General features: G+C 21.3%; 9 protein-coding genes across 24 annotated transcripts; 5 read left to right on the top strand and 4 right to left on the bottom strand.

The window, feature by feature from the left end:
- Positions 1-57,509: 57,509 nt before the first annotated feature.
- Positions 57,510-59,746, top strand: LOC122507186 (mitochondrial carrier homolog 2-like). Its single transcript, XM_043619777.1, has 7 exons — positions 57,510-57,707; positions 57,840-57,924; positions 58,152-58,314; positions 58,396-58,527; positions 58,626-58,812; positions 58,900-58,967; positions 59,416-59,746. Exons 1-7 carry the CDS (start codon positions 57,606-57,608, stop codon positions 59,591-59,593), a joined length of 915 nt encoding a protein of 304 aa, XP_043475712.1. The 5' UTR covers positions 57,510-57,605; the 3' UTR covers positions 59,594-59,746.
- Positions 59,747-60,772: 1,026 nt separating this feature from the next.
- On the bottom strand, positions 60,773-67,509 carry LOC122507185. The gene is made up of 9 exons (XM_043619776.1): positions 67,394-67,509; positions 66,702-67,043; positions 66,291-66,610; positions 65,552-65,780; positions 64,405-64,566; positions 64,163-64,229; positions 63,128-63,289; positions 62,100-62,202; positions 60,773-61,807 (listed from the first exon to the last, which is right to left on the bottom strand). Exons 2-9 carry the CDS (start codon positions 66,796-66,798, stop codon positions 61,709-61,711), a joined length of 1,239 nt encoding a protein of 412 aa, XP_043475711.1. The 5' UTR covers positions 66,799-67,043; positions 67,394-67,509; the 3' UTR covers positions 60,773-61,708.
- Positions 67,510-72,292: 4,783 nt separating this feature from the next.
- LOC122507184 (USP6 N-terminal-like protein) lies at positions 72,293-82,515 on the bottom strand. Of its 2 annotated transcripts, none has more exons than XM_043619774.1 (8): positions 82,295-82,515; positions 81,385-81,619; positions 80,476-80,796; positions 78,736-78,923; positions 78,232-78,392; positions 77,733-78,053; positions 77,235-77,376; positions 72,293-73,422 (listed from the first exon to the last, which is right to left on the bottom strand). In XM_043619774.1, exons 2-8 carry the CDS (start codon positions 81,537-81,539, stop codon positions 72,995-72,997), a joined length of 1,716 nt encoding a protein of 571 aa, XP_043475709.1. In that variant the 5' UTR covers positions 81,540-81,619; positions 82,295-82,515; the 3' UTR covers positions 72,293-72,994. The 2 variants fall into 2 exon arrangements, with proteins under 2 accessions (XP_043475709.1, XP_043475710.1); XM_043619775.1 differs by having other exon boundaries at positions 81,385-81,582.
- Positions 82,516-82,793: 278 nt separating this feature from the next.
- Positions 82,794-101,686, top strand: LOC122507183 (autophagy-related protein 9A). Of its 2 annotated transcripts, XM_043619772.1 has the most exons (8): positions 82,794-83,026; positions 83,805-83,859; positions 84,266-84,582; positions 84,687-85,156; positions 85,333-85,517; positions 97,471-98,415; positions 100,492-100,866; positions 101,458-101,686. In XM_043619772.1, the coding sequence occupies exons 2-8, from the start codon at positions 83,806-83,808 to the stop codon at positions 101,596-101,598; spliced, it is 2,487 nt and encodes an 828-aa protein (XP_043475707.1). In that variant the 5' UTR covers positions 82,794-83,026; position 83,805; the 3' UTR covers positions 101,599-101,686. The 2 variants fall into 2 exon arrangements, with proteins under 2 accessions (XP_043475707.1, XP_043475708.1); XM_043619773.1 differs by lacking the exon at positions 83,805-83,859 and having other exon boundaries at positions 82,795-83,026.
- A 299-nt stretch (positions 101,687-101,985) lies between these two features.
- Positions 101,986-102,906, top strand: LOC122507215 (fez family zinc finger protein erm-like). Its single transcript, XM_043619824.1, has 3 exons — positions 101,986-102,343; positions 102,508-102,553; positions 102,625-102,906. Exons 1-3 carry the CDS (start codon positions 102,195-102,197, stop codon positions 102,805-102,807), a joined length of 378 nt encoding a protein of 125 aa, XP_043475759.1. The 5' UTR covers positions 101,986-102,194; the 3' UTR covers positions 102,808-102,906.
- A 1,249-nt stretch (positions 102,907-104,155) lies between these two features.
- LOC122507102 (sodium-independent sulfate anion transporter-like) lies at positions 104,156-250,496 on the bottom strand. 13 transcript variants are annotated; one of them, XM_043619641.1, is made up of 12 exons: positions 250,294-250,496; positions 204,069-204,190; positions 127,513-127,769; positions 126,686-126,881; positions 117,439-117,632; positions 116,697-116,844; positions 116,032-116,190; positions 113,876-114,037; positions 108,431-108,571; positions 108,148-108,293; positions 106,341-106,502; positions 104,156-104,373 (listed from the first exon to the last, which is right to left on the bottom strand). In XM_043619641.1, the coding sequence occupies exons 4-12, from the start codon at positions 126,858-126,860 to the stop codon at positions 104,215-104,217; spliced, it is 1,446 nt and encodes a 481-aa protein (XP_043475576.1). In that variant the 5' UTR covers positions 126,861-126,881; positions 127,513-127,769; positions 204,069-204,190; positions 250,294-250,496; the 3' UTR covers positions 104,156-104,214. The 13 variants fall into 13 exon arrangements, with proteins under 13 accessions (XP_043475576.1, XP_043475573.1, XP_043475569.1 ...); XM_043619638.1 differs by having other exon boundaries at positions 127,591-127,769; XM_043619634.1 differs by lacking the exons at positions 204,069-204,190; positions 250,294-250,496 and adding exons at positions 142,713-142,961; positions 191,938-192,069 and having other exon boundaries at positions 127,591-127,769.
- LOC122507104 (trissin receptor-like) lies at positions 132,939-211,453 on the top strand. Its single transcript, XM_043619643.1, has 5 exons — positions 132,939-133,503; positions 167,758-167,924; positions 198,163-198,814; positions 203,266-203,660; positions 211,149-211,453. The coding sequence occupies exons 1-5, from the start codon at positions 133,481-133,483 to the stop codon at positions 211,229-211,231; spliced, it is 1,320 nt and encodes a 439-aa protein (XP_043475578.1). The 5' UTR covers positions 132,939-133,480; the 3' UTR covers positions 211,232-211,453.
- Positions 227,353-249,845, top strand: LOC122507103 (hydroxypyruvate reductase-like). The gene is made up of 7 exons (XM_043619642.1): positions 227,353-227,478; positions 228,329-228,469; positions 235,464-235,615; positions 236,973-237,325; positions 241,584-241,802; positions 244,998-245,435; positions 249,022-249,845. Exons 2-7 carry the CDS (start codon positions 228,335-228,337, stop codon positions 249,267-249,269), a joined length of 1,545 nt encoding a protein of 514 aa, XP_043475577.1. The 5' UTR covers positions 227,353-227,478; positions 228,329-228,334; the 3' UTR covers positions 249,270-249,845.
- Positions 250,497-252,278: 1,782 nt separating the features above from the next.
- Positions 252,279-267,393, bottom strand: LOC122507139 (putative fatty acyl-CoA reductase CG5065). Of its 2 annotated transcripts, none has more exons than XM_043619700.1 (8): positions 267,266-267,393; positions 258,770-259,050; positions 255,103-255,419; positions 254,626-254,873; positions 254,274-254,460; positions 253,969-254,154; positions 253,366-253,626; positions 252,279-252,392 (listed from the first exon to the last, which is right to left on the bottom strand). In XM_043619700.1, the coding sequence occupies exons 2-8, from the start codon at positions 259,016-259,018 to the stop codon at positions 252,314-252,316; spliced, it is 1,527 nt and encodes a 508-aa protein (XP_043475635.1). In that variant the 5' UTR covers positions 259,019-259,050; positions 267,266-267,393; the 3' UTR covers positions 252,279-252,313. The 2 variants fall into 2 exon arrangements, with proteins under 2 accessions (XP_043475635.1, XP_043475636.1); XM_043619701.1 differs by lacking the exon at positions 267,266-267,393 and adding an exon at positions 265,827-266,027.
- Positions 267,394-268,288: the final 895 nt, after the last annotated feature.

The following is a 268,288-nucleotide window of genomic DNA, read 5'->3' as shown; positions in this document are numbered from 1 at the left end:
TTATTTTTTAAGGACTAAAATTCGGTCAAGAACATATAGTTTTAGTGTAAACGATTTTAGTCAAAATTTAAGCTGAAAGTAAGAATTATTTTTTACAGACTAAAATTCAAAGAACGATTTTAGTGTAAACAAACAATTTTAGTCAAAAGTTAAGCTGAAAGTGTAAACGATTTAATACTATAGGCTGAAAGTAAACATTATTTTTAGAGGCTAAAATTCAATAAAAAATGGTTTTAATAAGACTGTTGTTACCTTTTATGATTGATGTGATTCTAATATTTGTTAGCGTTGGTTATGTTATAATGGAAAAGCTTCATTTTCCCTTTACAGTTATTGTTATATGTTACATGTATATATATCATTGGGTTGGGGAATCACTTTTCTTTGTTCAACCACATACATACATGTATACATATATATATTGTGAAAAGAGTATATTTCTTCGTCACGAACTATTCCACTAAGTAACTGACTCATAACTGGCCAACTTGGAACACGAGGAACGTTTCCTACTTTCGAGCTTTGCTTCTGCGCAAACGGTGTCCTCGCATATATCAAGGATTATGTGTATGAAATATATATACATATATACAAGTAGATACAAACTTATAAAACAATCGATGCAAAAAAAAAGAAGAATGTTTCAGCAAGGGACAATGAGATTTGCAGTGGAACGTTTCTCATACTTTTTTGGGAGGAAAATTTCCCATTTTCGTTGATTTTTTTTTTATTTTGTTATAGTGAATATTTAATTAGTTTTTAAGAGATATTTTTATTATAACCTTTCGTTAACACACTGGGTCATTTGGACCCGAATTAGTTCTCTAAATTTGATTTAGTAAAAATATTTACTAATTTGAATTAGTGACTGACTTTTTGCTTTTGAGTTAGTAAATTTCACTAATGAATAGTAATTTCTACTAATTTATTAGTAAAATTAGTAAAATTATAGTAAAATTGGTAAAATTACTATTTATTTGTATAATTTACTAATAAATAGTAAGTTCATTAATTCAAACTATTAAACATTTTTGCTAATTCAAATTCAGAGAGCAACTAATTGACTCCTTAATTTATAGTAATTTTTTATTTATTTATTTATTATTTTGTAGTTATTTATACTTATTATTCACATATTATAATATTTTATTAAGTAGAAAAAAGTAAATAAATAAATTAACCCAGAAAAAAGTTATTTAGTAAATTTTTACTAATAAATTAGTAGAAATTACTATTTATTAGTAAAGTTTACTAATGACTTTTTGCTTTTAAATTATTAAATTTTACTATTAAATCGCTATTTTTACTAATTTATTAACAAAATTTACTAATTCAAAAGGGAGAAATCAGTCACTAATTCAAATTAGTAAATATTATTTTTTCTAATTCAAATATAGAAAGTAAATAACTAAAAAAAATCAAATAGCTAAAAATGAATAAAGAACAAAAAAAATTAATTAATTAAAAAAGATTACTGTCTAAATTGGAATTAGTAAAAATGCTTACTAATTTAAATTAGTGACTAACTTTTTGCTTTTTTGAATTTGTAAATTTTACTAATAAATATTTTCAAAAAATTGTATAATAAAATTTTTCGCAAGAATTTAATTATTCTTAACAAAAATAATAATATTTTTTTAAAGAATTCTATGATTTTTATACAAATATAGTAAAATTCTTTTTGAGGAATTCAATTATTTTCAAAACAATTTTAATGAAAATTCACCAAAGAATTCAATTATTTTCAATAGAATTTCAGTAAAATTTCTCAAAAGAATTCAATTATTTTTAAAAAATTGATAAAATTCTTCGCAAAAGTTCAATTATTTTTGAAAAGTTTTCACTATACAGTTGTAATTAAATTCCTTGAAAAAAGTCAATTATTTTTGAAAATTTTAATAAAATTCTTAGCAAGATTTCAATTATTTTCATAAATATAGTAAAATTCTTCGGAAAAATTCAATTATTTTCAAAACAATTTTCATAAAATTAAACTAAAACTTTGCGGATAGAATTCTTTGAAACATTCAATTATTTTGAATGCCATTTTTTAATATAATTTCTCCAACGAGTTAAATTATTTTAATAAAAATTACAATAAAATTCTTCTGAAAAATTTCAATTATCCTGGAAAGTGTTGATAAAATTCTTTGTTAATTTTATTTTAGAAATTTTCTATTACAATTCTTTATATACTTAAAGAATTGCATTATTTTCAAGAAATTTAAAGAAATTATTCGAAAATATTTAATTATATTTACGAAAACTAATAAAATTTTTTAAAAGAATCAAAAGTGTTACTTTATAACACTTTTGATTCTTTTTTTTTTTTTGTCTCAAACTCTGTGAAGAATTAAAAATTCAGTAAAAAGGGAATTGAATCAATTCGGAAAGAGAGTGAGAGAGAGGGGGGAGGGAGACAGTTATGTTTTTAAACAGTATTTGCTTTTATTTCTAGTCTACCAAGGACTTTTTAAAAATGGAAGTAAACAGGAATTTCTTACACAACCGGTTGTTGAATAAGTAACATTTTTCAAGCACAGCTACCGTTTATCACTCGTATATACTTCCTGATTTCAGGGCCACGTTGTACTTATATTATAAGTGAGAGGAAAACCGTAATGCAACTATAAGTACGCGCACTGGTATTGGTTAATAGTATACACTATGTTGCATTTTTTTCTCCTTTTCTTAAAGAACAAAAAAAAAAAGAAAAACTATACGCTTAAGTCTCATAAACAAGTGCCGAGAGTTTATTCACAATTATTATGCGCACTAGTCTCAAAATATAAATATTCTTCTCGACTTAAACAACATATGTTTGATTTTTTAAATTTTTTATCCTCCAGGATGTTGTTCAGCAACATCTCAGCAACAATCTAGATTGTTTGCAATGCATTAAAATTATTAAAATTGAAAAGAATTTAGTTTAAAATTTTTTTTTGACAATTTTGATCTTCTGGCAGTTGGCGGCTGTGGTTACTTTTATTAAAAAGTGCTTAAAAGTTACAATAAATTTTTTTATTCTTCCGGATGTTGGTCAGCAACATCCCAGCATCAATCTAGATTGTTTGCAATCCATTAAAAATTTTAAAATGGAAAAGAATTTAGTTTTAAATTATTTTTTGACAATTTTGATCTTCTGCTAGTTGGCGGCTGTGGTTACTTTTATTAAAAAGTGCTTAAAAGTTACAATAAATTTTTTTATTCTTCCGGATGTTGGTCAGCAACATCCCAGCATCAATCTAGATTGTTTGCAATCCATTAAAAATTTTAAAATGGAAAAGAATTTAGTTTTAAATTATTTTTTGACAATTTTGATCTTCTGCTAGTTGGCGGCTGTGGTTACTTTTATTAAAAAGTGCTTAAAAGTTACAATAAATTTTTTTATTCTTCCGGATGTTGGTCAGCAACATCCCAGCATCAATCTAGATTGTTTGCAATCCATTAAAAATTTTAAAATGGAAAAGAATTTAGGTTTAAATTATTTTTTGACAATTTTGATCTTCTGCTAGTTGGCGGCTGTGGTTACTTTTATTAAAAAGTGCTTATAAGTTACAATAAATTTTTCTGTTCTTTCCGATGTTGGTCAGCAACATCCCAGCATCAATCTAGATTGTTTGCAATGCATTAAAATTTCTAAAATTGAAAAGAATTTTGTTTTAAATTATTTTTTGACAATTTTGATCTTCTGCCAGTTCACGGGTAAAAAAGAAGTGTTATTTTAACACTAAAAGTAGTGTTAAAACAACACGCAACATTTTTAACCAACACTGTGTGATTTTAACACTTGATTGGTGTTAAAATAACACTAGATTGTGTTAAATTAATATACATTTTTAATATGGGGTTAAAATAACATAAAAATTTTGTTAAAGCAATACCATCTAAAAAGCACACAACAAATTTAACACATATTTTTTTCTGTGTAAATCATTTTCTCAGTGTATATGCTAGAAGAACATTTACTTTTTTATAAGGCCATATTTTTTTACTCTTTCTAAATAATGAAGCTCATTAAATAAAAAAAGAGTAAAAGAGTAATAAAATAAACTCGAAAGAAAGTGAAGTGCACGAGGCTAAAAAAGAATACTTCACTTGAGTACAAAAGTATATCTGCGCACATGTATTTAAGAAGAGAAGAGGAATCAATCTTCAAAGTAGGATAAAAAAGCATATTCATAATTTCATACTTTATATACAGAATTAATACAGAAAACGTTTCTCTCTTTAAAAAAAAAGAGTTTGGCAAAGAGAAGGGAGAGAGACAATAACAATGAAAGCGGTATATACACACAACTCCCAAAGGTTGCAAGTTTGATTACTCTTTCATTGTTGCCAAAGTATCAGTCATTATACGCATACAGTCATTATACATTGACAAAATAGCAGTGCACTTTATATCGTTTGATCTGCCGCTAAACGTTGCCAACAATATAATTAAGACAAGTACCTTTTATATTTACTCCCCTTATCTCGAAATTACATTGTACGTATCATATTATATTTCCTTACTTTTTCGCATTCGCGCACTCTGCGAATTTTGACACATGCCTGTCGGCAATGATTAAAGGATTTTTAGACTACAATACGTGCATTGCTACTTGAAGAACGACGAGAGACTAATTCTCGAGTATACATATAGTGTAACAGCAGTATGGTAGCAGTTGTCTTGCAAATTTGCAGCATCTGCTGCCAACAGCAGAAACAATATGTTTGTGACATATTGTTATTGTTTCGAATAATTTTCATTTTGGTAATGGCAAAAATGATTTAGGAAATTTAGAATCAATGAAACAATATTAGCATTTCTGTAAATTCTCTACTGCGTGAATATCACAACGAAAATATCTTTGATGCAAAAAATTCCGCCAAGTAAAATTTTTTGGAATTGACTAAACAATTGCAATAATTTTACTTGGCTGAATTTTTTGCATCAAAGATATTTTTGTGTTGGGATTTTTTTTTTTTTTGTGTTTGCGTCACCACAACTTATTAATAAGTTTAATCCAAACTTGGGTACCAAAATTAGGTGAAGATTTTTGTACCAATTTTTGACCCAAATTTTAGTATAGATTTGAACCAAATTGGTATCAAATTTTATTTAATTTTTAGTGCCAATTTGATCCAGACTTATAATTTATTTTCCTTGATTATTATTTTCAAAAAATTTTAATATAATTTTTCGTGAAAATTCAATTATTCTCGAATCATAAATAATAACATTCTTTGGAAGAATTCTATTATTTTTATAAATAATAGTCAAATTCTTCGCAAGAATTCAATTATTTTTTATAAATATAGTAAAGTTCTTCGTAGGAATTCAATTATTTTTACAAATATAGTAAAATTCTTCGCAGGAATTCAATTATTTTCAAAATAATTTTAATAAACTTTCAAGAAAAAATTCAATTAATTTTATAAATATTTAATACAATTCTTCGATAAAATTCAGAAATTTTTAATACCTCTTCAGTAAAATTTCTCAAAAGAATTCAATTTCTCAAAATTTTAATTTTGAAAAATTAAAAAAAAATTCTTTGTAAAAATTGAATTATTTTGATTTTGAATTATTTGATTATTTATCAATCTTTTGTGAGAAATGAAATATTTTCGAAAATTTTAATAAAATTCTTAGCAAGATTTCAATTATTTTCAAAATAATTTTAACAAAATTTCACGAAATAAGGATTCAATTATTTTCAAAAACAATTTTAATAAAATTTTCACAAAGGGATTCAAATATTTTAGAAAATATTTAATAAAATTTTTTTATTTGGGAATAATCCAATTATTTTCAAATACAATTTCAATAAAATTTCTCAAAAGAATTCAATTATATTTTTAAAATTATAATAAAATTCTTCGCAAAAATTAAATTATTATTTTTTTTAAATGTTCATTAAATTCTTTAAGAGAATTAAAATATTTCCAATACAATTTTAATTAAATTCTTCGACAAAATTCAGTTATTTTTTGAAAATTTTAATAAAATTCTTTTCAAAAAATTTATAATTAATACTTTGAAAAATTTTGATAAACTTACGTGAATTGAATTATTTTCATAATTAATAAAATTCTTCGCAGGAATTTAATTATTTTCAAGAATTTTAATAGAACTTTTCGCAAAAATGCTTTTCAAGAATTTTAATAAATTTTTATAAAAGATAATTTAACTAAATATTTTTGAAAAAAATTTAATTCTTTTTCCTGAGTTTTAGATTGAAAGTATTTTAAAATTTTGAATTCCTGATGGACAAATAAATAACAATAAATATTTAAATATTCATTAAACAAAAATTAATGTAATTTGAAAAATTTTATTTAGATAAATATCTCCAATAAAATTTTTCAAATCTTTTTCAAAATGAGTTTTTAAAAAAAAAAGAAATTAAAATTTTTTGTATGCAATTCCCTAAAATAATTTTAAAAAATTGAAAAAATAGGAAATTTTCACAAATTTTATTAAAATAAATTTTATATTTCAAAGAATTTTATTTTCTCAAAATTATTTTTAAGCATTATTCTTCTTTATGCAGAATTGTAATAAAAATAGAATTAATTTTTACAAAACTTTTTGTATTTAAATTAAATAGTTCAATTATCGTCAGAAGAATAATTGATTTAAAAAAAGAATAAAATTTTGAAAAATAAATAAATTATTGAATAATACATAAAACTTTTTGTATTTAAATACTTCAATAATTATCGTCAGAAGAATTGATTTAAAAAAGAATAAAATTTTGAAAAATAAATAATTGAATATTAGAAACGTTATTATAGAAATTTTAAGAAATAATTAAATTTTAAAATGTTTTATATATACATACAATATGCAATTAAAAATTGCCTATAAAAAAAGGCAAGAAAAAAAAAATTAGAAATATCGCAATGAATTTTTTTTTTTTGTCCCTGGGATGTGGGAGATCCAAAGCCTCTCATCCTCTTTTAAGCGACTATATACGATGTGAGCGGGATGAATCAAAAGAGGATAGAAAAGGGGGGAGAGGAGGGGGGAATCGTAAAAAATTCATGGTGGAATCATTTTGTGGGTCACAGGTTGTTTTCAAATTCCATGAATATCTTCCGGGATTTCATTTTAGCTCGGTTTGTATTCGTGAGCGCTTCTCCTTGATCTATGAAGATTGGGCAAGCTAACCTCGATTCAAAGCTGGTTGGCTTTCGTCTGCATAGATAAATAAGCACAACCAGTATCTAATAATAGTTGACGTTTCACCTCAGGTTTTTCCTCGACACAAACGATGAGGCATATGCCGCATTTTGCTGCTTATTTCTCTATATTATTCATTTTCTGAGCTTTTACCAAAAAAAGAGAGAGAGAGAGAGAGAGAAAAAAAAATAAAAATTTCACCTACACTTATTCTTTATTCTTCAAATCATAATTTTTCTGGCAAATAAAATTAAACACAATTTTTAAGGTTCTATTAATTTTTGTTGTTGTTGTTAATTTTGTTTTAGTTTGGATTTTTATTTTTGGTTCTGTTGTATTCTCTTTAAATTTTTGTTCTCTTTTGGTATTTTGGTATTTTTGTAAGAGGCAAAAAATATATTTTTTGCTTTTTTAGTATTTTTGTATTCTCTGTACTGTTTGTCTTCTTCTGGTATTTTTGTACTTTCTTGTTTTTTCAGTATTTTTGTATTTTTTTGGTTTTTTTAGTATTTTTGTTTTCTAATAGTATTTTTGTATTCTTTTGGTATTTTTGTCTTTTTTTTGGTTTTTTAGTATTTTTGTATTCTCCTTGCTTTTTATTTTCTTCTGGTATTTTTGTACTTTCTTGTTTTTTTTTAGTATTTTTGTATTCTTTTGGTATTTTTGTATTCTCTTTGAGAATTTTCAAAATTCATTTGAATACAATTCAATTTTACAAAATTTCAATTATTCGTAAATTCTTCAATTAAATATATATATATTAGAAAATAATATAAAACAAATTCAATTAAACTTTCTCAAAAAAAATTAATTCCACAAAATTGTTAATTAAAAATATGAAAAATTCAAATTTTCAAAGATTTTAATTTGAAACCTTTTCAAAAATCAATTATTTCTAAAAATTTCACGCTTTAATAATGCTTTTAACATTCAATTATAATCGAAAATTTTAACTGAAATCAATTTTTATTAGAAAATTCGACTAAAATTCAATTATTTACATACAAAAAAAACAATTTATTGAATAATTGCAAGTTTCTTAAAATTGAATTCTTTTGATGAATTTTAATGAAATTTTTAAGAATAATTACATTTTTCAAGGAATTCGATTTAAAATGTATTAAAAATAATTGAAATTCTCCAATGAATATTATATTATTCATGAAAATAATTGAATCCGTGTAAAAAATTTTATTATTTATGAAAATAATTGAATTGCGAAAAATTTTATTAAAAATGTTTAAATAGAATTGAATTTCTGTGAAATTTTTATTATTTTATGAAAATAATTATAAAGGTTTGAGTAGAATTTTATTAAATTTTTTTTCAATAATTGAATTTCTTTGGATAATTTTTTTTTAAATAGTAAATATTGAAAATCATATTGAATTGAGAAAAGTTTTTAAATACAATTGCAGTTTTGACAAGAATTTTATTAAAATTTTTGAAAATAATTGAATTTCGGAGAAGAATTTAATTATTTCTAAAGATAATAATTGAAATTTTTGTAAATTTTCAAACATAATTGAATGTCTGCGAGGAATTTTATTACTTTTGAAAAGAATTGATTTTCTTCAAGCAAATTTACGTTTTTTTTTTTTAGCATTTTTGTACTTTCTTGTATTTTTAGTATTTTTTTGGTTTTTTAGTATTTTTGCGTATTTTTGGTATTTTGGTATTTTTTTTTTGTTGGTTTTTTAGTATTTTTGTATTCTCCTTGCTTTTTGTTTTCTTCTGGTATTTTTGTACTCTTATTCTTTTTAGTATTTTTGTATTATTTTGGTATTTTTGTAGTTTTTTGTTTTCTTTTAGTATTTTTGTATTCGTTTTTGCTTTCTTTTGGTGTTTTTGTACGTTTTCCAAAGTTCTTTTGTTTCTTTTTAGTAGAAATTTGATCTTCTTAATTATCTACAAAAAAGAAACAAACCCCCCCCCCCCCAAAAAAAAAGAAATAAAACCAAAAAATCACAAAAATTCGAAAACAAAAAAAAGCAAAGGAAACAACTTTAAAAAATACAAAAATACCAAAGAGAAAAAGAACCAAAAGAATTTAAAAATATTAAAGCAGAAAACCAAAAAAAAAACAAAGAAACACAAGAATACAAAAATACAAAAACAAAAAATCAAAAGAATACAAAAATACCAAAAGAAATCAAAGAACCAAAAAAAAGAATACAAAAATACCAAAACAAAAAACAAGAAGAATAAAAACAAACCAAAAGAAAACAAAGAACCAAAAAAGAATACAAAAATATTAAAAAAATTAACAAATACAAAAATATCAAAAGAAAGTATAAAACTACCAATAAGAGAAAGTAAGAATACTAAAAAAAAACGACAAAATCTCGGGACTAATTTTTACTAAATTCATAAAGTAAAATACATTTTCTCTGCAATAATTTTATTATTTGATCATTAAAGCTAAAAATTTCCGTGAAAAATTATTGCTGACAAATAGAATTTTCCCGTCATATCTAGGTCGAAATGTTGACAGGAGAAAAATAATTAGATGAGACCAGATGCCGTGTTTTCTTAAAGATCACAGTCGACAGGTGTTATAAAATGTCGTGAAACATTTTTCATCTCCACCTGTTTGTGTATTTATGTATGTGTGTGTGTCTTTCTTTATCGCCTGTCTTATTAATTTTGAGTGATTTAATTACAAATTTCCCTTTTTTTCTTCTATTTTTTTTAATCATTTTTATCCGAAGAAAAAGAAAATTTTACTATTTCAATATAATTCATAGTAAATTTGATACATTAAATGTTTTATCAATTCTCAGCCAATAAAATATTTTCTAGTAATTTTTACATTCCTTTTTTAATTGAAATGTGAAAGGATTTTTTTTTAATTAGATTACTTTTGAATAGTTTAATTATTAATAAAAGTTATAAATTATATTTATTTGAACCAAGTAAAATTAATTTTGAGAAAATAAAATTTATTTGAAACAAATAGAATAGATTTCGTATAGGCTCTGAGTCTCTGGGTATGTATTTACACCCAGAGGCAATAACTTTCTTTAAACCGAATATAATTTATTTGAGTCAAATAAAAGTGTATTTGCCTCAGAGTCTACTAAATTATTTATCTGAATCAAGAAAAAATTTATTTGAAACAAATAAAAAAATTTAGTAGGCTCCGATAGTTTCTGGGTGTATTTACACCCAGAGTATTTATACACAAAAATTTATTAAAACCAAATACAATTTATTTGAGTTAAATAAAAGTCTATTTGTCTCAGAGGTCTCATTTATTTGTTTTGAATGAATAAAAATGTTATTCGGCACAAATTAAATTTTTATTTGAAGCAAAGAAAATTTATTCGATACAAATAAAAATTCTAGTTATGGCCTTGAGTCAAATATTTCTTTTCTCCGGGTGTACTAATTACAAATAAATAGACCAAATAAATATATATTCACTTGAATCAAATAATTTCTATGTAAATAAAAATTTTTATTTTATTCAGAATTTTTGTCAATAAATTCTAATAAATAAAATAAAATTCTAATAAAGTGAATAGAAAAATTTGAATTATTTCAATAAATTCTAAGTATTTGAAAAAAAATTTAAATCAACTTTCTTTATTTATTGTCATTATTATTATTTACTTCCGTGACAAAATAGTCCCGAATGAAAGTTTGAAAAAAGAAAAAAAAATCATTCCCACGTGAGCGTAACTTATTTACCATATAATATATTTATATCTCTTTCGATCTTAATCGATTGAAAAGACATTGGGGTCTGTTTCTGGTCCAATGGTTCTAATAGAATTTGAAGAAAAATTTTATTAGGATATACCGGTTCAAAAAATGTTTATAGAGTATTGTGAGTATAGAAAAAAGAATTGATGAGAAAATATATTGTATTATATTATAATAAAGTTAGTTCAGCGACCTGAGATGGTCATTCGATGAACGCAAAGTTCATTGACTGATTTGTATTTATAGTGTTCGTGTTACAAGTTACAACTTATAATATTAAATATACACACTATGAATGATAGTTCCGTAATTCCTGACGTAAATTGCTTTCGATATGGTATTAATGACTTTATATATTTTTCTTTTTTAATTAGATCTCTCTATATAGAAGTGAACAGGTTTTTCGTATGGTTTCTCTCTGTTTTTCTCTCCCTCTCTCTATTTCTCTCTTTCTCTCTCTTCCTCTCGCATTTTCTATCCCTATTCCTCTCTCGAGAACAAGTTTCCATGTGAATTAAATTTTTTTTCTTTTATTTAAATTAATAAAACAGAATTCCATTTGTTTAACAAATGATTTAGAAACATTTTACAAGCATTTTCAATCAGTACAGATGATTAAGTGATTTCTTATGGGTGCATGATTAATTTTCCGTTTGGTTGTATTGACTGTATTAGAGAAAAATACCAAAGGATTTTGTAATAGTGTATATTGTATATATTATAGTCAATATTGTTGTTAAAGAATGTTGAGCATTCGTTAAATGTTAAAGAAATATACTTGAGAATTTAATCTTTTTTTTACACCCAGAGAAATATTTTAATTAATCCTTTTGCTTAGCACTCTCGTGGCTCTTTTTTCATTTCTTATATAGAATAATATTTGCAATTTTTACAGAAAACACTAAAGTGATTTTTTCTTATATAATAATACGCATCAATAATAAAAGACTTGATTAAAATTTCAGCGCAATTATTAAAAAGTCAAAAAAGTTATGAATTATTTTATAAAAACTAGTCATTTTCAGCAATCTGAGATATCCTAAGAAAAACTGTAAATAAAGTTAAAGTAAATAAATTTTAAGCCGGTAAAATTGAAGTAAATTAAATTTTTAAGTCAGTAAAGTTGAAGTAAATAAATTTTTAAATCAGTAAAGTTGAAGTAAATAAATTTTTAAATCATTAAAGTTGAAGTAAATAAATTTTTAAGTCAGTAAATTTGAAGTAAATTAAATTTTAAAGTCAGTTAATTTGAAGTAAATTAAATTTTTAAGTCAGTAAAGTTGAAGTAAATAAATTTTTAACTCATGGTAAAGTTGAAGTAAAAAAAAATTTTAAGCCTGTTAAAATTTAAGTAAATAAATGTCCAAGTCAGTAAAGTCCACAAGTAAATAAACTTTAAGGAATCTTATTATTGAATGTAGAGTTTAAATTTTTACGGCTCGGTTTACAATAGTAGATGAATTCCGCTATATATATGTACACGTCCTAGCACCCCATGGCATATATAGAACTGTACGTACGTATATATACATATATACATTTTCTGTGAGGGTCGTTATACGTTATGGGGTCGAAATAGATGCGATCGGTCGATGCAGTTGCCATGGGCAACCTACATCCGAGGGTTCAACTTGCTTGATGCTTTGCAGCCGAATCTACTTTTCCATCCAATGTACGAAATGTCCATTTTTCTTTCTCGTCCCCCTGCGATCCCCAGTTTTCCACCTAATACTTCTAATTACATACTCTTTACATCTGTTCTCACTCTCTCACTCTCTCTATCTTTCTCTCTTTCTCTCTTTGTACAAATTAATTTCACGTATATCATCTTTAAGACCTTCTTCGTTGGTTGTACACCCAAAGATGTTTTTTACTCTCTGACTACCGGATTTTTTATTTATTTCAAATAAATTTTATGTTTCAAATAATTTCTATAGTTCAAATAAATTTTGGGTTTCAAACAATTTATTTCTATGTTCCAAATAAATTTTATGTTTCGAAAAAATTTTATGTTTCAAATAAACTTTATTACTAGTAAATTTTATTGAGTTCAAATAAACACTTTATTCGAAACAAACAATATTTTTGGCATTAGAATAAAAACCAAAAATAAAAAAATTTACTTTGCTTAATAAAATATTATAATTTGTGAATAATAAGTAAAAATAACTACAAAATAATAAATAAATAAATAAAAAATTAGTGTAAATTAAGGAGTCAATTAGTTGCTCTCTGAATTTGAATTAGCAAAAATGTTTAATAGTTTGAATTAGTGAAATTACAATTTATTAGTAAATTTAACTAATAAATAGTCATTTCTACTCATTTATCTGCAAAGTTTACTATTTCAAAGGCAAAAATTTAGTGAATAATTGAAATTTGTAAATATTTTGACTAATTCAAATTTAGAGAGTGATTTTTTTTAATTATTTAATTTGATTGTGGTTCTTTCTTCATTTTTAGCTTTTTTTTAGACTTTTTTAGTTACTTATTCTCTAGATTTTATTTATAAAAAAAATATTTACCAATTTGAATTACTGACTGACATTTTGCTTTTGAATTACTCTCTAAATTTGATTTAGAAAATATAATAATTATTAATTTGAATTAGTCACTGACTTTTTGTTTTTGAATAAGAAATATTACTATAATAAATAGTCATTTCTACTCATTTAGGGGCCGTACACATAATACGTCACGCGATTTTTGACCATTTTAGACCCCCCGCTCCCCCCATGTCACACACTGTCCCATACATTAGCGCCATTTTTTCTATAGGTCGTCACAAATGTCTTGACCCCCCCCCTCCCCCTGTTCGCGTGACGTATTATGTGTACGGCCCCTTATCTGCAAAATTTACTAATTTAAAGGCAAAAATTCAGTGGCTAATTCAAATTAGTAAATATTTTGACTAATTCAAGTTAGTAAATTTTTTGACTCATTCAAAATAAGTAAATATTTTGACTCTAACTCAAATTAGTAAATTTTTTGACTCATTCAAATCAATAAACATTTTGTCTAATTCAAACTGTAAATATTTTGACGAATTCAAATTTAGAGAGTGATCTTTTTTAATTATTTAATTTTTATTAGTTTTTTTATTCATTTTTAGCTATTTTTTTTTAAGTAATTACCCTCGAAATTTGAATTAGAAAAAATAATATTTATTACCTTGAATTAGTCACTATGACTTTTTGTTTTAGAATAAGAATTTTACTAATTCAAAGGCAAAAATTCAGTGACTAATTCAAATTAGTAAATATTTTTACTTATTCAATTTTAGAGAGTGAACTATTTTATTTATTTATAATTTGTTTGTCGATCTTTATTTATTTTGAGCTATTTACTCTTTTTTGTTATTTATTCTCTGAATTTGATTTAGAAAAAATAATATTTACTAATTTGAATTACTGACTGACATTTTGCCGAGCATTTTGCTTTAGAATTACACGCAGAGAAATGGTTTTTGAAAACCAAGTTAAAAACGCTATTTCACATAGTAAAATATCGAATCGTTATGAGATATAATTAAAAAAACTACCAGTTCTAATATTAAGTACTATTTCATGATTAATAGTGCTATTTGTACATAGTAGAAATTACCATTTTTTAAAAATGGTATCTTGAATTATTTTACATAGTTTTTTTAACTATGACGCGTTAGATGTTTTGCAAAGTGTGTAGTTATTTCAGTTAATGCTTTAAAGTATCTTTTACTAAAGTATACAAAGTATGGAATATTATTTTAAATACATCAAATACAATTTAAGAAAAGGAGAAAATATTATTTACAATACGGCAATTATGATGCTAGTCAGTCAAAATAGTATCTTACATAACGAAAACTCTCCATTAAAAAGTGTTTTATAACATTAATGCATATTATTTTATGCCATTAGAAATAACTAAAAATGTGTATTTATAATAGCAGTAAGTTCTACTTGTTGTAGGAGTTTATACTATTTCACATAGTAAAGAAATCAAGGAGAAAAATTGCCCCTTAACGTCTGAATATAATAGCTGCAAGACCCTTGCGCTATGAGTGGACCGCACTATTTCACATAGTAAAAGATCTTTTACTATGTGAAATAGTACGGTCCACTCATAGCGCATGGGTCTAAGACCTACTAAACCAAGTTAACGCACTGATTCAATGAATAACTGAAATTCCTTTTTTACATGGTGGACATTACCATTTTACACTGTGAAATTACATGTGTTCACAACACAGTACATTTTTTTTGTAATAGAAATGGCCATCAGCATCGTTTTTAGTTCTAAAAATAGACTTTCTGTATACCAACGTGTACTGTATACATTCAGTCGTCTCTGAAAACTCTAAACTTCAAGACGTTATTCGTAAAATTATTTTAAATTAAAATTTTTATTATTTAAATTTAATAAAACATGCATAAAAAATTAAAAAGTGAAATAAATGTTTGTTTGAGTGATTAAACTTTTCGCGAAAAAATCGTTATTTTAAGTACTTTTTGATTTATACATGAACATATATATAGTATAGTGTTGAATGTTGGCGTCATGACGCCAAAAATGTCCTGAAATACTAAAGGCGCTATCGAATTTAAGGTAAATATTTAAAAATTATAGTACTATTAAATTAGTTAATATTTAATTAATTAATTAAAGTTACACAAATTAACACTGCTTTCTGAACATGTAACTTGGAACTATTAGTATGTCTGTATACAGGATATTTGAATATTCTATATATATTTTATTTAATAAATGCTGACTTTATTTAATTTTACAGACGCTCAAGATGCAGTGCTTTTACACCTTTTGTCTACCATGATCACACCAACACAGATGAAGTACGGATCAACAAACGAAAAGCGAAAAACTAACCAAGGTGCAGCAGTTTAGTTTGGAAAAAGTTTATAAATGGTACAGTTAGTCATTTGAAAACATTGAATACATTGCTAAAAAGTGAATTTAATTTTTAAGATGACGTCAGTTTTTTCGTAAAAAAATGAGCAATTTCAAATTGTGTAATTATAAGCGCAAGACTACAAATTGAAACCATTATAATTAAGTGTATTCATTATTTTAAACTTTTGCTGTGTATATATTTATTTTAGATTAATAAAAATTATTATTGATGATTTAAATTAAAAATTTTACTTTTAATTTATTAAAACCTTTGTTTCTAGCAATTTCAGTTATTCCACAAAATTACAATCCTTATTTAAAATAGTTAAAATTTCCATGAATTAGTGAAATTTGACTGAGAATCAGTGACTCTATTCTCGCGATTTGAATCAGTGAAATTTCACTGAAGATCAGTTAAAAATGATTGAAATTTCAGTCATTTTTCACTGATTGGCCAATTAAAAAATATCTGAAATTTTCAATATGTGTGACATAAATTTTCAGTAGTTTTTTAATTGTCGAATCAGTAGAAAATGACTGAAATTTCAGTTATTTTTAACGGATTTTCAGTGAAATTCGACTGAATTGTCTGAAGACAATTTCACATTATGTTCAAAGTCATTTAGCACTAGCGTCGTGCACTATTAAAATAGTGGAGTTTACCATGTGGTTCATCGCGCAGTCATTCATTTAAAATAGTGGAGATTACCATGAGGCATAGCGCGCTAGTCTTTCTCTCATAGTGGAGTTTACCATGATGCATAGCGCGCTAGCCTTTCTCTCATAGTAGGTTCAAGTATTTGGAATTGTTATATTTTCTAGGCGGAAAAGTTACCTTTACTATTTAACCAAGTTCCAAAAAATATTTACATAGTTGGAACTAATATAATTAATAATATCAAATACTTTGATACCATAGTACAAAATACTCAATAAAATATTACACTTTACGATTAACTCGATGTGTCACGAAAATACTATGTGAAATAGTTTCAGCTTCTATTTTTAATAGTAATTTTAACTGAAAATTTTTCTCCGTGTATAGTAAATTTTAATAAGAAATAGTAATTTCTACTAATTTATTGTAGTAAAATTTACTAATTCAAATCATAAAGTCAGTCACTGATTCAAATTAGTAAACATTTTTACTAATTCAAATTTAGAGAGTAGTATTTTTTAATTATTTAATTTTTTTTTGGTTCTTTACTCATTTTTAGCTATGTAGTCTTTTTTAATTAATTGCTCTCGAAATTTTAATAAGAAATAATAATATTTATTAATTTGAATTTGTGTCTAACTTTTCGTTTTTTGAAATAAAAAACTGTTACTATAATAATAGTCATTTCTTCTCATTTATCTGCAAAATTTACTAATTCAAAGGCAAAAATTCAGTGGCTAATTCAAATTTTATAGTAAATATTTTTACTAATTGAAATAAATTTTTTGACTCATTTAATTCAGTAAATATTTTGACTAATTAAAATTTACAGAGTGATCTTTTTTAATTATTTAATTTTATTAGTTCTTTATTCATTTTTAGCTATTTAGTCTTTTTTTAATTAACTCTCGAAATTTGATTTAGAAAAAATAATATAATTTACTAATTTGAATTAGAGACTGACTTTTTTTGCTTTTGAATAAGAAATTTTACTAATAAATAGTCATTTCTACTCATTTATCTGCAAAATTTACTAATTTAAAGGCAAAAATTCGGCGACTAATTCAAATTAGTCAATGTTTTTGACTAATTCTAGGGAAAATGTGGAAAATTACTGTCAAGGTTTAATAAAAGTTTTACCTAATACTTAAATTAGTGAACTTTTTAATAATTCAAATTCAGGGAATGAAGGAATGTTTTCTAAAGAAGATAAAGTTTCAGGATTTAATATAATTTAATCTATAAATAAATTTTAAGACGCAGTAAAGTTTATGTAACTGTAGTTAAAATGAACAAATATTAAAAATTCAGTTTTTCTGAGGATATTCAAATTGAGACAAAAAACGAATCAAAATGTTGCGAAGCAATATTTTGATTCGTTTTTTGTCTCAATTTGGATATCCTCGGAAAAACTGTAAATAAGGTTGAAGTAAATAAATTTTAAGCCTGTAGAATTGAAGTAAATTAAATCTTCAAGTCAGTAAAGTTGAAATAAATTAATTTTTAAATCATAGTAGGGGAATGTAGTCAAGGTTGGCCTACTGTCTAGGTAGGCCACTCGCGTTTTTTTGTCAAGTTCACTAGCGCCACCTACGCGCATTTTTGTCGAAGCTTGTCTTAGTGAAACCTAACTTTTTGTTCAATTACATTTTCGGAAAATCGAAAATTGTGTTTTCTGTGACGTCGGTACAAAAAAAGCTCAAAAAAAGTTTTGTGCATAATGTGAAAAACCATTAATAAAAGATAAAAAACAAATTGAATCGTCAAGGCAAGTATGCAGAAAATTTGTGGGACTCATGGTTGAAAGGAAAACAAAGTAAAAAATCGAATCCCGAAACGTATTTCTTTTTGTTTACAACAATTCGGTAATGTTACTTACTGTCAAGGTCGGCCACTATGTGTTTAAAATGCACAAAGTTGAGGACGAGCTACTTCATTTGCAAAAACTGCAATTCTGTATAACTCATAATATAATTGATCATCTTATTAATATTTTTATTTAATTTTATTAATATTTTAGTGCAAAACTTTTTTTTATTTATATTTATTTTTTTATATTGTTTATTGTTATTATTTTGTTATTTCATTAAGTTACAAACTGTAAACAATAAAGAATCAATTTTCCGTAACTCCAAACATGTTATTTTATTTTTTAACGATTAATGCCCTTTGAATTTTAAACATGGCCGACCTTGACTGTAATGGCCAACCTGGACTACAAATTTTTTTTTTTTAAATCTTTATAACTTTTTCATTTTTAAACCTGTCAATTTACTTTGTACAGAAAAAATGTTCCTATTAAACAGGACTTTCCAACCATATACTTCAATTGTCCAAATTCATTTTTAAAAAAAAGTTATAAACAAAAGTCAAAAAGGTGGCCGACCTAGACTATGTTCCCCTAAAGTTTCGTTTTTTGGTCTAAATTTCCAAGTCAGTAAAGTTGAAGTAAATATAAATAAAATTTTCCTCTGTGGTGCATTTAGTATTAACAGCCAAAGAAATTTGTTATATTTAAATAAAAATATAATTTCTTTGTGTCAAATATTTTCATAATGCAATGAATAGTTTATCAAAAAAAGGCACGTGCATTGATTTCTACCCAAATTAAAAATCAATAATAGACAATTTACTATCTTTTAGAAGCACATTCCAGGTGGTTGGAGAATCTTTATTTCAGTTTTCACAAAGAATATAATATTCCTCATTGTGCATTGAATTATTTGTTCGATATCTATACACACTCGGCCTATAATATATACAAAAAAATATATTTTTTATATCATCACATGCCCTTGATGAAACGAGAATTTTAGATTTGAAGAAAGAAAGAATGAAAAAAAAAGGAGGAAAATAATGCCTGGGGAAAAAGAAGAAGTGGAAAATTCTCGAAAGAGAGAGAGGGGATAGAATAAAATCGGGCGTAAAGGGAGCATTGACCTTTTAGACACGTGTCTATTGCCACGTGCTGCACGAGACGCACCAATGTGTATCGTTTCCTTTCTCTTGATCACTAGTCTCTGTCTCACTTCTTCTTCTTCTTCTTCTTCTTCTTTTTTTTCCCTCCTTCCAAGGCGTGGGGAAAATGTGACAAAGAAAAACGTATATATAGATATATACATGTGTATGTGAATATGAAAGCGTTTCACTAAATGTAAAAGAGCCCTTTTAGAGCTCCGAGAGAGTAAGTTTTATAACTTCACCTATATAAACGCACCTGGTTTTTTTTTCTCTTGTGTGAAAAACCCTCCTCACTCTCGATTTTTCCACATGTATATACATATATCGTAATGCAGCTCTCAAGAAATTTTTACATAACATGTAACATTTTACAAGAGGCCAGGTGCTTTTATCACCCGCACACATGATAAATATATATTATGTGCATTTCGTGACATGGACAGATTATAAATTAGGTGGAAAATTTATCTTTCTTTAAGGAGATATATATATATTTGTATATTTAACAAATTTGCGTTCAATGAATTTTTAATTTCGTAAAATGAATCATTTACAGTTTTACACACAAAGAAAAATTTTATTTAAACTAAATTCATTCTATTTTATAATTAAAATATAAATAAATACTTGGATAACCCAAATAGTTATTTAACAATTAATATTTGTCTCAGAGCCTACTAAATTATTTATTTGTTTGACTTAAAAAAAATTACTGGCACGTCAAAAAATTTATTTCAATTAGTTAAAATATTTACTATAAAATTTGAATTAGCCACTGAATTTTTGCCTTTGAATTAGTAAATTTTGAAGATAAATGAGATGAAATGACTATTATTATAGTAACATTTTTTTATTTCAAAAAACAAAAAGTTAGACACTAATTCAAATTAATAAATATTATTATTTCTTATTAAAATTTCGAGAGCAATTAATTAAAAAAGACTACATAGCTAAAAATGAGTAGAGAACAAAAAAAAAAATTAAATAATTAAAAAATACTACTCTCTAAATTTGAATTAGTAAAAATGTTTACTAATTTGAATCAGTGACTGACTTTATGATTTTAATTAGTAAATTTTACTACAATAATTTAGAAATTACTATTTCTTATTAAAATTTACTAATTCTAAAGCAAAATGCTCGGCAAAATGTCAGTCAGTAATTTGAATTATTCAAATTAGTAAATATTATTTTTTCTAAATCAAATTCAGAGAATAAATAACAAAAAAAAGAGTAAATAGCTAAAAATGAATAAAGAACGACAAACAAATTATAAATAAATAAAATAGTTCACTCTCTAAAATTGAATTAGTAAAAATATTTACTAATTTGAATTAGTCACTGAATTTTTGCCTTTGAATTAGTAAATTCTTATTCTAAAACAAAAAGTCATAGTGACTAATTCAAGTTAATAAATATTATTTTTTCTAATTCAAATTTTGAGGGTAATTACTTAAAAAAATAGCTAAAAATGAATAAAAAACTAATAAAAATTAAATAATTAAAAAAGATCACTCTCTAAATTTGAATTCGTCAAAATATTTACAGTTTGAATTAGACAAAATATTTATTGATTTGAATGAGTCAAAAAATTTACTAATTTGAATTAGAGTCAAAATATTTACTTATTTTGAATGAGTCAAAAAATTTACCAACTTGAATTAGTCAAAATATTTACAAATTTCAATTATTCACTAAATTTTTGCCTTTGAAATAGTAAACTTTGCAGAAAAATGAGTAGAAATGACTATTTATTAGTTAAATTTACTAATAAATTGTAATTTCACTAATTCAAACTATTAAACATTTTTGCTAATTCAAATTCAGAGAGCAACTAATTAACTCCTTTATTTATACTAATTTTTTATTTATTTATTTATTATTTTGTAGTTATTTATACTTATTATTCATAAATTATAATATTTTATTAAGCAGTTACACCCAGAAAAAAGTTATATTTGACTCAGAGTTTAGTAAAGGTTTTATTCGTTTCAAATAAATTTTATTTAGTTTCAATTAAATTTACTTGATTCGAATAAAATTTTATTTGGGACGAAAAAAATATTTATTTAAAAGAAATGAATAATTTTGTAAGCTCTAAGGCAAACGTATATACTTTTCTTTTACACAAATATAAATTATATTTCCCTCTAAATTTGAATTAGTAAAAATATTTACTAATTTGAATTAGACACTGAATTTTTGCCTTTGAATTAGTAAATTTTACCAATAAATAGGAATTTTTACTAATTTATTAATCAAATTTGCTACTAAATGTTAATATTTAAATTTTACTTTTAGTAAATGTTACTATTTACTATTTAAATAAATAGTAATTTTTACTTATTTATTAGTAAGATTTGACTGACTTTTTGCTGTTGAATTAGTGAATTTAACTAACAAATAAATAGAAATTTCAATATTTTAGTAAAGTTGACAAATCACTAACTTTTTGCCTTTTAATTAGTAAATTTTACTGATAAATAGTCCAAAATTATTATTTATTTGAAAAATCAACTATAGACTGACTTTTTGCTTCTGAATTAGAAAATTTCACTAATAAATAGTAATTTCTACTAAATTAGTAAAATAGTAATTTGAAAGCAAAAAGTCAGTCAAAAATTCAAATTCGTATTTTTACTAATTCAAAGTAATTAAAAATTGCTTTTAAATATTATAAATTAATTTCTGTCTATTGAAACCATATTTATTAAGCAAATTAAATTAGTTTTCTTTTTCTTCGCAAAAATACGAAAGTATAAAGTTGAATTAACTTTTCTTTTGATTGTACTTCTCATTCTTTTCTTATAATAATTGTAAAAGTTTTCCACTTTAATTTCAACTATCTAAAACATAAACTTTTTTCTTCAAATTTCGTGTTATAAATTCTTTGGTTCCTTTTGAAATTTTCAATTTTGTTTATTTTGCCAGAAAATAAATATTTACTTGAATTTCTATTTCAATCAATTTGTAAATTGTACTTGCTCCAAATACAGAAATTATTCGATTCAAATATATAATTTTATTGACTTAAATAAAAATTATATTTGATACAAGTAAATATTTATATGAAAATAAAAAAAAATTTTTATTAGAACTAATAACCGATTATTTGTTTAAGATACCGATTATTTAAAAAAAAAATTATTTGATTCTAATAAACGATTATTTGCGTAAGCAAGTAATCGTTTATTAGAATCAAATCAATTTTCTTTTTCAATTTGTTTCGAATTGGTTTTTTTTTATAATGTTTCGAATAGGTTTTTTATTTTGAGTATTAGATATAGAAAATATTAATGAATTACAAAAATTGACAACTATGATGGAAATACTATATTTTTGAAAATTAAATAATTGCGAGCATAAAAAAAAATTGGAAAAAAATTTTCGGTGGCATGAATTTTTGAGATTTGAAAAAACCGATCGCTCTCTCGACAGTTTTACAAATGATTTTGCAAGGAGTTTTGAATCTAAAAATAATTCCGCACACTGGCTTTCTTGTATACGCCAAAAAGTCTAGCGCAGTTTGTACGCATAACGTACTACACATGCGCTCCAACTTGTGTATACATAAAATCTAAAGAGAAAGTGCCCACAACTTGATTTTAAATGGAAAAAGTCTCACTGCATCTGGCTTGTTAAATAAACTTACGTAACTTAAGAAAATGATAGTTTCAAATTACTGGAAAATCTCGAAATTATTATTATTTTTATTATTATTACTATCATTATTATTATTATTTTTGTTTTTATAATAATTATTATTATTATTATTTTTGTTTTTATAATTATTATTTATCATTATTATTATTATATTAGAAACAAAATTATATACGAAAAGTTTCAAAAACAAAATTTTTTTATTTCGCGCAGTAAAATAATTTACATTTATATCCATTTTATCCATAAAAATTGAAATTACTCTTTTTCATACTTTTTTTAACCAATTTTTTCCCCATTTTTTTCTATTTCAATATTTTTTTTTCTCTGCCAGTAATTATCTAATAATATTTTTATGCTTTTTCACTATATATACACAATACACCTACTTTTTTTATGTGTTTTCAATACATATTTTTCAACTTGACAGTTGTGTAATATTTCAAAAGTGGAAATTAAAATTCTAATTACCCTTCAGAATATTGTTTCGGCCTTTCAGTTTTCCTTTGTTTAAAATTAAATATACTTTATGTTTTTGCATTTTGTGCAAAAAAAAAAAATAAGAGAGAAAAAGAAACACACGTTACAAAAGCATATTGAATTAGCTTAGAATTATAATAGAAAATGTTTCAGTGTAAAATTAAATATATTGAATAAAATTAATATAATTATATATTTTTTTCTAAATTTTATTTATTTTTTTTTAATTTTTTATTTATTTTATTTATTAATATAAATTTTATTCTTTATTATTCTAAATAAAGAAATTTCTGTACTATATGTGAATAACAAAAATTTTTCTCTAAATTTTAATTATACAGTAAAAAATACGTATAATAATAATAATTATTATTATTATTATTTTATATAAAAGGTTTTAATTTAGTTTCATTTTTTATTTGGTCTTTTATTACACATTATATTTATTTACAAAAAAAAATGAAACTAAAATGAAAAAAATTTAATTAATTAATTAATTAATTTAATTTTTAAATGAAACTAAATTAAAACCTTTTGTATAAAATAACAATTTTGGTAAAATCTCAAAAAAATTAACATCGAACTAAATAATAATTATTATTATTATTTCTTTACTTTTATGAATCAGTGACTGACTTTTTGCTTTTGAATTAGTAAATTTTATTAATAAATTAGTAGAAATTACTATTTATTTAGTAAACTTTACTAATTCAAAAGCAAAAAGTCAATCACTAATTCAAATTAATACTAATTTATTTATTTCTTTCAAATAAAAAATTCATTGTGAATTTTCGCTTTTAAATTAGTAAATTTAAAAAAATTAACTCCACACAATTTTCAGTTAAAAGTATAAAAAATTCAAACTGTCAAAGATTATAATTTGAAACCTTTTCAAAATTTTTTTAATAATATTAAAAATTCTTTTGACAAATTTTAATAGAACTTTTTAAGAATAATTTCATTTTGCCAAGAATTATATTAAAATTTTTTGAAAATAATTGAATTTTTCAGAAGAATTTTATTATTTATAAAGATAATTAAAATTTTGACGAGAATTATTTTCCAAATCTATAGTATTTTTGTAAAATTTCCCAAAAGAATACAATTATTTAAAAAAAATTGATAAAATTCATCCAAAATACAATTATTTTCATAAATAATAAAATTCATCCTAAATTCAATTATTTTTATAAATAATAAAACTCATCGAAGAATTTCAATTATTCTTAATACTATTTGAAATTAATTAATAGAAAAATTTAATATTCTTTTCACATTTTTATGATATTTCAACGAAACTGATTATTTAAAACAATGTTTATAAAATCCTTATGAAGAATTCAATTGTTTTCAATATTAACAAAATTTTTCGCAGAAATTTTCAATTCTTTTTAATCATTTTTAATAAAATTTTTGCAATAATTCAATTATTATCATAAATAATAAAATTCTACACCGAAATTCAATTATTTAACAAAAATTTTAATAAAATTCTTGTCAAAATTTCAATTATCTTTATAAATAATAAAATTCTTCTCTGAAATTCAATTATTTTCAAAAGTAATAAAAATTCTTCGCAAAAATTCAATTATATTCAAAATTTATTAAAAATTTTTCGTCAAAATTTTATAAATATAATAAAATTCATCATAAAAATTTAATTGTTTGCAAAATTGTTTTTTTAAATTCTCCTCAAAATTTCAATTATGTTTATAAATATCAAAATTCTTCTGCGCAAAATTCAATTTTACTTTTAAACACTTTTCAAAAAAAATCTGTTCAAAATTTCAATTATCTTTGTGAATAATAAAATTCTTCTCTGAAATTCAATTATTTGCAAAGAATTTTAAATAAAATTCTTGTCAAATTTTCAATAATTATCTTTATAAATAATAAAATTCATCCTAAAAATTCAATTATTTTCAAAAGTATAATCAAATTCTTCGCGCAGAAATTCAATTATTTTCAAAATTTTTTTTTAAATTCCTCGTTAAAATTTTTATTATCTTCATAAATAATAAAATTCATCGTGGAAAATTAATTATTTTCAAAAGTTCTAACACAATTTTTTGCAAAATTCAATTATCTTTGAAAGTAAGAAAATTCTTCACAGAAATTCAATTATTTTCAAAAAAAATTTTTTTTTAAATTCTCTTCAAAATTTTAATTATTCTTGTAAATATTAACATTCTTCTGCAAAATTCAATTACTTACTACAATGTTTTATAAATTTCTTTCCAATAATTCAATTATTTGCATAAAAAATAATTTAAAAAATTTTTTTTTATATAGTCTTAGAATTTAAATTAATGATTTTATCACTCGGTCATCTTTAATTATTATAAAACATGAAGACATCGATTGCTCCGAAGTGATCGATTTCTTCATGTTTTATAACAATTTTTTATAAGTTGTTTAATTTCAAAATGGTTTTGAATTTGCATCTTTTGAAGAATTTTAATTCCTATGGAAAAATAATAATTAAATATTTATTCAAAAAAAGACGATCCTAAAGTTCTGAACGTTCAAATGAACGAAATTGATTTATTTCTTCTTTAAATTCAATTTTTATTACAATAATTTTGAGTCACTATTAAAAAAATTAATTTTTAAAGTTTTTAAACGTAGAATCTAAGTTTTAAATATTTATTCGAATCAGTAATTTATGAAAATATTTTTAATATAAAATATTTCGTTCATTTGAACGTTCAAAACTTGTGGATCATAAAAAAAGAAGTAATTGATGTTTTCGAAACACTTGAAAGAAATTTGTAAATAAATGTAACAGAACATTTTTTTCACTCAAACTTTTTCCTTTAAATTTAAAAACATTTTTTTAAATTTCATTCGCATTTTACTAAAAAAAAAATCTCGAAAAAGTCGATTAGTCGCATTTTTTCACAAAAAAGTCGAAAAAGTCGCACAATCCGAGTTGCTGTTTATTAGCAGTATATAGGATAAGAAAGAAGTAATTATTTTTTATGAAAATTAAGAAATAGTCGGGAAAATAAAATATAGAATGGAATTTATGTCAGTTTTATGAAGTGTCTAAAACGAGTTTTTTTTGGTCGTCAACTTTAATTTTTCGATAGCTATACTTTTTGCTACTTTTTTAAATTAATTATCGAGTGCGAAGTTTGCTTATATGAAAATAATAATAATTATAATAATATTAATAAAAATAATAATAATGATAAAAAAAATATTTTAAGGCCGTTAATGAAAAAATAATTGAAAGAAATTTAGAGTCATTCTACAGAGTAAAATAATCATGAGAATATATATATATATATATATATATAATTATATACGTCCCTGATGCTGTATATATATATACGCACGTGGGTTTATAAGAGACTAATCACTAACTGTATGCATATATAGCTTTGTTACTCAATATTGACCGAACGATTAACATCACTAAATCGGATAACGGCAGCATAGAACTAGCTCTCTTCTGATTAAGCAATGTTTCGATTTAGCAAATTCTCTCTCTCTCTCTCTCCCTCATAAAAGGCAGGTGGTCTAATATTTCCGATTTCAGTATAAAAATTAAATTTTCCCCACAAATTATCGACTTTTCTTTCCTTTTATTTTTTATTTAAAAAAAGAAAGTAAGAAAAAAATATTCACTTTTAAATCGAATTACTATACATTTTTCCTTATTTCATATACGCATAAAAAACTATAATAGTTAAATAATTGAAAAATTGAATATTTTTCTATAATAGTGTGTGTGGTATTGTATATAATTAATGCTGAATAAAATTATACTCCTCTGCAGAATGAAGAAACTTGGAGTTTACTTCTTTAATTAACATAATGATTAGCATAAGACGAGAAAAAGAAATTTATTTTACTATTATTTATATATATATGCGTATATTAACAGGTTTTACAAAGGAATACCTATATTTTTGCGTTATGCTCATTTGGAGTGAATATTTTTATGACTGCGTGAAAATGTGTGTTTACGTTTTTCCAAGGTGGATGAGAGAGGTATTTTTTCCCTTATATTCTTCTCTCTCTCTCTAGAGAATAAATTTTTTTTTAAAACGATTATCCGAATGGGAACGTATACTACATTTATTAATCATAAATGAAATACAAACAATAGTCGATAAATTAAAAAAAAAAAGGTTTTTTCAAATATTTTCTTTCTATTTATTGCTTAAAATGTTTTTCACGTTATACAAAAAAGAGTTTAAAAATAGGGAGATTTTTTCGTAGCACCAAATAAATAATTATTGGTAATTTAGCAAATGAAATTAGTAATTTATTAATTATTAGTACTTTTTTTCATAGTTATTAGTAATTTTTTTTGTAGTAATTAGTAATTTCTAAATGCCTCTAAAAACATAAATGAACGATTAATTAATTATAATAATATTCTTGTATATATAATAATAATTTAATAATAATAATAATAATAATAATAATAATAATAATAATAATAATAATAATAATAATGCATTTTGCAAAATCGAAGAAAATTAAAGAAGTTTCACTTGCCACGATAATCATTAGGGTTATTTCACGTTAGTTGAGAATTTAAACAACCGTTTCCTGGACAATATTGCGTAAGTCATTGCTCGGCCAGTTTGCAAGTAGGCCGTAAAAGTCCCCGCACACAGTTTGTAATTTTACATAGAAAACTGGACGCGCAGACAGCAGAGGAAAGTGTAAAGCATCATTATAATAATCTATTACATATTTTTGCACATCAGGAGAAAAATATTCTGTAATAAGCAAAAAAGGCAAAATTTTATGTATACCGAGAAAAAAAATTGTAGAAGAAATAATTTTTTTTTTTTTTTTTGCTAATAATTTTGCTAATTTTTTGCTAAAAAGTAAATTTTACTAATTAATTAGTAGGAATTACAATTTATTTGTAAAATTTACTAATTCAAATATGGAAAAAGTCAGTCAGTAATATACTTTTCGAAATTTTTATAAAAAATGATTATCATTGTTATTATTATATTACAATTTTTTTTTTTATGAAATGCAATAATTTTTCAAATTTGTACAAAAATATAAATATTTTATTGAACGCTTTCAACACATATATATATAACTTATATAGAATGGAGCATAAAATCTATATATTTTGGAGTAAATGCGGTGCTGAAATGGTTAGAAATAAAATATCTATTTCAATCACGACCTATTTAGACTTTATTGGATAAACGATGAAATATTTGCAAAGACGAATAATTATTAACTTTAATGAAAGAAAAAAGAAAAATTTCTCAATATTTCGAAATAAAACTTTTTTTAATTAACAACATTTTTCGCAATAAAGCAAAAAAAAAAAAAAAATAGTTACAAGGAACTTAAGGGCGTTCAGGAGTCGGTAAGTCGGTAACACTATCCAACCGCAATTGTGGTGGCGCTACTTGTCTCCAACCATTCGGCCTTAATATCAAATATGTTTTATTTTCAGTGCAGAAACTATATACGAATTTCAGTTATAATTTTCCAAAAAAAGCCAAAAAAATTTTTTTGCTTCTTGGAAAATTACCTAAAATACTTGAAATTCTGAAAATGACGAAAAATGCTGCGTAAAATTACAAGCGGAAAGAAACAATTGCAATTGCATTAGAAGAAATTTTTCAAAAGTCGAGATATTTTTTCATTGAATACACTTTGCTGCATAGGATCCATAACAAAATGTTGAAAAGTGTGTGGAAAAGTACGATTTTCTGCACTGCATACGGCAAAGTAATGAACTATAGTATTATTTAGACACTTTTCTGAATAGTATACAGCAAACTATTAGAAAGTGTACGAAAGTTTTCGAATACTATTCATCAAAGTCTTGAAAAGTGTGCCGAAAACTACACTTTTCTGCCCAGTTTGCAGTGAAGTAATAAGAAATACAGAAAAGAACACTTTTCCGCACGCCATGCAGGAAAATAAAATGATGCTCTCTTTGTTGTACTACACAAAATCGCTTATTCCATATCTAGAAATCATATTAACGATCCACACTTGATCTTTCTAGCACAAGGTAGATCTCCTTTTTTCCTGAATCAAAACACAGAATGTGTCTATGTTTGTGTGTGTGTTTATCGTGTCAGTATACGACCTTGGAGGGGTGGAGAATTCAACTGCACATTGGATGAGAACAATGGCACAATGGAGACACAGATTCGATGTTGTCAACTGGTTGAAGTCCAGTGGCGAAATGTGTTACCATGCGGTTCTCAGGGCGGCGGCGTCGCGTCGGTGACAGCGTCGAGTATTGATCAAACCCACCCTCTTTCCTTCCACCCTCGCCTTCCAACTCTCACTCGACCGATCCTCCCTTCGCCCCCGGCTCCACACGTTTCTCCCATTATCGTGACCTCTCTTTCTCTCCCTCAACCCTATCAGTTTGGTCCGTATCTCTCTCTCTCTCCCTCACTCTGCGCTTGGTTTCCTCCACCCACACACAGACACATACACACTCCACCCAAGCAAAACAGGAGCAGCCACTCTCCGTTGCTACCATCGAGCCAACAAGAGACCCCAGCTCGAGCTTTGACCCATTTGGCAGCATTCCCGAGCTTACATTGGGGTTCCGCCTGCCTGTGCGGCCAACGATAATCATTCCGTCTATGTATATGCATTCATGTATGAATGAATATGTCTATATATTTATGTACGCCTCTAATATATCCACACAAACAGTTAATACTATTAATATCATTATCGTGAGGGAAATGGTCTTTTAAAAACTTATCCGATTTGCTTTTTCGAAATAGCGGATTATGGTTGGAATTAGCCGAAACAGACGAAAACTATATTCGTCCACAGATTCTCAAAAGAATATTTTTTATACTTATTTTCTCCCAAGGATCAAAAACAGAATGAATTTTTGCTACCCCTTTTGAAGACTTGTAAAAGTCGCCACTTTGTACATTACATAAAACCAGATGAACCTAGCACATGAATTGGCCTGACTTGTCAAAGCCATTAAATTAAGAAGAAGAAGAAGTTCATAAATTTTTCCTCTGTGCAGCATAATGGTTGTGACCATTGGAGCCTTTCGACTGTCTTTGCTACTAACAAAGACATGTGCCAAGTTCATCCATAATTATGTTTGTAACTTACGATCATTACTAGTATAATGATTCTGACTTGAGGCTTTTGACTGACTAATGATTCATGGTAATAAGAAATAAAGACTACCTGTTATTCATGGTAATAACAAATAAAGACTACCAGCTATTCATGATAATAACAAATAAAGACTACCAGCTATTCATGATAATAACAAATAAAGACTACCAGCTATTCATGGTAATAACAAATAAAGACTACCTGTTATTCATGGTAATAAGAAACGAAGACTACCATAGTTATTCGGGTTACCTTAGTGATTTACTAATAGCTGTAATAAAAGTTTTCCATTAGTGGAAATTTACCAGTAATGGGAGCATACCACACACTAATTTAGACTGTGCTACTGCGGATTGTAACCGCTAATGATTCTGTCTACCAATAATTCAAACTGCCATACGATGATTTAGCGTATACACCATCAATTATTTAAAGTACCAATAATTCAGACTACTGGTGTATAATGAATGAGAGACTGTGCCAATTTTTGAGACTATGCTGAATCTGATATTTAATCGAACTACTATTGATTGGAACTATACGATTTATTAGGACTTTCCATCGATTGGGACTAATAATTATTAGGACTTTCATCGATTGGGACTAACATTTATTAGGACTACCATCGATTTGAATTGCCATCGGTTAGGACCATTTATTGGACCATTATTAGGACCATTGATTCAGTCTGATTTATTAGGACTTCCATCGATTGGGAGTAACATTTATTATAGGACTACCGTCGATTGGGACTAGCATCGATTAGGATCATCATTTATTAGGACTCCCAATTGTTAGAACTTCTATCAATTGGGACTATCATCGATTAGGATCATAATTTATTAGGACTGCCATTGATTTAAACTACCATCGATTATAAGCATCATTTATTAGGACTTCCATTTATTGGGGACTATCATTTATTACGACTTCTTTCAATTGGAGCAAACATTTATTGGGACTACCATAGATTAGGATCATCATTTATTAGGACCATCATCGATTTGGACTACCATCGATTAGGATCATCATTTATTAGGACATCCATTTTTTGGGGACTACCATTTACTAGAACTTCTATCAATTGGGACAAACATTTATTAGGATTATCATCTATTAGAACCATCATTTATTAGGACTTTCATGGATTCGGACTATTATTTTTTATGACTTCCATTAATTGGGAGCACCGTGGATTTGGATCATCATTTATTGGGACTTCCATTGATGAAAACTTTATTATTTATCAGGATTTACATTAATTATGGGACTATCGCATTTATTAGGACTTCTATCAATTGGGACTAGCATTAATTAGGACCATTATTTATCAGGACTTCCATTAATTTGGACTACCATTTATTTGGACTTCTATCAATTGGGACAAATATTTATTAAGACTGACAACGAATTGGACTACTAATGATTGAGACTTCCAATAATTGGGACCGTCAGGAATTTAGAGTTCCAACGATTTTGACACCATGGTACCAACGTACCAACGATTGAAACTAGGAATTATTAGTGATTATCATACTACAGTGATTTTATGGGTGAAAAATCAGTGTTTATAAATCTATCTTCTCTAATTCGGAAATATTTCTATATATTTAAATTAGAAACGATTGTTCTCGACGGAATAATTAATTAAACGCTATATATATATGTACACTTGGCTGTATATTAGAATAATTAAACCATGAAACGCAACTTGTATTATTAAACATAGTGTAGAGAGAGAGAGAGAGGGAGAGAGAGAGTCGTGCAACATATGCATTTTATCTATATTCCTTTTTCGAAGTTTACTCCTCTAAACTTTCCAGACTATCCATTATTCTAGCAAAAACAATTTGTTTTAATCAAACAACAAAACTTGTTTGCCGCGACAGTTGTTTTTTCCTTCTATTCAAACATCCTTTTTTTTTTTATTCGAATAATGCTTTGAATACATAACTCTTTTTTAATCGAAGTGACATGATTTATTTTGCAATAAAAGTTCTACTTAAATTTCACTGGGACAAATAAAATGAATCAATTGTCAATTATTTACTATATCATGTGTGTTACAATTTTTTTTATAACCATTTCTAACTTTAATGACTCACAGGTCAATAAAATACTCATTATTACCCTAGGGCATTATTACCAACCAAATATTTGGATCAATTTAGGATTTCATCCACATTTTTGGCATCAAATTCTTGTTGTAATTTGATAATGTCAATTAAGAACAATGATTACAGCAAAAATCTGCTTAAATTCGGAAAGAATTTTAATACTTTTATGTGTATATATATGTTATTACAGTAAATTGCATTTAGGTCACGAGGAGTAACCAATAATTATGAGAAAGTTTCCGAAAAAGGGTTATATATTCTCTTTACAAACTCCTACTATGCGCTAACTTCCTTTATTAACTATTAAAATGTCGTCCCCCTCTCTCTTCTTTTATCATTTGGAAGTGTGTATATATACATTAGTGTTCGCATCGCGACTGAAACTCCATTAATCTTTAATTTTCATCCTCTAAAGATTTATCCTTTGAAAAGCAGACGAACATTTTTTTTTCCTATCACAAAGAAGCCGCAACGAAAAAATATATTTATTAAAATCGAAATTTCATCATTTGGCATAAATAACATTATTGCCCTAGGGCAGTAAAGTGTCCATTATTTTCCTTGGGCAATAAAGTGTATTGACCGGTGCTCACAGGTCAATAAAGTGTCCATTATTGCCCTAGGGTAATAAAGTGTATTGACCTGTGCTCACAGGTCAATAAAGTGTCCATTATTGCCCTAGGGTAATAATGACCACTTTATTGACCACCTAGATTATATAAATTATACAGTTATTCTCAGACAAAATATTTATTCGACACTTTTTCTTTTGAAAACCATTTTCCTTAAAATCATCGCCTCACTTTTTTTTCCTTTGACTTGTTTTCGAAGAAAAGAAAAGAAAGAAAGCAAAAGTCGGCTAAGGATCTTATAAATACATAAAATATAGTAAAAGCGTCGCAGAAAAGGAGAGATGCAAGTATAAATTGAGTGTCGGGAACAAAAGTAGGACATACAGCAAAAGTTATAAACTAATAGTGAGACAGAGGAGAGGAGTCTGTATAATGAGAGAAATAGAGACCAAGAGGAGCCAATGGAGAAGTAGAAGAGGAGGTAGTGGAACGTAGGAACGAGGGCGCGAGTATTGATCCCTCCAATGTTGGGTTGACACATTTACGAAAAAGCTTCTCGCATGCTCTAGTTCCAGATAAAGACCTTTTTTTCTTAACCATGAAAAAGAAAAAGCAGACGAAAAAAAAATTCACTCCACTTGTCCCCCCCCCCCCTTCCCCTCAAATTTGAAAAAAAAGAAGATATATACTTTAAAAAGAAGACAGTGTATAGACGAGGAAAAAAAAAATTTGTCTCGCGCACACTTTGACTTTTCTTCTCGCCTCGAAAGTGACAGTGTTTCTTTCCTTTTTTTTCAACCCTCTGAACTTTTTTTTTTTTTTTATCAAGTTGAGTCTTTTTTCCTCTTTTTGCGAAAATTAAAATTTTATTCTAATAAAATTACTTGAAAATTTTCTACAAAAAAGGAAATTTACATAAATCAACAGAAATAGTCGCGAAAAAAGTTGAAAAAGTCATAATATCCAAGTCTTGTAATGGAAATAATTTAATTCTTATAATTCAATACTTTCGAAGAATTTTATAAGAATTGCATTTTAAAAAAGAATAAATTGCTGCGAAAATTTTTATTTTTTACTAAAATAATTGAATTTTTATAAGAAATTTTATAAAAATTGTTGAAAATTAAATAATTAAATAATTAAATTTCTTGTCAAGAATTTTAATAAAATTTTGTATTTAATTAAATTCTTGCGTCAAGATTTTATTAAAATTTTGAAAATAATTGAATTCTTGTCAAGAATTTTATTAAAATTGCATTTTTATAAAAAATTCTTGAAAGTAATTGAAATTCTAGTAAAGAATTTAATTACTTACGAAAATAATTGAATTCTTGAAAAGAATTTTATTACATTATGAAAATAATTAATTCACTTACTTTTAATACAATTTAAAAAATATTTCATGAAAGAATTAATTTTTTTTAAATTTTTAATAAAATTTCACGAAAGAATTCAATTATTTTTTTTTAATTTTTAATAAAATTTCACGAAAGAATTCAATTATTTTTTTTAAATAGTAAAATCTTTTGAAAAAATTCAATAATTTTCAATAAACTTTCATGAAATAATTCATTTTTTTTAAAATTTTGTTATAAAATTTTTCAAAACAATTAAATTATTTTCTAAAATTATAAAAAAAATCCTTCAAAACAATTCAATTTTTTTTTATTTTCTAATACAATTTTACAAAAAGAATTCAATTATTTTCTATATTTTAATGAAATTCCTTAAATTAATTAAATTATTTTCGAAAATTGTAATATAATTTAGAGAAAAATTTAATAATTTTTTAAAAATTTTGATAAAATTCAATAATTTAATTGTTTAATTTCAATTATTAGGAAAGGCGATTATTTTAAAAACTTGAAAGAAATTGTTTATAAAATTCAATTGCTGTGTCAAAATTTTTAATTAAAATTATTAAAGAAACTCCTTTAATTAAAAAAAAAATTAAAAAGTAATTCTTCAAAGGAATTTAATTAGGATTTTTCAAAATTTAAATAAAATTCTTTGCGACAATTCAGTTTATTTTCCTGAATAATAAAATTTTTTGAAGGAATTCTATTATCATCGAATTTTTTGATAAAATTCTTTGCAACAATTCAATGATTTTCAATACATTAATTTTAAAATTGAAAATTTTATTATTTATGAAAATACTGGGCTCCTGTGAAATTTTTATTATTTATGAAAATAATTAAATGTTTGCATACAATTTTATTAAATTTTTTTTTCAAATAATTCAATTCTTTTTGGGAAATTTTATTAAAATATAGTAGATATTAAAAATCATTGAAATTAGAAAAATGCATTTTATTTTTGAAAATAATTGAAATTAGGACAAGAACTTTTTTGACATTTATGAAAATAATTGAACTTTGGAGAAGAATTTTGTTATTTATAAAGATAATTGGAATTTTTTTTCAAATTTTGAACATAGTTGAATTTTATAAGAAGAATTTTATTTTATTTTTGAAAATAATTGAATTTCCGCAATTATTTGTAATTTCGCCAAAATTGAATTATTTTTTAGTGTTTTCAACAAAAATTTAAATTAGAAAATTTTTAAATTCTATTATTTTTAAAATGGCTAATTTTATTTTTAAAAAAAGGCAGTAAGAAGTTAGTTGTTGCTATAGTTTATTTTAATTATATATGAAAACCTTCATTTTATAGTTTAAAAAATAATTATTTATCCTACATTAAAAACAGAAATTACTTTTATGAAAATAGTATTTATAAAAATAAAAAAAATTGCGTTGGGTAAATAGCGATTAACATAATAGAATGTTCTGTATATATATAATTTTTTTGAAAGTAATTCTTTTTCATTTATTTAATCTCTTGACTCGGAGTATATATATCTTTCTCTCTTTTGTACACTTGCTCGTTTCACAATTTGCTTTAATCAAAGTAATTGCACGATACTAAGCTTCACGTATAGGAACTTTTACTGAGTGTATATTATATACCTATATATATATATATATATATATTTCTTTATATTTTTTTTTTCTATGTACACGTTTCATTTCTCTTTATCAAAAAAAAATATATACAATTCTTGAAGCGAATTTCATATATTTCCGGAATTGTTTTTTTAGTTTTCAAAAAAATGTACAATTCATCCTTTCTTTTCTTTTTCTATTTCCATATATCCATGTAAATTCATGACGAACCGCAAGAACCCATTTTGTGGTTAATCTCGAATTTGTATATTCTAGAATCTTACCCAGTCGCACTTTTTGTTAGACTCTTTGTTATATTTTTTTTTGTATATTATTATTTATTATAATACTGGAAAATATTTATTTGATTGAAATAATCAATTTTCAATCTCAAAAGCAGCAAATAATAAATAAAAAATAATAAATTAAAAAAAATGTTTTTTTTTTATATTAATAATAAATATAAATAAAAATAATATTAATAAACAATTTTAACTTAAAAGTATACAAAATTGTAACGAATACCAAAAATGCGGATCAAATTAAAAATTGAATTAAATTTTTTTTTTGTATCAATTTGATACTTTCGAGAAAACTATGATAGTAGAATTGTAATTCATAAATATTGCGAATACTTTTTTCCCTCTTTATTGAATCGAAATGTAAATTTGTTTAGAGAAAGATTTTGTAAAAATCAACAAGTCTTTGTTTAAAGGAGATAAAAAAAACCATCGCATTCGTTACACGAATATGTGAATAAAACAAATTTGTTTCACATATAACAAAATTTTTTTTCAAACAATAAAATTCTATATGGTAAAAGAAATTTGATTTATTTGTATTTGACAAAGGGAAAATATTGGAATATATGTGAATAATAGAGACACAGTACTGGAAAAAGTGAATTTCACTCCGAAATAATTATATAAATTTATAACAATTTTCTATATTCGAATATAAAATCAATTATTAATAAAATTAATAAATTAATTTGAATTCTCGAAACATTTCAAACTTAAAATTAAAAAAAAATTAATTATATTTCAATTCAATAACTAATTAAATAATTAATTATAATTATTTGTTATTTTCAATAAAATTCTTGACAAGAATTCAATTATATTCAAAATTTTAATAAAATTCTTGCCAAGAATTCAATTATTTTGATAAATAATAAAAATTCTACAGAGAAATTATTCAATTATTTTGAATAGAATTTTAATAAAATTTCTTGATTGATATCAAATATTTTTAAAAATTGTATAAAAGTCCTTAATAGAATTCAGTTATTTTCAAAAATAAAATTCCTCGAAAGCATTCAATTATTTTCAAAATTATTAATAAAATAAAATTCTTTGCAATAATTTTATTATTTTGAAAAATTTCAATAAGATTCTTTACAAGAAAAAAATTTAATTCTTTTCCTAAATAAAAAAATCTTCAATAGAAATGCTATTATTTTAAAAAATTTTGATAAAATTCTATAAATAAAAATTTACTTATTTTTAATAGAATTTTAGTAAATAATAAAATTTCTAGCGGGAATTTAATTTTTTTCAAATGCAATTTTAATCAAATTCTTCGGAAATATTGAATTAGAAGAATTCAATTATTTCTAAAAATTTTAATAAAACTCTTGAGAAGAATTCAATTATTTTTTAAAGTTTTAATAAAATTATTGACAAAAATTCAATTATTTTCAAAAAATTTTGTAAAGTTTTTTAAAAAAATTCAATTGATTGAATAAATTTTCATAAATAATAAAGTTCTAGACAAGAATTCAAGTATTTTCAAAATTTTAATAAAATTCTGCCCTGAAATTCAAGAATTTTTAAAAAATTTTTTTAAAAATTAAATTATTTTAATAAATAATAATCTATATCGCAGTTTGAAGTTAGTATTTGTTTGCTTCTATGTTTCCTAACTTTTTGAATAATTTTTCTTTTTAAATATGTATTCTCAATTTTAAAATTAATATATTGAAAATAATTGAATTCTTGCAAAGAATTTTATCAAAAAATTTTAGAATAATTGAATTTCCTCGAAGAATTTTATTATTTATGAAAATAATTGAATTCTTGCCAAAAATTCTCAAATTTTTTGATAAAATTAATTTTATCAAAAATTTGAGAATAATTGAATTTTTCCGAAGAATTTTATTATTTATAAAAATAATTGAATTCTTGACAAAAATTTTATTAAAATTTTTGAAAATCCTAATTAAATTCCTTTGAAGAATTATACTTTCAATTTTTTTTTTAATTAATGGAGTTTCTTTAATAATTTTAATTAAAAATTTTGACACAGTAATTAAATTTTATTAACAATTTCTTTCAAGTTTTTAAAATAATCGCGTTTCCTAATAATTAAAATTAAACAATTAAATTATTGAATTTTATTAAAATTTTAAAAAATTATTAAATTTTTCTCTGAATTATATTACAATTTTCGAAAATAATTTAATTAATTTAAGGAATTTTATTAAAATATAGAAAAAATTGAATTTCTTTTGTAAAATTGTATTAGAAAATAAAAAAAAATTGAATTGTTTTAAAGGATTTTTTATAATTTTAGAAAATAATTTAATTGTTTTGAAAAATTTTATAACAAAATTTAAAAAAAAATGAATTATTTTATGAAAGTTTATTGAAAATTATTGAATTTTTTCAAAAGATTTTACTATTTAAAAAAAATAATTGAATTCTTTCGTGAAATTTTATTAAAAATTAAAAAAAAATTAATTCTTTCATGAAATATTTTTTAAATTGTATTAAAAGTAATTGAATTAATTATTTTCATAATGTAATAAAATTCTTTACAAGAATTCAATTATTTTCGTAAGTATAATTAAATTCTTTACTAGAATTTCAATTATTTTCAAGAATTTTTATAAAAATGCAATTTTAATAAAATTCTTGACAAGAATTTAATTCTTGCGTCAAAATTTTAATAAAATCTTGACGCAAGAATTTAATTATTTACAAAATTTTATTAAAATTCTTGACAAGAAATTTAATTATTTAATTATTTAATTTTCAACCATTTTTATAAAATTTCTTATAAAAATTCAATTATTTTAGTAAAAAATAAAAATTTTCACATCAATTTATTCTTTTTTTAAATGCAATGTTTATAAAATTCTTCGAAATTATTGATAATTATAAGAATTTAATTATTTTCATAAGTAATAAAATTCTTCACAAGAATTCAATTATTTTCAAAATTTTAATAAAATTGTGCCCAGAACTTCAATTATTTTCAAGAATTTTTTATAAAAATGCAATTTCAATAAAATTTTTGACAAGAATTCAATTATTTGCATAAGTATATTAATAAAATTCTTGACAAGAATTAAATTATTTTCGTAAGTATAATTAAATTCTTTACCAGAATTTAATTACTTTCAAGAATTTTTATAAAAATGCAATTTTAATAAAATTCTTGACAAGAATTCAATTATTTTCAAAATTTTAATAAAATCTTGACAAAAATTCAATTGTTTTCAAAATTTTAATAAAATTGTGCCCAGAAATTCAATTATTTTCAAGAATTTTTATAAAAATGCAATTTCAATAAAATTTTTGACAAGAATTCAATTATTTGCATAAGTATATAATAAAATTCTTCACAAGAAGAAATTAAATATTTTTTAAATTGTATTAAAAGTAATTGAATTTTTGCAAAAAATTTTACTATTTATAAAAATAATTGAATTGTTTCGAAGGATTTTTAAAAATTTTAGAAAATAAGTGAATTCTTTGGTGTAATTTTGTAAAAAGTCTTAAAAAAATTGAATTTTGGCAAAAAATAATGCATAGTATTTATAAAAATAATTGAATTCTTTCAAAGAATGTTATGAATGTTATGAATGTTATGAATTTATGAAAAATTGAAAATCTTTGAATTCTTGTTGAGAATATTTAAATTTTCTGAAAATACAAACAGTAATAATTAATTATATAGTTAATAAGTGTCTTTTTTTAATTTTGATTTTTTTTCTCTCATTATACAGCAAGTGACAGTAATTTAAATTTTTTTTACTATATACACATTTCATAAAAATATTCATAAAACTAAAGAAGAAAAAAGTTATTTAGAAGAAAAAAAAATGTATAATAAAGGCACGAAGAGTATTTTTGAAGTAGGACTAAATTTACTTTTCAACTTAATTAGAAGAAGGTGTACCTCTAGTCATATATGAAAAGAGAGTGACATAACACGAGATTTTTTAGTCTCGTGTTGAATTTTTCTTTTTTGTATATCATCGTAAGTGTGGTAGCACTTCCACACCCCTTAGCTCGACCCCAATGCCCACTTACACAGTGCTCACCTTCTCTTCTATATGCTCTATCGACGAGACCCAACGTCTCCTTTCCAAGTGTTGGAATATACACGACTATACATTTATACACACGAGTCTATGCTTGCTTTTTAGGTCATGGAATCTGGTACTCCAGAGAGCATACCGCATATACTCTTATACATACATTTTTTTTTTTCTATGACACCTAACATTCACCAAGTGCACTATAAAGGGTAATAATTGCCCCTTATTGTAGGCTTAATCTGTGTCTATATATCGCAATATATAAACGATGATTATTTAACTACCGATATGAATAATAATAATTTATCAAATGGTGAAGAAAAATTTAGAAGAAAAAATTAGACATACGTAAAAAAAAGTGCGTGTGTAATTATTTCACACGCAAACTTTTTGTATTTCATCAATTTTCTTCAATTTTGCATATTCTATTTCTTTGCTTTTATTATTCATTTCAATGACTTTCAATATTTACTATTTCAATTGAATTTTTCATAAATAATAAAAATTCTACGTAAAATTCAATTATTTTCATAAATAATAAAAATTCTACGTAAAATTCAATTATTTTCATAAATAATAAAAATTCTACGTAAAATTCAATTATTTTCATAAATAATAAAAATTCTACGTAAAATTCAATTATTTTCATAAATAATAAAAATTCTACGTAAAATTCAATTATTTTCATAAATAATAAAAATTCTACGTAAAATTCAATTATTTTCATAAAATAATAAAATTCTTCACAAAAATTCAATTATGTACGAAAATTTTAAAACAAATTCTCATAAAAAATTCAATTATCATTATAAATAATAAACTTCTTCTCCAAAATTCAATTATTTTCAAAAATTTGCCAAAACAATTCAATTATTTTCATAAATAATAAAAATTTCCCAAAAATTCATTCAATTTTTTTCAATTCTCGTCAAAATTTAAATTATTTTTATAAATAATAAAATTCTTTTCAGAAATTCAATTATTTATGAAAATTTAAATAAAATTAATGCGCAAAGTTTCAATTATTTTCAAAAAATTTTTCTCAATTCAATGATTTTGAATATCTACTATTTTCATTGAATCTTACATAATAGAATTCAATTATTAAAAAGAGAATGTTAACAAAATTCTATATTCGAAAAAATTCAATTATTTTCAAAAATAATAAAAATTCCACACAAATTCAATTATATTCAGAAATGTTTAAAAATTCTCTGTCAAAATTTCATTTATCTTATGAATAATTAAAATTTTCCAAAAGAATTCAATTATTTTCATAAATAAATAAAATAATAAAAATTTGCCTCGCAAATTCAATTATGGTCGAAATTTTTTTAAAATTTTCGTCAAAGTTGGAATTATTTTTATAAATAATAAAATGCTTTTGAGAAATTCAATTATTTGAAAAATTTTTTAAAAATTCTTGGCAAATATTCAATTATTTTCTAAAATTTTCCTCAATTCAATGGTTTTTTAATATTTATCTACTATTTTCATAAAATGTTACAAAAAAATTCAATTATTTTCATAAATAATAAATTCTTTACAAGAATTCAATTATGTTCGAAAATTTTTAAAAAATTCTCACAAAAAATTCAATTATTTTCAAAAATTTTCTTCAATTCGATGATTTTGAATATCTATCTATTCTATTTTCATAAAATGTTGCAAAAGAATTCAAATATTTAAAGAAAATATTTTAAAAAATTCTATGTAAAAATTCAATTATTTTCAAAAGTAATAAAAATCCCACAGAAATTAAATTATGTTCAAAATTGGTTAAAAATTCTCGGCCAAATTTTATTTATCTTATGAATAATAAAAATTTCGTCAAAATTTCAATTATCTTATGAATAATAAAAATTTTGTTAAAATTTCAATTATTTTCTTAAATAATAAAAATTTACCAAAAATTCAATTATATTTAAAATTTTTTTAAAATTATCGTCAAAATTATTTTTATTATTTTCTAAAATTTTCCTCAATTTCATTATTTTTAATATTTACTATATTTTCATAAAATCTTCCAAAAAAATTCAACTATTTTCATAAATAATAAAAATTCTACGTAAAATTCAATTATTTTCATAAATAATAAAATTCTTCACAGAAGTTCAATTATATTCGAAAATTTTTTAAAAATTCTCATAAAAAATTAAATTATCTTTATAAATAATAAACTTGTTCTACGCACGTTATTCAATTATTTTTAAAAAATTATAATAAAATTCTTGACAAAATTTTAATTATTTTCAGCATTTTCCATCATTTTATGATTTTCAATATATACTACGATACTACTTTTAATAAAATTCTCCGAAAAAATTAAATTATTTTCCTAAATAATAAAAATTTCACAGAAATACAATTATGTTCAAAAGATAAAAAAAAATGGTCGTCAAAATTTCAATTACTATTTTAAATATAATAAAATTCTTTTCAGAAATTCAATTATTTAAAAAAATGTAATAAAATTCTTGCGCAAAGTTTATCAATTATTTTCTAAAAATTTTACTCAATTCAATAATTTTTAATATCTTTTATTTTAATAAAAATTTCGAAAAGAATTCAACGATTGGAAAGAAATTTTCCGAAATTTTAACAAAATTTATAGAAAATCAATTATATTTAAAAATTTAGAAAAATTCTCGAATATTTTTTCAGAAATTCAATTATTTGAAAAAAAATTTAATACAATTCTTGGCAAAATTGTACTATTTATTTAAAAATTTTAAATAAATTTCTTCGCAAAATTCCATTATTTCCACAAATAATAAAATTTTTACAGTGTTTCAATTATTTTCATAAATAATGAAATTCTTTTTAGGAATTCAATTATTTTCATAAATAACACAAATCACCGGAGAATTTCAATTATTTTTAATCCAATTTTAGTCGAATTCCTCGAAAAATTTATAATTATTTTTAAAAAATTTCATTAAACTCGTCAAAAGAATTCAATTATTTAAAAATCTGTTGATAAAATTCTTTATGAGAATAAATAATAATAATTTTAAGAAACATTTAATTGTTTAATAAAATATTTTTTTTTTCAGTTAATCGTTATAATTTATAATTTCTCTATTTAGTTGATATTTTATTTACACCAAATAATGTGTATATCGATATAGAAAAAAGTAAAATTACCCGCAAGTCTGCAGGGAATTTGAAAATATTTTAATTAAAAATCTTGAATGATTTTTCCCTCTGAATAAACAAGCAAAAAAAAATTTATTATAATATTTCGGTATTTTTCAATATATTTATGGAAAAAAAATGTATTGTAATATACTTTGAACATCCACCAGCATCCGAAATAAAAATTTGAAAAATTTATCGACCTGTATTATATGAGGCAAAATTCCGATGATAATTTTACTGAGTTATTTCCGGAGAAATATTATTCCTTTTAGGATTTCGTAATAATAATATTCTTATTTTTTCTTTTCGTTTTTTTTCCCAGAAAAGTCTCGAAAGGAATGTCTCGTTGAAAGTGGGAAATTTCACAATTAAAAAATCTTTTCCAACATTGATAAATATTTGTCAAGATTAAAAATTCAAAGTTTTCTTATCTAATATATAGTCAAAATGAGTTTAATATAAATGATGAAGCCATGTTCATATGTTCGTAACTATATGTCTGGGAATTATTATATTAATTAATAATAATTAATATTAATATATTATTAATAGAATAATAATTATTTTTAATTTATTATCACAACTAGCAATAGTTGTTTATGATTAATTTAAAAAAAACGAATTATTAATGCAAAATAGGGTTTTTTAAAAAATTAATTTTCTAAGAAAAGAAATTTATTTTTTATTTAGGTATAGATACTTAATTTATTATTTAAAAATTAATTTTTATTTTTTAATTTTAATTTTTAATCCTATTATTTTGAAAAGAAAAAATTAAAAATTGTATGTTTGATTTGAACTTGTAATATGCCTTTTCTCCTTTTTTCCCTCACGATAAAAAGGACAGTCTATATTTAAAAATAACTATAACATAGTTCCGTCTGTTATTTTAATAGAAACTTAATTATTGGTTTCACACGAGCATGTTATTCATTAAATATTACACTGTATGGCTATAGGGAATATTAACGTTATAGATTCTCGAAGTTCTAAAATTAAGTGGTTACATTTATAACCGCTGATGCTTCCCACAAACTCTATGTGTGTGTATATATACACACTATGCGTCATTTTACCTTATACAATGAATAATATTCCATTTAACAATAAAAGAGCAAAAATTTTAAATTTTATCAACGATAACAATTGAAAAGCAATTTTCAATTTTGAAAAGGAAACACGAATACTCTCTAAATGTGAATTAGTAATTATTATTATTAGACATAGAAAGTTAGTTGGAAAATTATGAAAAGTCGTCCACCAAATGATTTGGTAATAATTTTACTAGCGGTTAGTAAAATTTTACTATAATTGTTTAGTAAAATTCCACTATAATTGTTTAGTAAAATTCCACTATAATTGTTTAGTAAAATTCCACTATAATTGTTTAGTAAAATTCCACTATAATTGTTTAGTAAAATTCTACTGTAATTTTTATAGTAGAATTGTACTAACAAACTAGCAGTAATTTTGGTAACTAATTAAATAAGTTTATTTAATTTTTATTCCAAGAGAGATTGACCCTGATTGCTAATAGTTTTTTATATAAAAAAAAAACTCCTAACTATGGGGCGCAAATCGGATTATTCTGGCCTGGTCCGAATATCGGCGCGCATGCGTTTTACTCCAGTTTTCCAGGCATCCGCAGGGAGAATGAAAACCGGGTTACGCCACTCCTTTGTCGATACTTTTGTCTTATCATTGCTATCAATGGGACACTTTATAACAATGTCGATATGGCACATGAAAAAAAATTCAATTTATAATATTTCTTTTTGCATTTTTTCCATACATTGATTGACTTTAACGTATACCACAAAAATTTAATTTTGTTTTTCCCGTGAATTTTCCGTGATTTTCACTTTTTCCCTGACTATATAGAGAATATACTGATCCACTCTCAAAATTATTAGAAAAAACTCAAAAAAATGTCTATTCTTTCTTATAAGAATTAATTAATTAATTAAATAACAATTATTATTATTTTACATTTTACTTTAAACAAAAATTACATCTAAACTAAATTTTCTAAATCCAAACAACCAAAACATCATAAATAATATTATTATTATTAATTATTAACTATATATTTCTCTATCGATTCTTTCATTCCATTCTGTCTGCAGTTTGAAGTTATGTGTATGCTTTTTTTTTTTTTTTTAATATTGCTTGACTGTTCTAAATTATTTATGCAAATTATTCTCTTTTTTATTTATAAAAAATACTAGAAAATTGTTAATTGTTAAAAAAATTTTATTAAGAAGTAGAAAATGTATTTTATGCATAATTTTTATTTCTCAATAACAATATTGTTTACAAACTCATTTTTTTTTCTTTTAGGAAGAAAAACATTATAGATATTCCCGTTTCTTAATATTTTTGTAGAAAATTCTCAATTTTCATAATAGGAAATAATTTGCATTAATATTCTATTTCTTAATTTCAATTGTTTTAGTAAAATTAAAAGTTTTTTAAAAATAAACGAAAAAAATGTTTATAAATTAATATTTGTCAATTAGAAAATTTAACTAAAACTGAAAATTTTTGAATTTTTAGAAAATAGGTAAAAAAATTTTATTGAAAAAAATGTTCTGTTAAATTTATTTAAAAATATTTTTAATTGTAAAATTATTCGAAAACAATAATTTCTTTTTTAAATAATTTAAATATTTAATTATTATTATTATTTTTTCATAGGAATAATTAAGATTTTCAAAAATTTTAGATTCAAACCTTTTTTAGAACAATTACATTTTTCGATAGAAATTCGACTAAAATTGGATTAAAAATAATTGAAATGCTGCGATGAGTTTGATTGTTTATGAAAATAATTGAATTAATTGAGAAGAAACTTTTAAAAAATTAGTAAATACCTATTTGAATTCTTGTGAAATTTTTTTATTATTTATGAAAATAATTAAATGTTTGCGTAAAATTTTATTAAAATTGTTTTTCAATAATTAAATTCTTTTGGGTAATTTTATTAAAATAGCAGATATTGAAAATCATTGGAATGGGGAAAATTTTTGAAAATAATTAAATTTTGAAAAAGAATTTTTTATTTATAATAATAATAATTGGGACTTTGTCGAGATTTTTTTTGTAAATTTTGAACATAATTGAATTTTGTGATAAGAATTTTATTATTTATGAAAATAATTGAATTCTTTTGGAAAATTTTTGAAAATAATTGAAATTTTGACTAGAATTTTAAAAAAATGTTCAACACAAATTGAATTCTTGTGACCAATTATTTTAAAAATTTATTTAAATAATTGAATTCGTTTGGAAAATTTTTGAAAATAGCAGATATTGAAAATAATTGAATTTTTACCAAGAATTTAATTATTAATTTTTTGAAAATAATTTAATTCTTTCAAGAAATTTGATTATAAAAATGTATTAAAAAAAGTAATTGAATAATTGAAATTATGCGATAAGTTTTATTATTTATGAAAATAATTTATTCATTATAAAAATGTTATTATTTAGGAAAAGAATTAAGTTATTGCGAAGAAATTTATAAAAAAATTTGTAAATAATTGAATTAATATGAAATGTTTATTATTTATAAAATGGAAATAATTAAATGTTTGTGTAGAATTTGGTTAAAATTTTTTTTTTTAAGTAATTGAATTATATTTCAGAAAATTTTATTGAAAGAGATATTGAAAATCATTTAATTGATGTAAATTTTTTGCAAAAAAATTGAAATTTTGCAAAGAATTTTATTAAAATTTTTGAAAATATAATTGGATTTCTGCAATAATTTCTAACTTCTCCAAAATTCAATTTTTTAAAATGTTTTTAACTAAAATTCTTCTATAAATCGCAATTATTTTGAATAATTAATTAATTAAATATAGGATTAAAAAATTTAACTAATTTCACTAGAATTTGAATTATTAAAAATTTTCATAAAATGTTCTTTAAAATTTTTTAATTAAATTCATTCAAAAATTGAAATTTTCTAAAGTTTCAAATTGTATTAGAATTTTTCGTAATTTCATAGTCAAAATAGACACAAAAATACAGAATTTTTCTTTTAAATTCTGAAAATTAAATTTTTTCCAGTATTTTTAATATAAAAATCCCTGACTTTTCTCTGAATTCCCTGACCTGGGTCAAGTAATTTGCTGTAAAAATTCTCTGTTAAAAACAAACAATCGCTAATTTCTGAAGCAAAATTAGTATTTTAGGAAAATAATTACATTTTCAAAAAATCTAATTTTGATCTCGAGTTCTATAAAAATACACAACCGAAACATACAGTTAAATTTTACTTTCAATTGAAAGAAATTCCAAGCAACTGTACATTTTCCGTTTAATGGTTTTTTCATTTCGAAACAGTAAAACACCGGGAAAAAAAAATTCAATGTTAACGGATTTTTTCCCTTTCTCAAAAAACATTCATTTCTCTTCTCAAAATTTCTCGAAAAAAAAACGAAAACTATATATAGAAAAGAATCACATAAATAATAAAAATCTCTCTTTCTATCAAAAGGAACAAAAAGAATGAAATGTTCCCTTTTTTGCCTAATTGGAAAAATTTTTTTCTTTTTACTCTGAATTTCCGCGTGTTTATATACACATGGAAAAACTTGTTTACCCAAATCTTTGCTTTCTTGTTTGCTTTTCTAAAGAGATATTTTTATTTATTTCTTGAATATATACATGTTTTTAGTAAAAAAAAAAAAAGAAAAAAAAATCTCTTTTCGACTTTATCTTGATTGTGCGCGCCTACACAATAAGAAAAGCCCTGATGGTCGTTACGGGTAAATGGATTCTAATAATTGGTCAGGCGTAGATTATATTTAAAGCTTGAGTTTGCTTTAAGCTATAAGCACTTTTCAGCTTCCAGGTCGCTTAAGCTATAAGGTAAATTTACCTGAAACACCGATACACCTTTTAAAAATCATCACTGAAAGTCTAAAAGTAGATACACTAGCCGGAGGACCGGATATTTTTTTTCTTTACGTTGCTTTAATAGCGTGAAAATGAAAAAAAAAAAAACTATTTTCTCTCAAAGCGGATCACTTTTTTTTTTCTTTTATCACTCTTTCTTAGACTTTTAAACGCATAGATGTATACTTGAGAAAAAGAGAAAAATCTTCTATAAAAGAGAAAAACGTTCTCAAAGAAGAAATTTCTTTTTTCAAAATTATTTGTTGTTCCAAACCTAAAATTTCTCGCTAGATTTTTGACTCTTGTTGTGTAAATATTTTTCATAAACAAATATATTTAAACTAGCCTCGTTTTTGACTTTTTCGAATTTTTGCAACTATTTTTAAAAAAAAAGGGACTTTTTTCAAGTTATTTTGATAAAATCCGACTTTTTCAATTATAATTTCAATTTTAATTTTACACTGAAAAAAAAATTATTTGATTCAAAATAACCGATTAATGGACTATTGTCAATTAAATATTTTCTTGAATCAAATATTTAATTGATAATTTTTTTTTAATTATTTATTTATAATAATACAATAAAATAAATAAAATAAAATATAAAATAATAAAACTTTAACTCTTTATAATAATCAAAAGTTTCCTTTCCGTTAGCAAATTCTCGGCATTCATTTGTTTGTTTTGAAAATTAGTTTTTGTGGGTTATTGTCATTTTTATTTTTTAATGTCAAAAAAAACCAAAAAAAAAAATTGTTTTATTCACAAAATATTGACAAAAATTCCATTCCATATTTTTTATTTTTCTGACTTTTTTCTAATTTTCATCAAAAATTTTTATTTTTTTCTTATCCTGCTAATAAATTGAATTCCTGCTACGAATTTTATTATTCATGAAAGAATTTAAAATATATTTATTAAAAATAATTTAATTCTTGCGAAGAATTTTATAAAAAAATTTGTAAATTATTTATTTCTTGCGAATAATTTTATGGAAATTCTAATTTAAATAATTGAATTCCTGAGAAATTTTTATTATTCATGAAAAGAATAAAATTGAATTCTTACGAAAATGTTTACAAACCATTTTTTAAATAATTGAATTCTGTTTGGAAATTTTATGAAAATAGCAAATATTGAAAATCATTCAATTGCAAAAAGTTTTTAAAGATAATTAAATTTTACAGAGAATTCTATTAAAAAATTTGTCAATAATTGAATTTCTGTGGGAAATTTTATTAAATTTTTTTGAAAATAATTAAATTCCTAAAAAACATTTTATTATTTATGAAAATAATTGAATTTTTGCTAACGACTTATTAGAATTTTTTTAAATAATGGAATTTCCAAGTAGAAATTTATTATACTTTTAAAAATAATTGAATTCTTGCGATGAATATTGTATTATTTATGAAAATAATTGAATTTTGCAAAGAATTTTATTAAAATACCTCAAAATAAATTTAATTACAATTGTATTTAAAACAATTAATTTCTTTCGAACAATTTTAGTAAATTTTTGAAAATAATTATTATATCCTTCCAAATAATATTAAAAAAACATTTTTTTTAAATAATTGATTTTTTCGAGGAATTGAAATTAGGTTTTTAAGAATAATATTACATTTTTGAGCAAATTCCTGTAAAATTGTATTAAAAATAATTGAAATCCTAATATGATTTTTATTATTTATGAAAATAATTGAATAGTTGCTAGGAATATTATTATAATTTTCAAAAATAATTGAATTACAGAAAAGAATTTTATTATTTTTGAAAATAATTTAATTGTTGCGGAAAACTTTATTAAAATGTTTAAAAAAAGAATTGAACTTCTGTACAAAATTTTATTATTTTTGAAAGTAATTGAATTCTTCATTAGAATTTTATAAATATTGTTTTAAATAAATAATTTTTTTGAAATATAATAAATATGAAAATTTTATTATTTTGAATAATTGAATTCTTGTGAAAAACTTTATTAATAAAAATAACTGAATTTTTCGATTATTAATTTAAAATAGTAATGAAAATAATTGAAATTCTTCGATGAGTTAATTATTATTTTTATGAAAATAATTAAATTCTTGTTTAGAATGTAATCAAAAATTTTTTTTTAAATATTGAATTTTCATGAAAAATTTTATTATATTAGTGAAAGTAATTGAATTATTGTGAAAAATAAATTGCATAATATTTTGTTAAATAATTGATTTTTTCGAAATTTTTTTTGAAAATTAGCGAATTTAAAGTAGTGGAAATTCTCTAAAAAAATATATATGTATATAATATTAACGTGCGGTAAGATGGAACGGAGAGTTTAATTAATCATCAGTCGTTTTATTTTAGATCAAAGTGTCGCTTATCGACTAAAGTATATAAAATGAAAATTCGCGTCATACACTTGCTTAAATAGAAATCTCATTTGGATATTTATTTTCGTTATAGTGTCGCGCACCAAGTCTATTTCCAAAATAAATACATATATACATGTACAAAGTGCCCTTAATTAATGATTGTTCTCGATATGATCAATTTCCATTAATAGTTTTTGTTTCAATTATAATCAATTGGTCCAGATAAACATCTCGGTAATGTTTTCGAATTAAATATAATTATTAATCCATATTCTTCTAAATTTCAATTACAGTCAAAATTAACTAATTTTTATAATCTGGTAAAATATATCATTATTTTCCATTATAATATATACTGTTACTGTAATTTCTTCAAAATTATTTTCATCATTTCAATTCAATTATTATTTTCTAGAATTTTTATAACCTATAAAATTCTTCTTTAAATCAATTATTTTTTAATAATTTTTTAAAAAGTTCTTTGAGAATTCTTCAATTGTATTATTAAAAAATAAAAACTTGTTGTAATTTCAAAAAAATCAATTAAACGTTTTTTAATTTTAATTTGAAATCTTTTCAAAATTCAATTATTTCTAAAAATTCACAATGCTTTTAATATTCAATTACTATCTAAAATTTTAACTGAAATTCATTTTTAAATCAATTTTTTGAGAAAATTCTACAAAAATTCAATTATTTAAATACAAATAAATAAATAATTTATTGAATAATTTATTGCAATCTAAATCTGAATCAGTGAAAATTTCAACAAATTTATAAATAATTGAATTCTTTTGACGAGTTTAATAAAATTTTTAAGAATAATAATTACATTTTTCAAGAAATTCGACTAAAATTGGATTAAAAATAATTGAAATTCTGCGATGAGTTTTATTGGTTTATGAAAATATAATTGAATTCCTAAACAGTAATAATTTTTTAATATTTTTAAAAATATAATTGAATTTCTGAAAAAAAATTCGAAAATTTAAAAAAAAAATTTTATAATTGAATTCTTTTTGAAAATTTCATTAAAATAGTAGATAGATATTAAAAACCATTGAATTGAGGAAATTTTTTGAAAATAATTGAAATTTTTACAAGAATTTCATTAAAATTTTTTTAAATAATTGAATTTCTAAATAAAGAATTCGAAAATTCAAAAATATTTTTTGAACATATAATTGAATTTCTGTGAAATTTTTATTATTTGTGAAAATAATTGAACTTGTTGAGTAGAATTGTTATTATTTAAGAAAATAGTTTAATTCTTTTGGAAGATTTTATTAAAACATTGTAGATAGGTTGTGAAAATAATTAAATTGAGGAAAATTTGGAATTTTTTTTTAAAAAACTCATTTTTTGGAATTTATAAATAAAATTTTTCAAATTACATTAATTTTTATTTAATAAATATTTAAATAATTATTGTTATTTATTTGTCCATCAGGAATTAAAAATTTCAAAATACTTTCAATGTAAAACCTTTTGAAATTTAATTATTTCTAAAAAATATATGGAATTTATCAAATATTTTCGAAAATTTTAACTGAAATTCTTTTTCAAATCAATTCTTATATCAGAAAGTTGTACAAGAATTCAATTATTTAAATACAAAAATAAATAATTGATAATTTAATAATTATTTCTAAATATTGCAACTATAACTCTATGTACTTATGTATTTTTTTTTTTAATTTGAGAAAAAAAATTCTTATAGACTATTTAAGATTTTCAATAATTTGTTATTTTATTTTTTTCTAGAATTTTTTAACTCAAATTCTTCTTTAAAGAATTTTATTTAAATTGCATTTAAAATAAGTGCGAATTCTTATAATGAATTTTACCAAATTTTTTCAAAATAATTGAATTTCTGCAAAGAATTTTCTTATTTATAAGATACTTAGAAAAAAGAATTAAATTTTTTCAAAAATAAAATTAAAATTAAAATAAAATTAAAATTAATTAAAATAATTTATAAAATTTTATTGGAATTTTTGAAATTAATAACATTTTTGCGAAAAATTCTATTAGAAATTCTTAAAAATAATTGAATTCCTGCGAAAAATTTTATTAATTATAAAAATAATTAAATTCACGTAATTTTATCGAAAAATTTTCAAAGTAATTATAAATTTTTGTAAAGAACTTTATTAAAATTTTCAAAAAACAACTGAATTCTGTCGAGAAATTTAATTAAAATTTTATTGAAAATATTTAAATTCTCTGAAAGAATTTAATGGAAATTTTCAAAAATAATAATTTAATTTTTGCGAAGAATTTTATCAGAATTTTAAAAATAATTAAATTCTTTTCATAAATTTTATTAAAATTGTATTTGAAAATGGATTATTTCCAAAAAAAATCGTATTAAATATTTTCTAAAATATTTTAAACCCTTTGTGAAAATTTTATTTAAAATTGTTTTTGAAAATAATTGAATCCTTTTTTCGTGAAATTTTTCGTGAAATTTTTTTGAAAATAATTAAACCCTTATTTCGTGAAATTTGTTTAAAAATTGTTTTGTTTACAATGCAAACAAAAAAGACAAAAAAATTCAGAATTTTCTTATGAATTCTTTAATTTATTTAATTAATGTTATTCATTCAAATACTGAAATTATTCACGCAGTAAAAAGAAAATCTTATATTCTAAGACAGCAATGCAATTTACGCAATATGGACCTTAAATTAAGATTTAATTTTTTACTGTATTGATTCAAATACTATTACTGATTTAAATATGCGATTATTTATTTGATTTTTGAAAATTATTTTAAATAAAAATTATATTCAAGTTAATATTTATTTGTTGATAGTATCAAATAAATTTTTAATCAAATAAATTTTTAATCAAATAAATTTAAATTCAAATAAATTTTTTTAATCAAGTAAATTTTTTTCTAGGTGTATACTTTTATAAAATTGTTCATATACTTGAATGGAAAGAATTATTATTCACGAAAATAATGATTAAGTATAACGAAAACAAGGCCATTTGTTTCTAAAATTCAACCATTTAATTTGAATGAAGATCTTGGGTTTGGAACTTGGGTAGATCTGGGTCTCTGGGTCAACCCTTTTATTGATTCGACCTCGCACTAGCGAAAATTATTCTCAGGATTTGTTAGCTCCACTGTTTTGTACTCGCGCCCGTTCTGCTTTTGCATTGAATTTCATTTCAGAACCACGAAAAATACACATATTTTTCATATGTGTGTGTGTGTGTGTTTGTGATGTGTATATGCGTTGGCAGTTATAAATGTGATTTTTTTTTCTCTCTTTTTTGGTATATAAAACTATCCGCGGGATTATTATATATATATATATATATGGGATTAAATGCATTTTCAGACTCTCTCGGGGAGAGAAAGAGAGAAAGAGAGAAAGAGAGAGAGATAAATCTTTGTTGAGAACAACGCGAGAGATATAGGAGGAAGGTGACCTCTTTTATTTTTCAGATATATAAGTGGTGACACATATTTTTGGTAAAAGGGAAGGGTCGTAGTGACTTTTCGGGTAAAGTGGGGGAGGGGGGGGACAATAGATTCTGCTATAATGATCGGCTAGGCGCCACTTGGGTCAGTGGGTCAAATTTTTAATGCAATCACCCGGGAATCAATTTTTCAACTGCTTTTTCCTTTTCTTTGATATTTTAATTCTGATTGGTATCAATTATTTCCACTTGCGGATTTCAAAGAAAAAAAACATTGTTTCCACTTTAATAGAGAAATAAAATTTATTTTCGCGATTGAAAGCGTTTTATTGCAAAATAATTAATTGATTCGAATAATAAATATAATATATAAATAGTTCACTCCACTTTATTATAATAAAATCAATTAAACTATTAAAAAAAATATTTGTTTAAGAGAAAATACTTATTTCTTTCAATTAATTTAATAATAATTATAATCGAAATTCAATTCAATTACTATAATTATTATTATACATATGAATTGAATAACTGAAAATTAATAAAGTTTTTTTCATTAAATCTTTTCCTCAATTAATTACTTTCTTGAATATTAGTTCCTTTTCAATTAATTATTTTTTGAATTAGTAATTTTTTCAATTATTTATTTATTTTAAATCTGTTTCCATTTTCATGAAATAAATTTTAAATGAATTTTATTTTTACATATTTCTAATTGAATTTATTAAACTTATTTATTTTTTGTAATGACGAATTCATTAAATTTTAATTAATTAGTAGTAATTATTGAATTATTATTATTATTTATGAACAATAGTTCATTTGTTATAATTTTTCAATCATATTATTATTAAATATTCATTGAATATTTATATATTTTTAATATTGAATTACAATTGAATTATAATAATATAATATTATAATTAATATTAGAATAATTTAAATAATTAATTAAAACAATAATATGAGTAAATAATTAAAAAAAATAGATAAAATACATTAAATAAATAAATTTCATTAATTTCATTAATTTCATTAAATAATACTGAGGAAATTAATTTCAAATTCAATTGTTCATTAAAAGTTTTTTCTTTGAAATAAGAGACTTTTAAAAGAATAATTATATCGAAAAAAGGAGCTAATTGAAAAAAATAACTAATTGAAACAACAACTAATTGGAAAAAAACCATTAAAAAATAACTAATTCAAAAAAAAATTAATTGGAAAAAATAGATTAAAAAAAATTCAATAAAAAGAAATAATTTATTACAATAAATAGTTGATTGCTTTAAATAATTGATTGTATAAAAATAGTAAACGCAAAAACAATAAATACAAGAAGAAAATATTTGACACAGAAAAATTAACAATTAAAAAAAATATTAAATTGAAACAAATTATTTACACAAGATTTAAATTAATTATTAAAATAATTTTTTATAATTCAATTGATAATTAAAACAGTGGATAATTATTTAAAATAATATAATGCCTTCAAAACAATGCCTTCATTTATAATAATATTATAAATAATTAATTCAAATAAATAAAAAAAAATAATTTTCAACAAATTTTATTTCAGACAGAAATATCGATTTAAATTAAAAAAATATTTAGGACTTAATTAAACAATTATAAATTATAATTAATTAATTACAAAAATCATTTATTTATTCGTTTATTTAACAAATAAATAAATAATATTTAATATTTATTTATGTGATATTTCCAGAAAATAGCGTATAATCGAGAAAAGTCAATTAAATAATCGTCAATAGACGTTTGGAAATTTTCAATATTAATCGAAAATAAAATATTTCTATAATCAGAATGGAGCTAATTAAGTATATATTATTATGACTGTAAAATTGTCACTGGCGAATGTAAATAAGGAACTTATTTCAAAACAAAATTTTCAATAATATGACGATTGAAAAAGAATATATTGATTAAAAGTTGATTCATATTGAGAGAAAATAAAAATATGTGACAGAGTAAATACAAATATCCTTTCAATGACAAATAAAATTATTACATGAAAATAAATTTGTAAATAAAATTATCAATGAGATTTTTTCTTCAATAAAAGAAATGGTGAAAATATCTTTAACTATAAATAATATTTTTGTCATTATTTGAATTATTATTATTCGAATAATTACAAAAAAAATTATTTTCTGACATTCCATAAAAGTAATTGGAATTATTTTAATTCTTGCATGCTTGCAGTTAATAATTAAATATTAATTCCTAGTTTATCAATCTTTAGGGAAAAAAACATTGTGAATGAAAATTATATAACAATGTTATATAAATTCAATTATTAGATTTTTTTGTTGAAATTGGAATTTCCAATGATTGTTGGATTAAATTTATAATAGTCGGTCAAGTAGATATCTACGGTATTAACAATGTTCCCGTCGGTAAATTGTAATTCAAACTTCTATTTTTCGTCACCAGATAGCGTTACCAGACAGACAAAGGGTTTTTAATTTTATTCATTTTATTTTCGAAAATGAAAGATTGAAAAACATGGAAATATTAAATAAAATTTGCAAAGTTACTCCATTATTATTTATTTACGAATTTGTATCTTAATTTTGAACTTTTAGTTTCTATTCAATTAGCTAAAAACTGTTACAATTTCAACGACAATAATATTCTCGTAATCGAATATGTTTTGTAAATAAAAACGAATCCTTATAATTCAACCGAATTTTCTCTAATTTTCAACTTCTAGAGTTAGTGTTTATAAATATTGCACTCACTGCAACTGTCGAATGATAAAATACTTGGATAAAACCAACAAAAAACCATAGGCAAAATTGCTTTCTTTCCCTGATCGATAATTTCATGTTGCAACAATAATATACAATAGTAATATAGAAAAAACTCACCAATAGTTCTTGATTAAATAACATTCTCGTAAAAACTAACCTCGATTTTTTCCGATGTTGATGATGTTGATCCGGCATCTGCAGCAGCAAGAAATCCAAGGAATCCAAGTGTTTGGCGCCAACGCCATTTTCATACTGACAACTCGCATGATAACTAGGTTAACTTTCTTATCAACCTGAAGTTAGCTGACAGTGATCGTGTATATTATTTTCAATAGTAAAGTGGTCATAGATTGATGCGGTTAAAAAACAATATAATTAATTAATTAATATGAATTCCACCAAAGAGGAATTTTTATGGTCTAATACTGCATGTCGTTTAGTTGTAAATGCTGTTTCACATCCCATAGAATATGCAAAAGTTTTAATACAGGTAATATTCAATTTTATAAACAACTGTAAGGTTATGTTCTAAATTTCAATTTTTGCATTAATTATTAATAAATTAATAGTTAATTAAAATATTTTCCGATTTTTAAGTTTTTAACTAATTCTTTGTTTACAGATCGGACATGAGCCTGTTGGGCCATATCAGTCAAGAACATTGTTTGGAAGACCTGCGTTAGCTTTACCAAATGTTTATAAATATAGTAAGTTATTGTCCTATTTTTCTATTTTTTTTTTTTTTTTAAGAAGTAGACCGAATTTTTTCATAATATTTTATTTTATTTTAAAATTTTATTCTAGTAGTTTTTGAAAATATTTAAATAGAAAATAAATTTTTGTTCATTTGAACGTTTTATTGGAATATTTATTTTTTTTCGTAATTGTTCGCAAAATCTAAGAATATATTATTTATTTAATTTAATATTTACAGTTAAATATATTAAAAGTGTCGATGGATTCACCGGTTGTTATCGTGGATTAGTGCCAAAATTATGCTCATACACTGTCAGTACAATTGCATGTGAAAAGACTGCCGAATCTATTAAGTTTGAGCCAGGAACAAGAGAGACTTATCCTGAAGATGAAGAGGAAAGGTAGTTTTTTCTTTTCTTTTTTTGCTGAAAGAAAACTGATTTTTTTCTTGCTAATAAAAATTGTTTCCAAATTTTTTCCAGTGCTGAAAAATATATTCAAGAATTTATCAGAGATTTAATTAGCAAATCAGTAGGAATTATCGTTAGTCATCCTCTAGATGTTATTGCAATTCGAATGATGGCTCAATTCGTAGGTGACGAAACAAAATACACGTGAGTTTGTGTCAATTCTTCAAAAATTAATTATAAATTAAAATAAAATCAATTAAATTAATAATTAATAATTTTCCCTTCTCTTTTGTTTCATACAGCGGTTTGATGCAATCTTTAATAGAAATTTACAGGGAAAATGGAATTGCAGGATACTTTTCAGGATTAATGCCACGATTGATTGCCAGTGCGGCAACTTTAGCGATTGTCAGTTCGTCTACTTATATTATTAATAAGTACATTATAACGGATCGAGAAATGAAAAGTTTCACAGCGTCAACAATGACGGTTTGTATTTTTTTTTAGTTTCTTGAAAAATTATATCAAAGTCATTTTATAAAAAATTGTCTAAAAAAAGGAAATACTTTTTTTTAGTTCCTGGCTTCCACTATCACTTATCCATTTATTGTCGTATCTCACTGCATGGCTGTCAACGATTGTGGGTAAGCGATAAACTAAATAATATTAACCAAAATTAAATACAGTTAAGCATTTTTATTTATATTTTGCATATTTTTTCTCGTAAGTTCGTCAAATTAATGAGAATTTACTCTGAAAATCAGAAATAATTTTTTTATTATTAATTTATATAACTCTGCAAATTAAATTTATGTTCACTTAATTGTTTAAATTAAATTTATTGTTTATTAATTATTCAATTCTGCAAATTAAATTTATTTTTAATTGAAATAAATTTTTAATTGCAATTGAAATTGAAAATTTGATTTTAAATTAAATTTAATTGTATAAAATTAAAAATATCGTTTATTTATTTTTATTCAATCGTGGAAATTAATTGCTTATTAATTTTATTTATTTCTATAAATTAAATTTATTCATTAACTATTTACTTTTGTACATTGTGAATTAAATAATTGTCAATTTGAAAAGATTGGTAGCTGGAGTGCCGCCGAAAATGCCAATCTATGGCAATTGGCTCGACTGTTGGGCCCATTTGTCAGCGACAAATCAATTAAAACGTGGAAGCAGCTTGATCTGGCGTTACTACACAGGACCAGTGACTCTTTTAAATGGCAAACCATTTCCACTGAGAATAGCCAATAAATAATTAAAGTGTTCATTAATCGTTTCCTAATGTTCATTCTATTAAATGACCTCTTTATACAAAAAAAGAAAAAAAAGAAGAAGTACGATTCCAAACTGTAAATTAAAGCATTTATTGTATTATAAATCAAAATATTATCTAATATTTCTTTGAAAATTTATTGAAAAATAATTTTTTTTATCCTTACTTCGTTTCTTTTAAACGAATTCAGTTAAAAATGTGAGTAATCGAAAGTTTATTATATAATTAAATTAAAAAAAAGAATTTAAAAAGCAGGTAAATTTTATTTGTATTCGAAAAAAATTCAGACTAGAAATAGTAATCGAAAGTTAAATCTTAAATTATTATTCAATTTTAAAAGAAATTTTAAAGCAAATATTTTTTTAAATATTTGAATTCGAATAAAATTTATAATTTGTATCAAAGAAAATTTCCACCAACCAATTTTACATTTTCCATAAAATTGTTATTCGTAATTTGATTCAAAACTCCCAAAGTATAATTAATTATAATTTTAATTTTTCATATTTGACAAGATTTTCTTTTATTATACAATGATTAAATTTGTAATATTTTTGAAAATAATAATGATACAGTCCAAACGAATAGAATTTTATTTAAATCGAATTTTATTGTTTAAGAATAAAATATTAAGAAATTTTTTTCAATTTCTTGCATTTTTTTTTTTTTTTTTTTGCTGGAAAAAAAAGACAATTTTTTTAATTTTTCCAAAATTTTGACAAATTTTTCGTCAATAAATTAATACAAAATAAACTTAATTACATATTCAGTTTTAACAAATTCATATAATATTTGTGAAAAATAAATTTTAATTTAAAAATTCATTCACACATTATTCAATTTATTTAACAAAATTATATTCTCTATAAAATAGCTTTATAATTTATAGAAAAATTTTAAATATATTGCAAATTTAAAAAGATTTTTCTCTCTGGAAAAATAAACTTTTATTGTTAAAAAGGTCCCCACACTTAAAGCCATTATTGATCAATATTTCTATAGAATAAAAATTTTTGATAATAGAATTTTAAGGAGTAATATTAATAATTATTATTATTAATATTAATAATAATAATTGCTAATACTATTAATAATAATAATTGCTAATATTATTAAAAATAATAATTGATAATATTAATTACTAATATTAATAATCATTATTGCTAATATTATTAATAATAATAATTGCTAATATTAATAATAATTATTATTAATATTAATGAATTATAAATAATTAATCGAAATAAGCACTACGAGTGCAACAATTGTGTCAAAATAGAAAGAGTAGAAAATTTTCAAGATACTTTTCTCGTCTCGTTTTTGTAAGATGGAGGGGACTATAAAAGCCGTTGTGGTATATTTTTTTTAGAAATTAAATCTTACGGTAAAAATTATTGAGGATTGTAAACAGTAAACTAAACTAAAAGGTCTATAGAGATAAAGATTTTGGGATAATGTCATAGACATCGAGAGAGAGACTGAAGAGTCATTAATATTATAATAATTGTTTCTTTCTCTATAGGCCTATGTATCTGCCACTGTAAAATTTTTTTTTCACGACGAAACGCACAGAAGCGCGTGATTAGCATTTTTTTTTTTACTCTTGAGGTACAATTTTTCGAGGCAGGATTTGCTAGAAATATTATCGTACGTTTACACATCAACCAACTGACATTTACAAATCAATTTCACACAGTTTTTTTTTTTTTGTTTCTTGATTTAACAAATCTCAAATGAAATATGTTCTTTTACAATCTTTACTTTCATATGCAATACAGCGTTAAAATTCAGAGTGTCATTTTTTTTCTGTAATGATACTGCAAAAATTGTGTAGGTGTAAAAAATTATTCTTCATATCAGTCCGACAAAATGAAACAGCGATATTTGCGGGGAAATAACGTGTTTCATTGTCCTTTTTTTTTGCTTGGTGATTTTAATTATAATAATATGTTTACGATATAAGTTGTATTTCATATAAATGGTAAAATTGTATTTTTTATATTATTCAGTAAAAGGATAAAGATTTTTTTTTTTATTCACCGATATGACAAGTAAAAGTGAGCTAAATACCAGGATGGGATTTAGATCGTTTGGAAGTTACTGGTCCTCTTCTCTTTTTGCTTGGGCCGGCGTTGCAGGCGTTGCCGGTGTTGGATCATCATGGAATAGTGGATTTTTCACTTCCATCTCGCCAGTCTGGTAAAAAAGAATTGCCTCACTACTTTTATTTTTTAATTTTTAAAAATTAAAAAAAATTTTTTTTTTAATTTTTATTAAATAATAATAAGAAATACAAAAATATTAATAAATAAAAGAAATAACAAATAAAAAGAATTTTCAATGAAAATAATAATAAATAAAATAAATAACAAATAAAAAGAGTATTAAATAAAAATAATAATAAATATTTTAAATTTTAATTAATTAATTTTTTAATTCGTTTAAACTTGATTTCTAAAGTGAAAATTAATTTTGCAGACGAACTCACTGGTGCTAGACCCGGACATTCATAAACAGTATAATCTCCATTCTCCTCATCGCTATCGGCTTCAGAAACAGAACCTGGATCACGATTCGCTGCTGACACTCGACTGCAATTAATTAATTTTTGAATTTATTAATTAATAAATAAATTAAAATTAATGAAAATTAATTTTTTAAAAATATTTTCAAATAATTTTTGAACGATAATAGTTTTTCAATTTTGAAAAATTTCTAAACAATTAAAATTTGGTAAAATCTTTTATAATAATTTTAAAAAAACTAATAAATTTTTTGATAAATTTTAATTAAAAATTTTGAACATTATTGTTTTCTCCAAAATGTTAAAAATAATTCTAAACTGTTATTATTTTTGGAAATATGTAATTGAAAATATTAAAAATATTGAATTTTAAGAAATTAGAAGCTAATTTTCATTTTTAAATTTACCTTTAAAGATTTTTCATTAAAATTTTTGATAATTCAATTATTTTCAAAATTTGCAATTAAAAAAAAGTTTGATTTTTAAAGTTGATTTTTAAAAATTGTAACAAAATACTTGAAATAAATTAATTATTTTCAATCAAATTTTACAAATTTTTAACTATTCAAAAACAATTTTTGAAAGATTTGTTTATAGTTATTTTTCGCATTATAAAAATCAAAATAAGTTGCACTTTTTTTCACTAAAAGTTGTGGTATTTTCTTGCAATGTTTAGAAGAAAAGTCGAAAAAGTCGCATTTTTTGAAAGTAAGTCGAAAAAGTCTCAATTTTCTTAATTTCCCTGATAAAAACTTTTTTCATGACATTTACCTGACTTAACTGACAAAAATTTTGTTTTAATGTTTCATGGAAATTTTATCATTTATAAAAACCTGGAAATCATGGAAAAATCATGGAATTTTATAAGGAGAAATTTGTAGAAACCCTGAATATTTAAATTCGAATCGAAAATACTGAAGGAAGAGGATGATCAATTTTTGAAAGAATGAAATGATTCAAGAAAGAGGGAAATGATCAATTTTGGAACTAACTTTTCCATTGCAATAATCTGTTGCTTCTGATGTTGGAAATGGTACATTTGGGCTGATTGCGCCAATCTCTGATCACCGGAAGGTGAAACGTCCTTATTTGGACCTGTCACTCCATAAGCTGGATATTCAATGTCAGCCGCTGCTTTTGCCACTCGTTGAAGTCTGAAAATTATTCCAAAAAAAGGTAAATTACATCATTTTTAATTAATTAAATAATTAAATAAGATTTTTCATTAATTCAGGCTTTGGATCGACTTTAAAACACAAAAAATGTCGTTTCAGTCAATTAAAGATATAAAAAAGGAGAAAAATTATTTTCTCTTTCGTTTATTTTACTCTAAATTTTATCTGAAATTTCCCTCATAATCAGAAAATAATTTTTCTAAAATTCTCCAAACTGTATAATTTATTTCGTAAAAATTTCACAAAATTGACAATATTTTTCATTTAATTACTTTCGAGGATTTAATTACTTTCAAAAAATTGAATTATTTTCTAGAATTTTTATTAGTAAAATTCTTTTCTAAAATTTCTGCAAATAATTCTTCCAATATTCAATTATCTTCTGGAATGTTTAACGATTTATAAATTTAATTAATTCTTTTTCAACTCAATTATTTGTAATACTTTCCAGAAAATTCTTTGATAATTTAAAATTAATTCTTAAGAAAAAAGAAAATTCATTTAAAATACAATTATTTTCAATTCAATTTTACAAAATTTCAATTATTAGAAAATTTTTCAATTAATTTTATGAAAAATAATTTAATTCTTTGATAATTTAAAATTATTCTTAAGAAAAAAGAAAAATTTTTCAAAAAAATTTTTCAAATAATTTTTTCTATATGAATAATTCTACTAATTTCAAATTCATTTTTAAAATTCAATTTCCAGAAGTTTTAATTAAAATTTTTCTCTAATTCAATTATTTTGAATAATTTTTAGAAAATTTTTCGAAAATTGAATTGTTGAAACACAAAATATTCAATTTTTCATAAAAATTAATGAATTAAATTAATTTTAAATTCAAATTACCTGCACCATGTTAAACTGATCAGAACAACAGCAAACATTGCAGCTGCACTGCAACCAGCGACAACAGCTAAAAGCGAGAAAAATTAATTGTAATAATTAAAAGGAGAAATTAGAGAATTAGAATTAGAATTTGTCACTAGAAAGAAAATACAAGAAAAAGAGAGAAAAATAGAAAATTCCATTATTATAATAATTCTCAATTTTTTGAATTGGTGTCAAGTATTGATTACTTAGGAAAGTACCAATAAAGTAGATATCATCATTGTTTGGTTTTTCGACAGATAAAATCAATGGATTATTAGATGAAGAAAGCATTCTCTTTGGTTCTTGAATCATTGGCAAATTTTGGTGTTCACGTTCATTGTCTTCTTCTTCATCATCATCATCATCATTATTATCAGCGACTGGAATCAAAAAAATTTCCGTTACCTTTTCATCGTAATATTCGAAATCACAAATTTAAATTAAATAAAAACGGAAATCAAATTGAATTAAGAATGAAAGTAAATTGAATAAAAACTGAAATCACACTGAATTGAAAATGAAAGAAAATTGAATTTAAAATAAAAAGAAAGAATTTATTCAATAAATATTAAATGAAACAATTTAAATAAAAAGTGAAATCAAATTAAATTATAAATGAAATAAAATTTGATTTCACTTTTTATTTTAATTTCTCTATTTAATATTTATTGAATAAAAAATGAAACCGAATTCGATTAAAAATGAAATTGAATTAAATAAAAAATGAAATCAAATTGAATAAAAAAATGAAATCAAATTAAATAAAAAGTATAATCCACTTGAATTATAAATGAAATGAAATCGAATTATAAATGAAGTGAAGTTCAATAAAAAAAGAATTTCGATTAATAACTAAATTAAATAAAAAATAAACTAAATTTGAAAAATTATAATAAAATTGATCATAGAATACAATTATTTTTGTAAAATATAACATTCTTCTTAGGAATACAATTATTTTCAAAAATGTTTGTAAAAATCTTCGAAACAATTCAATTATTTTTGTAAAAAATAAAATTCTTCGAAGCAAATCAATTATTTAAAAAAATTTAATAAAATTCTTCCCAAGAATTCAATTTTTTTCAAAAATAAACATTTTTAAAGGAATTCAATTATTAAACAAAATTTTTAATTCTTCGTCAGATTTCAAATATTTTTAATTTTTTAATAAAATTCCTCGATGGATAGAACATATTTTTTAAGTATCTAAGAATTTTTCGAATGAATCAGAATATTCTTTAGGGTCAGTTAAAAGTCAAAATTTTGGCTGGAAATCAGGGATAAGTCAGGGAAAAAGAAAATAAAATTTTTGTGGCAACGGTGTTAAATATTAATAATTAATGGAATAATAATAAAAGTACTCACAATGAGTGAAAGGCGTTTCCTGATAGTAACGAGGATCATTTGGTCTAACCGCAAAAGGATATTCATCATTGAGATCTGGTTCGCCAAAGGCATAAGTGAATTCAGGCATTTTCTCGTAGCGCTCTCTTAATTCATTTGGTTCCCGAATATTTCCACCCTCATGCATTTTCACCAATTTCCCCGGATAATTTAAAAGCCGTTCCTCCATGTCTTTTTCAAATATTGATTTCTGTCGAAAATTCATTGACATGAATAAATTCGGCGATGAAAAAATGGTTTAATGACGATGAAGAAGAAGATGATGAAGATGATGATGATAAATGATGATATGTGACACGTTGCTTTTCATAATTTTTTTTTTTTTTGCAATTACTTTCTTTATTCTTTAAAACACTTTGCCACCTTGAAGTTAATAAAATTCAAGAATGAATTAATAGAGAAAAAAGTCATCAAGAAAATCTTGTTGAAAAAAAAATGTATCAAAAAATGATTTTTAAAATCGTGATAGAAAAAAAATTAACTATTATTAAAAGGCTTCGTTTGAAAATATGAATTTATTTTCATACTTTTTTCTATTTTTATTTATTCCAATTCATTTTATTTACTCTAATTATTTTAATTTCAATACTCAATGATTGTGAATTATTTTCGATTTTCAGTGAAACAAAAATTATTATTGAAATTAAAATTGAAAAATATTTCTTTTGTTGCAGAGGGAAAAATATATTGTTCAACTTGCCTTGAATGAATCGTACTCGGGGTAACGATCCAAATTTGCAATGTATCTGGCAGACGATAAATCATTACGATGAATTTGCTGAATGTAGTCTAGTGGATTTAAATTTTGTTTCTGCAATAATTCAATTAAATTCGGCACATCTCGTGTCTCGAAATTTCGCTTATGAAGCAAATAATCCAATTGATGATCTCGCTGAGATCTTTGATTCATGTGCGAGGGCAAATGAATTCTACGCTGATGACTACTTGGTACATCAAAGTATCTTGCAATTTCCTCTAATGTAAATTCTTTAATTTCTTCGGGAATTTTTGGCACCGCATCTACAAAAGAAATACAAAAAATAGACAAAGTTTTCAAATATCAAGAAAAAAGATAACAATAAGTAAGGAGAAGAAACGTCAAATTACTGACCTTGATAAAATTCAAGTTCCCCAGTTGTGAGACTAATGAGCATTCCAAATGGTAGCAAGAAAGTCGAACGAAATAGTTTGAATTTCATTTTTGTCATTGTAGAAAATAAAAACCAGCTGATGTATTCACAGCTTTATCAAACACTTGTAACGTTTATGAATTGTCGGTGCCATATGTATAACGCGTCATTCATTCAGCTTAGCAGAGAGTTTGCGCGGTTATTTTGCTTATAATCAATACTCCGCACCAGCATCTGACACCATAAGCTTCTTTTTTCTTCTACTTGTTCCTTTTTTCTTCTGTGACACTATTCAACAATATTTCCCCCGTTAAATTCCCCACCTGAAAAAATCAATTCTGTCAGCAAAAAATTTTTCTTTACCAAGAGAGCAAAAAAAATTAACTTTACTTAAGTAAAAAAGAAATAAATTACACGAATTTTCAATTTGTTTTAATTTTTAAAATTTAAATTCTTTACTTGAAGAATTAATCATTTCTTTAATTTTTCAATTGAATGTTTCGATTTTTTAATTTTCCGCAAATTAAAGAATTTTTTTTTTTTACTTTTTTTCTTTAGAACAAAAAGAGAATAAATTTTTATCAGTTGAATTTGAAAAGAATTTTATTTCAAAAGAAAAATAAAGAAATTAAATTAAATTCAATTTCGAATGAAACTGTTTGTTCTTTCTTACCTTATTCGATAAAAAATTTGCTGACCGAAAAGCCTGGGGAATTGCACATTTCTTGTTGAATTCGAAAAATGTAAAAACTGATTAGAGAAATAAAATATACAATTTGAGAATTTAAATAGGAAAGTAAAAAGTTTTAATTTTAATTATTATTAAGTAATTATTGTTGAAAACGAGAGAAAACTAAAAAATAAATAAAAATGAAGAATAAGAAAGAATATAAAATTATTCCAAAAGAATAACAATATTTTGTAAACATATGTATACACAAAGAAGGAAGTGAATTCTTATCAAACTGTTTGAATTGATTAGTTTCCGTTGTTCACTTATTCGCTCAACTTATTTTATCAAAGGACAAGTTTTTAAAATAGAATGCATTTTTTCAGTTTTTTTTTAATAATAAAAAAAATAAATACCAGTAAAAATTGTTAGTAAAACTAAAAATATTTATTTTTTGAACTTTTTTTCGACTTATTTGTATGGAATGCTACTTTTTCGCATTTTTTTCAAAATTATTTTCAAAATTTCCAAATTAAAATTCTCCAAAATTTCATTTTCAATATAATTTTAATGAAATTAATATTTTTTAAAAAATCAATGATTTTGAATCATTATTTTTTTAATTGATATTTTTTAGTATTTCATTAAAGTTATATTCAAAAATTGAAATTTTTGAGAATTTTAATTGCAAATTTTGAAAATAATTACATTGAATAAAATAAATAAAAATTCTTCAAGTTTTCGAAAATCCAAATAATTTAGGTACTAAAAATAATCATTAAATTTTATTTAAAAATCTATTCTTTTTAGAATTATTATTAAAATTTTGGAGTAATTAATAATTTTCAAAATTTTTAATTAAATTGATTGTTCAAAAATTAAATTTTTTATCATTATTTTTAAAAATTCAATTATCTTTAAAAAATGTGAATTAAAATTTTTTATCAAATCTACTTTTTTAAAGTAATTAAAATTTTGGGGAAAAAACATTTATTTTCATATTTGTAACTGAAATTCTTTAAAAACTTGAATACTTTTTAATATTCCACAAAAATTCCCTAAAAAAAATCAATTATTTTCAAAAATTTTTATTAATTTTCAATTATTTAAAGAAATTTTCAATTATTTAAAGAAATTTTCAATTATTTAAAGAAATTTTCAATTACATACAATTAAAAAATTTATTTTGTGTCTAAAAAATTATTTAAAATTTAAAAATATTAATTTTAAGGATTTTTTTATTATAATTTTTAAAAATTCAATTATCTTCAAAAAACGGGAATTAAAATTTTTTATAAATCCACTTTTTTTAAAGTAATTAAGATTTTGGAGAAAAAAACATTTATTTTCATATTTGTAACTAAAATTCTTTAAAAACTTGAATACTTTTTAATATTCCACAAAAATTCCCTAAAAAAATTCAATTATTTTCAAAAATTTTTATTAATTTTTAATATTATTTAAAGAAATTTTCAATTATAATTTATATACAATTGTAAAATTTATTTTATGTCTAAAAATTTTTTAAAAATTTAAAATTATTAATTTTAAGGACTTTTTTATTATAATTTTTAAAAAAATCAATTGTTTCAATTAATTTTTGTTTACATATTTTCAAAGAATAAAGTTAACAACTTTTTTTTAAAGGCAAACCATGAAGAGTTGTAATTAAAATTTCAATTGAAAAATTGAATATTTTCTATGTAAATAATTGAATTCTCGAAGAAAATTCGAAAAACTATTAAAAATAATTGATTAAGAGAAGAAATTTAGTTAAAATTTTCAAAAAAATAATTGAATTTTGAAATAATTACAATTGCAATTCCTGAAAATAATTAAATTTTAGAACATTTAGAATTGAAATTGCCTGGTAATAGTAAAAATGTTTTAAAAAAAAAATATTAGTAAAAATATTACCTATTAGTAATAATAAAAATTTTATAATATTAAAAATATTAGTAATTGGTAAAAATTGTTTGTAAAAATATTAGTAATTAGTAATTAATAAAAATTATTAGTAAAAATTGTTAGTAAAAATATTAGTAATTAGTAAAAATTATTATTAAAAATATTATTTGTGATAGTAAAAATGTTTTAATAATAAAAATATTATTTGTTATAGTAAAAAGGATTTAATAATAAAAATATTAGTAATTACTAAAAATTGCTAGTAAAAATTTCAAATTAATAAAAAATAAAACTAAAGCAAAAACGTAATTATTAAACTAAATTAAGAAAAATGTTCTTATAAGGATAAAATTAATTTTTTACAACTTCAACATTTTCTGTGGTTTCAATTTATTGCTTTGAAATTATAAATTCGTAAAATATGCGTAAGACCAGTTCCGTTTTTAAATTCTCTTCACTTTCATTGAGAAAGTAGGTACACGTCTATTCAATTTTATTCAATATTATTCGACGAAAAAAAAACCAAAATCATCGCTAAACTATTTTAATAGTGTAGTAATTAAAAAAAAAAGGAAAAAAAATACCACGTCTCCTATTACACATATTACAATGTAGACGCTATATTTGGACAAAAATAAAAAACAAATTTCCATTCAGAAGCAATACAAAAAACTGATAATACACGCTATTCTAATTATTCTTCATTTTTATATATATCAAATTTATTTACAACGCCAGAATCAAATATAATACTCTGCGATAAAAAGCAATAGAAAAATTAAGGCTCTTTGATTTCAACTATTTCACGCGAGGCTACAACGCGGCAGCTTCCACTTCTAATTAATACTTAGAATTAAAGGAATGTACACTTACGCATTCATTTTTCTTTTTCTTTTCTTTTTTTTAATTATCATTATTATTATTAATATGGTATTATAACGAATTTCGCCATTTCGTTATTGCGATTGGAAAACATTTTTTTTTTCTCTTTTTCAAAGCTCTAAATTACACACTTGCGCTCTTATGAGTACAATATTTTTCTGCTTTGGAGACGGGAGGGGAATTTGGGAGAATTTATTAATAATAACAATTATTATTATTATTAATAATAAGTTAAAAAAAAAATTCATATAAACTTAAAAAACAAGTTTCACATTTCGCACCTAAATGCAATAATTATTAACTCCGTACAATATATAATAGAGCGTATTTTTATCTACAATTGTCAGCAATAAATATCAGTACATTAAAAAAAAACTGACTAAACTCCTCAACAAAATATAAAAAAAAAATATATGAATTAAATTATTGCGACTGAGAAACAAAAAAGTTGACAAAATTACCAAAGACTTTGGGACTTTGGTATTTAAATTTTTCTCTCTTTCTAATCTAATCGTAATTGTAAATATCAAGTCAACACGATATGATGTCAAATTTAACAGATTTAAATTATCCATTTGTCTCTTTTTTTTACTCGATAACCACGAAGACTAAGACTCTATTTTTTTTGCATTTTTTAATACTACGTGTTAATTACGGCAGTAAACGAAAATATTTCGAGAATTCAGACAATCGAATGAAAAATACCAAAAATTTTTATTTGACTGTTTAAATATTTTCCTGATTCAATTCATGATTTCATTTAATTTCATCATTTCATTTCTTTTCATGATCCTAAAGTTCTAAACGTTCAAATGAACGAAATTTATTTCCTTCTTAAATTAATATTTATTTTTAAATTTTTCTACAATAATTTTGCGTCACTATACAAAAAAATGGACCGAAAAAAATTAATTTCTAGTTAAATGTAAATTTAATTAAATTAATATTATAATTATTTAATTTAATAAAATAATATTTTTTTAATTTAAATTTTTTTTTGTATTGCAATATAAAGAAATGTACCGAAAAAAAGTAATTTCTAGTTTCTAAATTTAAATTTAATTAAATTAATAATATATTATTTAATTTAATAAAATAATATTTTTTAATTTAATTTTTTTAATTTGTATTGCAATGACTATAAAAAATGTACAAAAAAAAATTAATTACATAACATTTCTAAATATAAATTTAATTAAATTAATAATATAATTATTTAATTAAAGAAAATAATAAAATTTATGTTTTTAATTTATATTTGCAAGCAGTAATTTATGGAAATATCTTTAATAAAAATTCCCTTCATTTGAACTTTCAAAACTTGTAATTAATCAAAATTTGACAAAATAGACAGAATTCTCTAATCGGTAAAAAATTATAGTTTCGTAATTTTAATTTCGTATAATAATAAAAAAATAGTAAATTATTAATTAGTAATAAATTATTTTGATAATAATTTAGTTAATAATTAATAATTTTAGTCCACAATATGATTTATAATATTTTATCAAAAATGAGTCAAAAAATGAATCAGGAATTTCTAAAAATGAAAAATAATCAAAAGTGAATCAAAAAATGAGAAAAAATAATCAAAAATGAATAAAAAATGAAAAAAGAGAATAAAAAATTCGAAGAAAAATATATTACAATTTTTTTTTGCAATTAACAAATTTACCATCATTTTCATGAGGTAAAAAAATTTTTTTTAACTAAAAACAAAGATTTGGTAATTTTTTGCAGATAGTACTGAGATTCTCTTTTGAAAATTTAAATACGATTCTCTCATTTTTTTCTTGTCCTCAAAAAAACTATTTTTCTAATTTGTGCTCTCTTTGATCAAAAAATATTTTCTATTTTTTTTCTCACACAACTGGAAATTAATTCTAAAAGAGAAAGTTTAAAAAAATATAATTTTCATCTCATAATGAGAGTAATGGAGGGTTTTTTTTTTGTTTTAATTCTTAGAATTCAATTATTTCTCTTTCGAAAATCGAGAGATCAAATTTGAAAAAAGTTTTTCTGGACTAAAAGTTTAATACATAGAATTTTTGTCATATGAAGAAGAAGAAGAAGAAAATTCTAACGAGAATTTTTTTTTTGTTTCTGATTCTCTACTCTACTTGTACATGATATTTTTTTTCTTTTTTTGAAAACATTCACAAAATAATTTTTTTGATAAACGTATTTTGAAGAGAGACGGTTTCTTTTAAAAACGGTTACTCTTCTTTTATATATACATATACGCGTTTTATGTACATATTTATACACGCATATGTGTATATTTTTACAAATGAGTATTTGTTGTCCTTTTTTTCTAAAATTGTGCCATCGCCGTTGACAAGAGCAAATTTGTCTGTTTTTTTCTCTTTCGATTTTTCCTTTTTTTTTATTACTTCTAGATCGAAGTTTCAATAAATATTTCATTTTTTGTAATTCTAACATTTGCAAGAAATTTTCAAAGAAAATCGGGGAGCGAAAAATTACAAACTTTATAACTTTGTCTTTTTGGAAATTTTCAAGTGATAGTGAAAAAAAATCTATCTCAAGAATAAATTAACAGTACAGGTCAAATCTTTCAGGCTATATTACAAATGTTGTCTCGTAATTTGTCTCCTCTCAGAAAAAAGAGTATCTTAGAAAGAAAATGTAGGAAAAAATTTCAAATACAGAACAAATGGAACTACAAAATTAATTAAATTAACAAAGATAAAATTAAAAAGAATATTAATCCAAAAAAGGACTTCGTCGGGCAAACAAAAAAAAACATTGGAGACAACAAGAGGAATGACTGAAGCGAAAAAAAAATTGGGGAATTTATTTCAAGTCGAGTTCAAGTTCAGGACTCTCGAGAGCAAATGGTTTGATACTTTCGACAATGGGCGTTTGATCGGGATCGACGCGAATGCGAATTTTGTTGGTCTCTAACGAGCGAGGTAGAGTACAAGGAAGATCATCCTTAAATGAGGTTGGAGTGGGTGACGTGTAGGGTACGTATATTCTAACGACATCGGGACTTGGCTGATGAGACGTTGCACGTGGAGTTGGTAAACCACCGCTACCTGAACTACCGTCCGAGACATTACTCTGAGTATCGAGACTATTGTCATGGGCCTGTGAACGTGTCGCTGAACTGAATACAGAGAGATCCGCCGTCGAAGTAACGGATGTATCGGCTAATGATCGACGTGACCCATTGGGTGATGCCCCATCGTCTAGACTTGGATCGAAGGAGAACTTGCTTCCTGCACACACACAGAAATTTTCATTATACCTTGACATTACATTTTTTATAGCAAAAAAATAAAACAAAAAATAAATTAACTCTCAATGGCGGTAAATAAATTTAAAAAAAAAAATGAATTGATTTCCATTTTCCATTTTTTTTTTATTTATTTACGAGAATTGAATTTTTTCTTTAAATTTATTTAAAGTTGGGAAGTTTTTCCTCTAAATAAATTTAAAGAAAAAACTCTATTCTCGTAAATAAATAAAAAAAAAAAAAAAAATAGAAAAAGGAGGGAAGTTTTTCCTCTAAATAAATTTAAACAAAAAACTCAATTCTCGTAAATAAATAAAAAAAATGGGAAAAGGAAATTAATTTAATGCTTGTTAATAAATTAAAAAAAATTGTGGGGAAAGAAATTAACTCAAGGCCCGTAAATAAATTGAAAAAAGGGAAAAAATAACTCAATGTCGGTAAAAAAATTAAAAAACAGAAATTAAATTATTTTTTTCCTTTTTTTCTTTTTCTTTATTTTTATAAATTTAAAAACAGAAAAAAAGTTAACTCAATGCCCATAAATAAATTAAAAATAAATAAATTTAAAAAAAGAAACAGAAATTAACTCAATGCCCGCAAAAATTAAAAAAAAGGGGGAAAAAATAACTCAATGCCCGTAAATAAATGCAAAAAAAAGAAAAGAAAAAAAGGAAAAAAATAAAAAAGGAAAAATAAAAAATGGGGAAATAAAAATAATTCTCAAAATACACTTCTAGAACACATTTTATAAAAAAAAAACTATTTCTACTGCATACGTTTCAATACTGAGTGGAAATGGGAATTGAATCCAGTTTTTCATTTTAAAAAACAAACAAAAATCAACTGTTCTCAAAATAAAATTTTTCAGAAATTTTTTTTCAGAAAAAAAAAGAAAATGAAACTTTAAAAACTGAACATATTTTGCAAAAAAGTAGAAAAATTTGTTCCAATTTCAAAATAGAATTTTTTAAACGAACGAAATATTCTAATAGTCAAAATATTTAATGTAAAAGACTAATTAAATAAATTAAACAAATTTATATTTCAATTGAAAAAATATTTTAGTTAAAAAAGTATTTCAATTAAAAAAATTATTTTGGTTAAAAAATATTTAAATTAAAATTAAATATTTTAGTTTAAAACAAAATTTTAATTGAAAAAACTATTTGTGTTAAAAAATATTTCAATACTGAGAAAGTATTTTAGCTATAGAAATATTCAAATTACAAAAAAAAGCTATTTGAGTTAGAAATTATTCCAATTGAAAAAATATTTTCGTTAGAAAAATATTCGAATTAAAAAAAAAGTATTTAAATTGAAAAAAGTATTTAAATTAAAAAATATTCAAATTGAAAATAAGTTCTAGTTTAGAAAAATACTTAAATTAAAAAAGTACTTTATCTACAAATTACTTCAATTGAAAAAACTATTTTATTTAGAAAAATCTTCAAATTTATTTGTTTTACAAATTAAAAAAAATTATATTTAAATCGAAAAAAGTAGTTGAATTACAAAATATTTTAATTGAAAAACTATTTGGGTTTAAAAATATTTTAATTGAAAAAGTATTTTAGCTATCAAAATATTTAAATTACAAAAAAAAATAACAAATTTTGTTAATAAATATTTCAATACTGAGAAAGTATTTTAGCTATAGAAATATTTAAATTACAAAAAAAACTATTTGAGTTAGAAATTATTTCAATTGAAAAAATATTTTAGAAAAATATTCAAATTAAAAAAAATTATATTTAAATTGAAAAAATTGTAGTTGAGTTAAAAAGTATTTGAATTGAAAAACTATTTGTGTTTAAAAATATATACAATTAAAAAAATATTCTAGTTTAGAAAAATACTTAAATGAAAAAAATTATTTGATTTACAAATTATTTCAATTAAAAAAAAATATTGCAGTTAAAAAAATATCCAAATTAAAAAAACACTATTCATATTGAAAAAAAGTACATTAAGTAACAAAATACTAAAAAAAATTAGCGAAATACTGTAAAAATCGAGACAAAATGAAAATTAACATTTACAAAATAAGAAAAGTTAAATCAAACTTTTATGTTTCTAAATTATTTTCTCAATGCTCATTAAAAATTTCGTTAAATTAACAGGAAAGTGAAATTAAATTTTCCTTTATTTTGACAATCGAAAAATCTAATTGACAAAAACGAGAATAAAAATATAAAACATTTGAGAATTAATGCAGAAAAACAATTTCTTTAAACTCTAAGAACTTTTATTTTTTAACTTTTTAATTTTTGTATATTTTATTTCTTTTGTTGTTTTAATTTTTTATATGCTTTTTGTTTAATTTTTTAGTTTCCAACTTGGTTAAAAAAACAATTAAACCTCACCTCTTATTAATTATTGTTAAAGACAAAGGCAAAAAAAAAGAAAAAAAAACGTATGGAAAATGTAATGTCTAGTGTTATGTGTCGAGTTAAGTAATTAAGAACACACACACATGCACGTGAAAGGGAAGCAAGTTCTGTTAAACAAGGCAATACGATTAAATTCCAGAACAGGAGGACTTTAAATGCGAAAAATTGAAAGCATTCACGAAGGATGCCAAGATTAATTGAAATTGTTGAGTCGAGTTGAGTCTAATATATCCCTAGTTTTTAGTTTTTTCTTCAAATGCAATTCGCCCCTTTTCCTATTTAATTAACTAAAAAATTTAAATTTTTTAAAAAAATTTACAATTTTAAATTGTAAATTGTAAATTCGAAGAAAATTTACGTTTACCAAAAATTAATAAAGCAAATTATTGCCTTTTTGTTTTTTTCAACAATTACTAAAGTAAAATATTGTCTTTATTAATTATTCTTTTCAACAATTAATAAAGCAAACTGTTGCCTTTTGTTAATTGTTCTTTTCAACAATTACCAAAGTAAACTATTGCTTTTATTAGCTGTTCTTTTCAACAATTAATAAAGCAAACTATTCTTTTACATTTTTTTTAACTATTGTTCTTTTTAAAGATTAAAGCAAAAGAAACAAAAATTTATTATACTAAAGAAAATACAGTACTAAAGAAGAAAAATAGATAAATAAACAAACGGAATTAAATTGAGTCATTTAATATCGAACCTATATGGCAAGGAAAGTCGAATCTAATTATCTAAACTGAAAAAACAACAAAAAAGTAAACTGCAATTTATAAACTAAACTATTTGTAGTAGAAAAATCGAAACATGTAAATCAAGACAAACAATGAATTATTAATCGATGAACTAATTTGACTGACGAATAAAAAACTTACTAACAATTAACTTACAATTAATAATTAATTATTAAATAATTATTTGAATTTTCCCGAAATAATAATAAAAATTTTAATATTAATAATTAAGGTAATAATTATTAATATTAATAATCATTATTAGATAATATAAATAATAATCTCATTTTTCCCGATTGGAGATTCATTTCTCGAGATTCAAATCACTAATGGACTATTAATGTCACATTCGGCTAAATTACTTTTCAAGTTGTGTAAATATTGCGAGTAGAAGAATAAACGCTACTTATGAATATTGTCAAACGCGATTATATCTGATTTTTTTGAGCAATAATCTCTATGTCTGCTTTTTCTTTTTTGTCGAATTTGCGACTATGTGGATTAATTATTATTTTAAAGTCTTGTATTGTAAATGAGTACGTTGATGTTGGAATGAGAACTATGACTGAGACTGTCTTCAGAACTTGAACTCTCGCTACTAAATGCATCGCTAGTTCTAGCGCTAGTATTAGCATGAATTTCACGATTACGAGTGGTAAACTCACCACCAAGACTGCCGCAATTCGCCGGCTCGACTGGCGTTGAACTTTCACGATTCTCCTCAATAACAGCCATATCTCTTCGATTCACCACCGTTTCACGTGTCACTTGCTGTGCCTCGCTGAATTCCTCCGCTCGTCTTCCCACCTTTCAAAATCAATCATTTATTTTAAATAATTCACCATTTTTTTTTAATAACTTTGAAAATTATGAAATTAAATATCAGGGATGTCACAAAAATTTTATTTTATTTTATTTTTCCCTGATTTACAAACAAAATTTTGACTTTTTCCCTGAACCTTGAAGAATATTCTGATTCACTTCAAAAAATATTAGATACTCAAAAGAAATGTTCTATTACATTTATTTACGAATTTCTGTAATTGTAAAATTACTCGAAAACATCATTAACTTTTTTTTAAATAAATATTTAATCATTTGAATTATAATCAATATTTTAATTAAATGAACAAAATAAAAGAGTAAGAGGAGGAAAAATTTACCTTGCTGGTGAATGTGGGCTCCTTAAATGTACCGAATGGATGACGTGGTAATTCGTGTGGCAACGGTGGACCCGAATAATCCAACTTAGCCCGTTTCAGTTCCTCTATACTTCGTTCCATGGCAGAAATGACGGCATCGTCGTCATAGGAAAAGTCTTTTTCTAACTTAATTTGTAAATAATTGCAAAACTCATCTAAACTATCCATTGCAAGTAATTGTCGTTTGTGTAATTTCATCACCGTGTATGCCATCGCTGGCAAAATACGATCGCCGTCCAAAAGAAATATATCCCAAATCCTAAGTCCAAGACTCACTGGCGTCTAAAATTTGACAAAAGAAAAATTCTCCAATTATTAGAAAAAAATATTTTTCAAAAAAAAAAAAAAAAAAATAGAAAAAATGGAACAAAAATAGAAAAAAACAGAACAAAAATATAAAAAAAAAATACAAAAATAGTATTAAAGAAATAAGAAATTTCTAATTAAAAGAAATATTTACTCTTTCTTGAAATACAACAAAGAACCATTTCAAAGCGTATAATATTGAATCGCAACCACTCTTGTCCAATTTTCGCTTTAACTTTGGAAGAAACTTTGTCATTATTTTGTCATGGTGTTCTATAAAACGATTCAATTTTGGAAAGCCGTCTACGTAGAATCCTGTGGAATTTTTCAATTCGAATTAGTGTTCAATTAATACAGAAGACATGGAAATTTAAAAAAAAAATAAAATTATTAAAATAGGATTAAATTTTAAATAGTATAAAATGTGAAATAGTACTAAATATTAAATAGCATTAAATATTAAATAGTACTAATTATTAAATAGCATTAAATATTAAATAGTTTAAATATTAAATAGTACTAAATATTAAATAGTATTAAATATTACTAATTCCGAAAATATTAGACTAAAAATACGTAAATCTGGATCATATTTCCATCTTTTTAAAAAGAAGTAGCGTTTTTTTTTATTTTCTAAAGAAAGGCAAAAATTGCGAACCGTGCATGCTGTATTTTTTGTCTGTGAGCAGTACAGAAAGTCCCCAAAATGCATCCTCCTCATCCATGTAGAGTAAAAGTAGACCAGCTAAGACGGACATGCCTTGGCAATAGCCAACTTCCATATTATACATACTATAGGCCGCCAATACGTAGAACATGGACTTTTGTTTAATACTATATCTCTCTCTATAAAAAGAAAAGAAAAACGAATTTCGTTAAAAAATTCTCAAAAAAAATTTAACTTTATATATTTTTTCTAATTTCCAGAAAGAATATTAACTTCTTCTTCCCATCCTGGTAATAATTTTAAATCTAAATTTTACATTATTGTGAAATTTAATTATCTTCCAAATTTTCAGTTAGAAATCTTCTTTCTCTATTCTGATAAAAATTACTCAAATAATTAATTAGATATTATACAAGGTTTAATTATTTGACAACTCAGTGATAGAATCAAAATTATTCAAAAATTTTAATATAAGACCTGAAATTTAATTATTTTTGAAAATTTTTTCTGTAACTTCCAATATTTAATTACTCTGGAATTTTTAATTAAAATTCTTTGCTAAATCAATTATTTGAATAAAAAAAATTCAATTATTCCTATAAATTGCTAAACTTTTTGAAATTTATCCATTTCTTAAAATTTCTACTATAACTCTTGCAATATTCAATTATTTTCTAGAATTTTTTGACTAAAATTTTTCACCAAATCTAATATTTAAAAAAAGGAGTTCAATTATTTCTAAAAAAAAATATCATAACACTTCTAATATTTAATTATTTTCTAATATTCCAACTTAAATTCTTCTTTAAATCAATTTTTATCAAAATATTAAAAAGTACTACGAGAATTCAATTATTTAAATACAAAAGTAATTAATTTTGATAAAATAATTAATCAATTCTAAAAAAAATTTAAACTTTACCTCTATTTATGGGTTTTTTAAAAATATATTTTTTCTATACTTTAAAAATATTTAAAAGAAAGAAATTTCGAAGACAATTTAAGATTTTAATAATTCGATATTTTTTCTACAACTTTGGGTAAAGTTTTAGAGACACTAATTTTTATTTTCCCAGTTCTCTGAGAAATTTATTACTGTCAAAATTCATATAAAATTTAATAAAAAGTCTAACTGGAAAATAATTTTCACAGGAATTACATTTTTTGTTTTACTCGCTAATAAAATAAAATGAGAGGAATTATTTTTCAAAAAAGGTGCTAAAAAATGTTAGATAAAACAAATTAACTTGTAAATTAATGAATGCATTGTAATTTAAATCAATAGTATCTTTTTTATCAATACTTAGAATTTTGATAGTTTGAAATTTGAATCGAAGGAAATTTGATCTAAGATTAGATTATTATTTTTTTCAGAAGAAAATAAATATTAATTTTTTTATTTCAACTATTAGCGGGTTTAAAGTAATGGAAATTCGCAAACAAAAAAAAGGGAAAAAGTAGATTTTAGTGGCACAAATCTAGAAAAAAGTATCCAAATAGTGGCAAATCGTAAAAAAGTAGTAAATAAGTGCGAAGCCAGTCTTCATTATTCAGCTAATTTAAAATTCATTTTTCAATTTTTATTTTTGAAGTTTAGATTTTCAATTTCAATTTTTCAATTTTTCAATTTTAATTTGAATTTTAGTTTTTCAATTTTTATTTTTTAATTTTAATGTTTCAATTTTTATTTTAGTTTTTCAATTACTAATTGTTTCAATTACTAATTATTACCTGTAATTAATATGATCCCTATATTGTCTAGCGACATCAGCATCAATTTGCCTTATTTCCGTGGACCATTGTCTCGCCAAATGCAGCATCTCGTCATATTTTCCCGGGTGCTCAATCTTTAAATTTGTAGTACCCAATAAAGTACTCCAAATTTGTCCTCGATATCTATCAGGAATACCTTTATATATTCTACGTCGTAATTTCTCCTTAGTCGCTGGATCATTCCACTTTTTTGTCATCTTCTCCCACTTCTTTAGCCTCTCCATCTCCGTCTGTTTTATCTTAATTTCATTTTTATCCACTTTCGGTAATTCCGCGTCACTGAAAATTTTCAAACAATTTTATTAAAACTTTTCCAACAAAATTTGATTTTTATTTGTATTCTTAAAATAATATTCTTCATATTCGTTAAATAATAAATTCGGTAATGCGGTAAAATGATAATGTGGAGGAAAAAAATAATTCTTTTTGATATTTATAGATAGTTTTATGAAAATTTACAAGGTTGCCACGCTTTTGCTCTTTTCAAATTCCCTGACTTTTCCAGGTTTTTCAGGTTGAAAAACGGAATTTTTTCCAGGTTTTTAAAACAAAAATTATTCGAAAACATCAATAACTTCATTTTTAAAGGTAAATATTTAATCATTATTATTTTTATAGAAAATAAAATAATCAAAAATTTGAAATTCAATAACATATAAAAATATTTCAAGAATAAACACAATAACTTTAGAAAATAACAATTTTCCAGAATTTTGATCAAAATTTCCTGACTTTTTGCAGGTTTTTTCAAGGTTTATAGAATTCCTTGGCATTTACAGGTTTTCCAGGTTTCCATGTTGCATGACAACGCTGAATTTAATTTTTTTTTTCGATAATTAGAAAGAATGGAAAATAAGATTAATTTACTGTATAAATCCATATCGGTCAGTTGTGTGATAAACCGGAAGACTTGGGTCTTCCCAAGGATCGATGTGTGCACCATTTTCTCTACCACGATCGTAACAACTGAATATTCTGTCCCTTTCAGCAGCCGATCGCTTCAACAGTTCTTCCTCATTCATCCCACGTGCGAAATTGTAAACAGATTCTTATACATGCCGTTTCCTGATAATGAATTAGTCATTCAATTATAAATCACCATCTAATGGAAAATAGAATTCTCTCATTAAAACCATTTAATATTCATTAAAAGGTACCAATTTCAGTACATAATTTTACCACAGAGTAAAATTAATTTTAACCAGAACTTTAAATACCAAAAAAATAAAATACAAAAATATCGATTTACAATCAATTTTTCGTTTTTTAGACTAAAAAACATTCATAAATATCTACTTTAAAAAGAATTGAAACATTTGTCAGACGGAAATAAATAGATAACAATTTTAATTACATCCTCTTAAAAATGCATTTTTTCAGAACTAGAAAAAATTGAGATGAACCGTTATTTATCTCGAAAATGGCACATATGGTACAAATATTCAATATTCTTTTCTCATTTTTTAATCAAATGAAAATTATTGAAAATAAAAATTTAATGCTAGAAAACTTGAATGTACAGGAAATAAAAAAATATACATTATACAGTTTATACATTGCAAAATAGATAAAGTGCAGCAAGTGTTTTGGCATGTTTCGAGGAAGAAAAAAATAGAACATTTCGGAAAAAATCTTGAGTTTATAGAAAAAATAAGAGGAAGAGTTTTGAATGAATAATTCAAAAGTGAATATAAGTGAATTAGTTGCTAAATTGGCGGATAAAATGACGAAATAAATAAAAAGAGGCGTAAGTATTAAAATTGATAAGGTTACTGACTTCTGCGTGAGAAACTGCAATCTTGAAATGAAAACATCTAGTTTTCGTGGCTACATTATTCATTTAAAAAAAGTTGTTTTTTTTATTCTTTCAATCACTGATTAACGTCCACTTTTTAAAGAAGCACTTTTAATTAAAGAAGCGAAATATGAATTTATACTTTTGGCTTTTTTTTTTGCTGATCGAGCTCATTCCTTGCTCTTCGTTTTGCTGACACGTCATAAACTGTTAGAACCATAGAAGGAGTTTCCGCTCTTTTTTTCAATGACAGCGATCACAGCGCTTTTGGAACTAATTCGCTTTTTTCGAAAAAAAGTAAAAAACAGAAAAACCTTTTTTTTATTTTTATTTCGAAATTCTCGAGGTGGAATTTAAATTAAAAAGAAATTTGTTTCTTGTAAACGTAATGTAAACCATGTAAACAAACAAATAAATAGTGTCCAGTGAATTCTGTTTTATCGACAAACGTTTCAATATAGAAATCGTTGTTACCGACTTTAAAGAGACAATACGCAACACCTACGACTCAAATAAATGGAATACAAAGAGGAAGAAAAATGATCAAACGCAAGCAACGAGTAATGCTTTTTTAAAAAAAACAAGTGTCTAAATTAACAGTGAATAATAGCATGCAATACAATGTGAGTGTGCAGTTTGGAGTGTTCCATTGGAGAAGTAGAATATTATAATCAACAGTGAAAATAAGAACAGAAAAAAAATTTGCTGACGAAGGTACGATGGTTGCTTTGTTTATGGAGATCAGCTGTATAACTAAACATTTATGTCACATTCAATAATGCTGATTTCGATTCAATTTCTAAATTTCTAAATAGTTACTAAACGTAATAACTATAATTACATTTCATAATTCGAAAAACGAATAACTTAATTTGATTTGGCACTTGCCCTTTAAATTCATATTGTTCTCTTCTGTCAATTGCCTAATTTGTTTATGACAAAACTTTTTTCATTTGTCTTCTATTTTTCTCGAGATATAAAAAGAATTTTTTTTTCACGCAATATTACAAAGAAAAATATGACGTTAATAATTTTCAAAAATAAAATGTTCAAGGACAAAAATACTATACAAAAATTTCTCTAATTGACAAATAAAAAAAATCTTGAATGTGATTAAAAAAATGTTCCATTTTTGAAAAAAAGAAAACAAGTGAAGAGTGTTGATTATTTTACAATACAAAGATTTCTCTTTTTAATAAATTATGATAATAGAGAATTCATATATACTTTCACGATAACTTTCTGTTTATGCAAAAAAAAAAAAAAACAGAAGAATGGAAGGAACCATGTAGGAGCATATTTTTACAGTAAAAGAAAAACAAACATTTCTGTACTCATAAATACCATAAATGATCATTAAGGAAAGAAATTTTTTTTACCACTGCAATGAATGTTTTCGATATTCAGAATGTGTGAAATTTGTCCATCATTTAACGAATAAAATTGAAGCTGTCATTGAATATCATTTCATTAAATGTTTATAACATGAAAGAATGAAACGAGACACTGTAATAACCTGTGTGGAGCCAAACCGCAGAACACAAACGGTAAGGCTCCAAAAAAAGATCAATAAGATATTCGTATTATCGTTTAATATCATTTTTGCACGAGTGTCTTTTTGACTTTATTCTCTAATAATTAGATTCTTTAGAAATTTTTTTTTCTTTTCATTCTTTTTTTCTGTTTTTCTCTCGTTTCCTTTTTTCTTTTTGTTTTCCTTTTTCCTTATTTTCTTTTTTTTCTTTCGTTTTCTTCTGAAAAGAATTTTTAATTATTTTTTCCCTTGAGTCTATCTTATCATAAACTTTAGTTTTTTTTATTTTCAAAGATTTTCTTTTATTATAGTTAATTTAGAATTTTTTTTTCCTCTTTAATAAATAATTATATGGATATATTTTCAATTTCTAGAATATAGAGAATAAATTTAAAGGGATTTTTTTTTTGTATTTCTAGATGACAACAATTCTCGATGTCAATTATCAGCAATTGGAACCTTATTCAGAAGGCGATGGCGAAGAGGAAAATGAAGATCGCGAGGAAACGCCACAAGAATCAGGCGTTATGATCCACGTTGTGCCGGAAAATAATAAAACTCGATGGAATCATATAGAAGATTTAGATTCATTTTTTACAAGAATGTATCATTATCATCAAAATAATGGCTTTATATGTATGATGACGAAAGAATTTTGCGAACTAGGACAATTTATCTTCGTAGTTATTTTTACGCTTTTCTTATTTAATTGCGTTGACTATCCAATATTATTCAGGTGAGAAATTCAATCGCAATTTTTACTATTAAATAAAAAAAGAAAATGATAATAATAAAATAAGTGTACAAAAAATAAAAATAATTTTTATTTCTCTCTTTCAGGGATAAAGTAACAGCAAATAGTACATCATTCAAGATTAAAATGACTGATGCATTTTTGCCAGTAAAAAAGTGTTCTCAAAGTGCAGGCCTAATAACCTGGATTTTTATTTCAGTAGCGACGATATTTTGGATTTTACGTTTAGTTAAATGTTTATATCACTTGACGCAATATTGGGATATTAAATTATTCTTTAATAGTGCATTAAAAATTGAAGATAGAGAATTACAAAATGTCACTTGGTATGAAGTGCAAAAGAAAGTGAGAGAAGTCCAAAAGGAACAAGAAATGTGCATACACAAAAAAGAACTTACCGAATTAGATATTTATCATAGAATATTAAGATTTAAAAATTATATGGTAGCTATGATCAACAAATCTTTATTACCAGTGAGACTTAAATTGCCAATAATAGGAGAAGTCATTTTTTTAACTCGAGGACTTAAATATAATATGGAATTATTATTATTCTGTGAGTTAAAAAAGTATTTTATTTTTATTTCGATTTTTTTAGCCAAAATTTGAATTTTGTTTTATATTATATTTATTTACATTTATTTGTTTATTTATATTTTGTTTTTATTTCGATTTCTTTAGATAAGAAACTGAATTTTTTTGATACGAAATATTAAGAATTTTAATTTTCAGGGGGTCCGTGGTCACCGTTTGAAAATAATTGGCATCTGAAGGAGGATTACAAGAAGCAAAATAAGCGACAAGAATTAGCGAAACTATTATCGAAACATATTCTTTATGTTGGAGTAGCAAATTTCATTTTATGCCCATTGATACTGTCGTGGCAGATTTTATACTTTTTTTTCAACTACGCCGATGTGAGTAATTTTTTTCCTGGTTTTACTGACTCTTTATGGACTTATCAGGCCTTGGATTGATAATTTTTTTCTATTTTTCTCGACACATTTCCGTAGAAAAAAATTCTAAAAAGTTATCACAATTTTCCAAAAAAATTGAAATTTACTTATTTTGAAAATTACAAAGTTTGGTGTCTTTTTAAATTTTTATCAAAATCTGTTTTTCTGCACTTTTCCTTAAATTTGGTTAAAAAACCAGCAACTTTTCCTTTGATCACTTTTTAGTAGAACAAAAATCAAAAAAGTTATCACAAGTTTCCAAAAAAATTGAAATTTATTTATTTTGAAAATTCCAAAGTTTCGTATCATTTTAAAATTTTATGAAAAGCTGTTTTTCTGTTTTGTTCCTTAAATTTGGTTCAAAAACCAGCAACTTTTCCTTTAAACAATTTTTTGTAGAACAAAATTCTAAAAAGTTATCACAATTTTCCAAAAAAATTGAAATTTATTTATTTTGAAAATTCCAAAGTTTGGTATCTTTTTAAAATTTTATGAAAAGCTGTTTTTCTGTTTTGTTCCTTAAATTTGGTTTAAAAACAAGCAACTTTTCCTTTAAACACTTTTTTGTAGAACAAAATTCTAAAAAGTTATCCCAATTTTCCAAAAAAATTGAAATTTATTTATTTTTAAAATTCCAAAGTTTGGTATCTTTTTAAAATTTTATCAAAATCTGTTTTTCTGCACTTTTCCTTAAATTTGGTTTAAAAACAAGCAACTTTTCCTTTAAACAATTTTTTGTAGAACAAAATTCTAAAAAGTTATCACAAATTTCCAAAAAAATGGAAATTTATTTATTTTGAAAATTCGAAAGTTTGGTATCTTTTTAAATTTTTATGAAAATCTGTTTTTCTGTTTTTATCCTTATATTTGGTTTAAAAACAAACAACTTTTTCTTTACACACATTTCCGTAGAACAAAATTCTAAAAAGTTATCACAATTTTCCAAAAAATTGAAATTTACTTATTTTGAAAATTCCAAAGTTTGGTATCTTTTTAAATTTTTATGAAAATCTGTTTTTATGTCTTTTTTCCTTAAATTTGGTTTATAAACAAACAACTTTTCCTTTAGACACATTTTCGTAGAACAAAATTTTAAAAAGTTATCACAATTTTCCAAAAAATTGAAAATTATTGATTTTGAAAATTCGAAAGTTTGATATCTTTTTAAATTTTTATGAAAATCTGTTTTTCTGTTTTTTTCCTCAAATTTGGTTTAAAAACATACAACTTTTCCTTTAGACACATTCTCGTAGAACAAAATTTTTAAAAGTTATCACAATTTTCCAAAAAATTGAAATTTACTTATTTTGAAAATTCCAAAGTTTGGTATCTTTTTAAATTTTTATGAAAATCTGTTTTTATGTTTTTTTCCTTAAATTTGGTTTAAAAACAAACAACTTTTCCTTTAGACACATTTTCGTAGAACAAAATTTTAAAAAGTTATCACAATTTTCCAAAAAATTGAAATTTACTTATTTTGAAAATTCCAAAGTTTGGTATCTTTTTAAATTTTTATGAAAATCTGTTTTTATGTTTTTTTCCTTAAATTTGGTTTAAAAACAAACAACTTTTCCTTTAGACACATTTCCGTAGAACAAAATTCTAAAAAGTTATCACAATTTTCCAAAAAATTGAAATTTACTTATTTTGAAAATTCCAAAGTTTGGTATCTTTTTAAAATTTCATCAAAATCTGTTTTTCTGTTTTTTTCCTTAAATTTGGTTTAAAAACAAACAACTTTTCCTTTAGACACATTTTCGTAGAACAAAATTTTAAAAAGTTATCACAATTTTCCAAAAAATTGAAAATTATTGATTTTGAAAATTTGAAAGTTTGATATCTTTTTAAATTTTTATGAAAATCAGTTTTTCTGTTTTGTTCCTTAAATTTGGTTTAAAAACAAGCAACTTTTCTTTTAAACACTTTTTTGTATAACAAAATTCTAAAAAGTTATCACAATTTTCCAAAAAAAAATGAAATTTATTAATTTTGTAAATTCCTTAAGTTTGGTATCTTTTTAAAATTTTATCAAAATCTGTTTTTCTGCACTTTTCCTTAAATTTGGTTAAAAAACCAGCAACTTTTCCTTGAAACACTTTTTTGTAGGACAAAATTCTAAAAAGTTATCACAATTTTCCAAAAAAATTGAAATTTACTTTTTTTGAAAATTCCAAAGTTTGGTATCTTTTAAAATTTCTATGAAAATCTGTTTTTCTGTTTTGTTCCTTAAATTTGGTTCAAAAACCAGCAACTTTTCCTTTAGACACATTTTCGTAGAACAAAATTTTTAAAAGTTATCACACTTTTCCAAAAAAATTGAAATTTACTTATTTTAAAAATTCCAAAGTTTGGTATCTTTTTAAAATTTTATCAAAATCTGTTTTTCTGGACTTTTCCTTAAATTTCGATCAAAAACAAACAACTTTTCCATTGAACACTTTTTAGTAAAACAAAAATCAAAAAAGTTATCACAATTTTCCAAAAAATTAAAAATTATTGATTTTAAAAATTCGAAAGTTTGATATCTTTTTAAATTTTTATGAAAATCTGTTTTTCTGTTTTTTTCCTTAAATTTGGTTTAAAAACAAACAACTTTTCCTTTAGACACATTTTCGTAGAACAAAATTCTAAAAAGTTATCACAATTTTCCCAAAAAATTGAAATTTACTTATTATGAAAATTCCAAAGTTTGGTATCTTTTTAAATTTTTACGAAAATCTGTTTTTCTGTTTTTTTCTTTAAATTTGGTTTAAAAACAAACAACTTTTCCTTTAAACACTTTTTTGTAGAACAAAATTCTAAAAAGTTATCCCAATTTTCCAAAAAAATTGAAATTTATTTATTTTTAAAATTCCAAAGTTTGGTATCTTTTTAAAATTTTATCAAAATCTGTTTTTCTGCACTTTTCCTTAAATTTGGTTTAAAAACAAGCAACTTTTCCTTTAAACAATTTTTTGTAGAACAAAATTCTAAAAAGTTATCACAAATTTCCAAAAAAATGGAAATTTATTTATTTTGAAAATTCGAAAGTTTGGTATCTTTTTAAATTTTTATGAAAATCTGTTTTTCTGTTTTTATCCTTATATTTGGTTTAAAAACAAACAACTTTTTCTTTACACACATTTCCGTAGAACAAAATTCTAAAAAGTTATCACAATTTTCCAAAAAATTGAAATTTACTTATTTTGAAAATTCCAAAGTTTGGTATCTTTTTAAATTTTTATGAAAATCTGTTTTTATGTCTTTTTTCCTTAAATTTGGTTTATAAACAAACAACTTTTCCTTTAGACACATTTTCGTAGAACAAAATTTTAAAAAGTTATCACAATTTTCCAAAAAATTGAAAATTATTGATTTTGAAAATTCGAAAGTTTGATATCTTTTTAAATTTTTATGAAAATCTGTTTTTCTGTTTTTTTCCTCAAATTTGGTTTAAAAACATACAACTTTTCCTTTAGACACATTCTCGTAGAACAAAATTTTTAAAAGTTATCACAATTTTCCAAAAAATTGAAATTTACTTATTTTGAAAATTCCAAAGTTTGGTATCTTTTTAAATTTTTATGAAAATCTGTTTTTATGTTTTTTTCCTTAAATTTGGTTTAAAAACAAACAACTTTTCCTTTAGACACATTTTCGTAGAACAAAATTCTAAAAAGTTATCACAATTTTCCCAAAAAATTGAAATTTACTTATTATGAAAATTCCAAAGTTTGGTATCTTTTTAAATTTTTACGAAAATCTGTTTTTCTGTTTTTTTCTTTAAATTTGGTTTAAAAACAAACAACTTTTCCTTTAGACACATTTCCGTAGAACAAAATTATAAAAAGTTATCACACTTTTCCAAAAAAATTGAAATTTACTTATTTTGAAAATTCCAAAGTTTGGTATCTTTATAAAATTTTATCAAAATTTGTTTTTCTGCATTTTTCCTTAAATTTGGTTTAAAAACAAACAACTTTTCCTTTAGACACATTTTCGTAGAACAAAATTTTAAAAAGTTATCACACTTTTCCAAAAAAATTGAAATTTACTTATTTTAAAAATTCCAAAGTTTGGTATCTTTTTAAATTTTTATGAAAATCTGTTTTTCTGCACTTTTCCTTAAATTTGGTTAAAAAACCATCAACTTTTCCATTGATCACTTTTTAGTAGAACAAAAATCAAAAAAGTTATCACAATTTTCCAAAAAATTGAAAATTATTGATTTTGAAAATACGAAAGTTTGATATCTTTTGAAAATTTCCATCAAAATCTGTTTTTCTGTTTTTTTCCTTAAATTTGGTTTAAAAACAAACAACTTTTCCTTTAGACACATTTTCGTAGAACAAAATTTTAAAAAGTTATCACAATTTTCCAAAAAATTGAAAATTATTCATTTTAAAAATTCCAAAGTTTGGTATCTTTTTAAATTTTTATGAAAATCTGTTTTTATGTTTTTTCCTTAAATTTGGTTTATAAACAAACAACTTTTCCTTTAGACTCATTTCCGTAGAACAGAATTCTAAAAAGTTATCACACTTTTCCAAAAAAATTGAAATTTACTTATTTTGAAAATTCCAAAGTTTAGTATCTTTTTAAAATTTTATAAAAATCTGTTTTTCTGCTTTTTTCCTTAAATTTGGTTTATAAACAAACAACTTTTCCTTTAGACTCATTTCCGTAGAACAGAATTCTAAAAAGTTATCACTCTTTTCCAAAAAAATTGATATTTACTTATTTTGAAAATTCTAAAGTTTAGTATCTTTTTAAAATTTTATAAAAATCTGTTTTTCTGTTTTTTTCCTTAAATTTGGTTTAAAAACAAACAACTTTTCCTTTGAACACTTTTTTGTAGAACAAAATTCTAAAAAGTTATCACAATTTTCCAAAAAAATTGAAATTTACTTATTATGAAATTTCCAAAGTTTGGTATCTTTTTAAATTTTTACGAAAATCTGTTTTTCTGTTTTTTTCTTTAAATTTGGTTCAAAAACAAACAACTTTTCCTTTAAACACTTTTTTGTAGAACAAAAATCAAAAAAGTTATCACAATTTTCCCAAAAAATTGAAATTTACTTATTTTGAAAATTCCAAAGTTTGGTATCTTTTTAAATTTTTATGAAAATCTGTTTTTATGTTTTTTCCTTAAATTTGGTTTAAAAACAAACAACTTTTCCTTTAGACACATTTTCGTAGAACAAAATTTTAAAAAGTTATCACAATTTTCCAAAAAATTGAAATTTACTTATTTTGAAAATTCCAAAGTTTGGTATCTTTTTAAATTTTTATGAAAATCTGTTTTTATGTTTTTTTCCTTAAATTTGGTTTAAAAACAAACAACTTTTCCTTTAGACACATTTCCGTAGAACAAAATTTTAAAAAGTTATCACAATTTTCCAATAAATTGAAATTTACTTATTTTGAAAATTCCAAAGTTTGGTATCTTTTTAAATTTTTATGAAAATCTGTTTTTATGTTTTTTTTCCTTAAATTTGGTTTATAAACAAACAACTTTTCCTTTAGACACATTTTCGTAGAACAAAATTTTAAAAAGTTATCACAATTTTCCAAAAAATTGAAAATTATTGATTTTGAAAATTCGAAAGTTTGATATCTTTTTAAATTTTTATGAAAATCTGTTTTTCTATTTTTTTCCTCAAATTTGGTTTAAAAACAAACAACTTTTCCTTTAGACACATTTTCGTAGAACAAAATTTTTAAAAGTTATCACACTTTTCCAAAAAAATTGAAATTTACTTATTTTAAAAATTCCAAAGTTTGGTATCTTTTTAAATTTTTATGAAAATCTGTTTTTCTGCACTTTTCCTTAAATTTGGTTTAAAAACAAGCAACTTTTCTTTTAAACACTTTTTTGTATAACAAAATTCTAAAAAGTTATCACAATTTTCCAAAAAAAATGAAATCTATTAATTTTGAAAATTCCTAAAGTTTGGTATCTTTTTAAAATTTTATCAAAATCTGTTTTTCTGCACTTTTCCTTAAATTTGGTTCAAAAACCAGCAACTTTTCCTTCAAACACTTTTTTGTAGAACAAAATTCTAAAAAGTTATCACAATTTTCCAAAAAAAATGAAATTTATTTATTTTAAAAATTCCAAAGTTTGGTATCTTTTTAAAATTTTATAAAAATCTGTTTTTCTGCTTTTTTCTTTAAATTTGGTTTATAAACAAACAACTTTTCCTTTAGACTCATTTCCGTAGAACAGAATTCTAAAAAGTTATCACTCTTTTCCAAAAAAATTGAAATTTACTTATTATGAAATTTCCAAAGTTTGGTATCTTTTTAAATTTTTACGAAAATCTGTTTTTCTGTTTTTTTCCTTAAATTTGGTTTATAAACAAACAACTTTTCCTTTAGACACATTTTCGTAGAACAAAATTTTAAAAAGTTATCACAATTTTCCAAAAAATTGAAAATTATTGATTTTGAAAATTCGAAAGTTTGATATCTTTTTAAATTTTTATGAAAATCTGTTTTTCTGTTTTTTTCCTCAAATTTAGTTTAAAAACATACAACTTTTCCTTTAGACACATTCTCGTAGAACAAAATTTTAAAAAGTTATCACAATTTTCCAAAAAATTGAAATTTACTTATTTTGAAAATTCCAAAGTTTGGTATCTTTTTAAATTTTTATGAAAATCTGTTTTTATGTTTTTTTCCTTAAATTTGGTTTAAAAACAAACAACTTTTCCTTTAGACACATTTCCGTAGAACAAAATTCTAAAAAGTTATCACAATTTTCCAAAAAATTGAAATTTACTTATTTTGAAAATTCCAAAGTTTGGTATCTTTTTAAAATTTCATCAAAATCTGTTTTTCTGTTTTTTTCCTTAAATTTGGTTTAAAAACAAACAACTTTTCCTTTAGACACATTTTCGTAGAACAAAATTTTAAAAAGTTGTCACAATTTTCCAAAAAATTTAAATTTACTTATTTTGAAAATTCCAAAGTTTGGTATCTTTTTAAATTTTTATGAAAATCTGTTTTTATGTTTTTTTCCTTAAATTTGGTTTAAAAACAAACAACTTTTCCTTTAGACACATTTCCGTAGAACAAAATTCTAAAAAGTTATCACAATTTTCCAAAAAAATTGAAATTTACTTATTTTGAAAATTCCAAAGTTTGGTATCTTTTTAAATTTTTATGAAAATCTGTTTTTCTGCACTTTTCTTTAAATTTGGTTAAAAAACCAGCAACTTTTCCATTGATCACTTTTTAGTAGAACAAAAATCAAAAAAGTTATCACAATTTTCCAAAAAAATTGAAATTTATTTATTTTAAAAATTCCAAACTTTGGTATCTTATTAAAATTTTATCAAAATCAGTTTTTCTGTTTTGTTCCTCAAATTTGGTTTAAAAACATACAACTTTTCCTTTAGACACATTCTCGTAGAACAAAATTTTAAAAAGTTATCGCAATTTTCCAAAAAATTGAAATTTACTTATTTTGAAAATTCCAAAGTTTGGTATCTTTTTAAAATTTCATCAAAATCTGTTTTTCTGTTTTTTTCCTTAAATTTGGTTTAAAAACAAACAACTTTTCCTTTAGACACATTTTCGTAGAACAAAATTTTAAAAAGTTATCACAATTTTCCAAAAAATTGAAAATTATTGATTTTGAAAATTCGAAAGTTTGATATCTTTTTAAATTTTTATGAAAATCTGTTTTTCTGTTTTTTTCCTCAAATTTGGTTTAAAAACAAACAACTTTTCCTTTAGACACATTTTCGTAGAACAAAATTTTTAAAAGTTATCACACTTTTCCAAAAAAATTGAAATTTACTTATTTTAAAAATTCCAAAGTTTGGTATCTTTTTAAAATTTTTACAAAATCTGTTTTTCTGTTTTTTTCCTTAAATTTGGTTTAAAAACAAACAACTTTTCCTTTAGACACATTTTCGTAGAACAAAATTTTAAAAAGTTATCACAATTTTCCAAAAAATTGAAAATTATTGATTTTGAAAATTCCAAAGTTTAGTATCTTTTTAAAATTTTATCAAAATCTGTTTTTCTGGACTTTTCCTTAAATTTCGATCAAAAACAAACAACTTTTCCATTGAACACTTTTTAGTAGAACAAAAATCAAAAAAGTTATCACAATTTTCCAAAAAAATTGTAATTTATTTATTTTGAAAATTCCAAAGTTTGGTATCTTTTGAAAATTTCATCAAAATCTTTTTTTCTGTTTTTTTCCTTATATTTGGTTTAAAAACAAACAACTTTTCCTTTAGACACATTTTCGTAGAACAAAATTTTAAAAAGTTATCACAATTTTCCAAAAAATTGAAAATTATTGATTTTGAAAATTCGAAAGTTTGATATCTTTTTAAATTTTTATGAAAATCTGTTTTTCTGTTTTTTTCCTCAAATTTGGTTTAAAAACAAACAACTTTTCCTTTAGACACATTTTCGTAGAACAAAATTTTGAAAAGTTATCACACTTTTCCAAAAAAATTGAAATTTACTTATTTTAAAAATTCCAAAGTTTGGTATCTTTTTAAATTTTTATGAAAATCTGTTTTTCTGCACTTTTCCTTAAATTTGGTTAAAAAACCAGCAACTTTTCCATTGATCACTTTTTAGTAGAACAAAAATCAAAAAAGTTATCACAATTTTCCAAAAAAATTGAAATTTTTTTATTTTAAAAATTCCAAACTTTGGTATCTTTTTAAAATTTTATCAAAATCAGTTTTTCTGTTTTGTTCCTCAAATTTGGTTTAAAAACATACAACTTTTCCTTTAGACACATTCTCGTAGAACAAAATTTTAAAAAGTTATCACAATTTTCCAAAAAATTGAAATTTACTTATTTTGAAAATTCCAAAGTTTGGTATCTTTTTAAATTTTTATGAAAATCTGTTTTTCTGTTTTGTTCCTTAAATTTGGTTCAAAAACCAGCAACTTTTCCTTCAAACAATTTTTTGTAGATCAAAATTCTAAAAAGTTATCACAATTTTCCAAAAAAAATGAAATTTATTTATTTTAAAAATTCCAAAGTTTGGTATCTTTTTAAATTTTTATAAGAAGCTGTTTTTCTGTTTTGTTCCTTATATTTGGTTCAAAATCCAGCAACTTTTCCTTTAGACACATTTTCGTAGAACAAAATTTTAAAAAGTTATCACACTTTTCCAAAAAAATTGAAACTTACTTATTTTAAAAATTCCAAAGTTTGGTATCTTTTTAAATTTTTATGAAAATCTGTTTTTCTGCACTTTTCCTTAAATTTAGTTAAAAAACCAGCAACTTTTCCATTGATCACTTTTTAGTAGAACAAAAATCAAAAAAGTTATCACAATTTTCCAAAAAATTGAAAATTATTGATTTTGAAAATTCGAAAGTTTGATATCTTTTGAAAATTTCCATCAAAATCTGTTTTTCTGTTTTTTTCCTTAAATTTGGTTTAAAAACAAACAACTTTTCCTTTAGACACATTTTCGTAGAACAAAATTTTAAAAAGTTATCACAATTTTCCAAAAAATTGAAATTTACTTATTTTGAAAATTCCAAAGTTTGGTATCTTTTTAAATTTTTATGAAAATCTGTTTTTCTGTTTTTTTCCTTAAATTTGGTTTAAAAACAAACAACTTTTCCTTTGAACACTTTTTTGTAGAACAAAATTCTAAAAAGTTATTACAATTTTCCAAAAAAAATTGAAATTTACTTATTATGAAATTTCCAAAGTTTGGTATCTTTTTAAATTTTTACGAAAATCTGTTTTTCTGTTTTTTGGTTCAAAAACAAACAACTTTTCCTTTAAACACTTTTTTGTAGAACAAAAATCAAAAAAGTTATCACACTTTTCCAAAAAAATTGAAATTTACTTATTTTAAAAATTCCAAAGTTTGGTATCTTTTTAAAATTTTATCAAAATCTGTTTTTCTGCACTTTTCCTTAAATTTGGTTAAAAAACCAGCAACTTTTCCTTGAAACACTTTTTTGTAGGACAAAATTCTAAAAAGTTATCACAATTTTCCAAAAAAATTGAAATTTACTTTTTTTGAAAATTCCAAAGTTTGGTATCTTTTTAAATTTCTATGAAAATCTGTTTTTCTGTTTTGTTCCTTAAATTTGGTTCAAAAACCAGCAACTTTTCCTTCAAACAATTTTTTGTAGATCAAAATTCTAAAAAGTTATCACAATTTTCCAAAAAAAATGAAATTTATTTATTTTAAAAATTCCAAAGTTTGGTATCTTTTTAAATTTTTATAAGAAGCTGTTTTTCTGTTTTGTTCCTTATATTTGGTTCAAAATCCAGCAACTTTTCCTTTAGACACATTTTCGTAGAACAAAATTTTAAAAAGTTATCACACTTTTCCAAAAAAATTGAAACTTACTTATTTTAAAAATTCCAAAGTTTGGTATCTTTTTAAATTTTTATGAAAATCTGTTTTTCTGCACTTTTCCTTAAATTTAGTTAAAAAACCAGCAACTTTTCCATTGATCACTTTTTAGTAGAACAAAAATCAAAAAAGTTATCACAATTTTCCAAAAAATTGAAAATTATTGATTTTGAAAATTCGAAAGTTTGATATCTTTTGAAAATTTCCATCAAAATCTGTTTTTCTGTTTTTTTCCTTAAATTTGGTTTAAAAACAAACAACTTTTCCTTTAGACACATTTTCGTAGAACAAAATTTTAAAAAGTTATCACAATTTTCCAAAAAATTGAAATTTACTTATTTTGAAAATTCCAAAGTTTGGTATCTTTTTAAATTTTTATGAAAATCTGTTTTTCTGTTTTTTTCCTTAAATTTGGTTTAAAAACAAACAACTTTTCCTTTGAACACTTTTTTGTAGAACAAAATTCTAAAAAGTTATCACAATTTTCCAAAAAAAATTGAAATTTATTTATTTTAAAAATTCCAAACTTTGGTATCTTTTTAAAATTTTATCAAAATCAGTTTTTCTGTTTTGTTCCTTAAATTTGGTTTAAAAATAAGCAACTTTTCTTTTAAACACTTTTTTGTATAACAAAATTATAAAAAGTTATCACACTTTTCCAAAAAAATTGAAATTTATTTATTTTGAAAATTCCAAAGTTTGGTATCTTTTTAAAATTTTATCAAAATCAGTTTTTCTGTTTTGTTCCTTAAATTTGGTTTAAAAATAAGCAACTTTTCCTTTAAACAATTTTTTGTAGAACAAAATTATAAAAAGTTATCACAATTTTCCAAAAAAATTGAAATTTACTTATTTTGAAAATTCCAAAGTTTGGTATCTTTTTAAATTTTTATGAAAATCTGTTTTTCTGTTTTTCTTTAAATTTGGTTTAAAAACAAACAACTTTTCCTTTAGACACATTTCCGTAGAACAAAATTCTAAAAAGTTATCACAATTTTCCAAAAAATTGAAATTTACTTATTTTGAAAATTCCAAAGTTTGGTATCTTTTTAAATTTTTACGAAAATCTGTTTTTCTGTTTTTTTCTTTAAATTTGGTTTAAAAACAAACAACTTTTCCTTTAGACACATTTCCGTAGAACAAAATTATAAAAAGTTATCACACTTTTCCAAAAAAATTGAAATTTACTTATTTTGAAAATTCCAAAGTTTGGTATCTTTATAAAATTTTATCAAAATTTGTTTTTCTGCATTTTTCCTTTATTTTAAGAGTTTATTATAATTTTTTTAAAATATTATACTTTAATAACTGTAAAGAAAACATGGATAATAATTACAGTTACAAGAGAAAATTTTTGTTGCAACACTGACTTTTTCGACTTTTTTTGTATTTTTAATCGACTTTAGCGACTTTTCTTGTGTCTTAATGTCGATCTGAAGCCTGTTGTTTTCATGACTTCTTTTTTTGTTAGTTTTCTATTTTCTTTAGTAATAATTTAATTTTAATTTGATTAATTTAATTCACTTAATTTAATTTTTTCTTGATAAATAATAAAATTTCTTTTTTCGCAGCTTATCAAGAGAGAACCAGGAGCCCTTGGACTAAGAATGTGGTCGCCCTTTAGTCGCCTCTATCTCCGTCATTTCAACGAACTCGAGCACGAGCTAAATGCTCGTCTAAGTCGCGCATACCGTCCAGCAAAAAAATACATGGATATATTCACCTCGCCATTAATAACGATAATCGCTCAAAATATTGTCTTCATAAGCGGTGGAATTTTCATAATAATGGTGGGTCTAACAATTTATGACGATGGCGTTGTAACGGTGGAGCATTTCGTAGCGACAATGACAGTATTTGGAACAATTGCCGCCGCCGGAAGGGCATTTTTACCCGATGAAAATTTAGTCTGGTGTCCCGAGACATTATTGACCGCAGTATTGGCGCACACACATTATCGTCCCGACAGTTGGAAGGATCGTGCCCACACGCAAGCGACACGCTCACAAGTTGCACAATTATTTCAATTTAAACTCGTGCATATTATTGAGGAGCTCATCTCGCCATTGTTAACGCCATTTATATTGTGTTTTCACATGAGACCAAGGGCATTGGATATTGTTGATTTTTATAGAAATTTTACAATTGAAGTGACTGGCGTTGGTGATGTTTGTAGCTTTGCCCAAATGGATGTGAGAAAGCATGGTAATCCAATGTGGCAGACTGTCGGTCAGAGTGTATTGGATGCACGAGTTACTGGCTATGACAATCACTATGGCACGGATCATGATAAACTTCATCCATTGTCGAATCAATATACGCAGGCGGAGGATGGAAAAACTGAATTGTCCCTGATTCATTTTACACTCACGAATCCTGAATGGAAGCCACCTAGTCATGCTGAAACTTTCGTCACTGCTCTCAAGGAGAGAGCACGCAGAGAGGCAGCTACAAATATTAATGAATTGAATCCTCTCTATATGAGTCTTAATAGCTTGTCTAGTCTCGGCCCAGGCGTAAGTTATTTCATTTTATTTCAATTCATTTTCTAAATACAATTCAGAACTACATAAAATCAGGGAACCTGGAAATCATGGAATTGGCAAATAATTTCATTTTCATTCCAAAAGTTCTTCTAGAATTCAAAATTATTTAAATTTTAAATACATAAACAGGGTTGCCACAGGTTTTTGTTTGCCTCGTAAACTATGAAATTACCACGAATTTTAATACAAAACCTTGAATTTTTTCTATTTCAGACAATAATTTCTTCTTAAATTACTTAATTTTACAAGAACTATCATAAAATTATGACTTATAAATTATTTCATGAATCATTTTTACAATTTTCATAAATACCAGATTGATAAAAAAATTTTAGTTAAAAATACTAAAAAAAAAAATTAAATTTTGGAAAAGTTACAAATAATTCCAGAAATTCAATTATTTTTAAAAGTATACTAAAATTTTTCGCAGAAATTCAATTATATTCAAAAATTAAAAAGAAATTCTGGTCATTTCAATTATATCTTTAAAAATAATAAAATTCTTCTCCAAAATTCAATTATGTTCAAAAATTTTTTAAAAACTCTCGTCAAAATTTCAATTATCTTTATAAATAATACAATTCCTTTTCGAAATTCAATTATTTTTAAAAACTTTAATAAAATTCTTGGCAAAATTTCACAGGAACTTCAATAATTTACAAAATTTTTAATAAATTTCTATTCGAAATAAATCAATTATTTTCATAAATAATAAAATTTTCACAGGAATTCAATTATTTTTAAAAACTTTATAAATATTTTAAAATAATTTTTGAACGATAATAGTTTTTCAATTTTGAAAAATTTCCAAACAATTAAAATTTGGTTAAATCTTTTAAGAATAATTGAATTTTTGAAAAGTATAAATAAAAATGATGACATTTTTGAAGAATTTTAATTATAAACAGGACCATGATTTCTCAAAAATTTTAATAAGTCCAAAAAGTAAATTTTCAATCTTAAAAACAGGATTAATGTACATATTTCCTGCGGGGTCCTTGGATGGATTCTAAAATTCAAAGAACGAAATTCGATTCAATTACAATAGTTAGAAAAAATTTGACAAAATGGAATTGTTTCTTCAATACAAAAGGAAGAGTTTCCTGTTATTCAAGAATTTGATTTGAATAGAAATTGGATATTGTCGAAATTCAATCTAATGGGAATTAAATAGAATTTTTACTAAACGAACTCTGGGAAAAAATTACGAAACAAAAATAGAAATGGAAATAGTTTTTAAAAATAATTAAAATTTTGTAAATAAAAATGTATGGAAATTAAGTTTGAAAAACTATATTCAAACATTTAAAAACAAAATAAATTCTTAAAAAATTTCCATTACAATTTTTTTAAAAATAAAATTTGAAAATATTTTAATTTATTGAATTCAAGAAAGTCAATTATTTTAAAAATATTTCAATATTAAATTTAAGAAATTCAATATTATTTTTAAAATATTTCAATATTCAAAATTCAATACTAAATTTCAGAAATTCAATTATTTTAAAAATATTTCAATATTGAATTTAAGAACAATTGAAAATAATTGATTTAGAGACAAATTTTTATTAAAAATTTTGAAAATGGAATTTTAAAATATTAAGATGTAGTCGAAATTTTTGGAAACAAATCTCAAAATTCTAGTTTTCAAAAACTTCCAATTGAAATTTTTTGAAATTCGTTAAATTTTTTTTTTAATAAACAAATTAATTTAAAAATTCTCGAATAATCAAAATTTTGGAAAATTGAATTGAAAACAATTGTATTTTAAGTGGATTTTTCTTTTTTATTTTTGAATAATTGAATTCTTAAAGAACTTTCTATAAATTATTAAAAATAAATGATTTAGAGAAGAATTTGCATTAAAAAGTTCAAGAAAATAATCGAATATTAAAAAGAATTGTTTGTAGAAATTTTTATTTAATTCATAAATATTTCGTATTTTCCAATAAAAAAAATTTTCCTCTTTTATCAATTTTCCTTTTTTTTTTAATTTCATGAATATTTCGTATTTTCTAATGAAATAAATTTTTCCTTTTGTTTCAGTACAATGACATTGTGACGAATATTATTCGGAGTGTGATGCCAAATCAATTGAGCGTTCCGAGTATGAGTAATGCAATGTCAAATGAAGCGGGCACATCATCATCGACGTCAATGGGTGGCGATGAGACGTGTAGTGCTCGATCTAATATTCCGCCGCGAACTTTTATGGGTCGTTTACATAAGGCTGAAGGACCTTTGCATTCCGATAAAGGATTGCTCTACAGTTTGCAGCAGGGATTATCAAATCAATCGCTCGGTGCTTCGGTATTTGGTTCCGGTCAGGAACTCGTCGCCGATTTAACAGTTCCAATTGAAATGACAGCCGCTGACATGAGTTTGTCTACGTTGTACCTGCACGAACTCCATCACAGACAAGTAATTTAACCAACAAGAATTTTCTTTCCTAAAATTAAACATAAAAAAATTAACTTTATGAATAATTTTTTTTTTAATTTAAATGAAATGATTTTAAATATTAAAGAAATCATTTTTAAATCGAAATGAATAGATTTCAAATATTAGAGAAATTATTTTTCATTCAAATTTAAAAAAAAATTCTTGCTAAAGTAATTAACTTTAGCAAGAATTTTTTTTTTTTTAATGAAATGATTTCAAGTATTAAAGAAATATTTTTTTCTACTTGAACGAATAACTTGAGTGATATTCATCGTTTATTAAAAAAAAGTCCATCTCTTCTCAATTTTTCTCGTAAAAATGTCACGTCTCTGTTAATTTTTTTTACCCTTTTTTCCAAAATTCTTTTTTCACAAATTTCATTTTATACTTGGGATTGAGTTAAATTTTTTTCTTGATTTAATTACGGTTTTTTCGTATAGTTCGACGACTATATAAACGAGAGGAAAAAAAATTCTCGAATTTAAACTTCGAGAGATGAGAGAGAGAGAAGTGAATAATGTTTGAATCTGGATATTCGAGATTAAATCTCTTTTTGTTGGTAAATTTCAGGTAAGGAGACGGGGTTATCATGAAGTGGCAACAAGAAGTATATGGCAACCAGGTCCAGTTCAGGAATTAGCAACGCTTCCCGAAGTGAAACAAGAACGTGCGCCATTACTTTTACATCAAGATTCATCGATAAGAAAATAGAGATTGACTTCATTTCTTCTTCTTTTTTTTTAAAAAAACACAAAAAAACTTTTGCGCAATTGAAAATAATAAAATATTTTTATCTACATTCAAAATATTTTCTATTAATTTTGCACCTTTGATTAATTTTTTTCTCTTCTTTGCATTTAAAAAAAAAAGTATTTTCTTTCGCACGAAGTCGAGAAAAAAGTATTTTTTTGTCAAGAAGTCAAAAAAAGTATTTTTTTTTCTCCAGAAGTTAAAAAAGTATTTTTTTTTGTCAAAAAGTAAAAATGTACAGTTTTTTCAAAAAATCTCCAAAATAATGAAATCAATTATTAAAAATAATTTATTAGAAAAATATTAATTAGAAATTCGAAAAATATTAATTTATTAATTAATCAATAATAATAATTAATAATTAAAATAATTAAATTAAAGTAATTAATAATTGGAAGCAATGAATCAATTCAAATCAGGAAAAATAATTCCCTTCTTTTGTTTCAATATTTTTCTACTTCAACTGTTTTTTTTCTGTTCGTTGAATTACGGAAGGTTAATTTTGCAAATAAATTTTGCAAAAAATTTTACAAAATAAGAAAAAAAAGCTTTCAATTATGGAAAATATTTCCGACTCGAGTAAAATTTATAATTTACGGTGCAATCGAAGTATAAGTGAAAAAATGTTAAAGGAAGATTTTGTCTATGACATTCGACGACCAATGGAGAGAAAATTGGTTGTAAGTGTTTTTTGTACATATAAATTGTAATCATTGTTCAATCGCCAATTCGTGCCATTTTTGCATAATATCATATAACTGTATAAATATTTATCATCTGTATAAAATATCATTTGTAAAAAAATTTTTTTTTCCTTGAATTCGTATTTATTATAAGTGTAAATAGAATTTTTGATCTTATATTAAAAAGCAAAGCCTTGAAAAAAAATGCTTCTTATAAAAAACAAAAAAATATTGTAATTCTTTTATCTTGCATTAAGTTTTTATGAATTAGAATCAATTAGAATAATTTTTAATTTATTTCTAGATACCAGAGCAACGAATTTTAAACTATGAGTGCAATATTTGTCGCGAACAGATCGCAACTCGTCATTCATTATCGACTCATGTAAAATTTCATTGTGAAAAATATTGTAAAATTTGTTTCTGGATTCTAAATGCAAACGAAACAATTGAACAACACATGAAGAAATTTCACGAAATTTTCTAAAACTCTGTTACCTATTTTTTTTCTTCTTTTTTTAATGAAAAAGAAAATAAGTTTTAGTTTGTAAAATAACTAATAATTAATAATTGCGTGTGTAGATTAGAAATTTTGTTAAAGAAAATGTTTTTACAATAATAAAACTGGACATACTGCCGAAAAATAATTCTTTTACTGAATATTTCGTTCATCAATACAAAAAAAATACTATTGAATATTTCTTTTACTAGTAAGAAAAAAAATATTGGATATTTTTCGTACGAAAAAAAAATTATTCAAGTTTTCGTTTATTAAGAAGAAAAAAAATTATTCGTTTAACAAAAAAAAAATATCGAATATTTCGTTTATCGATACGAAAAAAATATTATTGAATATTTCGATTATCAATACAAAAAGAATATTTTTCGTAGGAAAAAAATTATTATTGAATATTTCGTTTACCAATTATTAATAATAGAGAAATTATATAATATTTTTTTTTCTCTAATTAAAGAAGAGAAGCGGGAAAAAATCCAATAAAACTCATTTTTTTTGCGTTCAGTTTTCATGCATTACGCAACTTTATTTTTTTTCCTCTGTTTTATGGTAAAAGCTGGAAAAGCCTTACAATACAAGTATATGAAGTAAACATTGGCGGAAAATTGCTTTTTACGTAATATTTGAGGGGGGCAGATATTACGTATTATTCATATACTGCGTTTACAGAGAGCTACAAGATTTTTTTTCGCCAAGAGTTTATTAAAAAATACATTTTCATATAACTCGGGCAATTTTCATTTTAGATTGACATACAGAGAGGGGATTAAAATTAAAAATTGTGAATTAAAAATTAAAATTAAGAATTAACATAACTGAAGATAAAAATTTAGAATTGAAAACTAAAATTAAAAAATTAGAATTGAAAAGTAAAAAATCAAAAATCAAAATTGAAAACTAAAAATTAAAATTTAGAATTAAAAAATGAAAAATAAAATTCAAAATTAAGGAAAAAAAACTAAGAAATTAAAAAATGAAATAATAATTTTAAATTGAAGACAAAATTTTTTTAAAAATAAAATTAAAATATAAAATTACAAACAATTGAAAAATAAAAAAAAATTCAAAATTATAAAAAAAAAATTAAAAAATAAAACTCAAAATTGAAGAATAAAAATTAAGGAATTAAAAGATAACATTAAAAGTTAAAAACTTGGAAATTACATCAAAAATGAAAAATAAAATTCAAATGAAAATTAGAAATTAAAAATTACAAGTAATTTTTAATTACAAATTAAATTAAATTTTGATTTTGTTACGTATTTTTTATATATGTAGTAAAAACATGTAAATTTATTTACAGTTAAAAGGAAAAAACTTATTGTGTAAAAAATTTTTATTTAAAAAAAGAATATTCTCACAAAATAGACAACAAAATTAATTATTTTCATTTGTTGTACAAATTTCGGGTAGCAAAATTTTATTCATTAATTTTGGTGCAACTTCTTGAATGACAGTCCGCACAAGTTCGGAATAATTTATAAAATGAAATTCATGTCCTCTTAGATGTAAATCATCAGATAATAATTTCATATTCTGAAACAATAAAAAGCAAATAAATAAATAATTAATTTTTTTTAATTTATTCTAATTTTGAGTATATAAAATAATTTAATTTTTGCATAATAAATAAATTATATTGAAAATTAAAAAACTAATTAAAAAATTTTTGATAAACTTCTTTATAAAAATTCAATTATTTACAAAAAGGATTTTAAAAAAAAAATTGCCAAAAATTCAATTATAAAATTTTTTTAGAAAGTAATTGAATTCTTTCAAAGAATTTCATAATTTGTGAAAAATAATTGAATTCTTTCGAAGAATTTTATAATTTGTGAAAAATAATTGAATTCTTTCGAAGAATTTTATAATTTGTGAAAAATAATTGAATTCTTTCGAAGAATTTTATAATTTGTGAAAAATAATTGAATTCTTTCGAAGAATTTTATATATTTTTGAAAAATAATTTAATTCTTGCGAAGAATTTTATCAAAATTTTTCAAAATAATTGAATGTTGTTGTAGAAAAGGATTGTTTTTTAAAACGTTTTAAAAATAATTGGATTCGTTTGACAAGAATTTTATCAAACTTTTTCGAAATAATTGAATTCTAACAAAAAATTTTATTGCTCATAAAAATAATTGAATTCTAACAAAAAATTGTATTGCTCATAAAAATAATTGAATTCTAAAAAAGAATTTTATTGTTTATAAAAATAATTGAATTCTAAAAAAGAATTTTATTGTTTATAAAAATAATTGAATTCTCGCGGAGAATTTTAATTTTTGAAAATAATTAAAGAGAGAAAAATTTTTTTCGAAAGTCGTTTTAAAAATTATTGAATTGTTTTAGAAAAGGAAAATTTTTAAAAATCGTTTTGAAAATAATAGAATTTTTGGCAAGATTTCTATTATAAAATTTTTCAAAATAAATGAATTTTTGCCACGAAAATTACTATTTATAAAAATAATTCAATTCTCGCAGAGAATTTTATTTTGATTTTTTAAAAATAATTGAATTTTTTTATAGAAGTATTTTTTGAATATCGTTTTGAAAATAATTGAATTGTATTAGAAAAGGAAATTTTGAAAAATCGGTTTGATAATAATTGAATTCTTGGCAAGATTTTTATTGAAATTTTTGAAAATAATTCAATTGTCTTAGAAAGAAGAATTTTTTGAAAAATCGTTTTGAAAATAATTGAATTTTTGGCAAGATTTTTTTAAAAATTTTTCAAAATAAATGGATTCTTGCCACGAAAATTATTATTTATGAAAATAATCCAATTCTCGCAGAGAATTTTATTTTGATTTTTTAAAAATCAAAAGTCAAAATTTGTTAAAAATAATATTTAATTCGTTGGAAGAATTTGATTACTATTTGTGGAAAATAATTGAATTCTTGCGAAAAATTCTAACAAAATTTTTCAAAATAATTGAATTGTTTTAGAAAAAATTTTTTGTTTAAAATCGTATTGAAAATAATTGAATTCTTATAGAACAATTTTATTAAAATTTTCGAAATTATTTGAAATAATAAAAATAGTTGAAAATAAATAAATTATTAATAAAAATAACTAATTATTCAATAAGTAATTTTTTTTTTTAATTTTGAATTTAAAATTATTGAAAAATTATGTAAAATTTATATTTGAAAAGAAAATTTAATAATTTGCATAATAATAATAATGAAAAATAAATAATAATATAAAATACAAGTAAATGAATATATTTATTTATAATAATTTTTATTTTATAAATAAATATATTTACTTATGAGAATAGATAAATATATTTATTTTTATTATTATTTTGAAATTTTCCGAAAAATTATCATTTTTGCATATGAAGCAATATAGAAACAAAAATGTGCTGTATATACAGTAAAATTTAAAGATTTGACCAAAATAGATAAATATATAAAACTATTTTGAATATGAAGGTATAGTATATATTTCGTACGTGATTTTTTTTTATTACTTTGACCTAGAATATGCGACATACCATGACAACGGTAACATCAATCCTCCTTAAGTTTTTGCAATCAAATATAACTGTACAGGGATTTTCTCCGGATAACATTGTTATCTTACTTCGTAAATTTTCTGAAGCCGGAAACGAGACTGTCTCTTCCGGTAAGACATAAACTATTCTGTTGCCATTATCCTAGGGAAAATTTTCAAATTAGACATTAATATTCTTTTCTTAACTCTTATAGTAATATCTATAACTATCTAGAAATAATTAAATTAATTTAAATTTTTCAAAAAAAAAAAAAAATTACAAACATTTTTCGTTTATTCAATTGAAATCTTTTTTCTTGAATTTTCAAACATTTTTGAGCAATTCCTCTAAAATTGTATTAAAAATAATTGAAATCCTGTCATGAATTTTATTATTTATTAAATTTCTTGAGAAGAATTTTATTATTTATGAAAATAATTGAATTCTTGTTTAGAATTTAACAAAAATTCTTTTAAAAACTTAATTGAATTCCTGTGGAAATTTTATTATTTATGAAAATAATTAAATTTTGCAAAAAATTTGATTAAAATGCCTCAAAATAATTGAATTTTCGGGAATAATTTTGTTATTTATCTTTAATAATTGAATCCTTTCGAAGAATTATTTATGTAAATAATTGAATTCTTGGAAAGAATCTTATTAAAATCTAAAAGAATAATTGAATTATTACCAAAAAAATTAATTAAAATACCTAGTATTTAAAATAATTGATTTCTTTCGAAACATTTTATTAAAATATTTGAAAATAATTGAATTCCTGTGAAAAATTTTAATATTTTTGTAATTAATTGAATTCTTTCAAAGAATTGTTAAAAAAACATCTTTTTAAATAATTAAGTTTTTCGAGGAATTTGCAATTAATTAATTAATTAATTCTTAAAAATAATTACATTTTTTGAGCAATTCCTCTAAAAATTGTATTAAAAATAATTGAAATCTTGCGATGAATTTTATTATTTATGAATATATAATTGAATAGTTGCTAAGAATTTTATTAAAATTTTCAAAAATAATAAATTGAATTCGTTGAGAAGAATTTTATTATTTATGAAAATAATCGAATTGCAAAAAATTTTATTAAAAACATTTAAAAAGAATTGAATTTCTGTAAAAAAAATTTGTTATTTTTATAAAATAATTGAATTCTTCATGAGAATTTTATAAACATTGTTTTAAATAATTACTTTTTTCGAAATATATAATAAATATTATGAAAATTTTATTTTAAATAATTGAATTCTTGTAAAAAAACTTTATTTGTGAAAATAATTGAATTCTTCGATGAGTTTTATTATTTATGAAAATAATTGTATTCTTGCTTAGAATTTTATCAAAAATTTTTTTTAAAAAATTGAATTTCCATGAAAAATGTTATTATTAGTGAAAGTAATTGAATTATTGTGAAGAATTGTATAAAAATTTTGTTAAATAAAATTAATTTTTTTGAAATTATTTTGAAAATACTATTCTAGAGCAATTGAATTTCAGTGAAAATGTTATCATTTATGAAAATAATTGAATTTCGAATGAATTTTATCAATTCTTTTTCTAAATAATTGAATTCTTTTGCGATATTTTATAAAAATACTAGATATTGAAAATAATTGAATATTTTTTGAAAATAATTGAATCATTTTAAAGAATTCGATTATAATTTTTGAGAATAAATTTTTGATTTCTAGTATTAGGGAATTTAAAATAGTGGAAATTATAAAAAAGAACAGAAATAGTATAGCTTTTAGTTGATGAGTGCAAAGCCTGTAATTGAGATTTTATATCAACTAACATTTGACGTTTGAATTGAAATTGATGGTTTTGCCGTGAAATATAATAAAATCATTAAATTCACTGTCACTCCAGTAAGAATTCCAATTTCCAATCCGAAAATAATCGAAGACAATAGAGTCGTTGCCATTATTGCAAAATCAGTTTCTGTAAAAAAAAATTACAAACACGTGATTAAAAAAATAATTTTTTATTATTTTATTTTTATTATTTAATTTTTTTATTTATTTTTTTTTTAATTAATATTTTCTGTATAATTTATTTTGTATAATTCATTAACTCACTTTTGGCACGCCACAATATTCTATAGGTATTGAAATCCAACATGTAGAACATCGCGCATATAATTACACCAGCAAGAGTTGCTTTTGGAATAAAGCGAAATGTCGACGTTAAAAGTCCAGCGGCCAAGAGAACAAGAGCTCCTGAAAAAAAATATTCATTTTAATTAAAACATAATTAATGCTTCTTGTTCAAAAATGTTAACAATCAGTTTTAAATTTTTTTCTCCCTCTCCTTTTCTTTTCTTCTAATTATTATTTTTTTTTTTTCATCAAACATGTTTTTCACACATCTTTTCGTGGAGAATCTGCATTTGTTAAAATTTCTTCCCTCTGTGATGTATATATAATAAAAAATATAAAGACAACCACAATTCTACGTCCTACCAAGCAAATAAAATATTTAAAACAGAAGTTAAAATTCAAAACCAAAAAGAATTGTCACATTTCCGTATTTTTTTTTTCTCATTCAAAAAAAAAAAAAAAAAAAAATTTTCAATAAAATTTCAAAGTGCGGTAAAAAATATACCCTTTTTTTCATTGAGAAAATTTTTTCCTACAAAAAAAGAAATGATTGTACAGGAAATAAATTTAAATAATTTAATTTAACTTAAATTTGTTTTTAAATAATAAAAAAATAAATGAAAAATATTTCATTTCCTACACAATCGTTTCTTTTTTTTTTGTCACGAAAATTTTTTTTTCCTCAATTCTCGCAATAGACGAGAAAGAAATGAAAAAACGAGATTTTTTTTACTGCACTTTAAATTTTTATTGAAAGTTATGTATTTGTTCAATTTTTGTTTTCTTTTTCGGTTTTTTTTTTTTTTTTTTTTTTTTTTTTTGAATGAGAAAAAAAGATACGAAGAGTAACAATTTTTTTTTGTGTTTTCGAATTTTTGTTTTTCTTTTTTTCGTAATAGAATATTCTGTTCAATAGGAGAAATCATGACAACTCGTGAATGTGAAACAATATATTTTCACTAAAATGTTTTTCCAAAGCTTGACACTCTTTTCATATAGAGAATATAAAACAGAGATATATATACAGAATAAAGAATAGAAAAGAATAAGACATTTAAAACGAGTGACATGGAAAATGGAGCAAACAGAGAAAACAGATCACTGAGATTTAATTTTTATTTTTTTTTTTGAATAGGCAACAATGTTCTTTTTTTCTTTTTTTCAATAATTGTAGTGAAAAAAAATTATTTGATTCAAAATAATCGATTAATTGACAATTTACTATGAAAATTAATATTTCTTTTTGTCGAACAATTTTTATTTTAATTAATATCTTTTTTTTATTTATTATTTTATTATTTTATTTATTATTTTGTTTATTATTTTATTTATTATTTTGTTTATTATTTTATTTATTATTTTATTATTTACTGTATTATTATTTACTATTTTCTTTTTTAACGCAGTCTTTTTTTATCGAAATCGAATATAATTTTTTCGTTTTGAAATATAATTTGAACTAATTTCAAAACAAAAAAAAAAAAAAAAAATTATAAAAAAAAAAATAATTCCATGTTGAGTTTCATGTTAAGAAAAAAAAATTATTTATTTTTTTTTTATTTTTTTTTTTTTTGTGTCTTTTTGATACTTTCTCCTAATTTTCAATTCTGAATTAATTTTTAGTTAAATTGAATAAATTTTCATTAATAAAATAATTTTTATTTCAATACAAAATTTGTATTCTTCAGAGCAAATAATTTTTTTTCGAAATTTGTATTCAAAAGAAATAATTTTTATTGAAATCAAATTAATTTTATACTTTGAAATAATTTTCAACAATATTTTCTATATTTACAGAAAATATTAAAAATTCTGAACATTTCTTTGGAGTGTAAAAAAAAAAATAAGATCTCACTAAAATTACAAATCCAAACAAAATAACATCGTAATATATTTCTTTGGAGTGTTTAATATTATTTTGGAAAATGAAATATTCCTTTAGATATTTGAATATTTTTTTGGTTCATTTAATATTTTTTTTAAGTATTTAATATAATATGTAAATTAATATTCCCTTGACAATTTAATATTCCCCTGAAAACTTAATATTTCTTTGAAATATTTAATAATTCCTTCAAATGTTTAAAATTCCCTTTGAAAACTTAATATTTCTTTTGAATATTTAATATTTTTGTGTGAAAATACTTAAAATTTAATTTGAATATTTAATATTTCCTTTAAGTATACTTAATATTTCTTTTGAATTAATTAATATCCCTTTGGAATAATAAACTTTTCACACAGAAAATTCGATATTCGTTTAGATTAAGAATTTCTGAATTATAATTGAAATAAAAAGATTTAAAATATTCTTGTGGAATATTTTTGCAAATAAACATTTTTATTGAATATTTCAATGTTTTGTTGAAACTAAAAAATATTACTAGTAAAAAATATTAAAAATATTAAATAATATGGAAAAATATAAAAAAAATAATAAAATATAAAAAAGGATAACAAAAATCCCGAATATTTTGTGATTTGAATTGAAATTTTAATAAAATGAAAAAAATACAAAAATAATAAAATATTTAAAAAAAGTAATAAAAATCTCGAATAATTTATGATTTGATTTTGCAATTGAAAATTTTGATAAAATGAAAAAATACTAATACAGTTTTGTGATTCGAATTTGGAATTAAAATTCTAATAATAGGAAAAAAATACAAAAATAAATGAAGAATAAAATATTTTTTAAAAAATAATAAAAATTCCGAACTTCTTGTGATTTAAATTTTAAATCTTAATTTTTCCAGATTTAATAAATGCTTCAATTAAAAAAAAAGAAATGAAAAAAACAGAAAATCCACGAGAGCAGATAATTCCTAATTTCACTTTAAAAATTCATCTAATGGACTATCGGTATATAATCACGTGTTCAAATACCAGCCTTCGGATTGAACAAATACTAAAGACGGAATAAATGCACTAATATCATTTTCAGTCCCGCGCAATGGATCAGCAAACAGAAAGCAATTAAATTTAAATTCAATTCCTTATTTTTTTATTAATAAGATTATTATTAATTATTAATTATTAATAATTTAATAATAATATTTAATTTACGGTTTCGTCCAGTAAATTTTTTTAAATAAATAAATAAATATAAAAATAATATAATAATTTAATAATATTTAATTTACGGTTTCATGCAGTAAATTTTTTAAAATAAATAAATATCAAAATAATATAATAATTTTTGTATTAATTAAATAATTATAATTAATTATTATTATTATCAATTATATTCTGAATTAATTAATATTAAAATTGCTATTAATTTGGCAAATTTCTGTTTTCAAAAAAGACGCAAAAATAGCGGCAAAAAAAAAATGTAGAAAATTATTAAAAGTATAATTTTTACAAATTTTCTTTCCCTCTATTTGTAAAACCACGAGGTACAACATATGCGTCACTCGCACGTTGAATATATTTCTCTTTTATATATTTTTTCTTTGTTTTTTTTTTTTTTTGCACTCAACGTGTATTATTATATTCACTCTTGAAAATATTTATCTCAAAGAATAAAAAAATATTTATTTTTCTCAGTAGCTTTATAATAAAAAAAAAAATTCTTCTACATTATGTGAATAATAAATAAAAAATAAATTTTACGGAAAATTTGATAGTTTTCAACGTTTTCGTTTCTCTTTTTTTTTTATTTTTTTTTTGCAATTTTCCTCTCTGTTGTCTGCGACATCTAATGAACCATATAGGATTCAAGACGACGTGATCTCTCGAAATTATCTCGCGCGCGTGTGTGTGTGTGTGTCCCTTTTCTATCCGTATGCTGAACGTTTTCTTTTTCGAAAATCGACTGACCTTTAGCGTTTGAAATCGAAATTTACCGACAAAATTGGAAAATTCAGAAAATTTTTTTTAAAAATTTAAAAAATGTACAAAAAAAGTGCAAAAGAAAAATGAAAATAAAAATTTTATTTTGAAAATAAGCTTCGAAAAAAATTATTTTTTGAAAATAAAGATAAATTTTTTTTGTTATTTTTCCAGATGGGAAAAATTTCTATATTATTTATTTAAATTGCAATAAGCAAAAGGTAATAAATAATAAACAATTAATTAAAATCTATTAAAATAATATAGATTCAAATAAATGAATAAATTTTGCGTCAAATTTTGGGAAAAAGGAATAAAAAAAAAATTAAAAGAGGAGAGAAAGAGAAAATTTGAGAAATTAATTTATTATGAACCTTATCCAAAAAGGGAAATAAATTTTCCATGTAAAAATAAAATTTCTATTTTGAAGAAAAGTTTCAAAAAAAAATTTTTTTAAAAAATGATTTTATAAAAATGATTTTATAAAAATGTTTTTATAAAAAATGTTTTTGTAAAAAATTTTTTTGCTAAAAGAAAATTTTAAGAAACAGAAAAAGCAAAGAAAAAATTTAATTATTTTCGAAAAAATTTCATGAAAGAATTCAATTTTTTAAAATTCGTTACAAAAATTCAATTACTTTCAAAAAATTTCAAACAAGAATTTAATTTTTTCTTATCTTTATATAAAAAATTTCAATGGAATTCAATTCTTTTCTAAAATTTTAATAAATTCTTCAAGAAAATTCAATTATATTTATAAATAATAAAATTCTTTGCAAAAATTCAATTTTATTTCCTTTTAATTTTTAATAATATTTTTCGAGAAAATTCAATTATTTTCTAAAATTTGAATAAATTCTTTAAATCAATTCAATTATATTTATAAATAATAAAAATCTTTGCAAACATTCAATTATTTTCAACAAAATTTCACAAGAAAATTCAATTTTTTTTTAAATTCGTTACAAAAAATTAATTATTTTCAAAAAAAAATTTCATGAAAGAATTGAATTATTTTCTAAAATATTGTAATAAATCCTTCGAAACAATTCTATTATATTTAAAAATAGTAAAATTTTTTGCGAAAATTTAATTATTTTCACAAAAAATTCATGAAAGAATTAAATTTTTTAAAATTCGTTACAAAAATTCAATTATTTTTGAGAAAATTTCATGAAAGAATAAAAAGAAATTAAATTATAAATAAAAATAAAAAAAATTAAATAAATAAAAATAAAAAAAAAAAATAATAGATAAAATAAAATAAATAATAATAATATTTATAATATTAATAAATTTTGATTTGCAAATGAAAAAAAAAATAATTTTTTCTCTGCTTAAATTGAAAAAAATTGATTATTTTATCTAATTTATTTTTAATTTACTATTTATTATCATAATAAATTTTCCAATGAAAATAAATTAAAATCCGCATTGAAACAATAAAATTTTTGCGTTACATTTCTCAGAAGAAGAAGAAGAAGAAGAAAAAAAAGGTGGAAAAAAATTTAGAAAGATTAGAGAAGAGAGAAAGAGAAGATTTGAGAAGTTAATTTATTATGAAACTTATCCAAAAGAGGAATAAATTACCTGTGAAAATTCCCCCAAGAGGTGATTTTACTCCCGATGCGTGATTTACGGCTGTTCTAGTAAAGGAACCTGTTACCGGCATTGAGCGCACAAAAGATCCCATAATGTTACAAATACCAAGCGCTAACATTTCTTGCGTGACATCCAAGGATCTCCCCTTAGCTACAGTTATAGTGAAGATGTAATTTTTATAATGGACCACAAGCAAAAAAAAAAAATAATTCTTTTATAACGATTTATTTACAAATATTTTTCACAATTAAAAAATTATTGTCGAGAAATTATTTACTAGGTGTGCGGAAATTTAATTAACTTCCCTAAATTATGTATTTTTTTGTATAAATCAGAAAGAAAATAAATTTGATAAAAAAATGAAATTTGTTTCTCTATTTTTTAAGTATTTTATTTTTTTTTTTTTTTGAAAAAAGAAAATAATTAAAATATAAGTTATTATTTTTTTCACAATCACTCAATTATTCATTTTAACAAAAAAAACGATAAAATAATATTTTTATAAAAGAGAAAAAATAATAAATTTGTAAAGAAATTTTATTTATGGAGAGTTAAATTTTTTTTTTCTAAATAGAAGCAAATAAAATCAAGAATGAAGAAAGAAGAAAAAAAAAGTTGAATAGAAATATCTAATATATTGATAAAAAAAAAATACAATTTTAGTAAATAATTAAAATTTAAAATAATAAAATAGTAAAAGGATAAAAAAATGAAAAGTAAAATTATAAAATAGAAAAATAGTAAAAAAAAGTAATAAAAAGTAAAAAGGAAAATGGAAAATAATAAAAAAACAAAAAGTAAAATAATTAAAAAATGAAAAATAAAAAGAATAATAAAAATAATAGAAAAGTGTAGAAAATATACAAATGCAAAAATTTAATAACATTCAAAAAAATTTCATGAAAGAATTCAATTTTTTAAAATTCGTTACTAAAATTCAATTACTTTAAAAAAATTTCATGAAAGAATTTAATTTTCTCTTATCTTTATAAAAAATTTCAATAGAATTCAATTATATTTATAAATAAAAAAATTCTTTGCAAAAATTAAATTTTTTAAAAATTTTCAATAGGTAATATTTTTCGAGAAAATTCAATTATTTTCTAAAATTCTAATAAATCCTTTGAATCAATTCAAGTATATTTATAAATAATAAATTCCTTTTCAAAAATTCAATTATTTTCAAAAAAAGATTTACGACAGAATTCAATTTTTTGTTAATTGGTTATAAAATAATTCAAACAGAATTCGCAATTATTTTTTAAAAATTTTAATAAATCCTTTTGAATCAATTCAATTATATTTATAAATAATAAAAATTCAATTATTTTCAAAAAAAGATTTACGACAGAATTCAATTTTTTGTTAATTGGTTATAAAATAATTCAAACAGAATTCAATTATTTTTTTAAAATTTTAATAAATCCTTTGAATCAATTCAATTATATTTATAAATAATAAAAATTCCTTTCCAAAAATTCAATTATTTACAAAAAAATTTTACGAAATAAAAATAATTCAATTTTTCTCAATTTGTTATAAAATAATTCAACAGAATTCAATTATTTTCTAAAAGTTTAATAAAATTTATTATGTAATTAAATATTTTTTTTCAATTATTAACAAACATGATTTTTTTTTAAAAACTTAAAAGAAATTTTTCATAACATTCAATTAATTTCAAAATTTTTAATTAAAAATATTAAAAAAACTCCATTATTTAAAAAAAAAATGGAAATAAATTATTCAAAATAATTTAATTAAGATTTTCAAAAATTTTCGTTAAAATTCTTTACAAAAATTCAATGATTTTCAATATATTAATTTTAAAATCGAAAAAAATATTAAAAACGAAAAATTATTTAAAAATTTAGGAAACAAAGAAGCAAAGGCAAACAATAACTTATTTCAAACTGCGAACAGATTACCGGAATACAACGATTATTAATTTCTTATTTTTCTATTTTTTATTTTCTATTTCTAGAAATAGAATTCTTTTTTATTTTCTTTCTTTTCTATTTTTCGTTTCTTGTTTATTTTTTTATTTTTGAATTCTTCCTATTTTCTTAGCTTGTCTCGCGAATAAATAAATAATTAAGTAAACTAATAAAACTTATATTTAAAAATAAAATAAAAATACTCACAAAAAATTTTCGAGATGGCGATATGTTCAATTGTCGAGATAATGGGAACAGTAAATAAAGTTGTGCCCATTATTTTTGTCATTTGGTAAAAATTAATTGTACCATTTTTCGTTGAAAACGGTGGAAATGAAAATGGCGGTAGTCCCTGTGTCATTGTACCTGAAAAGAAAATTTTATTTTCAATACAATTTGCTTTAAAAAACTAAAATATTTTTTATTAAATTGTAATTAAATTAATAATTTTTCATTTTTAATGAAATTAATTTAATTTTTAATTTTAAAAATGAATTGAAAATCAAATTTAATTAATTTAATTTTTATCTTGACTCAAAAATAATTTAAATTAAATTAAATTAAATTAAATAAAAATAAAAATAAAAATAAAAATAAAAATAAAAATAAAAATAAAAATTATAATAATAATAATAATAATAATAATAATAATAATAATAATAATAATAATAATAATAATAATTAATAAATTAAAATTTAAATTTAAATTAAATAAATTTAATTTTTAACTTGAACCTGAAACTTAATTAAAAATTAAATGAATTTAATTTTTAACTTGACTTAAAAATTAATGAAAAATTAAATAAAATTAAATATTTAATTTAAATTTAATTTTCAATTTAAAAGAAAAATTATTTAAAAGAAAACACTACCTGTTAGTTTAAACGGTTCCGAATTATTAATAGCGTAAAATATAAAGGCCAATAATGCACCACCAGTGACGACTATTGCATTACGACTAATTACAATTGTCCACGATAATTTTTCGTACCATAAACCCGCTCTACGACCGGGAATATTCTCCAAAATAAAAGGAAAAATTAATTATTCTTCAAATTATTGTGTTGAAAATTATTGAAAATTATATTCAAAATAATAAAAATGATAATAATGATAAAAATAATTTATTCATTTACTATTTACTACTTAAACAAAAAAAAATAAAAATAGATACAAAAAAGAAATAAATATGTAAATAATTATAATAACAACAATAATTAGAGTGATAGTAATAATTAAAAGAATAATAAAAATAATAATAAAAAAATAATTAAAAAAATAATAAAAAAAATAAAGATAATAAAGATAATAATATTAATAATAATAAAAAAATAATAAAAAAAATAAAGATAATAAAAATAATAATATTAATAATAATAAAAAAATAATAAAAAAAATAAAGATAATAAAGATAATAATATTAATAATAATAAAAATATTGAAAGAAGAAGAAAATAATAATAGTAACAATGACAAAAGAAGAGTGATAATAAAAAACAATAAAAATACACTACTCTTTGAATTGGAAGAAAAAATGTTTTCGTCTTTTTTTTCCCTTTGTATATTCTATATTGAAAAATCGATGACAATCGAATATTGAAACGATATACATACCTTCATGAGCACTAAAAGTGCAATGGTGCTAATGCCAAGGACCGTATCCCACAATCTATATTCGGAAAAATTGAGAAAAGAGAAATTCCCGGAAATTCCCACAAGTGGTTTCAATTGTGAAGAAGCTATGCTAATAGCGGCTGCCGCTGTAAAACCCGTGATAACCGGAAATGATATGAAATCCAGTAAAAAGCCTGCGGAAATAGAAAGGAAAAATAATATTAATTACATAAATGGGTTAAATTGTTATTATGATAAATATGATTAAAAAGAAAAACAAAATTGGAAATCATTATTATAGGTATTATAATTATTATTATTATATTATTATTATTTTTATTATTATTATAGTTATTATTATAGGTATTTATTTTTATATATTTGAAGCGAAAAAAAATATCGCGTCTGACTGTAAATTGACTGTTACTACTTGCAATAATATTTGATTAGTAATTTTTCCTCTAAAAAAAATTTAACAATTAATTTAGGAAAAAGTTCTATTAATTTTTAATTAACTTTATCGAATTCTAAATAAAATTCGGAATAAAATTTTTAGTAGGACTAAAATTGACCTCTCCTATTTTTTGTCTGACTAAACTTAACCTCTACTACTGATTGTCCGACTATAGTTAATTTCTACTACTATTTTCGTCTGGCTATAAATTGACCTCTACTACTTTCTTCGTCTGACTATAATTGATCTCTACTAATTTTCCGTCTGACTACAATTGACATTTACTCCTTTTTTCGTCTGATTATAATTTACCTTCACCACTTATTCGGTTTGGCGAAAATTGACTTTTACTTTTTTTCTTGGTCTGACTAAAATTGACCACCACTACTTTCTGTCTGACTAAAATTGGCCTTTTCTATTTTTTTGTCTGACTAAAATTGACCTGTACTACTTTTTTCGTCCAACACTTTCCAGACTTCGCACTCGATAATTAATTTTTTTAAAGTAGCAAAAAGTATCCTTCAAAAACTAAAAAAAAAAAAAAATAGTAAAATACTGACAAAAATTGCATTCTATATTTTATTTTCCTCATCTTGTGACGTCCCAAGGTACTCAAACCCAATAGAATTTCTTATTATTATCACATATTAACATTTTGCCTGAATTTATAGATATATTTTAATCATTATAAAATTGAGTATCGGGATCAGAGAGACATTTTACTTAGAATTCTTCTAGATTATGCGTTCTTCTAAATAAATTATTAACTCATATTCTTTAATTTTTATGTTTATATCTATCGTCGAAATAATAATATAATGCATAGTTGTAATAAGCGATACTTATATGTACTTATATAGTTAAATTAGTTTTTCTCTTGTTATATTAGGTATTGTAGTTATAAAATTTGCTTCTTTCTCATCGTCTTAAACATTCTTAAAATAACAAGGATTTGCGTAGGAAAATATTATTTTGTCTTAAATTTAAACACTTTATGTAGAAAGCCTTAAGCTGTTTTTGTCAATTTTATAACAGCTTATGCAAAAGATAGTTCGGGTTGCCTAGAAGGGGATCATTGTAAATAGATCTATACATACTGGACAAAAAGACAACTGCTCTAAAGAGATAATCGTTCGAGGATTTCTAAAGGACAAAATTACATCGTCTCCACCTTCCTGCCTAAGGCCCAATAAAATGTAATTTTGGGATCAATTGCCACTGGATCAGGACGGACGCGCAAAGACCTAAGAAAACAACCAGGACCATTATCGTTTCCATAAAATCAGCTTCTTTCTTAATGAGCCTCACCAACACAGGCCCAAATTTTGTCTATCCCCACCATCACTGCGTAGGGGTGGAATTTTTACCCAAATTAAGAAGAAGGGACCCAATAGGAATACTTGGATCAGCCCATTTTCCTCATCAACGGAAAGGGCAGTTTTTCCAAATTCAGACTTGCTAAAAATGAAAGGATCAGTTTTTGCAAAGTCTTCTTCCCGGTTGTACCTTTGGTCGCGCCCGAGTTGGAGCTGGAGAGTTTGGCTGTCCAGGAACACCTTCGAGGAACCAGTTTTACTTTTGTTCTCTCAAAGAAACCGAGTTCGAGTTCTCTCTTGGAGCAGAAGTCTAGGCGTTTAGTTACCCTATAAAAATCTAGAGAAATTTTCCCCTTTGGGTCACCTTCGGGCTGTCGATTGCTGGGATATTTGGTAAAATAAATAAATTGTATACTGATATATTTCTCCTTTAAAATCTTGTGTTCTTATTTAAATTTCTTTCTAACTTATTTCATGTAGAATTAATTTTTCTATTTGTTTATTCACGTTTTTCTTTTCTATTAAATATTAAATTCCATTCTATAAATTAATTAAATTAGATTGTTGAAGTAAAAGAAGAATTAGGTGAGACCTCTCTTAAATCAGGATTAATCCCACTTTCCTTTACTTACCGCTCGGTAAAGGAAATTTATAAATTTCTAATTGTTTATTTGACAGTTGATTCTATTCATTAAATTTTAAATAGGAAAAATTGTCCATTACGTAACAATCTTTTCACTAATATTTCCTTTTTTCTTATTCTGCTAATAAATTGAATTCCTTCAACAAATTTTATTATTCATGAATAAAATTTTATAAAAATTTTTAAATAATTAATTTCTTTCGACTAATTTTATGCAAATTCTAATTTAAATAATTGACATCTTGAAAAATTTTTATTATTCATAAAAAGAATTGAATTCTTAAGAAGATTTTTACAACAAATTTTTTTAATAATTGAATTCTAAAAAAAATATTGAAATTTTATGAAAATAGTAGACATTGAAAATCATTAAATTGCGAAAAGTTTTTAAAAATAATTAAATTTTACAAGGAATTGAATTACAATTTTTGACAATAATTGAATTCTTGCAAATGATTTTATTAGAATTTTTTAAAATAATTGAATTTTCAAGAAGAAATTTATTAATTTTAAAAATAATTGAATTCTCGTGAAATTGTTATTTATCATTAATAATTGAATTCTTTTGAAGAATTATTTCAACAGAAAATAATTGAATTCTTGGGAAGAATTTTATATAAAATCTAAAAGAATAATTGAATTATTACAAAAAAATGTAATTAAAATAGTATTTAAAATAAATAAATAAATAATTGATTTCTTTCGAACAATTTTATTAAAATATTTGAAAATAATTGAATTCTTGTAAAAAATTCTAAAATTTTTGTAAATAATTGAATTCTTCCAAAGAATTGTTAAAAAAACATTTTTTCTAAATAATTAAGTTTTTCGAGGAATTGCAATTAAATTTTTAAGAATAATTACATTTTTTGAGCAATTCCTCTAAAATTGTATTAAAAATATTTGAAATCCTGTCATGAATTTTATTATTTATTAAATTCCTTGAGAAGAATTTTATTATTTATGAAAATAATTGAATTCTTGTTTAGAATTTTATCAAAAATTTTTTTAAAAACTTAATTGAATTCCTATGGAGATTTTATTATTTATGAAAATAATTAAATTTTGCAAAAAATTTTATTAAAATGCCACAAAATAATTGAATTTTCGGGAATAATTTTGTTATTTATCTTTAATAATTGAATCCTTTTGAAGAATTATTTGAACAAAAAATAATTGAATTCTTGGGAAGAATTTTATTAAAATTTAAAAAAATAATTGAATTATTACCAAAAAAATTAATTAAAATAGCTAGTATTTAAAATAATTGATTTCTTTCGAAACATTTTATTAAAAATTTAAAATATTTGAAAATAATTGAATTCCTGTGAAAAATTTTAATATTTTTGTAAATAATTAAATTCTTCCAAAGAATTGTTAAAAAAACATTTTTTTTAAAATAATTAAGTTTTTCGAGAAATTGCAATTAATTAATTAATTAATTTTTAAAAATAATTACATTTTTTGAGCAATTCCTCTAAAAATTGTATTAAAAATAATTGAAATCTTGTGATGAATTTTATTATTTATAAATATATTTGAATAGTTGCTAAGAATTTCATTAAAATTTTCAAAAATAATAAATTGAATTCGTTTGAGAAGAATTTTATTATTTATGAAAATAATTGAATTGCGGAAAATTTTATTAAAAACATTTAAAAAGAATTGAATTTCTGTTAAAAAAAATTTTTTTTATTTTTTAAAATAATTGAATTCTTGTTTAGAATTTTATCAAAAATTTTTTTAAAAACTTAATTGAATTCCTATGGAGATTTTATTATTTATGAAAATAATTAAATTTTGCAAAAAATTTTATTAAAATGCCTCGAAATAATTGAATTTTCGGGAATAATTTTGTTATTTATCTTTAATAATTGAATCCTTTCGAAGAATTATTTATGTAAATAATTGAATTCTTGGGAAGAATTTTTATATAAAATCTAAAAGAATAATTGAATTATTACAAAAAAAATTAATTAAAATATCTAGTATTTGAAATAATTGATTTCTTTCGAACCATTTTATTAAAATATTTGAAAATAATTGAATTCCTGTGAAAAATTTTAATATTTTTGTAAATAATTAAATTCTTCCAAAGAATTGTTAAAAAAACATTTTTTTTTAAATAATTAAGTTTTTCGAGAAATTGCAATTAATTAATTAATTAATTTTTAAAAATAATTACATTTTTTGAGCAATTCCTCTAAAATTGTATTAAAAATAATTGAAATCTTGCGATGAATTTTATTATTTATAAATATATTTGAATAGTTGCTAAGAATTTCATTAAAATTTTCAAAAATAATAAATTGAATTCGTTTGAGAAGAATTTTATTATTTATGAAAATAATTGAATTGCGGAAAATTTTATTAAAAACATTTAAAAAGAATTGAATTTCTGTAAAAAAATTTGTTATTTTTTAAAATAATTGAATTCTTCATGAGAATTTTATAAACATTGTTTTAAATAATTAAATTTCTCGAAATATAATAAATATTATGAAAATTTTATTTTAAAGAATTGAATTCTTGTAAAAAAAACTTAATTTGTGAAAATAATTGAATTCTTCGATGAGTTTTATTATTTATGAAAATAATTGAATTCTTGCTTAGAATTTTATCAAAAATTAGTTTTAAAAAATTGAATTTCTATGAAAAATGTTATTATTAGTGAAAGTAATTTAATTATTGTGAAGAATTGTATAAAAATTTTGTTAAATAATTGATTTTTTTGAAATTATTTTGAAAATACTATTCTAAAGTAATTGAATTTCTGTGAAAATTTTATCATTTATGAAAATAATTGAATTTCGAATGAATTTTATCAATTCTTTTTCTAAATGATTGAATTGTTTTGCGAAATTTGATGAAAATACTAAAAAAATAATTGAATATCGAATATTTTTTGAAAATAATTGAATCGTTTTTTAAAGAATTTAAATTATAATTTTTGAGAATACTTTTTAGTTTTGCCACTTTTTTGTCTGACTAAAATTAACCTCAATTGTTTTTTGTGGTCTGAATAAAATTAACCTCTATTGTTTTTTTTTTGGTCTGACTGTTTTTGGTTTCTCAAAAATTTACTTCTATTTTTCTTGGTCTGCGTCTGACTAAAATTTACGAATTGCAAGAGTTGAAATTTCTATTTGCCTGACAAAAAAGAAAAATTTAAACCGAAAATATAGAAATAAACGTTAAATAAATAAATAGAAATAAATAAATCAATAGAGATAAATAAATGAACGTTAAATTGCGTTAAATAAACAAATACGAATAAAGTATTATCGTTTACATTTCTCCCTTTTTTTTTTTTTTTTTTGCTTTATTGAAAATTCGAAATCCATATTTCTGTAATAAAACCACGTGGCACTATAACGTCAGCTGAGTATAACGGAGGGTTAAATGAAACATAAGTGCACATGATTGGAGCGATCCTTACATATGTGTTTGTGCAGGGATCTAGTTGTTAGGTAACGTGCATAAACCCGCTTTTTGGATTCAATCAAATGTGAATTTAATTTCTCTTGCGCAATACCTCTGATACAAATACACACACGCGTATACATCTCATCCGTAAGACACAGATTCACGTGGATGATATTACATAGATTTATAATAATGTAATAAAATAAAAATATCAAATTTCTATCTACTTCCATTTTATTGACTTGAATAAAAAAATTATTTCAAAAAAAAAAATATTTAAATCTATTGAAGAAGTTAACAATCTCTACGAATCAATTGTTAACTTCTTCCACCTTTACAATATTAATTACCGAATAATAAATTCCCTTCATTTAAAAAAAAATATTTATTTCATAATATACAAGTAATCGTTTATTTGATTCAAATAAATTTTCTCCCCAGTGTAAATAATTGATTACAGAAAAAATTTCAGATTTTCATAGTCAAATGGAATGATAATAAATGATAAAAGAATGAAAAAAAGAACAGACTTTGCACTCGATAATTAATTTTCAAAAAGTATCTTTCAAAGTACAAAAAAGTAGTAAAAAAGTAGCTATGGAAAAATTAATCTTGACGACCAAAAAAAAATTATTTTACACACAATTCACAAAACTGACAAAAATTCCATTCATCTATATTTTATTTTCCTGACTTTTTCCTAATTCTTATCAAAAATATTTACTTTTTTCTTATCCTGACAATGTCTGTGACAATAAATTGAATTCCTACAACGAATGTTATTATTCATGAAAGAATTTAAATATAAAAATAATTTAATTCTTGCGAAGAATTTTATAAAATTTTTTAAATAATTTATTTCTTTTCACTAGTTTTATGCAAATTCTAATTTAAATAATTCAATTCCTGAGAAATACAATTCATTTTTATTATTCATGAAAATAATTGAATTATTACGACGATTTTTACGACAAATTTTTAAAAAATTGAATTCTATTTGAAAGTTCTATGAAATTAGTAGAAAATTGAAAATCATTGAAATGCGAAAAGTTTGTAAAAATAATTCAATTTTACAAAGAATTCAATTAAAATTTTCGACAATAATTGAATTCTTGTAAATGATTTTATTAGAATTTTTTAAAATATAATTGAATTTCCAAGAAGAGTTTTTAAAAATAATTGAATTCTTATGATGAATAAATGTTATTTATGAAAATAATTGAATTTTGCAAAGAATTTTATATTAAAATGCCTGAAAATAATTGAATTTTCGGGAATAATTTTCTTATTCATCGAAATAATTGAATCCTTTCGAAAAATTATTTATGTAAATAATTGAATTCTTGGTAAGAATTTCATTAAAATCTATAAAAGAATAATTGAATTATTTAAAAAAAAAATTTAATTAAAATAGTATTTAAAATAAATGATTTGTTTCGAACAATTTTTTAAAAATATTTGCAAATAATTGAATTCCTGTGAAAAATTCTAAAAATTTTGTAAATAATTGAATCTTCTAAAGAATTATAAAAAAACTATTTTTTAAATAATTGATATTTTCAAGGAATTGAAATTATACTTTTAAGAATAAATTCTTAAAAGTAGAATTTCATTTCCTAATTACATTTTTTGAACAATTTCTCTAAAATTGTATTAAAAATAATTGCAATCCTGCCATGAATTTTATTATTTATTAAATTTCTTGAGAAAGAATTTTATTATTTATGAAAATAATTGAATTGCGAAAAATTTTATTAAAAATGTATTAAAAAGAATTGAATTGCTGTGAAAAAAATTGTTATTTTTGAAAATAATTGAATTCTTCAAAAGAATTTTATAAACATTGTTTTAAATATTTAAATTATTCGAAAAATAATAAATATTATGAAAATTTTATTTTAAATAATTGAATTCTTGTTAAAAAAAATGTATTTGTGAAAATAATTGAATTTTGCAAAGAATTTTATTAAAATGCCTCAAGATAATTGAATTTTCAGGAATCATTTTGTTATTTATATTACATAATTGAATCCTTTTAAGAATTATTTCAACAAAAAATAATTAAATTCTTGAGAAGAATTTTATTATAATCGAAAAGAATAATTGAATTATTACAAAAAAATTTAATTAAAATAGTATTTAAAATAATTGATTTCTTTCGAACAATTTTATCAAAATATTTCAAAATCATTGAATTCCTGATGGGAAAAATTTTTAATATTTTTGTAAATAATTGAATTCTTCCAAAGAATTTTAAAATAACATTTTTTTTTAAATAATTGCCTTTTTCTCGAGGAATAGAAATTCAAATTTTAAGAATAATTACATTTTTCGAGCAATTCTTGTAAAATTGTATTGAAAATAATTGAAATCCTGCGATGAATTTTTTTTATTTACGAAAATAATTGAATTCTTTGAGAATAATTTTATTATTTATGAAAATAATTGAATTGCGGAAAATTTTATTAAAAACATTTAAAAAGAATTGAATTTCTGTGAAAAAAATTTGTTATTTTTGAAAATAATTGAATTCTTCATAAGAATGTTTACAAACATTGTTTTAAAGAATTGAATTTTTCGAAATATAATAAATAATATGAAAATTTTTGTTTTAAATAATTGAATTCTTGTGAAAAATTTTATTTGTGAAAATAATTGGATTTTTCAATTAATTAATTTAAAATAGTATTAAAAATAATTGAAATTCTTTGATGGGTTTTATTATTTATGAAAATAATTCAATTCTTGCTTAGAATTTTATGAAAATTTTTTTTTTAAAAATTGAATTTCCATGAAAATGGTTATTATTAGTGAAAGTATTTGAATTATTGTGAAGAATTGTATAAACATTTTGTTAAATAATTGATTTTTTCGAAATTTTTTTGAAAATGCTATTCTAAAAATAATTTATTTTATTTATAAAAAAAATTTTTTTTAATTTCTATTATTTTATTATTTATGAAAATAATTGAAATTTTGGATGAATTTTATCATTTTATTTGTAAATAATTGAATTCTTTTGCGAAATTTGATGAAAATACTAGATATTGAAAATAATTGAATATCGAATATTTTCTGAAAATAATTGAATCGTTTTAAATAATTTTGATTATAATTTTTGAAAATACTTTTTTTGTGAAAATAAAATTTTTTCTTTTGAAAATAAAATTCATTTTTCAAAAAAAGAGTTTAAAAAAATGTCATGTTTGAAAAAATATTTTTACCATTAAAAATATATAAAAATTAGAAATAAATAAATAAAGTGAAAAAAAAAATATTTTGACTTACAGAACTGCGGAGAAATTTGTAAGTAGCAAGAGTCCCGTAAATTTCTTTGATCAAACTGATTTTCGATTTACTTTGAAAATTGAGAGCGTAGTGCGGTTTTAGCATTACAGTTCCACTCACCTAAATGAAAGACTCCTAAGAGAGCGATGAAGCATCCCTTTAGAAAACATATCAGAACTGCCATATCCGCTCCGTACTCAACGACAAGAGGTCTCACCATCACCGCCATAATTGCCGTTGGTCCTATTGTTATATTTTTACATGATCCAAATATCGTGTAGACAAATGACGCCATGAAACTCGAATACAGGCCATACTACAAAAACATTTTTTTTTTTTTTTTTTTTTTTTTTTTTTTTTTTTTAATATAATAATTAAACTAAACTTTTTACTTAATTTTTTTAAAAAGAAAATTAGCAATTCTTAAAATAATAGAACGAAAAATATTTCGAATTCAATTTTATTTTCATAAAAATAAAATATAAATTGGAATTTTAATAAATTTTAATAAATAAATTTTTATTTTAATAAAACTACCCAAATATTCAAGTTGCTGTTAGAAATATATTTAATAATTATATTTAAAGAAACATTTCTAAGGCCAAATAGAAATGTTTTTGCAACATTTCGATTTAAAAAAAAAATACTTTTTATTCTTTGTGAAAATTTCACGAATTCTGACCCTAAATATACAAGTAATCCAGTTATATTTGAAACAAAGAATTTTCTTTTAAGTTTCAACAATTTCTTATTTATTTTATTTCCAAAAAAGATGATAGTTATCCTTTTATCGAAATAAAATGTATAAAAATAAAATAGAAGATTTTTCACATATTTATTTGTATTTTTGTATTTAAAAAAAAAAAAAAAAAAAAAAATACTCTGGATTTATTTGACTGTGCGTCAAACTAGCCCCGGGGTCAAAATTTAATGATACCATACTATACCTATTAAAGCAGGATATCTATCACTAGGAATTGTGTAATTAGACGAACAATCAGTTAGGTCATAAGTGGATCATGTACCTCAGGACCTAAACCAGCAACAATGCCGTAAGCAATTCCTTGAGGTATTGCTGTTAAACCAACTGTAATACCAGCCAACATGTCCTCAAGCAGCCAAGATTTTTTATAATCACGCAGCCAATATAAAATTGGTATTCTTCGCGTTAGATAGTTATTCAATGAAAATCTCCTCCATTTCTCTGGAAAAACAGAAAAAAAAGAAGAAAAATTAACAAAAGAAAAAATTTTTTTTCTCAAAAAAAAAAAAGAAAATGGCGCGTGAAACATTTTTTTTTCTATTTTTATTTCGAAAAAAAGAAAATGACAATGTTCTTCACAATAGATTCGATTATATCTCTCGATACATTATAACAGGCGTTTCTCTTTGTTATTTTAGAAGAAAAAGTGTGCTCTACAACATTTGAAAAGAAAGATTGCAATCTTTTTTCTTTCTTTTTTTTTTTTTTTTTTTTTTGCTTTTTAAAATCCAAACACTATCTCTACGATACTTTATAAATGTTTGCAATTATTATGCATAATCGAGAGAATTAAAGAGAATTATGTAAAATAATATCAAAAAAATGTGGAAAAAAATGTTAAAGTTAATACAATAATATTTTAAGAGAGGAAATAAAGTTTCATTAAAATACAATTATTAAAAATTTTTTTCTTGAAATTCTTTTCAATAGAAAATTTTTAATATTTTTAATTAAAAAAATAAAAAAATTTATTAAAAAATAAAAAAATTTATTAAAATTTAAAAAAATTTAACGTTAAATAATTTTTAATATTAAAACTGACTTTTATGCGCATTATACTTTATATTTACATTATATTCTATTTTATTTTATTTTAGAAGAAAATGATTAAAAAGCGACTTTTATTCTCGTTTTCAAAAAAAATTCTCTTTTTATTTTTTCATTATTCTGCAAAATAATATATTTTTTTGTTATTAAGTTTTTCGATCTTTCAGTGATAAACAATAATTTTTTTGTTGTACAACTTTTAATCATTGTATTTTTTTATTAAAAAATATTGTTTGCTATATTAAAAAATTAATTTTTAAGTTTTCAACTTCGTTTTTGTATTTATTTTTCAAAATAATAATTTTTCCAAACATTTTCAAATAGAAATGGAAATATTTTGCAAAATTGAAAAATCATTTGTTTATTTAATAAAAAAAAAATGGTTAAAAATTTAGCAAAAAATTTATTGTTTTTTGAAAACATAAAGCAAAATGTTCTTTATTTTTAAGATTTTTTGTTGGCCGTATTAAATTCTAAATAAAAATAATTTATAAAATTTACAAAAATAATTTACTAAAGTATTTACGAACTAAATTTCCAAATGAAATTTAGAAACAAAATTTTAAAATCGAATTTAAAAAAAAACAAAATTATATGTAAATCGAAATTTAGATAATGAGAATTCTTAATGAATTTAGAAATTTAATTTCGAAAGACTCAAAATTTCTGTAATGAAAATTTCGTAATTAAATTTCTAACTAAAATTTGAAAATGTAAAATAAATATTACCAAAAAGAATTTATGAATATTTATATATATAAAAAAAAAAAAAAAAATTTCTAGATAAAAAATAAAATTTTCTGAATGAAGAAAACAAAATTTCTAAATAAAATTTAATCCTATTTTTTAAAATTATAAATAAAAAAGAATAAAATTTCTAAACAAAAAAAATAAATAAAAATAAATTAAAGAATAAATAAATAGTAAAAATATTTTCCATTCACAAATTTTTTACAAGAATTCAATTATTTTCAATGTAATTTTAAATATTTTAATACCATTTCTCAAAAGAATTCAATTATTTTCAAATTTTTTTAATGACAATTCTGCGCTAGATTTCAATTATTTTCAATATAATTTTAAATATTTTAATACTATTTCTCAAAAGAATTCAATTATTTTCAAATATTTTAATGAAAATTCTGCGCTAGATTTCAATTATTTACAAAAAATTTTAATGAAATTCTTTGCGGAAATTCAATTATTTTTAAAAATTTTAATAAATTTCTTTGTATGAATTCAATTACTTTTAAAAATTTGCAATTATTTTCAAAAGCAATAAAATAATCCTTCTCTGAAATTCAATTATTTTCAAAATTTTTAGTGAAATTCATGGCAAAATTCAATTATTTTTCTAAATAATAAATTTATTTTCAATTCCATTTTTTCCATAAAATTTTTTGAAAGTTTTCAATTATTTTCAAAAGCAATAAAATTCTGCGTAGAAATTCAATTATTTTCAAGTTTTTAGTGAATCTCTTGGCGAAAATTCAATTATTTTCCAATTTTTAGTGAATTTCTTGTCGAAAATTCAATTATTTTCAAATATTTTTATAAAATTCTTCGCAAAATATCAATTATTTTTAGAAATAATTCAATTCTTTGAAAAAATTCAATTATACTTTCAATACAATTTCTTTGTTGAAATTTAATTATTTTCAAAAATTATAGTGAAATTCTTTATGAAAATTCAATTATTTTCAAAAATTTTGACAAAATTCGTAATGGAAATTCAATTATTTTCAAAAGTTTTAGTGAAATTCATGGCAAAAATTCAATTATTTTCCTAAATAATAAATGTATTTTTAATACAATTTTCCATGAAATTTCTTGAAAGTAAATAAAATTGTTTTAAATTCAATTATTTAAAAAAATTCTTCAATCTTCGCAGAAATTTAATTATTTAAAAACTTTTAATTAATTTCTTGGCCACAATTCAATTATATTCAAAAATTTTGACAAAATTCGTAGTGGAAATTCAATTATTTTCAAAAGTTTTAGTGAAATTCATAGCAAAAATTCAATTATTTTCCTAAATAATAATTGTATTTTCAATACATTTCCATAAAATTTCTTGAAAGTATTCAATTATTTAAAAAAATTCTTCAAAATTCGTAATGAAAGTTGAATTGTGTTGAATTCAATTTGAATTAAATTATGATTTTTAATTCAAAACAATTTTTTTGCATTCATATTTTTTGTTATTATTTAATCTAAAATACATTAAATGAGAAATTTCACTAATTGCGTGAGACACATTTTTTCCTCTATTTAAATAAAAAAAAATATATTTTCCCTTACAAAAAAAAAATACTATTTTCTAAGAAATCGTAAAAAGGCAAATATCCAAATATCTCCTAAATTATAAAGATGTATTTTCAGGGTAAAAAATCTTCGCACAACACGAGACATGTAAACAAAGAAAAAAAGTAATCTTCAGAAAAGCGACGAAAATTTTTTCCTACGTGTATTTCGAATAATATTGAGTGTTTCTATACATGTATTTTTTATTTTTTCTCCGCACGTGTAGTGGGGAAAAAGTTTAATAAACACCAAGTTCAAGTCGTTCTCCAAGCAAGGAGAAAAGAGAGGTAAAGAGCGAGGAGAAAAGAAAAGGTGGGAGAAAAGGTAAACTGTCTTTTGTCTATACAAGACAACATATCCTTTCCCCGTGACAGTTCGGTGACAAAAAAAAAAAAAAAAAAAAAAAGAAAAAGAAATTCATGCACTGAAAATGCAGCAATGTTAGCGCGTGCGCAAATTAAAAACGTAAACGGGAATGAATGGATGTTACCGTTCTCACAGTATCGCGCAATACGGCGACGAGGACTGTCGCTTTTTTTTATAGGAAAAAGAAAGAGTAGAAAACCGAAAAAATTCGAGAAAAAATTGTTGAGAAAAAAATAGTAAATAAATTAAAATTAAAGAAAGAAAAAAATTAATGTCGGGATAAATTTTTCTACCACTTTCGTTTTACTCCTAAAAAAAATAAAATAGTTTATTTAAATGACGAGAAAGGGGAAAATTTTCACTAAGCAACAAGTTTTGAAAAAAAAAAATATTTCTTCCCCCACTGGAGAATTTTTTTATTCTAATTTAAATTTAAAATTTTAATTATTAATTATTAATTAAAGTTGTGTATTAATTAATTTATGTTCTCTATTAATTAAATTAAATTAAATCAACTATTAACTAAAAAAACTATTAATCAAAAAAATTATTTACTAAATTAAATTATTAATTGTTATTCAAGAAAAATATTTAAAGAGTATTTTACAAAAGAGAGAGAAATTCTGTACTTGAAAAAATTATTTTTCTTCGAAGTGGTTTTATTTTAATGGAACAATTTCAAAAAAGCGAAAATAAAATAAAAAACCGTCTTTCGAATTGCATTTATTGAAAAAGTAATTTTTTGCAATTAAAAATGAATTATGAATTCAGGAAGTAAATTATATTGTAAGAAAACGAATATATTATAATAAAGGGCGAATCCGGTTTATATTGGAATAAATAAATATAAAAGGAAATAATTATAAAGAAAAAATTTAGTGAAATAAATATAATAAAATAAAAACAAAATAAAAAAAATATAAATAATAAAAAAATATAAATAATAAACAAAATATAAGTAATAAACAAAATATAAATAAGAAAAAAATATAAATAATAAACAAAATATAAGTAATAAACAAAATATAAATAAGAAAAAATATAAATAATAAAATAAATGTAGAAAAATAAGAACAATAAAATAAAAAAGAAAAATAAGTGTAATAAAATAAAAATGAAAAATAAATGTAATAAAAAAAATAATGAAATAAATGTGAGAATATAAAAACAATGAAATAAATATAATAATAGAATATAAAAATTTAATCAAAGGAAAAAAGTAAAAAAAGAAGAAAAAAAAAATTAAAAGAAAATGGAAAAGGAAAAAATTAATGAAAATGTAATAAATAAAATGTAATAAACGAAATATAATAAATAAAATGTAATAAATGAAATGTAATAAATAAAATGTAATAAATAAAATGTAATAAATATAATATAACAAATATAAGATAAACAATATAATATAATAAATAAAAAATAAGAAATATAATTAATACAATGCAGTTTAATATAATACAATAAAAATCGAATGAAGAGTGAATTAAATTTTTTTAAAACTCAAAAAAAAAAAATAAGTGCAAGTGAAAAAGTGAAAATAAAAAAAATGACATAAAAAACGAATTGTCAAGAATCCCAAAAATAGTTTTCCCCCATTGAAAAGAAAAAATAGAAGAAAAGTTGATATGTGCGTGTGTGTCTTTATTTTAAAATCAAAGAAAAAAATATATTAAAAACAAAAATCTACGTTGCGTGAAAAATATATTTATTCAGAATTAAAACTCTATGAAAAATAGATGGATGATAAATAGATTTATTCAAAAAAAAAAAAAAAAAACAGTGTTTCGTGAAAAAATTTATTTATAAAAAAAAAACTGTTGCCAGAAAAATATATTTATACAAAAAAAAACTTTATTGCGTGAAAAAATATATTTAAATATTAAAAGTAAAAAACTGTGTCGCGTGATAATAAATAATTTATTGTGATATTTGAAATTTTATCCCCCCCTCCAAAAAAAAAAAAAATCAGTGTACGATCCTAGAATATTTATTCATAATAAAAAACGGACTATGAGTTGGAAATATTTTATGCATGAAGAAGATGAGCCAACACCAACAGACAGAGTTTATTTAGAAAAATTAATTGCAATAAAAAAAAGTCTCACTAAACGAAAACTAAAGCAATTGAAGAAAAATGATTCTTTAACTCGATTTACACCGCGAGAAAAAATATATCCTAATAACTAAGAAAAGAAAAAGCAGAAAAGCAGAAAAAAAGGATTTTTAAGCAGAAAAAGAAGAAAAAAACAAGAAGAGAGGAAATTGACGATTTAAGCGGAGAAAAAAAAAGAAAAACATTAAAAATGAGAAAAGCGAGTGCTTAGAGAGTGAAGTTTTTTTTTTAAACATCTCCTTCACAATGCGTGACATGCAACGGATCAATCAGAACCGTTGCGAAACGCAAATGCATCAACGAAAAACACGATAACGAACAAATGGAAACTGACGGTAATTTCAGGTATGTAATCAATTTTTATTATATTTTTTATTTTCTTTACTTCATGATTTTCAATTTCAGATGATTCATTTTTTTTGTGTGTGTGTTTATTCTCTCTTTAAAGAATATATGAAAAATTATATTTTTTATGAGAATTTTTTTTTTCAATTCAAAAATTTTAATTCATAATTTGTTTGATAAATATTGTACAATAGAATAATAAAACAAAATATTAACAATTAAAATAGAACAAAACATCAAAGTAAATGAAAAACAGTAAAATGTCAAAAATCAAAAAATTGGACAAATTAATTATTTATAAATAATATTTTAATTCAAAATTCTTTGATAAATTGTACAATAGAATATAATAAAACAAATATTAACAATTAAAAGAGAACAAAACATAAAAAGAACAAATGAAAAACAGTAAAATGATAAAAACAAAAAATTGAACAAAAAATTAAACAAATAATTATTATTATAAGTAGTATAATAATAATAATAATAATAATAATAATAATAATAATAATAATAATAATAATAATAATAATAATAATAATAATAATAATAATTATTATTATTATTATTATTATTATTATTAAGTAGTATTATAATTATTATTATAAGTAATATATAATGATAATTTTCGTTATGAATATTTTTATTATTTTTATTATTAATATTATTATTACTTTTATTATTATTATTTTTCTTATTATTATTATTATTATTATTATTATTATTATTATTATTATTATTATTAATTTTAGCATTAATACCAGTATTATTAATATTTTCCCTATAATTTTAACTTCCTTTTTATACATTTGAAAGTAACTTTAACAAAATTTACAAATTCTTTATTCAAAAGAATTTTTTTAATATAAGAAAGACATGAAAAACGATTTTTATGGGCAATTTAAAAAATCTTATCAAAACATCAGAGCAGAAAGTAGAAAAAAAAGGAAAGAGCTTCTCATTAAGTAACAATTTTAAATTCCAATTTTATTTTTGCTTCGTGAAAAAAAATTATTCTTAACTTTCCTTATTTTATATTTGAATAAAATAATTTATTTCTATAATTAATTATTAATATTACATACTATAAATATTATTTATTTATTTATTATAAATATTATTATTACTAGCTAATGTTACGCGGGAAACTCGATATTAATTATGTATTATGTTATTAATATTATTATGCAAATTACAAAATTTGTCATTTTTAAATGTCATCTGAAATTTTTGAATTACTTTAAATTAAAAATTGAAAAAAAAAATATTCAATTATTAATTAATTATTATTATTTATTATTTTCAAAAATTGTTAAAACTTTATACGAAACAAATAAACAATTCAACTATTTTCAAATATTTTAATATAAAATTCTTCAACATTATAATTCAATTATTTTCAAATATTTTAAATTTTTAATATAAAATTTTTCAACATAATTCAATTATTTTCAAATATTTTTATATAAAATTCTTCAACACAATTCAATTACTTTAAAAAATTTTAATGGAAAAATCTTCAAAATAATTCAAATATTAATAACAAACATATACATGAGATTTTTACCAATTTTCATAAATTTCAATTATTTTTATAAATATTAATAAATTCGTTACAAGAATTCAATTATTTTTATAGGTAGCAACATTTTTTTTTTGTAGAAATTCAATTATTTTTAATACAATTTTAATAAACTCGAAAATATTCCATGTCTTGTTTTCTAAAAATTTTAATGAACTTTTTGACAAAAACTCAATTATTTTCAAAAATTTTAAGGAAATTCAATTATTTTTAAAAATTTAAATAAAATTCTTTGCAAGATTTCAATTATTTTTAAAAGCAATAAAATTCTTCTCTAAAATTCAACTATATGTTTAAAAATTGTAAAAAAAAATTCTCGTCAAAATTTCAATTATCTTTATAAATAATAAAATTCTGCTGCAAAATTCAATTATTTTCAAAAATTTTAATGAAATTCATGACGAAAATTAAATTTTTTTTAAATATAGAAAATTTTTATGAACTTCCTTGATACTATTCCTGTATTCAATTATTTAAAAAAGTTTAAAAGAAATCCTTCGCAAGATTTCAATTATTTTTATAATTAATACTAAATTTTTTACAAGAATTCAATTATTTTCAATTAATATAATTTAAAATATTTTAATACCATTTCTCAATAGAATTCAATTATTTTTAAATATTTTAATAATTATTCTGCGCTTGATTTCAATTATTTTTATAGGTAGCAAACTATTATTTTGTAGAAATTCAATTATTTTTAATACAATTTGGATAAAATTTCTCAAAATAATTCAATGTCTTATTTTCTAAAAATTTTCATGAAATTCTTGCCAAAAACTCAATTATTTTCAAAAATCTTTAAGGAAATTCAATTATTTTTAAAAATTTAAATAAAATTCTTTGCAAGATTTCAATTATTTTCAAAAGCAATAAAATTCAATTATGTTCAAAAATTATAAAAAAATTCTTCTGCAAAATTCAATTATTTTCCAAAATTTTAATGAAATTCGTGGCAAAAATTCGATTATTTCCCTAAATAATAATTTTTTTTTAGTACAATTTTCTATGAACTGTCGTGACAGTATTCAATTATTAAAAAAAGTTTTTTTTAGAAATTCTTCGCAAGATTTCAATTATTTTTAGAAATAATAAAATTTTTTGCAAAAAATTCAATTTTAATGAAATTCTTCTGGAAAATTTAGTTATTTTCCAAAAAATTTTAGTCAATTTCTTTACGGAAATTCAATTATTTTCAATAGTTTTATAGTGAAATTCTTTGCGGAATTTTAATTATTTTCCTAAATAATAATATTTTTCGCGGGAATTAAATTATTTTTAGAATAATTCTCTATAAAATTTTTTTGAAAGTATTCAATTATTTAAAAAAGTTTTTTCGAAATTCTTCGCAGAAATTCAATTATTTTCAAAAGTTTTAGTGAATTTCTTGTCGAAAATTCAATTATTTTCAAATATTTTTTATAAAATTCATCGCGAGATATCAATTATTTTTAGAAATAATAAAATTCTTTGCAAATATTCAATTACTTTCTCCAAAAAAATCCCATTATCTATTTTTAAAGATTTTAATGAAATTCTTCGTTGGAAATTCAATTATTTTCCTAAATAATAATATTTTTCGCGGGAATAAATTATTTTCAATACAATTTTCAATAAAAAATTTCTTAAAAGTATTCTATTCTTTAAAAATAAGTTTTAAAGAAATTTTTCGCAGAAATTCATTTTTTTCAAATTTTTTAGTTAATTTCTTGGTCTAAAATTCAATTATTTTCCAATTTTTAGTGAATTTCTCAGCGTAAATTAAATTATTTTCAAAAATTTTGATAAAATTCGTAATGAAAGTTCAATTGTGTTGAATTTAATATTCATTAAATTATGTTGAATTCAATTTTAATTAAATTACGATTTTTAATTCAAAACCATTTTCTTGCATTATTATAAAACAAGGACAGTCATCAATAAACAGAAAGTAAAATTAAATAATATTAAATTAAATTTATTAAAAATAAAAATTTTTATCAAAAATTAAAAAATCCTTCGATAATAATAATTTTTTATCTTTGCCCGTATATATTTTTTTTAATAAAGAAACTGAATGAATTGTTTGTCCAAACTTTCAAAACAATAAAAATTTCCTTCACTGAAAAAAAAATATTACAAAGGAAAACTAGAGTAAAAAGAAATCAAAGACAAAAATAAATAATAAATAAACCACTATCTGTGAAACTAAAAGAAAGGGCCATTCAAAGAACATTCAGAAAAAAATAATAAAACAAAAAAAAATTTTCTGGAACTTTTGCAAAAAAAAAAATTTTCATAGCACATAAATTTTCAAACATTCATCAACTTTTATAATACTTGAATATCAGAAAAAAAATTTTTCCCTCTTTTCTAAGGGGAGACAAAAAAAAGGGCGTCGAGGGGGATAGACGGAGATAGAAGAACGAGAATATAAAAATATAACATAGTCATAAATTTGTCCATTCAGTTTTGCTAGATAGAAAATTCATTGTTCGATAACTGAATTTGCGGTTGGTTCCAAGAGCAGACGGAAAATTGTAAAGAGTAGCTGTGTGAAAATCAGATAATAAAATATAGTATTGCGAGAGAAATTATTTTTATGCATTATCTTTTAATTTCTTCCCTTCTTTTTTTTATTAATTCGTACATATTTTTTTTTTTTTTTTTTTTTATTTTGCAAACGAAAAACGAAATTGCAAATTAGAGAAATGTCCCCTATTTCTTTAATAAAATAGATGAGAGAAAACTTTCTATATTTTTTTTAAATAAAAAAATAATTTAATAAACACAAGTTTTCATTTTAGATTTAAATATAAATCACAATATTTTCTCTCGCGCAGTGATAAATGGATTTAATGAAAAACAATATATTTATAGAACTCTCTCTTTCTCTCTCTATTTGTCTCACTCTCCTCTTGTTTCTTATATAATAAATTCATTGAAAGGGTGTAATGCCGTGACTAAGATTATTAATCATTTCCCTCAAAGTGGAAATTTATGAAATTTCATTTTGTAATGTACTATTTTTTATGCGTGTGCAAATATTTATTCACATGGGTCATTCGCGTAGTTAATTAATTGTTAATTAATATTTGAATATTCATGAATTTTTATAATTTCGTTATTTATTGTTTTTTCTTTCATTTTTTTCCCCCTAACGAAAGCATAACTTTTATTTCTCAATAAAATTATTGTTCACAAACTCATTCTTTTATTTTAGAATAAAAAAAACATTACATATTCCCGTTGTAGAAAATTTTTAATTTTCATTTAATTTACATAATTTCTATTTCTTAATTTCAATTGTTTTAATAAAATTCAAAGTTTTTTAAAAATAAAGCAAAAAAAAAATGTTTATAAATATTAAATTCTATTTGTCAATTATAAATTTTAATTGAAAAAATAAAGAAAAATAAAGAAAATTTTTATTGAGAAAATAAAGGAAAAAATTTTACTCAAAAAAATGTTCTGTTACATTTATTAATTTTCATATTCAATTATTATCTAAAATTGTAAATAAAATATATTTTTAAATCAATTTTTATTCGAAAATTCTACGAGAATTCAATTATTTAAATACAAAAAAAAGTTGCGACTGAGCTACAGTACTGGCCAGTACTGGGTACAGGGTAAAAACTCTTTTCTAAAAGACATTTTTAGAGACTATAATTTTTAACAAGTGTTGTGTTTTTTAATAGAAAAATTTATATTATGATATATGAATATTTCTATTTATTTGTGTGAGTATCATGAAATTATTTTTATAACTATTTTCAATATTTTATTTTAATACGAAATAAACACAAACATACACACATACACATACACATAATGTATTACACTACAAATTAATTTCTGTAATTGTATTTAATATTTGGTTGTGCTCAGAAATATTATTTTTGTGAAATGTAGTTTTCTAAATTTTCTAAATGCAAATTAGAGTTTTCCTTAACTTACACTCTTTCACTTCTAAAACCTTTTCAGGCTTCGCGGTCAACGTGTACCTACCGAGACCCGATCATAAAAATCGGTTCGGGTGAAGTACTTGCAATGTATAACGTTACCCTCTCTCTTTGCATTTTTTATCTCTTTCTAATATACACTAATTTTTGTATTTTTCATCTTTTTTCTCTTTTCAGAAGCGACGCTTTCCTTTGCGATCGCCATTTTTGAAATTAGTCTTAGACCCGTTCTCGTCCTGAGCACAACCTCGCTCCGAGAATCCGAAAATAAATTGTTAATTTGTTAAATTTTAATAATTGAGTTTTATTTCTTATTATTTGCACCCTACCGACTAAAAAGTAAATAATTTATTGAAGAATTGAATGTTTTTTAAAATTGAACTCTCATTTAAAGAATTTGATCAATAAATTTTTAAATAGGTAATTAAAATTCTTTTGACGAATTTCAATAAAATTTTTGAGAATAATTTCATTTTTCGAGAAATTAGATTAAAATTGTATTAAAAATAATTGAAATTCTGCCATGAATTTTATTATTTATGTCGAAAATAATTAAATTCCTAAAAAGAATTTTATTATTTTCGGAACATAATTAAATTTCTGTGAAGAATTTCATTACTCTTGAAAATAATTGAATTTCTGCAATAATTTATAATTTCTCCAAAATAAAAATTTTTTTTTCGTGTTTTTATAACTAAAATTCTTCCTTAAATCAATTATTTTTAATAATTTCTGACAAAATTTTTTTTCAAATTTTCAAATTTATTTGTTTAAAATTCAATTTGACAAAATTTCTGTTATTATTCGAAAATTCTTCAATTAAAAATAAATTATAAAATAACAACTTCAGAAAATTTCAAAAAAAATTCAATTAAACCTTTTGAAAAAAATTAATTTCACAGAATTATTAGTTAAAATTTTACTTTTCAAAGATTTTAATTTGACACCTTTTTTAGAATTTAATTATTTTTAAAAATTCATGCTCTAATGCTTTTAATATTCAATATTATTATCTAAAAAATTTGAACTGAAATTCATTTTTAAAATCAATTTTTATTAGAAAATTCAACTAGAATTCAATTATTTAAATATAAAATTTTTACAGAGATAAAATTATTTTCGTAAATAATAAAATATTCGCTGGAATTTAATTATTTGCAAACACAATTTTCATAAAATTTTTCGAAAAAAATCAATTATTTAAAATGATTTTTATAAAATTCTTCGGTAGAATTCAATTATTTAAAAAAAAAATTATTAAAGTTCTTTGTAAGAATTCAATTCTTTTTTTAAACATTTTAATAAAATTCGTTACAAGAATTCAATATTATTTTAAAAATTTTTTTTATAAAATTCTTCGCTGGAATTCAATTATTTAAAAAAAATTAATAAAGTTCTTTGTTAGAATTCAATTATTTCAAAATATTTTAATAAAATTTTATAAAATTCTTCGAATCAATTCAATTGTTTTAAAAAATGTTGATCAAATTTTCGATAAAAATTTCAATTATTTTCAAAAATTTCCCTCAATTCAATGATTTTATTCGGTATTTATGAAAATAATAGAATCCCTGTAAAGAATTTTATTATTTATGAAAATAATTAAATGTTGTCATTTTCATCATTAAATTTAGGAAAATTATTGAAATTTTGCTAAGAATCTCATGAAAATTTTTTTTTAAATAATTGAATTTCTAAAAAAAATTCGAGAATTTAAAAAAATTTTTGAACATAATTGAATTTCTATGAAATTTTTATTATTTAGGCAAATAATTGAACTTTTGCGTAGAATTTTATTAAAATTTTTTTTTAATAATTAAATTCTTTTGGAAAATTTTATTAAAATAGTAGATATATATATTGAAAATCATTGAAATTTGAGGAAAATTTTGTCAAACAATTGAAATTTTTCCAAGAATTTCATTAAAATTTTTGAAAATAATTTTGATTTCGAAGAAGAAATTTATTATTTATAAAGATAATTGAATTTTTGATGAGATTTTTTTTAAATTTTCGAACATAATTGAATTTTTGAATAGAATTTCATTACTTTTGAAAATAATTGAATTTCTGCAATCATTTGTAACTTCTCTAAAATTCAAATTTTTTTAGTCAATTTTGAACTAAAATTCTTCTATAAATAAATTATTTTCAATAATAATTAATTAATTAAAAAATTTTAAAAAATTTAACTAATTTTAGAATACTGCAAAATATTATTAAATGGACTAATTTATTATCAATTTTTCAATATAATATAATTGCCCCGTCAATAAAGTAAATAAAAAAAAATAAATAAGAATGTTTATAATTATAATATAATAATAATAATAATAATAATAATAATAATAATAATAATAATAATAATAATAATAATAATAATAATAATAATAATAATAATAATAATAATACACTAAAAAAAATATATATTTGAATCACCTCAAAAATTAGTTTTGAATTAAACGCAATTTTCATTCAATCAAATTTATTACTTTAATTAAATAAAATATGTTTAATTCAAACTTTTTTTTTCTTCAGTTGACTACATATTTTTCTATTAAAAGAAAATATTTCTCAGTGTAATATTAATAATAATAATTAATACACTAATTATTAATACTAATAAATAATCATGTATTATTTTATAATAATAATAATAATAATTCTATTTCGAGATAGAAACTTTTAATTAACACAAAAAAAAATATTTATACAAAAAAAACTATACATTGCGCGAAAACTTTAAGAATGTAAAAAATTTCCATTTTATTCTGCTCAACTATATGAAAAAAAATTTACAGACGAAAAAAATTATTAAAAATATTCTTTATAATGTTATTTATTGAGTGAAAAAAATTCTTGAGCTAAAAATATTGTAAAAGTGTAGATAAAGAGCAAATAAATTTGCAGGGAATATTCAGAATATAATACAATATTGTAAAAAATTTCCTCCATAGAAATATTCTTTTATATATGAGATACGCTGCAAATTAAAAGTAATTTTTTTCCTTAAAATGAAAAAGAATTTATTATAATCCTAATTTGCGAAAAATTTATATTTTAAAAAATATGAATAGAAAAATAATAATAATAATAATAATAATAATAATAATAATAATAATAATAAAAATAATTATAATAGAAATGACAGCAATGAAAATAAAAATAAAAAGATAAAAATAAGAAAATAAAATTAAAAACAAAAAAATAAAAGAATATAAATAAAAACCGAAAAATAAAAAACTGAAAATGAACAATAACATCAATTTTCTTAAGAATAATACCTACTGTTACTAATAAGAACAAGAATTATTAAAATAGTCGATGGCCCTAGTCGTTAAGGCACGTGAATTACTGAGTAGAAATTATGGGGTCTGTGGTTCGATCCCCAACACCCAGATATCATTTTTAATAATTGTTATAATTCTTTGCGATTCAGGACTAATAATAATAATAATAATAATAAAGAATAATAACAATAAATAATAATAATATTATTAATAAAAAATAACAATAAATAATAATAATAAATAATAATGCCGACTATTATAAATAAATACCCTAAAATTGAAAATATTATTAATACTAAAAAAAATTAATACAAAAACGGAAGTTCGTGCATTTACATTCGAGGAAAAAGCAATAACAAAAAAAAGAAAAATTTCGAGTAGCTTTATACATACCAAACGAATCCATGACTATTTATCAAGATGCCTTTTACAAGTACTCCTTTTCTTCCTGAATACACACTGTTTTATTTCTTATCAGTTTATGGTTTATTCAATATAGTGATTCTTCTATCGACGGCATATTATAGATATACACACTCGTTTCACTATATATTAGACGTCAGAGCTAAGAATTCTTTAAATCCTGACGTCTTATTGTTTCACATCCTTTGTCTATAATATTGCCGATTCTCAATGTACATCCTTTCAAACAAATTGATATACGCACTGAATATATATTATATTTTTTCTTTTTTCTTTTTTCTTCACATTTTGCAGATAAACTCAAATATTTACAAAAAAACACGAGTATATCTCAAATATTTATTTCGATATCATAATTTTTTTTTTTTTTTTGAAAATAATTTATTCAATTTGTTTAGAATTTTTTTGTCCAGAAAACATAATTTATATGAATAATAAATAATAATCCACACGTGAATATTTATGAATATTTGAAATTTATTTCTTTAATTCATCATTTATTTATTTAAAATAGGGAATTATTATTATTTATTTATTTACTTAGTTGTTTACTTATATATTTACTTATACTTATCTGTTTATTTATTTACTTATTTGTTTATTTATTTACTTATTTGTTTATTTACTTACTTATTTATTTATTTATTTACTTACTTATTTGTTTACTTATTCATTTATTCGTTTTTTAATTTATTTACTAATTTTTTTATTTATTTGTTTATTTACTTATTTATTTACTTGTTTATTTATTTATTTACTTATTTATTTACTTGTTTATTTATTTATTTACTTACTTATTTATTTATTTATTTATTTACTTACTTATTTGTTTATTTATTCATTTATTTGTTTTTTAATTTATTTACTAATTTGTTTATTTGTTTATTTACTTATTTATTTACTTACTTGTTTATTTATTTTTTACTTATTTGTTTATTTGTTCCTTATTCTCTATTAAATTATTTGTTGAGTTATTTATTTATTCATTCATTTATTTTTTTAAATTAAAATTACGAAAAAATGGGAGACCATCTCTGCTGGGAATCGAACCCCAGAACCTTCTAATGACCGGTTGATTGCTCTCCCACTGAGCTACTGAAGAATATTCATTGATACACTTTATTCTCATTTACTTTATTATTTATTAAACCTTTATTTATTGACTTATTTATTTATTTACATATTTGCTTATTTATTATTTATTCTACATTCACTTATTGTTTATTTATTCATTTATTTGCTCATAGTTAATTATAAATATTATCGTAAATTATTTACGAAAAAACAAATAAAAGAAAAAATTGTTTTGAATATTGCATAATTTATTTATTTAATAAATAAATAAATTATAATTTATTTATTAAATAAATAAATTATGCAATATTCCAAAAAAATTTTTCTTCAAATAAAAAAAATGAAACGTGTAAAATATTTATTCGAAATAGAAAAAGATATTTATTTTTTTTATTGACGAGGAATGAGAATTGAAAAAAGTTAATGACAAATATAAAAAAAAATTTATCAAAAATATTTTAAGTGTGTTTAGTATGCGAATAGATATTAGACTATTTTATCGAGATTTTTTTTTTTACTTTAATGAAAAAACAATGGTTGAATAAAAGAAATTTTTTCTGTATTAAAAATTGGAAGCTAACAAAGTTATTTTCATATCAAAAACGTGATGATTACACGCTAGCATTTTCTTTTTAATTTATATATATATATTGTTGTATATAATAAATTCTGTTAAATGCAAATATATAGCAGACTTATTATTCATAAAAGTTAATTTCTAAAACAATGTAAAATATCTGTACTGCATGATAATTAAAAATAAAAATAAAAATAAAAATGATTTTCAGATATAATTTCATGTTTCTACTTATTCATACTATTCAACACGGAAATTAAACTTTATTAAAATTAAAAGTAATTCTCGCGATACTGAACTAAAATTCATATAATATAAAATAATTGTCTTCCTTTGTGTAATCATTTTACATTGTAAATAAATAAATAACAAAATTGCGAAATATGAGAAAATAAATATCAAAATTGAGAAATATATTTAGATAAATAAATAAGCAAAGAATTGTGTATCTAAATAAATGAATAAAATTTAAAAAAATTTATTTCTCTGTTTTATTCAATTTAGATGATTGAAAGTAAACAATAATAAATAAAGTACAAGTTTAAAATAACTTTCGAAAAAAAAAATTGTTTCCAATGATATACACAACAGAAATCAAATTTACTCTCTTTACAATTCATGTTTGAATAAAAAATTTTTGTTTATAGTGAATTTTCTTTAAAAGAAACTTTTTTCTCTCTCTCTCTCTCTTCTTTCTTTAAAAAGAAGGAAAAAAATCAAACAAGACTTTTTAACTTTGTGCTGAAATAAACTTTCATACAAATCGAATTGTATTATATTCTCAAAGAACTTCTTTTGAGATTTTAATTCTTACAAATTTCAATCTTAACCTTTAACGAGAGTGTATATAGGTGGATTTTGTCAGAACTGTGTTTGACTTATCGTAATAACTATTAAGTGTTCGTTAAAATAAAGTTGCACAGGAAAAAAAAAATCAGTTCAAAGTTCAGGAAAGCGAGCAAAAATTTTTTTTACATTGGAAAAAAATAATTAAACACTGAAAAAAAACTTAAAATTAATTATTTCTCGGAGATATTAAATTTTTTATATAACTTCTTTTGCATTTGTAGAAAATTTTAAAGGAAATATCATAGAATTTCCAATTTTAATCAAATAAATATTTACTTCAATCAACTAATTTTTATTTAAATCAAATAATTTCCAATTTTAATCAAATGAATATTTATCTGAATCAAATAAATATTTACTTGATTCAATTTTTATCAATTAAATATTTACTTGAGGGTAAGACTCCGTCAGAAAAAAAGCGATTTGCAAGTGGTCTTCCGATTTCTTCGAAACCTTGGGAAATAGAAGTCTTATATGAATTAAATTTAACCCTAAAAGGATTTTGAAAAATTTTCAAACTGGCGGCCGCTACGCCATATTGAAAATGAGTGTTGCGTTTTTTTCAAAAATTAATAACTCTGAAACTTTTTAATCGATTTTAATAAAATTTACAGGCGATATAGTTAAAAATACGTAGTTTAATTTGATATTATGAACAAAAAAAAATTTCCAAAATTTGTCAAAAAAAAAGTCAAAAAAATTTTTTGAATTAATTTTTAGTTCAGTTGGCCTAATTTTTGAATTTTCTAATAAGTAAATATCGATTCCTTGTAATTTCACCTTTCATTTCATAAAAAAAAATTTATGGAGACTCTAATAGTTCTCGAGATATTGCGACTTTAGTGGGAGCGCGTACCGCGGAATTGAACTCCGTAGCGAGGCGGAATATGAAGCGAGCGTACAAACGTGCACAATAGGGTGTCCGTAACAATGCGACTTTCGAATTTTGTTTACGCCACCCCCCAGTTTAGTTCCAATAAAATAAAAAAAAATTTCCCAAAATTTGAAGCCGATTGATTAATATTAACACGTGCCAGAGATCCATCGAAATTTCCCATTAAAAATACATAGGAAAAATGCACTTTTTAAAAAAAAATTCATAACTTTTTTAATTTTCATGCAAAAAATTCTCCAGGTCACATTCGCCTTCATTTTTAGCTGCACTATAAGATAGCACTTTGCCAAAAATTTAATTTTAAAAAATTTTTAAAATGGCGGATGATTAAAGTGGGTCATAAAAATGCACCACAATATATCCAAGGTTTTAACACATAAGTGTTGTCAAAAATTCAAAAAAATTACTTACTCGGGCCTATTTTCGATCGTTCATCATGAATCTGATATCAGAAATTAATTTTTCCAAATTTTCGATCCAATATGGCGGGTTCAAAATTTTGATTTTCTACATTTTTAAAGTAAAAATTCTAAAACAACGTCAAGGGCGATTTTTGGAAGCGCTATTTACACTCAGAGAAAAAGTTTATTTCACTTAACCAAACTGTTTAATTAACCTATTTTATTTGTCACGATAAAACAATTTTGTACATGTGTGAATTTAAAAATGGCGATCTCACTTGTCTACAGTCCGCGTTCGCGTCAAATTTATTTGTTAAATCGGTAAATCAAAGAAAAAAAATTATAAGTGTCGGTTAAATAAATATTAAATACATTGTGTTCATTGACTTACTGCATATTTAATTTGTACCAGTGAGAAGAATATTTACAAAAAGGTTTTGTGAAGTTTTCAGTTTGTTGTTTCGAATAAACTTTTTTCTGAGTGCACGTATAAAAATCATAATTATAATATGTTTAATGTAATATTTCAAATGTTTTTTTACAATTAAGTAATTTTGTTTATATGAAGAAATACATATATAATATTTTACTTAATTGTTATTTATTCTCCTCTAATAATGTTTGAGTTTCCTAATTTAATATTTTCTAGTATACATATTATTGGTTAATTTATAATTTATTATATGTATAATTTTAAAATATCAATAATTATATAATAAATTATAAATTAACCAATAATACGTACTAGAAAATATTAAATTAGGAAATTCAAATATTATTAGAAGAAAATAAATAACAAAATTAAGTAAACAAAAATATTTATTTAAATAAACCAAATACGTTTACTAAAACTATTTATTTGAATCAAACAAATCTTTTCTCTTGAAATAAACAAATTTTTTAGTTATATTAAATAAAATTTTTTGGTTAAGTGTAATAAGCATTTGGTTAATACAAATAAACGTATTGGAAGAAATTTTTTGGTTGAATCAAACAAACGTTTGGTTGACTGTATAGCAATGCATTTATTTGGTTGATTCAACCAAAATTTGGTTGATTCGAACAAATTTTTTTCTGAGTGTACGAATCTAATGTTAAAATTTTATTTTTCAAATTATTCGATCCACTATGACGGATTCAAAATTATGATTTTCTACATTTTTAAGTAAATATTCTAAATATTAATTTATAGATTAATATTTACAAAAAATAATTATTGGGATGTTTTCGAAACTCTTTTATAGAAATTTAACTTTTTTACCTCTGCTCTTAAAAATCGATTATTAAAGGAATATTTAAAAAAAAATTTGAATCCGCCATGCCATATTAGATTCGGTAATTTAAAAAATAAATTTTTAACATTAGATTCGTAAATAGCGCTTCCAAATATCGCCCTTGACGTTGTTTTAGAATATTTACTTCGAAAATGTAGAAAATTAAAATTTTGAACCTGCCATATTGGATCCAAAATTTTGAAAATTAATTGTTACGGACACCCTATTGTGCACGTTTGTACGCTCGCTTCATATTCCGCCTCGCTACGGAGTTTAATTCCGCGGTACGCGCTCCCACTAAAGTCGCAATATCTCGAGAACTATTGGAGTCTCCATAATTTTTTTTTATGAAATGAAAGGTGAAATTACAAGGAATCGATATTTACTTATTAGAAAATTCAAAAATTAGGCCAACTGAACTAAAAATTAATTCAAAAAATTTTTTTGACTTTTTTTTGACAAATTTTGGAAATTTTTTTTTGTTCATAATATCAAATTAAACTACGTATTTTTAACTATATCGCCTGTAAATTTTATTAAAATCGATCAAAAAGTTTCAGAGTTATTAATTTTTGAAAAAAACGCAACACTCATTTTCAATATGGCGTAGCGGCCGCCATTTTGAAAATTTTTCAAAATCCTTTTAGGGTTAAATTTAATTCATATAAGACTTCTATTTCCCAAGGTTTCGAAGAAATCGGAAGACCACTTGCAAATCGCTTTTTTTCTGACGGAGTCTTACCCTTGAATCAAATAATTTCCAATTTTAACCAAATAAATATTTACTTGAATCAACTAATTTTTATATCTAAATCAAATAAATGTTTATCTGAATAAAATAATTTCCAAATTTTATCAGATAAATATTTACTTGAATCAAACAATTTCCAATTTTAATTAAATAAATATTTACTTGAATCAAACAATTTCCAATTTTAATCAAAGAAATATTTATCTGAATCAAATAAATATTTACTTGAATCAAATAATTTCCAATTTTAATAAAATAAATAATTGCTTGAATCAAATAATTTCCAATTTTAATCAAATGAATATTTATCTGAATCAAATAAATATTTACTTGAATCAAATAATTTCTAATTTTAATCAAATAAATAATTTCTTGAATCAACTAATTTTTATTTAAATAAAATAAATATTTATCTGAATCAAATAAATATTTACTTGAATCAACTAATTTTTATTTAAATCAAAAAAAATATATACTTGAATCAACTAATTTTTATTTAAATCATATAAATCTTTAACTAAATAAAATAATTTCCAATTTTAATCAAATGAATATTTATCTGAATCAAATAAATATTTACTTGAATCAAATAATTTCCAATTTTAATAAATATTTCCTTGAATCAATTAATTTTATTTAAATCAAATAAATGTTTATCTGAATCAAATAATTTCCAATTTTAATCAAATAAATATTTACTTGAATCAACTAATTTTTATTGAAATTAAATAAATGTTTATCTGAATCAAAAAATTGATAAATTTTATTAAATAAATATTTACTTGAATCAAACAATTTCCAATTTTAATCAAATAAATATTTACTTGAATCAAACAATTTTCAATTTTAATCAAATAAATATTTACTAGAATCAAATAATTTCCAATTTTAATCAAATAACTATTTCTATGAATCAAATAAATATTTACTTGAATCAAATAATTTTCAATTTTAATCAAATAAATAATTGCTTGAATCAACTAATTTTTATTTAAATCAAATAAATATTTATCTGAATCAAATAATTTCTAATTTTAATCAAATGAATTATATTTGAATCAATAATTTCATTATTTGACTCAAACACCATTTAATTGATTTAAATAAAAATTTTATTTGATTCAAGTAAATGTTTATTTGATAACAGACAAGTAATCGGCTGTTGAATCAAAACAAATTTTTTTAGTGTATTTTGCCAGACTTTCAAGCCAATGCAAAAAATTAAAATATTTCTATTTAATCGTTGCTCGAAATTGTAAAAAAAAACATTTATGACGTTAACATTTGTTTGCAGAATTGCAGAAAAAGTAAAAAAAATATATAAATACATTTTTGATATTAATTTGTTTACAAAAAAAAAAAAAAATGACTTCCAACTCAGAATTGGAAAAAGAAGTGAAAAAAAACTCTCGACGAAAAAATTAAATAATTCCAATGAAAAATAATTTTATTTTCCCAACGAAATTGAATTAAATTCTATAAATCACTTTTTTATCGCTAGTTTCTCTCCTCTAAAGTTGATGGCTTACGAACATATAAATGAAACGTTAGTACAACTACAAGTTCAATAGAAATGTAATTTTCGTGTTGCATGAAAGAAAATAATAATTTTTCCGCGAGAAATTCTTAACTTTTGATTCACTTTTTATATATACACATTTATATATATCAAAAAATGCATATAGCTATGTATACAATTTATTTTTGTCACCAATTCATACTTAAAAAATCCATTCGTAATTGTTATTAATTTTTTTTTTTTTTTTTTTTTTTTTTTTTTTAATTTTCTTTACAATGATATTCACCTACGTAAGCGTGAAGAAAAAAATTAACTTTTAATGCGAACGAGATTAAAAACCATTGCGCGCGCGTTTATATTAATCGCAGTGAAAAATTATACCGATAAATGATAAAATTTTTTTTTTTTTTTTTGTTATTTATTATGAATATTATCCAGAATTGTGTTTCAATTTTATTGTATAGAATGCGTAACTAAAGAATCTCGCTGATATACTGAAGAGTATAAATTCACTAAAGTTTGTAATATCAAATGGGAGTGTATATAAATTTTCAAGTGGGGATATATTGTACTTTCGTAATCAATTTTTTTTTCGTAATCAAACTGTGAAATAGCAGAAGTCTGTCAAGTTTGAATTTATTTTTTTTATCGTTGTTGATTTTTTTACAGTGAATCACATTTTTTATTGAAATACAATTATTTCCTTTTTTATTTTCGATTAAATTTTTGTTACATTTTCGTGACAATACAATTTGAAAATATTTCTTTAATATTATTCAATTTACTCTCTAAATTTGAATTAGAAAAAATGTTTATTAATTCAAATTAATAATAACCGTGAGTGACTTTTTGCTGTTGAATTAGTAAATTTTACTAATTTTAATTTTTACTTTTGTGTTTCTCTGATTTCGAGACAAAATTTTGACTTTTCTTTTGTTCAAAATTATTTTCATCGTTTCATTTCAATTATTATTGTCTGGAATTTTGAACTAAAACTCTTCTTTAAATCTATTATTTTGAATAATTTCTGACAAAGTTTTTTTCGATAATTTTCAAATTCATTTGAAACAAATTAAAAACTTGAACTAGAACTTTAAATAATTTCAAAAAATTTAAATTAATCTTTTGCAAAAAAAAATTAATTCTACAGAATTGTTAGTTAAAAGTATGAAAAACTCGAATTTTCAAAAATTTTAATTTGAAATCTTTTGGAAAATTTCATTATTTTAAAAAATTAAATTATTAACTAAAACTTTAGCAGAAATTAATTTTTAAATCAGTTTTTATTAGAAAATTATACGAGAATTCAATTATTAAAATATAAAAATAAATAATTTATTGAATAATTGAATGTTTCTTAAAACTGAATTCTTATAAAGAATTTTGTCAACAACTTTTTTCATTTTTTTCATTTTTTTTTTCATTTTTTTGAATTCTTTCGGCGAATTTTAATAGAGTTTTTAAGAAAAATTAAATTCTTTTAAGAAATTCATTTAAAATTTTACTGATAATTGAATTTCTAGGACGAGTTTTATTATTTATGAAAATAATTGAAATCTTGTGCAGAAATTTAATAAAATATTTGAAAATAATTGAATTTCGGAGTTAAATTTTGCTATTTATAAAGATAATTGAAATGTTGAAGAGAATTTTGTTTTAAAATTTTTGAAAATAATTGAATTTCTCGCAAGTGTTTAAATCACATTTAAAAATAATTGAATTCTTGTGATGAATATTGTTATTAATAAAAAAAATTAAATTTTTACCATGAATTTTACTATAATTTTTGAAAATAATTTAATTTCTGACAAGAATTTTAATAACATTTAAGAATAATTGAATTCTTGTGACGAGTAATATTATTTATAAAAAAAAATTGAAATCTGACACGAATTTTGTTTAAATTTTTGCGAAAATTGAATTTCGTCAAGAAATTTTGCTTTTAATATTAAAAATAATTGAAATGTTGACAAGATTTTTTATCGAAACTTTTAAAAATAATTAAATTCTGCGAAGAAATTTTTATTTTTGAAAATAATTGACTTTTGTGATGAATATTGTTAATTATGAAAATAATTGAAATCCTGTAAAGAATTTTATTAAAATTTTCAAATTTTTGAAAATAATTGAATTTCTGCAAAGAGTTTTAATTATTTCTAAAAATAATTGAATTCTTGTATTGGAAATTGTTATTTATGAAAAAAATTGTAATTCTACGAGGAATTTTACTAAATTTGTTGAAAATAATTAAATATCTGCAAAGAAGTTTAAATTACATTTAAAAATAATTGAATTCTTGTGAAGAATATTGTCATTTATAAAAATAATTAAATTTTGTCTCGAATTTTATGAAAATTTTTGAAAATAATTGAATTTCAGCGAAGAATTTTGCTATTTATAAAGATACTTGAAATGTTGATGAGATTTGTTTTTTTTGTAAGTTTTTGAAAATAATTGAATTCTGACAGGAATTTTATTAAAATTTTTACGAATAATTGAATTTCGGCGAAGAATTTTGTTTTTAATAAAGATAATTGAAATGTTGACGAGATTTTTTTATTGAAACTTTTAAAAATAATTGAATTTCTGCGAATAAGTTTTTACTTTTAAAAATAATTGACTTTTGTGATGATTATTGTTAATTATTAAATAAATGAAGTGTTTGCCAAGAATTTTATTAAAATTGCTGAAAATAATTGAATTACTCGGAAGAGTTTTAATTATACATTTAAATATAATTGAATTCTTGTGATAAATATTGTTATTTATGAAAATAATTGAATGTTTACCATGAATTTTATTAAACTTTTTAAAAATAATTGAATTTCTGCGAAGAATTTTAATTACATTTAAAAATAATTGAATTCTTGTATATAGTACTGAATTTTGTTATTAATGAAAAACATTGAATTTTTGCCATGAATTTTACTAAAATTTTTGAAAATAATTGAATTTCTGCCAAGAATGTTAATTACATTTCAAAATAATTGAATTTCTGTGATGAATATTGTTATTTATCAAAAAATAATTGAATTTTGACTGGAATTTTATTTAAATTTTTGCAAATAATTGAATTATCAATGAATTTTGCTTTTTATAAAGATAATTGAAATGTTGAAGAGATTTCTAATCGAAACTTTTAAAAAAAATTGAACTTCTGCGAAGAAGCTTTTACTTTTGAAAATAATTGACTTTTGTGATGAATATTGTTAATTATGAAAATAATGGAATGTTTGCAATGAATTTTATTAAAATTTTTGCAAATAATTGAATTTCTCGGAAGTGTTTTAATTACATTTTAGAATAATTGAATTCTTGTTAGTGAATATTGTTATTTATGAAAATAATTGAATTATTTATCATGAATTTTATTAAACTTTTCGAAAATAATTGAATTTCTGCGAAGAATTTTAATTACATTTAAAAATAATTGAATTCTTGTGAAGAATATTGTCATTTATTAAAATAATTAAATTTTGTCACGAATTTTATGAAAAATTTTGCGAATAATTGAATTTCGGCGAAGAATTTTGTTTTTAGTAAAGATAATTGAAATGTTGACGAGATTTTTTATTGAAACTTTGAAAAATAATTGAATTTCTGCGAATAAGTTTTTACTTTAAAAAATAATTGACTTTTGTGATGAATATTGTTAATTATCAAATAAATAGAATGTTTGCAATGAATTTTATTAAAATTTTTGAAAATAATTGAATTTCTCGGAAGTGTTTTAATTACATTTAAAAATAATTGAATTTTTCTGATGAATATTGTTATTTTTGAAAATAATTGAATTATTTATCATGAATTTTATTATAACTTTTTGAAAATAATTGAATTTCTGCGAAGAATTTTAATTACATTTAAAAATAATTGAATTCTTGTAATGAATATTGTTATTTATCAAAAAAAAATTTTATTCTGACAGGAATTTTATTTAGATTTTTGAAAATAATTGAACTTCGTCGAAGAATTTTGTTTTTAATATAAAGAAAATTGAAATGTTGACGAGATTTTTTATTAAAACTTTTAAAAATAATTGAACTTCTGCAAAGAAGTTTGTACTCTTGAAAATAAATGTCTTCTGTGATAAATTCTTATGATTGTTAATAAATGATTGTTAATAAATGATTGTTAATAAATGATTGTTATTTATGAAAATAATTGATTTTTCTCTTGAATTTTATTATTAAAATTCCTGAAAATAATCTAATTTCTCTGAAGAGTTTTGATCCTTATCAAAACAATGGTATTCTTTTGAAGAATTACGTTAAAATTTTCTACTTTAAATTAGAAAATATTTTTACTAATATTCAAATTTAGAAAATAGATTTCATTTTGAATTAATTTAGTTCTTTTAATATTATTGTTTTAGACAATTTTGTTCTGTATATTTGTTTCCACTAACAGAATATTAGAAAAACTTGTTCTAAATTTATTCATAAAAGTAATTTTTTCAGGAATGAATCTTCTTAGACGGTTAAGTTTTCCTTTTAATATTTAAGCTATACACTACAACTTCAAATATTGATGAGATCCTTCAGTCTAGCAAAAAGTTGTATATTTCTTGGATAGAAAAAAGCAAAAAATAGAAAAAAAAAGTAAAGAAAATTATTAATTCAGTGAAAATTTCTATAAGTATACAAATTTTTCGCTTCGCGAAAAGAAATGAAGGGAGAGAACTCGAGAGAATCTTATGCGCGCACGATTGATTTAGTTGAGAATTTTAATAAGTTTTGTTGCCGTTTCTGAGCTTTGGAAAGAGAGAAAGCAGGAAATGGAGAGAGAAAAAAAATAGAAAGAGAGTGAAAAAGAGTGAAAAAGAGAAAAAGAGAAACACGATAAAAAAAAGAGGGTGGAAAAATGATATTGAATCGTTGCCAGAAATTGAGGAGAAACTATATCAGTTTCCTGCTTTTGAAAAAGTATAGACGTTCTTAAAGTTTCGAACATACATTTAAAACAAAATAATAGTGTATCGAGAGAATTTAAAAATCCCTCTCGACCAGTTTGTCTTTTCTCTCCCTCAATCTCTTCTTGTTAATTTCTTTTTCATTTCCTCCCCCGAAAAAATCGATGACGATAGAAAAAAAAAAAAAAATTCTTTTCCAAATACTTTCTCCCAACATGTATCGAGACATTTTTTTTTTTATTCTTTTTCTTTTTTAAATGCATACACATGCAATTTTTTTTTTTCCCTCCAATCTCTAGTGAGTGGAAAAATAGTATTTTTCTATAGCTAATTACTCGATCGAGGAAAACTGTTTGGCAAAGTTTCAAACTTGTCGTTAGTGAAACTACAAAACGAGGCTTTTATTATATAAAAAAAAAAGAGTTTCACCCTTCAACTTGTTAAGAACATCGATGACTTTTTCTTTCATGGCACTTTATATGCTGTTCTGTTAAACTATCAAAAGCTTTTAGTCTTTTCTTTTTTGTTTCTAAATTTCTCTCTTCTAAATAGCAATTTTTCCCAGTGTATATTATTATTGCAAAAAAAAAGAAAATGAAGAAAAAAATTTGTTTGTGTAAATAAAATTAGTAACCAAAACAAATTAATTTTAAATGTAATTAAAACACTTCCGAGAAATTCAATTATTTTTAAAAATTTTAATAAAATTCATGGTAAACATTCCATTACTTTTATAATTAACAATATTCATCACAAAAGTCAATTATTTTCAAAAGTAAATACTTCTTCGCTGAAATTCAATTATTTTTAAAAGTTTCGATTAGAAATCTCTTCAACATTTCAATTGTCTTTATTAAAAGCAAAATTCATTGACAATTCAATTATTTGCAAAAAATTTAAATAAAATTCCAGTCAAAATTCAATTATTTTTTGATAAATAACAATATTCATCACAGAAATTCAATTATTTTGAAATGTAATTAACATTCTTGGCAGAAATTCAATTATTTTCAAAAATTTTAGTAAAATTCATGGCAAATACTCAATGTTTTTCATTAATAACAAAATTCACTACTATATACAAGAATTCAATTATTTTTAAATGTAATTAAAATTCTTCGCAGAAATTCAATTATTTTTAAAAAGTTTAATAAAATTCATGGTAAACATTCAATTATTTTCATAAATAACAATATTTATCACAAGAATTAAATTATTTTTAAATGTATAATTAAAACTCTTCCGAGAAATTCAATTATTTTCAGCAATTTTAATAAAATTCTTGGCAAAAATTCCATTTATTTAATAATTAACAATATTCATCACAAAAGTCAATTATTTTTAAAAGTAAAAACTTATTCGCAGAAATTCAATTATTTTTAAATGTTTCAATAAAAAATATCGTCAACATTTCAATTATCTTTATTAAAAACAAAATTCTTCGCCAAAATTCAATTATTCGCAAAAATTTTAATAAAATTCCTGTCAGAATTCAATTATTTTCAAAAACTTACAAAAAAAAATCTCATCAACATTTCAAGTATCTTTATAAATAGCAAAATTCATCGCTGAAATTCAATTATTTTCAAAAATTTTCATAAAATTCGTGACAAAATTTAATTATTTTTAATAAATGACAATATTCTTAACAAGAATTCAATTATTCTTAAATGTAATTAAAATTCTTGTCAGAAATTCAATTATTTTCAAAAATTATAGTAAAATTCATGGTAAAAATTCAATTTTTTTATTAATAACAATATTCATCACAAGAATTTAATTATTTTCGAAAGTAATAACATTCTTCGCAGAAATTCAATTATTTTTAAAAACTTACAAAAAAAAATCTCTTCAACATTTCAATTTATCTTTATAAATAGCAAAATTCTTCGCTGAAATTCAATTATTCGCAAAAATTTTAATAAAATTCCTGTCAGAATTCAATTATTTTTATAACTAACAATATTCATCACAAGAATTCAATTATTTTTAAATGTAATTGAAATTCTTCGCAGAAATTCAATTATTTTCAACAAATTTAGTAAAATTCCTCGTAGAATTCAATTTTTTTCATAAATAACATTATTCAGTACAAGAATTCAATTATTTTCAAAAATGATTAAAATTCTTTGCAGAAATTCAACTATTTTCAAAAATTTTAAAACAAAATTCTCTTCAACATTTCAATTATCTTTATAAATAGCAAAATTCAAGTCCAAAATTCAATTATTTTCAAATATTTTAATAAAATTCTTGACAAGATTTCAATTATTTTCATAAATAATGAAACTCGTCCTAGAATTTCAATTATTATCTGTACCTACAATTTTAATTGAATTCCTGAAAAGAATTCAATTTTTCTTAAAAACTCTATTAAAATTCGTCGAAAGAATTTAATTATTAAAAAAGTTGTTGATAAAATTTTTTATAAGAATTTAATGTTAAGAAATATTCAATTATTCAATAAATTATTTATTTTTATATTTAAATAATTGAATTCTCGTATAATTTTCTAATAAAAACTGATTTAAAAATTAATTTCAGCTAAAGTTTTAGTTAATAATTGAATGTTTGAGAAGTTACATAAGTAATTGCAATTTTTAAAAATAATTAAATTTCCAAAAGATTGCAAATTAAAATCTTTGAAAATTTGAATTTTTTATTTATTTAACTAACAATTCTGTAGAATAATTAATTTTTTTGAAAAAGTTTATTTCAATTTTTCCTTGAAATTATTTCAAGTTTTCATTTTTTATCATGTATTTAAAATTTTAAATGAAGAATTTCCGAATAATAACAGAAATTTTGTCAAATTGAATTTAAACAAATAAATTTGAAAATTTTCAAAAAAATTTTGTCAGAAATTATTAAAAATAATTGATTTAAGGAAGAATTTTAGTTATAAAAACACGAAAAAAAAATTTTATTTTGGAGAAATTATAAATTATTGCAGAAATTCAATTATTTTCAAGAGTAATAAAATTCTTCGCAGAAATTTAATTATGTTCCAAAAATAATAAAATTCTTTTTAGGAATTCAATTATTTTCATAAATAATAAAATTCATGGCATAATTTCAATTATTTTTAATACAATTTTAATCTAATTTCTCGAAAAATGAAATTATTATCTTAAAAATTTTATTGAAATTCGTCAAAAGAATTTTAATTACCTATTTAAAAATTTGTTGATAAAATTCTTTAAATTAGAGTTCAATTTTAAAAAACATTCAATTTTTCAATAAATTATTTCCTTTTTTTTGTATTTAAATAATTGAATTCTCGTAGAATTTTCTAATAAAAATTGATTTAAAAATGTATTTTCGTTACAATTTTAGATAAAAATTGAAAATGAAAATAATTTTGAAGAAGTTACAATAACAATAATTATTTAAATAATTATTTTGTATTATAAGAATATTTTCTTATAATACAAAATAATTATTTTATCTTTCGAACATCTTAAAGTATTATAAAAAATGAAGAAATCGATTGCTCCGAGTGATCGATTTCTTCATTTTCTGAAAAGAAAATGTTATTTAAAAAAAAAGTTATTGATGTTTTTGAATAATTTTGCAATTGAAGAAATTTGTAAATAAATGTAACAGAACATTTTTTTGAGTCAAATTTTTCCCTTTATTTTCTATCGTGAAGAATAGAAAATTTTATCTAATTGTAAAAAAATTTTAATAAACCATAGATTTTAGTAAATGAGTGCGAAGCCTGAAATAAATAATAAATCAAGTAATATAAACAACTCCGAAATAAATTTTCTCTTCTAATTATATTCTCGTTTTTGGCGAAATTAATTTTACATTTATCTAAAGTTGAGAATATTTTAGTGACAGAAACTTGTATACTGACGAGAAGTATATATACATATATATAAGGAAGATATCTCGGAAATTGTCTCAGTTAAAATTCAACCACAAAATGAAACTTTATGCATTTGCTGAAAGTGAAATGTTCCCTTTCAAAAAAAAAAAAAAAAAAAAACTTTCCTTTGTTTTTAATTAGCACTCACTTTTTTACAACATTCACAGTACATACTGACAAAAAGGAAATCTCGCGTAGAGAGACAAAAAAAAAATTGGTGATGAATGTGTGCGATTAAAAAAAAACTATACATAACTGTTAAAGAAAAAGTATTTAAAAATTTAATTTAGAATAGTTTTCATGCAAAATGATTAAAGTTCTGAAAGTTCAAACAAACGATTTCTTTTTTCTCTCCATCCATATTTCTTAAGGTTGAAATTTTTTACAATTTGCTTCAAAAAAAAATGTCTCAGCGAATAAATCTTTAAACTTTCTGTATTTAAATCTCCGTTTCGTCGCAATAATATAAAAATGAATTTTTTTTCATTTTCCACGGTTATTTTTAAATGCATTTCGAATTTTTTAATGTAACCTTGTTTTAAGTCTCAAATCTCAAAAATAGATTTTTAATTTTAAATGAGTTTTTTTTTCTTAATATTAGGTCATTTTTTCAAAATTAATTATATTCGACAATTAATACAAAATTATTACTACTCTCTAAATTTGAATTATTAAAAATGTATAAAAATTTGAATTCGAGACTGAAAATTTATTAAAATTAAAAATTTTTAAATTTAAAAAAAAATTTATTTTATTTCCTATTAACAATAAAATTAATAAAATTATTAAATAATTTAATAAATATCTAAAAAAAGAATTAGTGATAGGGAAAGAAATATTTTTATATAATTCTCTAATGAAAAAATAAAAACTAAAAGTTTATTTTAAACTTTTATTTGGTCATTTTAATTAAATTTTGTAAAATTATATTTTTTTATTTGGAGGGTAAGAAAAGTTAAATTAATTTTTTACAAAAAAAAAAAAAATGCACAACTTGATGAAACGAAACATGTGGAACGTGGAAAATTCATTTTTTTTTGTCAGAGTAAAAAAACAGATTTTTATCATTCTCGAATACCATTCAATACACATATATGAGATCTTTTCTCTCTATATAGGTGGATAGTTAAATTTATCTGCGAAAAAAAAATATTTGCAAATATTTTAAACCGCTTATAACTGATAAGGATTATCAGAAATATAATGCCTCGTGTATCATTAATAATTGTACCTATACTAACGATTTCTATATCTATATTTTATGTCTGCTCTATATAACTATAGTTTCCTAATATTCGAACATTAAATTTGTTTTAATCTAATTACAGGCTGTATCAAATTTTACTTGTTAATAAAAACTATTTTTTTTTAATTGAATTTTCTTTTTTTCTCTAAAAAATAAAATTGTAAATAAAAAAATAAGAATCCTTCTAAAGAGGATAATATTTAACAATAATATTAATAATAATTTTTATTATTAAATAATTTTTAATTTTTTTTATTTAAATAATTTTTATTTATTTATTTACTTTTTTTATTATAAAATTCAAATTTTCAAATTTTATTCAATGAAACTAGCAACAAAACTTACTGCTAACTTCTTACTGCCTTTTTTAAATAAAATTAGCAATTTACATAATAATAGAATTAAAAAAATTTCTAATTTAAATTTTTGTTGAAAACACTAAAAAAATTCAATTTTGGAGAAATTTTAAACATTTGCAGAAATTCAATTATTTTCAACAAAAAAAATAAAATTCTTCTTATAAAATTCAACTATGTTCAAAATTTTAAAAAAATTCCAATTATCTTGATAAATAACAAAATTCTTGTCCAAAGTTAAATTATTTTCATAAATGTCAAAAAAATTCTTGTCCTAATTTCAATTATTTTCAAAAATAAAATGCATTTTTCTAATTTCAATGAATTTCAATGTCTACTATTTTAATAAAATTTCCCAAAAAGAATTCAATTATTTAAAAAAAAATCTTAATAAAATTGTATGCAAACATTTATTTATTTTCATAAATAATACAAATTTCATAGGAATTCAATTATTTTTATAAATAATTAAAACTTTTTTAAGAAATTCAATTATTTTTATAAAAAATATTTTAAAATTTTAGAGAATAATTAATTAATTTAAAAACTTTCTTATAATTTTTCTTTTCAAATATTTTCAATTTTTAAATTAATGTATCGAAAATCATCGAATTGTTGCAAAGAATTTTATCAAAAAATTTGATAATAATAGAATTCCTCCAAAGAATTTTAATATTTAGGAAAATAACTGAATTCTCGCGAAGAATTTTATTAAAATTTTTAAAAATCCTAATTAAATTCTTTTGAAGTATTTTTTTTTTTTTTGAATTTTTTTTTAAACTAATGGAGTTTCTTTAATAATTTTAATTGAAAATTTTGAAAGCAATTAAATTTCATGAAGAAGAATTTTATTTAAAATTGTATTGAAATTAATTGAATTCTTGCGAAGAATTTGACTATTTATAAAAATAATTGAATTGTTCTTTAAGAATTTATTAAAATTTTAGAAAATAAATAAATTTTATGTTAATAATTGAAAATTTAAATTCTTTAGAGGAATTCTATTAAAATTCTTTTGAAAAGAATTGAATTTCTGCAAGGGATTTTACTAATTATAAAAATAATTGAAATGTTTCGAAGAATTTATTAAAATTTTAAGAAATAATAAAAATTAAATAAAATTAAATTAAATTAAATTAAATTAAATTAAATAATTAACTTGTTATGAAGAATTTTGAAGAAATATTTAAAAATAATAAAATTTTTTTGAGAAATTAAATTTAAAAAAATTGTTGTTTCGAAAATAATTGAATTTCTTTAAAGAATTTTATTAAAATTAAGTATATTTAAAATAATTGAATATAATCACAAGAATTTTATTTATTTTTTTTTGAAAATAATTGAATTCTTTCAATTTCTTTTGACGAATATATTTAAAAATTGCATTGAAAGTAATTTAATTTTTACATAGAATTTTTTAAAAATATTTTCAGAATAATTGAATTATTTTTAGAAAATTCTAATTTCTTGTTGAAATTCAATTTTATGGAAATTTTTGAAAATAACTAAATTCTATCGTGTAATTTTATTTTGATTGGATTAAAAATTATTTAATTCCTGCAAAGAATTTTAGTATTTATGAAAATAGTTGAATTGTTTCGAAGAATTAATTAAAATTTTAGGAAATAATTGAAATTTATGGAAATATTCAAAAATATTTGAATTCATCCGAGGAATTCAATTAAAATTGTTTTGAAAATAATTGAATTCATGCAAAGAATTTTACTTTTTATAAAATTATTTGAATTCTTGCGAAGAATTTTACGATTTATAAAAATAATTGAATTTTTTTGAAGAATTTATGAAAATTTTAGTAAAAAATTGAATTTTTTCGAAATGTGTTAAAATTTTTTTTTAAAAATTGAATTCTTCCGAGGAATTTAATTAAAATTGTTTTGAAAATCATTGAATTTTTGTAAAGATTTCAGTATTTAAAAAAATAATTGAATTATTTAGAAGGATTTATTAAAATTTTAGAAAATAATTGAATTCTTTCGTGAAATTTTATTAAAATTTAATTATAAATTTGATTTAATAAAATTGTAAATTTGATTTAATGAAATTATAAATTTGATTTAATAAAATTATAAATTTAATTTTCAAATAGTGTACACACACATTTCAATTTACGAATGTACATATATTAAGGGATTGTGTTCGAATTTAGAATCTAAATCTTGGTTACACAATTCGCATATTAAAATATAGTGAGCATTATATCGCAAAACCCCAATAACTGTTCGATAATTTTAATTGGCAAACAAAATTGAAATAATTTTCCTAATTTTATCTATCTATATATAAATAGTTTGATAATTGATATTATATGCTCGCAATATTTCCCTAATTTGGAAGAAAAATTATTAATTTTATAATAAAACACAAATTTTATAAATTATTAAATATTATTATTAATTTTTTTTATTGTTTGTTTTCATTATTTATTTGAATTTTTACATTAATTTTATAATAAAACAAAAATTTATTTGCTTCAAATAACAGATATATAAATATTTTACGAAAAATTATTTAAAAAAAAATTTCCGATCTAAATTGAAATTTATATTGTCGTCAAAGTTACCAAAGAAAAGATTAACGATAAGTTCTTAAATAGGTTAATTAATTAATAAATCCAAAGTTGACAAAAATAAAAATTTATACTCATTCTGATTAGAAACTGCTGCCTCATGGTTATTTTCTAATTTATTTTTTCTCTTTTATTTTATTTCGATTTGATAACTTCTTTTATTAAATCTTTATAAAAAATAATGTAGTTTTACTAGTTCTCAAAAGTTAATTGTATTATTTGTTTTATTATAATTGTAATTAGAAAATAAAATTAAAATAATGGTAATAATAATAATAATTATTATTTTTAATTAAAATATAATTTTATTATTTAATCGCAATTATTATTATTATTAATTAGTTTAATTAAATTATTAATTATTATTAATAATAATAATAAATAATAATAATTATTATTATTAGTATTATTATTTTTACAATAAAAGACCTAAATATTCTTTTATTACATTATTAATTTTTTCAAAAATGTGTGAATTTTTTTAATGTGAAAAAATTAGATTAAAAAAATTCACTAATTAAAATAAGTAAATAATCGAAATATATGAAAAAAAGTTTTAAGTAGAAAATTTCTATCATAATGACAAAAATGAACAGCGAAGAAAAAAATGTCATTTCAAAGTAGTATGATCAATTTAACAAACAGAAAAAGTCTTGTGTACCTTCTTGATCACAAATCTTTTTCTTCATTTTTTTTTTTTTTTTTTAATTAAAAAAGTACCATCGTGAAAGTAAATCGATTCTCAATTAAAAATGGCTTGCCTTTAACAAATGAAATTTTAGGAAGCTTCAAATATCAATTTACCGTGTTTAATTAGTTTGTCCTTTCAGAAGAATGTATTTCGTGAAGAATGCTTTTTCGTTTGTGTGTCTATATGTAATTACACAGACGTGATTTAATTTACCAAATTTTATCGATTTTAATTTTATTTTTTTGCAATTTTTTTTTTTTTTGGTATAAATTTTTTTTAGTAATTTTTATTTTCATTGTTATTTTTATTTTCTAGTAACTTATTATTTCATCGTAATTTTTATTTTTTAGTAATTTTTATTTTCATTGTTATTTTTGTTTTCTAGTAACTTATTATTTCATCGTAATTTTTATTTTTTCGTCCTTTTTATTTTCTAGTGATTTTTACATATTTACTTGTTTTTATTTTTTTTAGTAATTTTTATTTTCTCGCAATTTTTATTTTTTGTCTTTATTTTTTCGAAATTTTTATTTTTTTGTAATTTTTATTTTCTCGTAATATTCTAAATTTTTCTTGTTTTTATTTTTCTCGTAATTTTTACTTTTTCATAATTTTTATTTTCTCGCAATTCTAATTTTTTCTTGTTTCTATTTCCTTATAATTTTTATTTTCTATTTTTTCGTAATTTTCATTTTTTTCTTATTTTTTAATTTCTCTTAATTTTTTGTGTTTTTTCCTAAATTTTAATTTTTTCACAATTTTAATTTTTCTCGTAATTTTCGTTTTCTCCCAATTTTTATTTTTTCGTAATTTCAATTTTCTTGTAATTTTTATTTTCTATTTTTTCGTAATTTTTATTTTTTTCTTATTTTTTAATTTCTCTTAATTTTTGTTATCTCCTAAATTTTTATTTTTTCATAATTTTTATTTTCTCGTATATATTTTGTTTTCTCCCAATTTTTTTTCTTTATTTCCTTTCTATTTTACTTTTTCTTTTCTCTTCTTTCTTTTCCTCCTCTTTTTCATTTTTATGAAATATATTTCGTTTTCGAAAATATCAACCAGAAGTAATTAAAAAAAAAGTCCTAATTTATTTTGACTTCAATAATTAATTAAAATTTGTTTTTTAATTGATTAATATTTTCAAAAAAGAAAATATTTGATTTTTATAATTAATTAAAATTTGTTTTTAATTACCTATAATATTTTCAAGAGCAGAACATTTGATTTGTTGTTATTAAACAATTAATAATTAATAATTAATCCTTTTTGAAAATAATCAATCGAAAACACAAATCTTAATTAATTATTGAAATCAAAATCAAATTTCCAATAAAATTTCTCTTTTCATTTGCGCACAAATTACGTTCATTAAAATTGATTCTAATTTGTGGTAAAACAAAAAAGAAATACAAAGTAAAATTTAAGCAATAATCAGGATTATAATTACTGGAGTAATTATAGTGTTAATTAAAATTTATTCTTGTAATTAGAAATTTTTTTTTAATGCAAATGTGCGAGAAACACATTGATCTTTACGTTATAATTTGAAATTTTCTAAAAACAGAAAACATCGTTTATTGAGACATGATTAATTAATATATGTGGTTGAATTTTCATTTTTTTAAAATGCAATTAATTTGCAATTAGTTTAATGAAAAATACAAACACGATACAAATAAATAGCAATGCAATCTAAATAATTAATTACTCTTGATAAAATATTATATGTTTATATATAAACTCTAATTTATCGGAAATAATATATTATATTTCTCATTTAATTATAGTCTGCAAACAAAATTCTCCCACATTTAAATCTGTTCTTTTCTTTCTAAATTTTCAATTATTATTTATTTCAAAAATTAAATTTAAAAGCAATTAAATTAAAAATAAAAAGAAATTTAATTAAAAATGTAATAAATAAAATAAAAATAATAAAAATAAAAAATAAAAATAAAAATATTTCTCTAAATTATTTTTAATTGATTTTCATACAGAAAATTAATATTTATTTATTTTTTATTTACTAATTTATTTTATTATTAATTATAATTTTAATATTAATTAAAATTTGTTTTTTGTTAAATTGTTTGTTATTTTGTTTTTAAATTGTTTTTATTAGAAAACCGAATTTTTGGTCTTTTTAGTGTAAAATAAGTAAATAATTATTTTTAATTGCGTTTTTAATTTTGATTTTAATTTTAGGTATAATTTTAATTTTAATCTTATTTTTAGTTTCATTTTATTTTCATAGTTTAATTTTAATTTAGTTTTATTTCATTCTCGCGGTTAAATTTTAATTTTATTTAATTTTACTTTTAGTTTAATTTTATTTTTAATTTCCTGGTTTATAGTGTTTGTACAAATGAAATATTTCTATATAATACAAAATTCCTAAAGTAAATTGACACAAATTGTAAGATTAGAAATAATTTTCTCAAAAAAAAAAATAAATAAATAAATAAAAGGGGGAAAAAAATTGATGACATTATATTTTTAAATTTAATATAATAAATTATCGTCAAAAAGAAGAAAAGAAAAATGAAATCTAGTATAATAAATTTCGTCCCTTTTATGAAATATAGTAGTCTTTAAGAAACAGAAAGGACGAATGCTTAATCACAAAGTTAATTTCAAGTCTCGCTGAAAGTTTGCATTTAACAAGGTTTTATAAATCAACTGGAAAATGATCTAATTACATTCGCTTTGAATGTTAAAATAATTTTAATAAAAAACTGATTGAAACTCACGAGAGCAATTTTTATGTACGAAAAAAATTATTTGACATTTTTTTTTGTTTACAGTTTTTTTCTTTGTAAATTCGAAATTTTAATTTCAATTCTAATTTGAAATTGGCAGTTTTCAATTATTTTTAGCTAGTTTTTAATTATTGAATGTGAATTTAAAATTGTAATTTTTACTTTCAATTTGAAATTGTTGTATTCAATTTTAATTTTAATTACAATTTAAAATTGTCATTCTTTAACTTCAATTTCAATTTAAAATCGTTATTTTCAATTTTAATTTCAATTTAAAATTATCATTTTCAACTTTAATTTGACTTAAAAATTGCTATTAATTTCAATTTCGATTTATAATTGAATTTAAAATTGTCAATTTCAATTTTAATTTCTATTTAAAACTGTCTTTTTAATATCAAAATTTCTTTTTTGAATATTTTATTTTCAATTTCGATTTATAATTGAATTTAAAATTGTCAATTTCAATTTTAATTTCTACTTAAAACTCTATTTTAAATTCAATTTCGATTTATAATTGCATTTAAAATTGTTAATTTCAATTGTGACTTCTATTTCAATTTAAAATTGTCCTTTGTAATTTAAATTTTATTTTAGAATTGTCATTTTCAATTTTAATTTATAATTGTTCTTTTAAATTTCAATTTCAATTTATAAATGAATTTAAAATTGTCAATTTTAATTTTAATTTCTTTTTTCAATTTCAAATTGTCCTTTTTAATTTTAATTTCAATTTATAATAATAAATGAAAGAAAAAAAAAAAATTATAATTGAATTTAAAATTGAATTTAATGTCGTAAATTTTATTTTCAATTTCAAATTGTCAATTTTAACATCAATTTCAATTTAAAATCGTTATTTTCAATTTTAATTTCAATTTCAATTTAAAATTATCATAAATTCAATTTCAAGTAAAAATTTTTATTTATTTGTATTTCAATTTTAATTTAAAATTGTCCTTTTGAATGTCAAAGAAAAATTTTCGTTTTCTATTAAATTTGATAAAATTGCCAATTTCAATTTCAATTCCAATTTTCGATTAGAATTTAAAATTGAATTTTCAATTTCAAATTTCAATTTGAAATTGAAATTTTTCAATTGCATTTTTTCAATTTTCCCCTTTTTCACTTTATAATTAAAAATTTTAATTTTCAAATTTAATTTTAATTTCTAATTTTAAACAAATTTTAAAAATTTTAGTAATTAAAATCTCGCTAATTTGAATTTCTCCATTTTTCTTTTGCAGCCCATTTCAAAAGATGGTCATGGACAACTATGAAAACGAAAGTTTTTACAACGAAACAATTTTTAACGACAATTCAACAATAAATGAAGACTATATTTTCGATAGAATTGAAGTGAAAATAATATTCATAACACTCTACTCAATTGTTTTCTTCTGTTGCTTTTTTGGTAAGTAAAAAAAAAAAAATAATTTTTCAATTTTCTGCGGAAATTTTTTTTTTTATCTTTTTTCCTTCTAAAAATACGTAAAATGCCCTGATTTTTAATATTGATTAAAATTTAATACATATGCAAAATAGAGAAAGTGTCTCGGAGAAGAGATAAAATTTTTATCAACACCCTGGTTTGGTATTCAATGTTAGAAAAAGAGCAGATGTTCTCTCAATGCGGGAAAATGGTGTGTGGAAAATAAATTAAATCTAAAATCAGTGTCTGTGTAATTATCCGCAGTCTAATTATTTTAAATTCTCTCAAGATTTATTCTTTTTTATATTGGACGAATAATTCTTTTTTCTTTTTTTATTCTGTTTTTCGCTTTTAAATTTTCTGTTTTTAATTTTAATTTATTAATTTTCTATTTTTTCTATTTTTTATTTTCTAATTTTATTTTTTTTATTCTATTTTTGATTTTGTAACTTAATTTTTAATTTTTTAATTTTAATTTTTTTTCTACTTTTATTTTTTATTTTATTTTTGATTTCCTAATTTTATTTTTTATTCTTTAATTTTTTTTCGACTTTTAATTTTCGATTTTTTTTTATTCTATTTCTGATTTTATGACTTAATTTTTTAATTTTATTATTTATTTTATTAACTTCATTTTTAGTTTTTAAATTTAAATTTTCATTTCAATAATTTTATTTTTAGTTTTTCAATTTAATAACTCCTAGTGTTTAGTTTTTCTATTTATTTTTTGTTTTTATAATTTTATTTCTAGTTTTTCAATTTAATTTTTTATTTTAAAACTTTCATTTTAATTATTCGTTTTAATACTTTCATTTCTAGTTTTTCAATTTAATTTTTCATTTTAATACTTTCATTTTTAGCTTTCCTTTTCATTTTTCCATTTATTACATTTATTTATTTATTTATTTATTTATTTATAAAGCAAAACTCTAATTATTATTTTACCAAAAAAAAAATCCTGCTCTTTAGAATAATTAATATTTTATCGTCATTATTTTATTAGGTATTTTTATTTTTTTCCAAATTATATTCAAATATTGATTTTTTTATTATTAATATTGAAATATGAATTATTATCATTAAATATTATTGTATATAAAATATTTGCCATTTGCCATTTGACATTTTCATTTACATTCACAGAAATGAAGAAAAAAATTATTTTTCACATATATTGAAAATTATTCGCTACATTAACAAGGAAATTTATTGACGCCAATGAAATAAATTGTTTTACCAGTTGCAATATAGAGAGAAATTTTTTTTGTTTTGTTTTTAAAATGAAAAAATGAATATTGATAAAAAAATAAATAAATGAGTATAGATGAAAACTGGTTTTTTTTTGTGTTTCTATATAAAAGGGAGAAACGCATTTTAGAATTCATTATAAACATCATGTTTGACAAAGATAAAAGTGTGAGCATCAATTTACATTTATATAAAAAAAAAAAAAAAAAAAAAGAGAGAGAGAGAGGAGAGAAATCCTGAATGGTGTTTGAAGTTTATGAAAGCTGAGAATGTTCATATTTCATAAAACGAAGAAAAATTGGATATTTTCTTTTTTTGCTGTTTACTAAAAATTTTTTGACACAAATCCATCAAGATTAATGATGGGGAAATTTTTGTTTTCAGTTATTATTTTTTAATAGATTTAAAAATTATTTTTTTATATTATTTCATTTTATAATAGTAACAATTGCAAATGAACAAAAATAATAGTAATTTTTTTCAATCTTTTTTTCAAATATTAATAAAAAATATTCGCTAAAGTGGTCTCCAAAAATATTAATAATTATTGTCATTCGAAATATTAATACTACTATTTTTATTATTAATATTTTTTTTATTGGTTTTTTATTTTTTTATTAGTACCCATATTTATTATTATTTTTTTAATATTCTTATTGCCTTTTTAAATCAATACATAATGGTGCGTATATTCACAAAAAAAGCAGAGCCGCTTTTATATTTCGTTTTAAAATTGAAGACGCATACCATTTTTTTTTTTTTTTTTTGCATTGTGCCTTCCGGTATTGTGAGAGTAATTTAATTTTTTTTCCTTCTGATAATATATCATATATGCGAATACTCCGCATAAATGTGAAGAGGGGGAGTTTTTTTTTTTTTTTTTTTTGCTTTCTTTTTTACAACTGAATTTTAAAGAAATTCTGTGTATGACAATTGGTGTATCTTTTTTTCCAACCTTCTAGCAATTTATTCTAAATTTTACGTTAAAAAAAGAGAAAAAAAAGAAAAGGAAAAAAAAAGAGAAAAAGAAAAAAAAAGAAAATAAAAAAGACTTTTACTAAAAGGACACCATCATCCGTTGAAAGCAAATGCTTCTCTCACCGTTCTAAATTGGATTTTACTTCACAGAATTTTAATGCTAGCTGCGTTATATTGAAAAAAACTACTTATTGGAAGGCATATAATAAATTGGAAAAACTTGTATTAAATTCAGAAATGGCCTCTCTCTCACACTTTTTTTTTATCAGGAAAGTACTATTTTTTTCATTTCTTCTTCTTCAGTGACAATGTAATTTGTTATTTTTTTCTATTGATTAACTATGTTTTTCGATATTTTGTGTATTATTCAAATTTTGTTTATTTTTTTGGATTTTAATTTTTCGCTTATTCTAGTTTATAAATTTTCTTCTTTTTTTTTAATTTTTACTTTCGTTCATTTGTAATTTTACAATTTCTTTAATTTTTAATTTCTCCAATTTTTAGTTTCCTTAATTTTAATTTATTTCATTTTTAATTTCTTTGATTTTTAGATTTTACTTTCTTGAATTTTTCATTTCCTTAATTTTTAATTTCTGTAATTTCTAATTTCTTTAATTTTTTTTTTCAAATTTTAATTTCACCATTTTGTTTACTTTTACAATTTTGGAATTTCTTAATTTTTACTTTCTTCAATTGTTAATTTTACAATTTCTTTACTTTTCCAATTTTCCAATTTTGGAATTTCTTGATTTTTACTTTCTCCAATTGTTAATTTTACAATTTCTTTACTTTTCCAATTTTCCAATTTTGGAATTTCTTAATTTTTACTTTCTTCAATTTTTAATTTTATAATTTTGAAAATTTTTAATTTCTACTTCTTCAATTAAAAATTTTACAATTTCTTTACGTTTACAATTTTACAATTTTTGAATTTCTTAATTTTTACTTTCTTCAATTTTTAATTTTACAATTTCTTTACGTTTACAATTTTACAATTTTTTAATTTCTTAATTTTTACTTTCTTCAATTTTTAATTTTACATTTTCCTTTCATTTTAATTTTATAATATTTAAATTTCTTAATTTTCACTTTCTTCAATTTTAAATTTCCTCAAGTTTTTTGATTTATTTATTTGATTTATATTTAGTTGACTTCATTTTTTACGTTTTTTAGTTTTCTATTTTTGTTTTTTAATTTTAACGACTAAAATTTTTAAAAATGTTTTTTTTAAATGTTATTATCAGCATCTCTTACACATAAGTAACTGGAGATTTTAATTTTAAGAGAAGGAAATTTTTTTTTCAAGAGCAATTTACAATTTAAGATCAATTAAAATTCTTCTATGTGTTGCAGTTTATTATCGTTCAAATTTTATTCTAGTGCATTAAAAAAAATAAGAGGAAAAAAAATACTAAAGTACTCTATTGTTTCAAAAAAATTTTCAAACAAGGTGTTTTTAAAGAAGTTCGCACTTAATTTTTTTTTCCTTCTGAAGCAAATTCCTCACTTTTTTTGCCTTCTCTCCCTCTTTCTCTCTCTCTCTCTCTCTCTCTCTCTCAATTTTCTCACCTCTTCACTTAAATTTCAACTACTTTTAATCATTTTAAACTTACTTTTTAGAATAATTCACTTACAAAGTTTCTATATAACATTATTTAAATTAAAAATGACATATTGTAATGTGAAAGTTTACTAATCATCAATTAACCTAAATTTATTGCATGTGTCAAGTAGGTTTATTATATTTATTTATTTTAACAAGATTTATTTATTTATTTAATTTCGTCAGAGTTTTTTTTATTATTTCTTTATATTTTTGTTTTTTTTTATTAACTTTTTTTTAAATTTATATTTATTTGTTTTTTATAATTTTGTTATATTTTTTTTTTGTTTATTTTAATATTAAATATTATTAATTTATTATAATGTAATAATACTATTAAATTATTTTTTTTATTTAATGTTAAAAAATGTGCACTAAAAGACAATTTAAATTATTTTCACAATAAAATTTTTTGCATTTTATTAATTGTTAATAATTATAAAAAAGTTTTTGAGAGATAAACTGAATTTCTCCACCTGAGAACGCCAAGGTCATCACCAGGTGGCGTGTTGGTGTGTTCCTGGAAACTAAACTGCCATCTAGCGGTGACCTTGACGTTCTCAGGTGGAGAAAAAAATCTCCATATTGAATATCAAGATATTCGTCAATATTTTCGTAAATTCTAAAATTATTTCCAATCAAATCTATTAGAGAGTTTAAAAATTAATACAAATTGATATTAATTTTTAATTCTCGATATTTTTACTCTGCAATTTTCTAGAAAATTAGAATTAATTTTTTTACTAAATAAATTACTATTTAAAAGCTGGCTTTAAGAAATAGTATACTAATTCTGGATTTTTTAACAAAATAAAGTGTTTATAAATTATTTATAAAAACTAGTATAGCTAATAAATAGTTATAATAGAATAAAAAAAATGAAAATAGACAAAAATAATATTATTATTATTTTTACTAACTTTAATTTCAACAATAACTTTTGTATATTCGAAAACTTTTGTTAAACTTTCATTTAATTTCAACTAATAAAGGAATATTGATTTCAAATTATAATTAGAAGGTACATATTTTTAATTTTAAAGTTTTTCAATATAAAGTTCGTAACTTTTATTAAGAATATATAAATAGTTAATAAAATAAAAGCAAAGTTTTATTAAATATAAACTTAAATTCATTAGTCATAACTGTATTTTATTGTAGGTATTTTTTTTAATTTCTTTATTTCACTTTTATATAACAACGATAAGAAACCATATTGTATTTCTTTATAGTGAAATATAATTTTCTTCTAATTATTATTTTCCACTTTTATACAAATGAATAATGAAAAAGTTATTTTATGAAAAAATAAAAAGAAGAAAATAAATATACTAAAATACGAGCAATTTAATATTTTCAATTTAATGGATAAAATTAATAGAATGAATAATTAGTATTTAAGTTTAAGAAAAATTAAAATTCAATTAATTTAAAGATTAATAGATTTAAGATTTATAACTATTTAGTTATAAATCTTGTAATTAATTGTAATTAAATGTAATTAATTTTAATTTATAATTAAAAAAAAATATAATTAAGACAGAAAATATGAAAAAAAGTTACTAAATAAAATTAATTACCTGTTTATTGATTTTAATAATAACAATTAATAAATAGTTTACGTTTTATTGGAAATATTTAAATATTAATTTATAACTATGAAAATTATTTTTTTTTTTCTTATAACAATGAAAAAATAGGAAATCAACTAAATAATTAGGGAAATTGAATTTAAATTTAAAAAATATTTGCACTTAATTATTTTGAACATAAAAAATATTTCAATTAAATAAAATAAAAAATTTCGGAAAAAAAATTTATTTTAAAAATTATTTCATTTCTGTTATTGTATAAATGTATATTTTTATATGTAAGCTATTAATTTCGAATTGCAATTATTGTTCCTTATTCAGTATCATTCTCACACCCCACCCCCTTCTTAATGAACACGAATTAAAAAAGCAATATAAAGTGCAAAATAACAAAAGAAAATTCCATAAAGCACGCTATTATATATAGAGTCGACACGATAATAAAATTGTATGTAGGTACATAAATATATATCAAGTATTCTTGAAAAGTACAACACGAGAATGAATTTGAAATTTAATTTTCTAATTGTTATTAATGTTATTTTCCCTTTTCTCATCTCGTTTTATATGTATATAATAATAATAATAATAATAAAATGAGAAACGCCAACAATGAATTTGTTTGAAGATAAATAAAATTGAATTATAACAAAACAAAATAGTAAACAGAAATTAAGTGAATTACTTGCATTGTCAGTAATGATAATGGGACTATATAGAAGACTTTTTAGTTGCAGAGACCTCTCAGCGAATAAAAAGCTCAATTATTCTTCACTTAATCTCTTGAAGCTCGAGCTTTTTCCATTCTTTATTCCCTCAACGAAAGGTTAACGGCAATGCGGGGGAGAGAGGAAAGTGTTACAATTCATTATTAAAGCAAGTTCGAAAATATAAAATTGCGGAAATGGAAATGCAATGAAAAAATCTTTTTCTTTTATTTCAATCATTTTTTAGCGAAATGTTATTTTTATTATTATTATTATTAATATTTTTATTATTATTTATTACTATTATTATTATTATTATTGTTAATATTATTATTATTATGATCATTATTATTATCATTATTATTATTATGCAAATTAAAAATTTTTTTATTAAAACATAAATTTAAATTAAAATTTAAATAATTAAATTTTAAATTTAAATAATTGAGGAAAAAAAAATTTTAATAAAATTTCTAGAAAGAATTCAAAAGTGTCAAAAATTTTATTAAAATTCTATTTTTTTCATAAATAAATCTGGAAAAATTCAATTAATTTTTATAAATAAAAGAATCTTTCACCGAAATTCAATTATTTTACATAATAATAAAATTCTTTAAAAGAATTCAATTATTTTTAAAAATAATAAAATTCTTTGGAGGCATTCAATTATTTACAAAAATAATAAAATTCTTCAAAAGAATTCAATTATTTTTAAAAATAATAAAATTCTTCAAAGGAATTCAATTTGCTTTTTGAAATTTTCATAAAAAGCTTCTCAAAAATTCAATTATTTTTAAAAATCTTAATAAAAATCTAAAAAAAAATTCAATTATTTACAAAAATAATAAAATTCTTTGGAAGAATGAAATTATTTACAAAAATAATCAAATTCTTCGGAAGAATGAAATTATTTTCAAAAATAATAAAATTCTTCGGAAAAATGAAATAACTTTTTTTAAATTTGGATAAAATTCTTCGCAGGAAATCAATTATTTTTAAAATATCAATCAATTTTTTTTTGCAAAAATTTTTAATTTTCAAAAGTATTAAAATTCTTTGCAGGAATTCAATTATTTTCAAAAATAATAAATTTCTTCGAAGGAATTCAATATATTATTTTTTAAAATCTCAACAAAAATCTTCGGAAAAATTCAATTATTTTCAAGAATGTCAATAAAATTTCTTCCAAAAAATTCAACTATTTCCGAAAATAATAAAATTCATCGCAATAAATTCAATTATTTATGAAAATAATCAAAATTTTTCACAAAAATTCAATTATTTTTAAAAATGTTAAAAATCCATTACAGGAATTAAATTATTTTTTGAAATTTTCATAAAAAGCTTCTCAGAAATTCAATTATTTTCAAGAATCTTGGTTAGGAATTTAAAAAGGTTTTTTTTTTTTAAATTTAAATAAAATTCTTCTCAGGGATTCAATTATTTTTTAAAATCTCAATAAAAAGTTTCGAAAAAAATTCAATTATTTTAAAAAATAATAAAATTCTTGGCATGAATTCAATTATTTTTTAAAATCTCAACAAAATTCTTAGAAAAAAATCAATTATTTTCAAAAATAATAAATTTCTTTGCAAGAATTTATTTATTTATTTTTATAAACACTAATATTTTTCACATTCGATTAGGCACTTGAATTAAATAAATTATTTTTTACTGAGATACTATTAAGATAGTAATAATAGTTAAAAAGTTAAAAAATAATTACCAACTGGTATCGATAGTCGATCAACAATTAAATTCTGTAGCAGAATGACGCGAAGAGCGCCTTTTCAGAAAAAAAAAAAAATAATCGGACACATCGATTACTTTTTTGATTGAAAAATTTCTCTTAGGTCAGTATTTTTCTATTTTTCTTTCTTTTTCCTATTCATTTATTTCCTTTTTTTGTTTATTCTATTGCTTCCCTTTTCCTTTTCTATTTCTATTTTTTTTTTGTTTTTTCTTTGTTTTCTAATATTTTCAAAATTTTTTTCTTTTTTCTATCTTTTTATCTCTATTTTTTGTTATTTCTATTTTCTAATTATTGTACTACTTCTCTGTTTTCTAATATACTTTTTCTTTTTTCTATTCTTCTATCTCTATTTTTTGTCATTTTTTTTTATTTTTTCTATTTTCTTTGTTTTCTCATATATTTCTAATTAATTTCATTCTTCGGAAGAATTTTATTATTTTTGAAAATAATTGAATTCTTGCGAAGAATTTTATTATTTTCGAAAAAAAAGTTAAATTCCAGCGAGGAATTTTATTAAAATTAAAAAAAAATAATTTCATTCTTTCAAAGAATTGTATTATTTTTGAAAATAATTGAATTTTTGTGAAGAAATTTATTATTTAAGAAAATAATTGAATTCCAGCGAAGAATTTTATTATTTTTAAATATAATTCAATTTTTGCGACAAATTTTATTCAGATTTTTCAACTATAATTGAATTCTTGGAAAGAAATTTAATATTTTCGAAAATAATTGAATTCCAACAAAGAATTTTATTTTTTTTTTTAATATAATTAATTTTTGCAATCAACTTTATTCAGATTTTTCTAAATAATTGCATTTATCCGAAGAATTTTGTCGAAATTTAAAAAAATAATTTTATTCTTCAACAGAATTTTATGATTTTTGAAAATAATTGAATTCGTCCAAAAAATATTATTATTTTAGAAAATAATTTAATTCTTGCGAATAATTTTATTATTTACGAAAAAAATTCAATTCCAGCGAAGAATTCTTTTTAAAATTGTATTAAAAATAATTAAATTATTTCAAAGAATTGTAATATTTTGGAAAATAATTGAATTGCGGTGAAAACTTCTATTATTTTTAAAAATAATTGAATTCTTGCAAAGAATTTAATTTTAATATTGAAAACTAAAAAATTCTTTCGAGGAATTTAATTGAAATATGGTATTCAACAAAATTTTATTTTATTTACGAATTTTAGTTAAATTTAAAAATTTCTTTTTATTGAATACAATTGAATTTATGCAAAGTTTTTTATTATTTATAAAAATATAATTGAATATTTGCGAAGAATTTTATTGAAATTTTTGAAAATACATAGTTGAATTCTTGCGGGAAGAGATTTATTATTTACAAAAATAATTGAATTCTAGAAAAGAAGTTTATTATTTTTGAACCATAATTGAATTTTTGCAACAAATTTTATTTTTGTAAATAATTTGAATTATTAAATTTTTTCAAAAATCCAACTTTTCTTAAATTTCAAATTAAATTCTTCGAAAATTGAAATTTTATAAAATTTTAAATTAAAACCTTCTGAAGTTCATCTATTCATGAAAATTGTAAACGCAACTCTTTTAAAATTCAATTGATATTGAAATATTTAAGTAAAATTATTTATTAAATGTGTAATTAACGAAAATATTTTTTTTTTAAAATACTTCTTCACGTAAAGGAAGTATTTAATGAAAAATCACTAAATAAACTAAATATTTTTTTTAATAAAAAATTACAAAATTGTGGATCATCAAAAATTAGAGAAGAAAATCTCGTGGAATGAAAATGAAAATTTCATGAATAAAACATGAGTATTTTTCTATTTTTCTTTCGTTATCTTATTTATTTATTTTCTTTTTTTGTTTTTTTTATTACTTCCTTTTCTGTTTATTTTTTGTTATTTTTCTTTATTTTTTGTTATTTCTATTTCTTTCTTTTCTAATATTTTTACATTTTTTTCTTTTTATCTCTATTTTTCTGTCACTTCTGTTTTATTTTATTTTTACTATTTCTCTGTTTTCTAATATATTTTTTCCTTTTTCTATTCTTTTATCTCTATTTTTCTGTCACTTCTGTTTTATTTTATTTTTACTATTTCTCTGTTTTCTAATATATTTTTTCCTTTTTCTATTCTTTTGTCTCTATTTTTCTGTCATTTCTGTTTTTTTTTATTTTTTCCATTTCTTTGTTTTCTAATATATTTTTTCCTTTTTCTATTCTTTTATCTCTATTTTTCTGTCATTTCTGTCATTTCTGTTTTTTTTTATTTTTTCCATTTCTTTGTTTTCTAATATATTTTTTCCTTTTTCTATTCTTTTATCTCTATTTTTCTGTCATTTCTGACATTTCTGTTTTTTTTTATTTTTTCCATTTCTTTATTTTCTAATATATATTTTTCTTTTTCTATTCTTCTATCTCTACTTTTTTGTCATTTCTGTTTTTTTCCATTTCTTTGTTTTCTAATATATTTTTTTATTTTCTCCATTCTTTTATCTCTATTTTTTATTTATTTTTTTCTACTCTCAATTTTTTATATTTCTATTATTTATTTCTATTTTTTATTTATTTTTTTCTACCTTTTTCTTCATTTAATTTTTAATTTTTACTTTTTTCCTCTATTTATATTTTTTATTTCTTCTTTTTTCCCTATTTCTATTTTTTATTTCCACTTTTTTTTCTCTATTTCCAATTCTTTTTTTCTTTTTTTTTTTTTTTTTGCAAGAATTCTAAACTACCAATTATTGTCGCACGCATATATAAGTATTTAACCATTTCTATTAACAAGGAGTGAATCGGCTTTCCAATCTGGTTTCGATATTTTGATTAAATCCAATTAAACAACTTGATTTCCAAGATGATTGCAAATTGGGTCCACTCTCAACACTATATATCGATTGACAGGACGGTTTAATTGTTTTAATTCAAAATTGGTAACAAGGCAGAGCAATTGCCACATACATATATATAGAGTGTATGTATAATCATTTTCCACACATGCGACAAATTTATATATATAAATTTACCATCAGCCATATATATATATATATAGAATCGTCAAGATTCTCGAGAGTGCCAGAGAGAGACCATATATGTATAGAAAATTCCACACATTGTTCCCTGGTAATATATAAAGTGTAACATCTCCAGTGGCAAAAAAAAGAGAAAAGGAAAGAGAGAAAAAAAACAGAAAAAAAAATTTGATGGAAGATAGTGATAAAGATAATTTTCGAACGTCTACCATTATTTTTCTTTTTTTTTTTAAAGAAATATAAAAAAAAAACCGCCGATATTGACCAGAGGGTTTTTTTTTGGAATTTCTCCCCAAGGAACCTTTTTCTAAAATAATTTCTCTCTCTCTATCTATATGTGTGTTTTGAAAAAAATAAATTGCCCGCACAACTGGTTATATGATGAATCCAATCTGAAAATGTAATTTTTCTACTTCTGTACAGGACAAAAAACCAATATCTCTATATATATTTGGTTATTAAAATTGTAATAAACTTCCATCGTACAATCGTGATGAATTTTTTTTCCTTCTCTTTTTTATTCTCAGCATTTGAATTTGAATTTATCGATATTTTTTTTTAAAGAAAACGAATTTTTCCAATGGAAAAATAAAAATTGGGATTTCATTCTAAAATTACTTCTCGTATGTAATCTAATTTAATTAACTATTGGTAAAACTAAAACTTATTTCAAAATAAAAATTTAATTTTTACTTTCTTAAAGTTACATTCAATTTTTATTTAATTTAATTTTTCATGTGATTTTTATTTATATAAATTTGAATTTAATTTTTATTCACATTTACATTGGTATTTAAATTGTATTTATTTTTTATTCAATTTTAATAGAATTCTATATAAAAGAATTATTTTCAGTACAATTTTAATAAATTTTAACGAAAGACTAAAATAACTTTTAAAAATAATAAAACTCTTCTCAGAAATTAAAATTAGTTTCAACGGAATTTTACTAAAATTCGTAATTAAAATTCAATTTTGTTGAATAAAATTCTAATTAAATTCCTCGAAAGAATTTATTTCGATTTAAATAGTAAAATTAAATCATTGCAAAAATTCAATTATTTTTATAAATAATGAAATTTTTCGCAGGAATTTATTATTCTCAAAAATCTGAAAAATTCTTTGCAGAAATTTAATTATATTATAATAAAGTTCTTCACAGGGATTCAATTATAAAATTCTTTGTATGAATTCAATTATTATTGAAAAAAATAAAATTTTTTGCAACAATTCAATTATTCTTAACCATAATAAAATTCTTTGTTCGAATTCGCAATTATTCTCTTAAATAATAAATTTCTTCCTAAGAATTCAATTATTTTCAAAAATTTTAATTAAATTACTCGAAAGAATTTATTTAGTTTAAAATATTAACATTAAATTTTTTTTAAGAATTTAATTATTTTTTAAAATCTCAATAAAATTAATTCTGAAAAATTCAATTATTTTTAAAAATCTCAATAAAAATCTTCCGAAAAATTTAATTATTCACAAAAAATCATAAAATTCTTTTCAGGAATTTAACTACTTTCATAAATAACAAAATTCTATGCATAAATTTATTTATTTTCAATAGAATTTTACTAAAATGCGTAATTAAAAATTCAATTCTGTTGAATACTATTTCAATTAAATTCTTCGACAGAATTTCTTAAGTTATGAATATTAAAATTAAATTCTTTGCAAGAATTCAATTATTTTCAAAAATAATAAAATTGTTTGAAAGAATGAAATTATTTTCAAAAATAAGAAAATTCTTTCGAAGAATGTAATTATTTTTTTTAATTTCGACAAAATTCTTCGGATTAATTCAATTATTTACAAAAATCTGAATAAAGTCGATTGCAAAAATTAATTATATTCAAAAATAATAAAATTCTTTGCTGGAATTCAATTATTTTCGAAAATATTAATTTCTTTCCAAGAATTCAATTATGTTAAAAAATCTGAATAAAATTTGTCGTAAAAATTCAATTGTATTTAAAAAATAATAAAATTCTTTGCTGTAATTCAATTATTTTCGTAAATCATAAATTTCTTCCCAAGAATTCAATTATTTTCAAAAAATTTTCCTGAATTCAATTTTTTTAAAAAATAATAATATTCTTCGCAGGAAATTAAGTATTTTCTAAAATCTCAATAAACTTTTTTTGCAAACATTCAATTATTTTCAAAAGTATTAAAATTCTTTGCAAGAATTCAATTATTTTTATAAATAATAGAATTTTTTTTACCGTAATTCAATTATTTTTCAAAATATTACAATTCTTTGAAAGAATTCAATTATTTTTAATACAATTTTAATAAAATTCTTCGCTGGAATTCAATTTTCTTCGTAAAAAATAAAATTATTCGCAACAATTAAATTATTTTCAAAAATAATAAAATTTTTTTGAACGAATTCAATTATTTTCAAAAATCATAAAATTCTTTCGAAGAATGTAATTATTTTTTTTAATTTCGACAAAATGCTGGAATTCAATTATTTTCGAAAATATTAAATTTCTTTCCAGGAATTCAATTATATGTTAAAAATCTGAATAAAATTCGTTGCAAAAATTTTGATTATGTTCAAAAATAATAAAATTCTTTTCTGGAATTCAATTATTTTCGTAAATAAAAAAATTCTTCCTAAGAATTCAATTACTTTCAAAAAATTTTTCAATTATTTTCAAAAATAATAAAATTCTTCGCAGGAAAACACTTATTTTTTTAAAATCTCAATAAATTTTTTTGCAAAAATCCAATTATATTCATAAATAATAACATTTTTTTGTAGGGTTTCAATTATTTTTATAAATAATAAAATTCTTTTTAGGAATTTTATCATTTTCATAAAATGATAAAACTCATCGCAGAATTTCAATTATTATTGTTAATACAATTTTATAATCGAATTCCTTGAAAAATGTAATTATTCTTAAAAATTTTATTACAATTTGTAGCAGAGAATTCAATTATTATGAATTTTGTTGATAACAACATTCTTTTTGAGAATTCAATTTTGAGAAACTTTCAATTATTCAATAAATTATTTTTTTTCTTATTTTATTTAAATAGTTGAATTCTCGCAGATTTTTCTAATAGAAATTGATTTAAATATGAATTTTAGCAAAAATTTTAGATAATTGAATATTTAAAGCATTATAACGTGAATTTTTAGAAATAATTGAATTTTGAAAAGGTTTTGAATTTGAAATTTTCGAAAATAATATTTTTTCCAAGGAAAAAATAATAGTGATTAAATATTTATTTAAAAAATAATTTATTGATGTTTTCGAATAATTTTCCAATAAACGAAATTTGTAAACCTTTTTTTTTTTTTTTTTTTTGAGTACCTATCTATTTAGAGTGAATCAGAATATATTATCTTTAGTTTCAGGGAAAAAGTCAAAATTTTCTCTAGAAATCAGAGAAATGAAAACTAATCATAAATTTTTGTGGTAACCGTGAAAAAAATTGTTTCGATATTAAAAAAAAAAAAATCTGAAATTAGAATCCTTTATTCTCGAAACCGAAAAAGGGGAGAGAAAAAGGAGGAGGAAAAAAGAAGAAGAAAAAAAAACATTGAATTGTAAAAGATGAGCTCCCTTTTTCACTCTCTGGAAAATTGAATATAACAAGTTACAATAACAAAACGAATTGAATAAATGAATATGGTAAATAAAGATGAGAGAAGAACGTTTATACTGGAGGTCAAGAACGTTTTATAAGAATGCAACGATTACGTAACTGGATTATCGGATTTGGTGAGATTCAATTAAGGTGAAAAGTAGAAAATGAGAAAATCCCCGAGAAAATCAGTCTACTCTTCGAAGGGAAATGATGAGAGATTTTATATATATATAGAGAGAGAGAGAACAAAAAAAAAAGTACTACAGTATCATTAATTCGATCCTTCTCTCTACAAATTGAGAGTTTTGTATATAATCTCTCTCTCTCTTGGAGAAAATCAATTTTAAAACTTGTGATAATAAAAAAAAAGAAAGAGAAAAGGATACAACAACTTACAACATCAGAAATCTTGAAATTATATGCAAAAATCTTTTACTTGTCTTGAAAAAAAATTTTTCTTTTTTTTTGTCGCAATGTAGTATTAGGTAAAGAAGGTCCAGTTTCGTCTTATAATAGTCGTCTTCTTAGATAAGATTATCTCGGGCCTGGAGAGAAGCCACTAAACTTTAATCTTTCTGGACTTCTATTCCTTAATCCTGCGCTAAGGAAACTTTCAACTTCGAAGTAGAGGAGATTAAAGGTATAGAGAGAGAGAGAGAGGAAAAAAAAGGTTATATTCCGTCGAAAGAAACTGTGTTTCTCGTTCTCCCATCATTTTTCTGTCACTCTCAACATATTTAATGCTAATTTTGACCTGAAGCTTCAAAACTTATCTTTAATATACATGGAAGAGGAAATTTCAAGTAACTTTTTCTCTCTATTCCTTTTTTTTTTTTTTTTACTGTATTTACAATGTAAAAATCGAAACTCTCTGGTGTGTTTCGTCTACTTCCTGACAAGTTTTACTGTATTATAAAATGGCGAAATTAATTCTATACCATAGGAATGGAAATTTTAATTTTTTTTTTATAATCAAATTTTTAGATAATATTTGAATTTCTATGCAAACTTACACGATGTCAATTTTTTACATATAGTTTTTCAAAGGATATCAAAATTGAAACAAAAAAAAAAGTATCAAAATGTTGCTTTACAATTATTTTGATACATTTTTTTATCTCAATTTAAAATTTGAACCAAATCAAATTTAGAGAATCCTATGTTTTACAATTTTCAATTCAACTGTTTTCAATTCAACTGTTGCGTAAAATTTTATTAAAAATTTTTGAATGCAATTAAATTCTTAGAAAGTATTTTATTGAAATTTTTGAAAATAATTGAATTTTTACGAAGAATTTTATTAAGATTTTTTGTGTAGGGTTTTATGGAAATTTTTAAAAATAATTGAATTTTTACGAAGAATTTTATTAAAATTTTTTGTGAAGGGTTTTATGGAAATTTTTAAAAATAATTGAATTTTATTGCAATTTTAAAAAATAATTGAATTTTTATGAAGAATTTTGTTGAGATTTTAAAAAATAATTCAATTCCTGCGAAGAAGTTTATTATTTTTGGAAATAATTGAATTCTTGGGAAGCATTTTATTGAAATTTTAGAAAATAATTGAATTTTTTCGAAGAATTTTATTAAGATTTTTTGTAAAGGGTTTTATTAAAATTTTTAAAATAATTGAATTCCCGTGAAGAAGTTTATTATTTTTGGAAATAATTGAATTTATCAGAAGAATTTTAATGAGATTTTTGAAAATAATTGAATTCCTGCAACGAATTTTATTATTTTTGTAAATAATTGAATTTTTCCTAAGAATTTTGTTGAGATTTTAAAAAATAATTGAATTCCTGCGAAGATGTTTATTATTTTTGGAAATAATTGAATTCTTAGGAAGCATTTCATTGCAATATTAGAAAATAATTGAATTTTTACGAAGAATTTTATTAAGATTTTTTGTGAAGGGGTTTATTGAAATTTTTAAAAATAATTGTATTCCTGAAAAGAAGTTTATTATTTTTGAGAATAATTGAATTCCTGCAAAAAATTTTATTATTTGTCGAAAATAATTGAATTTTTTTGAAGATTTTTATTACGATTTTTGAAAATATTTGAATTTTTTTTGAAGAATTTTATTGCGATTTTAAAAAATAATTGAATTCCTACGAAGAATGTCATTATTTTTGTAAATAATTGAATTCTTCCAAAGAATTTTGTTGAGATTTTAAAAAATAATTCAATTCCTGCGAAGAAGTTTATTATTTTTGGAAATAATTGAATTTATCAGAAGAATTTTAATGAGATTTTTGAAAATAATTGAATTCTTGCAACGAATTTTATTATTTTTCGAAAATAATTGAATTTTTCCTAAGAATTTTGTTGAGATTTTAAAAAATAATTGAATTCCTGCGAAGATGTTTATTATTTTTGGAAATAATTGAATTCTTAGGGAGCATTTTATTGCAATATTAGAAAATAATTGAATTTTTACGAAGAATTTTATTCTTCGGAAAATTATTAATTAATATGTAATTGAATTCCCGTGAAGAAGTTTATTATTTTTGAAAACAATTGAATTTTTCAGAAGAATTTTATTGAGATTTTTGAAAATAATTGAATTCATGCAACGAATTTTATTATTTTTCGAAAATAATTGAATTTCTTTGAAGATTTTTATTAAGATTTTTGAAAATATTTGAATTTTTCCGAAAATTTTTTTGAGATTTTAAAAAATAATTGAATTCCAGCGAAGAATGTTATTATTTATGTAAATAATTGAATTTTTCCTAAGAATTTCGTTGAGATTTTAAAAAATAATTGAATACCTGCGGAGAATTTTATTATTTTTGGAAATTATTTTTCCAAATCTCCAGAATATTCTTCTCAAAAATTCAATTATTTACAAAAATTTTCTCAAAAATTCAATTATACTTAACTTGTATTTCCAAGAATACAATTATTTTCAAAAATTTCAATAAATATCTTCTCAAAAATTCAATTACTATTTAATTCTTTCGAGGAATTTAGTTAAAATTGTATTCAACGAAATTGAATTTCAATTACGAATTTTTGTAAAATTCAATTGAAAATAATTGAATTCCTTCGAGGAATTTGATTATTTTCAAAAATAATTGAATTTATCGGAAGAATTTTTTTTAAATTTAAAAAATTAATTTCATTCTTTCAAAGAATTGTATTATTTATGAAAATAATTGAATTCTTACAAAGGATTTTGTGAAAATTTAATAAAATAATTGAATTATTGCAAAAAATTTTCCAAAAATTTGTAAATTATTGAATTCTTGTGAAATTTTTAATATGTATATAAATAATTAAATGTTTACGTAAAATTTTATCAAATTTCTTCTTTCGCTAACTGAATACTTTTAGAAAATTTTATTAAAATAATAGTTATTAAAAAATGATTGAATTGAGGAAAATTTTTGAAAATAATCGAAATTTTTGCCAAGTATTTTATTAAAATTTTTGAAAATAATTTTTTTGCAACGAATTCTATTAAGATTTTTGTAAATAATTTTAATTATTAAATTTTTTCAAAAATCCAAGTTTTCTTAAAACTCAAATTAAATTCTTCGAAAAATGAAATTTTATAAAATTTTAAATTAAAACCTTTTGAAGTTCATCTATTTATGAAAATTGTAAAGAACGCAACTCTTTTAAAATTCAAATATTTTTCAAATATTTAAGTAAAATTATTCATTAAAAATGTGTAATTTACGAAAATATTTTTTAAAAAAATACTTTTTCAAATAAACGAAGTATTTAAAGAAAAATCGCTAAATAAACGAAATATTTTTTAATAGTCCATTACAAAATTGTAGATCATGAAAAATTACTAAATTAGAGAAGAAAATCTCGTGGAATGAAAATGTAAATTTCATGAATGAAACACGACCCGTCTAGTAACGATAAATAGATAATATTTTTTGGCGAAATTGTAACGGAATAATTGGAATCAAATTTTGATAATAAGAGACTGTCAATAATAAATGCTATACAATATTCTGCTCATTAGGAAGTAATTGAAAAATGCCAGATCGATCCTCGTTAAAACTGACCCACTTGATTATTTCAAATGTTTCATGAAAATATTTTTTTTTAATTCGTGACGCAAAAATTATTCGTAAGTCATTAAGTTGAGAGGAGGAAACTAGCGATAAAAAAGTAATTTATAGAGTTTAATTCAATTTCGTTGGAAAATAAAATAATTTCTCATTCGCATTATATTTAATTTTTTCGTCAGTACTTTTTTTCCCTCTTTTTTCCAATTCTGAGTTGAAAATTAAGTAGTTTAGTATGAATTATATTTTGGTAAATATTATTTACATTTTCTCCAAAATCTTAGTAATTCAAAAATAATTTTTTTTTACAAAAAGAATTTTTAAATTAATAGTGGAAATTCAAAATTTTACTCTCGCGTTTAGTCCTTGCTAGTAATGTAATAAATTATTAATTTAATATAATGTAATAATGTAATAAAGTAATAATGTAATAATGTAATAAAGTAATAATTTAATAAAGTAATAAAATAATAATTCAATGAAGTAATAAAATATTAATAAATTAAATAATTAAATAATTAAATAATTGAATAATTAAATAATTGAATAATTAAATAATTGAATAACTAAATAATTGAATAATTAAATAACTAAATAATTGGACAATTAAAATACTAAATAATCAAATAATTAAATAATAAAATAATTGAATAATTGAATAGTTAAATAATTGAATAATGAAATAATTGATTAATTAAAAATTAAATAATTAAAAAAAATTGAATGTAAATGTAAAAAATGTAAAAATTTTGAAAATAATTTTGAGAGAAAGATAGAGAGAGAGAGAGATAGAAATGAAGAGTTAGAGGAAAATTAAATTATGTATTAAAAGCTGAAATTCATATTGGAAGCTTTTGAAATGTGTTCTAAGATGACATGCATTAGAGAATCTGATTGCAAGGAAAGCGTCCAGGGAGATCACAAGGTTAAAGCAGTATGCAAATTCATCCAAGTTCGCACATCTCTCCACACTCTATTTGACACAAACGAATAGATCAATTCGTGTATATGAAGCTACACAATTATTGGCAATTTCGATTTAGGACTTTAATTCAATTTTCTCTCTTCGATCAAAGTCATAAGAAAAAGAAAAAAACATCATTTTAATATTTTAATCGAAATTTCTCTCATCTGAAAATAAAAAAATCATTATCGAAAATCCTCAAATTTATTCAGATTTATAATTTTTTAATTCAGTGATGCAAAAAGTCAGTGAATAAAAAATTTTTGTAATTCAAATATTTAATAATTAAACAATTTAGTGATTAAAAAATGCACTGGCTAAAAAAATTTAGTAATTGAAAAATCCACTGCCTAGAAAAATCAAGTAATTAAAAAATCCACTGGCTAAAAAATTTAGCAATTAAAAAATCTAGCAAATAATAAAATCTAATGATTGAAAAATTTATCAATTAAAAATCAAGTGATTGGAAAATTAAGCAATTAAAAAAGTCTATCGTTTAAAAAATCTAATGATCGGAAAATCTAGAAATTTGAAAAATCTAGCAATTAAAGAATATAATGATTAAAAAATCTAGCAATTAAAAAACCTAGTGATTAAAAAATCTAGCAATTGAAAAATCTAGCAATTAAAAAAGTCCAGCGATTAAAAAATCTAATGATTAGAAAATCTGGAAATGAGAAAAATCTAGCAATTAAAAAATCTAGTGATTGGGAAAGTTAGCAATTAAAAAATCTATTAATTAAAAAATATAGTGATTGAGAAATCATGCGATTAAAATTCTAGCAATTGAAAAATCTAGCAATTTATAAAATCTAGTGACTTAAAAATCTGTCGATTAAAAAAATCCAGAAATTAAAAACTCTAGTGTTTAAAAAAATCTACTTAAAATTAAAAAGTAAATTTGCTTCTTTATTACTTCTTAAAAAACTTTTATAATAAAATTCAGGTAAAAATTATTGAAAAGTACATACAAGAGTGGAAAAGAAAAGAGAGCAATTTTTTCTATACTGTAAGAATGGATTTTTCTTTCTTTCTATTTTTTTTTAAGGGGTGATTTGGGGGAGGGAGTGGGGTGGTTGAAACGGGTTAATTTAACTGGTGGGAGTAATAAATTATTCTAAAAGTTCCCATGAACGACTCTTCGGACAAATTTGTAAGTTTTAAGAAGAACTTCTTACTACAAAATGGAAATTCACTTTCTGTCGATATTCAAACAATTTTACGAACTATCTGAATTTGCACCTTTATACTTTTATTAGTTTAACACATCATTGGAATAGAAATGTTTGTATTAATATCATAAAATATATATATATAATTCAAGAAAATTTCCATAGTCTAGGCAATTTTCAACAGTAGAATATTTTACATTTAAAATTTTACCTACATATATTTTACATGAAAAATATAAGAAAAAAAGAGAAAGAAAGAAATTTATTTCTTAAATAATTTTTTATTATTTGAATTAAAAAAATTAAAATAAATTATAATGACAATTATCTAGAATAAGTAATTTTTATTCTTGCGAATGAAAACTAATTTCATATTTTTTCAATCAATTAAAGTGCGAATAAAAATTAGTTTTTACCAGGATTCAAAGTATAAACTCTAGTCCAAAAACTATTTTTTATTATTAATTTAATTGCGATTAAAAAAATATAAAATTAATTTTTACTCTTAATTTAATTGATTAAGAAAATATTTTTGCTTTTAAATTAGTAAATTTTTCTAATAAATTAGTAGCAATTACTATTATTAGTCAAATTTACTAATTTTGAATTATTTATTAATTGCTTTTGAATTAGTAAATTTACATAATTCAGTTTTAATAGAATTCTTCGAAAGAATTGAATTATTTTCAGTACAATTTAAATAAATTTTAACAAAGGACTTTAATTATTATTAAAAATAATAAAAATCTTCAATTATTTACAAAACACAATTTTAATAAAATTCGCAATTAAAATGAAATTTTGTTGAATACAATTTTAATTTAATCCCTGGAAAAAATTTATTTACTTTTAATTATTAACATTAAATTTTTTTCAAGAATTCAATTATTTTTTAAAATCTCAATAAAATTTTTCGAAAAAATTCAAATATTTTTAAAAACCTCAAAAAAAATCTTCCGAAAAATTTAATTATTTACAAAAATAATAAAATTCATGGCAGGAAATTAACTATTTTCATAAATAACAAAATTCTTCGCAGAAATTCAATAATTTTCAAAATTAATGAAATTTCTTCGAATGAATTCAATTATTTTTTAAAATCTTAACAAAAATCTTCGCAAGAATTCAATTATTTTTAAAAATTACAATATAAAATTCTTCGCAGGAAATCAGTTATTTTTTAAAATCTCAATAAATATTTTAGCAAAAATTCAATTATTTTCTCAAAAGTATTAAAATTCTTTGCAGAAATTCAATTATTTTCAAAAATAATAAAATTCTTTGCAAGAATTCAATTATTTTCAAAAATAAAAAAAAATTTTTGCAAGAATTCAATGATTTTCAAAAATAAAAAAATTCATTCGAGGAATTCAATTATTTTCAAAAATAATAAAATTCTCCCAAACAATAAAATTTTTTTTTCTATTTCGACAAAATTCTTCGGATGAATTCAATTATTTACAAAAATCTGAATAAAGACGATCGCAAAAATTAATTATATTAAAAAATAATAAAATTCTTTACTGGAATTCAATTATTTTCGAAAATAATAAATTTCTTCCCAAGACAATCACTTAAAAAAAATTTTCCTCAATTCAATTATTTTCAAAAATAATAAAATTTTTTGCAAGAATTCAATTATTATTTTTAAAAATTACAATAAAATTCTTCGCAGGAATTCAATTATTTTTAACAATTACAAAAAATTCATCGCAGGAATTCAATTATTTTTTGAAATTTTCATAAAAAGCTTCTCAAAAATTCAATTATTTTCAAGAATCTTTGAAGGAATTCAAAAAGGTATTTTTAAAAATTTCAATAAAATTCTTCTCAGGGATTCAATTATTTTCTAAAATTTTAATAGAATTCTTCTTACTTATTATCAAAAATAATAATATTCTTCACATGAATTCAATTATTTTTTTGAATTTTTCATAAAAAGCTTCTCAAAAATTTAATTATTTTCAATACAAATTATTCAGTTATTTTTTAAAATCTCAATAAATATTATCGCAAAAATTCAATTATTTTCAAAAATAATAAAATTCTTTGGAAAAATTCAATTATTTTCGACAAATAATAAAATTCGTTGCAGGAATTCAATTATTTTCAAAAATAATAAACTTCTTCGCAGGAATTTAATTATTTTAAAAAAATTTCAATAAAACCATTCACAAAAAATCTTATTAAAATTCTTAGTAAAAATTCAATTATTTCAAAAAAAAATTCTTCGGTTGAATTCAATTATTTTTGAAAATAATTAAATTCTCCGCAGGAATTCAATTATTTAAAAAAATCTCAATAAAATTCTTAGGAAAAATTCAATTATTTACACAAATAATTTTATTCCTCGCAGGAATTCAATTATTTTTTAAAATCTCAATAAAATTTTTCGAAAAAATTCAAATATTTATAAAAACCTCAAAAAAAAAAATCTTCCGAAAAATTCAATTATTTTCGATAAATAATAAAATTTGTTGCAGAAATTCAATTATTTTCAAAAATATCATTAAAATTTTTCGGAAAAATTCAGTATTTACGTAATAAATAGTAATTTCTACTAATTTATTAGTAAAAAATTTTACTAATAATTTAAATTTAGAGACACAATAGTAGTTTGAAAATAATAATACTAATAGCAATAATATAATTATTGTATTCAAGCAAAATTAATTTTTCTAATTAACTAATTATTAATGTTACTATGAAATAATTAAATAAAAATAACAACAATAACAATAGTAGTAAAAATAATAATGCTAATGGTAACAATATAATTATTATAATTAGGCAAATTAATATTTTGCTAATTAGCTCATTATTATATATTATTATTATATATTATTATTATTATTATTATTATTATTATTATTATTATATAATTAAACAAAAATAAAAGTAATAATAATAACAGTAAAAATAATAATACTAATTAACTTTATAAGAAAATAATTATTACAATTAATTAATTATAATAATTAGTCCTATTTTTAGCTAATTCCCAAATTTAGAGAATACGTGGTTTATATTCAGACAAAGAGTAATTTAGACCAGCCATTGTGTTCTGAAATTGCATTATAAATTTTAAATCACTGACTACAGTCAACTTGGCAATGCTCTTTCTTTTTGTTTCCTCTTTTTTTTCCTCGCAAGAAACTTTTTCCTGATTTTGCAAAGTTTAAAAAAAATGCTTCTTCACATTTCAAGGGAAAGAAAATATATTTTTTTCTTTTTGAATCCATTTGAAAATTCGGACTTAATTTTTTTTTTTTTTTTTTATTGAACTTTCTTTACACACACTTTCAACACTTGTCACTTGATAAAGTATCACTTGATTGAAACTCGACTACTGTGTGAACGCGACTCATGGGAATTTTCGACTGACAGTTATCATCAACTTTCGGTTACTCTCTGCGCGTCGTCGACCGCGTCCACAAAAGTATATGAAAAAAAAGAAGAATGAGAAGAAAAAAGAAAAGAAAAATAAGTTGCGAGGGGGAAAAAAAATTAAAACTTTCGAAAACGAGATAGAAAACCAAGTTTCACGGTTGGTGCACGTTATTGAATTTCTTATTTCTATATGCAATTTCTCTCTCTCTCTCTCTCTCTCTCTCTCTCTCTCTCTCTCTCTCTCTCTTTTTCGCTCAATGTGCGCAAAAATTCTCTACATGTGAACAAATTTAACCTATTTTGGTATTCAAAAAAATAATTTTTTTTTTCTCAATTCAATTCTGAGATTGGTGTATTAGTACCTTTTTGGAGAGTTATGTTACAAGTTTCCTCGCTTTTCGCACAACTTTTTGAACATTGATGGATTTAACTGCTTTAAATGAGAAAGAGAGAGGGTGGAAGGGGGCAAACAAATTTTCTCCATTTTCACGAAGAGAATATATATCACATAAATTTGTCACACTTTATGAAGTTTTCTAGGATCAAAAAATTCTGTTTCATAACTCCCTTTAAAATAAAACCATATTCAAAGTTGCCAATTATTATTAGAAAATTCTACGACAATTCAATTATTTAAAAATAGAAAAAAATAATTTATTGAAGAATTGAATGTTTTTTTAAAATTCAACTCTCATTTAAAGAATTTTATATCAACAAATTTTTAAATAGGTAATTAAAATTCTTTTGACGAATTTCAATAAAATTTTTGAGAATAATTTCATTTTTCGAGAAATTAGATTAAAAATGTATTAAAAATAATTGAATCTAATCTCTGCAAAAAAAAATTTCATTGAATTGAGAAAAGTTTTTGAAAATAATTGAAATTTTGTCAAGAATTTTATTAAAATTTTGGAAAATAATTGAAATATTGCCAAGAATTTAAATTAAACTGAAAATAATTGAATTTTAGAGAAAAATTTTAATATTAAAAATAATTGAAATTTTTACTATAACTTTTATTAAACTTTTGACCATAATTGAATTTCTGCTAAGAATTTTATTACTTTTGAAAAAAATTAAATTCTTGAGAAGAATTTCTTATAATAATATTTCTTTTTAAATTCCAAATTATTTTTAATTTTTAATACAAAAATAAATAATTTATTAAATAATTGAATGTTTCTCAAAATTGAATTCTCATAAAGAATTTATTTATAAATTTTTAAATAATTGAATACTTTTGACGAATTTTAATAAAATTTTAAGTGTAATTACATTTTTCGAGGAATTCGATTAAAATTGTTTTTTCAAGATTTATAAAAATCCCGCTTTCTTTTTCTCATCAAATTTAAATTTATTTGATTTCGAAATAAATCTACAAATGGCTTCAAAAATTTTTGATTAGAGTTTTTATGAATAATTAAATTCTTTTGACACATTTCTTTAAATTTTTTGAAAATAACGTTTTTTTTAATAATTTTAATTGAAAATTTGGAAAATAATTGAATTAAACAAAGAATTTTTACAAATTTCAAAAATAATCTTGTCTGTTCATAACTAAAATTAAAAATTTGATTAATTCAATTTTATTAAAATTTATTGATACTAATTGAATTTCTGCAAAGAATTTTACTATTTATAAAAGTAATTGAATCTTTCCACAAAATGTTATTTATTCATGAAAATAATTGAAATTTTGCCAAGAATATTATTAAAATTTTGGAAAATCATTGAATTGTGGAGAACAATTTAATTATTTATAAAGATATTTGAAATTTTAAGGAGAATTAAAAAAAATTTTTAAACATAATTGAATTTTTGCGAAATAATTGAATTCTTGAGAAAAATTTTCTTTACAGTTTCTAAGAATAATTGAATTCATTCAACGATTTTTAACAAAATGTTTAAAAATAATTACATTTTTCAAGAAATTTAATTATAATTGTATTAAAAATAATTGAAATTTTTTGTGACAAATTTTATTATTTTCAGAAATAATTGAATTTTTTTGAAAGAATTTTATTGACATTCTTGATAATAATTGAATTTTTCCGAAGATTTTTGCTGACATTTTAAAAAATAATTGAATTCCTTCGAAGAAATTTATTATTTTTGAAAATAATTGAATTCCTTCGAAGAAATTTATTATTTTTGAAAATAATTGAATTCTTGCAAATAATTTTAATACTTTTGAAAATAATTGAATTTTTTCTAAAAAATTGATTGAGATTTAAAAAAATAATTGAATTCATGAGAAGAATTTTATTATTTTTGAAAATAATTGAATTTTTTGGAAGCCTTTTATGGAGATTTTTCAAAATAATTGAGAAGAATTTTATTGAGATTTTAATGAATAATTGTATCCCTATGAAGAATTTTATTAAAATTTTTAAAAATACCGTTTTGAATTTCTACGAAGATTCTTGAAAATAATTGAATTTCTGAGAAGCTTATTATGAAAATTTCAAAAGATAATTGAATTTTTGCAAAGATTTTTGTTGAGATTTTAAAAAATAATTGAATTCCTTCGAAGAAATTTATCATTTTTGAAAATAATTGAATTCCTGCGAAGAATTTTATTATATTTTGATAATAATTGAACTTTTTGCGAAAAAATTTATTGAGAGTATCAGTTTGGTTGACTACTTATATTTTTAATAAAAAAATTTTTTTCTCATAAATAACAATATAATAAAAAAAAATAAAATGTAAAAAAAATATTAATAATAATAGTAAAGCTGAAAAAAAATTAATGAATATTCATATAACATTTGAAAATTAATGAAAAACATTCCTTTCACCAATTTTCAAATTTTATTCTATATATATGAATATTCGTAATTTAAATTTTAAATATTATTCAGTCGAACGAAATTAAACGTATAACAATATAAATGAGAGTCAATAAAGCATTTTCTTCTTTAATTCTATTTTAAATTTAGTCTATTATATAACGATTTTATCATTTTTTAAAAATTATTTTTATTATTCATTTTAAGTTTGAAGCGAGATTGAAATGAGAATTAAAACAAAAAAATGGGACAGAGGATAAAAGAAACCTTGTACTTTTTTTTTATATGATCCACAATTCTCTTTCTCCGTTTACTTCTCTTTTAATTTCTTTTTAAGTCTTTTTTGTGAATAATTTATTGTTATATTCTTCAAGTTTCTACTTAAAATTAAAAAATTAATTTTTAGAAAATTCATATCACTTTTTTTTCTAATTAATATAAAATCTTTTACTTTAACAGATTAAAATAATAAGTTTTGTAATAAAATATTTTTGAGAGAAAAATTTGGAAATTATTTAATTTTCCATTAAATTTTTCTTTCATAAGTGAATTTTTTAAAAGTGCTTCGAAGAATATTATTGAAATTTTAGAAAATAATCGAATCTCTCGAAAGAACTTAATTATTTTTAGAAAAAATAACTGAATTTCTGTGAAGAATTTAAAAAAAATTGAATTCCCGTGAAGAATTATATTATTTTTGATAATAATTAAACTATTGCGAAAAAATTTATTGAGATTTTAGAAAATAATCGAATCACTAAAAAAAATTTTATTATTTTCGGAAATACTTAAATTTTGTAAAAGAATTTTAATGAGATTCTTGAAAATAATTGAATTCTTGCGAAGAATTTAATTATTTTTGTAAATAATTGAATTTTTTCTAAGCATTTTGTTGAGAGATTTTAAAAAATAATGTAATTCCTGCAATGAATATTATTGAAATTTTTAAAAATACCTAATTAAATTCCTACGAAGATTCTTGAAAATAATTGAATTTTTGAGAAGCTTTTTATGAAAATTTCAAAAAAAAAAAATTGAATTCCTGCAATGAATTTTTTGTAATTGTTAAAAATAATTGAATTCCTTCTAAGAAATTTATTATATTTAGAAAATAATTGAATTCCTTTTAAAAAATTTATTATTTTTGTAAATAATTGAATTTTTCCTAAGAATTTTAATGAGATTTTAAAAAATAATTGAATCCTCGAGAAGAATTTTATTATTTTTGGAAATAATTGAATTTTGCGAAGAATTTTATTAAAATTGTTGAAAATAATTTAATTCCTTCGAAAATTTTTATTATTTTAAAAATAATTAAGTTCCTGCAAAGATTTTTAATACTTTTGAGAAAATAATTGAATTTCTTCGAAGAAATTTATTATTTTTTAAAATAATTGAATTCTTCCAAACAATTTTATTATTTTTGTAAATAATTGAATTTTTCCTAAGAATTTTATTGAGATGTTAAAAAATAATTGAATCCTTGAGAAGAATTTTATTAAGATTTTAAAAAATAATTGAATCCTTGAGAAGAATTTTATTGATATTTTTAAAAACACCTTTTTGAATTCCTATAAAGATTCTTCAAAATAATTAAATTTTTGAGAAGCTTTTTATGAAAATTTACAAAATTCATTGAATTTCTGAGAATAAAGTATTATAATTTTTAAAAATAATTGAATTCCTGCGAAGAATTTTATTATTTTTGTAAATAATTGAATTTTTTTGTAGATTTTTATTAGTATTTTTAAAAATAATTGAATTTTTGTAAAGCTTTTTATAAAAATAAAAAAAATAATTTAATTCCTGCGAAGAAATTTATTATTTTTGGTAATAATTGAATTTTGCGAAGAATTTTATTGAAATTGTTGAAAATAATTTAATTCCTTCGAAGATTTTTATTATTTTTAAAAATAATTGAATTCCTGCAAAGATTTTTAATACTTTTGAGAAAATAATTGAATTTCTTCGAAGAAATTTATTATTTTTGAAAATAATTGAATTCCTCCAAACAATTTTATTATTTTTGTAAAGAATTGAATTTTTCCTAAGAATTTTATTGCGATTTTAAAAAATAATTGAATCCTTGGGAAGAATTTTATTGATATTTTTAAAAACACCTTTTTGAATTCCTATGAAGATTCTTCAAAATAATTAAATTTTTGAAAGCTTTTTATGAAAATTTACAAAATTCATTGAATTTCTGAGAAGAAAGTTTTGTAATTTTTAAAAATAATTGAATTCTTGCGAAGAATTTTATTATTTTTGTAAATAATTGAATTTTTCCTAAGAATTTTATTGAGATTTTAAAAAATAATTGAATTCCTGCAAAGAATATTATGGAAATTTCTAAAAATATCTTATATTAAATTTCTACTATGATTCTTGAAAATAATTGAATTTTTGAGAAACTTTTTAAGAAAATTTAAAAAAAAATAGAATTCCTGCAAAGAATTTTATTATTTTTGGAAATATTTGAATTTTTCCTAAGAAATTTATTGAGATTTAAAAAAATAATTGAATTCATGCGAAGAATTTTGTTATTTTGGAAAATAATTGAATTTATGCGAAGAATTTTATTATTTTTGAAAAAAATAATTCAATTTTTGAGAAGCTTTTAATGGAAATTTTAAAAAATAATTGAATTCCTGCGAGGAATTTTATTGTAATTTTTAAAAATAATTGAATTCTTGCGAAGATTCCTGTTGAGATTTAAAAAATAATTGAATTCCATGGAAGAAATTTATTATTTTTGAAAATAATTGAATTCCTGCAAAGAATTTTATTATTTTTGGAAATATTTTAATTTTTCTTAAGAAATTTATTGATATTTAAAAAAATAATTGAATTCATGCGAAGAATTTTGTTGTAATTTTTAAAAATAATTGAATTCCTTGGAAGAAATTTATTATTTTTGAAAATAATTAAATTCCCGCGAAGAATTTTATTATATTTTGATAATAATTTTTTTCGCAAAAGTTTAATAACTTTTGTGAAAAAATTTATTAAAAGTTTAGAAAATAATTAAATAATTTGTATTAAAAATAATTGAATTCCTTGCAAAAAATTTTATTTACGAATGTAATTGAACTTCTGATAAAAATTTCATTATTTTTGAAAATAATTGAATTTATAGTTATACGATAATAATTTTATTATTTTTATGAAAATAATTGAATTTTTTCCAACAATCTTATTTTATTTAGTTAAATTTTGAAACTTTTCTCCGAGTACATGTAACTTTCAACTATTATTATGTATATGAATTAAATATATAAATTAATTTAAAATTTGTTCCATCGTCGATATTAATTTAATTGTTCACTTTTCTCTATTTTTTCAGGCAATCTGATGGTAATATTCGTGGTAACATTCTCACGTCGATTGCGAAGCATAACAAACTTCTTCCTCGCAAATTTGGCAGTTGCTGATTTATGCGTGGGAATATTCTGCGTCTATCAAACATTAACAAACTACATAATGAATAGTTGGCAACTGGGCGAATTTCTCTGCAAAGTTTACATGTTTGTTCAATCATTGTCTTATACAGCGAGTATTTTGATATTGGTCGTTGTTTGCACCGAAAGATATTTGGCAATAATACATCCAATTAAATGTCGATCAATGTTGACGCGGAGTCGTTTAAGGGTCGTTATTGGAATTGTGTGGTTAATAGCGGCAATCTACGCGATACCGCGTTTCGTTTATGTCGAGACAATTAATAATCATTTGGACACGGGCGACATTGATGTGATTTGTATAGTTAATTTTAAGAGACACAATAAGGCGGCATTGGATGCTGTTAATTTAATATTTCTCTATCTCTTTCCATTATTTCTCATGTGCTGTTTATACACGAGAATTGCGGTTTCACTATGGAAAAGTGGCGCGACACTCGGTGGGCCTGGATTAGTTGCCAGAACGAGAAATGGACGTGTTCAACATATTCATACATCGAGTAGAAATGTCCTACGTGCTAGACGTGGGGTAATAAGGTACGTTACTCTTTTTTTACTCTAATTTTTATATTTTATTCTTATTAATAAAATCTATTCCAAGGTTGCCATCAAAAATTTATTTTTGTTTTTCCCTGACTTTTCCCTGATTTCTAGACAAAATTTTTAATTTTTCCCTGATCCTAAAACAGATTTCAGAAAATAATTGAATTCATGCGAAGAATTTTATAGACATTTGTAAAAATAATTGAATTTTTTTGTAGATTTTTATTAAGATTTTTGAAAATAATTGAATTCTTAAAAAGCATTTTACGACAATTTAAAAAAATAATTGAACTCCTGCGAGCAATTTTATTATATTTGTAAATGATTGAATTTTTTTGTAGATTTTTATTAAAATTTTTGAAAATAATTGAATTTTTAAGAAGCATTTTATGAAAATTTAAAAAATAATTGAATTCCTGCGAAGAATTTTATTGTAATTTTTAAAAATAATTGAATTTTTCCTAAGAAATTTATTGAGATTTTAAAAAATAATGAAATTAATACGAAAAAATGTATTATCTTTAAAAATAATTGAATGCCTGCAAAGAATTTTAATAGTTTTGAAAATAATTGAATTTTTCCAAAAAAATCTATTGATATTTTAAAAATAATTAAATTCCTGCGAAGAATTTTATTATTTTTGTAAATAATTGAATTTTATTGTAGATTTTTATTAATATTTTTGAAAATAATTCAATTTTTGAAAAGCATTTTATGAAAATTTAAAAAAATAATTGAATTCCTGCGAAGAATTTTATTATATTTGTAAATAATTGAATTTTTTGTAGATTTTCATTAAGATTTTTGAAAATATTTGAATTTTTGAGAAGCATTTAATGAAAATTTAAAAAAATAATTGAATTCCTGCGAAGAATTTTATTATATTTGTAAATAATTGAATTTTTTGTAGATTTTCATTAAGATTTTTGAAAATAATTGAATTTTTGAGAAGCATTTTATGAAAATTTAAAAAAATAATTGAATTTCTGCGAAGAATTTGATTGTTTTTAGAAATAATTGAATTTTTCCTAAGAAATTTATTGAGATTTTAAAAAAATAATGGAATTAATACGAAGAAATTTATTATCTTTGAAAATAATTGAATTCCTGCAAAGAATTTTAATAGTTTTGAAAATAATTGAATTTTTGCAAAAAAATTTATTGAGATTTTAAAAATAATTGAATTCCTGCAAAGAATTTTAATACTTTTGAAAATAATTGAATTCCTGCAAAGAATTTTATTGTTTTTAGAAATAATTGAATTTTTCCTAAGAAATTTATCGAGATTTTAAAAAATAATGGAATTAATACGAAAAAATTCATTATCTTTGAAAATAATTGAATTCCTGCAAAGAATTTTAATACTTTTGAAAATAATTGAATTATTTCAAAAAAATTTATTGATATTTTAAAGATAATTGAATTCCTGCAAAGAATTTTATTATTTTTGTAAAGAATTGAATTTTTTGTACATTTTTATTAAGATATTTGAAAATAATTGAATTCTTGAGAAGCTTTTTATGAAAATTTAAGAAAATAATTGAAATCTTGCGAAAAATGTTATTATTTTTGTAAATAATTGAATTCCTGCAAAGAAATTTAATACTTTTGAAAATAATTGAATTTTTGCAAAAAAATTTATTGAGATTTTAAAAATAATTGATTTCCTGCGAAGAATTTTTTCCAAATTTAAAAAAAGTAATTTCATTCTTCCGAAGAATTTTATTATTTTTGTAAAAATAATTGAATTTTTAGGAAGAATTTTATTCAGTTTTTTGTAAATAATTGAATTTTTCAGAAGAATATTGAGAAATATTGAAAAATAATTGAATCCCTCGGAAGAATTTTATTATTTTTAAAAATAATTGAATTGCGGCGAAAAATTCCATTATTTATAAAAATAATTGAATTATGACGGAGAAATTTATAAACAAATTTTGTAAATAATTGAACTTTTGAGGAATTTTTATTATTTATGAAAACAATTAAATGTTAGCGTATAATTTAATTAAAATATCTTTTAAATAATTGAATTATTTTGAAAAATTTTATTAAAATAGTAAATATTAAAAATCATTGAATTTAAGGAAAATGTTTGAAAGTAATTTATTTTTTGTGAAGAAATTTATTTTTTACGTAAATAATTTTAAAAAAAATGTAATTTGATTTTTTTAAAGAAATTTATTCTACGAAATTGTTAGTTAAAAGTATGAAAAATTCAAATTTTCAAAGAATTTAATTTAAAAATTAAAATCTTTCGACGAATTTTAATAAAATTTTTAAGAATAATTACAATTTAAAAGAAATTCGATTAAAATTGTATTAAAAATAATTAAAATCTTACGAATTTTATTATTTATGAAAATAATTAAATGTTTGCGTAGAATTTTATTATTTTTCAAAGTAATTGAATTTATAAAAAGAATCGAGATTTTCGAAAATAATTGAATTCTAGGGAAGAAATTTATTTTTTACAAAAATAATTTGATTCCAGCAATAATTTTTATTATTTTTTAATATAAATGAATTTTCGTGAAGAATTTTATTCATATTTTGTAAATAAATGAATTTTTGAGAAGAATATTGTGGAAATTTAAAAAAATAATTGAATTCCTGCAAAGAATTTTTTTTTTTGTAAATAATTGAATTTTTGCGAAGAATTTTATTGAGATTGTTGAAAATAATTGAATTCCTCGAAAGAATTTTATTATTTTTTAAAATAATTGAATTCCTCCAAAGATATATTTATTATTTTTAGAACAAAATTTGTAAATAGTTGAATTCCTGGGAAATTTTTATTATTTATGAAAATAATTAAATATTTACGTAGAGTTTTGTTAAATTTTTCTTTTAAATAATTCAATTCTTCTGTAGAATTTTATTGAAATAGTAGATATTGAAAATCATTGAATTGAGGAGAATTTTTAAAAATAATTTAATTTCATAAAATAATTTTATTATTTTTAAACATAATTAAAAGTTTTATAAGAATTTTCTTATGAATTCTGAAAATTTAATTTTTTTCATCATTTTTAATAAAAATCCTTGACTTTTCCCAGATTTCCCTGACCAATTCTACTTTCCTTGATAATTTCCCTGACCTTTGTTGTATAATTTATCAGTTATTTAAAAACAATTTGGTTATGCATTTCAAAAATTTAATCATCTCATATAAAAAAATTCTTCAAAAATAATTTTTTTCTATTTTATTTTTTTATTAAAATTTCTTTCTATGTGTTTATTTATAAACCGAAATAAGTTGCATTTTTGTACCAAAAAAATGGCTACTTTGTTGAATTTACACAGAATATAGTTTTTGATGTTGCATTTTAGAACAGAAATAAAAAAAATAGAATTTTGTGAAAACAAATCGGGAAAAGTCGCCTTTTTTTGAAAATGGTTGAAAAAAAAGTCAAAAAAGTCCTCAAGGCCGAGGACTTTTTTTCTCTAGGTGCGTGCTCACGAACTGCACATTTTTAAAACAAAAAACTTCTAAGTAACAACGAAATGCAGAAAAAAACTTTTTCCACGATCAGCATTTAAAAACCCTGATAAGATTTCAGTAAAAATGGAAAATATTCACCCAAACAAATAAGGAACATTAAAAAAAACTCTTTCCACAATTAGTATTTAGTATAAATGTTCAGCTTTTAAAAGTCTGATAAGATTTCAGTAAAACTCGACCATATATTACAAAATTATATTTCTGGGTCACATCGACCTTATTATGTACCACGAAGGTTGAAGCGCATTTTCACAATAATAAATCCCTTAGAAAACCTTTATAAAAACCTTTGTTTTTAGAAGAAACATTTTTTGAAAAAGTGTGCCTTAAAAAACATTTCTAAAAACCTGTTTTTAGAAATGTTTTTTAAGGCACACTTTTCCAAAAAATGTTTCTTCTAAAACCAAAAGTTTTTAGAAATGTTTTTTAAGGCACACTTTTTCAAAAAATGTTTCTTCTAAAACCAAAGGTTTTTAGAAATGTTTTTTAAGGCACACTTTTTCAAAAAATGTTTCTTCTAAAACCAAAGGTTTTTAGAAATGTTTTTTAAGGCACACTTTTTCAAAAAATGTTTCTTCTAAAACCAAAAGTTTTTAGAAATGTTTTTTAAGGCACACTTTTCCAAAAAATGTTTCTTCTAAAACCAAAAGTTTTTAGAAATGTTTTTTAAGGCACACTTTTTCAAAAAATGTTTCTTTTAAAACCAAAGGTTTTTAGAAATGTTTTTTAAGGCACACTTTTTCAAAAAATGTTTCTTCTAAAACCAAAGGTTTTTAGAAATGTTTTTCAAGGCACACTTTTCCAAAAAATGTTTCTTCTAAAACCAAAAGTTTTTAGAAATGTTTTTCAAGGCACATGTCTTAAAAATTATTTGTATTTCCAAATAGTAATAAATTTTCGAAAAGAAAATAATGTTCCTTTCTTTTCTTTTTTTTTCCAGAATGTTAATAACAGTGGTGGTGATGTTCGCCGTATGTAATTTACCACAACAAGCGAGAATAGCGTGGCTTCATTGGGATCCAAATTACAACAGAACATCGGACTTTAGTACAGTTCTAACACTGTCGACATTTCTCGTTTCCTACATGAATTCATGTTTAAATCCCGTATTATATGCATTTCTATCGCGTAATTTTCGTAAAGGAATGCGAGAACTTTTAATGTGCGCTAATCGTGATCAAAGTGGAAGATTGGGTATCGGTTGTACAAGTGGTGATGTTGCACGTCATGAAAGTGGACTCAATACAAATATAGCTCACAGCTCGATGGTGAGATTAAGTTCTGTTCACGATAGTCCTTGCTCAACACAAACTGTCACACGACAAGAAACTTTAGGTACATGCTCTTAAGCATTATTACTATTAATGTTATTATTGCGATAAATATTTTCATTACAATCCTCATAGAGAAAGGATTTTTATTGTTTAATATATTTTATTTAATTTTTTGTTTTTTTATCATTGTTTTAGTGCTGCTCTCTCATTAGTGCTGCTCTCGAGAATATTTTCGAAAAAAGAATGTTATTACTTTCTTTTAATTTTTTTTTTCAAGCGGTTCTTTCCCTCGAATGCAGCACTAATTATTATTATTAATATAATTAAAATTAGAGAGACGAATTATTAAAATTGTTGAATTCTATTTGACAAAGACATTAAGGTGGTCACTGAAGTTTCAATTTCAATCTGCTTGTCACGTTGGTCCTTACACAAGAGACCCTTAATTAGTAAAGTGCAGAATACTTACAATTAACTTTAGTCCAAAGTTTCTCTCTCTCTCTCTCTCTCTTTCTCTCTACCAATACATCCCCGAAGTAACAGTGTCGCATGTGAATGTTAATGTCCCTCGAGTCCAACCACAGACCTTTTCTGTAAAAAACGAATAGCATTTTAATGTAAAAATCTAGTCTTAAGTTTTTCTTAATTCTCGTTTTTTGTTCGATAATTAAAAATGTGTGTGCCAAACTTTAAGACTCAAAGAACTGTTTTTAAAAAAGGGTTTTATTTTGATGAAGGAGCATTATTGGATGGTGTGTTGGAATGAGTACTTGTTCCTGAATCTAATTCCAGAATCTAATTCCAGAATTTATTACGGATTTCGTATTAATTTTGTTTTTTATATTCGGATATTTATTTCAGAACTTATATGTCCGTAATTATTTCGGGAGTTATTTCAATACTTCCACTAACTAATTCAGTACTTATTTCAAAAATTATTCTAGTACTTATTCCAGTACTTAATCATGTACTTCATGCAGAACATGATTCAGTATATCTTTAAGTAATAATTCCAGGACTTTATCGTGAACTTAATGGAGAATCTGATTCAGTGCATCATTAACTACTAATTCCAACACTTAATTATTTACTTAATTCAGAACCTGATGCAGTACATCTTCAAGTACTAATTCCAGCACTTAATGATGTTCTTAATTCAAAACTTGGTTCAGTACATCTTTAAGTAACAATTCCAGCACTTAATCATTAATTCACAACCTGATTCAGAGCATTTTTAAGTACTTCTTGCAGTACTTAATTATGTTCTCAAATCAGAATCTGGTTTAGTACATTCTTAACTACGAATTCCAGCACTTAATGATGTACTTGATTCAGAACCTGGTTTAGTACATTCTTAACTACGAATTCCAGCACTTAATGATGTACTTGATTCAGAACCTGATTCAGTACATCTTTAAATATTAATTCCAGTACCTAATCGTTTACTCAACTCAGAACATGTTGCAGCACATCATTAATTACTAATTCGAGCACTTAATCATCTACTTAATTCAGAACCTGATGCAGTACATCATTAACTACTAATTCCAACACTTAATCATGTACTTAATTCAGAACCTGATTCAATACATCATTATCTACTAATGGCAAAACTTAATCGTCTACTTAATTCAGAACCTGGTGCAGTACATCTTTTAACACTAATGCCAGCACTTAATGATGTACTTGATTCAGAACCTGATGCAGTACATCTTTAAGCACTAATTCTAGCATTTAATGATGTACTTGATTCAGAACCTGGTGCAGTACATCTTTTAACACTAATTCCAGAACTTAATGATGTACTTGATTCAGAACCTGATGCAGTACATCTTTAAGCACTAATTCTAGCATTTAATGATGTACTTGATTCAGAACCTGGTGCAGTACATCTTTTAACACTAATTCCAGAACTTAATGATGTACTTGATTCAGAACGTGATGCAGTACATCTTTAAGCACTAATTCTAGCATTTAATGATGTACTTGATTCAGAACCTGATGCAGTACATCTTTAAATACGAATTCCAGCACTTAATGATGTACTTGATTCAGAACCTGATTCAGTACATTCTTAAGTACTAATTCGACTACCTAAATGTGTGCTTACTTCAGAACCTAATGCAGCACACAAATAAGTACCAGTTCCAGTATACTTAATCATGTACACTGTAAAAAATTTACCAACAAAAAGGCTTATCAAAACTTGCTAGCAAAGTTTTTCGAGTTCAAAATTTACTCCAAACATAAGTTGAACTGACGATAAACAGGAGGAAAACAAAAAGAGTTTATCATTAAAGAATTTATCATTCCTTTGGGAGCTATTTCACAGTAACATTTTGTTAAAAAGTTAATCTATAACGGAATAAAATTTTAACTCTCTAAATTTTTCTCCTTCAACTACAAAAAGATGCAAGTTTCATAGATAATACAACTCCTAATTAGGAGTTTTTCTAGGGTCTTTAAATATAGTAATTATTAATTTATGAGAACTAGTTAAAATTGTATTGCTCGCTTTTTACAGTGTACTGAATTGAGTACCTAATACCTCTTTGAGTACTCATTCCAATACTAAAATAAAAAAAAAATTTTCAGTTTTTGAAACAAAAATTCTTTTTGTATTTCAAAAAAATGAAAAACGTCCATTCAATCAATTTTGAAAATTACTTTTAATCTCCCTTATACTTTTTCTCCAAAGATAAAAGAAGGGAAAAAAATGTTTGACGCCTTTCCAATATTTACACCTTTATCAATGTCAGAAATGTCAAAATGTTCTCTTTTTTTTCGTTATGAAAAAAAGAGAATGTTTCCTAAGATGATTTTTCTTTCTTTTTCTAAAATTCCAAATTTTTTTCTCATGTTTCGATTATATACGAGGAAGAGAAAGGGTCGATAGGATAGTAGGAGAAGTAAATTTTGTAACTAAGGGAAAAAGAAAATTTACCACTCTTCAAGACTTTGTAATTGCCTTTGAATTTAAAATTGTACAAAATTTAATCTGAATTTGACATTAAACGGTGTTTTTCTTTTTTGTTTTACTTCTGTGGAATGAAAAAAATTAAAAAAAGAAAGTAATTGCCCCATTGTAAGGAGGAAATTCTCTAATTCCATCCTCTTTAATGATTGTTTCCCCGGCCGAATTTTACAGTTGTTTTTTTTCCTACCTTTTTTAAATATACATTTATTTGAATTTTTTAATTGCGAGAACAATTTGTAATTTCAAGCATAATGCTCTATATTTCTAGGTTTTTAAATTCTAAATTTCTAACCTTCAGATCTCTCTCGGATAACTTTAAATATATCTAAATTCCTTGAAGCTATTTAACGTCTAATTTAATTCCAAACAATTTTCTTTGTATTAATTATTAGAATTTATTTCTTGGAATTTAACTATTTTCTATTTGTTTAATTTAGAAACTTTAATTCGAATTAAATTTACTTTTATTTTTTTAGTTTTGTAATTTAAGATCTCCGTAATTTATGGCACTGCGCTATTTCAGCAGTTTATTATTAGTGATAAATTTTACTGTCTAGTGACATAATTTTTAATAGTTGTTTCAAATAATAAAATTCAATTTTACAATGTAATGGATTGTTACTGTTATTATTATGGTACTTTTGCAGTAAATTTTATCACACACGAAACGTTCTTCCTTTTTTTGGAGGGGGGGGGGGGAGAAATTTTCATAAATCTAGTAATTATTATAACCGTTAAAAATGTGCTCTAAAAAGAAAATTTAAATTATCCTCACAATAACATTTTTTGCATTATATAATTCATTAATAATTATAATTATTATTATTAATTATAATAATTATAATTATTAATAATCATAATAATTATAAAAGTTTTTGAGAGATAAAACGAATTTCTCCACCTGAGAACGCCAAGGTCATCACCAGGTGGCGTGGTGGCGTTTTCCTGGAAACTGAACCGCCATCTAGCGGTGACCTTGGCGTTCTCAGGTGGAGAATAGCGCCTCCATATTGAATCTCAAAAATTTTTTATCGGAAAATTTGTTACTTTGAATAAAAAAAATTTTTAAAAATAATAAAATTTGAAAAAAATAATAAAAATTGAAAAAAAAAATAAAAAAAAAATAATGAAAATTAAAAAATAATAAAAATAGTAAATAAATAATAAAAAATTGAAAAAAGAAATAAGTAAAAAGATCGATCGAGAATGTGAATAAAATTTCACCTACTTTTAAAGAATATACGTAACAAAACGAAATCTTCTAATTATCCTTCGAGAAAAGGAATTTCTAAAAGGAAATTAATAACAAAAGTAATTATATTACAATCAATCTTTAATTAATTAACCCAATAGAGCGTGGTATCTTTTTAAATTTATCTTCACAGTAGCACACACTATCTTTTTCTGTTCATCTTTAATTAATCAAAACCATATCTTTTAAAAATAATCGCCAATTAATCGTGTAAATTTTTTCTCTTTTTTTTAAAAAAGAAAAGAAAGAAAAATTTCTACCTCCTTTTTCTCGCATTTAATATCCGCCGTCTTCAAGAAAATACTATCCGAATTTTTTTTGGAAAAAATATTTCAAATAGTTCTAAGTCTTCTAAATTTTCATGAGCTACATTTATAAGAGTTTAAATTTTCAAGAAAGGACACACTTAATACTGGCCAAATATAGCTTTTATACGATCATATTTTTAAATTTCGATATAAATTTTCCTAAATTCTCTCTCTCTCTGTGTGTATATGTGTTCGGGAGAAGAAATTAAAGACTTGAGTAATTCTCAAGAATTTACTCTCTCTATCTTTCTCTCTCTTTTTCTCTCTTTCTCTCTCGAGAATTTTTCCTCGCGGACCATAAATTCTTGAGAAATGTGTTAAAATAACTATTTTTATTCATTTTCCGTATTTTATAGATTAGTTACGTTTTAAAAAAATTAAACTTTTTTCGAAATATTTTTTTTTCAGTAAAGAACGAAACGGTGCAGGAAAGACACTAATTTGTAATTTTACAAAATAGAATTCTTAAATAAGAAAAGACTTTTAAATACAATTTCAAATTTTTCCTCAAAATTACAAAACCGAAAATTTGAATAAACTATTTCAAAATTTTAAAACAATCTTTTGTCTACAAATTTTCTTTCTCATCTTAAAAATAAAAAAAAAATTTGCAAGCAATTTTTCGAAATAATCAATTATTTTATCACTTATTTTTGTATTTAAAATTTTAAATAATTAAATTCTCCTTCAAAATTTTTTGATAAAAATTGATTTGACAAAGAATTTTAGTTAACATTTTAGAAAATATTACAAGAATTGTAAAAATTACAGTTCTAATTTTTAGAAATAATTAAATTTTAAAAGGCTTTTAAATTGAAATCTTTTTAAAAAAATATTTCAAGAATTGAAAGAATTGCAGTTCAAAGTTATGGAAATAATTAAATTTCAAAAGGTTTTTATTGAAATTATTGGAAATTTCAATTAAAATGAATAAAAATAAGTATTCAAATATTTATTGAACAAAAATTAATTAAATTTGAAAAATTTTATTTAAAAATTTCGAAAACATGAGTTTTTTTTAAAAAAATCGTAATGAAAGTTTTTTAAAAATAGTTAAATTATCGAAAATAATTTTAGAAAATTAAAAAAATAGAAAATTTTCTTAAATTTCATTAAAATAAATTTTATATTGAAAAGAATTTTATTTTCTCACTTTAAAAAATTATTGTATTTTTTGAAAAATTGTAACTGAAAATTTGGAAAATTAATTAAATTTTACAAAAATTTTTGTATTTAAATAATTAATTTAATTAAAATGGATAATTCTAATAAGAATTGATTTAAAAACGAATTTCACTTAAAATTTTGAAAAATAATTGAATTTCAAAAGCGTTATAACAGAAATTTTAAGAAATATTTAAATTTTTAAATTATTAAAATTAATAATGCAAAAATTCTAAAAAATAATTGACTTTTGGAAAAATTGCAGTTGTAATTTTTGGAAATAATTAAATTTCAAAACGATTTGCATTGAAATTATTTGAAATTTCAATTAAAATAAATAACAATAAAAGTATTTAAATATTTATTAAACAAAAATTAATTAAATTTGAAAAATTTTATTTAGAAATTTCGAAAACATGAGTTTTTTAAAAAAAAAAATCGTAATGAAAGTTTTTTGAAAATAGTTAAATTATCGAAAATAATTTTAGAAAATTTTCTTAAATTTCATTAAAATAAATTTTATATTGCAAAGAATTTTATTTTCTCACTTTAAAAAATTATTGTATTTTTTGAAAAATTGTAACTAAAAATTTGGAAAATTAATTAAATTTTACAAAAATCTTTGTATTCATATAATTAATTTAATTAATTTAATTAAAATAGTTAATTCTAATAAGAATTGATTAAAAAAAAATTTCACTTAAAATTTTGTATAATAATTGAATTTTAGAAGCGTTATAACAGAAATATTAAAATTTTTAAATAAAAATATTTAAACGTTTCTTTTTTCTATACAAAAAACATTATTAATACATTATTTTCCTCTAAAAATTATTAAAGTTATAATAATGCAAAAATTCTAAAAAATAATTGACTTTTGGAAAAATTGCAGTTGTAATTTTTGGAAATAATTAAATTTCAAAAGGTTTCATAATGAAATTATTTGAAATTTCAATTGAAATGAATAAAAATAAGTTCTAGAAAATATTTGTTTAACAAAAACCATTGAAGTTTTAAATACAATTTAATTTAGAAATTATGAAAAAAATTAGTCTTTGGAAAAATTGTAATTAAATTTTTTTTTAAGATAATTGAATTCCTGAAAACAATTAAAAAAAATTTAAACAATTAAAAGTTTTAAATGTGAAAGAAAACAATTTTTGTTAAAAAAAATTGTTAACTTCTTTCACCATTAATATTAATTATCGAATGATAAATTCATTTCCTTTAATTAAAAGTTTTTTTTTAAATATCATTAAAATAAATGTTATATTTGAAAGAATTTAATTTTATTACTTTTAAAAATTATTTTGAAAGATAATTATATTTTCGAAAAATTACATTTTTTAAAATCTAATAATCGAAAAGAATGTTTTTGTAACTTATTTTTATTCTTTTTTAAAAATAATCAAAATTACTTTCCTTATTTTTCTTTTTCTTGAAATGTTTAAACGAGAAAAATTAGAAAAGGACAATAAAGATGTAAATTATTTTCCTTATTATTATTTTTTGTTGTTGAAATATTTAAAAAACAAAAATGGAAAGGACGATAAAGGTGTAAATTATATTTTTAAAATATTCAAAAATTATTTTCTTTTTTTTTTGAATTTTTTTTTTTTTTAATATTCAAAAAACAAAAATGGAAAGGACGATAAAGGTGTAAATTATATATTTAAAACATTCAAAAATTATTTTCCTTCTTTTTTAATTTTTAATTTTTTTTTTTTGCAATATTTAAAAGACAAAAATTGGAAAGGACGATAAAGGTGTAAATATATTATGCAACGTGAAAAGTCAAAGCATTATATTATAGTTAGGACTCTATACTTTATATTCCTCCCTTACTAGGAATCTACCCCCTCGCAATGAAGTTAATCGATGCCAACAAAGCCGGGCAGTACTTTGAGAAAAATAGCAATTCCCATGTTTGAATTACAATTCAAGAATCAAGAAATGCAGGCGTATAATACAAGCAAATGTAAATAAATTATAGCGTGTACAACATTTTTTTTCCACAGTAATTCTCATCTCGTGTTTATGATAAATTACTTTTTTTTTCTCATCGATTTCGCACATAATTCCTCATATAATATAAATGTATATGTTTATTGTAAATATACAAAAAGAATTGTTTATAAAAATTATTGAACTGTAATTTGTAAAAAAAAAAAAAAAAAAAAAAAAATACACGAGCTGATTTTTTATAAATTGGTAATTTTATTAATAAATAAAAACAAATCCCTCTACCTTTCTTTTTTTCTATTTTGTTTAAACAATGTCAGTGCTTATGACATTGGAAAATTATTAAATATTTAACAAATAATTTATTTATATTTATTTAACAAATAAATATTAACAAATATTTAATTTATTTAATACAATTTATTAAACAAATAAATATATATATTAAATAAAATTTATTAAATAATATTAGTTCCTAAAGTTCTGAACGTTCAAATAAACGAATTATTAATTATTAATTAATTTATTTTTTTTAAAAAGTTTAAAATTATTTTTATTTATTTATTTAATCTTTTATGTCAAATTTAGTTAATTTTGATAACTGATTACTTATCAATTATCGAAATTAAATAAATTTTCCCAATTCAGTGTAAATAAAAAAAAATAAAAAATTTTCCCTTTTTTCTCGATGCAGCAAAAAGTGAAAAACACAGAAGATAAAAAAAATGTTTTCAGAACAATGTGCGGAAAAGTTGCACACACACACACACACCCCTTTATATGGAATGTGATAAAAAAACTATATTTTGACTTTATGTGAAACGATCGTGTTGAGGAGACATTTTCACGTATGGCAAAGAAAAAAAAACGAAATGAGAATAAAATATCAAGATTTATAGGAATTTATGATAATATTTTATGGGTTTTATCAAATATTCTTTTGTGTATTAAAAACAAAAAGAATGCGGGCGTAAAACATCTATTTGTAGTGTTGTTAAAGTCACAAATTGCGAAAATACTATTATTCTAAATTCGGATACGATTCGTGGTACACACGCAATCGACGAGAATATTTTATGTTTCTTGTTTTGCTGTTTAAAAAAAAAACCGGAAAAAACTTAATTTCATAACTTTTAATTATTTTTTATTGGTTTTTTTTTTATTTTCTGCTATTTGGATAATTAACAATTCTTTGCAGATTAAACGATAATTTATCTTTTTTATATTTATTTATCAATTTTTATAATTATTAATTTATTTATTGTCTATTTAAATTATTATTTTTCGTTTAGTTTATTTACTTTCTATTTATTTTTAGTGTTTTATTTTTTTTTTATTTATTTTCCTAACATTTTTTAGTTAATTTCAATTTAATTTTTTACTGTTTTGTTTCTGTTTATTTATTTGTTTATTTTCTGTGTTTTTTTTTTTTTTTTTTTTTTTTTTTTTAATATTTTTAATATTTTTAATATTTTTAATATTTTTAATATTTTCATTGTGTTTTATTTTTTTTCTACTTATTTTCCTAACATCTTTTAGTTAATTTTCATTTATTTTTTTACTGTTTCATTTCTGTTTATTTATTTGTTTATTTTCTGCTTTTTTCCATTTTTTTTTTGTTTTTCATTTATTTATTTTTTTTTGTTTTCTATTTATTTTGTTATGTTTTCATTTATTCTTTGCTTTCTTTTCATTTTTATTCTTTCCATTTTTCTTTCCTTAAAAAAACATCCAAATATCTTTTGTTTGCAAAAAAAAAAGATTCCGCTGTGATTTTTAAAATACAAATAAATCTTGACATAAAAAGAAAGAGACAAGTGTTTTGTACAAATGAGAAATATGATCATTTTAAAAAATAATATATACTACAATTATACATTCTTTCTACATAGATTTGTATAAAATTGCACTATTTTCTCAGCTTTTCTTGGCACACGTTTATTTCTCTTCTCTGCGTGTAACATATTATAGAAAGTTTTATATCAAAATACCAGGAATTTATAATAAAGGATAAAGTCTTCCTCCTCTCACACTTATATGTTATACTTTTGTTAAATTTTTTCATAAATTTAATTTGGCAAAAATTTTTAAAAATTAACAAAAAATCATTTAAAGAAACAACAAAATTTGATTTTGAAAATATTTCTTCAATATTTAATTTTAATTTTTAATTTTACTTATTATTTTTAATTTTTAATTAACCTAATTAGAATAATGGAACAATTCGAATTGCAAACATCGCTATGAGAAATTTTAAATATATTCTGTATTGGAAATAATAGAAATAATTGCAAAAACTAAATTTTAATTTTTATCGTTATGGAAGTAATCTTGAATATATTTCCAATTAAAAATTATATTATTTCATTCAAGGAAAACAAGATTATTTGTTGCTAGATTACTTTTTTTTCCTACAATTTTTTATAATTTCATATAAAATTAAAAATTTTGAAATCTTTCTTTTTATGCAATTTTTATTTATATCAATTAAACTGTTACTTCAATTCCAGTTATTATGAATTCAAATAATAGACTTATTTTTACTTGAACAAAAATTATTCTGGTTCAAGTAAATATTTATTTAAATATCAAAAAATAAAAAATTATTTATTGAATAAATATTTTATTAATTTATAATTTATAATTTTATTTGTTAATATTTTATTAAATAGTATTTTATAATTTTATTTGTAAATATTTTATTAATTAGTATTTTTAGTGTATTTTGTCTATTATTAATTTTATTAAAATAAAAAATTAATGAACTATAAATTTATTTACTTGTAAATTTTTTTTCGTTGCTTCTTTTATATAAAATATATAATAAATAATTATATTTGATTTCCTTAGGGACACTATTTGTCAAGTATGTATAAATAAATCGTGAGTGAGAGTGAAAAAAGAAAAGAAAGCCTCTTCCTTGTAATAAGTCAACTGCACACGAAGATGTTCAATAATAGATTAAAGACAATTATTTTTTGCCATAATGGAAATTGTCGATCATGTGAGTACTCGGAATTATCGAAAATTCTTTCTTTATGTCACAATAATAAGAGGTCTTTGAGTTCAGAGAAAACCAGTTAATTCTAATCTAACTCCCTCGCAAATGGTTCAAAGTTATCTCTTTCTCTCTCTCTCGACATATGAAATAGATAATTTATTTTTTTAGTCAGAATGTTGTTTACTCTTTCGATAATTTCTGACAATAGATCATTTTTAAATTTATTTCTTCTCCTGTGATGTAAAAGAATCATTAATTATTATAATTATAATTACATTATAATATATCTAATATAATACAAAATAAATAAAATTTTATTATTACCCATACTTTTGTACTTTTACACAAATAAAATATTGTAGTGTCTGTGTATATATTTTTTATTAATTAATTAATTAATTAATTAATTAATTATTATTAGTTTATTTAATATTTGTTAATTTATTTCTTTATTTACTTGTTAATTTAGTACTTATTATTTCTTTGTTTATTTAGTTTATTTACTTAGTTTTCATTTGTTTATTTGTTTATTTGTTTGTTTATTTAGTTTATTTATTTAGTTTTCATTTGTTTATTTATTTATTTATTTATTTACTATTTATTTATTATTAATTTATTAATTTAGTATTTAAATTTGTTTGTTTACTTATTATTTTACTTGCTGTTTTATTTGTTAATTTATTTATTTATTTTTGCACCTATATTAATTTAGTGTTTATTGAATATTTGTTTACTTATTTCTTTATTTGTTTATTTAATGTTTCTTCATTTAGTATTTATTCAGTTGTTCCCTATTTAATTTCAGTATTTATTTATTTATTTATTTATTTATTCAATACACGGGTTTACAATTTACACCCTTTATAATAGAAAATATAAAAAAGTTTAATGCTAAATGCTGTGTGAACTTCGCAATTAATTAAATTAATTATTTTGGTTAATGTTATTATTTAATTACTATTTATTTGTTAGTGATTTATTAATTTAGTACTTAATAATTGTTTGCTTAGTATTTATTTTTATTATTTATTTTATTTAGTATTTATTTACTAAAGATTTATTAATTTAGTGTTTATTTGTTTTTTGTTTGTTTACTCATTATTTTACTTATAGATAAACTCCGAAAAATTGAGAACCAACAAAAACTCCGCATTCGAAAAAATCTTCAGTCGCGGAGAATCGAACTCTGGACTCACCTGTTACGAAACTAACAGCTTAACCACTGAGCTATCGCACTTTTGATATTATTCTTGCATTTATTTACTATTTATTCATTTTAGTTCTTTATTCATTTATTTTTTATTTTTCAATTTATTTAGTATTAATTTATTGTTATAGCATTGTTTTCATTATTGTTTTTATTATTGTTTTCATTATTAATTTTATTATTGTCTTTATTATTGTTTTCATTATTAATTTTATTATTGCCTTTATTATTGTTTTTATTATTGCTTTTATTATTGTTTTCATTATTAATTTTATTATTATAATTATTATTAATGAAAAATTCTCAATTACTACCAACAAAAAAAAAACTGTTCATATATAAAAAAAATTTAGACAATATTTTCAAAAACTTTAATAACATTAATAATAAAAAAAAAGCTTCACCCATATTTTTTATATTAGAAATATTTATGAAAGTTATTTGACAATCTGTTCTAATATCTCGAGAAAATGGAAGCTTACAACAAAAGTTAAATTCTTCTTGTCTTGTTGGAATGCGCAGCAATCTCATAATTGTATTTTCATCTCTTGAAAACACTCAAACTTTTTTTTTTTCATTTCTAATAGAAACCGACTACATATAGATATATATATACGTATCATTCAATTATAGTTTTAACTCTCGCGGCTCCATGAAAAAGAAATTAAGATTTCCCCGGAGAAACTAAAATATCCACGCGAGTGCCAAAAAAAAATATTTTACTTCGTATCAATAATAAAAAAAAAATTACCCTCCATTTTTTAGAAATTTTTTCCGCATTTCTTTTTTACTATTTTTTTAATTTTAATATCAGAAAATCCCCACAAATATCAATTTCGTAATTTTTATATATTTAAAAAAATGTCAATAAAAATCATATTTGCTTCTGCATTCTTTTTTTTATTGTTTTCTCTTTTTTTTTGTGTTTAAAAAGTCATTTTTATCGTTTTACAAAATCTTTATTATATATGCGATTTAAAAAGAGGGGTGAATATTTATCACACGACAGAGTTTTTTTTTTTTTTTTTTTTTTAAAGAGTAATATAAAATCCATTTAAAAATTTTTTTTAATCGCACAATCTATATAGGGAATTATTTGATAAAGAGGATGAAACGAATTTCAAGAGTTTGCTTCGTAAATAATTCTCTATACTGTAAATCAATAAATAACCCGTATTTGTAGAACATGTTTCGCCCCCAAAAGCAAAAAAGAAAAATATATATGGGAAACTTTAAAGGAAACTGGGGGCGTTCGGAAAATACTCTCTAAATACTAAACAAATTAATGCATAAAATATTTCCCAATAAGGCAAACTTTGGAATTCGATCAAAAAAAAAAAGAAAAGTTACGAACGGAAGAAAAGTTGCTAAAGTTTGGTTTATCTCCTTATTTATTTATTATTTTTTTGTTTATTTAGTAGATAGTTATTTATTTATTCATGTATTTATTAATTATTTATTTATTTGCTATTTAATTACTATTTATTTATAATTTATTTACTATTTGTTTATTTATTACCTATTTATTATTTTTTTTTTACTTTTTTTTCATTTCTAGTAGAAAAATATTTGAAAAATATTTTTATTTGAATGTTTATTTATAATTTGTTTAAAAAAATTATTTTTTTATTATATTAGTATTATTTATTTGTTATTTGTTTTTTAATTGATTGTTTATTTATAATTTGTTTATATAGTATTTATATTATTATTAGATTATACAGTATTTATTTGTTTATTTATTAACTATTCATTTATTATTTGTTTATTTATTACTTAGTCAATTATTTAGTTTATTAATATTTAATTCAATTAGTAATTTTTTACTTGTTGGTTAAAATTTCTATTTTCAGTATGTATTTATTATTTTCTTATTTATTACTTTTTTATTTGTTTGTTTATTTTATTATTTGTTAGTTTATTTAAAATTTATATATTCTGTAATTATTTTACCTATTATTTATTTATTTAGTTCTTATTAATTTGTTATTTAATAGTTGTTTATTTAGTACTTATTTTTTCTTGGATTTTATTTGTTACTTTATTTACAATTTGTTTATTCAGTATTTATTTTATTATTTCTTTATTTAATATTTTTTTTTATTTATTTAGTTTATTAATATTTAGTTTATTTAGTACTTTTTTATTTGTTCTTTTTTTTCAATTCGTATATTTCGTATTTATTTAATTATTTATTTATTTAGTGTTTATTAATTTGTTAATTACTATTTATTTATTATTTATTTGTTTATTTAGTATTTATTTGTTAGTTTATTTATAATTTGTTTATTCATTATTTGTTAATTTAGTATTTATTTATTAGTTTATTTACAATTTGTTTATTCATTATTTGTTTATTTAATATTTATTTGTTTGTTTATTTACTATTTGTTTGTTCAGTATTCATGTTATTATTTGTTTATTTTCAATTTGTATAATTATTTCGTATTTATTTTATTATTTGTTTATTTAGTGTTTATTAATTTGTTAATATTAGTATTTATTTATTATTTATTTGTTTATTCATTATTTGTTTATTTAGTATTTATTTGTTAGTTTATTTACAATTTGTTTATTCATTATTTATTTTATTATTTCTTTATTTAATATTTTTTTGTTTGTTTATTTATTTAGTTTATTAATATTTAGTTTATTTAGTACTTCTATACTTTTTCGTCTATTTTAATTTGTATATTTCTAATTATTTTTTATTTGTTTATTTAGTGTTTATTAATTTGTTAATTACTATTTATTTATTTTATTGTTGCAATTTTGCATAAAAAATTGAAAGTTTCGAGAAAAATTATATTTTTCTCCTATTTTTTAATTCTATTTATTTATTTTCCAAAAATAAAAAATAAAAATATAACAAATAAATATCCAGCAATATATCTCACACAGAAATGTGAGAAACTGAGTTATTTTCCACACATATAAAAGACGTGTTAAAACAGATAAGTGACTTTGCTGGGGGCACAACATGTATGTTGAAAATCACCGCATATGACGATTGAGAAAAAGAGAGAGAGAGAGAGAGAGAGAGAAAAGTACGCGAAAGCTCCACTGCTGGAAGGCAAACACATCAACTTTTATCAAAGACCTCGGCCTAATCGGTATTCAACTCGAAGCATGTGGCACGTAGCTGTTAAATGATATAAAAAGAGAGAAATCCATTTTATTAAAGAAAAAAAGCAAAAAAAAAAAGAGAGAGAGAAATAAAAAAAAAGAGCAAGAATATCGCGTATAATTATTATTGAAGACCCCCCGTGGTTGTTGCATCATTTCCCCTCTGACATTTTGACCTCTCTCAACAAACATAACGGAAAATATTTGTTCCAGACAAGAAACCGCGATAATATTGATAATGACGATGAGTATTTCATTTTTGGAATTTCTCTTATTTTTCAATACATTTTTTTTTTTTTTTTGAGGAGTAAAATAAATTTAATTTTAAATTTACAAGGAAAAAAATTTCTTCTCTGAATATTTTATTCAAAAATACAGAATTCGAACTGAATTTTAAAATGAAAAATATAAAATAAATTTCTCCACCTGAGAACGCCAAGGTCATCCACCAGGTGTCGTGGTGGCGTTTTCCTGGAAATTGAACTGCCATCTAGCGGTGTCCTTGGCGTTCTCAGGTGGAGAATAAAATCTCCATATTGAATATCAAGATATTCGTCAATATTTTCGTAATTCTATAGTTATTTCTAGTCGAATCTAGAGAGAGTTTAACAATGGATTTCAATGATTTATTTTTTTATTTATTACAAGTTTAACGGGAAATGAAATTCAATATTTACTTTTCGATATTTTTACAGCCATCAATTTTTTAGATTCTTGGAATTAATTCTTCCAGTAAATAAATTGATATTTAAAAGTTCGGTTCGAGAAAAAGTAATTTTTTTTAACGAACAATTATTTTGCAAATTTTTAGTGGCTTTTAAAAATAGAAAAAAATATTTATTTACCGTATCGGCTTTTTTAAACTGAAGAGTAAATAATATTCTTTTGACATGTTAAAGAGAAGAGGTTCGTGAACACTTTAAGTTTTAAAAGCGTCAAAAAAAAAAAAAAAAAAAAATGTAGAAAAATGGAAAATTGAATATGAAAATTTAAACCATTTCTGAAGAAGATAATGGTCCATTGTTGAAGGTGTTAACAAAATTGAAAAAGGGATGTGAGCTCTTTACGCAAAGCGTTATCTAATTAAAAATCTCTCTACATATAGAAACAATTTTCCCCGTATATATATATATGCCTCTCTTAATATAATTATTTTCAAATTATATTAAATATAATTCGAACACGAAGTGCAATTTTAAAATTTAATTTTCTTTTTAAATTAATAATAATTCCATGTTTAGTAATTTTTAATTTAATAATAATTCTAAGTTTAATTATTTTTAAGTTCTAATAATAATTTTAAGTTTAATCATTTTTTAGTTAAAAATAATTCTAACTTTAATCGCCTTTAACATAAAAATAATTGTAATTTTAATTATTTTTAAGTTAATAATAATTTTAAGTTACATCATTTTTAATTTAAAAATAATTTTAAGTTTAATCAGTTTTATTTTAAAACAAAGTTTATTTGAAAAAAAAAGTTTATTCGGACCAAAAAAAATTTCTTTCAACCAAATCGAATTTTATTTAAACCAAAAAAAAAAATTATTTCAATAAAACAAAATTTACTCGAACCAAACAAAGTTTATTTGAACCAAACAAAATTTGCCTAAACCAAATAAAATTTATTTGAAAAAAATTATTTCTGTAAAACAAAAATTACTTGAACCAAACAAAGTTTATTCGAACCAAACAAAATTTCTTTCATTCAAATTGAATTTTATTTAAACCAAGAACCATTATTTCAAACAATTCAATAAATACAAATTTAATTGAAACAAACAAAATCTTTTCGAACCACATAAATTTTATTTGAACCAGGCAAAATTTATTCGAGCCAAGCAAAATTCAATCGAACCAAGCGAAATTCATTCGAACCAAACAAAATTTGTCTAAACCAAATAAAATTTATTTGAAGCAAAAAAAAATTATTTTAATAAAACAATGTTTATTTGAACCAAACAAATTTTATTAAAATCAAACAAAATTAATTCGAACCAAACAAAGTTTATTTGAACCAAACAAAATTTATTTGAACCAAACGAAGTTTATTCGGACCAGACAAAATTTCTTTTAACCAAATCGAATTTTATTTGAACCAAAAAAAAATTATTTCAATAAATCAAAATTTATTTGAACCAACAAAACTTTTTCGAAACAAAGATTATTTGAACCAAGAAAAATTTATTCGAACTAAGCAAAATTCATTCGAACCAAACAAAATTTGTCCAAACCAAATAAAATTTATTTGAACCAAAAAAAAAAGTATTTCAGTAAAACAAAATTTTTTCGAACCAAAACAAAGTTTATTCAAACCAAACAAAATTTCTTTTAACCAAATTGAATTTATTTGAACCAAGAAAAATTATTTCAATAAAACATAATTTAAACAAAAAAAAAAAATCTGTTTCAAACAAAATTTGTTGGAACTAAACAAAATTTATTCGAACCAAACAAAACTTATTTGAACCAAAAAGATAATTTATAGCAGACTCTGAGTCAAATATATCATTTTTCTGTATGTAAACAATGAAAAAATGCATTTTCAAATATTATTTCGTTTATGAAAAATGAATTTGAAAATTTTTTTTCACTATGAAAAATGAAAATGAAAAATTGACGATGTAAACTATATGTGAAGTATATAGATAAACAGTAAACCCTGTCATGGCAATAATAGCGAGTGTGTGCGCGTATTATTTTGGAGGGTATAATAGAAGTTTAGAAGTGAACGATGTAATCTATATCGATGTAGTCATACCACCGAAATAATGTACACTATCATTGCATGTGCAAATATACACAGTGCATGTTATAGACAATATGCATATGCATAAAATGCAAATATATATATATTGCAAAATTTCAAAGCAGCATCAAAAGATATTAGTGTTGTTGGTTATTCGAAAATTAATCTCTTATTGTTTCCCATGCATCGAAGAAAACAAAAAAATCTCGAACATATTAGTAAATAATACCATATACACTTTCATGTAGTCAAAATTTAATAACTCTCAGAAAATTTCTGCTCTGCAATTTTTTTTTATCTTCGAATGTGTTAAATAAGTAGGTAAATTTCCTACTATTCCTGAAGAAGTGAATTTTACTATTTTCAGATAAATCAATTTCTCAAGGTATTTTTGATGAAGTAAATTTTACTGTTTCCGAATTTTTTAAGAAGTAAATTTTACTATTTTTAAGAAGTAAATTTTACTATTTTTAAGAAGTAAATTTTACTATTTTCAAGAAGTAAATTTTACTATTTTTAAGAAGTAAATTTTACTATTTTTAAGAAGTAAATTTTACTATTTTCAAATAAGTAAATTTCCAACAATTTTTAAAGTAGTAAATTTTACTATTTCCGAATTCATTAAGAAGCAAAATACTATTTTTTAAGAAGTAAATTTAAGTATTCTCAAAAAAGAATATTTCCCACTATTTTTGAAAAACTAAATTTTACAATTTCTGAATTTTTTAAATAGTAAATTTTACTATTTTTAAATAAGTAAATTCTCACTATTTTTGAAAATGTAAATTTTACAATTTCCGAATTTTTGAAAATTTAAATTTTATTATTTTTAAATAAGTAAATTCTCTCTATTTTTGAAGATGAAAATTTTACAATTTCCGAATTTTTTGAAAAAGAAATTTTACTGTTTTCAAATAAATAAATATTCACTATTTTTGATGAAGTAAATTTTACTATTTTCGAATAAAAAAATTACAGTTTTTTCAAATGACAAAAAATGTTACTACCCAATGGGAAATGCCAGTGTAGTGCCGATGTTCACCACTGGCTTAGTACTCAGACAATTGTTCGGCGTAGTCTAGCCGAGCCTCGACAATTAGTGCTGGCGCAGTACAGAATTTTTGTTTCGCCAAAGCTTGGCCAAGCCACGGCGGCAAGTGCTGGCTGAGTATAGAAAAATTGTTCACAACGCTCTTTGCCAACATTGCTTTTTTGACATAAACTTGAAAAAAATTATAAAAAAAGTTTATGAATGTTTATAAATATAAATTTATTGAAAAAAATTAATATTTTACTTTTCAGTTGTTCATTTTTTATTTTTATTAAATTTAATAATAACAATTTAACATAATTGTCTAATTTTGTAAATAATAAATTATTTAAACAAATTAGAATTATAAAAAAATTTAAACTTTAATCTCAATAATAATTTGGATCCTATTAAAATACTATTATACTTCTTACTATGAATAAAAAATTATTAAAAAATTACTACGTAATTTCAGAATTACGTAAAATGTTAAATGCAATAAGTAAAGTAATTTAATTGAATTATTAAAAATTTAGTTTAATTTATTTTATTTCAATTTATTATTTCTAACGTATCCCTATTTTTTTCTCATCTTTGACTCAATAATTGTATGTCTGAATGATACTGAGATATTAATACTTTACTGTACACATGTGTCGTTAGCATAGTGGTTAGAGCGTTAGTCTGTTAGTCCGTAGGTCGTAGGTTCGATTCCCCTCGTCAGCAATTTTGTTTATTTTCATAGGTTTGCGATATTTCTAGATTCCAATCGTTAGGTACTAAAATATGAAAATCTAATGCACACTTACTGTAATTGTTTATTATTTAATTTTTAAATGTTATAAACAATTTTTTTCTACTTCAGTTACTATATCCATTGTTAGTCTCCATATTTAATACAATTTAATTAAAAAGAAAAATATTTTATGAATAATAACTATTTATTAATATTATTTACCATTTTGTTGTTAAATTATTTATAATTATTAATTTACGACTAATTAATAACAATACGGCATTTATTGCGGCAATATTCTCAGCCAGCACTGGTCCAGTGCTGTGCCAGCGCTGTCTGGCAGCACTGGCAGGCAGTACTTCGCCAGCGTTAGACAGCGTTATCATCCCAGAGTTATGCCAGTGCTGTCTCTCAGCGTAGCTGCCAGTACTGCCAGTGCTGGCGCAGTACTCCGCCAGTTGTAAATTTCCCATTGGGTATCTTAAAATTTTTAAATAAGTAAATTTGACTATTTCCGAATTTTTTGAGAAGTAAATTTTACAATTTACATATATAAGGAAACCCACCATTTTTGAAAAACTGAATTTTACAATTTCTGCATTTTTTACAAGTAAATTTGACTATTTTCAAATACCTAAATTTATCAATATTTTTGAAGAAGTAAATTTTACAATTTCTGAATTTTTTAAAAAGTAAATTTTACTATTTTGAAATAAGTAAATTACTACTATTTCTGAAGAAGTAAATTACTACTATTTCTGAAGAATTATAATTAACTATTTTCGAATAAGAAAATTGCACTATTTTCAAATAACAAAAAATTTTACTATTTCCAAATTTGTAATGAAGAAAAGTTTACTATATTTCGAAATAAGTAAATATTGTTATTTATACAAATCCGAAGAAGTAAGTATTACAATTTTTGAGTAAGTAAAGTGAGCTGTCTTAAAATGACTTAATTTTACTATTTCTTACTTTTCCAAGAAGTAAATTTTACTATTTTCGATAAAGTAAATTTTATTGTTTCCAATTTAGTAAATTTTGCACTATTTTCGATAAAGTAAATTTTACTGTTTCCAAATTAGTAAATTTTGCACTATTTCCGAGAAAGTAAATTTTACTATGTATTTTCAAATAAGTAAATTTCCCACTATTTTTTAAGTAGTAAATTTTACAATTTTTTTAGTTTTTTAAAAAGTGAATTTTACTATTTTTAAATAAGTAAATTAGTACTATTTTTTAAGAAGTAAATTTTACTGTTTTTAAATTATTTAAGATGTAAATTTTATTATTTCCGAATTTTAAACAAAAATCAATTTTACTATTTTCAAATAAATAAATATTCACTGTTTTTGATGAATTAAATTTTACTATTTTCGAATAAAAAAATTAGTTTTTTCAAATGACAAAAAAGTTTACTATATTTAAAAAATTTTTAATAAGTAAATTTTACTATTTAGGAATTTTTTGAGAAGTAAATTTTACTATTTCCAAATAAGCAAATTTCCCACTATTTTTGAAGTAGTAAATTTTACAATTTCTTAATTTTTCAAAATGTAAATTTTACTATGTTTAAATAAGTCAATTAGTACTATTTCTTTAGAAGTAAATTTCACTGCCTTTAAATTCTTTAAGAAATAAATTTCATTATTTACAAATTTAAAAAGAAATAAATTTTACTCTTTTTAAATAAATAAATATTACTCTTTTTAAATAAATAAATATTTACTATTTTTGATGAAGTAAATTTTACTATTTTCGAATAAGGAAATTCCCCACTTTTTTGAAGAAGTAAATTTTATAATTTCTGAACTTTTTAATAAGTAAACTTGTAAGTAAATAAATAAATAAATAAATTTGAATATTCGAAAAAAAATTAATTTTCTACCATTTCTGAAGAATAAAATTTTATTTATTTTCGAATAAGAAAATTGCACTATTTTCAAATAACAAAAAATTTTACTATTTCCAAATTTCCAATGAAGTAAAGTTTATATTTTAAAATAAGTGAATTTTGTTATTTACAAATCTTCGAAGAAGTAAATTTTACTATTTTCAAATAAATAAATTTCTCACTATTTTTTATGAAGAAGTAAATTTTACTATTTCCGAATTTTTCTGTAAGTAAATTTTATTATTTTCAAATAAGTAAATTTTACTGTTTCCAAATTAATAAATTTTACAATTTTTGAGAAAGTAAATTTCACTAGTTTGGATAAATTAAATTTTTTCATTTTCGAATTTGAAAGTAAATTCTATTTTACTCTATTTTTTAATACTAAACAAAATTTTATTGTTTCCAAATTTCTGTAAAAGTAAATTTTACTATTTCGGATTTTCTAAAGAAGTCTAGAAAAGTAAATATCACTATTTTCTTGTATAATTAAATTTCACACTATTTTGGAAGACGTCAATTTTTCCTATTTCCAAATAAGTAAATTTAACTATTCTCAAAGAAGTAAATTTAAAAAAAAAATTATTAAAATTTTTTTTTTAAGTTAATATCAAAATATACTTCAAACATAGTAAAATTTACTCTAAAAAAAGTAAAAGTAAATTTTATTTTACTCTATTTTTTAATACTAAACAAATTTTATTATTTCCAAATTTCTGTAAAAGTAAATTTTACTATTTCGGATTTTCTAAAGAAGTCTAGAAAAGTGAATATCACTATTTTCTTGTATAATTAAATTTCACACTATTTTGGAAGACGTAAATTTTCCCTATTTCCAAATAAGTAAATTTAACTATTCTCAAAGAAGTAAATTTGAAAAAAAAAATTATTAAAATTTTTTTTTTTAACTTAATATCAAAATATACTTTAAACATAGTAAAATTTACTCTAAAAAAAGGTTGAGAAGCAGAAAAAGCCAAAGAAATAGACAGTTTAAGAAATACTTTCTAATTAGTAAAAATTCCTCTAGAAATAAAAGTTTAAAATTTTTTTTTACTGCCTATAGTTTGAACAAAAAAATTATGGAAAAAATTTTGATATTCCATAATATTGTACAGAAATTCAATGACCACATTGAGGCAATTTTAACGCAAATTTCAATACGGTTGAAATAGAAAGTTTACAAAAAAAAAATATTCTTTCAATTTGAGTATATATTTTTGTTTCTCCCCTCTCTATAAATCGTATTACTTCTGTTTTGTCTAACAGAAATTGCTTGTTGTAACACGTGACAATGCAATTTTACAAAATCACATTGTCTTTCGCATTGTTTTTTGTACAGAGAATTAATTGAATTGTTCCGATACTATTCAATGTATGTAGATTCCACATATACTAAAAATGAACAAAAAAAAAAAAAAGATGTCCATTTCACCAAAGCATCCATGCAGAAAATAACATTTAAGGACATTTTCGAATTCGAAATTTATACACACGTATACATTTCTAATACACTTTGCATCTATTTAATTCAACTTATTTCTTATTACACCAAAAAAAAAATATTAATACACCAAAAAACAACCTGCATACTGAATTGCTCATTAAAACTAAAAATACCATAAGAATTTTATTCACAAGTGAGAAATAAATTTTCAATGCACGGTTTATAAACAAATTTTATTAAATTTTATCAACTATATATATATACAATACCGCATAAATACGCTATACTCTAAATTTATTCATATATACAATATAACCAAGAGTGAAACAAATTTAATTGAAAACAACAAAAAGTACGGAAATTAATCTGCGGGAAGAATTTAATTAATTTTGAATAAATCACAGTTTGTGCTTTCAACTTGCATCAAAATAAATACAAAAGTGAGTCAAATCTTTTCTTCAGCAAACAATTTTTTTTCTTTTTTTTTCCAAAATTTATATACAAAATTTGTCATTTTTAAACTTTGTTGTTTTACGCAGTAAATATTTTTTGACAAGTTAGACGTTTAATTTCCGTTGGTTTTAAACTTTCAATTCAGAGTCGATAAATATCGTGGTAGTGCAAGTGACGTAAAATGTTTAAAAAAAAAAAAATTTCTTCAATTAATGAAAATAAAAAAAAAAACGTTTTAATTGCGGAAAAAATACGTACAATTACGTATATTATAAACGTAATTTCTATTCTTCGATATTTAGACGATAATCAAAATGAGGCTGCTAAATCATTATTAATTTAAGTTCAGGGATGTCAAAACAAATTGACATTGTGACGGCAAAATACTTGTTTGGGACACACATCATCCCCCCCACCCTAAAAACTTTATCAATCAAAGTAGAGGGAGTCGACTATAAGAAGCCAACTTTCAGTAGAATAAAGACAGTAAGTGATAACGTTTGCATTTAAATACGAGGATTTTCAGAATTTTTGCAAATTCACTTTTTTTCCCAAGTTACGAAAAAAAAACCGGTAAATACTTTTTTTCTACAACTACAAAATTTATTTATTTTTTATATTCAAAACGAATATTTTTATTTTTATTTTACTTTTTTACTATAATTATTAATATTATTAATATTAATAACTTAATAATTTAATATTAATATTAATATTAATATTAATATTAATATTAATATTAATATTAATATTAATATTAATATTAATATTAATATTAATTTAATATTAATATTAAATTAATATTAATATTAAATTAATATTTAATTTTTTTATCAAATAAAAAATAAATAAACAAATAATTTATTATTATTATTTACAATATTAATATGATTGTTTTATTATTTATATTATTCATATTTTTATTATTAAATTATAAAATAATTAATACTTTACATTATTTTACTAAAATATTAAAATTTTAATGGTTTGTAATTTTTTTTTTTTTTAAATAATGGTGTCAATATTGAAAAATAATAAATATTATTTGTTGAATAATGAAGGTCATTGACGTGGAATTTTGTTGTTTTAAATAATTTTTTTTTTATTAATAAATATTTTCGATTCTCAAGTCACTGAAGTTAAATAATAATAAAATAAAAATCGATAACCAAAGTTAATAATTTTATAAGATAATTAATATTTATAATAAAATTAATGTAATAATTAAATATCCGTTACATTCAAATAAAATTTTATTATATTTATTGTTATTATTTATTTTAATATTTTTAACTGTAATTTTTATATTTTTTTTTAAAGTTTATATTTATTTTATCCCGATTTTTTTTCATGAGAAAAATATTGTAAAGTAGAGAAAAAAAATGTTATTTTGTGAATTAAAAATTGCATTTTCTGTTTAAAGGTCAAAATGCCAGTTAATATAGAAAAAGTCTTAATCAGTGATCCTGTGGATGAATCATGTGCAGCACTTCTTACTGCTCACGGAGTTTCTGTGACTGTCAAATACAAATTATCAAAGGACGAACTCATAAGTGAATTAAAGGTAAATTTCATCAATAATAATTAAATATATGACTAATATGAATAATTCGTTAATTATTTTTATTTTATTTTATAATTTTTATATTTTCTCTCAATTTTTTTTATTAATCATATATATTAATTTTTTCTTTTATCAAATTGTAAATAATTTAATTATTATAGCGAAATTTGCAGCTGTTTCACAAAAAAATATTTTTTTATATACAAAGTAAATTAAATTGTTAATTAAATTAAATTAATTTGATAATTTTTTCCGTTTCCTTATAATTTTAATTTATCTTTTTTGATTTTTATAAAAAATTTTTTTTAATTTATATATATTTTTTTTCCTAAATATATTTATTTTTTAAAGTAAAAAATTAATTTTGACAAATTTATGAATAAATTTGTTTCGGCGCAGTTAAAAAATAAATTTCTCTTCATAAATAAATTATTGAAGCGCACTTTTTAGAAATCTTTTTACTAAAATTGAAACAAATCGATTTATATTATAATTATAAACTTATTGCCATGCAAATGAAAATTCTAAGACCCTTTTAGGACGTTAAATCTGCCTATTATAACGCTTCACATATGCTTTTATAGAGGAAAGACAGTAAAAAATCTTTATTAACAAATTTACATTTTTTAATAAAAAAAAAAAAAAATCTTTTGTATCTATTTTCGAAAAAAAAGTACGAATTTATTAATAAACTATTTTCAAGCAGCTACAATTTTTTATCAATTGTAAATTATTCAAATTTAACTAATTATTATATTTAACTTTTTTCTAATCTAATTTTTTTTATATTTAATATAATTTTATAAATATATTATTTAATTATTAATTATATATTTAATATTTTATATTTAATAATTTATATTTAATAATTTATATTTAATAAATATATATTATTTATGATTAAAAATATTAATTTATTATTTATTTAAATTATAAACTATTAATAATAATACATTAATAGTAATAACTATAATATTAATAAGAAAAAATAATAGTAACAGTAACAATAAATAAAAATTATATTAAAATTCTTCTGTCGTCAGTTTTGCGAACAAAAAATAAAAGCATCACCTTTAAAAAATTCTACACGAACTTTAACGTTTAACTTCTTCTTTCTCAAAAAGTAATAAAGCTTTTTTTTTTTGGCTTGCAGCCAAAGTTTAGAATTGGAAATTGATTAAATTAAAATGCAAAATATGTCCCTAAGATCAATTTCAAAATTGTGCCTTCAAAAAAAAAAGTCTGAATATTAATTCAAAATTGCAGCCCTACATTTTGTTTTTCGAAAATATTATTCACTTTGTTAAATTAAATTAAACTAAATTAACGCAAAGTAAAAAGAACTAACAAAAAAATTGAATCCAATAATTTTTCTTATTGTAAAAATATTTCATTTTCATACTTTTTTTGTAATTTTATATTGAAAATAAATAACAAAAAAGCGAAATAATAACAAAAAACGAAATTATAACAGAAAAAAATAATTAGCGAAAAACAAAATAACAAAAATAGAAAAAAATAGAAAAATAGTAAAAGTAGAAAAAGTAGAAAAAACAAAAAAAAAATAAATATCAAAAATAGAAAAAAACAAAATAGTAACAATAAAAATACAAAGAAACAAGAAACAAAGTAATTAAAAAAAAGAAAAGACAAAACAATATCAAAAATGGGAAAGAAAAAAAAAATAAAAAAAACAAAATAGTAACAAAAATACAAAGAAACAAGAAACAAAAAAATTTTAAAAATAGAAAAAACAATATCAAAAATAGGAAAAAACAAAATAGTAACAAAAATACAAAGATACAAACTAATATCGAAAATACAAAAACAAAATAGTGATGAAAATACAAAAAAAACAGAATAATAACAAATATAAAAACAAGAAGCAATAAATAATTTCCTTCAACTCTTATTTTTCTAGCAGAAGAATTTGACTAACAAAAAATATTGACGTTATCATCGTTAAAAAGCCGCGGTGCCAAAACAAATTTTGAATATATACATTTAAAGTAGGATAAAAATTGCCTAGGAATATGGGTTATAGGTTCCGAAAACATTGATATAACTTGATTTTTTTATGTTCCTGTATACTCTATTATTATTAAATTGGTCCAGTAGTGCGCCAAAAGTTTTTCTTCTTATAATTTTCCTCTTTTTTTTCATCTTTTTAATTTAATTCACGACAAAGGCAACTAATTAAGATTAGATTTGGGAATTACAAAACTCGACGATTACATTATATTCGTTAATTTTCTTCATTCATTCACTAATTTGACTGTATTTTTTTTTTTTTTGCATTTAACTTAATTTTACTTTTTTTTAAACACGCGGACGCTGAGAAACAAAAAGATTAATTTTTGCAAATTTTATCACATGAAATAGTCGCGCATGTTTTACTTTTTTTTTTTAAAAACTGCTTGCATGTATCTCTTATATATAAAATAATGTATAAAAAATAAAATAAATAACAAATTTTGAAGAAAAAAAAAAATTTAAATGTTTTCTTTTTTGAATTAATAAGTTTATTAATTTTTAATAAATAAACTTAATAAACTGGTTTATTAAATAAATTCAATAAATAAACTCAGTAAACAAATTTATTCATTAAATTTAATAAATAAACTTAAGAAACAAGTTTATTAAATAAAAGTTAATAAATAATTTTAATAAAGAAACTTAATAAGCAAGTTTATTAATTAAACTTAATAAATAAACTCAGTAAATAAATTCATTAATTAAAAGTTAATAAATAATTTTAATAAAGAAACTTAATAAACAAGTTTCTTAATTAAACTTAATAAATAAACTCAGTAAATAAAATTATTAATTAAAAGTTAATAAATAATTTTAATGAAGAAACTTAATAAATAAGTTTATTAACTAAATTTAATAAATAAACTCAGTAAATAAATTCATTAATTAATTGTTAATAAAAAATTTTAAAGAAGAAATTAAATAACAAAATTAAATAACAAAATTTAATAACTAAATTTAATAAAGAAACTTAATAAACAATTTTATTAATTAAACCTAATAAATAAAATTATTAATTAATAGTTGATAAAAAATTTTTAAGAAGAAAATAAATAAAAAAATTTAATAACTAAATTTAATGAAGAAACTTAATAAACAAATTTATTAATTAAATTTAATAAATAAATTTATTATCTACCTAAAGGTAATAAATAAATTTATAAAATAAATTTAATGACAGAACTTAATTTTGATAAAAATATTTACAAGCAAAAATTTCATGGATGAAATAATTCAATGAAATATTCAGGAAACATTCGGATATTTCGTTTTACGTACTTATATATTTAACGATATATATTTCTTTTCCGATAAATAATTCATTAAAAAGGGGAAGTTTCTAGTTTGATCTCAGTCCTAGGAGATGTATGTGTTATTAGTTATTGAACAGAACATTTGACCAAGAGGTCAGACTTCATTAATATTAATCGCAGCAGATCCAATGCAATTAACTGCTTTCGACTAGTTTGTATTTCAAGAAAACTAGAAAATGAGGGGGGTCGATGTACCACATTGTCTATTTTATCGCAATCGCCATAAAGAAATTTTATTTACATATAACCAGTTTCTGATATCGTGACATGGTTTTTCTTTTTTTTTCCTAACAATGGAACTTAATTATATGTACAATTATCTAATTATAACTTCCCAAGAGATGAGACTAAACAGAAATACTTTATATCTTACTTTATATAAATATATTCTTCGGCTTTTATTTTCACCTACTTTGACAATGATCAATATAAATAATACCTACTAAAATGATAATTAATGCTAATTAATTATATTATTTAATATTAATTTATTACTATTATTACTATTCATATTATTATTAGTTTATTTGTATTATTATTATTTATTATTATTATTTATTATTATTATTATTATTATTATTATTATTATTATTATTATTATTATTATTATTATTATTATTATTATTATATATTCTCGAATTTCTACAATGGAATAAATTTTATTTGATTCAAATTAATGATTACTTGGCTATAATTATTAAATAAATATTTATTCGAATCAAATAATTTTATGTCATCAATTATTTTTTAATTCAATCAATTAAAATCATATAGTATTTCCTTCAATTACTTAAATTATTGGTTCAAATACAATTTATTTGATTTGAATAAAAATTATTTGATTAAAGTAAATATTTATTAGATAATAGACAAATAATCTACTTTACTCAATTTTTTAAAAAAAATTAAAAATAAAATTAGCAATTTTAAAATTAATAGAATTTAAAAATTTTCTAATTTAAATTTTTGTTGAAAACACTAAAAACATTCAATTTTGGAGAAATTACAAATAATTGCAAAAATTCAATTATTTTCAAAAAAAAAAAAATAAATAAAATTCTTCTTATAAAATTCAACTATGTACAAAATTTTATAAAAATTCTCGTAAAAATCCTAATTATCTTTATAAATAACAAAATTCTTCACTAAAGTTCAATTATTTTCATAAATGTCAAAAAAATTCTTGTCCTAATTTCAATTATTTTCAAAAATAAAATGCATTTTTCTAATTTCAATGATTTTCAATATCTACTATTTTAATAAAATTTCCCAAAAAGAATTCAATTATTTAAAAAAAAATTTTAATAAAATTTTATGCAAACATTTAATTATTTTCATAAATAATAAAAATTTCACAGTAAATTCAATTATTTTCATAAATAATAAAATTTTTTTAAGGAATTCATATATTTTCATAAAAAATAATTTAAAATTCTGGAAAATAATAATTGAATTAAAATGATAAAAATAATTTTGATGAATGAATTCAAATTTAATTTAATTTAATCTTTCAAATTTAATACTTAATTTTGATGAAGTTACAGTAACAATATTTTTATGATATAAAATAATGATTTTATCTCTCGGTCATCTTTAATTTATTAGAAAACATGAAGAAATCGATCACTCCGAGTCTTCGACTCGAAGCAATCGATATCTTCATGTTTTATAACAAATACTTTTATAAGTTGTTTAATTTAAAAAAAGGTTTGAATTTAAAATTTTTGAATGTCTTAATTCCTGTGGAAAATCCTGTTCCAAAAATAAGATTAAAAATAAAAATTGTGCAAATTTCTTCTTTTTCTAAAATAAAATAATAATTTTCTTAAAAAAATTGTGATTCATAAACAAAAATAATGGAAAATAAATAAATTTTCTATTTCTTGATCACAATTGTTCAACAATTTTTTAATTTTGTTTAGAAGTAAAAAAGAAAAAAAACATAAAATTATAATATTTTAAACAATATTCTCTCACTTTGCATTAAAAATTAAAGTTTAAAAAAAACATTGTATAATCATTAATGGAGTTCTCGGTAATTACGTTCATTATGAGAAAGCTTTTTTTCTTCAATTTGTTAGGGAAGCAGAATTTCTTTTGATGAAATGAAATAATGGCATATTTAATATTCATTTTCAATTGATATATAATACTTGCATAAGAAAAGTAAGAGCACAGATAATACAATTTTATTTTAATTTTTTTCCTCCATTCTTTTTTTTCTATATTCCTTAATATTTCAATTATAATAATGAAGATTCTTCAACGATAATTTAATATAATTGATAGCAATTTTCAATCGATGGAAACACTTTCTTTTTGTGTAAAAAAAATAGAATTTCTTGTTTTTTTTAAATTGTATATTTTTAATTATAATTTATAATTTTTATTATTAATTTATTTTAATTAATTTCATAAAAATGTATATTTGAATAATTTTTAAAAAATATTTCTTCAAATTTAAAAAATTTGCCTAAATTAAAAACGAAATTACAATTATTATTATTATTAATAATTATTGTAATTATTATTAATTATTATTTTTATTATTAATTATTATTTTTATTATTAATTATTATTTATTGTAATTTTTACTAGAGATTGTACAGTAATTTTTACTAATATCAGTATAGTAATTTTTACTAAATTCAATATTAAAATATTTACTGGTACAGTAATTTTTACTAGTGTCAGTATAACAATTTTTACTACCAGAGTATTATAATTTTTATTATCTTCAGTATTGTAATTTTTACTATCTTCAGTATTAAAATTTTTACTATCTTCAGTATTAAAATTGTTACTATATTCAGTTTTTATTTTTACTAATAACTGTACAGTAATTTTTTACTGATAACAGTATTAGAATATTTACTACGGACTGTATAGTAACTTTTACCAGTGTCAGTATAGTAATTTTTACTAATTTCCGTATTTTGTAGTAGTTACTATGAACTTACAGTTATTTTTACTAGTTTCAGTATATAACAATTTTTACTAAGAACTGTACAGTAATTTACACTAATGTCAGTATAGAAATTTTTACTAATTTCAGTATTATAATAATTACTGTAGACTGGAGCGTAATTTTTACTAGTGTCAGTATAATTTTTACTGACCACAGTATATAATATTTTTTGACTAAAACACGGCGGTGAAAACTTTTTTTCGTGTTTTAGTAAAAAATACTATACTGTGGTCAGCAAAAATTACTATTCAGTCTTTAGTGAAAATTACTGTACAGTTTTTAGTAAAATTGACTGTACGGTAATTTTCACTAATATCAGTATTGTAATTTTTACTAAATTTAGTCGTTTTCATTATTGTTATTATTATTATTATTATTATTATTATTATTATTATTATTATTATTGTTTTTTTTTTTACTATTATTATTTTTTTTTTATTTTTCAATTATTTTTTTTTATTATTGTAATTATTATTATTTCCATTACTATTTAAATTTTCTTCAAGAATTGAAAGTAAAAGAAGATATTCGTCTATTTTGTTACGAAAAAAAAAATTTAATAAGAAAACGAAACAAAAAGGTTTTTAGAAAGTTTATAACGAAGAAAACGAAATTTGCAGCTTAAACTTGAAAAGCCAATAATAATATTGAATGAATAATGTCAAATATTGTTTTGCAGAAACACGAGGCCCTGATAGTTAGATCGGAAACAAAAGTTACGGCAGAAATTCTAGCTTCTGTGTCGAATCTACGAGTAGTCGGCAGAGCTGGTACTGGTGTTGACAACATCGATCTTTCAGCTGCCACGCGAAAAGGAATTGTTGTTTTAAAGTAAGTTTCAGGATGAGCTAAATTTAATTTAGCCTGTTTAGAGTGTGAATTGGCACAATCGATAATGAAATCTATTTATTGAATATATATATACACTCACCTTCACATATTTATTCACCCTAATTATCCAAGTCAATATTTTTCCTATAAAGAATCTATTATAATTTATAAATTCAATTTTGCCTTCTATAATTAAAATTAGTAAATTTTACAAAGAAAATTTGTTCTCTTATTACAATTACAGCATTATATATACCTAATCAAAATTCTGTCCTCTCATTAAAATTAGTATTTTAAAAAAATTTCCACTATTATTAAAATCGATATTTTATGAAAATTTTTTCTGTTATTAAAATTCTGTTATTTTATAATAAAAATTTTTCCCACGCGAATAAATGATACCGAGAAATTCCCTAGAATTTTTTTGATTTTCATTTTCACTCTCGGGAAATTCTCGAGAACTTTTTCACGTGGGTTGTATTATGGAAACTATGTAATTTATAATGAAAATTTCTATAGTATTAAAAGTAGCATTGTATAATGAAAAATTATTGCTTTATTAAAATAACTCTTTAATAAAGAAAATATTTCTATTATTAAATAAGTTCCTTTACATATTAAAATACATTTTAATTTACATCATAATTTCGAAAAGAATTAAAAACAAAAATTTTCCTTTATATTTTTTTAGTCGCATAATTCAAGAACTTTGTAATTAAGAATTCATTTTTAGAAAATTTATTCAAAAATTTAAAAGGGGGAAAAAAAATGTCTTTTGTCTTATAACGAACGGGAATAGTGTAATTTTTTTTATTTCGTTTAAATTTATTGCTCGAAAAATTTCGCCCATAAAACATTATTGGAAGCCTTCTTTAATGACAAAACTTCATAGAACGCATAAATCATGTTTAATACAGTCTTCATATGTAATATATTTAAATTTTGGTAATAACATTTCCAATGACTTGAAATATATTGCGTTGGCAGTTTTTTCCCCCTCTTCTCCCCTCTACTGGTAATTAAATAAAATCAAACATTTCCCCCTCTACTACTAATTTAAAAAAAAATAATTTTTTAAGTTTCAAAATTTTCTTTTTCAAAATAATTAAATTAAAACATTATTATAATTAACAATGTATAATTAATTAATATACAGCTTGAAAAATGATACCTATATTTGACTCAGAACTGACTAAACTTTTTATTTGTTTTAAAATTTTAAATACAATTTTATACGATTCTAATAAAAACTTTATTTATCATTTTATTCTATTTGGTTCAAATAAAAAATAATAATTTTATATAATTATAGTTTTTGACGTAATTAATAAAATTTTGACCATAATGAAAATTGCAGTACGCCAGGAGGCAACAGTATCAGTGCATGTGAATTGACATGTTCCCTGATATCAGCACTGGCGAGAAATGTCGTGCAGGCAAGTCAATCATTAAAGGAGGGACGATGGGATCGAAAATTATATTCGGGCTTTGAGCTATTAGGAAAAACACTCGCAATTATTGGATTTGGTCGTATTGGTCGTGAAGTGGCTCAAAGAATGCAATCATTTGGAATGAATATTGTCGCATTTGATCCAATGCTCCCACAACAAATTGCCCAACAATTGAACATTACAAAATTAAGCCTCGAAGAAATTTGGCCAATCGCCGACTACATTACCGTTCACACTCCCCTCATTCCTCAAACGAAAAGTGAGTATATATTCATGATAATTATAATATTAGTTAATAAATAAAAAATTAAAAAAAATATATATTTATATTTAATAAAAAAATTAAAAAATTTTTTTTTTATATTTAATAAAAAAAATAATAAATTTTATAAAAAAAATAAATTACGGACCATTTACGAACAAAAATATAACCAGTCCAAATAAAGAGAAGAAATAAGAGAACATTTTACCTAAAACTATAAATTAAATTTTTCTAAAATTTTTTTTTTCTAATAATTAAAAATGACCGAGTGATAAAATCATTATCAATTCAATTACTACTTTCAAGACTTTTTAACTAAAATTCTTCTTTAAATCGATTATCTATATTTATTTTTAATAATTTTCCGAAAAAGTTCTTTGACAAATTTTCAAATCCATTTGTTTACAATATTTAATTTCACGAAATTTCAATTATTCGTAAATTCTTCAATATAAGAAAATAAAAACCTAACAGAACATAAAAAAATTGAATTATTTTTCAAAAAAATTTTTTTCAAATCCATGTGTTTACAATATTTAATTTTACGAAATTTCAATTATTCGTAAATTCTTCAACATAGGAAAATAAAAACCTAAAATAACATTAAAAAAAATTGAATTAAACTTTTTCAAAAAAAAATTAATTTCAAAATTCAATTACATATTTCGACAAATTCACGCTCTAACGCTTCTTAATATTCATTATCTAAAATTTTTAATGAAATTCATTTTTAAATCAATTTTTTAGTAGAAAATTCTACGAGAATTCAATTATTTAAATACAAATAAAATGCAAATAAATAATTTCTTGAATAATTGACTATTTCTTAAAATTCAATTCTCTTAAAAGAATTTTATAAACAATTTTTTAAAGAATTGAATTCTTTCGACGAATTTTATACAAATCTTTAAAAGAATAATTACATTTTTCAAGAAATTTGATTAAAATTGTATTAAAAATTTAAAAATAATTGAAATTCTATAAAATTAGTTTTACTATTTATGAAAATAATTGAATTCCTAAGAAGAATTTTATTATTTTTTTAACAATATTTAATTTTTGCGAAAAAAAAAACTCTTGAAAATATTTGGATTTCTGCAATAATTTGCAACTTTTTCAAAATTAAAATTTCTTTTCGTGTTTTTATTTTTAACTAAAATTCTTCTATAAATGCATTATTTTTAATAATTATTGAAAAAGTTCTTTGAGAATTTTCAAATTTATTTTCAAATTCAATTTTACAAAATTTCAATTATTCGTAAATTCTTCAAATTGAATATATATTAGAAAATAAAAAACTTCAATTAATATAAAAAAATTCAATCAAAGTTTCTTAAAAAAAAATTAATTCCACAGAATTGTCAGTTAAAAATATGAAAAATTCAGATTTTCAAAGATTTTAATTTGAAACTTTTTCAAAATTCAATTATTTCCAAAAATTTGCGCTCTAATGCTTTTAATATTAAATTTTAATCAAAAATTTTAACTGAAATCCATTTTTTAATTAATTTTTATTTAAAAATTCTACTAGAATTCAATTATTTAAATAAAAAAATAAATAATTGAATATTTCTTAAAATTCAATTCCCATAAAGAATTTTATCTACAAATATTTATATAATTGAATTTTTTAGAAGACGAATTTTAATAAATTTTTTAAGAATAATTACATCTTTCGAGAAATTCGATTAAAATTTTATTAAAAATAATTGAAATTCTGCGATGAGTTTTATTATTTTTTAAAAATAATTGAATTCCTAAGAAGAATTTTCTTAATTTTTAAGAATATTTAATTTTTACTAAGAATATTATTACTCTCGATAATAAATTTTTATTATTTTATGAAAAATAATTAAAGGTTTGTGTAGAATTTTATTAAATTTTTTTTTTTAAATAATTGAATTCTTTTGGAAAATTTTATTAAAATACTAGATATTAAAAATCATTGAATTGAGGAAAATTTTGGAAAATATTTGAAATTTTGCCAAGAATTTTATTAAAATTTGTGAAAATAATTGAATTTCAGAGAAAAATTTAATTAATTTCTAAAAAAATAATTGAAATTTTAAAACGAATTTTAAAAAATTTTTGAAATACATAATTGAATATCTGCGACGAATTTTATAATTGAATTTCTGCAATCATTTGTAATTTCAGCGTCAAAAAACTTTTATTTTTTTTTTGAATTTTTTTTTTAATCTAAAATCATATTAAAGAAATTTTTTTTTCTTTTCAATTAATTTATTTAAAAAACTTTTTATCGTCACAGGGACTTTTTTTCTTGCTTTTTGTAATTTTCAAATTGAAAAATTAATAAAAATGAATAATTAATAATAATAATAATAATAATAATAATAATAATAATAATAATAATAATAATAATAATAAACGATAAACGGTAATAAGTAATAACTAATATAACTATTATTATAATATCCCTATTACCAGAATTTCTAATTATATTTAACATTAACGAGAGGTGAGTGAATAGTTCGAATTTCAGTGCTGGTATTATGGAATCGAATTAAGTAGATATCAATCAGTTTGACCCACCTATGACACTGATATAATAATTTAACTTAAAATCAATTTTCACATTGTTGAATTTTTCAGCGCAATTATAATAATGTCCCGTGAATTAAAGTCAATTCTTCATTATTATTATTATTATCCTCATATTTTCGAAATAAATTTGTCTAATATTCTTTTTTCAAAATTCACTCCGGAAATAACGATTTTTATTAATTTTATAAATAATGACAAAATAATTTTTGTTTTATTTTTTCTATATTAATTTATTAATTAATATTAATTGATCAAGTTATTCATATTATTTTGTATCAGTTAATTGGAAATTGTAAAAAAATTGACAAAAAATTGTAGCTATTCAGTTTTATTTTCTTTTTCCTATTCGCTTCGCTTCGTTTATGAGAGAATTTTTATGCCATCTAGGCGGGAATTTAATGAACTTTTAGGCGCGAAATTCAAATTCAAATTCAAACGCTCCTTGAGTGTAATAATTACTGTAAACTAATTATAAGTTTTACAATAATAAGTATTGTAATAATTATTTTTAATAATAGTTTATTAATTATTATTATTATTATTATTATTTTTTTTTTTTTATTATTTTTATTATTTGTATTATTTTTATTCTTTTTATTATTTTTATTATCTTTATAATTTTTATTGTTTTTATTATTTTTATTATTTTTATTATTTTTATTATTTTGCTTCCTCATGAGGAAGCTTTGCATTGGTGACGATTTTCAATTTTTCAAAACAAGGTTATATGGACTCATTTTCATCTAGAACATATGTATATTCAATTATGAGCAAATGTCCAGATGTATGTGTGTGTGTATGTATGTGTGTATGTGTGTGTGTATGTGTGTATGTGTGTGTGTGTGTATGTCACAAAAATTGTGTACAAATTATCTCAGACAAATTTTGATGGATTGTCCTGAAATTTTGCAGGTTTATTGCAGTCATTAATACCTGAAATCTGACACAAGGATTTTCAAAAATATGTACAAAATTTTTTTTTATACAATTTTTTTAAAATTCAGAAAATTTTTTTTTTTGTATTTTCTGAAATAATTTTTTTATTTGTTAATATTTTTATTAATTATTCTCAAAATTACATTCCTGGCAAGAAAACGAATCGATTGATGTATACAAAGTATATATTTTATCAAAATTTATAAAATTAATAAATATTTTTCTTTTTCACAAAAAATTCAAATTTGGTATTTTTTTCATAATTAATTTAATATTAATATTAATATTTTGAAATGATTATTCTATCATAAAATAGAAGCAATTGGCAAATGAAAGTGTAAATTTCACCAAATATTTATACAACAACTTATAAATGATTTATATAATTTTATTTTTAACCAATCTTCTGGACGAACCCTTTTGTACATAATTTTTCAAAAGTTTGCAAAACCGCAATTTTTATATATTGAGGAAGCTTAATGGTCATAAAATGAACAACTTGTTTATTATTTTTATTATTTTTATTATTTTTACTATTTTTATTATCTTTATAATTTTTATTATCTTTATAATTTTTATTGTTTTTACTATTTTTATTATTTTTATTATTTATATTATTTTTATTATTTATATTATTTTTATTATTTATATTCTTTTTTTATTATTTTTATTACTTTTATTATTATTATTATTATTTTATAGTTGAAAAATTTAATTTTCTAAAATGCAAAAATTTTCTCCTGCCTGTTCGCAGATTTGATAAACGCGACGACATTAGGAAAATGCAAAAAAGGAGTAAATATAATAAATGTCGCCCGAGGTGGAATCATCGATGAAGAAGCGCTACTCAATTCGATTAAAATTGGTCATTGTGGAGGTGCAGCATTGGATGTTTTTATTCAAGAGCCGCCAAAGAATCCTATTACTTTGGAACTTATCCAGCATCCAAAGGTTATCGCCACACCCCATCTCGGTAAGCAATTAACTATTCCTAGGTATTTTTTTTATTCCTCCCTCACCCCCCCCCACCTCCCTCCCTCAATCCATCATATACAGTTATATGAAGCGCAAGAATAGTAATAATAAAGAAAAAAAAATTTATTTTTTCCAACAACTTGTAGAATATATTAAAAGTTATTATTGTCCGCATTTCCACTGGTCGTGTAATTTTTTTTTACGATAAAATAAAAAGGAAGAGAAAAATTTACAGAAAACTTTTGGAAAAAGTAATATTACATTCTTTATTATGACAATATTCTTGTTATATTTTGTGGGACTTCGTATTGGCTTATTGACAATCTAGGGAGAAAAAATCGTGTTTTCTGCTTCAATTGTCTAGTAAACGATTCTTATTCGAATATAATAAAAATCTTTATTTCGATTGATTTCATTTTATATATTTTATAATAAAATTTAAGCATCCTTTGGTTTTATATTTAATGAAACTTTTATTTTCTGCCTCAAATTAAATTAGTTTTCAATTTTTTTTTTCATTTTATTTCCTTTGCCTTCGAAAAGTATAATAAGATAAAAATTCTATTTTATAATACAAGAAAATTAGTTACTTTTTTTTAATTTTTCTATTACTTTATTATTCTTGTAATTAATTTAGTATTTTTTTTTTTTATTAATTTTTAAGTCAATTTTTTTAATAAATAAATTTTAATAAATTTTCAAAAAGTTCTTTGAGAATTTTCAAATCAATTTGTTTACAAAATTCAATTTTACGAAATTTCAATTACTCGTAAATTCTTCAATTAAATGTATATTAGAAAATAAAAACTTTAAATAATTTCAAAAAAAAATTCCCAAAAAAAAAAATTAATTACACAGAATTGTTAGTTAAAAATATGAAAAATTTAGATTTTCAAAGATTTTAATTCAATTATTTCAAAAAATTCAATATTCAATTATTATCTAAAATTTTAACTGAAATTAATTTTTAAATCAATTTTTATTTAAAAATTCTACTAGAATTCATTTATTTAAATACAAATAAAATGCAAATAAATAAATTATTGAATAATTGAATATTTCTTAAAATTCAATTACCATAAAAAATTTTATCAACATATTTTTTAAAGAATTGAATTCTTTTGACGAATTTTAATAAAATTTTTAAGAACAATTACATTTTTCGAGGAATTCGATTAAAATTATATTAAAAATAATTGAAATTCTGCAATGAGTTTTATTTATGAAAATAATTGAATTTATATAAGAATTGAGAGAAATTTTTGAAAATAATTGATATTTTGCAAAAAATTTTATTAAAAATTTAAAAAAAAATTGAATTTTAACAAGAATTTTATTTAAATTTTTTAAAATAATTGAATTGTGGAAAAGATGTTGATTACTTTTGAAAATCATTGAATTGAAATTGAATTGAAATTCTGCAAAGATTTTTAATATTTATGAAAATAATTGAATTCAAATTTTCAGCGAGATTTTAATTTTAAACCTTTTGAAAATTCAATTATTTCTAAAAATTCACGCTATAATGCTTTCAATATTTATTTATAATCTAAAATTTTAACTGAAATTGATTTTGAAATCAATATTTAATTAGAAAATTCTACGAGAATTCAATTATTTAACTAAAAAAAAAAATATTTTATTAAATAATTAAATGTTTCTTAAAATTGAATTTTCATATATAAAGAATTTTATCAACAAAGTTTTTAAATAATTAAATTCTCTTGACAAATTTGAAAAAAAAATTTTTAAAACAATTTCATTTGTTGAGAAATTTGATGAAAATTGTATTAAAAATAATTGAAATTCTGCCATGAATTTTATTATAATTTTTGAAAATAATTTAATTTTGCAGAGGAATTTTATTATTTTTATAAATAATTGAAATTTTGACGAGAATTTTTCTAAATTTTTTATCATAATTGGATTTCTGCGAAGAATTAGAATACTTTTGAAAATAATTGAATTCCTGAGACGAATTTTATGAAAATATATTTTTCAATAATTGAATTCTTTTGTGAAATTTTATTGAAATAGTAGACATTGAAAATAATTGAATTTTGACCAATTTTTGAAATTAATTAAATTTCTACATAGAATTTTCTAAAAATTATTTTGACAAAAATTTTATTGTTACAAAGTATTTCATTATTTATGAAAATAATTCAATTTTTTGAAAAAAATTTAATTAAAAATGTATTTTGGAATTTCTTTCGAAACATATTGTTTTTAGAAAATAATTAAATTTCAAAAGCCTTGAAATTGAAATTAAAAAAAATTTTAATTCCTCGTGGAAAAATAAATAAACATTTAAATATTTATTCAAGTTTTGATTAAATTGAATTTAGAAAAATCAGAAAATGCAAAATGCACAACAATTTTTATTTTCGATAAAATTATCTTGTAGAATGGAAAAATTAGTTTTTAAATACACGTTTATCAAAAAGTTAACTTTCGAGATAGTACTTTGGTTACTTTCCAAGAGTTTTAAATTTTTCACGGACAATAAGAGTCGTTTCTTCTTCTTCTTTTTTTTATATTACATAATTTATAGTTTTCTGTTTAGTCACTTTTTCAGAAAGAGGACATTTTTAATTAATTACCTCAGATTTTTTTTTCTTTTCGTTATTTCTACTTCTTGTATGATATATAAATTAAAATTAAATTAAAGAGATAAATATTTATTCATCGAAAATTGTATGTGTACATAAAATATATATATAGTTTCCTTGGCAAATTATTATAAATATAATTAAATGCAGAATAATTTATTTATCATTCAATTAATTTAATTGATCAATATGAACCCACAGTTGTATTCTGAGTTAATATTTGTTCTTCATTAAATTCCGCTATTGGTCAATAATAAAATTGTAAAAAAATATTATGTGAGTAAACTCATTATTTGCTTTAAATGAAGATTTTAATATTTTCAAAAATTATTCTAAATTGAGAAGAAAATTCATTTGAGTTAATTTATGCTCAATTAGTTAACTATTTGAATATTTACATTTATTTTTCAAAAAAAAATTTTCTTCTAAAAATCTATTTTAGAATTTTTTTAATTGTTTTTTTTATTATTTTATTATTTTTTTTTAGAATTAGAAAAAAATTCTTTTGTAATCAATAATTAATTATTAATTGATAATTTAATCGATATTAATAAATAATTTCTCCCTTTGTTCCATGACAGGTGCAAGCACAGAAGAAGCACAACAACGTGTTGCAGTTGAAATTGCCGAGCAAATTTTAGCACTATCGGGAAAATCGACAAAATATAATGTCACTGGAATAGTGAATGCGCCAATTTTAACTGCCGCAATGTCAGAAGAAAATTTACCATGGATTGAATTATCAAAGAGACTGGGTCAATTAATTGGTCGATTTTTAAATAAAAATCAGAAAAAAACAATTGTTGAATGTCAAACAATTGGCGATGATGAAATGAAATTAAAGAAATTCATTCACACTGCAGTTTTAGTTGGAATTTTAACGGGTCAAACGAAAAATGGTTTAAATCTCGTCAATGCGCCGACATTGGCCAAAGAAATTGGCGTGCAAATTAATGAGAGTCACATGAATGAAGAAACAAGTGCAGTAATTGTCAAAGTTGATCAGTATCAAATTAAAGGTAATTTATTTCCACTCGTTTTCTTATTCTACCATGAAAATTTTTAATTTTTCCAAATATTCGAAATCTACGAATTTCAATTTTTCCAAATATTCAAATTTAAATTTTTACAAAGTATTTGAATCTTAATTTTTTGAAATATATTTAAAAATTAAAATATTCCAATTTAAAGCTTTTAAATTACAAATTTCAATTTTTCCAAATATTTAAAAATATTTAAATCTAAATTCTTCGAAATATACAAAATATTCAAATTTAAAATATTTTTAAAATAAAATTGCCAAAAGCACAAAAATAATGAAGCTTAATCCCATAAAAGAGAGGAAAAAGTGTTGAATTTTAAGAAAATCGGATTTTTGAATTTTTTCGAATTTTTGATAATTTTAGATTTTTTACCAAAGAGTCGAGACAATTTAATAAGTAAAGTATTTTCCAAAAGCACAAAAATAATGAAGCTTAATCCTATAAAAGAGAAGAAAAAATGTTGAATTTTAAGAAAATCGGATTTTTGAATTTTTTCGAATTTTTGATAATTTTAGATTTTTTACCAAAGAGTCGAGACAATTTAATAAGTAAAGTATTTTCCAAAAGCACAAAAATAATGAAGCTTAATCCCATAAAAGAGAGGAAAAAGTGTTGAATTTTAAGAAAATCGGATTTTTGAATTTTTTCGAATTTTTGATAATTTTAGATTTTTTACCAAAGAGTCGAGACAATTTAATAAGTAAAGTATTTTCCAAAAGCACAAAAATAATGAAGCTTAATCCCATAAAACAGAAGAAAAAATGTTGAATTTTAAGAAAATCTGATTTTTGAATTTTTTCGAATTTTTAAAATTTTAGATTTTTTACCAAAGAGTCGAGACAATTTAATAAGTAAAGTATTTTCCAAAAGCACAAAAATAATGAAGCTTAATCCCATAAAAGAGAGGAAAAAGTGTTGAATTTTAAGAAAATCGGATTTTTGAATTTTTTCGAATTTTTGATAATTTTAGATTTTTTACCAAAGAGTCGAGACAATTTAATAAGTAAAGTATTTTCCAAAAGCACAAAAATAATGAAGCTTAATCCCATAAAAGAGAGGAAAAAGTGTTGAATTTTAAGAAAATCAAAATTTTGAATTTTTTCGAATTTTTGATAATTTTAGTTTTGTTACCAAAGAGTCGAGACAATTTAATAAGTAAAGTATTTTCCAAAAGCACAAAAATAATGAAGCTTAATCCCATAAAAGAGAGGAAAAAGTGTTGAATTTTAAGAAAATCGGATTTTTGAATTTTTTCGAATTTTTGATAATTTTAGATTTTTTACCAAAGAGTCGAGACAATTTAATAAGTAAAGTATTTTCTAAAAGCACAAAAATAATGAAGCTTAATCCCATAAAACAGAAGAAAAAATGTTGAATTTTAAGAAAATCGGATTTTTGAATTTTTTTGAATTTTTGATAATTTTAGATTTTTTACCAAAGAGTCGAGACAATTTAATAAGTAAAGTATTTTCCAAAAGCACAAAAATAATGAAGCTTAATCCCATAAAAGAGAGGAAAAAGTGTTGAATTTTAAAAAAACCGGAATTTTGAATTTTTTCGAATTTTTGATAATTTTAGATTTTTTACCAAAGAGTCGAGACAATTTAATAAGTAAAGTATTTTCCAAAAGCACAAAAATAATGAAGCTTAATCCCATAAAAGAGAGGAAAAAGTGTTGAATTTTTAAAAAACCGGAATTTTGAATTTTTTCGAATTTTTGATAATTTTAGATTTTTTACCAAAGAGTCGAGACAATTTAATAAGTAAAGTATTTTCTAAAAGCACAAAAATAATGAAGCTTAATCCCATAAAACAGAAGAAAAAATGTTGAATTTTAAGAAAATCGGATTTTTGAATTTTTTTGAATTTTTGATAATTTTAGATTTTTTACCAAAGAGTCGAGACAATTTAATAAGTAAAGTATTTTCCAAAAGCACAAAAATAATGAAGCTTAATCCCATAAAAGAGAGGAAAAAGTGTTGAATTTTAAAAAAACCGGAATTTTGAATTTTTTCGAATTTTTGATAATTTTAGATTTTTTACCAAAGAGTGGAGACAATTTAATAAGTAAAGTATTTTCTAAAAGCACAAAAATAATGAAGCTTAATCCCATAAAACAGAAGAAAAAGTGTTGAATTTTAAGAAAATCGGATTTTTGAATTTTTTCGAATTTTTGATAATTTTAGATTTTTTACCAAAGAGTCGAGACAATTTAATAAGTAAAGTATTTTCCAAAAGCACAAAAATAATGAAGCTTAATCCCATAAAAGAGAGGAAAAAGTGTTGAATTTTAAGAAAATCAAAATTTTGAATTTTTTCGAATTTTTGATAATTTTAGATTTTTTACCAAAGAGTCGAGACAATTTAATAAGTAAAGTATTTTCCAAAAGCACAAAAATAATGAAGCTTAATTCTATAAAACAGAAGAAAAAATGTTGAATTTTAAGAAAATCTGATTTTTGAATTTTTTCGAATTTTTAAAATTTTAGATTTTTTACCAAAGAGTCGAGACAATTTAATAAGTAAAGTATTTTCCAAAAGCACAAAAATAATAAAGCTTAATCCCATCAAAGAGAGGAAAAAGTGTTGAATTTTAAGAAAATCGGATTTTTGAATTTTTTCGAATTTTTGATAATTTTAGATTTTTTACCAAAGAGTCGAGACAATTTAATAAGTAAAGTATTTTCCAAAAGCACAAAAATAATGAAGCTTAATCCCATAAAAGAGAGGAAAAAGTGTTGAATTTTAAGAAAATCGGATTTTTGAATTTTTTCGAATTTTTGATAATTTTAGATTTTTTACCAAAGAGTCGAGACAATTTAATAAGTAAAGTATTTTCCAAAAGCACAAAAATAATGAAGCTTAATCCCATAAAACAGAAGAAAAAATGTTGAATTTTAAGAAAATCTGATTTTTTTCGAATTTTTAAAATTTTAGATTTTTTACCAAAGAGTCGAGACAATTTAATAAGTAAAGTATTTTCTAAAAGCACAAAAATAATGAAGCTTAATCCCATAAAACAGAAGAAAAAATGTTGAATTTTAAGAAAATCGGATTTTTGAATTTTTTTGAATTTTTGATAATTTTAGATTTTTTACCAAAGAGTCGAGACAATTTAATAAGTAAAGTATTTTCCACATTAAAAAGTTTGACATTAAAAAATATATAAAAAATGCCAATACTTAACCCACAAAATTTAATTTTCAAAAAAAACAAATGAATGCAGATAATTTGCTAACGGAAAGGAAACTTACGATTATTATAATGTATTGAAATTAGAAATTTTCAAAATCTTTAAATTATAAATTTTTTAAAATCCAAATTAAAATTTTCCGAAATATTCCAAATCTTTATATTTGACAAATTTTTACAATCAAATATAATTGAATTAAAATGTAAAATAATTTTTTGTAAAATAACCGATTATTTGAATTTCTATAATTTTTAATAATTTTTTGAAACTAAATTTTTTGAGAATAATTTTTTGAAACTAAATATTTTGAAATTAAATTTTTTGACTCAATAGATTTTTTTGAGAACACTAATTTCTTTCTTTTTTCAGGAACAATTCGTGACAATGAACCTGTTTTGCTGTCGATCAATGATTCTCTATTTGCTAATGGAATTGTTCTTCGAGATTATGTTTCGTTGTATAAAACAAACAATGGATTAGAAGATCTAGCGGCTGTTGTGAGCGCCTTCTTAGCAAAGGGAATCAGCATACGTAGTTTAAATACAAACGAAAATTGGCTTATTGTTCAAACAAACGTCGATACAACAATTCAAGTAAATGACATTGAGAGCTTTTAACGAACTCGTATACGTCTCTCGTATATAAATGTCCCATTAAATTAATTCAATTTCTTGTCTATATTCGCATTATAGCCCATTAGCAATTCATTATATGTTTAATACAAAATAATGACGATCGATTTTTTTTTTATTCAAACGATTTCAGTATTTTTTTTGTGTATATATACGTAATCTGTTTTGGAAATTAACACACTTTTTGTTGTGATATACGATTAAAAAAAAAAATCAGCCTAGGCCTGTGAAAATTTATTTATTTAGTGTTAATTGTTAAGTAATTTTACTGTTAAATGTTAATTAATTTTAATATTGACCTTAATTAATTTTTCTGTTAACTGTTAATTAATTATTACTCAATAGTAAATTGTTTCAAATTTGCAGCGTACTATTGTAAATGCATTTAATTCTAGTGTATTAAGTGTAAAAAAATGTATTTTGTACGAAATTTAATTCACAGTAATAATAATAAATAGCAATAAAAAATAGTAAATTAAAAAAATAATGTAATTAGTGTAGTTTAAATAATGCAATTTGTGTAATTTAAATATTGTAGAGCAATTTAAATGACAATGTAATTCTCTGTAAACTGTTAATTACAATATAAAGCCAATTTAATATAACTTTGATCAAAAATCCAGTCTTATTTCTGTTAAATAACCCATATATAATAGTATTTTGCAATACCGACATAAACAGAAGGTAACATAACCTTAAAATCACGATTTAATTGAATTAATTCATTCATTTGTACATGAGATTGTTTCCACAATAGATTTTTAGGTTAGGTTCACACGTAATTGACACAAAAGACAATAAACTATTGTTCCTGTCAGTATCACGTTAACTTAACCTAAAAATCGTTATTGTGGACTAAACCTGAAAGATTTACGATAATAAATAATAAATGTAAAGAAAGATTTACGCTGAAATATTAAAATACTGACCATGCTGACGCGATTTTAAGGGGAAATTTAAATGTCCGCTTCAAGTTTGATTCATTGATTAAGATATTTGTAAATCTTACCTCATTCCCAAAGTTCGTTGTTCACTTTATTATTCACGAATTTGATGCGTCGATTAGAGGAAAAAACACCAGTTTTCAAGAACTTTTTGAACGCCTTCTCCTTGCAATATTGACACGAGGAGGACCTTTAATATTGGAGTCAAAGATTTTAGTTTCAAACGAAATTTTTAACAATTTGTTTTCATGGTTTTCATTATGCTACGAAGTTTATACTTACATCCTGTTAATTTGTGAGCAGTAGCAACTTTTGAATACATTCTCAACTTTAAACTTATCATTATTAGACACTGATGGTATTTATTTTACAGTTTTTACTTTCGTGACTTCCTGACTACTACTGATCTCTACATTTGCCGCAGAGCACGTGCAGTGCTGCCACCCATCGGCCGGAAGTTAATCTAAACTCAGGTGGTAAGTCGTCTGAAGTTGCCTCTCAAGATAACTGTAGTTTTCTGTTGGTACGGTTGGTACTTCCCGTATACCTCACTTCACAATTCACATTTCTCTTTCTTGACAGTTGCAGTGATTCCAGTGATCGCGTTTATCATTTTTAACGAACTTTTAGTATTTAAATACTCGAGAGTCAGTGAAATAAAGAAAAGTACATAAAAACTTTATGAAAATGTCTCTAGTTATTCTCTCGTTTTTTGTTTTTGGCGACAATCAGTGCAATATCGTGAACATCTACAAAATTAAAACAAGGTAACAATTCTAACCTACAAAACTTTTCAATAAGTCTGTTTTCTGTTGCAAACGTTGCAAAGCTTGCAAAATATATAAATAGCACTAACAAATTAGAATGAAATCAGGTAAATATCTAGAAAATTAAGCAACCTGAACGATTATAACCTATAATTCTTTTAATTTTATCCGTTACTCGCAATTTGCAAAATACATAAATAGTAGATTAATCCAGTGAAAATCAGTGAGGAAGTGTAAATTATCTAGAAAATTAAAGAAACGAGCACAGCAGTTATAATGATTATAATTTATAAAACTTAAAATTATAACCATTTGTCACTTGAAAAAATCTCATAATTGAGTGAAGAATATAAGGAAAAATGGTAAGTTTAGAGGTATAAATTTAATTTGTCAAAGATTTTATTTTCTTATACCTATTCATTAATAAAACTCGGGAATTTTTTTTTTCTCGACACGTTAATATACCAGGTTGAAATTATTATTATTATTACTCTTATTATTAGATATTTTTATTATTTCTTATTATTATTGAGTATATTTTAAGAAATAAAGACAATTTAATTAAAAATTATATTTCTTTAATAGACATTTTTATATATTATATAATATTAATAAATTAATAGGCGCCTAACTTTATTATGAGAAATGTTGAACATTTCCATTTTTCTCAGGTCACATTTTTAATAAATTCTTTTTCATATATATTAATATTAAATTATAATCTTAATAGAAACATTTACGATAATTACAATATCTTTTTGTATATATTTGTATATATAGTATAATATGAAGGCAAAATCGTTCATAAACAGATTTTATAATCAGTCTTCATGAGAAAATATTGCGATTTAATTATTTGCAAATTTGTAATCTTTCCTTTTTATAAATTATTAAAATATATTGGTCTGTTAATATTTCAATTTGTTTATAATATTATCATTACTCTTAAATATTGATGAAAATATAATTTTTTTATGAAAATGAATTTTTCCTTTACTATTTTATTTTAATTAATTTAATTTTATTAATTACATCAAAAATATCTCAAATTTTTTTAAGTACGATTTTTAAATTTAAATTTTACTTAAATGAGAAATTAAATAAATTCGGAAAATATACTTTTTTTGCACTTTTTGACGTGATTGGAAAGTGTCAGATATTGTAGCACCATTGTCGATGAATTGGGAATTTTTGTAAATTTATATAAATCATTTGCTATGTTATTGTGTTGAATAGCAATTTTTTGGAAAAAATTAATTCGGAGACTTGTTTTTTATTTCTGGATGAAAGAAGATTATTTTTCTCATTTTGACAGTTATCACCGACCAGTTCGTGCGATCATTTTCACTAGAAGAAGTAGACTGAAAAATTGTGTAAATTTGTGCATCCAATATAATCTGTAAAGATAATTAAAAAATGGTTTAATATTTATTTTCCACAACAACAAAAATAATTATAACAATGATAATAATAATAATGATAATAATAATAATAATAATAATAATAATAATAATAATAATAGTAAAAAAAAATAATTAATAAAAATAATAATATTAACAATAATGAAAATGACTAAATTTAGTAAAAATTACTATACTGACATTAGTGAAAATTACTGTACAGTCAATTTTACTAAAAACTGTATAGTAATTTTCACTAAAGACTGAATAGTAATTTTTGCTGACCACAGTATAGTATTTTTTACTAAAACACGGAAAAAAGTTTTCACCTGGAACATTAGTTAGAAATTTTACTATATTAACGAAATTTTTAGTTGATTCTATTAATACTTTCGCTTTTGTTATTGTAAAGAATTTTATCACTCTTTTAAGTAAAACTTTTTGCCGTGTTTTAGTCAAAAAATATTATATACTGTGGTCAGTAAAAATTATACTGACACTAGTAAAAATTACGCTCCAGTCTATAGTAATTATTATAATACTGAAATTAGTAAAAATTTCTATACTGACATTAGTGTCAATTACTGTACTGTTCTTAGTAAAAATTGTTATATACTGAAACTAGTAAAAATAACTGTAAATTCATAGTAACTACTACAAAATACGGAAATTAGTAAAAATTACTATACTGACACTGGTAAAGGTTACTATACAGTCAGTAGAAAAAATTTTAATACTGTTATCAGTAAACATTACTGTACAATTGTTAGTAAAAATTATTAAACTGAAGATAGTAAAAATTTTAATACTGAAGATAGTAAAAATTATAATACTGAAGATAGTAAAAATTATAATACTGAAGATAGTAAAAATTCTAATACTGAAGATAATAAAAATTATAATACTGAAGATAGTAAAAATTATTATAATTCCTTTCTTCGTAGAACGTTACAAATTTAGATTAACTTACTTTAGAAGTCGATTTCTTGCTTTGCTCAAAGTATCCGGTCCGTCTTTTAAAATGTATTTTCTAATTCCAAGCATGTAACGATGCACATAAGTGTCCCAGTCTAATGTTCCAATGTCGACATTAAAACATCCCGAGTCATTAGATTCCTTAAGGGCTTTCGTTAATTCTCTCATATTATTGCCGTGAAAGAACCATTCATTAATGGCAAAAAATTCCCCAGTGAGAGCTGCTCGCTGAAAGCGTTGTGTGATCTTCATCATTCTGTTGAATGAAAAACAATTTTTTTTAATGTAAATTTTATTTGTTTTGCAATTATTGTCATGCGGTTACATCCCTCTGGGATAAAGACCATGTTCGTTCCAAAAACGTTCTTAAAACTTTAGAACGATTCATGACGACCAAATAATGTTCCAAAAACATTTTAGGAACATGGATGTTCAAATAATGTTCTAGAACATTATATTTGTCGGACATGAAACGTTCTAAAAATGTTTTAAGAACATTTTAGGAACGAATCTGTTTTTTGTGCTCAGAGGGATATTGTTTTGCAATTATGTAAAGTTTAATATTTTCTATTTCTTTTTCCAGATAATTATTACTCACTTGGGTTTACTCCCTTGGAATTTCAAGACCATATCTACCAAAAATGCCGGGAAAAAATGAAGCATTGCCACCACGATTTTGTGGATAAATTTGTTTGTCCTAAAAGTGACTCCTGGATACCACATGACGTACTTTGATGGAGATTCAATTGCGTGTTTTCTGGTGAGTCGTCCGAATTCTCCCCATCTGGATTAATTCACAGGTATGTTAAGTATGTCAATTGCTATTAATTACTATTTTTTTTACATTTTTATACTATTTGCGTACTATTCGCGTACTATTTCCGTAATCGATTTTGAACTTACTTAACGGGATTGAACGTTCCACTGGTACAATTGTAAACTCTAAGTTTGTTGGTGCGTTCGATTGCATTGTGCCATGAGGCACAAATGAGAGTGTCCACGACATAGTCCACTGGAACAACATCAACAACCATTCTTGCATTGCAAACAATACTTCGAATAGTGCCTCTTCCGATTTCCATCATAATTCCTGAAATAAACGCAATTCAGAATCAGTTGTTTCCTTTTTTTTAATTTCAAGTAAAAAATGTAATTTCTTTTAAACTATTTAGACTTCTCGTGCGGGGACTATATGAGAGTTACGTTCGATGGCGATAAAAGTGGGGTCAAGTTAGCATAAAAAAAAAAATCTCACCTGTTATTCCGCAGACATTATCAACCCATCCGGGGAATGGTTCCTGATAAGCGGCACAAACAATACTCGGTCTGACAATTGAAATCGGCAATCCAGCACCCTTTGTCATTATTAAATTCTCCGCTAATCCTTTTGTCAACGTATAAGTATTCGGATGTCTTCCCATTAATTTTTTCTCCAATATTCTCAATGTCTCGTCGTCCAAATTTTCACACATGTCAATAACCGTGTGTGGTTTTACTTTCGTACTGCAAAAAAAAAAAAAATCGTAATGAATTAGGTCTCTGAAGTCAGCGTCGACAATAAGCGTTAAGTACAATTTTCTTTTTACGAAACCAAGAAAAATTACACAACTATTTTGAAGATTTTCAGTTCAAACAGTTAAGAATTCAAGGCGAAAGAAAGCAGTAATAAAAATTTAAAAGAAGAAAAGAAAAGAATGTAGAAAACTATCAGATAATTGCGTGAAAGGTTTACCTGTAAACTTCCTCCTTTATATCGTAGAGATCAGCGTTACTGTAAGCAGTGCTGACATGAATAATACTGACAAGATTCGACATACTTTTACAAAGTTCTATCATTCTATCAGTGCCTTTTGTGTTTAGATTAACAGCTACTTTTAGGGGTTCGTCAAATCGCACTGTTGCTGCACTGTGAAAGACAACATTGACACGTTGCATAAGCATTGCTTTGTCTTCTGGACTAAGACCCAATTCGGGTAGGCTCATGTCCCCCTTCACTGGAATTACTTTACTCAATGTTCCAGGATACTCCCAACGAATTCTGTCGTAGACCTGCAATTTTTTGATTGTTTAAATATAAAATAAGGCTGTCCACCTCCTTATGTTGAATATTAATCCAAAACACAAGGAAATCTATATTGTATTTTTACGTTATGTTCAACGTCAAGACGTAAAAATTATAGCTCATTTTATGTCCTTTCGTTTAACATAACTTAAGGCTACATAGACCTCTTTTGTGTCTTTATATTGAACTTAACATAAAATAACAAAGAAATGTCTTTATGTTGAAGAAAAATAAGAAAAAGTCCTTATGTTGAACATATCTTAAGGCTCTGTCCACAATAGGCTCTTTTATGTCCTTATGTTGAACAAAACTTAAAGCCATTTTCACAATAGACCCTTTTTATGACCTTATTTTAAACATAACTTAAGGGTATGCCCACAATAGACTTTTTTATGTATTTATATCGAACATAACAGAAAAATACAAAGAAATCTATTGTATTAAGTTATGGTCAACGTAAGGACAATAAGGCTATGTTCAAAATAGACTCTTTTGATGTCCTTCTCTTGAACATAACATAAAAATACAATAAATTTCTTTGTATTTTTATGCTAAATTCGATACAAGGACATAAAAAGAGCCATTTGTGGACATAGCCTAAAAAACAAAACCAATTGAAGACAAAGCTTAAAAAACAGAGCCAATTCTAGACATGGCCTAAAACATGACCTAAAATTTGCCTACTAAAACCTACTATTTACTACTTTTTTAACGTTATGCTACTATTTCGATACTTTTTTTAGATTTTAGCCACTAAAAGCTACTATTTCTGTTATTTTAGAATTTCCACTACTTTTAAATTCGCTAAAACTAGAAATCAAAAAACTATTCTCAAAAATTATAATCAAAATTCTTTAAAACGATTCAATTATTTTCAAAAAATATTCGAAATTAAATTTTCAATAGCTAGTATTTTCATTAAATTTCGCAAAAGAATTCAGTTATTTGAAAAAAAAAAATTGATAAAATTCATCATTGATAAAATCATCATTGATAAAATTCAATTATTTTCATAAATTAATAAAATTTTCACAGGAATTCAATTATTTTGGAATAGCATTTTCAAAAAAATTTCGAAAAAATCAATTATTTAACAAAATTTTTATACAATAAATTCAATTACTTTCACTAATCATAACATTTTTCGTGGAAATTCAATTTTTTAAAAAATCTTTGATTAAATTCTAAGAAAGAATTCAATTATTTTCATAAATAACAAAATTCATAGAAAAATTTCAATTATTTTTAATATTATTTTTAATTAATTAATCGAAAAATTCAATTATTTTCACAAATAAAGTTTTTCACGAGAATTCCAATGTTTAAAATAAAATTTTCATAATATTTATTATTTTTCAAAAAAATTAATTATTCAAAGCAATGTTTATAAAATTCTTATATGAAGAATTCAATTATTTTTGAAAATAACAAAATTTTTCACAGAAATTCAATTCTTTTTAAACATTTTAATAAACATTTTCTGCATTAATTCAATTATTTTTATAAATAATAAAATTCTTCTCAAAAATTCAATTATTTTTGAAAATTTTAATAAAATTCTTTGCAACTATTGAATTACTTTCATAAATAATAAAATTCATCGCAGGATTTTAATTATTTTTAATACAATTTTACAGGAATTGCTTAAAAAATGGAATTTTTTTGAAAATTTTATTTCAATTCCACAAAAAAATCAATTATTTAAAAAAATCTTGTTTTAAAATTCTTTAGAAGAATTTAATTATTTACAAAAATATTAGAATTTTTTTATAGGAATTTAAATATTTTCAAATATTTTAATAAAATTGTTTGCAAAATACAAAATACAAATTATTTTCATAAATAACAATATTCATCACAAGAATTCAATTATTTTTAAGAATAATAAATTTCTTTTTGAAAATTCAACTATTTTAGAAAATTCTAAGAAAATCGTTCGCAATAATTCAATTATTTTTATAAATAATAAAATTCCTCTCAGGGATTCAAATATTTTGGAAATTTGAATACAATTCTTAGCAACTATTCAATTATTTTCATAAATAATAAAATTCATTGCAGAATTTCAATTATTTTTAATACAATTTTTTAGGAATTGCTCATAAAAAAATGTAATTATTCAGAAATTTAATTTCAATTCCCGAAACAAATAAATTATTTTAAAAAAATGTTTTTGTAAACTTCTTTGCAAGAATTCAATTATTTAAAAAAATATTAGAATTTTTCACAGGAATTCAATTATATTTTCAAATATTTTAATAAAATTGATCGAAAGAAATCAATTATTTTAAATAAAATTTTAATAAAATTTTTTTGAAATAATTCAATTATTCTTTTAGATTTTAATAAAATTCTTCACAAGAATTCAATTATTTACATAATAAATAATTCTTCTCCAGAATTCAATTATTAAAGATAAATAACAAAATTATTCCCAAAAATTCAATTATTTTGAGGCATTTTAAAAAAATTCTTTGCAAAATTCAATTATTTTCATAAATAACAATGTTCATGACAAAAATTCAATTATATTTTCAAAAGTAATACATTTTTTCTTGGAAATTCAATTATTTTAAAAAATTCTAATGAAATTGTTCGCAGAGAATTCAATTATTTTCATAAATAATAAAATGATTTTTAGGAATTCAATTATTTTTTAAAAAATGTAATAAAATGACACACAGACATTCAATTCTTCTGAAAAATTTGAATAGAATTCTTTGTAAAATTTAATTATTTTTATAAACTTTTCGCAATTCAATGATTTTTAATATTTACTTATTTTCATAAAGTTTCCAAACAGAATTCAATTGTTCAAAAAAATTATTTGTAAAAATTTTCGTAAGAATTCAATTCTTTTCATGAATAATAAAAATTTCTCAGGAATTCAATTATTTAAATTAGAATTTGCATAAAATTAGTCGATAGAAATGAATTATTTAAAAATTTTTCGTAAGAATTAAATTATTTTTATAAATATTTAAATTCTTTCATACGAATAATATAAAATTCGTTGCAGGAATTCAATTTATTAGCAGGATAAGAAAGAGGAAAATATATTTTTCGATGAAAATTGGGAAAAAGTCGGAAAAATAAAATACAGAATGGAAGTTTTGTCAATTTTGTATAAAGTGTCTAAAACGAGTTTTTTTGGTCGTCAAGTTTAATTTTTCGATAATTACTTTTTTAGTACTCTTTTTTTAATATGAAAGCTACTTTTTGCTACTTTTTTAAAATTAATTCTCGAGTGCGAAGTCTGCATTTCAAGAATGACTAGTCAAAGCCAAAAATTAAAAAAAAAAAGAAGAAGAAGAAGAATGAAGTATAATTTAATTACCGGATTGTCAATGAGTTCCATAAATCTTTGCTCGACCGTTTGGCCCTTTTTTGGACGGATTAAAATAAAAATTGTGGCAAGTCGTGGGCATGATCGTAAAAGTTTTTCCACTAGTGCTTTTCCTAAAAAGCCAGTTGCACCTGTTATGAGAACGACAGATTCTGCAAAAAATGCCTCAATCGAACTCCCACCTGGATTAGCATTCTCGATTTGTTGTTCCTCGCCTGTAAATGTATTTGTCTTTCCCATTATGGTGAGAGTTCTTCTTATGATTATCCTTCCTGAAACGGAAAATTTTCTATATAAATTTCGCTGCTCTGTCTCTTTATTTATATATACTTTCTCGTTAAACTTTCCCACTTATTGGCTCTCACTTTTTTCATTTTTACAAAAATCGGAAAGTATTCTTTTTTTTTCCTCTCTTTATTTATATATATATATAGTTTCACTTTTGCTCGCATAGACACAATAATTGTCTAGTAAAATTTACAAAAGTGGTTCCATATATAATTAAATAATAATTAAAAATTAACCTAATTAAACATTATGTTCAAAAAATTTTAATTACTTTTGGAAATTTTCATAAAATTCGTCTCAAAAGTAATAATTCTTCAATTATTTTCAATACAATTTTAATGACATTTCTCGTAAGAATTTTATTTTTTATTAAATTATTAAAAAAAAAATAATAAAGTTCTTCGCGTAAATTCAAATATTTTCAATTCAATTTTTAAAAAATTTCTAGAAAGAATTGAATTTTTGAGTAATTTTAAATTGAAATTTTTTCTAAAAATTCTCAAAAATTATAATAAAATTCTCTTCGAAATAATTCAATAACTCTTTAAAAACAAATTTTAATAAAATTTCTTGAAAAAATTCAATTATGTTTATAATTGATAAAATTTTTCGCAGGAATGAAATTATTTTCAATAGAATTTTAATAAAAGGCCTCGAAAAAATTTAATTATTAAAATAAATTTAACCAAATTTTTATTTATATAGCAAATAAATATATTTATTTACGTTAAACAATCTTTTTTTATGGTAAATATATTTATTTACGTTAAATAAACTTTTTTTATGTTAAATAAATTTTGTTTATGTTAAATAAATTTTGTTTATGTTAAATAAATTTTGTTTATGTTAAATAAATTATGTTTATGTTAAAAAAAAATTTATTTGTTAAATAAATTCAATTTACGTTAAATGAACTTTGTTTAGTTTAAATAAATTTTATTTAATTTATAAAAAAAATTTAGATTTATGTACAAAAGAAAATTTTTTACAATTTGTAAATAAAAATTTTATTCTAAGAAAAATATTTGAATGTAAAATTATTCCAACAATTTAACTTCTAATATGCACATTAACATCAATTTTGTTGTACAAACATAAATTAATCAATAATTCTCATTTGCGAAATAATAGTTTTCTGATTGATTATTATAATTGAATTATTTTTCATGAAAAAAAAATATCTATTATTTTCCCCATTATTCATAATACAATAAATGCTAAAAAGATACGTTTTTATTAATTAAATCATTTGCATTTTGAGAAAAAACAAAAAAAATTTTTTTAAACATTCATATTGGCAAATTGCACTAGTAAATGAGAGATTGTATATTTTCATCGACATTATTGATTCTTCATGTACGCAGAAAAAGCTTGTTTGTAGGCTATTTGTAAGGAATATTGATTACATTATTTAGCTGTTGGAAAAAAAAAAAATTCTTTTTTATTCTCCTGCTCTTGAAAAATTTAATATCTTGTCGAATTATATGTGAGAGATAAGAAAAAAAAATTTATTTTTAAACAAAATAAAAAAAAAGATGGTGTAAAGTTATTTCTATTATTTATTATATTCGCCTTATCGATTTCTTTATAGGCGGAAGTTTTACGTAGTAATTTGTCTCAGGGACAAGAACTTTTAGCCAATAATAATTGTTTAGAAATGACGAGTGTGTAACGTTGTAGATCGTTTATAACTTGACATTAAAATATATAACTATATAAAATTTTCTTTTCTTTTATAATGTCAATTATTTCATTTAAGTGAGGAAATCGTTATTTCCAATGTATCACAGATGATTAATAATAATAATATCAAAGAATATAAAATTATTATTATATTTATTTTCTACAATCTAGTTTTCATCTGCAGATAAAAGAAAACATTTTTTTTTTAAATAAACAAATTTAATAACAAATTAAATGAATTAATAAATTAATTAATTGAATAATTAAATAAATCCTATTAATATAAAAAATTAATTTAAAATGATTTTTAATTAACAATTATTGTTAATTATTGTTAATTATTGTTAATTATTGTTAAAATCATTTTAAATTAATTTTTTATATTAATAGGATTTATTTAATTATTCAATTAATTATTTTATTTAAATTAGAAATTAAATAATAAAAATAAAATCATTTAAAAATTGTCAAATTAAAACAAATATAATTAATTTAGCAGTAAAAATATTAATTATTATATCTAGTAATTAATATTATTAATTATTATATAATAATTTTTTATTTATAAAATTACATATAACTACAATTTGTAATGAAATTAATTTCATTTTCGTGAAATTAATTTATTAATTATAGATTAGTTAATTAATTAGTTGTAGTAAAAAAAAAAAACGACGCATTAAAAAAATCAACAGGCAGAAACTATTGAATTTGAATTTTAAAAAAGTAAAAATTAATTTAAAACTTATTAAATAATAATTTCTAAAATATTAGTGTAAAAATTTGGGGAAATATACAAATTGATGAATAAAGTTTAATAATAATTTTGCAAGTCATGCGATTAATAGAGAGAAAGAGAGAGAGAGAGAGAGAGAGAGAGAGAGAGAGAGAGAGAGAGAGAGAGAGAGAGAGAGAGAGAGACCGGTTGTTAATGGTTGTTGACTTCTTATTTTTTTTCTAATTTATATCGGAAATAAAATATTTTACCTCTTAGATAATTTGGAAAGTTATTCAAAATTTTTTCTTTAAATAAAAAAATTATATAATTTCTATTTATTGTCTAATTTTACATTTTACATTTTTTCTATTTATAAGTTTATATACTTGTCTGTTATCAAATAATTATTTACTTGAATCAAGTAATTTTTTATTTGAACCAAATATATTGTAATTGAACCAATAATTTCAGTATTTGAAGCAAATATAATTTAATTTATTTGTATTAAAAATTATTTGATTCAAGTAAATATTTATTTATTACTCTCTAAGTGTAAATTAGTAAAAATGTTTACTAATTTGAATTAGTGAATGACTTTTTGCTTTTGAATTCGGAAATTTTACTAATAAATTGTAATTTCTATTTATTTATTAATAAAATTTACAAATTTAGGTAGAAATTAGTTAATTTTTATTTATTTATTTATTATTTATTTATTTATAATTATATAAAATTATAAATTAATAATATTTATTAATTTATTAGTGAAATTGACAATTTTACTAATAAATTAGTAGCAATTACGTTGTTTTTATCTATTTATTTATTACTCTACTAATTTGTTGGTAAAATTGAAATACTAATAAATTAGTAGAAAGTACTATTTTTTTTGTAAAATTAAGGGCATTTGAACCATGATGACGTCACAGATTTAAAACTAATGCTTTGCACAAACTGTGACGTCATCAAGGTTCAAATCCCCTTAACTAATTCAAAAACAAAAACTCAATCACTAATTCAAATTAGTAAACATATTTACCAATTCAAAATTTAGAAAGTAATAAATCAGTAATCGGTTATTAATTTATTATTATTGTTATTATATTGTTGTTATTTTTATTTATTAAAAAAAATGTTTTTTTGAATTTTTATTTCTAATGTTATTATTTTTGAAGAATATCATTTGCAATTGAAAAAAAAATATTTTAAAAAACACTAAGGACACTTATTGTATTTGAATTTATAAGAAACGTTTCACTAACTTAGATTATTTATTTTAAAAAAATATTCTCTACGTAGTTTAAAAAAATGATAAGATAATAATTATTCGAGTAATTAATGACGTTTTCAATACAAGTTTCTGAATTCAAATTGTCTTTACATTGATATTAAGTTGTTTGACGGAATGAATTTTTTTTTTCTAAAAACATATTTTAATAACTTTTAACAAAACGATAAATTAAAGAATAAAAATTTTTTATTCCGAGCAACAAAGAATTTTTAATAAATTATGTAAAAGAAAAGAAAAATTGTCCCATTTATTTCTTCAATAAATAAATAATAAAAATAATTATGAAAATAAATGAAATTAATAATTATTTATATAATAAATAATAATAATTAATATAATATTTATATAATAAATAATAATAATTAATATATATTTATATAATATAAACTATATATATGTATATAATTCAACAATTATAAATTACTTTTTTTTATAAATAAAAATAATAATTTCGAAAAAGTAAAAAAAAAAAATTAAATAGATGTTTATAAATGATAATTAGGTATATTAGCTAATATTTGCAAGAAAAAATTAACTCTTTTTTATCGCAGAACCTTCAAATAAGCATTAATCAACATTTGTTACAATATTTAATATTTCAAATAATGACTAGTCCATAATACAGTTTCCAGTTTGCACGAAGGCAAAAATAAATATAGAAATGAGTACAAATTACATTATTCCTAAAGGAGTAGAGCGATTAGTCTAATTTAGGGCAACTATCCCCAATTACTGATCTATTAAGAACATATCGTGAGTCCACTCTAAATAAATATTTACCAGAAAAAATTGTTTCTTTATCATTAGATTATAAATTTAATGAGGAAAAAAAATACTTTTCTGTTTACAAAAATTTACATTTTTAATAAATATAAATTATAATATATGAAAATTAATTTTATTATACTATAAATTAATATTAATAATTAATATTAACAATAATAATAATTATTATTAATTATTAACTAATTAATAAATTGTTTAAAAATACAATCCTTTCCCTATGAGGAAGCAAAATATTTTTTTATTAATTTTAATTAATATTTAATTAATACTTAATTAATATTTAATTAATACTAAATTAATATTTAATTAATATTAATTATTATTAATTATTAATAATCAACAATAGTAATAATAATAATGATAATAATAATAATAATAATAATAATAATAATAATAATAATAATAATAATAATAATAATAATAATAATAATAATAATTACATAAATATAAATTATAATAAACTGAAATATAAACTAAAGTAAAAGAATAATAAAAAAATTAATATAATAAATTAATAAACAACTGTATAATAAATAATTAATTTGAAATTAAAATAATTGGACTATCCGCTATGAATGGAAGACAGTGTACAGTAATTCGAACACTTTTTTTTATTTTATTTTCTCTAAAGAAGAATTTTATTAAGAAAAAATTTGATTTAATTCATACCTATTTTTTTGCTCACGTGTATAAACTAGTGCAATATTGATTTTAAAAGTACACCAAGTTCTTGACCTGCATGATTTCCTAAATAGATAATAATAACTGACATTTTCAATTTGTATTTTCTTTTTTTTTTTAATAAAAAATTTATTTTTCTTAATTCGTAAAAAAAAAATTTCTCCAAATCATTTTTAAGAATGAAATTAACATATTGTTTATGTATATACATAAATATGGAAAACTAATATCGTACATAAAATTATTTTCTTAAAAGATTCAATTTTGAGATAAATATCCCATTATTGAGTAAAACATTTTCTGCGAGAAGTATATGAAAAAAAAAAAAATTATTTTACTATTTTTACGTGCAGATATGAATTTCGTATTTTGTTAGTTTTTATTTTTTTTTTAAATTACTTTTTGGTTTATTTATATTATTTTGATTTTAGTTTGTATTTATTAGTTTTTTTTTAGTTTTTTTTTAGTTTAATTTCCAATAAATTTTTTTTAATTATTTAGTTCAGTTAATTCAGTCGCAAAAATAAATGAAACTTAGTTTCTCAATTAATATTTAATGTTAATAAAATTAGTAAATAATAAATAAAAAATAATAAATAAAAAATAACAAATAAATAAAAAATAACAAGTAAATAAAAAATAACAAATAATAAATAAAAAATAAATAACAAATAATAATTGAAGAAATAATAATTAATAATTAATTAATAATTATTAGTTATTAATTATTAATAATAAAAATAAAATTAAATAATTAAATTAATAGTTAATAAATAAATATTATTATTTAATGTCAAACGAAGTTTACATGTTTTTTGCATTATAAAATTTTCTTTGAGAGAAGTTTATCATTGATATCATTTCTTTGCTTGTTTTGCACTTAAATAAATAAAAGATTATAAGGAGAGGAGTTCGTTACTAAAAAATTTTTTGCGGTTCATTCGAAAAAAATGCGATTTTTACCAATTTGCAAATAATATATAAAGTTGAAAAATTATCGCCGTATAATTCGTATAAAAAATATTTTTAGAAGCAATTAACAATAATAAATAATAATTATTTAAATTTAACTCATTTTTTATTTTTTTCTCCACTGAATTAATTTTCAAGTTAATAAAAATTGTAGTTTAGTTATTAAAAAGAATTTCCGTATTTTTTTTGTTTAAAAAAAGAAAAAATTAATTTTTTTCTCAACTAATTTAAATTTCAAGTTACTAAAAATTGTAGTTTAGTTATTAAAAAGAATTTCTGTATTTTTTTATTTAAAAAAAGAAAAAATTAATTTTTTTCTCAACTAAATTAAATTTCAAGTTACTAAAAATTGTATTTTTATTTATTAAAAAGAATTTCTGTATTTTTTTAATAGTTTTTTATTTTTAATTTAAAGAAAAAAAAAATTTTTTTATCAACTAAATTAAATTTTCAGTGTATTAAAAATTGTAGTTTAATTATATAAAAAGAATTCTGAACTTTTAGTTCAGAAATTTAAATTTTAAATAATTTTTTATATTTTATTATTTTTAATTTTTTATATTCTCATTATTAGTGTAGAAAAAAAAATTTTTCCCTTTGAGTATTTTACTTTAAGAATGAAAATTTACCCGTCTTAATCGTCTTCTTTGAAATAAATTTTCTTGTACATTGCCAATTATTTTTTCAATGGTATTCGTTTTTTTTTTTTCTTTCTTTTTACAAAAGTATTATAAAGAACACTGGCACATTATTTTATACACTGATACTAACTCGCGATTATAAATTATTGTGCATCCAATTGCTGTATATGAATTCGCTACAATTCCAAACAACTACTGATAGAATGTTTCTAAAGGACAAACTTCAGTTATCATTGCATTCAATTTTATTTGAAAGGGAAGGGGGTTGGTGGGATCGACATTGTCGGCTTTATAACGTTTAACAGGTGTATTTTTCAGCTTTCCCTCAAACACTGAAGATGGCATTGTCCATCTCCGTGTAGCGACCTTAATTTTAAATTAATACAAAAATTAATAAAAAAAAAAAAATAATTAAAAAATTAATAAAAAAAATAAATAAATAAAAAATTAATAAAAAAAATAAATAAAAAATTAATAAAAAAATAATTAAAAAATTAATTATAAAAATTGAAAAAAAGAAAGAAAACACAAAAATGTTTATTTTCCTTTTGATATTTATAAAAACAAAGTTTTATTTATTTTTTTTTTTTAAAAAGAAGAAAAATTTTTTCTTTTTGCTTTTTTTATTTTTAAAAAACCAAAATATTTTTATTTACAAAATAGTAATAAAAATAATGAAAATAAAAGAAAAACAATATTAACATTAATAATTATTTATTTCAACAGAAAGTTGACATTAAATAATAAAAATAATAATAAAAATACAATAAAAACTACAAACAGTAATGAATTAAGGGCTTTGTGTAGATAAATAAATATTTGAATAACAAAATGTTGATAGAAATAGTAAAAATAAATAAACTAAAAAATAATAATAAAATAAAAAAATAAAAATAAATAAATAATAAAAATTAAAACAACGAAGTGATAATAATTATATTTTTATTAAAAAAATTGTATATAAAATAAATAATAAAAAAATAATAATGAAACAATATTAAAATAAATAATAGTTAAACTTTCTAAGTAAAGAATTTAAAATTTTAGAAAAGAATGAAAATCGGTGGAAATATTTATTTTTTTTTTTATTAAAAGACAATAATTGAAAATTTTAGAAAAGAATTAAAAATTGTTGGAAGTATTATTTATTTTTTAATTCGAACAAAATAATTGAAATATTTAGAAAAGAATGAAAATTTTGTTATTTATTTACTTTTTTTATTTAGAAAAACAATGAATACGTGAATATTTATATGAATACAAAACAAAGGAGTTGAAAATATTATTGGTGAGAGTATTTTCTCAATATTTACACTCAAGATATATATTAATTATATAAGTAACACAAATGTACACGACCCGGAAATACTTTCTTCCGATACATTCATATAATGCACCTTTTTCCAACATCCACACATAAAACTCACCTCGTTACATGCAGAATCCACTAGTCTTCGCGAAAAGAGAGAGTATCTGACATACTCGACGTTCTTCTTTCAACTGAAGTGAAACATACTTTTGTACCCCTCTAAATAACTTCTCTTACTAACATTATTTTCCACTACCATATTCTCCGTCATTTTATTCACAATTCTTCTTCCTTTTTATTCAATATATTTTTATACTTTACAAAAAGAAAAATAACCAAAAAGAAAAATAATCGAAAATAAAAGGTTTTTTTATTTTTGAAAAATTATTTTTAAAATCGATTCTGTATTTTTCGTTTTACTATAATAGTATAGCTAATTAATATAATGTTTTAAAAACTGATGGTTTTTTTCATCTTTCGTCGAGGAATAAATTTATCATTTTTTTTTGCAAGTGAGAAAAATAAGCATTGGACCAAATATCCAGCGGCAAAATTGAATTAAAAGTTTCTAAACTGGTTAGATTTCTTTTTACTGTTTCCAATGAATTTAAATTTCGCGCCGAGAAACTGGCTCTGGGTTAAGAGGCCATTTGAAATAAAAATAAAAATTCATAGTTTATTAATAAAATTATTATATTTATTATCAATAAAAATAAAAATAGAAAAAATTTCTTTAATAAAAATAAAAATTAAAAAAAAATTCCAAAAATTCATTAATAAAAATAAAAATAAAAAATATTTCATTAATGAAAATGAAAATTAAAAAAAAATTCATTAATAAAAATAAAAATTAAAAAAATTTCATAAATAAAAATAAAAACAATTTCAATAATATAAAAATAAAAAAAAATTTCATGCAGAAAAATAAAACTTCAAAAAATTTCATATTAATAAAAATAGAAATGAAAAAAAATAATTTAAATTAAATAAAAAACCTTTTAACCAAACGAAAGAAAAGAAAGAAAACTGTATTTCCTTTACTTTTTAAACGAATCGGGAAATTTTTTAAAAATTGTATTAAAAATAATTGAATTCCAATTTGACAAAAGTTTTATCAAAACTTTTTAAAAATATTTGAATT

This window comes from Leptopilina heterotoma, unplaced genomic scaffold, assembly GCF_015476425.1.
Source record: "Leptopilina heterotoma isolate Lh14 unplaced genomic scaffold, ASM1547642v1 Lhet_45, whole genome shotgun sequence".
In the NCBI taxonomy this organism is placed as follows: domain Eukaryota; kingdom Metazoa; phylum Arthropoda; class Insecta; order Hymenoptera; family Figitidae; genus Leptopilina; species Leptopilina heterotoma.
The sequence above is the reverse complement of the archived record's forward strand: the minus strand, read 5'-3'. Positions and strand labels throughout refer to the sequence as shown.

Excerpts from the sequence above, each read along its gene's own strand:
- LOC122507185 (XM_043619776.1), bottom strand. The coding sequence starts at position 66,798 with ATGACAAAAATGAAATTCAAACTATTTCGTTCGACTTTCTTGCTACCA. Across the intron at positions 65,781-66,290 it reads CCGAGTACGATTCATTCAAG|AAATCAATATTTGAAAAAGA; the intron begins GCAAGTTGAACA and ends AATTTTCGACAG. Across the intron at positions 64,230-64,404 it reads TGATGATATCTACTTTATTG|CTGTTGTCGCTGGTTGCAGT; the intron begins GTACTTTCCTAA and ends TCTCGCTTTTAG.
- LOC122507139 (XM_043619700.1), bottom strand. The coding sequence starts at position 259,018 with ATGGGAAAGACAAATACATTTACAGGCGAGGAACAACAAATCGAGAAT. Across the intron at positions 255,420-258,769 it reads TGGAACTCATTGACAATCCG|GTCTACGACAGAATTCGTTG; the intron begins GTAATTAAATTA and ends AAAAAATTGCAG. Across the intron at positions 253,627-253,968 it reads TTCCAAGGGAGTAAACCCAA|AATGATGAAGATCACACAAC; the intron begins GTGAGTAATAAT and ends TTCATTCAACAG.
- LOC122507184 (XM_043619774.1), bottom strand. The coding sequence starts at position 81,539 with ATGAATGAGGAAGAACTGTTGAAGCGATCGGCTGCTGAAAGGGACAGA. Across the intron at positions 80,797-81,384 it reads GACCGATATGGATTTATACA|TGACGCGGAATTACCGAAAG; the intron begins GTAAATTAATCT and ends GAAAATTTTCAG. Across the intron at positions 77,377-77,732 it reads AGCCCACATTCACCAGCAAG|GTGGGAAGACGAGCGGAGGA; the intron begins GTAAATTTTTCC and ends TGATTTTGAAAG.
- LOC122507103 (XM_043619642.1), top strand. The coding sequence starts at position 228,335 with ATGCCAGTTAATATAGAAAAAGTCTTAATCAGTGATCCTGTGGATGAA. Across the intron at positions 235,616-236,972 it reads AAAGGAATTGTTGTTTTAAA|TACGCCAGGAGGCAACAGTA; the intron begins GTAAGTTTCAGG and ends TGAAAATTGCAG. Across the intron at positions 241,803-244,997 it reads TATCGCCACACCCCATCTCG|GTGCAAGCACAGAAGAAGCA; the intron begins GTAAGCAATTAA and ends GTTCCATGACAG.
- LOC122507102 (XM_043619627.1), bottom strand. The coding sequence starts at position 191,879 with ATGGATTCAAAAAGAAAAAAATATATTTTCTTTCCCTTGAAATGTGAA. Across the intron at positions 108,572-113,875 it reads TCTTGGGGGAATTTTCACAG|GAGCTCTTGTTCTCTTGGCC; the intron begins GTAATTTATTCC and ends ATTTTTTTTCAG. Across the intron at positions 108,294-108,430 it reads AATATTGTGGCGTGCCAAAA|AAACTGATTTTGCAATAATG; the intron begins GTGAGTTAATGA and ends TTTTTTTTACAG.
- LOC122507183 (XM_043619772.1), top strand. The coding sequence starts at position 83,806 with ATGAAACGAGACACTGTAATAACCTGTGTGGAGCCAAACCGCAGAACA. Across the intron at positions 85,157-85,332 it reads TATGGAATTATTATTATTCT|GGGGTCCGTGGTCACCGTTT; the intron begins GTGAGTTAAAAA and ends TTTAATTTTCAG. Across the intron at positions 100,867-101,457 it reads ACGAACTCCATCACAGACAA|GTAAGGAGACGGGGTTATCA; the intron begins GTAATTTAACCA and ends GGTAAATTTCAG.
- LOC122507186 (XM_043619777.1), top strand. The coding sequence starts at position 57,606 with ATGAATTCCACCAAAGAGGAATTTTTATGGTCTAATACTGCATGTCGT. Across the intron at positions 58,528-58,625 it reads GGTGACGAAACAAAATACAC|CGGTTTGATGCAATCTTTAA; the intron begins GTGAGTTTGTGT and ends TGTTTCATACAG. Across the intron at positions 58,813-58,899 it reads TCACAGCGTCAACAATGACG|TTCCTGGCTTCCACTATCAC; the intron begins GTTTGTATTTTT and ends ACTTTTTTTTAG.
- LOC122507104 (XM_043619643.1), top strand. The coding sequence starts at position 133,481 with ATGGAAACTGACGGTAATTTCAG. Across the intron at positions 133,504-167,757 it reads GAAACTGACGGTAATTTCAG|CCCATTTCAAAAGATGGTCA; the intron begins GTATGTAATCAA and ends TTTCTTTTGCAG. Across the intron at positions 198,815-203,265 it reads GCTAGACGTGGGGTAATAAG|AATGTTAATAACAGTGGTGG; the intron begins GTACGTTACTCT and ends TTTTTTTTCCAG.
- LOC122507215 (XM_043619824.1), top strand. The coding sequence starts at position 102,195 with ATGGAAAATATTTCCGACTCGAGTAAAATTTATAATTTACGGTGCAAT. Across the intron at positions 102,344-102,507 it reads GTTTTTTGTACATATAAATT|CAAAGCCTTGAAAAAAAATG; the intron begins GTAATCATTGTT and ends TATATTAAAAAG. Across the intron at positions 102,554-102,624 it reads ATAAAAAACAAAAAAATATT|ATACCAGAGCAACGAATTTT; the intron begins GTAATTCTTTTA and ends ATTTATTTCTAG.